We start from the raw sequence: 214457 nt of genomic DNA, 5'->3' as shown, positions 1-214457 counted from the left end.
ATGAAATACGTGGGTTTAATGTCAATTTATAAAAGTAAAAGCTGGATTACATAGATTCATGGAATAGTTTACATTACAAGTTGCCAGCTGTATAACATCAGGATTTAATGTCAACATTTCAGCACCACCTATAATGCTACTGCAGTACAGTTGGCAAACAGTAATGCTCAACAAGACAAAAAAAAAAAAAAAAAAAAAACACACACACAAACCACAAACCCTCTTCTCTTTCAGCACTGTCTTCCTCTCAGGAACACAACTAAAGGCTACGAACTGTTCTTTAGCAACAGAACCAAACAGGGAGCTCAACCTAACAAACAGCCCTCAAGGCTCAGGGGAACATTAATGAGAAGTAGAAAGAGCATAGAAGATATTTCTACATTGATCTTCCTATTCCTAAAAAGATTGTGCATCATTTAAAAACAAACAAAAACACCCAGGGTGATCAAACAAGGACTACTAAGGGAGAAATACCTAATTGGATTCAGTAGGTCATGGCTTATCCTTACTGCAGGACTACACAGAAATTAATATTGCCAAAAAAAAAGAAAGATATGGAACAGTCACTTCAGATTTACAGTATGATGAAAAATTATTTAGGTAAATGTGCAAGAAAATGAAAATTGTTCAGTTTCCTTGTTGAGTTACAAAGAGCAGCTTACAATGACTGAAGGAGCTGGCAGCAAGCCAAGCCTATCTCAAGGCAGAAGAACTTGTCTGCCTTATATTTGAAAATGTAATAATTAGTCTTCTGCTTGCCTAACCACGAGGCTACCTTCTGTTCATTCATCATGGTAATCTTTAAGTAAGGATGCGAGAATATCTTAAATGAATGGCAATCTTGCTTGTGGGCCCCAAGCTAACCTTAACAAATACCTAATGTGATACATCCAGGGGGAAATAAAAATACATGGCTTTGATTCCCTCTCAGACGGGAGTCAAATTTTAGGGTTTAATATAAAGCCCACCAATTTAGTGGATAAGTAACCAAAAATCAAGGGCCTGCCAAGTCAGCTACAGCATCAGAGAAGGGGAGACCATGAAAGACAAAAAGCTGCCTCAAGATCCACAGTTTAGGAAGCAGGATTTTCTGCAAGTCTTTTGGGGTTAGCACAGTTATAAGTCAATCCTCTCTGTGTCTAGCTCTCTGGCTATCCAAGAAGGAAAAATAAAACAGTAAAATATAGTTATTTTACTCCTTTTTCTCCACTTTTCAATATATCTTTTTTTCCCAAGCATGGGACATTAGCTATGTTGTCCGGTATGGCTCTGCATCTTAGGATGTCTGATTATAGAGTGGGATATACATCAGCTCTGTTTTATTAAAGAGGATCAAAGAAAATCAGTCTCCTCAGGAACTAGATGTGGATCCCCTATGGACAATAGACATTAGTTTAATTAAGCATACTGAAATACTTTTCAACACTAATCCATGCTCAAGTTGAAAGATTTTGAGACAGATCCAAACATCCAGAGTGTTATTTTGAAGGGTAATACATTATGTTAGTGAACCTATTGATTAACAGCAAAACCCTATTCTTAAGGTCAGATGTGCCTATTGATTTGGTTTTCTTTTTAAGGAAGACTTTGTATGAATATTAATGGCTAATGCCTAGAATCGAAGAATTGAAAGACAATTTAGCAAATTAAATTAAACCAGGTTCTCTCTGTTCCCAGCAGCCAACCTATATAAGCAAAATGCCACATCTGACCTAAGTTTATTTTTACTATTTTTAAAAAAGATTTTGAAAGAAAATCTTTGTCATAAACTCTTCTAGAAAGAAAAACACTAGGTGTGAAAGTATAAAAAAAAGAGAAAGGTTAAGCTGCACAAGTATCAGAACAGATACTACACAACAACAGTCTACAAAGGGGTGAAAAATTCAGCAGTGTATATAACCTAAGCCATAACTCATGTGTCTCTCTAATGCCCATATAAAGCTGAAAATTTGAATAGGTTTACTTTTCTAGAGCTTAAAAAAAACCCTACAGCATTATTGAAACACTGCACTCTTCTACTGCAAAATTTGTGTCATTTATTACCAGTGAAACTTATCACCCATCTAATGATCTAATTTTCTTATACTGACATCACTGAAAGTTTTACACTGTAACAGTAGGCTAGAGATATTCACATCATTCATGATCCTGATGGTGCATAAAATAGATTGAAGACCAAGTTCTTTTTGTCTAGTGCAAAAAACCTGTTAAGCACAGAAAAATGTGATTATTCAAGAATATTGTCCTCATTAGCCTAATACAATAACAAACATTTTTTTAAAATAGCTAAACCTATTTCCTTATCAAATGGGACCTGTGTCCGGTATTGTCTATACACAGCATGTCTAAACAAACATTACATCTTCATTAGTTTCATGTCAGTGTTAACTCAAACAACAGAACAAACCTCAGATTGAATATGCTGCCAAAGCCTGCCAGCTCTGCTTTTTCCTACAGTATTAACACCCAGTAAAGCTGTTGACTGTGAAACTTTCTATCCTTGTCCCTCACTCCATCTGACCAAAAGCTCAGACTACTGCTCCCTTCTATCTTCATGCAGATAACAATTCATTTTCAAACTCAAATAAACATCAGAAAGTACAATATTACATTCCCGTAGCAATTGTTTAAAATACGAAACCATTAACATCTATAGCAAATAGGGGAGACAATCTGCTAAACAGTTATCCAGAAACCCTGAAAGAACCTAAACATGCAATTTAAAAAAATTGATATTTTCATCTTGGACAACCTAAATTTTTAAAAGTATGCATACAGGAGAGAAAGAAGGATGTTGTGGAAAATCTAACAAAGGCGTTAAGTATTTTGTGTTTTATTAAAAGCTTACTATCAGCATTAAAGATTAATAACGTATGGATATCTATAAATTAAAGATGTTCAAACAATTGAAGAGAGAGGTCAGCTTGAATAACCCATCACGTCAAACTTTAGGGAAACAAATTAGGGAACGTTACTGTCACAGCTTTTGCTTAACACTGTGCAGAGTTTAATCCAGTTATGTGGAAAGACTTGGGAACACCAGAGACATAACTCCCCCCTCCCCTGAACACAAACAAGTGAAAAGGTTTCTTAACAAATTCTTTAAGCTAGATACACAGTTCATACAGAGGGAAAGAGAACTAATAAAAAAAAAAAAATCCTCTAAATTCTGACTTACTCTGGAAGAATGAATGATGCCTCAATTACACCCCAACCAAAAGAGAGGCTTTTATAAAATTCTTTCACCACACAGCAGTTTACTGAATTACTACATCAATGTACATTTCAGGCTTTTAAGTCAAGGGGCATGCAGTACCCCCTTTACTATAACATTAATGATTTTTTTTCCCCATCTCTGATCATGGAAGTGTTATTTGCTGTATCTAAATTCCTCGTTCTGCTAATAAGACTGAGTGGAGAGACAAGATAAATACTTCTTTCTTCATTTACAGAAGTTGTATAGCTCATTTATTTCATTAGACTGTCACAACTTATAGCAGTCAAAGTGAGAGCAGAACTCTACATCCTGATAAGCATACAAATGAAAGGCTTATGTTCCTCCATTAGCATCAGCTAAAGCACACAGAGGGCCAAATAAATAAGCAAAGAACAGACAGGAAAAACTGACTTGCAGTGATGTGGTGTTCTAGCAATAACTCGTACTAAGTCATAGCATTAACATAGAATAGTCTCATCAGGCAAGTACCTAATTCCTGTACCCATTACATTAGCGGACTCGGAAATTAATTAGTAAAGGTCATGAATAGAGGTGCATTTATGTATGTGCCTTTCTACATCAACTGTTACAACAATTTCAAGATTACAGTCCACAACTGCAGACAAATGTAATTTTAAGCACACAACTGTACTACAATCAAATCACAGAATAATACTGATTGGACAAGGATACTGATGTAGTCAAGATTCAGAAGATAGAGTATTAACTTTTCTGCCAGGATTCATGGATTTTCTTCCCAATTCTGCCACTGTTCGCTGCGTTTTCTTGGTTTAGTCATTTGAGATCAAGTGATCAAATTTGTCTATTAATTTCATGCATGCAGTAATAAAATGTTAACCATCTGCCCTGAACATTACCAATGGTGTGACAACACTGGTTTCCTATAAAATTTAGTTTTACTTCAAAACGTTACTGCAGACATGAAAGATTCTCCTTAGGTTTTTCAACTTTAGACTGTATTGTGCTCCTGAAACAAGACAGCATGCACATCACTGAAAAGAAACTGCATTTTTCCTCATTGTATTTTCCTCCAAAGCAAGATTGCAACAAGTTGCCAGAGCTACTTTTCCAGCACAAAAAAAACTTTCATGATGCGAGGCACGATGCTTTTAATAAGTATGGATCACAGGTAGGAAATTTACAATTTAAAGAAACAAGAGACAGGTCAGTGGGGAAAGTAATTAATACAAGATCTCTTTAAAATTAGATTTAAAATTGCCCAAAGTGAACAACCAAAACAGCAAGGAGGTAAATATAACTTTTTGTAAAAATGTTAGGGTATCTGAAGACATTAGCAGGATCCTGACTACATAGGTATCACATCTTTAAGTTTTTTCTACTTTGTCTTTTACCCATGTCCTGAATTATGAGAAATTGGGATGTATTTAGTAAGTAAATTACATTTAGATTTTAAAAAAAGAAAATAACTATCCAAACAAAATTGCAAATACACCTAGTGACAGATCTTTTCAAATTGTCTGTAACAACAATACTGGCATTGTTATTGCTGTAGGGATTATGGTGACAGTAACTTTTTTGACAGCATACAAACAGGTAACATTCATTATTCAGCTCATGTTCTTCTAGAGTAAACACTTGTAAACAAATTACCATTTAAACTGCCATTTCCTGGCCAAGAGTACACTCATGTAATCTGGTTTTGGGCACAGTTCCTCCCACTTCTAATGGGGAAGACACCAGAAGTACCAAAAGAAAAAAAAAAAAAGTGGTCACAAGATAGATTAAACTGTTTTGACAGAGAAAGGAGGATAACAGGAATGACAAAAATCTGTTCTGGAGCAGAGGCAGCTAATAAGGCTAAGTGAATTGTGTTTCCTTCGTCTTTCAGAAGCAAAACCAACCACAACCACCAAAAACCAGAGAAGGCTGGGAAAAAGAACTATCTCATTTTCTCTGCAGCATCATCAAAAATCCAGGCTTTGTAGTAACTTTGAATTTTGATTCAGTTTAAATCAATACAATTCCATAAAGGTTGGAACAGTCAGAGAATGGCAGCAAGGGTTAGCTACTATACTTGATATTAAATTGAAGTATCTCACTTTTCTAGCTTAGATATATTCAGCTTGATTTTTTTTTTTTTTTTTTTTTAAAACTTATGCTCAGATTCAGCTCCTTTCTGGTCAAAGTAACTAATGCATGGGAACAGTTGGCAAATTTGGGTGGTTACTACATATGAAACTTTAATTACTTTATTAAAAAATATTAATTTTAATTAAGATCTTTTGCATGCAAACCTTCTTGTTCCCTTCTCTCTTTCCATACCTAATACGGACTATAGATGAAGGTACTGTCTACAAAAATGTTTACTTTGGAGTGAAATATTTCATTATAACTACTTCATACAGACTATCCCAGGATAGCCATGTGCCAATGCTTCCACACAGGAGAGTCCCTCTAAGGCAGCACTCAGGACAGGGCTGTGCCTGTTGTTAGCAGCTGTGCACTATGATCAGGTGCATGGCAGGTGTATGGCAGGCTGCCTAGAAAAAGCCTGAAACACAAGGTCACTTTTGGGTACCTCTGGTTTGGAACTGTTACATTATGAGGCAGGAAACGATTGCCTGTATCTAGTGACTGGTCATCTTCTAGGTAGAAAGTAAAAGAAGCAGTTCCTGCAAGAAGGTAATTCATAGGTTACAATACTGAACAAAACATACAGTCCATTCCCTGATGAAACAAAGCCCATAATACTTCAAGAAAAAAGCATCACAGTAATGGATTATTTAAAGCCTCCAAGCAGAGCCTTCTTTGATGGAAACTAAGCAGAAAATTAGAGAAAATGGAAACAAAGATTTCATTTATACCTGTGGCTATGAAAGTAGATTAAAAAAAGAAGATGAAAGGCTGCAAGTTTCACTGTTGCTTATCCTGAGTCACGATAGGCTCAAAAGGCTACACACACATTTTAGCTCTCACAGGGAAAGAGAGGACTAAAACAGAAATTCTAAACTCCATAGATGATCTCTGTGCTTTCAAAACATGGCTTAGATTTTTTTTAAAGCAAATATCAAAATGACAGATGAACAAACTAAATATATAGCAGCTTTTAAAATGTTTTACTATTGGAAACATTTGGGGATTTTTTTTTTTTAAGAGCTAAGAAGCATATCAAATCTAGTATAAATAATCTTTTAATAATTCTCAAGCCCTTCTACATTTATGGCTAGTGACAGAATATTCAAATACAAGACAATGTAATAATTAATGTCTTAATTAGTTATGATAATTCAGTTTCTATAACAGTTTTTAATTGAAAATACCAACTGCTTGACAAGAGATAAGGGATATATTATGACTTACTCTGCTGAGCAGTTACTTGTGTAAGTAGTCCACAGTCTTTGATGAATCTAATCACATAAGTAACAACTGTGTAAAAACAAGTATAGTTTTTATGATAAATGACACTTATTTTCAGGTGCTCATAAAATAACTACATGTTCTAGAAACCAAAGAGCAGAGAAAGGTCTAAGAATGGGTGAAGCAGATGGCTGCCTAACACGGCATCTGTATACATCTGGTATGCCTATGAGAGGTAAACTCTGCACAGAGATCCTGATGGGTGAGTTTGTGGTTTTTTTATAGCTTAGAGGTTCTTCACTCTCCCTATGTCTCATCCTTAAGGGTGAGAGATTCTACATAGTAATTCTATAAAATGCCTCCATCTGCATATGGAAAATATGCTTCCTATAAGAACGTGCTTGCTTTCTTTCCACAGGATCATGGAATAGCGTGGCTTCTTTAGGCAAAAGCATATTATGAAAACAAAACCAAAAAAACCTTTTCACCCATATCTGTCAGCTTTTGGAAAACCTAGCAGGAGTGGTCTTCTACAGAGAATCTCAGGAGGAAGAATAGCATACAAGGCTTTCTTCTCTTGTCAGTAGGTATTTTGGCCCCATGTTACCCTATTCTACTCTTATCTGCACCTCCAAGCAAGCGGCCACATGCCTACTATCTTTTTGAGTAGTATCTGAGTGATGCTTTGCTCATATGACTGGTTTTGTAATAGGAGTTTGCTAGTTCCTCCTGGGGTTTATAATTCTGGTACAACATCCCATGCACGATCAACGTAACAAAACAATTACTTCTAATTGCACAAAAGGTAAAAATTCACTGGTAAATGTTGTGGGGTTTCCTGCTCTTTTCATTCAGTGCTACTCACCAAGATTATATAAATAGCTCAGTGAAATTAAAACCAGGCACCATCTGCTCCCCTTCACCTCCCTGAATTCTTTCTTCCCATAAAACTGAGTACTAGACTTGATTCTGCTTTTTCTCCTGTAAAAAGAATGGCTCTAAATTATACTGGAGTAATTGAAAACAAAATGTGAATGACTATGAGCCATTTCTAACAAGTTTTATCAACGCTGCTCTAATATAGTTAGAATGTAACAGTCACTATCCCTACTACTTTGAAAATTTTACTGCCAGACAACCCCAGCAAAACAAAACTGTCTCAGTGCTACTTTATCCAACCTTCAAACATAGCCTTAGAGATGATAGTTGGATACTACAGTCTGCTTTGGCAAAGTACCATATATCTCATCTGTCCAAGTTGAGTACTGTGAAACAATGTATCTTAAGCACTAGCAAGCCCAAAATATATACGATATTTTAAAGCAAGAGTGGATAAAACCAGTCCTACTGCTATTTGTCTCTGTTTTCTTTTTCTTGACTCAGCAGTATTTACAGATAAGCTACAAACAATACTGAGATGAGAAAAAGGAAGCTGAACTAACAAAGAATATGACAGTAAACAGTTTATCAGCAGTAGTTGTACCGCCTCCCTCCCCATCTCATTCAAGTTAAAGGAGATTTAGAATTTATAGCATGCTGGAAAAACACATTTTTAAAGATTTGAAGCACACTGGGGAAGAATACAACAGTTACCAAAGTCCACAGAGGGGCAGAACACTATGAACAGTCATTATCTGTGCAACTCAGCTGGAGGAAAAAGCTACTCAAAAGTACACAGTGAGAAGAGACAGAACTGTAAAGTAAGCTCACAACAGACCTTTCTGTCCCATCTTTCACAGATGGCCCAGCAGCCCAGTGCAGCTACTGAGAGTGCCACAGAAAATAACGCATCACAGTTTTTGGGGTCAAGCTGTTTTCCTCCTATAGGATACGTATTCAAACTTGGAACAGACAAAATAAATATACTAGAAGGTAATTGTGACATTTATCTATGGATATCTCAGACTTGGATGATGCAGTCCTATGATTAGTTTTCAGTACAGTATTTCATTTTAACCTCTGCTAAAATGAAAGACCTCTACTATATAATTGGATCTTGCTGTTCCCCCAAAACAGTCACTTCAAGAAGTTTGAATTCTAAACCACTAATATTTATATAAATAAAAATTGCCTTTTAGTGTATAAAGTTGTCAATACAATAGAGATTTATAAAGCATTAATCAATTTCTGAATACATTTAACTTATAGTCTGAAGCTATTCTTCTAATCACCAACATTGGTTTTCTTAGAAAAACAGCTCTTGTTCTTGTACAGTCTTAAAAGGACACAGATGCAAACCACTGATGCACTTTCTGTGTTAGTTTTTTTTTTTTTATAGAAAGTTAGAGAGGACAATTGTTCCTTTATCATAATCTTTACTTCAGTTATTCAACTATCAGACCAGCAGAATACTTTCAGCACTAGTGGATGTAGTGACAATTGCAAAGCATTGCTGATGGGTGCTACACAAGTTTTGTCTTCAAATTCTGTCCACACACTTCAGTTCTGATCTGCATTAACTACTTTATTCTTGACCTGGAACTCTAAGAGACCAAGGCTGCTGATTTCACAAACTGAGCCTAATAACTGAGCAATGCAAGTCGGGCAAATATTTTATCTCCACAGTAAATTGGCAGAAGTAAGAAGAATGTTTAGGACATTTTGGTACACAACTGAAATCGTGCTGTGTTACCATCCAGGTGCCACTGGGATAGCTCAGAGAAAAATCAAACAAACAAACAACAAAAAAGCCTGGAACTCCAAGGGAATCCTGTTAAATCAGGAAGATGTATTAGCCACTAAGCCTTCCAGGACATTATCTCAGAACCAAGCTATAGACAAAGGTCAGAAAAGTAGCAATGAGGTTGCCCTGAAACAATGTTGAGCAAGGAAGACTGCAAGATTGTTCGTAACTTAGACAATGTTAGATCAGATAGTAACAGCCTTACATAAGCTGTTTTAAGCATCGTCAGAACCAAAAATTCAGTTATTTTTTCAAATTATTGTTTTTTGCAAATACTCGTGCATTTGTCCAAATTTACCAAAGCAGTAATCATCACTGCAGTTTTAGCTTTTATGAAGTCTATTAAAGGTGATTTTGTTTATAATGACATGAGACATGTAAGTGTACCTATATACAGGCACAGGTCTAAACTTCTGAAACCCAGTCCTAATTAAATTTCCTTCCTGCAAAACTACTATGTGTACTCTACTTCTGTACTTTTCCCCAGTTCTCAGTGTTGTGCATTCCATTTTAGCTACCAGTTTGCTTTCTTTGGTGTTTCCTGGGGGTTACAAGGAAGATGAAACATGCTCCATTCTTCCAATGTTTATACTGGGTCATGATTGCAGAAGAAAAAAGTTGGTAAGAAGTTCTTGTGTGTTTTTGGAAAATCCAAGACAGACCATGCCAGCTACAATTCCTCCATTGTAATGATTTATTGTGCTAGCTTTTTAAAGGATAACACAAAATTAATTTCCTGCACTGAATAATGTCAGTACAATAAAACAATGGATATTATTGTGCAACTTGGAGTCTTTAAGTGAACTAAACCACAACTTTGTTCCAGACTGGTTTTGTCTGGAATACTAATACAGCTTTGGACTGAATTCTGGCCTTGGGTACAAGAAATAACACAAAAATGAAAGCAAAGACCCTCATTCCAGAAAAACGGCAGAAAAAATGTTCTGTTTCATCGCTGTAGAAGCACACATGAAAACTGAGAAGCTCCTTAAGCAATTTAAGAATTGAACAATATTCATATGAACAGTATTTTGGCTTTGGAACTTTCTTATTAATACCAACAGTTAAGCACATCAAGCATGACTGACTGACAGCACAGATAAGGGTCCAAGTTACAATACTCATCAACATAAGCGGATTGCAAAGTATATAAACCCTTCAATTTCAAATTTTAATTAAGTCCCCAAATTTTATATATTTGAACTCAGCCTTTAAGGATATACATTCTTCAGGAGTTTCTTCATCACATCAAACAGGACATAGGGACAGACAAAAAGGTAGTCTGATCTAGTATGTTAATAGACTTGGATGTAAAGATCATACCCCCTTTTTCCCTTTCAGTAGGTAGGTATGAGGTAATAGATATCGAGAACAAAGTCTTGCAACAATAAGAGAATGGGCATTACTGTTTACAACTGCTATTCAAAATGTCAAGAAATTCAGCATGAAAAAAATTGATGCTTGATTCAGCTCTTATTAAGCAGTGTCTCTCCTCACAAGTGACCTACTGATATCAAGTTAAGCATGCCTTAACCAGGTCTTAAAGGTGACGTTCAACACTTTGCAAAATATCAGTATAAATCCCATGCACCAGGTAGAGTTTACATAGAATTTAAGAGGCATGCAACTCTTGTGTCAACTTCCTGCTCAGGGATCAATTTTGCCTTAACATACAAAGCAAACTACAGTGAAAGAAAGGTTATCGCATAGTATTTAAAAGAAAATATGACATTCAGGAAAAAAGTAAATATCATCATAATCTCTACAGTCTCCACCTCACTAAACTAAAAATGAATAGGATGGCTATTAGTTCAGTCAAGAGGAGTTTGCATAATACACGCAAAACAGGTACACAATTTCACTTATTTTTATATTAAATCCAAATTTTCTACATAAATAAGTTCTAAATACCATCCCTGATTGTATGGTTCGTTCTTTGTTGTAAGCAGAAAAAAAAAGAAAATATATTCTAGAAAACTCTTCTTACTCCCAACTGCCCTTCCAAAGATGCCAAGCCACTAGCATCTTCGGAAGCCACAAACAACCATAAGACTTGATATTTTCCCATTGCTCAGACCAACAGTATGAAATGAAGGCAAGGAATCGTTTGTGCAATTTAAAGTAACTCATTAGTTAAAAGTCTTTATTGAGTTGACACTAGCTGGATTTTGTAACATAAAAATAATATTTTTGTTAAATTTTTTATATTTTAAAAATATTTTTAATATTTTAATATTTTTGTAATATAAAATTAAGGCTTGGATTTATGTGAAGAAGAAATTTATATTCTATTACATTTGTGCAGTTTTGCAATGTAGCTGTGATATTTACCAAGCAAGTTGCCTGTACCACAGTTGATGTTACACAGATCAGATACTACATCATCCCTTCTCATTAAACACATTAGTGTCTGAAACATCAAATTTTTAAAAACCTATCAAGATTTATTTATGTTTTAGCATTGAAATAAAAGTTTAAGGTTCTGCACAGAATTTAGAGTCTAAATCTAAATTTAGATTTAATTTTAAATTAATTCTAAATTTAAATTTAGAATTTACAGTCTACTAATTACCTGGACAAACAACAAATTCAAAAGTATTTTCAGGAAAAGGAGAGATGCTAGACCAATCCAGCACTACATTTAAATCTCTCAAAATATGCAGGTCCTTTTTGCTACAATGAACTTCTATAGATAATAACTTCATGTAATCTAATGCTAATTTCTGGGATGTGTGCATATCATAAATGGTTTGCTTACTGGTTTCAACACACAACACCAGTAGCTATACAGGTTCTGATTTTTTACCTAAAGTCTTCAGCATATTGGAATCCATGGGTGCTATTCCTCTTATTCCCTGCAGTTCAGAGGGTTGTTTTGTTTTTAAACTAATTTCAGTGCATTTTAAAGCAAATTTCATTATTTCTTTTTATTTTATTATTAATATTTCATTAAAGTAGTTTAGTTCCTTCTAAACTCATATGTCTCTTTTTCCCTCCTCTGCCTCTCTCTTTGAAGAGAGGTAGAGGGGAGCATCTGTCAGTCCCATCTGGGGTCCCTCAGGTCCCCAGTAGCTGATTTGGCCTAAACCACGACAGATTAATTGGTGCCAAATATGGGGCACAAGCAGTGCTCGACCAGAGCTGTGATAAATTGCCTAAACAGTTTGAATTCCAGCTTGCTCAGAGATTAGAACAGACATCTTACATCATGTGGTTCTTAGATGAAATATCGTATCATGCCTTTAAACAGCTTTGTTGGACCTTAATGCAGTCAACTTGGTTGAATGCAAAATGTAAAAGAGCTCAGTCCTCCCTTGCCCATTATTACCTCCAGCAAAATTTTAATCTGAACAGCATCAGCATAAAAATTATCAGCACTGTATAGGTTAGAAAACTCAAATTAGATTTATTTTTACTGGAAGGGAATTTGGAATATAGTAAGACAAAAAAATACGTATGACTTAAATCCTGCTATTATCATCCCAGATGATATTGGGCTGGAGTGGAGAATGAAGTGAAACTGGCTGCACAAGAGATCTTAAGCTACCTTAATAACTATTTTAAATCACTTCACTACTGTTACGAAAAATAAGTTGTCTACTACTTGGGTAGAAGTGATTGGAATCTGTACACTGTTCCGAGGAACTTACTGTAACTCTTCAGGATAGCAGCAGACACTAGGTTTAAAATCCTAATTTAGGAAAAAAAAAAAAAAAAAAAAAAGCAGTCTGCTCTGATTTCTCACCTCTTTAGGACACCACAACCCTATGACAAAGGTGCTTACTCAAAATTTAGAAATCCCTAAATCTTCTTTTGCGTGTAAAGTACTCCACAACCCACATTACCACCTTCTACTTTGAACAGTTGGCTAATACATCAGTTCCAGAGGCAGAGGTTCTTATACAGTTTACCTCATAAGTGAGATCCAGCCTAGTTTCTCAATATTCAGTTCAGCTGAGTCATTTCACCTCTAATGGTGAACAGATACAGAACTAAGGAAAAAGTGGCATTGCCGGCAACATAGCGGGGGCAAAGACATATACAGGCATGCTCTGAGCGTGTTCTAACTTTGCAATGCTTCATGCAAATACTTACAGAAAAGAAAAAAAGTGCACTTTTTCACATTTAAATAGTTATTTCTATGTTATACCTTACACCTCATTTCTCAGGACTAACACAGTACATTTCCTTTCTGAAGAATTAATAAATCCTTATGTAAGGGATGACTCCCTCTATTAATCTGCTCTAGTTGTATCACCCTTCTTTTGATACAGCTTTTGCCAGTAGTAGGAGGAAACTATTATTTGATTTAGCTTGTCTGATGCTGCACTGTAGCTAGGATCTTTGCCCTCTCTGTCAGCTCAGAACCGGCAATGAACCCTCCTTCTCCTATGTGTTATGGCAGTGCAAGCATATAGCCCTTTGTCATACATCATTAGCCGAGATGCTTCCTGTCAGGAGCATTGACCTGTTATTGCCCAGAGGTTCTTACACTTGACAGGACAAGGCAATGCTGAAGGTAGAATGTTTGTGAGCTGGAGCAATGCTGGAGGGCAACCGGGCTCATTACTCACTTCTCCATCTGGAAACAGCATATTTATTGTTATGAGGCCTTAACTCCACCAGGGCATCTTATTTCTGATATTATCAATATACTCAGTGTAAGCCAGCTGCTCACTTAATTGTCAGCATGCCAAATCCACATACTGTAATTTTATTGACTGAGCAAAATCAGCTTCTTTGATTAATTGTTATCGTTTCTGGTTTTAGCTAATAGAACTGAATGAATTAAGGGCCCCAAGCTTTCAGATTTTTTTTCTCCTGTATGAAATGCCAAACTGTTTTAATGCTTAGTAAGATAGCAAACACTTAGCAACACACATACTGTGTTCCCATATGCAGGTCAAAAAAAGCTCTTCTTCACCGTTCAGTGAATGTAGTTAGGAAGCCAGTCTGCAAACATTGCTACACAAATTCTATGCTTTTCCTGTACAGGATCTAAATCATCTGACACAGTCAAGTTGTCTGGAATATGAAATAAAAAACAGATCTGTCCACCAATCTTAGCTGCATTTTTATATAGGTTATGCAAGATGAAAGAGTAAAGCTGACTCTCTTAAAAGGATGTATTTTTAAAAGTCTGTCCACAATACCTGAACTCCCTTGAAATTATACCTACTGAGGTGATGCTAACCTACTCACCTACAAATAAAAATTTTCACAGCAAATCACATATCATAACACTAGAATCAAAAGGACGTGTTTCTTAGTGAACTATATTACCATAACTCACTCAGGATGCCACCTTAAGCATATGCTGCTATCAACAGCCAGAAATAAGCCATATCATTTCCAAAGAGTATTTTAAAATATTATTGAAATTTTTACTTTGTCTGGGTTTGTTCTCTCCCCCCCCCCCCCCCCCTCAAGTGCGCACACACACATAACAGGATTTAAAAATCTTCATCATCCTCTTTTGTCCTCAGGCTTTTTACTCTATAATTTCTAGTTTTCCCCATCCAGTGGTTTGGCAGCAGAGTGCTTTATCTCTGTTAAAAGACAGACTAAATTCCTGCAATTAACAATACTACAGAAAAAGTTTCTGTCTAATCTGTACCTTAAATAATTACATTTTTCCTTTCAGCTAGTAATCAGAAGCCCCAGGATTATTGTCAAGTGTGGGTTTCTTGGATACCAGCAAAAATCTTCCTCTGTCTTTCATTTAATTCCTTAGTTTCATTTTCCGAGTTAAATTCAAAGCTCCACAATATATTTATTCACAGTTTAGACTTGCAAAATGGAATAGGTTGTCTTCATCAACTCTTACCAATGACACCAATAGGAAAACAGAAAATTTTATTTTGGGTGTTCCAAGTTCAAAATGATTTTCTGATTAACTATTCCATATAAAAATTACCAAGTAACATGAAAGAGGGCTAGGAGATACAGGCCTCTTCATAAAGTTATTTCTTGCTCCCTAGAAGATAATCTCTACATTTCTTAAAGGAGTGAGTTTTTCCTCCTGTTTCCCCAGTGATGGATCAGGAAGTGAAGAAATCCCTTAACACACAAAGCTGTGTCCTCTACTAAAAGACAATATGGGGTGTTACAACTCCTAGCTATGTTCATCAGATACTCAGAAGATTGTTACACTTGGCATTAAATGAAACAGAGCAGTAGCTTTGAATGCTGCTCTCCATGACACAGCACTTGCATCTTGCAGTAAAAGAAAAGTTTAGGTATGGCAAATAGAAGTCAGCCTCCAATTTCAATTTGTCTGCCAAATACAAATCTTTTTTCCTTCTTTTCAGCTGCCACCTATAGGTTTCAAATTGTATTATTTTTCCTTTTTTTTTGAAAGCATGACCTTATTCTTCTCACTTATTTCTTTTAACAGCTCCAAAGTTGAAGCATTGGGTCATATTCAAACATGTTTCCTGCATAGTACAATATAACCAATTGCCAGAGCTGTCTGACCCAGCCATACAGAGCAGTTTTTTATCAAACTGATACTTTATTGAATCCACAGAAGTCCCACTAAACTCACTCTAATTACCAAAATTATTCGCAATTTAATTTACTGTCAGTTTAGTAGATTGTGTTCCTAAGAATTTATTTTCAAGCTGCTATGGAAACAATTCAACATCCTGATATTTGTCATAACTGACAGACCATTTCAGATGAGTAATTTTATGAAAACTGCTTAGTTTGACAAAGTGAGGTTTTTTGGGGGGTTGTGTTGTCTTTTTTTTGTTTGGGCTTTAGGTTTTTTTTGTTTTATTTTTAAAGAAAACTTTCAAGCAGGGGCACGTACCAGGGAGGGAGTGAAATGATTTCCCAAGCAAGAGCTCCCTCTCGCGGCAGGAGAGGCGGCCCAGAGACACCGGAACAGAGACCGGAACAGGGCCACCTCACCGCACACACCGGCTGATTCCGCCTCCTTTACCTACTGCCATTCTATCTCGGTCAGTTACAAGTACACAGACACAGAGGAAAAATAATTCCTTTAATGAAAGGAGATAATAATTAAGAAGGACAAAATAGTAACCAGAAGGAAGTTCAGTTGCCTTAAGGTTATGAATTAAACTCTGAGGTCAGCAGCATCCCAAACTATCACAACACATACAGTATTTAAAAAACAAACAAACACACACACCCACCCCCAAATCAACAACAACAAAAAGAAAGAAAACCAACTTGGACTTGGAAGAGTGCCACACTTCAAATACCAGGTTTTTCCCCCCTTTCTTTCAAGATTTGCTTATAAAAAAATGAGAAAAGAACATTCATGTTCTTTGAGCTTTGTTCAGTAATGAAGTATGCCTGTTTCATCTTGCTTTCTGGGAAAAGCTTTAGCCTTGAGAGCAGTCTACCTTTCTCAAGCCTCAGATCTCTAGCAGACAAGAGGTATTTTGTGAATGACCCCCATTTCCAGGGGCTCAAACAAAAAAAACTAGCTGCAGGTACTCACCTAGGTACAGCTATGCTAGAGGAAACTGAGCTAGGATGTTGATGGAAATGCAGGGGGTTGTGATGGGTATCTACTTGCGGAGATAAGCAAAGTGGCCTTAAGCATTTCTATACTTTCTCTTCCCATTTTCTTCACTAGGATCAGATGCAAGATTCCCTTATTCCTTACAGGCATGAAATAAGGAAGGAAAAAAAGAAAGAAGTCTCCAATACCTTGCTGATATGCTGAGTTGCATGTCCAACATAATACAGATTATTTAAGTGACATTTTAAAGCTAGGACAATTGCACAAACAAAAAAGCCAGACTCCCTAGGCACTCCCCTTTTGCTTGGACTCCTCCCCTTTTCCATTTCATTTGCAGTTCACATTTCAGCTGAAGACACTGCAGTTATCTCATGAAAGGGATCACTACTGTGCTCTATTAAAGAACTAACCAAAACACATAATTGGGGCAAGTTCTTTAGAGCAGCAGCTTAATACCGCAAATAGTCTTAGATGAGAATGAGGGAAGCTAGCCTTTACTTCAGGGAAAGTTTGATTAGATGATCTTAAATCTCTCAATCTTCTACATGAACCACGTGACCGAATCATCAGAGCCATCTTTGAGGACAGTTAAGTCTGAAAATCTAAAGTATTAACTGTTTGTCACAAACCATTTCATTTTTCAGTTGGGCCTTCCCCCCCCCCCCCCCATTTTGATTACAAAAAAGGTCATTATAAAACACAGGAACACAGGAAGAGACTTATTTCCTCACCTCTCCCCCTTCCCAAGAAGTCAGAAATGAGTTACTATTCAAGTGGAGTATGATGACAAGTTACAGTTATTTTTCACACTCTCCCAAAGTACAAAGGTAATAGATACATGAATAAACAACTTCTGCTTTTCACATTAGAGATGATGTGCAAGACAATTCTAATATTTCTCTCCACTAAGTCACATATTGTTCCTAAAGGCTAAAGAGTTTGTTGGTAACTGAAAGGCAGATCTCATACTTTCAGATACTCTGTCCACATTATTAATTCAGTGACAGATAAAAAACTATTCCCATTTTAACTTGTTATTCAAACATGTTTCAAATTGGCAAAGCTTAGACAGACATTTGGTAAAGCTCCAGACTTCCACTTCTGTTTAAATCAACAGTAAAATTGAGATCAACTGGAGCAAGAATGAAGCTAAAGTTATAAAGTAACCTTTAGAACTAAAACAAATAATGTCATAGATATTGGTAGATGGTTAAAAAAAAACAACTCAAAAATCTATATATGAGGATAGACTTACTCTTTTGTGCACAGCTTTGAAATAGCACTCTTAAATTCATCAAGAAGTACTGCCCTAGATTGTAAAATTGTTTTGGAAAGCTCCAAATGTGACAGTCCTCTGCATTTATCTAAACACAAAGATCTATGTTGCACACAAAAGTTTTATCAGATGATCTCTCTCCAAAAACAACAAATAATTCTAGATACCAAAATTTTGGCTATACAAATGAAGAAAGGAAATGCAGATACTTTATAACTTAAGGTGAAGCATTATTCCCTGCTATTTGTTTTGCAGTCATTGCGTTCTTGGAAATAACTGTAGTGAAATATTTCATGTAAACTATTTTATCTGAGAGAGAATATAACTGGACAAAGCATGTGCAATGGAAAATATTTATTAAAAGCTGATATCCGACAGTTTCTAATGAATTCCTTATGCATTTCCTGAACACCGACTATAAAAGTGTTGATCTAGCAATGACGTGACTTTTGGCTGTAAGAAGATTAATTACAAATATAAGGTCAAAGCATAGAGGAAATGGTCAATCACAAGCCATTGGCAAGATGGAATCAGTAACAGCTTTCAGGAACGTGTTCAAGGACAAGATTCTGTCAAAAGCCGGACTGGTTTGTTTTAAGAATGTCCTGGTTTGAGGTAAGACAAAACCTATTTTCTGTTCAGTAATTTTACTTTGCAGCTAAGCCTATCCTAACTAACTGAACTCTCTGAAATTAACAGCATATTGTCCAGGCACTGTTCACTCCCAGAGTGATAAGACTTAATTGTTTCTAAGTTGTGCCAAGGAATGTCATAACTTAGAGCAGAGAGGCTCTTGCTTATACTTATTGCTGTAACACCCAAGGGCAGCTAACTTTGTTATTTGCCCTGTTGGAGGGTTGGAAGCAGAAAAGCGTAGAGGGGTCACACCTGTGGGGAGAAGCAGACAGGACAGGTGACCCAAAACTGACCAACAGGGTATTGCATCCTATCTGCACCTTTTTCAGTATAAAAGCTGAGTGATCAAAGGGTCAGGTCTCTTTCTTCAATAGCTGGCATCTGAGGAGGACTCTGTCTGTTCATCTGCCTTTGATCCCAATCCCTGCATTCCTGAATCCAGATCTGGAATCCAGTTCCCATCTGTCACTGAGTCCAGTCTGGGACTTTTCCAGTGTCTGCCAGTGACATGATTGTCATCCTGGGAGCTTGATACAGTTTTGTATACGTTTTTGTGATTTTATTTTTATTATTTTAATAATATTTCCTTAAAGTAGTTTAGTTTCTTCTAAACTGATAAGTCTCTGTCTGTCTCTCTCTCTCTCTCCCTTCTCTCTCGGAAGGGAGATGCTCTCCCTTCTCTGATGGAAGAGAGGTCAGAGAGCATATGTCATTCATTTCAGTGGCCAGTCCGGCCCAAATCACAATGGATTTATCGGCTCCCAATATGGGGCATGAGCAGGGCTCAACCAGGGCTCTGATAGATTGCCTGAATAGTTAGAAATCCAGCTTGCTCAGAAAATTAAAACAGACAGCTCACATCACCACAAAGAAGCCACTGACTGATGGATTGTTGGTAGACTAATGAACAGTTGTGTTTTCTTATATAGAAAAATAAGCTATTGCGCAAGTAGCTGATTGCTTCTACAGAATACTTCTGTTGCATTTTACATATGTCTTAGCCTCAAAATATTGTAAAGAGCTAGTTATCTGCACCATTGTCACCTACTTTCTTCTAAAAGGGTGTACAGTCTTGTAGACAGACACATTCAGAGGCAGTTTATTACCTTAAGAAGCTTTTTTTCTCCTATCATTTTTTGGCTAAAGCTTTCTTAGAACTGTGTATCTTCATCCCCCAATTCCTATTCTCCCTTGCTTCCCCCACCCATGTAAGTACTTCCTTCTCCAGCATATCTACACACACTCACCCTCTTTCCTTCAAAACCCACGTAATAGCATAAGGTAGATCTGGCAATATAAAGAAGGCTTCTGCATACTATCCCAAGTTCTGTGACTCAGAAGCCAGCCATTATTTGTCTGTATTTTAATTGCATCTGGAAAGAATTAAATCCTATATGACCGTGTAGGGATTATCTAAGGATGATTCTCAGAAATAAGTCTTGTTTTCTAAGCAAACATGAAACAACTGCTGTTTGTCCCCAGTTACCTTCTGCAATGGTTTCTTTCATCCTTGCTTAAACCTTTGTACAGTCTGTTCAGCACTACCTAGCTACAACTCTTCACAGTTGTTACCCTCTCACCCTACATTTTGAGGGCTTAGTATATTTTGTAACAGTTGCATCATAGTTCAGGAAAAATGTAAATAGATACTGAGGTATAACAACAGCATCTTCACATTTATGTGACAAGAAAATGTCCTTGTTACTTTCCTTTGAAATGAAGCCGTTTGTTGAGAATAGGCCTTCAATTAAAGAATAGACACAAAGTAGTAAAAGAGTATTTTTCTTCACAGAGAATGTTTGCACATATTACAGAAAACAAGACCTAATATGACAGATTATTAAAAACATATAGTTAAAGAACATGTAAGATTTACTTGCTTCCACATTTTAAACATGAAGTTGTAACACCTGAGTAAATCTGTCTTTGTATAGAGAGACTGTGTTTTTGAGTGTGGTTTACAAAACATAGCCTTTATCTTAAGAATGACTTTGGTTCCCGCTCCATACAGTTAGGGGCAAAAGTCTGCACAACCAGCAGGACTTCTGAGTAATGCACATAAAGAGTTATCAGAGTACAAATGAAATTGAATTGTCAGTAAAATTAAAAGATCAGATACTTACAGCTCAGGCACTCATTTTGTATTGAATACTACTGGACTTGCTGCACACTGGAAAAAAGAAAATTCTTATATAAAACCAGTGAACATAAGCATAACACAGTTACATTAAAAAAAACATAGTAACTAAAAAGAACAACAGTTGGCAAGGCCACTTCACACAGTGTCAAGGGCATTACTCACATGTCAGCTGTTTTAGTGCATGAGGAACAGCAGACAAGAAAAGCCAAGCAAATACACAAGATAATGAAACTGTCAAATAGTAACAAAAATTATGTTTAGAATAATAAGCTGGAATCTTGGTATGTTAGATGCTTACCCAGTGTTAAGACACAAGCACAGATGCAAATACACAGTTTATTCTAAGACATTGCTTACTACAATGCTTACAAATTATATGGTTTCCAAGTAGCTGCAACTCAAATGGAGAAGAAAACTTCTTACAATGTCAATTTTTCAATACCTATATGCACACATGCTTTTTCTCTTTTTATATACAAATATGCTTTTTTCCTTTACTCATGCAGCTCTTCCTATAGGATAAAATAACAATCCTTTTGAGCTTTCTCCTGAGCTTTAAAAAGAAAAAAAAAAAAAACGTATTTCCATCTTGCTAAAGACCATTACAAATTCAGCCTGATAATCTTAGCTCTTCATCATAACTTTAGCTCAGAAACTGTATGCCAAACTAGTGTTTAAACTTTCGGTTTATCTTGGTCTAGCTCACAGAGGAAGGTACCTGACCAAGAGTTTATTGAGAAGAGGAAAAAAGTTGATGAGTCGTCTTAGTACATTTTTCTGATCCCCTTTCAATCTCCAAAAAAGTCTATACATAACACTAAACATCATTTGTTCTTCACACAGAAATAACTTTCAGTGAGGAGGAAATGAAAGAACCCACTTTCCCCTCACCCATGTTACAACTCTGGGAGCACTGTAATCTTTCACAACAGCCTGTACACAGGCAAAAAGTCAGATAATTTACGAGTAACAAAAAAAAAAAAAAAAAAAAAAAACAAACAACCAAAAACCAAACACAAAAAACCACACCCAAAACCTAAGTCCAAACTCAAAACACTCCATTTGTAAGAAAAAAAGATTTGTCACGCACCCTTCAGATGGAAAAAAAATCTAGTAGAGCCCAACTGCCTGGATAACTTGGCATTTAAAAGTGTGGAACTCCTAAGTTGTTCTTCCTGCTAACTCACAAGGAAAAATCAGGTAAGCTATCTCGTTCTCCCTTCCTCTCCCCCTTAACAGATTCCTCCAGTACAGTCTTTTGAACTTGTTATGACACTACCTGCCAATGTTCCTCTCTTTGCTGATGTCTACTTTCATTTTGTAATGAAAAAAATGCATTGCACTTAAATGTCTATATATAAAAAAGGAAAAAAATCCTCAGTTAAAAATAAGTATTTAATATTCTGATTTTCTATCAGTTATTCAGCCATGGTCAATTAGGGTTGCAGGCAAATGACAGACCACTGACTAGGTTTTGGCATGAGATTCAGTTAACCAAACAACTGGAAAACTACTGACACAACATAAGAAAAATATCTCTCTGAATTACAAATAACACTATGAGACATTGACAAAAGTTACAGAGAGTGCTGTGAGGGTGGCTGGATCCCACAGGTGCTTAAGGGTGAGTTATAGGAGAAATTGCCAGGCATCAGAGATAATTGGAAGGGACTACTAGGGGCCTTTTAGGGAGTAAAGTCATGCAAGGCTAACAGCACCTAGGTAACCATATCAGTAATACCATATAAGGCTGAGATTATCTAAGTAACAGGATCTAAGTAACCCAATCTGAGTACAGATGTAGTAAAACTGGGACCAATTGGGAATAAGTAATTAGGGGTGGGTTATTTATTTGGGAGGAGACTGGAATGGCAAAACAGACATGTAAGGACAGCAAAAACGAGGGCCAGGAAAGGGCAAAAGGAATGTGGTATGCAACTGTCATTACTGGTGCTGCACAGAGGTACCTGTCAGGCAGCCCTGTGTTTCATCACCGCAGCTGGGGCACGACAATACACCAAACCTATTGTTCTGACCATATCACAAAACTCAAGCCTGCTTCCCTGGTCAGGAGAATTGGGGTAGGAGCAGGCAGGGTGCTCCTCCTGACCAGCAAGGGAACAGCTAGCTGGCACAAAAGTCCTGGTTGTTGGGCCTTCTATACCTGTCAGCACAGGCAGCTGCCCACTCCCTAACAGGCTCTTCAGTTAGTGAGTCTTAAAATTCTCTACAAGTTTCAGGTTCTTTCTTTGTTCTTTACTGGCTTGCTTTCTTTCCTTAGTTGAAAAGCTCTAGAAATCAGACAGACAGCATGCACAATACATCAACTGCCTTATCTGATGAAAATTGATACCAAAAAGGTTCAAAACAATGGCCATATAGGCTTAGTAATTTTTTTTTTTTTTACAGTGTAACTTCAAGACTATTTAAACAAAACACTTTTTTAATATAAATTTGATTGTATAGTATTAGATTTAAGCAGAAGTCAGCGATGCCTGCTCATACTCTTGTGTTAAGACCATGTTAAACACCTAAAATAACTTGATAAATAAACTTGAAGGGGCCGTGTTTTACTTTTGCAGTAACGTGAAACTGATCTCTTTCCCATTCTCCAGCTATAAACATAACCAATGCCTATTTGATTTCTAAGGAACCATTGTAAAATGTATCATCTTAAAAAAGAAATTAAATTTCTTTTGTATAAAAAATGCAAAAAAAAGTCTGAAACAAGAACTGAATTTGAATGATCCTTTTCAGTGCCTGTGCAAGGCCAAGACAATACCTCAAAGAGCTGAGAACTGTGCAGTCTATTTAAAAACCAAACAAAACTTCATATAGCAACGGCTTTTCATCACATTGTGTGATAATAACATTAGAAACTAAATGATAAAGCTCTTATCTGGAGGAGGAAAAATAATTAAAAAATGGAAAAAGGAATAAAAAGTAAACACAGACAATGTACACATACTAACCAAAAAAGTGGGAGAGGACACAACATTTCAGTTGCATGCCTAACACATTCTGCCCATACAACTCACAAGTTGATGGTAAAAGCAGTATGCAGGAAGAGGAAACTCTACCTTGCTATTCACCTGCATTTTAATTTAATAAAAAGGTAATCATTCAAGCTTGTGATTCTTTATGGGTTGAGGTGCAAACAAGCTATTCAGCTCACAGGACAGGTAAGTCTGGGCTGAATCATACTTTTGGTAAACTTCATCCCTACAGGCATAGATACGAATGGCACCCCACTGGTTTGAGCTAGCTCATATTCTCAGGTCTTTAGATTTATTTTTTTTTTAAATGCAAAGACACATAAATGATATCCTATGGTACTTTAAATACTGCTTATATCAGTCTTGCTGACTTTGCTTAACTCCTAAAACTGTAAGTCTGACTTGTAGGTCAAAGAAGTGTTCCTCCACATAATCCTAACTTTTCTTCCTACCTGACTACCCACCCAAGAGAAAATCCTGTATGAAAAAAAAAAAAATCTTCCCCAGAAACATATCAATCTGTAAGCAAGCACAATCCAAAATAGTCAAGCCAGGTACACATGCCAAGCAGTTCTTAGAATAGCTGAATTCAGCCTTTGCAAAATAAAATGAAAGATGAAGCCAAGTAGTGCAAAACACAGATAAACTAAATTGTGAAGCCTCATTGGCTTTAGCCACATACATTAAACCATGCAATTACCAAAGGCTGTTCACAGAACCTTCAAGAATACCAAAGAAACATACCTCTCCTTATGAGTTGTTTTTTTTTCTTTCTGCACATCTCTGATCCAGACTAATAATTATAGTCTATGGGACTGCCTTTCCAATAGCTGTTCTCTGCCCCGACACTAGTTTTCTCCCTCCAAAACTAGTCTCCATTTTCCTTTGAAGCTCTTAACTGCTGCCACACCTGCAACACCGGAGGCAGATATTACCATCATCTACTGAATAAGATTATACCAGACTGAATAAACACAACAATGGAATTTAGGGCCAAATAAACACCAATCTAAGAAGGAGCAAAGAACCCACCAGCACAATGCATTTCCCAACACAACCATTGCAGCTACAAGCTGTATCAAGGAACTAAAGATAAAGAGTTCCCCTACAACAGTGAGGGAAGAAGCCTTAGAACACACAGATCTGCTCCCCTCAGGCAAAGGGCCTGTTCAAATTTCTGCCCCACAAATCTGTGATTCACTTCAAAGTGCCTTTTCTGCTCTCTCTCATATGCCAAGTAAATAATCTGTTGCCAGCAGACTCTCCTCAAGGCTCAGCCTTACTTACCTCTTCCTCAGGGAGCACTGTCTCTGAGGCATGCCCCAGGGTTACCCATGGAGAAGCCAGGAAGCTGGTTTTGGTTTTCTGCCCTTATAGACACCCAATCCCCTCTTCCTCAGTCAGGCACCTGCCACAGCTTTTAGAGCCTTCCAGCAGCCCCTGCCTAAGGAGGGGCTAACGACCAAGAGACCACACCTGAGGAAAGGCTCAGTAGCTGCTCTCCTGGCCAAGTTTTAAGAGACAAACCTCTAATTAAACACAACCGGGCTTTTTATTTGCCTGTCTGTCTAGTTAGGTCCTCGGGGCCCCTGTGTCACTCAAGTACACTTTGTTCTTGTGAGTCACTTTAAGCTTAGCATAGCAACTACGGCTTTTTTTAAGATCTCAAGAAGTGGAGCAAAACATAAAAACAGAGCAGATGGGTACCAATGCTATTTATAACTACTGAGGCCTTAGCAGTACATCCCTAAAGAAAAATACATTGGTGCTTGAGTTTAAGCAGCAAGTTGGTGCACGGCTGCCCCTTGCCCCATAAACTCCAGTCACGTACTTCAGGAGCCAGGAGAAATCGCGCCAGGTGGGAGCCTCCGCGGAAGCGCACACAGGCCTCGGCATTTCAAGCCCCGAAACGTCAGGGGGGCAACCTGACGATACTGTCGTCGTATGCAGCGCTCCTCCCTGCCAGCACCTGGTTAACACGTCCTCCCTGTCCGGGCAGACAGCGCCCGCCTCAGCAGCGCCCGCCTCCCTCAGCCTCTTCCCGCCTCGCGCGCGCGGCGATTGCAGCGCGAGGCCCTCTCATCCCGGCACGAGCGCCCCCTGCCGCGCCGCGCCGGAACTGGGTCAGGTGCCCGAAGTGGGCCGAGGGGGCGGGGCTGCGCCGCCGAAGGGCGCAGGGGGCGGGCGGGCTCCTCCCGCGTCGCGGCGTGGTGACGCGGGGGCGTCTGCGCGTGACGTCGCGGCGGCTTTCGTCCTGCTCCCGGTCTCGCCCTCGCCGCCCCTCGGCCCGTTCCGGCCTGCGCCCGCCGCCCGCTGCCGCCATGGCGAACGTGGCCGATACGAAGCTCTACGACATTCTGGGGGTGCCGCCTGGGGCCTCCGACAACGAGCTCAAGAAGGTGCGGGGGAGGGGCGGCGGCCGGCGCCCGGAGAGACCGGGCGGCAGCGCGGGGGGGGGGGTTGCGGGCTCGCCGCCGGGCAGGGCCTCGCGGGGCGGCTGAGGCGGGAGGCGGCTGGGGCCGGCGGGCGGTAGGGGCAGTTGGGCCGTGGGAAGGCCGCGGGGAGCGTGGCCTGAAGGCGGCGGCCTGCCCGACTGAGGCCTGCGGGGGGGGAGGGCGCGGCGCCGGGTGAAGGCGCCCCGGTGCCGCCTCAGCCCGCCGAGGTAGGCCGTGCCGCGGAGCCGCTGGGGCCTGGCTTGCGGGCGGGCGGCGAGGGAGCGGGGTAGGCCGCGGGCAGGGCTCGGAGGGGGGGAGGCGGCCCGGCCCTACTCCCCGTGTCCCGGGCCCGGCGCCGCCGGCTCCCGCCTGGGCCCCGGGCGGCGCCGGGGCTCCGCTCGTCTCGCCCCCGCTCGTCTCGCCCCCGCAGCGCTGCGTCCCTCCCGCGCGGCAGAGCGGTATTCGCAGCCGGTGAAAGGCTTCTTGGGGGTAAAAATCCTCGTGAAGGACCAGTAGATTCTAACTGGTGCCATTGTCCGCCCCACGTGTAGACCTTAGCGGGGGTTCGTTTCGCTCACATGTTTGACCCCTCCCAGGCCGAAAGCGACAAGGTAAGGTAAACAAAGAAGCGAGGTGAAAACTTGGAGCCAGGTCATCAGTGTAACAATTCACTACGTCCATTTCATTCTGTAGTGTATAAACCACTTTTTTCTAAGAGGTCTTAATGACCACTTACACGTGAGGGAGGATAATTAACTAGACAGTTTACTAGCAGTGACCTGCTTCCGCTGATGGGTGGTGCTGGTATTAACAACCATGCGTTACCCATCATGCATGTGGTAGCCTAATTTGTGCAGGGACAGGCAACTGCAGTGTTGAAATAGTGTTAGAGATGGAAGGCATGTGGTGAGGAGATGGTATACCAACCACAATCAAGTAGAATATTTTTTTTTTCTTACTGAATTCTCTTAAAGGTATCTGCGTCCTGTAAGAGTGAAAAACTGACAGCAGTTTCCCACTCAGATAACCCGTGCTGCTTAATATTATTTGCTATAGATCAGATTTATTGTGGAATATAAAGTTTCCAACTGCCTGCAACAGCAAGAAATTCATCTATATCGTATTGTCACTGAGAGGTCATGTGGATGCTTTATTAATCTGTTATTTTAACCTGTATAACAGTGTAGGAAAGTGAAAACAAGTAATAGCTTAGTCAAAAGTGGCTGAGAGAACAGGCTTTAACACTGATTAGTTAAATTAATTTTTATTTAAGTTATAATATGGTGCCAGTGTAGACTTTGATTCTGGATCTGTTTCTGATTAAATAAAAAATGGTAGCTTCCTTTTGGGTGATGGGGAGCCTTAAGAATTGCTCTAAACTGGAATGCTGTTATCAGCAAAGACATAAGTGCGCTCTCTTTTGAAAGATCACTATGCAAGCTCATTTTTTCCTGATTAGATGATGTTATGTAGGTTTTTGGTTTAGTGTTCCAAGTGTTGTTTTTTTTCTTGGTTAGACTTCTTAAAATATGTGGAGAAAATCCATTATTATTACAGAATATGTAGGTTTGTGGAAGATTATGCTTTTTTACTGATGGGTAATTTGTCCTATAAGACCTGTGATTTTTGTTCTTTACACTTGCTGTCATTTAGAATATTTGGCGTGTAGTATCAGTGTTCTATTTTTATTTCATCAGTTCCTTATCAAACTTTATTTCTTGACTGCATGCAGAAGTACAGAGTATTTCAAGATAATCAGTAAAGAGAAGTAACTGTGCAGATACAAAAAAGGAATCTTACTTGTTCCAGTACAAAATGGAAAATTGTGATCTTTGTAAAGCTTTGTGTATAAAGCTCTCCTAATGCTGTAGTTCTAAAGAGTTAGTTTAGATGCTCAGCTCTACAGAAATAGAGGTTTTTGAAAAATCTGCTCTAAGAACAAGTGTTTCAGTTGTTTGCAGTTGCATCACTGTAGCTTTTTTATATGTATAATTAAAAAAAAAGACTGTATACCATGTAGTTTATTAATATTTGTCCCCTGATTGTTACTGGGGGTGTTGAGGTGGAGTGGGGAAGAGTTAAGGTCTTTACTATTAAAAACTCAAATTGTAGAAAAAGTCTCTGCCTGTCCTGTTATTTGCTTTGATCTCTAAAGTATAAGCAAAACAGATGAAGTAGTGCTGTAGAAAAAAAGTGCTGATCCTGAGCATCAAAGTACTGGTCAAAAAAAGAAGGCATTCTGAAAAATCTCTTCTGGAGATTTGGCTGTACTTATTCCTCCTACGGGTTTGGAACACTGAAGTTAAATAAAACCAATGATCTGTACAGTTCTGCACATGTAACTCAATTCAAAGTGAGATAAAATCTTCCATTATTGATAGGTAAGGAAGTATAAAATGATTATTGTGAGGGTTGACTGATAAAGTGAATGAGAAGCTGAGGCAGCCATTTTGTTGTTAACCTATTGCTGTGATAGAGGCAAAAGACAAATGGGTTGAAACTTAAACTCTCTATTGTAGGTTTTGAGTGTGTTCTGTAGAGTAAGTAATTTTAATGAAAGTCCGATGTGATTCTTCCTGTAAGTTAATGAAGATAAGCAGGAAAACTAGTTCTATCTATTGTGTGCTATAGTTGTGTTTAAATCCAAGTGTAATTAATTTATGTATATAGCAATGTCAGAATTTTTTGTGTCCTTTCAATGTGTGACTAATTTCAAAACGCTCATTTTCTCAGTTTGCTTTATTAGGATTTCCTTTCTTCCTGAAGACACCACTTGAGTTTCTCAAAAAAGTAACTGATTAATAAAAACTTAAACTAATTTTGTACCTCTTTCAACTAGGCATACAGAAAGCTGGCCAAGGAATACCATCCCGATAAGAATCCAAATGCAGGGGACAAAGTAAGACTTTTTTTCTTTTTTAACTCTTGAAGTTTGATATTGCAGTAGCATCTAAGGGACCAAATACAGGTGGTGAGGCCTTGCTGTTACAAGTTGTTCAAAAATAATTGTGAGAGGGAACCCTGTCCTGTCTACTTCTTCCCAATCTCAAAATCTACCAGTGTACCTAGTGGGAAAAAATGTAGCATTTGGCTGAGTTAAATTGGTTGAGAAGATAATGCTGAGGGGAAAAACTGCCTTGCTTCATCTGCCAAGATGATGTCAGCTGGCATTGGCATCTACATAGGTACTTGAAAAAGAGAGAGAGTCAGTTTTCCAAGTTTTTCCAACGTGGAAAAATGTATGTAGGGAAGTTCTTGAAACTGCTGCAGCATAAACCAAACTGCATGTGTGGGAAGGCTGAATTAGATTTGTTAGGTTAATAGCAATTAAAAAAATGTCAATTAAGTTGACTCAGCTAATTCTCTTTAATAGAACTGAAGTTCTAATGGTTGTGTTGAGGTGAGCAGAAATGACTGTGAAAAGATATTCATTTGTTTTGAGGACAAACACATTAATATGCATTTTAGTAAGTTTCTCAATTGTTAGTGTATTTTAAGTGTCTAACATAGCTTGAAGTCTTTGCCATTAGTATGTAACTGGATTTTTTTTTTTGCCTGTTGGCTACTGCAGTATTACATGCATGGGGGTTTCCTTCTTTGGTTGCATTTTTTTTGTTTGTAAGAAAACTGTCTTATGCTAGGGACGGTAAAGAACAAAGCCAATGAAGTTTTGCAATAAGATGTCATATTTTATGATAAGAGGTAACACAACTAAGCCCAAGTCTGACTTTTAAGTCTTGCATATTAGAACAAGGGTGGAAAACTGTTCTGTTGTGTACCTTCTTTATTGGTTGTTCATGCTGGGCAAGAGACAGTAGGAAAATGTTCCCTTGAAGTTCTAAATTATCATGCACTGTTTTGACTCTGTTCCTCTTCTAGTTCAAAGAAATAAGCTTTGCCTATGAAGTATTGTCAAATCCAGAGAAACGTGAGTTATATGATAGATATGGAGAACAGGGTCTCCGAGAAGGTAGCGGTGGAAGCAGTGGAATGGACGATATTTTCTCCCATATCTTCGGTGGTGGATTGTTCAATTTCATGGGTGGTCAGAGTAGAAGTCGTAATGGTAGAAGAAGAGGAGAAGATATGATGCATCCGCTCAAGTGAGTATCTTGATACTGTAATTTGTACTTTTAAGCTTTCCTGATCAGTATTTTACTCTGCTAGTTTAAATTCTTGATATGCTTCTCAGCTGAGATATTCTGCAGTCTGCACATACTTTTCAGACCTGCATGGCGTGTGTAGCCCAGAAGGCAGTCATCATGAGTTACTCTTCATGTTTGGTTAATCTTATAGACTACCTAATATTTTGCTTTGCTTGGTTATTAGCCTGTATGTGCTTTGTTAGCATTATTTTCCTTGGGTTTGCTCCATAATTATGTTTGGAAGTTCTAATCTGAAAAAGCATTCAACAACCAAGAATTACTCATTAGCTGTGTTCTTAAGAAAGAAGAGGTACTAAGGCTTTGGAAAGACTTAAGTTGACTTGCATTCATAGTGTAGTACCAGCTGGAACTAAAGCTGAACTGCATAATTAATGGAAAAGCGTGTGGTGTGTTTTGTGGGTTTGTGTTCGTTGGTTTCTGTAGGCCATGCTTGAATATCACATCTAATTGTGTTTTGTAGATCTCTGTTTGCAATCATGACTGGCTTTTTGCTTCCTGAGCAGGTCCTTTCTAACTTAAGTTAAGCTGCATCTTTCCTGTGGTTGGCAAACCATGCTTATTAAAGTCTGTTTACTTCTACAAGCTTGCTTACTTTAGTAGCTAGTACTGCGTGCTATATTATTCATTAGCTTAGGTTTTATTGTTATTTGTAAACACTGATGCCAGGCAACCTTTTCTCAATACGTCGAGTTGAAATTTCTATCCACTTGCAAACCCCTTCAGGAGAAACAGTAAATGTCTTCAGCAACTTCTATCAATATATGAAAGTTACTGGAGTTTGATGGTGTATTCGAGAGCTTCTAAAAAAAATTGAAACATGAACAATCTACAACAAATCTAAAGAATGAAGTGGCCTTGGGCACATGCTAAGCCCTCCCCACTAAACTATCTAAACTATTATTGGGACTGGTCAACATGGCTTCACCAAGGGGAAATCAAGGATAGCCTTTTATGATGGCATGACTGGCTGGGTAGATGAGGGGAGAGTAGTGGACGTTGTCTATCTACCTCGACTTCAGCAAGGCTTTTGACACTGTCTCCCATAACATCCTCATAGACAAGCTTAGGAAGCGTGGGTTAGATGAGTGAACAGTGAGGTGGACTGAGAACTGGCTGAATGGCAGAGCTCAGAGGGTTGTGATCAGCGACGCAGAGACTAGTTGGAGGCCTATAACTAGTGGTGTTCCCCAGGGGTCAGTACTGGGGTCCAGTCTTGTTCAACATATTCATCAGCAACCTGGATGAGTGGACAGAGTGCAATCTCGGCAAGCTTACTAATGACACAAAACTGCGGGGAGTGGCTGACACACCAGAAGGCTGTGCCACCATTCAGCAAGACCTGGACAGGCTGGAGGGTTGGGCAGAGGGAACCTAATGAATATCAACAAGGGCAAGTGTAGGGTCCTGCACCTAGGGAGGAATGACCCCATGCACCAGTACAGGTTAGGGGTTGACCTCCTGAAGAGCAGCTCTGCAGAGAAGGACCTGGGAGTCCTGGTGGACAAGTTGACCATGAGTCAGCAATGTGCCCTTGTGGCAAAGAAGGCCAATAGTATCCTGGGATGTATTAAAAAAAGCGTGGCCAGCAGGTCGAGGGAGGTTATCCTTCCCCTCAACTCTGCCCTGGTGAGGCCACATCTGGAGTATTGTGTCCAGTTCTGGGCTCCCCAGTTCAAGGAGGACAGGGAACTACTGGAGAGAGTCCAACAGCAGGCTGTGAAGAAGATCAAGGAAATGGAGCATCTCTCTTGTGAGGAAAGGCTGAGGGATTTGGATCTGCTTAGCCTGGAGAAGAGAAGACTGAGAGAGTCTATATCACTGCTTATCAATATCTAAAGGGCAGGTGTCAAGAGCATGGGGCCAGACTCTTTGCCCGGCAACAGGACAAGGGGCAATGGGTACAAACTGGAACACAGGAAATTCCATCTAAACATGAGGAAAACCTTCTTGACTTTGAGGGTGGCGGAGCAGTGGAACAGGCTGCCCAGAGAGGTTGTGGAGTCTCCTTCTCTGGAGATATTCAAAACCTGCCTGGATGTGATCCTGTGCAAGCTGCTTCAGGTGACCCTGCTTTGGCAGGGGGATTGGACTAGGTGATCTCCAGAGGTCCCTTCCAATCCCTGCTGTTCTGTGATCTCTTGTGGGAAGCCCAATACAGTAATAAATATTCTGTATGTATTCTTGCAGATGCTTGCTATAAATATTGTCAGGACTGTCTAGAGAGGTTTGTTTCTCACCTGCCTGGTAGAACTTAAAAAAAAAAAAATAAAATCAGCTATGACTGTGTAATAAAATCTAAAACGCTAGATCAGCTTGTTTTCTATTAAGAAACACAAGCAAACCTATCTGGTTTCTTCTGATTAAATTACAGCTTTTCTGTGAAACCATGTTCAGGATTACATGCGTTTATTAATATGTGTGCAATAGTTTTCAATGACTCCTTGTGATAGATAAAATGGTGCTTTAAAATCTTATTTTCGTAGCAGGTTTAGTCTTTTTATGAAGATCTTTTTTCTTTAATTTGTCCTAGGTGAGTATTTTAATTACATGGGGAAAGTAAGTTGTTAAGTGATAACCCAGGAGAAATGCTTTATTTTGTAGAGTCTCTTTAGAAGATCTGTATAACGGAAAGACAACTAAACTACAACTTAGCAAGAATGTCCTTTGTAGTGCATGTAATGGGTAAGTTTGTTTATATTTTTGAGTTCTCTGGTTGCTTTGTTGGCATATAGTGTAATCTCCTGTGTCAGATCGTTATCTGTATATGACTTACTGGATCCTGCTTTCAGACTAGAAAATTGTTGAACTTGAATGATACCGTTGATGGAACTGGAACTATTCAAGGGCTTTGTTTGGGGGGAAGAGGGGGGAGAGAACCTAATTATAATTGGCAGTGCAATTAGGCATGTTAACCTACTGATGTAGGGATTTTTTTGTCTTGTGTTTCTGAAAAACTTGCTTTTCATGCAACTGGTGCTTTCTATTCTAGGCAGGGAGGGAAGGCTGGAGCCGTTCAGAAATGTAATGCTTGCCGGGGTAGAGGTGTACGTATCATGATCAGACAGCTGGCTCCTGGAATGGTTCAGCAGATGCAGTCTGTATGCTCTGACTGCAACGGAGAAGGTAGGCCAAACTATTCCATGTTACTAAATGCGTTTAGCTGGATTCAGCCTCCTGGTTAAATCTCAGGAGGAACTTATTCAGGACAGTTTCACTCCTGTCTAGTCAGTTCGGTCTCAATCTGATGTCAACACGGAGAAAGCACTTTACTCGGAACAACGGCAAGATTTACAGTGTTATAAGGTACTGAAATGTAGCCTGGAAGCTTGAACAGTAGGGATTGATTGTTTTTAAAAACACTTAGATGTGAATATTACTTACTCTTGTGTTAAAGTAAAAAACAAGATTTTGTTGTTTTAAGAGCTTTTTGTCTTTTGCAGTCTCCTAATGTCCAAGGACAGGTTTAAGTTAAAAATGGTAACCTAAAGTTGGATTTTATCTTCTTCAAATTAAGAAGATACCTTTTGCTGAATTGTCCGTGTTTGGGGGAACAAGTTCAGCACGTGATCTAAAAAGGAATCGCGTGAAGTGCAGATCTTCTGCAGTTTGCAGAGTAGTAACATCACCTTGTGGATGACTTTACTCTTCACAATACTTGGAAAGGGCAGAGAGTTGTGCTTTGTGACTAGTCAAAACACTTACTGAAACTGTACAGTGCATGTGGCCTAATATTTTGGTGACTTGTACAAAGACAATAGCTTACTTCAAAAATAAAGATGAAGTAGAACAGCGAATTTAAGCTGTTTTGGCTAGTCATCCTTCAGTTTGCTGGAAGAAGTAATTGCCTTCCTAGAGGTAACAGACAAAACTATTGAAAAAGTGAAAAACTATTCAGTTTGAGAGTATAAAAGTGAAATCACTTATGTGTCAGAACAGGTTAGATCCTTTCCATGGGGAAAACCCGTATATTGCTCTTGCATGAAACTGTGATTTGACTAGCTATCTTCCCCCCATTTTGTGTGCAAGACTCTCTAGTTCTACTGGCTGCGTTTACATAGTACTTGGTGGTGGTGGCGTACTGCAAAATGTGGCTGTCAATGAACAGAACCCAGTAATCCTTTTTTCACTGTTGTTAACATAAGTGGAACTAAGCTTCCCAAATTCACTGAAATAGTTTGAAATTTGTATTCTGACTTTTAAGGGAGGGGGGATGCTTCAGTTTGGTTTTAGCCTTGATCCTTTCTCTTGTAGCTGTCATTCTCCAGCATAACAAGGAATGGAAAAGTAGGCTGTGCTTTTTTTTTTTTTTTTTTAAGTAGCAAGTTGAATGGTAAAGATACTGGAGTCTAAGGCTTAAGAAACACTAAAAGCTATAGACAAAGTCTTGTTTTGCCTTCCTCTAAAGCACTGTCACCTTTCAAAATCCTTGATAAGACAGCTTTGAAGGTTATGTGTATCTTTGTATGCCCCCATTTATTTTTTTTTTTTCCCCTCTTCCAGATAGGGTAAATGGAGCCTGGCTTTCTTCTTATGAGAAATTCATAAAGCAACATCTAAATCACTAGTTGTGTTACATGTATTCTTCAGCCTACTTTAAAACAGTTTTTCTTCAGAATTGGATGGAGTTAGAGAAAATCTCTGAACTCAAAATTTGTCTTTCTTTAGGTGAAGTAATTAATGAAAAAGACCGCTGTAAAAAATGTGAAGGGAAGAAGGTGATCAAAGAGGTAAAAATACTTGAGGTCCATGTAGACAAAGGCATGAAACATGGGCAAAGAATCACATTCAGTGGAGAAGCAGATCAGGCTCCAGGTGTGGAACCAGGCGATATTGTCCTCTTACTCCAAGAAAAGGAGAATGAGGTAATGCTTTTGAGTTTATATTTTAAATGCCTTTTATCCTAGTCTTTTAATATTTAAGTGATGTAGATGGCTGTTGATTTTAAAGCAATTCATATGGTTGCAGCTCTGGGAGAGATAGTGAATAGCTTTCAATAGATTTATAGCAAGCAATGTGGCTTTCATGGTGAGCCAGAAAAATCTTTGCAAGTCTGTAGCCAGAGGACATGCAGATTCTGGTGCTCCCTAATACTAATAAAAGGTAGCTTTCTTGGGTAAGCTCAGGCTGAATTTGACGTGCAGTGAAGAGCCATTCAGGATGTTAACTTCAATCTGCTTTGCTTGTGACACTAACAACATGCTTGGTGTTGCTCTTTGTCAATGTCTTGTGATGTGGCAGAGAACTCCTATTAAAATCCCCAAATGGTGCCTTCTATCTCTGCTGCTGTGGTTGTGGAAATATAACACAGAATGCTGACGTTACCAATTGATTTAACAAAACAAAGAAACATGATTATTTTATACTAGTTTGCTAAGACTTATGCTTACTGTATGCTGGAGTATACACTGCACTTCTGAATTAAATATTGCAATTTATCTTTCTCTGTGTTAAAACTGCTTAAAGGCAGAGTTGAGATGACTGCTTTTTCTGAATGCTTTTGTTTAGAAAGGCCAGGTATTACTATGGTGAAATAAGAAATAGTTTGTGTCCTATACTCTGGGAAAAGTGTTGGATCGAATGGGGGGGGGTGGGGTGGTAAGATCTGTGACACAAAGAGGAGCACTGGGCACAAATTTAAATTCCAGTCACGTATTAAGGATATCATGTTGGTTATCTGAAAACTAGGTACATTAAGCTTTTCAAAGCTGTGTCAAGGACTGCTAATTTGTCAATCAATTTTGCATAACTCTTACACATTCTTCTCTTTTTTCATCTGTAATAGTGGTTGAAATGTGGCACTGCAGTTGATCTTGGCCATGGTAAGGGAGAAACAGTCAGTGAGCTTACAGAACAGTCATGTCATGATGGCATTGAATTCCAGATGGTGGATGCCACTTTTTAATCTTCTAATGAACTACATCTAGTTTTACAGTGTTGTTAATTCAGAAAAATACTGTACCTTGTGTCCTAGTGAGCAAAACTAGACTGACTTTTAGTGAAGCTTTTAGTGGTCTTAAAATTTCCCTTGAGGTGGGAGTCATGGTTTTGCTAGTGGATAAAGCTTATATTTACTGTGATTTAAGAATTCTGAGTGATATGGCTTCAAGATCAGTTATGACAGCTGTGGACTAAATGATGAGAGCCCTGCTGTAGATAAAGTTAGCTGAAGCAGGTATGCATGATGACTAGTTAAATGTTGAGAAACAAAGATGGGTTTTCTGTACTCTGGTGCAGGGGAAGTAGTGTCAAACTGTCAAAAGCTTTGTGTATAGGTTGCTTGTGTAGGATATCTTGGGGTAAGAGAGGACTGCTGCTACACAGGCCTTCATCATAGTATATAGTGTGGTTTGCCTTATTTTAGATGACGCTTTCATCAGGCACAAACTTTCTGAGCGTATTAAGGTATTTGAATCAACAGAATCATGTTAACTTTGTACAAAGGCTGTTGCTCTGACATGGAATTTTAAGAATAAATAATAATGAATTCTAAATAATGAGTCTTGTGGAGATATGATTATAGGATTAGAAAAGGTATCTCCCTCTTTTTTTTTTTTTCAGGTGTTCCAGCGGGATGGGAATGACTTGCATATGACGCACAAGATTGGACTGGTTGAAGCACTGTGTGGATTTCAGTTCACATTTAAGCACCTTGATGGACGTCAGATTGTGGTTAAATATCCTCCTGGAAAAGTAATTGAACCAGGTAAGCTTGACCTGATAAGGACTTCTTTGCCTATGCTTTTGTGATTCTTGAACACTTTAATCCCATTATTGTTCTCCTGTTACCTGAACCTAGGCTAGAGAAATGAAGAGAATTGTATAGAGAAAGATTTGTTCTGAAGTAGCACTCTCCAGCTTACTTCTCTTTGAATTACAGGTTGTGTTCGTGTGGTCAGAGGTGAAGGAATGCCACAGTATCGCAATCCTTTTGAGAAGGGGGATCTTTACATTAAATTTGATGTTCAGTTTCCTGAAAATAACTGGATTAGCCCAGAAAAGCTTTCAGTAAGTATAAATGTGGTGGTTTTATTGGACAGTATATGCAAAGTGTATGTGTTGTACCTCATGTGCTTGCTTTCAGTGCTTAAATTTAGATGTAAGTACAATTATTCTTTTAACGTTGTTTATGGGCAACATGTAGCTTGAAAATACCCGTTGAAATAGGAATTTATGGAACCTGTATTTAAGAGCTGTGCAGATGTTGGGCAGATAAAGGCAGGAGGAAGAAATCTTCCTGCTGCTGTGTGATAAGTTTCCAGAGTGCAACTGTATTTACTGATTGCACTTTTGGTTGATGATATGTGGAGCTGTTGGTTCTCTTTAAGTGGTGTTTTCCAGTTGATACAAATACTTCATATATTTTTTAATGAGTGTGCCTTTCAGGGTTTACATCAGCTTAGACTTGTAACCCAAACCTGCTCTGAGAGGGTGTCTTGAAGTTGTGGGAAACTGCTCGCTTTATTTAGCATTTGTAGATGCAGTACTGAATACACTTTTTTTCTGGGGCAGGAACTTGAAGATCTTCTGCCAGCTAGACCAGAATTTCCCAATGTAATTGGTGATGCAGAAGAGGTAGATCTTCAGGAATTTGATACCACTCGTGGTTCAGGTGGTGGCCAGAGACGTGAAGCTTATAACGATAGTTCTGATGAAGAAAGCAGCCATCATGGACCTGGGGTACAGTGTGCCCATCAGTAAACGTTTGTCTAAAAAGTTGCACAAGGATTTTCTTTCAAATTTTGCCTGACTTGTTTTCAACAATCCAGCTGGATTGTATAAGTAATCCAGATGAACCAATGGACATCTATTGCTGTATGTGTAACTTTTAAATTGGTCTATAGTATCTACAGAGTGTAATTTAAACTAACCACAAGCTTACATCTTCATTTTGACTGTGTAGCAGAATAAAGCACTTGAAAGGAAGACGAGACTCCTTTTCACATGGGTTTTAAGTTTGTCCTCGTATCTGTGCTTGATTTTTACCAGTTTTGTGTAGATTTTAAGTTTCATATTTTAAATTCAAATTCTACATTGTAAAGTTTGTGTACAATTTGTCCTGAGGCTTGATATTTGGCTGCACCTGCATAAGCTGCTACAAGTAGAATAAAGAATTTCATAGCCTGTATCTATCATCTAGATGCATGGTAAATGGGCTTTGCACATAATGGGTTTAGAGCTGACTGGGAACAATGGAAGACTAAATTAGAAGTGGTTGTAAGTTTTTTCTACCATCTTGTGAACGGTTTCTGAAATTAAATAAAAGCAGTTGGTGTATAATACATTTCTTTTGCCTTGTAACTCTTACTTTTCCAGTGACTTTACCTATTCTGTGTACAAAGAGACTGTGTAGATGGTAGACATTTCATAAACACAGGGAGGCTGAAGCTGCTTTAAGACGAGGTTGCAGTTGGATGACTTTTGTGTGCTACATATAGAAGTCTTTTCTTGAAATGAGATATGACTAAATGGGCAGGGGGAAGGCTGCAGCCATGTCCCCTTTGTATGAAGAAAACACAAGGCTATCTGAGTTCAGTCAGAAGGTAACAAAACCTTTTAAATGAAGATGATTAAATACCAAAATAATGGTGCCTTTCTCTTAGCCTTTGAATGCAATCCAAAGCCTGATTCAGCCTGACTGACTTCCCAGTGAAATGTTTCCAGTTTTTAAAAAAATTTTTGTAAAAATGAATATGATGCCTGGCAACTCGTAGTTGCTTAAACACAGTTTGTAAAGAAATTTAGTATTGTACTTGACAAAAACTTTTGACCTGGAAACATACTAAATGTAGATGGTTTTGTTGCTTTTGCAGTAGTTTGCACTTTGTTTTAACTATTAAGACCTTTAAGCTTTCCAGCTTCAGTTCTGTTCCCTTTTATATGCTTTTAATTAGTAAAAATACCACAACAAAGCAAAAATGTGACCTTAAATAATTATCAGGTGCAGTTAGTTATCTAAGCATTTTGTTACAATGTTAAGGAACTGTGCATGACCTTTGGCTGGTACACTGCTTCTTTATAGTAAGGTTCTCTCCCCGTTGAAGCAAAGAAGTTGAAAGATGCCTCTACTTTTCTTTATAAATCTGAAGTGTGACGTGTTTAATTATTGCTCAGATAGTTGTTGACACTTTACCACTGAGATTGGAGGGACAAAATCCAAGGGTTTCCATGTGCTTGGGCAGGCATTGGCATTTGAGTGTTGCTGAACAGCCTTGTTATAGACTCTAAAACTGAAGCAAGAATAAACACTGTTTGACCCGTATCTCAGTATTGACTTCTTATGCTGTGGCATTCTCATCTAGTGAACCTTTATTTTCATTTATTAAAACTTCAGGTTACTTTTCTTGAAGCTGTGGTTATATACTGATCCTTTCTCCTCATTAATTTCTTCAAGAAGTCAGTCATCTTAACCTGTAATGCTTAAACAACTACAACACCCATCTTCTGCTTTCAAGTAGTAGCTTTAGGATTTACCTCCTTGGAAAACAGAGTATGTGCTCTAAACTTATCTCCTTACTTTCAAATTGCTTTTTTGGTGGGATAGAGGGAAAGGATTCATGGTAACTTTTTGGATAGCATGCTGAAGTGGAAGGGAAGATGATCACTGTATGTAATGCAAGTTAGTCTAGTTCTGTTTCAGTCCTGAGATTGGATTAATTTAGGCTCCTGTTAGCGGCATCTTTCAATGAGCAGTGACTTCTTGACAGTTGCCCTTATTATATGTATCTCCTACTTTACAAAGTTGTAGTGTAGAAAAACTTCCCATAGATTCACTGTCTTGGTTTCAATATTTAAGTTGCAAGCAATACACTCCTACAGTTACTAATGCTTTAGTAGTTTACTGATGAAGTTTAACGCTTAACATAGCTATTAATGCTTTAAACAGGGCCAGTGTGACTGCCCTATGAATAATCAAACATTAGTTGAATGTTCTCAGTAATAAACAGCTGCAACTTAAGTACTTTTATAAGAGGTGGTACTACAAACAAATGAGTATTCTGTATGTTGAGAGAGGAAGAAAACATGACCACCAGAACTGTATTAGAACCATTTTCTTAGTTGACACTTTTTTTATATCTCTAGTATTGGCCTAAAGAAGCTGAAAGGGAAAAACCCTGGGAAATCTTGTCTAGCTTATTTTGTGACACATCTATTTCTGCATATATAGTGACTAAAATTAACCTAAAGTTGACTCTCAAGAAAAGTCTCACCTGTCCTCCTGAGCGTGTTTAACTTACCAAGGTGTTCACAGTGAATATTTACTCATAAGATACTGACAGCGGTGTGGTTCTTGTTCACATAAAAGATGAGGCTGTGTTCTTTTGAAAAACAGGTTTGCAAAGAAGTTAAGAATGATCAGTGAAGGAAAGATTACTGCTGTTTGAAAAAAAAAAAAAAAAAAACACCAAACAAAAACACCCACAAACAAAACCCATGTCAGACTTACCTGTTAATATGCTGCTATTTCTTAGCCCTCTAAATAGGACATAATAGGAAAATTGTATTTCAATTATTAACCTGTCACCTTCCACAGTAGCCTGACACTGATGCAACTATGAAGTTCAAACAACCACTGTAAAGGAGGTGTGGGGTACTTAATTGTGTTGAGAGGCATACAATTAAGAGGACCATTGTACATATAAATGGAGTTCCAGAGGCTTCCTAGCTTGGTGACAATTTGTAAGAATGACTTCAGGTGACTGAAGAGTCCTTGTGCTTCATTACAGTACACATCCTGTGAATTTGCACTTTGTGTCAGGGCCCAGAAACACTTTTCCAGCTCCTCATAGTAGCCTTTTAGTCACAAAAAAAAAAAGAGCCTAATCTCTAAATTGCAACTCAGAAAATACTTTAATAAGAGCAGTCTGGATTAAACACCAGCAGCTGGTTTTGTAATAGGACTCCCACCATACCCAAACCCCACCTGAGATCCACAACAGAGGTGTGTTGGCCTGTCTTGCCAAGCATGCCTAATACTATACCTTTTCCAAAAATTGAAGAAACTGCAGGTTTCAGTACTGCATTTCAATTTAGTGTAGCATGGGAAGACACACTTAAATAATTTATGTTGAAACGTCCATTTGCCTGCAACAATCAAAAGCTGATACCCCATTGATGTGATGCTTTTATCAATTTAAGGGAAAATGGATGTTAATTCAGGTTAAACTACTGAGTTACAGAACTAATTATTCGTGAGTGTTCTGTAAACTTCATGTATGATCTGAATGAGATGTTTATTCCTGTATTTTCTGGTTACCACGTGAGAGCATAGTCTTAATCCAGGTTTGATAGTGTTTCAACTTCCTGTTTTTTACCAGTTTTGTCTCCTGTGCCTTGGAAAGCTTTTTTTTTTTCCTTGACTGCTGGACTGGCAGATGTTAAGTGGACTGGAAAGATGTTAAAAGCCTTTCATACAAAAGTACCAAAGTACTAGAAAATTTGGGTTGATGCCACCAGTTACAGTAAGTCTGTAAGTAAGTACCTGTCACCTTGCACATTACTGTCATGTCACAGCACAAGACTGGAAATAAATTTTACTCCATATATGCCACCACAGAACTAAAGTTACACACCTTAAAATGCTATTCAGGAATTTAACTTGCACTTCAGCTTAATTCAAGGAGACTGACACTGGGAAGACTAAACATGAGTAGTAAACCAACCCTACCTTCTGCTTGTGGCACGCATGGAAGAGTGGCATTGAAAAGCTCTATACTTATGAATAGTTACATAAAAAAAAAAACAAAAACAAAGAGTCCTATTTAGAATATCAGTTAAAACTTATTTCCCCACATACAACCCATTACTGTTCATTTTACTGTAAACTGAGTTCAGATGTTAATTAAGCCTTTTATAAAGAGTTGGAAAAGTAGAATTATTTCCTTCTGCTTTTCTATCCTTCATAGAGATAACAGGAAACAGGAATTAATACACATCACATTGTAAGCTTTTATATAAAAACATTTACTGGGCAGTATACAGCTTTATTAAGACATTATAGACATTTCTCTAAACACTTCTGAGGCAGCAAGAGCTATCATGAATATTCTGTAGCCAGAAGACAGTTCCATTAACTCGGTTTAGCTGATGCCTTTCCACATAGTACAGTCAGCTCACTCTAAGGGGGGGAAACAAATTCATTTTAGTTCAGCTACCCAACAGAACTTGGAAGAAGAGAGAGAAAAGTCACTGTCGCTAAAGCAAGCGGAGAGCAAGCACTCCCCCATTCGCTACCTACAGAGGTACTTCCCTGTTATAAAATGCAAAACAGCTTCCAGACCTTTAGCTTAACTCCTATAGCTGCATTCAAGTCTAAATAACTGCAAGACTACACTCATTAGTGTTTCTTATATCTAGATAGATTCCTAGTGCTGCACATCACTTCATCCAAAAGCCAAGGTACTCGCATGTTCAGAAGTCAGGCACACTAACAAAGTCCTGTTCAACTTCATTCTGCTTCAAAACAATTTACCCCCCTGAACCCAAGGTAAGGCAGTTACTATTCAATTGTAGCAGAGAATTCATAGGAGCATAGTTCTTACTCAGCCAGGGACAAAGAATAATAGAGAGATTACAACAAGAATCGAACTTAGCTGTAGCTTTGTAAGCCTTTGTGAATGAGATAGAGAATGGCAGTTTGCTCACATGGTAGGAGAGACACTAGAGCAATCTAGAAGGAAGAATTTATGCTTCTGTTGTCCCCCAGGCAATCACCAAACTGCGCGTGCTTATTTAAGTGCATTTACTTTTACACATCTGCACGCAGCAGTTCTCCCTTGCACTATTCCTCCCTCCAATTTATGCCAACCAATTTAGGCTTAACCTAAGAAGAGTTAAGGCACTTAAAATTTGCGTTCATGACAGTATCTCACATGAAAACCTAAGACTAGGTGTCTGAATATTTGTATTTAAGCGTACTAGTTTAAGCTTACCACTAAGTTATGAATATGCTGTACTGTATCTTGATTTAGTAGTTGCACGTCAATGTTATGGAGGTCTCCACCAGCCGTACAGAGTGTCTAAACATGAAGAGAAACAGTTTTAAGTTAAAGACTATTCTGGAAGTTCTTCCTTGTATGGCCAGCTTTTCCAAAAATCACATGCTTCCCTGCTACATTGCAAGATTTTTAGTAGCCATTTTTCCTTTTAGTTTAGCAGCAACTCATTTAGGGATAGCAAGAGCTATCACTATCAGACTTTACCATTTATCAACTACTGTAAGATGAAAGTGTTATTTGTTTTTTTAAAAAAGTTTGATACCTGTCCATCAGCCAGGGGAATGTTTACGAACGGAACAGTTCTATCTTGGGGAACCGATTTACTTCTTAGTAACATGCCTTGAACTCTTCCACGGGTCGGTACAGTTCTTGAGACAGTCTGTTGTAGTCCAGCACTAGAATACCATGAAAATGTTACTCTGAGGTTAACATCCTATGCTCTGCAGGAAATTTTGAAGCATAAGGCAAATGCAAGCAGTAGCAAACATTCCTAATCGAAAGGCAGTCGTGTTTAAACTTTTCTAGTTCTGCCAGAAGACCACAGGAAACCCAAGCAGCAGCATTCACTAGCACCACTAGGTGACATTTTATGACCCTGAAACACTGCAGGAGCCTTCTAAGCCTGTGTTGCAGGCCAGTGAGCAAGCTGGCAGTTGGAGTACTCGGTAACGAGAATATCCACTCTCCAGTATCAACACTGAATGCGTATAGTTTTGGAAAGAGGAAGCTTCATGCCGCAGAGCTTAAGATAAGATGTGAGCTGTATCTGTCTGCTACAGAGGGAGATATCAAGAAACACTGAAGCTGGTGGCTCTCAGAGGTACAGGGCATCCTGTATGTCATACAAAATTCCTAAGCTTCTTTTATGATACAGTTGCTCTTAATCCACTTCAGAAATGTAAGATTCGGGTACCTTCTGCACAGAAACAAGCCTCTAAAATTTGTAGAAGGCCACGGTGAAACTAAGCCACTTGCTGGTTTCACCACCCATTTAAGTTACTAGGGTTTTTCACCCCCCTCACTTCACCTGACAACTTCTGCCAAAACCAAACTCTGTAGTGTATGCAATGATAATAACTGAAAACAAAACCTGTTCAATATGCAAAAAACTGATTGCCAGTTTATTTGGTTGGGGTTCTTTGGGGTGTTTGTTGAGGTTTTTTTGTGTTGTTTTTGTGGGGGTTTTTGTTTGTTTAAAAATACAGCAGTATTAGTGACATTTTAAATCAAGCTTGGGCTCTGAAAATTACTTTAACCTGTAAACTATACGTTTAAACAACAGTGGATAGGAGTAGAACTTATACTTTAAATAGGTTTGTTTGGTTTTGTTTTTTTTTTTTCTCCGCCCAAACTGGCTTAGTTATGACATCAAATCCAGTACCTCAATGAGAACATAACACACACAATCAAAGCAGGAGGTGCAACTGGTTCACATCCCCACTACCAGACTGAGTGACAGATCATGAAGATCTATTAAATCTAGATTGCTATTAATGTAGATATATAGTCTCTTGGTATTTAACAAAATTATTTATTAAGAACAAGCCAAAAACCCCTTACCCTTTAGACGGCTTTGGCACGGCCTTGAAATTTGTGCCACTGCAATCAGAAGCAAGAGACTTAGCAGCCTCAGTCACACTCGTAGAAGAGTGACCAGACCTAAAAAAAAAAAAAAAAAAAAAAAAAAGAAATCGTTGTTGGTCCTTGGGTTTTATTTTGTTTGGGTTTTTTTTATTTCCTCTTCATCTGCTGTACAGTTTTAGCTAGGATGAAGATAGACAGCTGGTGAATTAGGGAATGTTGGAGTGCTCCACAACAGAGATCTAGTGTATATACATGTGAAGAAGCCCTCCTGAGGTAGACATGATATAATGGGACCTAATACCATAGGGAAACAAAATGATAATTTATGTTAGTAGATAGAGAGCTGCAGTACCCGAGTTGGGTATAATTAAGGGAGCATCCATTTGAGTGGATGCTTTCCATTTGAGTACGCAAAAGTTTCTTAGGAAGTTTCTTTTTCAGCAGGAATTCATTTTTCTACATTACTTCTCAGGGTATTTGTCCTGTGTGGTTGACCTGAATCCAGTGAACAATTTTTTTTCCAGTTTTGGATTTTAACTCAGTTCACAGAAATCTTGATGACAGAAGTTTACCTCACTCTTTCCTCGTCTCCCTTTTCCCACACACGTTTTCGAGATACTGTAAGGGCATGTGTTCTTGGCCCAGCATTAGTGTATTTGACTAAAAGCAACCTTCAAAAACTGAGAAGTTAAACTTCCCCAGGCACAGCAGCCTTCTCTAGTTTGATTTTGTTGAGCCAGAAATTCTACAACCCAAATTCAAGAAGTAATTAAACCTGGCTAAGATTTTTTTAAATTTCTTTTAGACACATTAAACACCGATACATTATTTAAATTGCATTTCTCCAAAGACAATTTGAATGCACCAAAATAAGTGCCAGTGAGTACAAGTATGCACACTGGAGCTGTAGGTGTAGCAGGAGCTTCTCGGAAAAGTTTTCATGCAGATATCCACTAACTTTTTAATTCATTAGATCTTACAGTGAGACTTGAATTTGGTCCACCATGACTGTAAGTAGCTCTGAGGTGTTTTTAAAAGTGTGTATTTTCCTGCTAATGACACCTCCTTTTCAGCTACATATGAGGGCAAAATTATTACAAAACAATTAATTAGTCCCAACAGAGCAACAAAGATGTTTCCCTTACACACTCTTCCCTTAAGTATTGTTTGAAAACCTATACTGATTTCATACATTCACAACTCTGCACCATTCAGTGAGTGAGAGATACAGCTACATCCCTTCATCAGCTAGAAGTGCTTTTTTGTCCAGGTTCACATCACTACAGTGCATCTGACTCAGGTTATGGAAGACAGCTTTATCAGATGTATTCCTATTGGCCTTGAGTCTCAGCTGCTTTATCTGAAAAGAGTTTTATTCAGCATTCACAAGTTCAGGTGAGTTAAATAAGCTATCAAAGGTCAGTCTTACCTCGGAAGAGGCTTCAGTTTGCCATTTAAACCAGAGGCCAACGAAACCAAAGATTTTGTTCTGGAAACCTGGAAGTGCATATGTAGGACTGCAGTTAAAAGAAGTGGCATTTTAAGGCCAAATGACAGTATTGTTCCCTGGACAATACCTATAAGAATTCCCTGTTGAACAGTTAAGCCCCATACTGCTGCCTTTTATATAGTTCTACAAATAGATAAAATGGTAAATATGCCTTCCAAAACAAGAGTTTCATAATACCAAAACATGTTTGCTCATACTGAAGTTCTGTACAAACAACACCCTTCCAACTTGTAAGTCCTCTTATAATTAATGCCTGTAACTCTGCATACAGTCTTTTTGTCTTTGTTGTCATCTTGCTACATATTTCAGTGTCGGCTGAGGCACTGCATTACACAGACAGAATGAGTTGGTAAAATTAATATACCTGTGCTATTTGGTTTAGAGATCAAGGTGGATAAGAATGCACAAGTCATTCAGTTTACTATTATACAGTTTAGCCTTGCTTAACTTAAAATACATTGAATTTAAAACAACTGATTTCTCAAAAAAACCCCAGCAGGCCAGTGGCCTGCCCAGTCATGGATCTAGCAGGGTTCCCAGCAGGTCACGAACTGATTAAACCCTTATGTCGTTTGTTCAGAATTAACTTACTTTTTTAGATATTTTCGTTCCAGAAATATGCTTGGCATCTTCATATTCAACAATTGTAGTTACCTTAACTAGAAATATATTAGAAAGACAAAGACAATAAAGATCTCATGAAGAGCACAATACACCACTTCAAACTCATTTGAGGCCTATTTACTTGCCGACAGCTATGCGTCATTTCTGCTATTCGATGGTCATTCGCCTGGGATGAAGTTCAAAGCAAACTATGTGTGTTTGTCAGAGACACTGTGACACACAGGACAGTTAAAAAACACTAGATAACCCTTCAACCCCCTGGCAAAACAGAATTACATTTCAGTGGCAGTGTCCTTCTTATTGTATATTTTGGAGTATGAAGAGAAATGTTATTTTCCTTACAAACCTCGATGGGTAGGAGGTCAAAGGGGAACCAATGAGAAAATAGGGGTGACTTTCCTAGCACTTCTGCTATACTGTAAAGCACTGACAAGTCACTTAAATCTGTCTCTTCTCACCATTTTCAGTGATAAATCCGGAGGGCAGGAACTCTTATCTCATGTTTTAAAGTACCTGAACAGTAAGTAGCATAGTTCATGATCCTCCACACTGAATGCTGAGGGGACCTGTATGTTGTACTTTTAGTTGCACACTTTTCCCTCTTGTATCCTTCAGGCTTAACATTCACTTTACAAATGCTCAGTTCAACCAATAAATAATAATAGTAAAAAAAGAATTTAAGAAACGAGCTATATGTTAATGTATTGACTTGCCTTTTTTGCTGTTGGTCCTCACCAGTTTTGGATTTGGTACATCTTCTAGAGAGCAGTCAGTCTAAAAATATATTTACCCAACAAGGGGAAGTCAACAGATTTTGCCCAGTAAATGCGTATCATCCTACAGAAGGCAGTGAACTAAAAGGGCATAGAAAAGTGACAGAAGTGGGATTGGATAAACATCAGTTTATGTTTTCAGAAAGATCTGGATTTCTGCCTGTAGCTGACCCTACAGCTTTAAGTAATGTTCATAGCTGCCCCATGGCTGGCTGTCTAGCCTTTTCACATCATCTTCTATTCAAACAGCCAGCCAAACAAAATCATTTGTCTGAAGTGCTTACAGCAGGGAGAAAAGACTTCTATTCTGTAAGCTGTGATAAAATTTGGAAACACACACTTACCACTGCAGCAGCAAGAGCCACTTCCTCCCCTCCTTGCAAATCTGTAAGTCAAGAAAGTATAACTTGTTTACATACTATTACTTGCATAATTATTATCTGCAGGTTCTTATCTTATGGGCTATGAACCTGAACACGTAATTCAGGATTACAGGTGCTTAGATAGTTAAGCTTAGCTAGCATATATGTTGCATTTGAACAAGATTCAAGTATTGTAGGATACAAAACAGTGAAAATCTTAGGCCATTTCAGTATGTTTAATCTTTAAAAGGATACTAAGCGTAGTCACACAGTATATAACCTGAATTCAAAAAAGAAAAACTCCATGCATTGTGCTCCTGAAAGCTAATGCTTTTAGGCAGAACTTTTCAAGAAAGATCTTGAGTTTACTGTAAGCCTTTGCCGAGTATGTGTTTCAAGTTCTTCAAGAGTCTTCGGTTTGATCTTTGTGCAGCAGTTTCCAGCTGCAAGGTAGGTTCCAAAAACATCAGATCTCACCAGAATATATACCTGATACTAACTGTACACCACAACTTAAATTGCTGCATAAACGTGAGGTTAAAATTGAACTTGTTTGCTCATCATCACATGTAAATGACTAGATGAGAAAGGCTCAGTAGTGGAAGACTTCAAATTAACAGAAAGACAAAATAATCTCTGTGGCTAGGATAAACAGATTCCAACTGAAAGAAGTGCCGAAGTTTTTACACGCAGAAAATACTAGACTTATAGTTATTCCTTGTCTCTTCAGGCTTTAAATAAGATGACTTCAGAGCACACATAAAAGAAGGCTCCAGACTGCTACCTATTAACTCTATACCTTGTGTAACACAGGCCAGTCTACTTGAACAAGAGCACTTACTGAGTACCTGCAGTCTAATACCACCGCTGATTAGCTTCAAATATTCAGCAGAGTAAACTTTTTCATAAAAAGTCACCAGGTTTACAGGCTTTCTCTCAGTCAGGGGTGCATCATGCTGCAACGACGTCTGCATCCCTCACAGATGAGGCCACGCACACTTACTAAGCAAGTCTTTTCTTTTCATTTTCCTGATGGCAAGTGGCATCTTCAGCAGCTCCACCGTGAACGCCTTCTCAGCTGTTTGCAAAAGCGAATCGAGCTCTTTCTTCATCTCCTGGATATTTTCCTTGGCTTTAAAACAAAACAGTCTTTTGTCGCCATGTGTGTTACTTACTGGTTCCCAAGCCGCCATCAGACACCCACCCCTTTGCCCGAAGAGAAACCGGGCACAGGCACAGACCTATGCGGGCTGCGCCCCAGACCCGCCGCCGGCCGGCCGGAGGGAGGGGGTCAGGGGGCGGCAACCCACCCGCCATCGCGGGGTTCCCGCCGCCCTCCCCGCCCGGAGCGGCGGCGCCCCAGAGGCTCTCCTCGCCGGGAGCAGCTGTTTCCCCCACCCTTCCCCGGGGGAGCAGCCCGAGGCCCTGACCGCCGCCGCCCCAGCCGTACCCTGCTGGTCGAAGTCGCGGAGGAAGAGCGTGATACGCTGATCCTTCTTCTCCTGGGAGAGGGCCCCGCGGTCGGGCTCCACACCCGAGTCGGTGCTGCGCCGCTTGCCCGCCGGCTTCCTCAGGGGCATGGCTGCCACCCCGCGGGACACGGGCGCTGCTCCTCGCCCGGGAAGCTTTTGTAAGAGCGGGGGCTTCTCCCTCCTCCTCCTCCTCCCCCGGGACGGGCGGGCACACCCTCCGGGGCGGTGGGAGCGGGCGGGCGGCCCCGCGGCCACCTGTGAGGGGCTGCGCTGTGAGGGGACGCGGCTTCCCGGGAGGCTCCGCTCTGTGGGGCGGGAGCTGCCGGGCCGGGGCGGGGGGGGGTCGGGTCCCGCGGGGGTCCTCGGCCTCTCCTGCCAGGAGGGAGGGATGCCAGGAGGGAAGGGAGCGGTGCGGTGGGGTCCCCGTCTCGGTGGTGCCTCAGGGGTGGAGCGGGCTGGGGCAGGCCCGGAGAGGCGCACGGCCGGAGGGGCAGTCCCACCGCCGGGGCCCTGGCGTCCTGATAGGAGCGGGGCAGGATTACACGTACCCGCCGTGTCCTGGTGCCACAAAATTAATTGTGCTTTCATTTTGTTAATTGCTTTGAAGCGGGCGCCGGTGACCTGGGCAGAGGAGGAGCGGCGTTGGGGCACCCACCCCGGGGTGAGTGATGACCGGCGGCGGCGGAGGGTGCCCGGGGCAGGCCGGGGGCCTGGGGCCGGCAGCGCCCGGGCAGGGGCTGGGGAACCTTTTCGCAGTGTAGGAGGGACCCTGTTTCAGAGCCGGGGTTTGGGTTTAGCTGTTTCACTGCTGCTCAGTGCGCAGAATACGCAGCGCTTCAAAGCTAGCGAAGTGAATAACCCGTCTGCCTCACGCAGGTGGTTACGGGTTGTGTAAATTCCAATCAGGTGAGGAGAGTATTTAATAAACTTGTCATAATGTAGAATATTAGAAAGGCATGACTACACCTAGTATTGAATGTATGAAAACATTCAAAGCCATACCCTTAAAAGTAGAATTCCTAGCAGAAACTTATTACCTTGCATGCATCCAAATAAAAAAATCACACCAGAGGTATAAGTATCTCAGGTTTTGTGCAAAGGATCAAACCTGTATTCTTTATTGACCAAGGGCCTGCGTAAAAAGGAATTTAGATAATGTTTTAACATAGGAGTGGTTTTCACAGAGTGTATGTAGTTGATGTTGCAAGCTCTCTGAAGTTAGTAGCTTTTTCTGTATCACGTGCGTCTGGCACAGTATCCTTATCTACTGATCCAGATGGGACAGCCTACGTCACTCAAAAAAAGCTGTAAAAAAGCTGTAAAAAATCTGACTGACAATTCATAATACAACTATTTCATATCATGTTTGTGAAACAAACAACCTATTCCCCCCAAAAAACACATAAATGTTGCTGCTGCAGGAAACACTCAAATACCGGACAGAAAGAAGAGAATAGCCTTTTGGGTTTTTTTAGTGGTGCTGGGATATGCATATATGTTTAGGGAAACAGGACTGTCTTTCTTCTCCATAAACTTAATTTTCTTTTGAATTACCAAACAAACACCACTAGAGTCATTCTGAGGTGTCACTGCAAAAAGCCAAGAATGTGTTGCTCTGTGAGTTTAATCTCATACAAGCCACATAAGAAGTTTTTTAAAAAGGAAACAACTGACAATACCAAACCAACCCCTCACCAAAGCTTTCAGGCCACAGTTGATCAGCCTGAACTGACTGATTGATCCTCTCTATGAAGAAGTCTGGCTTGCATAACTTCTGGTTACAACTCCTTACATAAACAGATACGATTAATTATGAGCATAAAACATGCCTAAGACCATCTCTTTCTACAGTTCCGTGTTGGTAATAAACAGTTTTGTGGTAACAAGTTTGACAAATTTCAAGTCCCTAAATTGGAGTGATGCAGAAATTAATGATCTGGTACATGGATTAAAGTAAATACTACTTTGAACATGAAGTTAAATGCCTCATAGTGCAATCCAGCAAGTGTTGCTTCAGTGACACAGGAAATGGAGAACTATTACCTGTTTCTTTTAACATGTGCTTTATTATTTGGAAGTCTCATACATCTGAAGTACCATTATAAGGAGCACCTGTAGGAAAATCAAACCTAGAAGCATGCATTTGAAAGTAAGGATTGTCTGTTATTAATGAAATATTTCAAAGACATTGAAAATAAGCCTCTTTCCTTAGCTTTACAGGATTGTTCCACAAAAATGCACATTAACCGTATCACAGTACATACAAATATTGTGGATGGACAATAGAAATCACCACCCTTCCATATGAGATGCATCAAGAACAAGTTGTTATCCCTTATTATGTCAGAAACATAAAAGGCACCATAATAGAATGTTTAGAAAAAACTCAGTTTATGCCATTATATTTTGATTTAAAAGTGTAAGAATTGCTGTCCCGACTTAAAACAAAAAGCCTTTCACACCTGTAAATTATCATTAGAAACTTGTAAACCTTTACATTTTTTTTCCAGAAGTACCAGGTGCAAATGCAAGGCAAATATAAAATCTATTGACTTATTAGATTACAAATACTACCCCATGAAAAAGCTGTAGTTACAAAAATATAAAAAAATACTCTAACTCCCATTGTTAGATCTTAGCTTCAAGCTACACTGCATTACGAGTCCAAAGCCAGATCTGATTTGGACACATTCCTGGAATAGGAAAGTGCATTTGTCTTATTTTTACATCAACATTCTGACCTCTTACTACAGTTTTGCTTTCTGGATTTGTTTTATTAGTGCATATTAAGGATGCCTAGTGGAGAGTGCTAACAGATAAAAAAAGTATTTATCAATGGATAGTAGCAACGTAAGTGTTCTCAGTCTGCTGTCCTCCAGGAAGTATGTTTCTCCAAGGATAAAAGTATTACATTTTTTCCCCAAGCCTCCACAGTAATTTTGTGTAGCAGCGTGACATTTTCATTTATGAATCTGTGACCGCTGGCAGGTGATTGAGAAGTACTTAATTCTTCTCACAGACTTCAGTAAAGAATTGTGAGAAGTACACCAACTGCTAACGCTATGTCATACACTAGTAGCTGCTGTTGCAAGGACAATTATTGGCAACATGTCTTGTCTTCTGCATATAATAGATTGGCACATGCTTTGTCCATATGGTGATTCTGTAGCCCTTGGCTTTAGTAACCTGGGTCGGCATAGGATGTTGAACCAGCTATGAAGGCAGCCTAACAAAGTGCTAGTAGACACTAAAATGACTTTACTGCTAAATAATAACTTCAAATTAAGATTGAGATATTCTTATATGAATAAACTTTGTAAATGCTGAGCCTAAGCCTGACAAATGCTAATGCTTTCATGGCTGAATCAGTACTGGAAGCTATGTTCTTTCAGTCCTTTATCAGTGCTAGCAGAAGGTGTCCATCTTCCAACTCTAGGGAAACAGAAGCCTTCTTTCGTTTGAGGGGAAACTGGCATAGATTAGTAGAATAATGCAGCTGTACTCCTAGGGAGCAACCCAGCTTAGCTGGGTTTTAATAAGCGCTCAGGATCATTCAGCCAGCAGTATGACTGTGGAAGATTTAAGTTAGCTGTACTATTGTTATCTTTGTGCTTGGTGCAAGACATTTTCCTTTAAATACCTTCTCCTTCGTTAGAAACCACTCCCATCGTTTCTCCTGGTAACAACATTTGTTAGTCCTCGCCAGTTCAAGCTGGATTTTGGCCAGCTAACGGGTCTCTCAGTCATGTGGTTCCAAACAAATGTTCTCGGTAGATAAAGCAATTCTGAAATAGCGTTGTATTTCACCCTACTTGAAAGGATTGACAGCACTTACATCTGCTTTGAAACAGTAACTTAGTATGTTCCACCTATATAAAAGAGGTGAGTTAATGGGAGACTTACGGAGTTGTTATAAGAGGAAGTGTTCAGTGCTCTTATCTTAGGCTCTGGTAATGTGTTGAATAGCATATGAATAAGAAGCTAATATTCCTCATTATGTTTCAGTCTCATAAAAATAGGGTTCAAGCAGACACCATTTTGCTCCTCTGATCAAAACTGTGTTTTCCACTCAGATTATACTGTGATGGCAGGATTTCTTTCTAACAGAAATTCAAAAGTACCTGCGCACATCTGCCAAAGTTGTGTTTGTCTTTTTTTCCAATAAGCACACTGTACCTACATGCTTAATCAGATTTGTAGAACACTTCATACTTAAAACCAACAAAAATTAAACCAAACAATACCTACAATGTAAGCTTTTGAATTATTTTTTTTGAGAATTTTAAGATGGGAAACATGTTCCTAGCTAAACAATTGCTCTTGGCATTTCTGTTTTGTAAAAAAACCCACATAACAGTAGTAATTTTAATGAGCAACTCCCTTCCCCAACCTATTGAGTCAAAAGTTCACGAATGTAACTTCCAATCAAGGCACAAAATCATTTACTCTTTTTTCTCACTGCTTTCTTCACATTCTCCCCTTCCCCTTAAAAAAAAAGTTGGGTGTAACAATGTCTTCTATAACAGACATTAAATTTAATAGTCCGATAAGTTGTAACAGTATCTGAGATAGGTTCTATCTGTTTTGAATTTAGTTAGATTAGATGAACAGCACATTCTCAGCACATCTTTGTTCATTTTCTGCATTTGCCTTGAAGGGGAAGGGATGAGGGAGAGAAGCCACAGTAGTTTCATGCATATTTTTCAAGAAACTTTATGTGGAAGTCTTTCACTTTCTCCAGTAGGATCTTCAGCTTCTCTACTGGAGGAAGGATGGTCATTCTGAAAAATAACATTTAAAGAAAGAATAAAAAACAACCCATATTATCTTCAAAACAAACAAAGCTGTGATTTTTGCACAGGTCTGATCAACCTCATGGCACAGCAGTTATGTGTTTAGTATCTGTTTTGATGTGATTCTCTTATTTTCTGCATTTATGCTTTAATTGAACTATACTATTAAACTAGAGCAGTTTGTTTCAATTGGTTTCTATATATTGGAGAATCGTTGAGTGATAAAGAAGGTTATCAGTAAGAAAAAACTGCCCCCAAAATGGAAACAGAGATGCTGTTATGCCAAATTATACCCGTTTTTCTGAGCTGTAGGATCAGGCAGTTATGAGTAAATGTACGTGTCTTTTTGAATTGAAAACTTAACTCAGAAGCATTAAATCAATGCAGCACGCTACACTGCAGTTTTTAGTCCCTTTTTTCCTTCTGCATAATCTCAAAATCACGTTGAGTATGTACGCAAGACTGTATGCGAGACCTACAGAACGAAATGTTTTTCCCACACTGGTATGGGAATGGACTCACACTGGGTTTTTGCTGGAGCTGCATGCACACAGATATCTAGCCCAGCTATCTGTGTTGCAGAACTATCATGGCTAAAGGTACCCTCTGTTATGTTGCTTCAGACCAAACAAGACTAAATTCTGTGATAAATTCCAGCTATCGGTGGCTCAGCTGGAGTAAAGTGCTGTTCATTAGAAGCAAAAGCAATAGAGTTCATGTTCACAGTTTTGGTATTAGAAGATTTAGTCCAACATCTTGTTTTGGTAAAGTGAAGAGTTATTCACCGTGTTTAAGGAGCAGATTTATTTGGAAGATACTGTATCTTTCATGCAGTTTCTGCATATGGAAACACTTTTATCCCCCCTCCCCCCGGAAGAAAGCAGGAAGTTTTGTAATGCCTCAGCCAACTTTAAGGTTAGAGTATAAGCTATTATTATTGTTTGTATTTGTGGAAAAGGCATTTCATATGTCAGTGTATAAAAATAGAATAAAACTATGTCAGCAAGCTGTGAAAACACCGTGAAACCCTGAATAGCTCATCTAGCAGACCAGGTCTTCAACCTAGCTGTCAGTCCACAGAAAATGTCCAGTAGAAACTGAGACAACATAAACTGAAATAAAAAAACTTATATTTAATTAGAAGAGAAAGTACTGGGATGGTAGTTAGCTTATTACAGTTCATTTGATTTAAAAAAAAAAAAAACCAAAAAAAACCCCAGAAACTGTACCTGAAATGGTAGCTTCCTTCTCTTTGGCCAAATCCACTTCCAGGTACAACACAGATTCCAGTCTCTTCCAGAAGTTTCATGCAATAGAACATGTCAGGTGCCATTTTGTGAGCCTAAGGGAATGGATGCTTTGGAATTATTGAAGTAAAAATATTCCAAAAATATAGAATTTCATGATTGTTTTTCTTCCTGAAACCTTATCTTACAGTATTAGTTTCTTACCCCATTTACTAAAGAAGCTGAAAAACAATTGCTAGTGGGATAGTTCACACTGTGAACTAAATAACAGTGCTTCATGGAGGATCAAGGCTGAAGAATCTACACAAAACATTTGCTTCAAAAGAGAGGTTTTAGATATTTTTGTTTTTCTCCTTGACTTGCTTGTAACTTTTTGTCAAAAGTCTCAAAATTGTACTTAAAAAAATCTAAGCCACTGACATTTGACAAGATGAAATTAATTTGAGAGCTGTGTGTTCCAGTTCCGTTGGCAGTTACTATTTTTTTCCCCTGAATTATCTGCTGACTAGAAAGTCCCCTGATTAATAAGTATGGAAGTCCTTAAAAGCATGCGGGTTATATGCCTAATCAAATAATCAGCCGGAAAACAGCCCTATTTTTGTCCTCAGCTATGCTGATAAAATTCCCTTTAAAAAAAGCAAGCATTACACATTAGATAATACAGCTCTAGTTAGGAACAAAAAGACTTGTAATTTAGTAATACAGCTTACTGACCCAAATACAAAAAGGTATTGTACAGAAGTAAAATTGGTAAGGAAACCTCTCTCCCTCTTTCCCACATTTGCCGAATGGGGCTTCTTTTGCAGGGCCAGTAGCACGCAGCCATTCACAGTCCCCGTCACAGGTGCTGGCCTACCTAACCCACGCACGGGCAGCAATTTGGAATTTGCACAGGCCCAGCTACTTGCCCACCCTATGACTTAATCTATTTAACACTAACGTCCTTGGGTAACATTCTCAACCTGGAAGCCTTACTACTGTGATGAAATCCTCTGTTTGGTTTTCCTGTCTTAAAATAAAGGTCATGTTATATTTAAGATCATACGTACTCAACAAAGTACTGCTTTTGTAAGTACATGAGCTTACTCTATCTCTGGAATAGAAATTCATCATTAGAAGTTGCAGGCACAAGTGCGTGAAGGTTAAAATGGATTGGGGTAAAAATGACTGACCGACCTTTGCTTCCTCTATGGCTTTGGAAGGAATAAAGATGCGTGGGAAAGCATACATAGCTCCTTGAAGTGGATTGCAGTGAATTCCTGGTACCTTGTTAAACATGTCTTCTGTTAGTTTGGCTTTTTTGGCGAGATTGTTCAAAACAGATTCCTTCTCCTGTTTAAAAGGAAGGTGTTCAGTTTGACATATTTGAAGTGGCAATAAAAACGCCAGAGAAAACTGATGGATGCTTCAAGAAGCCTTCCCTGAATTATGCACTTTTAGGGCTTTGCTGAGCTATTAGAGCAAGTGATGTTCCTAATTCCAGTCATACTCCTAGAGACAGCAATCCAAAAAGGCATTAGCAGGATGCAGCTACAAAGTGTTGTAGATAGACAATAACCTGCAGAAGCCTCTATCTGCATGCCCTCTTCTTACATTCTTCCTTCTGAGCATCAACTCTTGGCTATTTTTAGAGACCATGTTAGCTAAACCTTTGATCTGACTCAATACTGTTACTTCTTAAGCCAGCTTTAGAAGTGACAAACTACATGTATACTTAAATACGGAATACCATGTTGTTCAGTATATAGAGGCACTGGATACCTAAGAATAAGGCTGATTTTATAACTGTATTTGAATTTGCATTCCTATTTAGATTTTCGTAAAGGCAAATCTTTCTTAGTAATTCTTCTGTCATGCTAAACACAGGAGAAAAGTTGAATTTATCAACAAGAAAGCTAATTTGATAATGCCACCTTAGCTGGTTTTGGCTCCTAAACAAAGGAACCGTAAAAGGAATTAAAAGTATTTTTAAAAGTAGTCATATTGAGTTAATTTAAAATACCCTTCATAGTTCTGTAAATTGGTGTTATTACAGGATTGTCTGAGAAGAAAGGAAAGAAGCCTGGCCTCAGCGCATGTTTTGAGTTCACAATACTTAGGATAGGTTTAGGAAACGTGCAAGAGAACAGGCATGTTATTGCTGACCTTTATGAACTGCGAATAAGATTCTTCTCCAGGAATTGGAGGATTCACTACAATATCCATTGCCGCTTGTCCTGAGACTGGAGGACAAAGGCGAACAGAAAGCAGCTTAACAAGCTGTCCTTTAATTTCTGGGTGCAAGTTAATGACCTCCATGTAACCTCCTCTGTAGCCACATCTGTGATTAAAGTGAACAAAAAAGATCAATTAACTTCAAGTGTATAAATACTGGAAAAGCAATGAAAATAACTGCAGAAGTGGAAAGACAATTAATAAGGATCTTACAATATGTAACATACAGGTTGTTGAAACAGCTGCTATGCTGATAATGTTTTAAGATGGAACTAAATGATTTGTCATTAAGCCCTAATATCCCATACAGAGAAAATCATGTACATGCAGCTTCCCTGTCAGGCAATTTAACGACTAACTTGGATTGTTTGCTTTTCAGAACGAGAGCATATGGCTGTAGCAGCATTCATTTAATCAGAAAGTTATTTTTCTTCCATCTCTTCATCCCCAAAACACGCAAACCCAAATATTTGTAATATCAAACATCCCAGTGATTCCTGAGCTGTTCCCTTGAATGTTGGAGACTGTATTTTCCTTTATCACAGGTCCGGTTTAGGACTGTAGAAATTCGCCTTTGTGGAACTGAGGCATTAGCTGTCTGAAATAAATACACTTCTTATTCAGTAGTTTGAAAACCACTGAGCTCATCCATTACTCTGTGCCTTAAATGCTGTTTTCCTTTTCTTGATGGTTTTTAGTTAAAATTAATAGAAGACAGAGGATTACCTTCAGGTCACTAACATGAAACGGCTGTCCAACCAGATTAGTGAGGAAGATGAAATAAAAAAAAAAACTAAAGCAGACTTACTCGCCCATGTATCCCTTAGAGGTGGAGTGAAAAGAGGCCAGCTCAACATTGTTATAGTACTCGGGTCCCATCTCATACAGAATCTTTTTGAAAGAATGAAACTGGCATCCTTCAGAGTACACATTGTCCTGGTAAACCTGAACAGTCAGAAGACATTAATGTGCTCTGTTCCCCCAACTAAGGATAAAAGGTGGCCTTTTAGAGAGCCAGTGGTAACACTAGAAACTTAAAGCCCTTAGAAGACACAAGGTTCTTTGTTAAGTAATAGTTACTGTAGTGATGCATTTTATCTCATGTGGCCATAGTTAATAGTTTAGCCTTTGGAAGAACAGAGAGCTTCTTTGTATAATTTAACATTTACTTGTATGTTTAAACTGATTTTCTTTCTGTTTCTTTCATTTGAAGCTGTCCGAGTATCACATAGGTTTTTAGGTGAGTTCCAGCAAAGTTCCTCCTTGTGTCTCCTTGCTTGAGTCCCCTACACTTTCTCACTAGTTAAAATCCAGATTAAGCCACCTCTCACATTAATCCTCTGATATTAATAATCTTACATGTTTGTTCAGGTCTTAATATGATAACAGACAATCTGTTCCCTGTACTTAAAAAATACCAATACCACTCATAAAACAAAATTACACCTCATATGCGTACTAAGAGCATATCACAGCTAAGAGCTGTGCTTTTGAGAGAACAGAATATTTCATTACCTCATCAGCCAGCAGAAAAAGTTTCTCTTCCCAAGCAAAGTGTATCACATCTTCAATGCACTTTCTGTTTTGCACCTGTCCTGTAGTTTGATTTTTAAAGTAAGAGAAAGTTAGTGGAGCATATATATACAAATCTTTTTGCCCAGACCTAGTAAAATACTAGTTTTTCAGTAAGATATCCCTCTTTCTCAGAAAAGTGCTATTGAATTTTAGAATTCAATTCACTAAGTGTGAAATCAAAAAACATTTTTGGAGGAATTACGGTTCAAGATAACTTAGTCCATCTTAAGCAAAGGACGTGTGACATACAGTAATCAATCAATAACTTATTATGAGTAATCTGTGTATAACTGATCATTTGAAATACATGTGTGATGGTTAAGTGGGAGCTAGTTTCTCACTAATCAACCTCAACTACTCAAAAAACTGAATTCTTCTGAGGGAGGCAGTGGTTGCCACTGAATTCAGAGTATATCTGTAGTCATTGCCTCGAAGAGGCAAGAGGCTACAGGCTGTGTCAGAGACAAGGCCTTTGATAAAGACCAAAAGTGACTGAAAGTCATTCCACAAATCTGCAAAAGTTCAGTGGAAGCAGTGGCTTCAAACAGGATCTGGTAAAGTAAACCTGCTCCCTCCTCTCTTCCCAAATCCCTGGAGTTCCATGATACTGAAGATAAGTTTCTAAAAGTGCGACATACTGTCCTACTTAGAGCACTGATCTCTAGAATTCATCTTTATGTATTTGATATGTTTTTAGGATTTGCCTGCAAAGACAAATGAATGAAAGAGGGAGAAAAAATTGGTCCTAAACCCCATCCATTAAATAAATTTGCTATAAACCTGTGGGATTTCCAGGGTTGATGATGCAGAGAACTTTTGGATTGCAATATGCCTTAGCTTCATTCAAGGAACGGCGAAGTTCATTCACATCTAGAGCCCAGCAATTTTCTTCATCCAAATAGTAGTTCACCTGGATAGCATCTAGTTCAGATATGGCTGCTGAATATAAGGGATATTGTGGTATGGGGATCATCACTCCTGTTCGGGATTTTCCACCTCCTGAGACCAGGATCTTTAAAATTGTCTGGGGGAAAAGTAGGATTAAAAAAAAAAAAAAAAGTCACACCCCAGAATTAATAGTATACTCTAGGATAATTTACTGATCGTCCTTCTTAAAAAAATCTAGAGTTAAGGTAGATTTCTATTCTAGAAGCATACAGTCTTTTTCTCACATCAAAGGGCATTTATTTCTTTCAAATTAAGTTACTGGCTGAGTGAGGATGGTCTAACTCAGCTTAATGGAATTCCTCTGCATGTCACAGCTTCTAAAGAGCACGTCTGATCAACTGCAAAATTTAGGAAAAACATTCTGAGCACAAGGCCAGAGGGAAAGTCGGAAACAGGAATATCAAGATCATGATTTTTCTACTGTGCCCAGTTGTAAGCAAAGAAGCATCAGCTAGTTGTTGCTTGTTGCCTTCCACACAGTTTGTCTCACTAAACACAAGAGGCCAATAAATAAACCCAGAAATTAGAACTGAGGCCTGAGGAGTTTCTCCTTTGGAACAGAGACCCTTTTTAAATTAGGAGGAATTGTGGACAGGTGGGAGCAAAGCTGGAGACTTGCATTACGGTTTCATTTTCAAGTAGTAGAAGAGACCAGAAGTCTACATGTGCTTGGGATGGAGATCTAATGTATCGCATGTAGTTTATGCCCAGAAGACGGAGACAGAAATGTAATGCTTGTGCTAAGATCAGTCCAGAGGATTTACCTGTGCCCAGCGGCTGTGCGTGTCTATGTGTAGGCTTTTTACATGTGCATTAAATAAAAGAGTGCATTTGGTACAGGAAGTGGAGAGTTTTCTTGCTTCTTTCAAGGGAGAACTCTGAAGTACAGGTGCACTCAAAGCAGGCATCCTTATGAGCATGTAATTGATAGTGTGAAAACAAAAATATCTTTTCAGCTATAACAGTGGTATTCTTTAAGTTTCTTGTTGGTTCTAGAACAAAATCTGCCTTTCTGTGCCTCTCATCACATACTAACTCAGCTGCTAAGCTCATGATTTATAATCAACATAATTTTGTACCCACCACTAGTTTAAAAATACCAAGCATCGAAAATGTATAATCAGGACCAAATGCAAATTTAAAACTTCTTTAACACCCTTTGTCCCCCAAGTTATTAAAAAGTTGTATTATGCTTGGAAGTGCCAAATAATGAGACTCATTGTATTGCTGACTTTTCATCACTGGTGAAATCAAATAAGCATGGTACAGATTTGATATGCTACACTGCCACTCCTGACAAGCTGCCAGTATAACGCTTGGCCCAACTTTGGAAAGCCAATTCACTAAAGACATCTGGAGAACTCTTGTGTCAGAACATTGTCATTCTGAACTCTGCCACTAGATGTCATTTAAAAAAAAACCCACACTTTTACAAACAAGCTATAAAAGTCTGCCTTAATAAAAGCAAAGAACTGCTGGTTGTTGTAGTATCAGTAAATGTCTCTGTGTAAAGGAAAAATCTAATAGACAGTTATTCCTGTCTTAACTGGGGACCATCTTTGAACCTTGGCTGAAGCCAAAACCTGAAGTTTTTCCCAAACAAGCTGGCTACTGAAATAGATCTTTGGGATTTTTACTGGTGTTAATCTGCACTAGGAGAGAGTTTACTACGAAGAAGAGATGCTGAGACTTCTCACCTCCAAGGTCATTTCCTCTTTGCCACTGATTCATGTCCCCTAATCTTCAGTGTTAATGTACTGAGGACACTATTATTTAGTGTGAATGGTCTGAAACTTTACATTTAGGCACCTATGTAGTTTATACTACCTTTACAAAAGCTACAGTTAACGTATATTAAGAGACTTTTTTTTCCACGCGCCTGTTGCTTAGCTGGCATCCTACATCCACATAATTGGGTGTATTGGATATTCACTTAGTGTGACTTCTTTATCAGATCAAACTCACAGGAGACTGTGAGACCAAATGTTCAACAGATATCTGTATTTACGAAGATAACTGATAAATTATTGTTTATACCAAGAAGAGACAGGTTTAATTTTAACACTTACAGCAATACCGTCACTTGCCCCAGTGGTAAGATATATGTTATCTGGATCTGCAGGAACCCCTCCATCTCTTCTTTCAATATATGAAGCAACATCTTCACGGATGCAATTTATACCTTGACTGGCACTGTAAGATCCTGTGAAAAATAGAGAATGAGATGAGAATTGAGTACAACGAACATCAGATTTCCTGTTTGTTAGCAGAACATCTGAGCTAGTATTGTATGATGTAGCTTGTCTATATGAGGGCTTTGGATCCCCAGGACTGGGGTTTTTATCAAGGAGTAGGAAAGGGAGTTGATTTGTTCATAGAGCAAAGAAATTCATTTGGAATTAGACAATTATATTAAGTATCACTAAAATACAAAAATAATATACTGGATTGGTAAAAAGTAGGATTTAAAGGCTATTTTGCAAACTGGGACAGAAATCCCATTTTGACTATCTCCCAGTTGCTTTCTTTATGTTGAAAACCACTTCAGAATGTCAACCAACAACTATTTAAGTAATGGGAACAAGGAACAGAGACAGCACGTGCAATAGAAAGGAAAATAATTTCTTCAAATCCATGACAAAAATAAGATTTCTATTTGCAATATGAAAATAATAAAATACCACTTTCTGCCATAGCCCGAAACCCAAAAAATCCTAAACTGCTTCTCTCCCCCCACAGCATCTCCCACAACCACTTTTCAGTTACTTGTAGCAGAAACACCTAGGATCCCCCCAGTCTATAAAACTCATGTGCAGTTTACAGAGCACAATTAACAATCTTAAATAAAGTGAGACATTAGATGCCTGTGTGCATCATTGCTGAGCACGTGCAACAAATAAAGAGTAAAAATAAGCCTAAGCCAAGGTGAGGAATGGATTCAAGCTATGAAGCCTAAGACTGATGGACAATGAAGTGACAAGTGTATATCTAATTTAGAACACTGTCATGAAGCTGTAGAATCTTCTTTGCTTGTTGGATGGAGTGGAATAATTGTGCCTGACTTAACTCTCCTCACTCAGTTATATGCTAGTAGTCTGCCTGATAATACTTCTGTGAAAGCATAATTTATAAAGACAAAGAACCTTTGCAAGTACTGCACGATCACATGGGACAAAATGGTAATTCAGGGCACAAAGTTCCATGATGTCCTAAACGTTTACTTTTACAGGACTAAAAGTTATATTGGGTCTGTACATGGGTCTTTGACCACAGCGAGGAAGCTGCTGTTAAAGTAGGGGAACAAATGTAAGCTGTCACTCTGTCATGTGCTCCATTGAGGGCTGAGTCCCCTGGCTAAGTGAGGATATACAGAAGACCTGAATTCAATTTTCAGGTCTTCTACACTTAATTGTATTCAATTAATAGCTTTGACTAGAACCCATCTGTTTGCACTGTGGGATGCAAATAAATAAACCCAACCCCAAAAGCTGCATGTGCATATATTAGATATTTTTATATATAGGAGAGGGGTAAATTTCTCAACTGCCTGGAAAGATATGACAGCTCTCCCACGTGCAAACTAAGTGATGTCAAAGGAATCCCAGAGTATTTGAACACAACAGAAGTCAAGGACACATCTGAGCCTTCATACATGGTCTGGGAGTAGCAAGAGTCAATACTGTGAGTAGGGTTTTGCCAAATGAACATTCATTGGAAGTGAGGTTATCCTAGTTCATATCCAGAGGTCAAGACATCCATATTAACTTTGCAATTAATACATTTAAATAGGCCAGTATAGATGTGGGTACAATGCTTCAAATAGCTTCACTATATGTAGTGAAGCCACTTCTGTGTTGGATTGACATATTTTTTGGAAAAAAGGTTTTATTAGAACACAACACAGCACTTAAAGCTACCTGGAGGGATCAGGTTTTGACCTTTGCTTTTCCCCAAGAAAGCCAATTTCTCCTTTTCAGCCACAAAGAGAACAGCAGTAAGTTGTCAGACTACCAACAAAGTGATAGGATTAACTTCCATTCAGCTGCACATCCGCTTGCCTCAGACTGCGTGTTTATGGAGTGCTGTAAAAAGGCAGATGAGCAACTGAGGCTAAGAGAAGGGGCTTATATATGATACTGGAGACGGGGAGGGTGGAGAGAAGGCATCAACCAGTACAGCAGATCAGTAAGGTCTACAGTGGTTTTAGTTTTCAGGAGTTTAGAGGGACAGTTGTTCTTGGTACATAACATATCAGGAAAAAAGTTATTTAGACTCCAGTTACTTACAGAACTTCGATTTATCCACTGAAATTAAAAGGGGGTTTTCAGAATGACCATCTTATTTGAATATTGCAACTGTTTCAGGCCTACTTCCTCAGTGTCTACTGAGCTAGCGCAAATTACTTGAAATATATGGTCTTCTGCTGAAAAGGGAATTTTGTACAGAGTCAACACATTTCTGAAATATCATGCAAGGCTGAACTCCTTTCACTTTACCCCAGCATGGGGCCAAGACCCAGCATTCTGACAACTCTTACCATGTCCCTAAATTGGAAAATCACTCCAAAGAAAGACTGGGGCAAAATTCAAATGTATCCCCAGTAACTCTTATATGACAACTAGTACTATGTGGATTAATTGTTCCAAAGTAAGCCAGGAAAGCAATTCATGGTGCTAGAGGAACTTACCAGTTTTGATAAATGTATTTTTAATGTTCTACTAGAAACAAAACCAATGTAAAAAAGGTGAAGATAAAACACATTCCGTATTAGATTGTGTTAATAGGAATAATCCAAGTCTGAAATACTGCTAACGTAACCACTATTTAGGTTTTGTTTATTTTATTAAGTTTCACAGTACCTAATCTCTAAATATGCCAGCGCAAATAGGCACTGCAACCACAATGTTAAGAAATACGCCAGTTACTCTGATACGTACTCTGCAATGTCAATGTTAGCCTACCTGAAAGAAGGTAATTAAGTGTGCCGGATTCTTTGCCATACCCAGCAGCTGTAACACTATCTGCAGAATAGAAATTCTAGTGGCATTTCCCAGGTACAAGGAGGCAGTACAGCTGCTAGATGATAAAGAATTTCTCTCTTCCATTTCCTCTCTACTGAACATGCAAAGTTTGTACTTATTTATGTGTATATTATATGTATACTCTTGCAGGAACAGTGGCTGAATAATAGAGTTCTTTAGTTCTTTCAAGTGTTATTTTACCTTGGAGAAATAGGGCTTTGGCATTTTCAGTTAAAACTATCTCGGCTAAGCAAAAAGCTACCACCTTTCAGCTGTGTAGCTTTCCCTTTGCCGAGCATTATTGCCTGAGCTTCTGATACCCCAGTTCACATCCTGACAAACATACTTGGACTGATGATTCAAGATTAAGGTACAGGACTGTGAGCTGGATCAGCTGAGATGGACATATATTGTTTGTTGATACCATCGTTTCAGGGACAGTAGGCTCCTTGGCAGAGAAACATCTAAAGATGAAAAAATTGTAAACAGCTCCAACTACGCTTAGCAGGAGACATAGCTGTCAGAGCTCAGGATTAACAGATGTCATAAGAACAGTAACAAAGCTTCACTAGTACTCACTGCCACTTACTTTTCTAATACAAAAAAGCTCAGCATTCTGTTTAGGGTTATGCCTAGATGTTATTGCCGTGAGGGCTCAATAACTGTATAATCCTCATCTCGTCCTCTTCTGTGACAACTCTCATCAAAAATTTGCACTATTAGTCACTGCTTATCAGTAGGCCACACCATGAACTCTCCCCCTACCGTTTTGCCCTAAGGCCATCTCCCATTTGACTTGTAATCATCTAAAATGTGATGAAGAAATTTCAGCACTGCAGATATTGAAACTACCTTTGTTGACTTTAGTACCAACAGGAGCAAATGAAGCAGACGCTTACCTAAACTGTTTCCTCCACAACCCTGCAAGATCCGTCTGGCTCGCTTTTTGGCATCTTCTGGAAAACTTGGGCTGTCCAGCAGGTTTGGGTATGTACACAGTGCCACTACCTGGAGTGCCAAGAAAATGTAAATTGGCCAGTAGTATTACCAACTTAAAGTAAGTTGGTAATATTACTGTTAACTTTCCTTGGAAATGAAGATCACAAATACTAGCTAATTTAAAACAAAGGTTATATATATATGAAGAGTTTGTAGTTGTTTTTCTAACAATAGTGCTTACAGAGGTGAAGAAACCTTATCAGGTTCCAGGTTCTGCTGATAAAAACAGTTATAGAATTATTAACTATTTGTGTTACAGACAGTGAAGATTGGAGTCCAAGTGAACTATGCATAGTGCAAACATAGTAAAACACAGTTAATTATTCATATGTTATCTCTAAACAGTTCTGTCTTCCACTCTTTGTGTATTACTAGCCCACTTTAATGACAAGAAGTCAAGAGTTTAAATATGGAGCAGAACTGAGAAATATGATCAAATTTTGAAGTTCCAGTTGCATGTTCTAATAATCCTTCCCAAAAATAACTTATAGTTATTACTAATTTGAATATGTAGGAAATATTTAATTAATAAAGAAGTGGTGATATAGAACACAGTGAAAGTAGAAACATGACCTAGCAGAATTAAGTTTATGAAGGAATGTAAGACACAAAGAATCTAGAGATCTTGCTTGAGATCGGCTTAATTTGTTCCACTCTCTCTCTCATTTTTATGCTTACATGGTGTAACATGGATAGGCTGTTGTCATTTTGTGGGACAGTGACTAAAGAATCCATGTGTGCACACAGTCATGGGGAGAATGGATTTCCCATTTACCCAGTATTTTCTTCAATAACATTGGATCTGAATAATTTGTAAGAAGCTCTGGTCTTCCTAGCTTGCTGACAGTTTGCTGTACAGCTCAATTTTATAATGTCATCACCTGGACCCCTAGTTTGATACGGTTTCAGTTTGTCCTGGAACTCTCTGAATTTACATTATCGTAGACTGAGGATTTTATGTGTGTGTGTAAGGAACGCTCAGTAAATAGGGTAATACTAGTTTTAAACCTTGCTTGTGCTTTAGGAATAATATACAAATGTGGATTCTGTTGTAGTCTTTCTTAAAAGTTAATCTACCAATTTGCTTGCCCAGAGGTAAAATGTGTAAAATCAGCAACAGTACAACTAGTTGCAACCAACTGTGTGCAAATCTTAAAATATACTGTCAGATGAAGAATGGCATTTGCTTTTTTCTTTGTGGACAACTACTTTATTTTTTGAAGTACATTATTGATAATGAATGTGCTGACTGAAAACATAGGAGAAGTGGCAGGCAAAAGTATGGATGAGGAATGATCTGAAAAGTAAGGAAAGCTACTGTGTTGAACGAGGGCACTCGGCAAGCAAGGTGTAGGACTTTGTCTCAAAAACCAAAATTTGTAATTCTGTACAAAAGAACTACTTTAAGTCTAAGTGCCTCTAGGGAATTATTTATACTAATACACACATCAGACAGTTTTTAAGGGATTCTTGGTAATCTAATGAAACATCAGTAATAATATTTTATAATATTCATACCTGACGGAGGAAGGTGATTGGCCTCTGTCCCATTGCATGTGCATCTCCAATGTTGGCTTTAATTACTTCAGTAAAAGGTTTTTTGATTCCCTAAGAAGAGATAATTCACAATGTATTGTTAGGGCTGAAGTCGATGATAATGAATTCCTCTTTTTTGGTATCTGTCATATGTCTCTAACTAAACAGTGCCTAATCTCAGAGCAGATACAGTGTTTAATGTAAAGTTTAATGCATTTCTTATACAATACTGCCAGTGAATCTAAAATGCTTTACAGAAATGATGCTCACTGTGACACATTTTTAAATTATAGGCTGGGTTTTTTTTTGTGCTAGCTACAAGCAACAGATTGACTTGCCTGGGAACTACACATTGAAGTAGAAAAGATGAAAAAGAGGCATTTTGAATTGTCAGTATTAGAGCAACTTGTTTGATGCCACTAAGGGAGGGATGGATCAGTCAAGAAGCTAAAAAGATTTGAGGACATTTGAGAAATCCACCAACAAAAGAACTCTCAAGACCTTTAGTACTTTTTAGAGTAAAAAGAGTAAAGATACTGCTTGCATATTTATTTTCTATTTAGATTAAATAGTCATTGTGTGATGACCCCACTTTTCCATATACAGATGTTTTACAAAGTGTATCATAGTGAGACTCTATATGATAAACAGCAGAAGTGCTAAATAATCACCATGAATATTTAAAAGCTTCCTAATCTCTGAAATCTGAAGAGACAGCCATTTTTCCTGTGAGGAACTGAATACATCATGAGAACAGAGGGAAAACAGTTGATGAATCTTGATTAGCAATCACAACTCTTTAAAAAGCAAAGTGAAATAAGGCCAAAAAGGCAAGGAACTGACTGGTAGAAAAAAAAAAGACCACTGATTTAAATAAAAAAGATTAACTGAAAGTAAAGGCCAACATTACAAGAAGAATAAATGAGGTAGGCAAGAACAAATGGATAGCTTTTCTGATGTATATTTAAGTTTGAGAGATAGTAGGGAGGCCTTCTAACAGTGACAGAATTTTCATGCAGACAAATGAACTACAGAATTAGACCGATTAGTTTTCTGTACAAAATTACATATAACAAGCTCCTCTGGCTGTGGACTGAACTCAACAAAGCCTCTTCCTGGCCCATGTATTTACAGCAAGTTATTGGCTTTGGATATAGAATATGTGGCTAGTTTTTGCTGTTCTACCATGGGTTATGTGTTGGACTTCAATGACAGACCGGAACCCAGATGTGCAAAGATAACAATGACCAAAATATTGGTAGCCACCAGGGATACAAATTCCCAGGTATGCCAAGACTTGGAGGTTTACAGCTGCATAATGCGGCTGAGAGGTTATGTGATAATGTGATTCAAATGCCCACTACAGATCCAGTCCACCATATAACTGATAGCATTTAGGTTTTCCTTCTGAAATTAAATAGGTAGTTAGAAATGGCATTAAAACAAGACAATTGAATTTATGTGATTCTGACTCGAACAGGTCAATTTTATATGGCCGTAGATTTAGCAGGAATTGAAAAAAAAATTCACTTAAAATAATTGAAAGTGACACAAAGTCATTTGCTTTTATGTTTCCTGATCTAACTGAGTGCCTAAATAAGAGCTGTATTTCAACCTTAAATAAAAAATTAGTAATAGTGATGCCAGATAAAGATTACAGGTATCTGAGGCTGAAGTTTAGCAATTTATGAGAAATGCAAACAGCTAGAAATAGGTTCTCTTCAAACTATCTGGGGTCCACTGATAACACAACATTGTTTCATTCTAATTTACAAATAAGCAGGAAAGGAAAGACGTGTAGAAGGAGAACAAATTCAGTTTGCATGAAATTAAGAAAAATTCCCACAGATTTTGATTGCATTTGGTCCTTCTTACAGCAAACTGAATTAGTCTCACTAGATTTGCACAGTAATACAAATTTGTTAAAGAATAAGGGATGCCTTAAGTTAGGCAGTCTAAAAAATCATAGCAGTTCTCAGCAGTAAAATGAAACAGAAATACCCCGTTTTACCAGATTAAAAACACAACAAACAAAACCACTAACAACATAAATATAGTTACGTTAGATAAATTAGATGGCTTTTGCACACAAATACTATTGTGATCTGCAATAAAAAATAGTTGCTTCTTTGGTTAGTGAAAAGCTGAAAAGTACCCTGCATTTCATAATGTACCTTTGGAGTTTCAGTAGTGGTACAGCCTTTACAGCAAAGGTAACAGACCTTTTTGGTGTCTGTGTCAGGTTTATTGTAAATAATGTCATAGCTTATTAGCATTGATACCATTCAGATCTCTGCTACTGCCAAACTCGGTGTTTATGCCATCACTGCTTTTGGGCATCAACTGCAAGTACATAATCATCACCTTTAACCCCACACTGCCTTTGCTACTAAAATGGTTGATCTGGAGAAAATAGCAAAACATACATAACAGTTATCTTACTGTAAAATCCTGGTAGAGAAAGAACAACTACGTTTTCTCTGTTGCACACACTGTTCCCACATAGCTGTTTAAAGGCCCGTGGTCCTCTTGACTAACTTGTGTTTCTTGGTCTCAGCTGCAACAGCTGTTGCCCTTTTTGTCTTTCAAGAGAGATGCTGGGGCCTTTGCCTTCCCTGACAGTGAGTTAATATCAGCAATTGTTTAGCGCTGTCTGCATGAGATTCACTATATCCCCTCCAAGTGAAATCTAGAAAAAAAATTGTTACGACTACTTAGTTTTTTTCTCATCTTTTTCTATTACTTGATTTCCAGCCTTTCTATGGAAAGAAGGAATATCAGAAGTTGTTCAGGTTTAGTTTTGATTCCTCCAGAACAAAAAGTCCCATCTTACCTGTTCAGGAAGAACAAACAGGAAACAGTAACAGGCAAGAACAAGCGTTGAATGCTAATGAGTTAAAGTTTCAAAGCAAAAATATCAGAAGCTGGCATCAAGGGAAGTCTAGACAGTGCCTATGACTCTGCAGATGAGTTCAAGGTGGAATTCTACTTAAATCCTTAAGACAGACTGGCATTAGCCACTGGTTACTTGTGTCAGGGTTTTTCCTATGGCGGTGGCACTGGTGTGCATGGGTATTCAAGGGAAGATTAATGTCAAATACTTCTTGGAAGGTCTATGAAAAGATCCGTGTGAAAGGAAGAAATGTGAATGTGATGTTGATAACCTCAACATCAGGTTGTAGAACAGCAGGAAAAGTGCTGCAACAGAACATAGTTTGTTAAGGTGAGATTTATTTCACTGCAGAAGGCTAAGCAGTCTTTGACCATGTCAGCAACATGCCTGTGCTGAGACAATTTAAGTCCCTGGTAAGCCAAGGAACATGCAGGAGGAGCGGAAACTAGGTCATTGGAATTGTTTTGCTTTCTTTTAGTGATAGAGAACTGCCCCTCCACCCCGCTTCTCTCTTTCTCATATTCTCTCTCTCTCATATTCTGTCTCTCTCTTTCTTTCCCTCAGTACCGGCAGGCTTTCAAGGTGTGTTCTAGAGGCAGTCTGACTGGATTGTAACTGGCCTCTGCCAGCAGGCAGAGATTTGGAAAAGTGAAGCTTGTAGAACAGGAGCTCTAATAACAAACTTGAGAGCAGTAAGTACCAGATTGATACTCATGTTTACTGAAGAGAGTATGAACCACATCAAGGAGGAAAAACAATCCCCAGCCCTACAAAAACAACCACTGCTACAGCCTTCTGTCTTTGGTGGCACCTCATGCTGTCCTAACAACATGATTCATCTTCATCTTGGGAACAAAGCCAATCTTCTGCCATTCTTTTGAAATTGTTAGCAAAGGGACCAATTGTAGTAGCCATTTTTAAAGCTGAAGAAGCCATCTTGCACTTTCAAATTCAGATGTAAAGCAGAAAATAAAAAAATGTATAAGGTTTGGGTTGTTTTTTTTTTCCGGTTGCTGTCTTCTTGGTAATGAAAGGATTTTCATTGAATAAAGGAATCTTCCCAGATTTGGAATAAGCTCTTTCGTTGGAAATTCCTTCAGTGGTTACTTCTGTCACTCTCCTCTCCTCAGAGGAAATGCAGTCTTTTAAGAGACCAGATGAAAAGCCTCTGAAACTTGAAGCAGGTCAGAGAGGATTATTCTAATAACTGTATCAGTGTTCTAAGTATCACACAAAGTTGAGAGAAAGGATTTTCACATGTGAACCAGAATTCGTTGGTGCAGAGTGAATACAAATCTTTATATAGTTAACCAGGTTTGGAGAAGCTTCCTCTTCCCCTAGATGTCCCCACAGCCTCCAGAAACCCAGCGGGTAAGGACTACAGGATGAAATGATGAGCTGTCTCTCAAGGAGATATTCACCATGCAAGAAGAATTGGGAGAATTATTTGATCAAAGAAACAATATGATGCCAGAACATACACTGTCCCAAAGAACTAACGTGAAGGCAATGCACTGCCAGGAGCTGGCTTGTCTCTTAGGAGTTTTCGTATGCCTTTTTACTATACCTTTACGCTGGTGCCATCTAAGAACGCTGGCAAATTGCAAAATAACACTGTGCCCAGAAAAAAGCAAAGAAGGGTGTCAACTGACCTAAACCTGTCTTTGAAAAGTCTTGAGCAAATTTCAGAGAAAACCCCTCAGTCCGTAGAGAGGCTTGTGTGATTTGGATTTGGTAATGGCAATAGGAATGAATTGAAAAGGGTTCCCTCGAGGAGGCCATGAAAATGTGTGGTGCTTTTAATCCCAGAAGAGCAATGTGGCATTTCAGCTATTTCTGAATTCCAGAATGTACCCATTCTCGACTGCTCCTCATTGTTTCATTTTCATTGCCACTGCTTCATGCCTCCTCTTGATGGTTATCAGGCAATAACATCACACTATGAAACATTGTGCTATTTCCTTCGCACAAGCCGAGTCTGGTTTTGCTGTGACTTGCACAAACAAGCTGTATAATAAGACAGCTGGCAAAACCAAACATTTCAGCATAGCTGAGTCTACCCTGTAGTAGCCAAGTTGCTTGCTGCCTTTTTTTTTCCCTCTCTCAAAGGGCCAAGAAAGCACTACCCAGAGGCCCTTAACTAATAGGGACTTGAAGGCCTGAATTAGCGTTCCAATCTTTTTATTAAAACAGCTCACAGCAGAAAAATAAACCTGACCTGCTTACCACAGAGTAAGGCTTTGAGTTTGTGTTATGCATGGGTAATTCAAGCTGACATGAACTGTTGTTGGAAGGAAGGAGAAGGCAAATTCTGGATTTTGACTTGAAATGGCAGTGATGACATGCATGCCCCTAATATCAGATGAGAAAATTGATGGGGCTGACCATTAATTGGCAGATCTGATTCAGGGATTACAGAACAGGAGTTGTCCTCAAGTTACTTTTTCCTTATACATTGTTCAAAGTATATTTGCATTCCGAAATTTTGCCTGTATGAATAAAGCCCTAGATTTTGACTGTAAATGCCAGAATTAAAATAATGTTCATTAGAAGGAGATTAGACATTAGGACCCTGTTGACTTGAAGACCTGTTGGAAAAGGGCTATTTTGGAATAGATTTTGCTACTGTATTGAACAAGAAAAGATCAAATAACTGAATCTTGTGGATTGTGTGCTTCTGAACATATGATTTTGGTAATTGTACTCTTAAAACTCATTTTCTTTCATCTTCATCTGCAGTAGTTTTTGCCCTGTTAAAAAAACATGGCTTTTACTACAGATTTGCTTCCGTATGCAACATGTACAGGCAACTGAGGAACAACAGTTCTGTCTTAATGAAGTCAAATGCTCTTGCCTGGAAGATAGTTTCTTAGTGTGCACGCAGTCACGTATTCAAAGCAGAAAATTATAGGATGGTAATATAAGCTTAACATCTTTCATTACTGGGTGTACCAGTCAATCTTCTGTCTTTTTCTTGGCATGTCAAAGTATATTTCTGCATGTCATTGTCTAAACTGTGTTTTATCTTCCCACAACTCCCAGGGACACAGTCAACTCACATTTACAATTAAGTCTGGATTCTAAGTCAGATTTTTTTTCTATTCAATTTAAATGCCTGAAGAATTAGTAAAACAAAAAGAAAAGCTCCACAGTCTTTTAACCAAAATACTTTAGCAGAAGCCGCCTGAGATCATAGCTACATAAGTAAAAAGGATTTTGGTAGTTTTACTATCTAAACAGAAATGTAGGGAGCGAACCAGTGACTTGAAGAGTAAGCATGCAACAAGAACCTATTTGCAATAGTTATGCAAATGAAAAACACAGGCACAAGAGAGGAGTATACAATTTGTTTACTATAAAAGCAAGTCAGACTACAGTGGCTGTTCAGAAAAAATGGGCTTCAGTGTGTAGAGACTGTGTATTGCCATTGAAGGCACATAGTTCCAGACCTAGTGGTGGAACACACTAACCACCTGAGCTGACCCGAAGCAACTCTCTACATGCTACCAATGTATCCCTGCAATACCGTCCCTCTACCCCTTTCTGCCCTACAATTCTCTTTCAGTAACTTAAAAGTTTTGACAAGGACCTAACGTTGTGTGATTTACACAGGCAGGCACAGTTTCCAGTGTTACGTGAGCTGACTTGTGGATCTTAAAACTCTGTTTAGTATGCACGTGCTTTCCAAGTACGTGTAAGCCAACTTAACCTGCCATAGGACTTGATGTTATGTAAAACCTAAGCAGGAAATGGGGGAAAAAAGGAGAATGTAAGTGGAGAGAGATGTCAGAGTTACAGATGTGAAGGGACTTTCCATAACATGGTCGGTTAAAATTAGCATGAATGCAAGTAATAACCCAGGTATGTGTGCTGCCTATGTAAAACACAGCTCGCTTGTTATTACTAAGTAAAGAGAAGGGCTTTGCCCAGAGACTACGTTATTCTTGCATTGAATTCATGTTCAGGCTAAAATTTCTAGTCTGAAATGTCATTAAAGTCAATACTTGACACGGTGGCCATCTGTTAGCAAGTCTAAAAAAAGGGGGATAGAAAAAAGATCTCATTTGTTTGAGTTCTGTTGAGAGTATAATCATTTATTAAAATATGCCTGTGCTCTAGCTTGCTGTAAAAAGTTTCCAGAAACACCAAGGAAAATGGCTGAAGGCAGTTCTTTCTCCCTGTAGCACCTTAGTAAGACAGAATCAGCTGATTATTACCATTAGCAAAGGGGAAAAGAAATCAGGTTTTCACTTTTGAAGCATGATGCAATTTCAAAATTACATAAAAAAATATTCAGAGAAGTGATTCAAGTAAGTGATTTTGCATAAAGATTTCCAGCTGGGAAGACTTAATGTAGATCAAAACCTTGATTTTCCACCTAGATGAATAAAGGTCACAGGCCAACAAAACTTACTGAAGTCCAAGTACAGCATGCCCCATCTGTAATCCTGAGCAATCAATCTTACTCTGCTTTAATAGAGTATTCTAACATGTCACCATACATTGGCTTAATCCCACTTTAGCTGAAATTAATGCCTCATTTTTATTTACTTTTTTAAAGAACTATCCCTTCAGTTGCCTAGTCGGAGACTTCTCAAGTAACATTTTAGTCCTTATTTCTATGCACACTGTGGAGTTACAGCTCCTGTTGTAATCATTTGCAGTTAATAAACAAAAGAAGCAAGTACCAGATAAACTGAGGAACTGCTATTCAGAGTCTGAGACAGCAGAACAAAAATCAAAGAAGATGAAAGCTTACACTGTGCAAACAGCTTCAAGCAGTTATTTTATAGTCTACATAACAAGCTGTGTAAGTTACACAAGTATGAAGTCACGGAATCACACAGAATGGTCAGGGTTGGAAGGCACCTCTGGAGCTCATCGATTCCAACCCCCCTGCCAGAGCAGGTTCACCTACAGCAGGTGGCACAGGACGGCGTCCAGGCGGGTTTTGAATGTCTCCAGTCGAGAAGACTCCACCACCTCTCTGGGCAGCCTGTGCCAGTGCTCTGCCACCCTCAAAGTAAAGAAGTTCCTCCTCATGTTAAGATGGAACTTCCTATGTTCAAGTTTGTAAGTCTAACTGAGTTGAACCAAGTTTCAACAGAGAGAGCCTCTATTGCATCTGATTAGACAATGTCTTCATTTAAGATGCTTTTAGTTTAGAAACAAATGACCCAAAGGCATCTCAGCAGAACAGGACAAATGCAGACTTACTAGTGGCTGTATCATTGCTTCACCTCTGCCTGCTCTTCCTGCCACCAGCAAGTGCACTGCTTCCATGTCGGACTATGGAGTCCGTGCTTTCATGCCTGTGCAAAAGCTCCTTCCCCATCACACGTAGCAGAGTTGCTACGGGGCAACCCTTTTGCTGTCAGTGAAGGGTAATCATGGATCTAGATATGCTGTGGGGCATCACCTTTCTGACAACCGCTTCAGCCTCTTTTCTTCAGGCAGTGTTAATTCTGCTGGCAGTGGTTGACCTAACTCTGTGAGAGGGATGAAAAAAGTAGTTGTCCAGTTTTAATTAGAAGTAAATAAAGAAGTGCCATGGACCTGTGATCACACGGAAGTCAATTTTAGACCAAAAAATAGACACTTAGAAAACCTGTAATATTTCAAGTATAAGGAACCTAGGTACTAATCAAGGCTGTATAATTTTCCAGACAATTTGATTAAATAATAGAAGGAATAACAGTATTTTTATCAGAAATGCAAAGAGGAATGAATATCTTGAGCAGCGTGGAAGAAAATAAGGTCTTTCAGCTGCTTCCTTAAGTTGATTAGTGTTCTCTGCAGACACATTTTCTCAACTTTTGCAGTAATACTGTCCTCCTTCCCTGCCAACAGGGAGGCTTTTTTTCGCTTTAGTCATCTTAAGAGCATAGTCACATGTCTATGAATGCTGGTAGCCTTTGATAATATTCCATGAGACTGGTTCAAGAAAGAAACTTGTAAATGGAAAATGTCACGCAAGCAGGCACGAAACCCCCATAACAATCTTTTAATAAAGCGATTGACAATGACTTGCTCTTGCATTTTTAAGAAGTAGATTATTCTGTCTGCCTGTGACTGAGCTGGTCATTGAAGTAAGCAGGGGAGCTGGGAGGAGTTAGTTAAGATCATATTATATTTGTTTTGTCAAGTAATATCTCCTGCCCTGTGACGCTAACTTGAAAACAAACATACTCAGTGAGAACACTGGAAGATCTTATACTCTGGAAAATGCACCCACTAGAGAACCTAGTTGCATAAAGTCAATGACATCTCTATAACCAAGTTGTACGGCAAAAATCAAAACAAATGTTTTGAAATGCAAACTCCATCACCACTCTGAAGTTTTTAAGTAGAATTCTAAAATAGAAGTTGTTTTTAATAATTATTGAGTTAGACATAAGTAACTGATGTATGTAATAAACAGTGAGCTGAAAACATGCTTCACCTTCTAGAACAAGGAAAAGCAAGTAACACAAAGACCAAAGAATTAAAATAATCTTTTCTCATTAGCATTCCTATGGCACTGTTTTTGTTCAAAGCACTTCACATATACTAATCAAATTGGCCTTGCTGTAACTATAATAACATATCAGCAAGACTTTCTAAAGCAGCAAAGGCAGGAAATAATATTTGAGATCACAGAAAAGTAACTACGCCAGATGCTTTATTCAAAACAAAAGTGAGTGAGTCCTCATGCTGACGGGGGGGCTGTGATGTGAACAGTACAAGCAAGAAGCCATGCCTGAATTGCTAAGGGTTTGTTTTTTTCAATGCTAAGTTTTAAGATAAGGAATAAGAGAAGAATACAAAGAACAAATTGTAAGCACTGACTAATTTGGATGTTTTATTTAGTACAGTTTGGCTCAGCCCCTCAGCAGTATCTTGTATCAGGCTTTATTGCCCTAAAAGCACTAACCACCTATAACTTTGGGCAGCGTTACGGAGCGTTTGTGCTCTGAGGGCTTGTTGTCCTTAAATACCTCAGCTTGTGCCATTAAGAAAAGAGAAGCAGAGCATCAGTGGTCCCCCCTGGAAGGCGTTAGCCTGCCCGGCCCTGGGACGGCCAGAGGCAGAGGAGCGTTGGCTGAGCCTGGGGAGAACCGGGTGCTGTTAGGAGACGGCCGGTTTCGGAGGTGCCTGCCCGCCCCGGCAAAGGCAGTATCTCCGACATCCTCGTGAACGCTTTAAACGCTCTATCAGTATGATGAAAGCTGGTCAGTCACCCTCTTGTATAACCGAAAGGACACGGGATTGCAGCAGAGGGGTCAAAGTGGCTGAAGAAATGTAAACACTGCTTTATGGGGGGATACTGTATTTGCCTTATGCAATCAGTGACACGAGATAAACAGTAGCCGGAGGGCCGGTTTCTTTGTTTTGTGCCTCTCCCGCCTCCCGTGGGAAGGGGCGCGAGTGGGGGGTGTCCCGCGGCGGAGCGGAGCGGGAGCGGGGGCGGCCCGGGGCGGGCGGGGCCGGGCCGGGAGGCGGCTCCGCTCCGCGGCCTGGCGCCGGCAGCTCCCGCAGCCCCCCGCGGGGAGAGCGCGTCCGGCCGCGGCTTCGGGCAGCAGCAAGGACGATGGGAAAAGCTGCTCCTGGTCTGCGCGTTTTTAACTCGGTGCGAGGCGCGGCGCCGGCACCGGCAGGGCCGCCGTCCCCCCGACCCCCTCGGCCGCCCGCGCTCCCGAGGCTTCCACAGGGTCGCGTCTCAGCCCCGCGGGGCGTCAGCGACCCCGCCGGCCCCACCGCCTGCCACGTCGGCCCCACCGCCGGCCGCGGCCCTGCCGAGCCCCCCGACGCCCCAATCAGGAGCGGCGGCGGCGGAGGAGTGCCCCGGGGGCAGGGCCAGTGCGGGCGGCGGCGGCGGGCACGCCGCGGGAGCGGAGCGGAGCGGAGCGGCGCGGCGGGGAGTCCGCCCTGCCTGCCCTGCCTGCCATGCCATGCCCTGCCCTGCCCTGCCCTGCCCTGCCCTGCCAGCCCTGCCCGCCCTACCCTGCCCGCCCTGCCGCGCACCCCCCGCCGCCCCTGCCTCACCTTCCGCAGCTCCTTCTCGATCTCGCCGGCTTTAAGGACGATGGGGCCCCGCACTGCATATTCCACCGCCTTCACCTGCGGGTTCATGGACTCCAGCGTCAGGATCTTCTCCCTGCTCGCCTTCTCGTTGATCTTCACCGCGGAGGCCTTGGCAGCGCTGCTCCAGCGCACCGTCCCCTCCCTCGCCGGCGGCGGGAGCCGGGGGCACGGCGGCCGCGGCCCCGCCGGCAGCGAAGCGGCGCAGCGCAAAGCCGTGTCTCTCCTTCCGCCCCGGCAGACCCCCGGCCCGCTGCAGCCCAGGCTTGCCGCAGTTTGCTTGGCAACCAAGGCAAATCGATGCATGGTCTCTCGGGTAGCTCCCAAAGCAAGATTAAGGGTATTAGCGCTGAGGATCGGTGTGTTTTGTTAGCAGAACCGGGAGCTAGTAAGATGCACGCGAGCAAGAGATGCAGTCAGAAGAGATGCCGAGGAGCTGGCACGGCTACACGTACGTGCTCGGTCCTCCCATGTCCCGACCCTGCAAACTTAATTGCAACGGATACAACTGATCTTGCAGGGTTGCGATGCCACCAGAGCAGCCATAGATCCCACCATTGCATCAGATTAGCGTCGCAGACCCCTCTCCCCGACAGAAGCGCTACTGCTCCCGAGGAGTCCCGGGTGAAACCATCCTCCCCACGCCGGCGCCGCCGCCGCCCCTGCCAGCGTTCCCCCGGCCGGAGGCGTGCGAAGGTGCGGATTGCACCAGCGAGGCTGCCGGGCGCGCTGCCTGGCGGGTTTTGTAGTTCCTGCAGCCCTCGGCTGCGCCTGCCCACAGCATCAGGTGATGGGCAGGGAACTACCGCGCCCACAGGCCCCCCCGGCCCGCCCGCTCCGGGGTCCCGCATTGTCTGCCGCCGCCCGCGGGCGGGGGCGCGCTCCCGGCGTTGGAGATGCCGGGGGAACCGGGGAGGGGGCGAACCCGGGGGGCTTTCCTAAGGGAACGGCAAAGCCAAGTCTTGTCGGCGCAAGCCCCGGAGCGGGGCCGGGGGCGGCGGGGGCCGCGGAGTGCCTCGCTGCCGCTGCTGGTGCCGCCGCCGCCCGCCCGGGGCAGAGCGAGCGCTCCCTTTGTTTGGATTTGTTTTTCTGCTCTGCGGTTTGAGAAACGCAGTATTGCCCCCGCTGATTCTCCTCTGGGCGTTGGGCAAAAAAGCCTCCCGCTCTCGTTTCCCGAATGCCGCGGGAGGTGCGGCGGGGGGGCGGTCGCGGGGTCACCTGTTGCTGCTGGGGGGGAGATGAGGCAGCGAGGCTGAACGGCGGCAGCCTCGTCCCTCACGCTGTCACTCTGCCAGGGGAGCATTTTCTCCTGATCCTTCCCTCCCGCAGGAACAAGTCGGTCGTCTTTCACAGTTTCCTCATTGTTTCCAGATGATGAAAATGTTTTTATCTCTCGGGTTCGGTTCAGCCTTCACGGCAAATGACTGGAGATCTGCCATGAAATACAACTGCGGCAGATATCAGGGGGGAGAGAGGTAAATGCTCTCTCCTTGCTGCCCCTGGGGAGGACAAGGCCCGTTGTATCCGTCCTGGGTGTCCAGAAGAGACTCCTTGTTTGTGCTCAGAGGGTGGAATAAGGGATCATTCACTCAGGAATATTCCTATGACCTAATGTTCCCTCCCCGAGTAGGAGCCTGGGCTGTAAATCAGGCTTATTTGTGAATTGTTTTTGTAGAACCTTCTTTTTACTTACTCTTTCTCCACTGACTTAGAGAGAATATAGAAAACCAACTTCCTATTTTAGGTGCCTAAATTAGACGGTTTGAGACTTGGGCTCTGTTCTGCGTGGTTTTGGTATCTTTCCTGAGTTGATGAAGAGAAAACAAGCTGCTTTTGTGGCGTTTGACTTTATTTTGTCCCATACAATTATATATTGAGTCTTTTTCCTGTGCTTACTATTTCATCTTTCTAACAAGCTTCTGCTTGCCGTAGTGTTTACTTCATAAGTAATTTGTTCCAGTCCTTACTCTATTTCAAGCGCAATATTTTAACTCTTGCTCTGTGCTAATTTAAAAATAATTGCTACTTGAGAATTTTAAATTTTTTTTTTGTGCTGAAGGGAGCATCTTGAGATGGTGCAGAACACTCATTTGTTTTACTCAGAAATTAAATTTTTTGGTTTTCCAGTCATTGTACTGATTGTACTGAGAGCTTTTCCTTGTTTAGTGTTCAGCTTGTGAAGCTGAGTGGAGTGTGTCTGGCCCTGCTTATCCTCCCTCCAAAATTCTGCTCACAAAGTGACCCAGTGAAGCACTATATGTTAGAAATTCAGTTCCCAGAAGGACTTTTTTTGTTTATTTGCAGCTTCAGCAACTCTTTCAGGACATTGCATTCTGCATCTCCTTCAAACTGACACCACCTCCCCACCCCCCACCCCCATTTTAAACCTTTTTAACTTTTGAAATGTCAAATTTTGGACCCTGTATATTTCAATGTTTTTCCTTTAAAGTTGTCATCAGTTGTATATCTGGAAAGCTGAGTGTTACCCGAATCCAGCTTTTTGACTGATAATTAACAAGCAGGGGTGCTTTTTTTCCAGGTTTGATAAAATATAGTTCAGAAGAAAAGATTTCAAGCTGTGGTAAGACTTGTCAAGGTTAAATTTACCACAAAAACGAAACCAGAACAGTTTTCGCACTAAGCTTTAATCAGATCACCTGAAACGTTCAACTTATTTTAAATTCCAGAATTTATATTCAGTGTACACAAGTAGACTTCCCAGACATCTTGATTTGAGCGTGTTTCAGGGTTCATTAGAAATCAATGTTGAAATGTTACCCAGCCTATTAAAAATTGAAGCCCAACGGATTTGAAACTACAAATTTTACTAGACTAAGAACACAAATTGACCTTTGCTCTTGGTCCACACACTGCTGTCCCACCCCCAACCCACCCCCCAGAAACAGCTGGCGTGGCAGAAAGTTTCCAGCCAGCACTGCCACAGTATCTCCGATTGATCCCGGGGCAGAACAGGCACAGACTGGTTGACTGCTCCCGTTCTGCCTCTGCCTCACCATTCAGCAGGACCTCACACCTTGTTTGCAAATTCTGTAATGCTGCTTGTTAGAACGTAACATAGCACAGCAGCATTGGAATAAGGCTAACAATCTTAAAATGCATGTTGCACAAGCCAAAGCAGATGTTTTTAGTACAAAACATTTGCAAACTTGAAATCCAATAGTCTGATTAATTTTCTAAGTTAAGAAATGGACACAGGAAATAAATAAGATTTAAAAAAACCTTTCCATGTTCAATGTAACACAAAGCCTTGTTTGTGTTATAGAAAAAGTATCTGTTGCTTTAATTATGATAAATGTGTCCCCAAATGTTATTTTAGTGGCGATACTATTAGGAAAGGAGATAGTGTGTGATGAACTTGCAATGTTGAGGAAAAGGTGTGCCTATCTTCTTGCCTTCTGAAGTTAGCAGCAAAGCTCCCGATGACTTCGGGAGAGTCAGCACCCCACTCCTCTGTCAGCCGGACTGTGTTTTTATGCATGGCACTTTAACTTATTGTGGCTTGGCATATCTACCTATAAAATGAGGAAAATAAAACGTACCTGATGAGCTGTGAAATCAGTTAATGCGTGTTTGTAAAAATCATGTGCAATGACCTATTAAGGATGAAGTATCTTTTTGTATTTACTTACGGAAATCTTCCTTTCTCTCTCCCCGCTGCCCCCTGAGTTGAACCGCAGATAGCACGCATAATTACAGGCTCCTGCTATACCCTTCAGAGAAGACTTTAGCTTGTGCAAGTTGGCCTGTGGTGATCAATTGACCTGGTCAACAGGCAGTTTATGTATCCTATACAAATGATATGAACACAGGTTTCAGACAAGCCAGACAAAGAAGGTGGCAAGTTCTGCTTACCGAGGGCAGTTCCTTATCCCCATGTTGCATTCCATCTTTAGTCATAAAGCCATAGGATAGTCTTCTTGCAGTCATAAGAAGCTAAAATAATGAATTTCATGTCGATGGTGAGGAGTTGGAGATACAGAACAACAGCAAATGCATAAATACATAGAAAGGTAGAGAGTTGGAGAAAGAACCTTGACAAACAGACTAACAGCTGCTGTCACAGGTTTCCATTTGGACAGACCTTAAACAAGCTTCTTTGTCATGAATAGTTGCATGGTTTAAACCCCATGATTACAATAATGGCACGTGGCAAATAAGCATTCATTTGTCTTCTGCTGTTTTATTTAAATAAAGGCACTGGATAGAAAACTACCCTTAATAGCTTAAAATGGCAAAGTGTTGTTAATGATATTTAGGATTCTTTGAGGTCACTAAGTAAAGGGAAACCACAGTACAAAAACGATGGGTTTTTAGGCAAGAAGAGCAAACCCATTCTGTTTTCTGTGTTGTACAAGTATGGAGGATGGCCATTTCCTGTGGAATACTGCAGATGGTAGCTGTTCAGAATATAACCAGCATCTTCAGAGAAATGACTGTTCCTACTGTTCTTCAAATTGAACATAAACCTTTAAGATCTGGTCCAAAGCTCAATTCAGTCAGTGGAAAAAGTGCCAGTTCAGTGACTTCGTATCTTAATGTTTACCAGCTCTCATTCTCTCATGATAAGCAAAAAAAAAAAAAAAAAAAAAAAGGCCCAATCCCCTAGCCTAAACCCAAACTCAAAATGTCAAAAAGAAATGTGTAAAATACTCTATTGAATTATCTTCTTAAGGATTAATTTAAGAGGTGGTCTATGAAAATAATGTAATCTTATTTTGCAAAGCATTTTTTATACGCACTACATTTAAAATAAGACTGCTCAGAAGGTTTTTGGTGAAAAATGATCATTTTGTTGAAACTGAACTGTTCTGAACAACATGGGAATTTTAATAAAGTTTCCCATGAAAAGGCCTGATATGTGAGAATAAAATGTTGGAAACTTTTTTTTTATGGAATGGTAGCTGCAACTGGCATTAAATAATTTAAATTATTAATATTTTAATAAAAGATTATTTTAAAAATTTCATCTGAAGCTGATTTGCTTCACAAAGAAAATAAATCTTGTTTAAAATCATTGTTGACCTGTGCCATAAGTCTCATTTTGTAGGTTATGCTTCAGCTTGATGAGAGGGATCTTCCCACCAGGTTTTTACCCCGAGAGGGTTTCAGCGACATGTAACTCATTGTTATAGATTATATGGTCAAGGTCGCTGTATTGGACACATTTGCTTTAAGAATCAAGTAAAATCAAGCAGTTGAGGATTTTTTTTTTTCCTGTTACTAATACAGCAACTTACTAAAATACAGGAGCTAGAAATTAAAATGTTTCTTTTTGATTACAAAAAAGCAGCACAGTAAAGGTATAGAAAAGATATGACTTCTTAAAAAAATGTAAAATGTTGTTTACTGAAGCGGGCTTCACTTTGATTAGACTGTCGCCACAGATTGTGGAGGACAAGCAATGCTGACTTCCAGCTGCAGAGGTGGGAAAGCGCTGCAGTGACTGTATACAAGAGCGGGCCTTAATTAACTGGGCAGCTTGGTGATGCAGTGATGCTTTGAGCTGGCTCATAACTATGTCACATTGTCTGAACTAGCTAGCAGTGCTGGTAGAAGCTGGCATACTTATGCTGGTGGCATGGTCTGGTTTTTGTGAGGCAAGCTCTAATGTGCAAAACCTAAACTTGAGACAAGAAGTCAGCCTGAATGTGGGCTTCCTGAAACCAAAAGACATCAATGCATAACAACATTTAGAATAATAAAATGCTTTGTAATTGGGAAACACTCAATATTTAGCGGTACTTGCAGAACAAAGCCAACGTTTGTACCACTTAAATGTTCTTGCCCAAGTTCAGAGTAATGGGATCTCAAAGGATTTCTTAGGCCCCACTTTGATTTCTTATGAGAGGACTCAGAGGGTACTCAGAGTACAGCTACCCTGAAATCTGCTGATGAGAAGTGTAGTAACAGTATTAAGTATTGCAAACTGTTGTGATTACCAAAATTGCCAAAACCAGAATCATATAAAATAGCATTAAAGCTTGTCTAATTAATGGATTTTTATATCGTACTTTCCTCTTATCAGTTATATACTGTAACATTACAACCTCAATTGATTCATGGTAACATTGCAAATATTATCATCTAGCTGTTCTTATTATTTGTAATTTTCCTCTGATACATTCTGTTCTTGATCTGAATAACCATGTGTTTTAGATGTAACTTAGTAATTCTCTAGATAGTACTTTATCTGTGGAAAGAATAAACCCCCCACTGAATATAGCTGACTAATTAGGAGGTCGTTACTTAATCAGGATGCATTTTATAACCTTTCTGGCACAAGGTTGCACAGCATTTTAGGATTTTTTCAATTTGCTGCATGTTGTCAGCTCTTAGGCAGGTCAGAAGCTGTCAGCCCTCACAGGAGAGCAGAATGCTTCCAAATTGTCTGTAGTGGTGAGCGGAAATGAAACTTATGAAGTGCTTCTCTCTCCAAATCTAATGTGGATTAGATATGTGAATTGTACCTACTTTGGGATGCTTTTCTTGTGATATTATAGTTGCGTGCCAAAACACCGTAGTAGTACTGTAGAAGTTGGTGTGGCAGGCGTATACACTGCGTTCCAGGGAAGGGGGGAAAGAACCCTAAGATCTCAGTCCATTCAGATCAGGTGGACTGTGTTGTGACAACAGCAAAGACAAGAAGTAATTAGGAATAGATAATTAAAAATGCATGTGTAGCTTTTCATAAAATAGAGAAATGGCATAACTTTCTTATGTTGTATTTTAAATTCGTGTAAAGCACATTTTAAATGAAGCTTGGTCTTGCAAAGTCCCCCTCATTATTGACTCTCTAAGAGAGGAGGTATCTGTACCCTTAAAAAGGTATTGTTGTTTTCTCAGTGCTGGATTAAACCCCGGAAATGATGTGAAAGACATAGTCTTGGACTTTCAGAATTTAAAAGTAATGTGTTAATAGATGAGAGTAACAAGAAAAATATGTGTCTGGTAAATCTTAACAATCAGTTGTTTAGGTATAAATACTATCTTGTTTGCATTCAATAAGGAAAAAAAATGTGTTTTTATTAGAATAGTTGAACGGCTGTCACTGACTAGTTTATTTGCTCTCTAAAGAAAGGCAGGGTATTGCAATAGAGCTGTTAGTTCTCTTGTATATTCATTAACTTCTTTACTAGATACTGTTACTGTACACAGCAGAGCCCCCTGCTGTTATAAATACCCTCTGAAATACCAAAAGAGTCTTTCTATGTTTTGCTATGTCTGAACCTTCACAATTAATACGAAAAAAAAGTCCAAAAGTAGTCTCAAGGTCCTGGTTGCATGACTTTGGTCTTGATTCAGGAATGAAATCTGGATGCCCTGCCTACATAGAATGCATTTGTGCTTTTGGCAACAGTCGCAGTTTATATAAAAAATAAACCTGTCTTGTCTTTGTGTATCTCTGGAGAAAGGCCTCTGCTGGTAATGGAGTGCTATAGGCTGAAAACAATATGCAGAGAGAGAAGGGAAACAAACCCCACCTGCTGAGACATAACTTAAAATACTAACATAAGGGCAAATCAGCCAATTCAGTAACTCTCTATTCACACAGAAACCACAACACACACTTAGGGGAGCCCAAGATGCTCACAAGTAGAGAAGAGTACGTTCCCACGCCTTGAGTGGGAACTGGGCGGAAGATAAAGGCTCACGGGAGGAAGGGTAGAAAAAAAAATCAATAAGTTGTACTGTCACAGGAAAGGATATTGCAAATGATAAGATGTTTGATTCTTTATTCATCATACAATATTGGTAGTAAGGATGGAGAGGGATGGCATGACAAACTGGGAATGTGAAGGATACTTTCTAAGCTATAAATGTAATTTACCTCTCAGAAATTCAGGCCCTGCTGAGATAGCAGAGGTCTAATGCTTTTGCTGTTGCTTTGGTCCTGGTAGTGGTACAGTAGTCGCACACCGCTGTCTGACAACACTGACTGTGGTCTTCAGGAAGAGAAATTTGCACACGAGATTGCAGTAAGGATGGTTTTATAGTTGAGGCATTGGGCATAGAATCAGGAAAACTAGATCAAACAAAACTGTATACCTTTATCTTAAATTTATCTATAAGAGACAAAGTTAATACTTAACATATGCTCATTGTAACTTACAGCTTCTAGATACCCACAGCATCTAGAACCCCCCCTCGAGTACGTTTGTGTGGAGAGATGATGACCAGAGTTCACTGATGTTCCCTCACTACCAATATTCAGGATTTAAAACACTTGTAATTATATTTTTACTATATGTACGTTATGAGTTTATTTTTGTTTGCTGACAATTCATATATCCATTCTAGCATTGCTTTCATTTCACGATAGTGTGTATGATGCAAGCAATAGCACTTAAATTCTAACTACTATGTGTTACAGTGGTGGAAAACTTAGTTGTAGAATACTTTAATGAGCGTCATTCCTCTTTTGCTTTATGCGAGTAATTTAGAATCAAAATGTTGAGGTTATTTTATTGTCTTTACTTTTTACCCCAGCAAAAATATAAAGGTATCTGGAGCAATCACCTCTATCAGCATTTGTTTTATCACCTGAAATCAAAATCCTTTGTGTTGCAATAATGCGAAAGCTTCCACTGCGGCCAGTTGTGACATGTAGGCCTTCCAGTGGAAAACAGGTAGAAAATCCATTTACCAAACAGATCCTTCTGGCCATTTAAATCTCACAACAGTTTTACATTAAATCAATTCATTTAAGAAGAGTGCAAAACAACAATAAAGAAACAGTACAGCTGGTCTATTACTGGAATAGATTTTTCAGTGTCTTTAATTAACTTGCGTATATTAGTGAATACACAAAGATATATTTACATGAAAGACTTGGGAAGTCAAGTACAGTGAGAAGTACAAGAAGTACAGTATTTCATACAAACATGGATCATAATATTCTTCATTAAGGATTTGTCTTCATGGAGTCTCTGTCCATTACAAGGTATGCCCCTCTCTGCTACCATGCTTTGAGATGGCTTCTCCCTCTTCAGGGTGACTGCTAAAGGAAGGGTGGGAAGATGTTTTCCTGGAGCAGGTGGAAAAGCAGAGCCTAAACAGATTAGAAGTGATTAAAACCCTTGCATTTTCTCATTTTGCATGTGAAAAATAGCATAGTCCAGAGTTCTGTTATTTTGTTTTATCCAGGAGCTCTCATTGGAGATCTGCCCCTGATAATCATAGAGAGAAGCTGTCAACAAGAGAAGATAATAAATGACTTGCAGTGATCGTACTTGGGAGGAAGAACTGCAGCCTCCCACTTCAAACGGTAAATGTGAGAAATCTACTCTGAGGTTAGTATGAAGTGAAAGAGATTTGGTTTTAAAATTTAGAAAAGGAAAATTTTGTCCTAAGAGTGTCACCTCTGAACTTTGTCATATGAGAAGATTAGCCATCAAGATTACTAAGAGGAACCACATTTCAAATGATTAAGGTGAGGATGTACCTCTTTACTGTTGTTTATTACAGCACATGACTTCCCTGTGGTATCTGCTAAATGTTCAGATTTTCTTCAGAATATATATATGTAATTCGTTATTCTATGTGGTCTTTCAGAAGATGTTTCCATTTTTACAGTCTACATTTAAGGTATGGGCAGCAATCTTGTCACTTTGAAATCTGTAATGAAAACATATTGCTTATCTAGAGCATGTGTGGTCTTCTATGAATCTGGAACTCCATTTTCAAGTTTCACAGAACCTGTAATAACAGCCTCAACAATTAAGCTGAATAAATCAAGCACTAGTGAGACTCTAAACCTTGGCAACTAGGAAACTGTGATCTGTAGGGAAGGTCAACAAGCCACAGGAAGATAAGACTACTGGGCTTTCAGCTGCAGGGAGAATTTTACTTTGTGAGAAAACAGGACAAGTGCTAGTCTTTTTCTGCCTGAAGGAAGAAGTGTCTTTTTAATTTGCCTGGCAGGGAAAAATTATTTGGGCTGTCCTGGCAGATGAATAAATATTCTCTCTAGATTCCTGTCCACCAAGACCTGACAAAATGCATCAAAGTAACTCAGTAATGAGCTAGTAGACGGTACTAACATTTAAATAGCTGCAAAAGTCACTTGAAAAAAGTTTCCTCCAAACTGCTTCTGGGTTAAGTTCCCTGAAAGAGAAGTATACACAAAAATCTTATTAAAACTGCCTCTCCTCCAGTGTTTTTTCTCATCACTTAGGTCCAGCAAACTGAGTTCAAGACTAAATTACAAACATAAAATAACAATTCTGTTATATTGGGCCCAGATGCACTCATTGTTACCCATGTGAAAGCATTACAATCCCTGTACAGTTCTTTAATGTTGGCAGCTGTACTTCAGGCTATTTTAAACACTAATCTTCAAAAAGAATTTTTCTGTTGAGGCTTTGCTGCACTTTTCTCCTGTAGACATTTTGTAGTACAAGAAAAAAAAACCATCTAAACTCCTGTTAATAGCAGTATTGTCAGTACCACTTTCCTTTTTTTTTTTTAAAGTGGTAAATGATTCAGATATAAACATTTTGTAGGTACACAGAGCTTTTACGTGCTCATGTGATTTTTCAGTCTACGAGCTGTAACTTGAAGGAATCTTGGAGTTGATATGAGCATTTCCAGCTACTATATTTCTTTAAAAATGTACTTTACGAGAAACATAAAAGTGCAGTTGGTTTACGTTATGCTATTCATATTTTTAGGTGGGAGTGACGGGAAAAATTAATGTAAAAACATCAACTTTGCAAGCACAGCAGCATTTAGAGGCATGACGGGAGTACCCTGTTGACCCACCAGGCTCCCAAAGCTAAGGGGAGAGCAGACGATAACCCCCCTCAGCTTTAGTCTGTTCTTTTTCTGAAAGAAAAAAAAAAAACAAACCAGCAGATAAGGAGGCGATAAAGGAGCTGCCCCATCACTTCTTACCTCGGGTTCAGCCTCCACTTAGCGCCGGGGCGGGGGGCGCCAGCAACCGTTAACGGGCGCCAGCAGCCGTTAACGGCGCGCGCAGCCAATCCGGCGGCAGCGCCGGCTCCACGCGCGCGTGCGTGCGTGCGCGCGCGCGCGCGTCCCGCCTCAGCTCTGCCGTCGCCGGTGTGGGCGGGCCTTCTCCGGCGGCGGGCGGGAGCGGCTCCTTTGTCGGAGGGCCGTGCCGGCGGCGGGCGGGGCCCGCGGAGGCCGTGCGGGTTCTCTTCTCATCCCCTCCCCTAACCCTCCCCTCCCCTCCCCTGCCTTCTCCTCCCGCCCTTCCCGGCCGCCGCGGGGCGGGACTGTCGGCGTTCCGGCGGCGGCGGCAGCAGCACCAGCAGCGAGCATGTCCTCAAGCAGGGCTAAGAAAGTGAAGATGGCCACCAAGTCCTGCCCGGAGTGCGACCAGCAGGTGAGGCGTCTGCCGGGCCCGCTCCCCTCCAGGGCCGGCCCCGCCGCGGGTTAGTGGCCGCGGGGCTAAAACGGCGCCCCCCGTGAGCCGGAGGAGCGCCGGCCCCGCTGTCTCCGCCCGTCTCAAGGCGGCCCGCCGGCGGGGCTGGTTGGGCGGCGTGGCGCCCTGGGGCGGTGCGGGGCCAGGTGCTGCTGCCGCTGGGGCTCCGCCTGAATGGAAGGGTGGGGAGGTGGGCTCCGGCCCCAGCTCTGGGCTGCCGAGGGGGTCCGAGCCCCGGGGCTGCGGCACCCGCTCCCTCAGCGCGGCTGCGGCGCTCACCGCCCTCAGCCCCCGTTGTCCCCGTCATCCCCCGGCAGCACTTCGGGGACCAGCGGCGCTGCCGGCTCCGCTCCGGCGTGCCCGGGTACGGTGTGCGCTGTCCCGCACCGACATTTTGCCGGGTCGGGCCGGGAGGCCTCTGGCAGCTATGTCCCGGCCGGCGAGCGGCTGGCGGCGACAGCCCTGCTTCCTGCTCGCTCTGCGCTGCCGCCCGTCCCTGCCTCAGCCGCCGCTGCGGACCGCGCGTTTGCCATAGCCGTGCGAGAGGCCGTCGGCTGAGCTGCTCGGTTCGGGGGGAGGAATTAAAGCTCTCTCCGTGCCGCTGTGGAGCGATGTTTGTGTGTGGTAAATAAGTTGCCTTTGCAGTCTCTGCTTGGAGTGTGGATTGAACATGGTGGTCATCTTGCAGCGTAGTGTAATGGTTATGTTACACTGAAGCGACGTGCAGAATTGTTTGTTTATACGCTGGTATTGTTTAGTAACTATGCAATTTATTGAAAATATAACGAACTTTGTCATCCAAACGACAAACTGCATTGTATAAATTACTAATGTGCCTAAGGCTAGCTGGGAGAGCGTTCAGTTGTGGTGTTTTCTCATGGAGTAGTTTAGACACAGCAAAATTGATATCTTTACTGCAATTTCTATCATGCAATTCAAATCTATAGGTGAACTGCTGTTTATGCCTCACTGCAGTTTTGTTATGAGCACAAAATGGAGTTAATTACACTTAAACATTAACAACGACGGATTTGAGCTGTTACTATATCACGAGCTTGTCTTCATTGCCACTTTTTACTGGTAATGATGTTGCTATTAAAAATAGGCCAGTTTGTTCCAGCAGCGCTCCTCTGCTGGAACAATAGCGCAGCACTGCAGAAGGCTGCTCTGGGGCTCAGGGCAGGGGCAGAGGCTTTTTCGTGTAATCATGAGAAACACATTTCTATTATTTGATACTGAAAGTTGGCTGGTATATGCTATTTTAGCTATGCTTAAAAAAAATAATCTCGTGCCGTTTTTCATTTTTCTTATAAAGATTAAAAAGTCATCTTATTTGTTCTGACTTGCATAGTTTTTATAGTGTTTCTACTCATCCTTGAACAGTTTGGAATGTTAAGCTGTGGGGGGGGCATCCTTTCATGTTTTAAGCAATAGATGAACAACTGCAAATGCTCACGTGTTAAGCACGTCACTGAAGTACTATTTCTGAGAAGAAATTGTGTACCAAGTTCTGGTTATTCATTTGGGGAAAGAAGAAATTCAAATAAGTGAGAAGTTGAATATGAGAGTGGTGGTGGGTTTGTTTGTTTAAATAAATGTAGTGAATGTCAAACCACCAGCAGTAGGAAGAACAAGTAAGCAAACATTATAGGCTTTTTAAGCTGATGCTGAAACTTTCATTTTGTTCTGTGCTTTAAAACTAAAACAGATATTATGCATATGTCAATGTAGATTTTCTGTTAGCAACTCTTCTGTGGCCAACATGTAATTAACGTGCATATGTGTCTGCTCCGGCACAAACATTGCTCATAGGACTTTGTTTTCCAGTGCCAAATGTTTTAGAGGACAAGAAACTAAAACCTACAGTACAAGTCAGCCCTTTTCAGAGTGTGGGGAAGCTCTTGTGTGACGCTTAAGTGGTTGTGTCCTGTACTAGCGTTTCTTAAATTCTTCCATAAACAAGGGCTTTGCATTTGTTTCTGATTTCTTCACTAGAAGTGGCATGCATGGAAATATTTAGACAGCCACAAATATTGGAGCACAATGTTGAGTAACACTTCTTAGGCTTTTAAACTTTTCCTGTTGTAGTTTAGATGTGTGTAATTTGCCATTTAGACTTTTTAAAAATAAAAAAAGAAGGGTTTTGGTGATATTTTCAAAATCAAAGCATGGCCCCATTAAACTAGGGAGCCTGAAGTACTTGTGGTCAATCAGAAGAAATAATTATAACTTCTTATTTTAGCTTCAGGTAAACTTTCTTGTATGATAAACTGTTTCTTTTTGGTTAGGAAAATGTTAACCAGAGTAAAATGGTGTTTGTAGGACTATGTTGCCGTAATAATTATGTTACAGGATATTATCACTGTAGGTCTTCAAAGGATAGTTGATATCTTTTAGTGAATAAGGCCCTTCCCATATAATCTCTCCCCCCTAGATGACACACACACCTACATGCCAAACCTGTAACACGAGAACAGTATTGTTCTGTTAAACACAGTTAAGTTCACTGAAAAATATTGGGTCTGCTCCAATCCCCTTGGATGGTTTTCCCCACTTTTTTTTTTTAGGCTGCGCCTGGAAACATAATTATTGGAGAGACCCAGGTGTTCAAAAATGGGCTTAAATGGAACTCCTGTATCATCTTAACAATACAGACAAACTATCTGATAGATAGTGTTTTTTAGTACTCTTATACTGGCTTATGGACAAGGAGAAGCACACAGAAGTCTGCTAAATTCTGAGCTTTAAGGTTCAATAAACCTTGATTAGAATTGGTTTTATGTCAGTGTATCCATAAAGGGAATTAAGTCTTTAGTTATATAAAACCTGTATCAAGAATCTATCTGTAAGCTGTTCATAGGGTGAAATACAAGAGTTAGGATGTGCTCCAGAAAGCAAAATAATTTGTTTATTCTGAGTATCAGTTAAGTTCCCCTTTACAAATTCGTATACTAATTTGGCAGGTTTTTTCCTAACTAGTAGAACATTGGAACTTGGTTCTTCCACATGTCCAATAAAATTAAGCAGGCAGTCATGGTTCTGTACTCCTGTTTGTTTCAGTGGGCATTGGCAAACTTGTAGAGACCTGTCTCAAAGAATTACGTTTGAGAAATTACCTCCTGCCTTTTTTTCCCCACTGTCGTGCTTCAACATGACTTGACTTTAATGTGTGTTAATCTCTTCCAGATCTCTGTTTAAACTTGCTTTGATTTGTGTTTTCAGTCTTGAACCTAATCAAAGCAATACGGTGTATTCCTTACTACTTTAAAAGATCACAAAAGATCTTAGCTTTAAGTGAAGGTAATGAGATTTGTAATTTACTAGCATCACTTTTTTTTAATTGTTCGGAGTAAGATTTTTGTCATTGTTCATGCAAGTGTGGCATTTCCAGATTTTCTCATTTTGTAACGTACTGCTCCTGACTGCTTAGCTGATCAGGAGAAGGACCATAGTCTCTCAAACTCTTCAACCTGCAGTCAGCTTTTGACTAACTGTGGTAGGTTATTTGCATTTTGAATTAACTAGATCCTTCTGTAACCACCCCGCCTTGTCTACAACCATGTTGTAGAGTGTGGTACAAATGCATCTGTTTTGCTTCGGGCTCTATTATGCCTTCTATTTAAAGCTGCTCCTGCTCTCTAAAGGAGTTGCTTTCAAATGCTTCTCAAAGTGAATGTATTCAGAATATACTGACAGTTTTAACTCATACTTTTTCTGTAATACTTTTTTTTTTTTTTTAAGTAAATGAAGGAAGCAAAACTGGGAATGTCTGACTGATTTGACTAGGGATATTTGAAAGCACTGAAGAGAAATTATATTTCTATTCTAATTCACCCGTGCTTTAGTCCTCTCCGTTTTCCCCCACTCCCTTTGACAGTTTGGGGAAAAGGGTTTGCAGTACAAAGTGGTCACAACAGCTTGATTTCGAACAACTGCATAAAGAAAAGGCTTGGTGGGTGATTCATAGCAGAAGCTGGTTTTACTGTGTTTAAATACAATTGTATAATAGTACAGGCCATAGTTTGCAGTACAGACTGAATTTGAAGAGGTATCTCTTAGGACAAAATGTGAGTTACTAGGGTTTTTTTCTTCTTGGGACAGGAATTTTGTCATAATTTGAGATGATCTGAAATATTTGTCTCTTCTCTTCCCAGGTTCCTGTTGCATGTAAATCATGTCCCTGTGGCTACATATTTATTAGTCGAAAACTCTTGCATGCTAAACGTGCTGAGAGATCACCACCCATCACAGGTAATACTTACAGAGATGGGAAGAAGGGGACACCAGTTCTTTTCCTTTATTTCTTGGAGGCAAAGGATAGAATATTTTACTTCTCTTTGTAAATTGACTGTTGTCAGTTCACTTTCCCTTGAATTTGTGCATGGTAGACTATTAATATGTTAATTTTGCTTGAATTTTGAGGGGGGGGAAGCTTGTGTGTTCAGTCTTACTTCCTTTGTTCTGGTGATGTTGGCATTTATTCTGTGTATATTCTAGCTGTGAATATTGGTTACTATGCAAACTAACTCCTTACAGAAAGCCTTCTGTTAATCCTATTTTGAAGCTAAATGTCTAGAGGTGCCAAAGGGATCAGATTTCAGAGTACATGCTGATTTAAGCTGGGTTTTCTGAAAGTAAAAATCCTCTTGTTTTGAAGAAGTTACGCTGAGTTGTGCTTATTCGTGAACACCTGAATAGCACTTTGTATAAAATTTGTCATATGTTTAATCTAAAACCAAGTGGGTCTTGCATCTCTCTGCATGGTTAAATTAAAAAATAGTGTATTTTTTGTGTCCAACTTGTGTATCTTTTTTTTTGATTGAGACAGTAAGAAGTTGGTTGAATATGCATTCTGGCATGATTAACATTTTCCTTGTGTTAATTTTTATCACTTCTTCCCGTCCTAGTAGGATTTAGTCAGAACAAGCACCTGTCAGGGAAGATGTTTAAAAAAAAAACAAAAACAAAACCAAACCCCAAACAACAAACCAAACCAACTATCTGATTTATAATGTCTACTTTTTAAAATTATCTACCAGGTCTACAAAATGGAAACTATTTTTTTTATATTTTGTATCACTGTTTTGAAGGATACTTATAGTTTACCAGCTTGTAGGAATTATATGACATTTTGCTAGATAACTGAACTTTCAAGGTGGAAGAGGTTAAGCAATGTCTGTGGTACTGTTTGACAGTATTGGCCAATTTGCTTTCCTCCTCCTTGATTGTTTTGTTTGAAAGTTGATAAAGTAGTTAGCAAATGAAGCTGAAAGCTATAACCTGGTAGAGCAAAGCTCTTGTATAATTCAGCTTTGTACATAGGAAATGCACTGGGGAGGAAGAACCCCATGCATGAATATATGCTGGAGGCCACCCTGCTGGAAAGCAGCTTTGCAGGAAAGGACCTGGGGTCCTGGTGAACAGCAGCTTGAACATGAGCCGGCAACATGCCCTTGCAGCAAAGGTGGCTAACAGTATTCTGGGCTGCATAAGGCAAAGTATTGTGAGCATGTTGAGGGGATCCTTGCCCTCTACTCAGTGCATGTGAGGCCACATCTTGAGTATTGTGTCCAGTTCTGGGCTCCCCGGTACGACAGGGACATGGACATACTGGAGAGAGTCCAGTGAAGGGTCACGAAGATGGTGAAGGGACTGGACCATCTCTCCTCTGAGGAAAGGCTGAGGGGACTGGGACTGTTCAGCCTGGAGAAGAGAAGGCTCAGGGGAATCTTACCAATCTACATAAATACCTGAAGGAAGGGTGTAAAGAAGATGGAGCCAGGCTCTTTTCAGGTGTGCCAGGACAAGAGGCAATGGGCACAAACTGAAACACAATTTTACTGTGAGGGTGACCAAGCACTGGCACAGGTTGCCCAGAGAGGTTGTGCAGTCTCCATCCTTGGAGATACTCAAAAGCCATCTGGACGTTGTGCTGGGAAAACGGCTGTCTTGGTGGCCCTGCTTGAGCAGGGGGGGTTGGACAAGTTGGTCTCCAGAGGTCCCTTGCTATCTCAACCTTTTTGTGACGCTGTGAAATACAGCTTTTGTATTAACATTAGTGACAAGTTACCCTGCTGTCCTGTTTGTACCCTGTGTCTGTACAAGATTAATGGGACAACTGCAGCAAAAGGAAGCCAGTTCCACAGGAAGATATAGGGGGAGACCGTGTATGTCTGTATTGTACTCATAAGATATTTGCAACTTCTTTTAGAAAACATTGTTCCAGTATTTTCAGTGATATAGCTACTGCAGAATGGTGCTGCAGCCTTGCAAATATGCAGCTAGTCTATGTTGAATGTTGTTCTGTGGTGACTGTACTATTTTTGGTACCCAAGCTTGTTAATCCATACTTAACTTACAGGTGAAACTCAGGTAAATACTCTTTTTTGACTCTAGTGTGTAGGAAAACAATGCACCTGTTGAGCATTAAGTATTATGAGGCCTTGTCATAGGCTACATTTGGTGGGACATGTATGCTATGTAATGTGGCATTTACTGACAGCATTATTGACTCAGCATCTTGATTTGTGTGAGCTTTGGGAATGATTTCATTGTTAGTGTCAAAAGAATCATAGAATCATATCATAGAATGGTTTGGGTTGGAAGGGACCTTAAAGATCATCTAGTTCCAACCCCCCTGCCATGGGCAGGGACACCTCCCACTAGACCAGGTTACTCAAAGCTCTGTCTAATCCCAGGGATGGGGCATCCACAGCTTCTCTGGGCAACCTGTCCAGTGTCTCACCACCCTCACAGTAAAGAATTTCCTCCTACTATCTAATCTAAATCTACCCTCTTTCAGTTTAAAGCCATTAACCCTTGTCCTATCACTACACTCCCTGATAAAGAGTCCCTCCCCGTCTTTCCTGCAGGCCCCCCTTAGGTCTGGGAGTCTGCTATAAAGTCTTCCTGGAGCCTTCTCTTCTCCAGGCTGAACAACCCCAATGTTCTCAGCCTGTCCTCAGAGGTGCTTCAGCCCTCTGATCATCTTTGTGGCCCTCCTCTGGACTTGTTCCAACAGGCCCATGTCCTTATGTTGGGGGCCCCAGAGCTGGATGCAGTACTCCAGGTGGGGTCTCATGAGAGCGGAGTAGATGGGCAGAATCACCTCCCTCAACCTGCTGTCCACACTTCTTTTGATGCAGCCCAGGATATGGTTGGCTTTCTGGGCTGCGAGTGCACATTGCTGGTTCATGTTGAGCTTCTCATCCATTAACACCCCCAGGTCCGTCTCCTCAGGGTTGCTCTCAACCCGTTCTCCACCCAGCCTGTATTTGTGCATGGGATTGCCTTGACCCACATGCAGGACCTTGCTCTTGGCCTTGTTGGACTTCATGAGGTTGGCATGGGCCCACCTCTCAAGCCTATCCAGGTCTCTCTGGATGACATCCCTCCCCTCCAGCATGTTGACCACTCCACACAGCTTGGTGTTGCCAGCAAAATTACTGAGGGTGCACTCGATCCCACTGTCCATGTCACTGACAAAGGTATTAAACAGCACCGGTCCCAGTACTGACCCCTGAGGAATGCCAATTTTCACTGGTTGCCACTTGGACGTTGAGCCGTTGACCACAACTCTGAGTGTGACCATCCAGCCAGTTCCTTATCCACTGAGTGGCTCACCAGTCAAATCCATGTCTCTCCAATTTAGAGACCAGGCTGTCCTGCAGGACAGTGTCAAATGCTTTGCGCAGGTCCACCTAGATGATGTTGGTTGCTCTCCCCTTATCCACCAATGCTGTAATGCCATCACAGAAGGCCACCAAATTTGTCAGGCACGAGTTGCCCTTGGTGAAGTCACGCTGGCTGTCACCAATCACCTCCTTATTTTCCAATTGTTAGCAGAGTTTCCAGGAGGATCTGCTCCATGATGTTGCTGGGCACAGAGGTGAGACTGGCTGGAAGATGAGTACTTTGCTGTTTGCCTATATTATAAACTTTTTTTTTTTTTGGCTAGTGGAAAAAACATGCAATGAGCTGTCTTGATGGCTGTGATCTGTGTATTGTTTTTTTCCATCTTATGGGAAACTGAACTTTTTGTATACTAGCAAACGTCTCGTGTTGCAAAATGCATTTGGAGTAGTTAAAGGCTTGATCCTTGTAATCAAGAAGTGAAGTGTCATTCTTGATCTGACACCTTAATTTCTGCATGGCTATCGTGCAGATGTAATTGTTCTGTAAAGGTATAGACATCTAACCACTTTTGCTAAGAGATTTAAAGAAAAAATGTTATTGGGTGGGGTAAGCACTAAGAGTAAATTAAGAACAAAGATGAAAACAACCCTAGATCATACCATCTCTATTCATTTGCACAGAAAACAAGAGTGAGGCCAAAAGGAGACGGACAGAGAGAGTTAAGCGAGAGAAGATAAATTCTGCAGTAAATAAAGACTTAGAAAACCGAAAAAGATCCAGGTCTAACAGCCATTCAGATCATAGCAGACGAGGAAGAGGAAGACCTAAGAGTGCCTCAGCCAAAAAGCACGAGGAAGAAAGAGGTATGAGAACTGGAGAAGTGTGTTCATTGGGTTTTCTTTAGGTGTGAAGATTGGGGTTTTTTTGTCAATAAACCTTTATACCATTCAAACCATTTAAGTAACTAGACTAGTTCAGCCAATATCCAATATCTTAATACGGGGAAGGGACTGTTCCACATCTGTAGAGACCTCTGATTTTATGTTCCAGTGTTTAATTGGAACTAACTATGAAGAACTAGGTCTGTATTTTTAGCCACCAGATCAAGCTTCAACATACAGGACTGTAGTGCTTAGTAGGTTTTTTTTGGTTTGTGTTTTTTTTTTTTTTTAGGTACTGCTGCTCTATATCACAAAGACAAACAATGTAATGATGTCTGTTATCAGAGTGTGATTATGGTGACTGGATCGCTTAAAAAGTTCCTTGAAACCTTTTGGAGGGCCGAAGTAAAAAAAGCATCTTGAGTCACTACTATGACCTGAATTTTTGTCCCATGTTTCTCCAGAGTTATTCTCTGGAGGAAAGAATGCCTCCTTGCTTGTTAAGGTTCCTTGGTGACCTGCTGTTCTCAGTCTTTATACAATAAAGTGTTACACACAATAGAGTAATTTTGGAGCCCTTCAAGTACGTGTCTGTCACTTAGGATTCCTGTTTTTTTAAGAGACTACTGACACTACATTTGCTGTCTATGGTTTTGGAGATATTAATTTTAGGCCTGAGTAATTAATCCAAAACTTAGCATAGACTTAAAAAGGCTGGAAGGCAGTTAGGAGGAGAAGAACAAGACTTTGTATAAATGCTCAGAAGATCTTGTTCTTAAAACTGCTGAAACCATCAAGCATGCCTTGTGGCATAACTCAGAAATGCAATTGTTTGGTTTTTTTCCCCTGCTACTTTATTTGTTGACAAAAATGGGCATTAATCCATGTTGCAAAGTGAGTTCCCTTAACTTCTAACTTTTCAAAATCGATTTTGTTGTCTGTGCTGTTTAATGTAAATCTCTTTGTTCTTAAAGTTTCTTTCTTATAAAAACAAAATATAAATTGGGATTTTGTTGGTTTAGTGCTTTGGCTGTGGAAAGAGGAGATAGAATTTGATTTCTGTATGTTTTCTGGATGGCAATTGCTTTACTGTAATAGGAATACACTTATCTAGTCTTTTCACTGTTGCATATGGCTTATTGATGTATGTGGCTTCACTGAATACAGAGCTTCCCTATTTGTTACTGATCCAAGCTGGACTTTGTCTAGCACCTATAGGATTGTTTCTAGGCATTTTACTGCCGGTCCAGTTCACACACAGCTTTGGCTTGAGCTTGTTTGGTTGCCCTAAAAAAGTAAATCTTTCCTGTCCCCTGGAAAAGAGGAAAGCAATCAAAAGAAAATATCCATTCTCTTAATGCATGTTTTATAGTCTCCAAAAAGCAAGAATTGAAAGCATGGGGAATATTTAGAGCACATGTTTTCCTATCCAAAACAAGTCTGAATGTTTTTAACCTCTTGTTGTATACTCCAAAGTGTGACAATATGCCAGTGCTCTGAGATAGAAAACTAGAAATACGGACGTAGTGAGATCTTTGTGTAAGAGTGCGTGTGGTGTGTTGTTTTCCTGGTGTTTGGTGTTGTGTGTGGTTTTTTTTTGTTTGTTTTAAAGTTGAATCTCACTTGAGAAGATTGCCTTCATCTTCTTGTCCTGCCATCCCCTTTACTTGGTACTGTGGCTGCTGCTACCATTTCTTCCTCGACCTCTTCTGCAGAGCTGGAACAGAGCTTGGATTCACACCCATTTGTGATTATCTTTGCTCCTCACCAGTGCAGCACACCTTACTGGTTAGGAATAAGTGGGCTTAGGATATTTTCTTACTTCTGACTTGTTTCCTATTATGTCAAACTGGAATCTGTGTAGACCACTGTGGTAATTATTGGGCAGATTTAAAAAAACAAGCAAAAAGTTGATATATATGGCTGTCATGGCTATAAAAATAAATTCAGCAGAGAACCCATAATTTTGTAAGTAATTACTATAAAAAAAGTTAACATTAACTTTAGAATTTTAGAAACATTCTTCCTTTACCAAACCTGCTGCTTGATAGTGTTGCTTGTGTAAAAGCTTATTAAGCAACTCTAATTTCTCTACTTCAATTAAGGTGATTTTTTTTGTGACTCATTGCTAGTCTTTCTATCACTCTACGTAGTGTCGAAAGTCAGCTTTGGAGTGCAAGACTTGAGCTTAGTGTTAGAGTATTTTATTTCCTTGCCTATTGTATATTTCTAGGATATTTTGGGTACACATTACTTGCCACTGGAGATTGTGTTATTCTTTCCTCCAAAGGACTCGGAGATAGGCCACTGTTTGCAGAGCTATTAAATATTTGGTGCGTCTTAGCCTTCTGCAATGCCTAATGAAATTGTAGACGAAAAACAGGAAAACAGAGAACTCCTGAATTATAATAGCATGCAAGAGCAGATAATCTGTCTGTTTGAAGATAACCCAGCTGTGAAATTTTTCTTCCTAAAGACACCCGTGACATCTGTAGCTTCGCTTCCTTGCTTATGTTGCGCTCTTTTCATGCATAGCATGCTTGTTCCCAGTTATGTCTGTGCCTTTGACTAGTTCTTTTGTATCCTTCCTGACTGGTTCACATTAGAGCAAAGAGCTGCAGGATTCAACAGCAATTAAGAACAGGAGAAGCAAAAGGGCTTTTAAAAATAAGTTATTTTTCCTGCGGATTTAGTAAGAAGGAATGGAGGGGGAGGAAGAAGGAAGCTGATGTAGATTGGGGGGAATATGGCAGAGTGCTGGGAACTAGAGAATATTCCTATCACGTGTTTCAGATCCATGTGATGACCCTGAAAAATAGGAACTTCTCACTGCAGACTTGGCTTGTCAAAATTGTCACTTAATTTCTTTGTCAGAAATGTGACAATATATTTTGAAAACAGAAACTTCATAATAATATGATTGTGATTTTTGTTGTGGTGTTTTTTTTATTTTATTTTACTGTGTGGGACTGTGATACACAGCTAGACAGGTTCCCAGGCTGCCTTGTTATCTAGGTTATATATAACTTGATTATATTAAAACAAACAAAACCCCTTGTGTGCTCGAGGAAGTGGTATTGGTTATTCTGCTCTTGAAAGAGGTTACCATCAAGTGAGACTGGGTGGCCTGGTGTCTATTACTAAAGCATTCTTGATACTTAAGGGGTGAATCTTTATAAAGATATATACATTTCAGTATCCTGATAAAACTTAAACTGAATTAATTTTCTTGACCCAAGTTTTCCTTTTCTAGTAGTTTCCAACTGTATTACTCATGCATTTGCTTGCCCAATGTGCACATTTGAAGTAGTTTACTATCTTGGATAGCAAATCTCTGAACATTGGATTTTGAATCCATACAAAATTTGGTGTGTGTGTGTGGCCATATTTGATTTATACATAGATCACAATTTTAAGGGCTGTGGAGCTAGTGGGTTGCAGGAGATCTGGGGATATGAGAGACATGCTACAGAAAGACTGAATATTTTCACCTAAAAGCCTCTTAGTTGTATATCAAAAGACTCAGTATTTTTAACATCTTACAAAAATGGTATTGTGATTCTGCAAGACAGTTTTTTTGCTAACAATAGAGAAGTGAGTCAAAACTACTTTCAGATAAGACTGCGAAGCGGAAAGTTTTAATAGAGTCTGTAGAAACCACAGTATCCTATGAGTAGCATATGGTAAAATGTCAGGCAGGTGCAAGCTATTCACTAGTTACTGATGAGAACTGGATTTGTCTTGAGAATGCATAAAGCTTGCAAGCCTGTGTTAATCCCTGATGCTGTTTGATCTCAAGATTTCAATTTTTAAAGCTGAAGTCTCAGAACAAGCCAGTACATTGGGAGGACAGCGGGAAGGGAAACTTAAAAAAAAAAAAAAAAAAAAAAAAAAAAAAAAAAGCTTTCTCAAGTCTACAATCTGTTAACAGTTACCAGGGAAAAAAAGTATTTTTAATTTTTGCTGGGTGCTAACTGGTGGCTGAATTTGCTTGGATCAGGAAGTATGAAAAAAGGGGAGGGATTTAGGTATCAAAACAGAAAAGGTTGATGTGGATTAGCCAGTGTGCATAATGTCTGTGTTCAGAACAACTCCCAGCATTGTTAATTTGTAAATGGTGGGAGGAAGGAAGTGGAGCAACCCAGACTGAGTGTACATATGGAAACTGATTTGTCTTAAATGACAGGGTAGGACTTGCAGTGACACTCAGTTTCTCAGCTGAGCAGAAACTCAGCTTTCATTTCAAATGCAATACACTAGAGAATATTGTCTTGTGTAGCCAGGGAACAAGCAGAAATCATTTACATTCCAAATATCAAACATGCTTTGATTTGTTTTACTTTGCTAAGGGAAGTTGCTTGCTTTCAGACTAAAAACTGTTGCGTCTTTGTGTGTCCAGGCTCCTCACTAAGCAATTTTACTTGCAGGGAAAGGTGAGCTTATGTGTGAGTTAAGTTGTTTAGAATCTTTAAGTAGAGGGTTTTGTTGCTGTGTGCCTCTATCAGTATTAAATGAGAACACAGTGGTAAAGGATTTTTCAGTTTCCCCCGCTTAGTTGTTTAACACAAGCACTTGACTTCACAGGGAAGGTAGTCTGTTGGAATGGTGTCCAGAGCTGTAACACAGACAATCAGATGTGAAGCCCAATCTAAAAATGTTATTATGAATATGGAGGCATTGAAGAAATAACCATGTGAGTAAATAGAGATAGGAGATGCTGGGATCTTTTTTCAACGTGGTTGTTCTGTTATTTTCCAATGCAGCTTTGTTTTTCACCTGCCTATTGCTGATTTAGGTGTCTTGGTGGAGCAGTCTGCCAGTGTGCTGTGGTCAAAAAGAGTGTGCACATGTGTGTCTGTGTGTTAATGAGACAGAGGGGTCTGTCAGCTGAGTGTTGTGTTGTGATTGTAAATTGGTCCAGGCTACCGTGGAACTTGGATTAGAGATGGAGTTCCGCAGCTAGAAACTAGCCTTAAAGCTCTATATGTATTCTGCTCCTCTCTGCCTGCAGGCTTGGTCTTCTGCCGACAAAGCTGTTTGTTGTTGGTTTGTTTTTGTTTTTGGTTTTTTTTTTTTTTTCCTTAATGAGTTGTGTCAGTTACCTATGGCTAGCTAAAGTGGGATATAAATAGTCAAGAGCTGGAGTAAGTGGTATTTATGAAAGTACTATTTATTAGTTTTGTCATATGCTATAGTGTAACTTAGTGTACTTGAGCACTGAGTATGGAAACTTCTTGATGGTTTGCTGTTGTGTATCTGTAGCCTTGAAAGAAGCCAACATCAGCAGAGGGATTTCAGAGGCTTTCCCTTGCTGACTGAGGTGCTAGCATTGTTCTATATCTGGGATAAGATTGAAAGTCTGTGGTATAGAAATTCCAGAAGTGATCATGGTGACAAATTGGGAACCTGACACCTGCCATGTATCTGCTCTTTGGTCTTGGACACTAATTAAACTTTTGTGTTTCTGTTACTTAGATGTGAAATACGGGGATAAATGTCATATTTAATGAGGATATGGTGAAATATCTTTGATTTCTAGGATGGGAGGTGTTCGTGTAAAAGCAAAAAAAAAAAAAAAAAAACCTCCCCAAAACTGGAGGAACACTCGAATACGCTTTTGTGCCAGGAATCAATATAATGTTAGTGACTCATTCTTTCTTTGTCATAAAAGAACAGAAATTCAGTCATGCTTTTGGATGACTAATTCTGTGACTCTTCTAGCACCTTTGTGTGCTTCCATTCCTTCCTCCTCTCTCTGTCCCTCCCTGCGTAGGAGTTGATTGTCTAACTTCTTTTCAATTCCAGTACTCCATTCCACATCATTTATTAACTACTATGTAACGTGAATTGACTGCGGATAATGGAAAAAGCTTCTAATAGTGACTTTTTTTTCTTCTACAGAGAAACAAGAAAAAGAAGTTGACATGTATGCTAACCTTTCAGATGAAAAGGCCTTCGTATTTTCAGTGGCCTTGGCGGAAATAAACAGAAAAATTATCAATCAAAGACTTATTCTGTAACTTGTAAGCACAATCTGAGGCATTTATATGCAGAATGGCTAGCATATTTCCAAGGTGTCATGGACTCTCGGAAAGTGTGTTGTCTGCACCATCAAGGACCATACTATTTCCTGTTAAAATTCTGCTGTTGTTCTTGGAAGTCGAATTCTGTCTCTACAAGTCAGAAAGAAAGTGTTCACAAGATTGTGCTATGAAAAATCAGAAAGCAGATATGTTTTACACCTTGAAGACAAATGCTAAACAAATGCACAGAGAGACTGCACTCATTCCAGAGCACTTCTTTTGAATTTGCTGCCAGAAATGCAATATTTTAAATATTTTCAGAAATAAATGATTTTCCTTTAAAATTATATATTTCAGATTTTTCAGCTATGTTGCAGTTTACGTATGTACAGTTCACATAACTTTTTAATAAATTGATATTCCATTATTTTATCGAACTGGGAATTAAGTACATTTGTGATACTTTAGGGTGTGTTGGTTTTAATCCTTTTAAATCTGGTATTCATCCTAGGGATGACTTTAGATTTGCATTTTTTAATAGGTGTGATATAATTCCGATAGGAAGAAAATTAAAGTGATTTCATTTGGGGGAGGATTATTCTGCTTGACAACTTCGTATTGTTTATGAATTCTCTCCAGAAAATTATTCCCTGTTACATAGAGTTGTTTTTTAAAAATCACATATTTTTTGTGGTCAGACTCCTGAAGTCTGAGAGCTAAGCGCTGGTTTTGTAACGACTGTTTGCTGGGTGTCTGCCTTGTCCAGATGGTAAGTACTTCTCCCGTACTCTTTCTTGGCCTATCACTCACTGGAGAGGGAGAGAAGCAGGCATCAGAGATGCAGACCTGCAGCTAGCATTTTCTTACTGGTATTTCCAAATGATGGAGGATATGCTAGTTCCTTTTATTCTCATCAGCTTTTTTTGTCCGTCTTTTTAAAAGCGTAATTCTTAGCAGTATTGTCTTTGGACCGTTGGCTGTAAATACCAAAGCAAAAGCCTACTTGAATCTGCAAAAATTAGCTCTTTTGGTAGAAGTAGGTTTGAGGAAAAGATTCAAGAAAGTTGTCTTTGTTAAAGTGGTATAGTGCAATTTGAGCCAAAGCTCTTTCATTAGTAAATATATGGGGTTTTTGTCTTAACCAGGGGGGAAAAAAATGCTCAAGCCCTGTAAAATCATGACAGAGGAGGTTTAGGAGGCAATTGCATTCATAAAATCTGACATACTAGCTTTTTGTTGCATTTCCTTCATTCTTTTCTAACACGGGGAATGCAATTAAATGTCTTAGTTTTTATTCAGTATTACTCATGCATTTCAGTGTCACGTTACTTTAATAGTGACAATTACCTAGTGAGGTGGAAGCAGAGATTTTTATTAATAAAGCTAGAATATCAAATACTGACTGTTTATTAGTTATTCGTTAAAGAAAGGAGCTATGATAGTTTTGAGTTAAGCCACGAGAGACTGATCAGATGCAAACTTTGTAAGCAGAAGCAGGAAACAGGGAAAGTGATTTTTAATTCTTAACTCCTAAGGAATAATTGGGGTCCTTTTTAACACTGGACGAGAGGGATGGGTGTGGAAATGCACTTAAACCGCTAATCTACATTTGTCTTTATTCCAGTAAATGAGGAATTGCAAACACAAGGCCTACTTCCCTACATCATGTAGACTTCTGCTTTCCAGAACTGTAGCCTGTCACAGATATCAGTAGTAAGGACAGATGAGTAACTCTTAAGGATAGAGTATATGTTTGCATTGTAAGTTATTACAGTCAGAAGGACAAAAGGGAAGTTCTAATTTTGAAAACTGAAGATATGATCAGGCTTGTCTTGCTTCTGTTGCTAGAATGAGATCTACTGTGTTAAGAAGGGACAAAGGGAACTACTAATGCAGTCTCTACGGTGCTGTAACCTTTGTTCCTGTAGGTATCTGTTCCTTTCTGCTCCTGTACGTGGAATTAAAGTTATCTTCAGGGAACTGAAGTTAATGTTGTTAGATGTGACAAAATTTAACTTACTATTTTTACATTTAGATTGGTGCCTTCTCTGATAAGTACTGCAAAACACGTTTGTACCTCTCAAAAGCGCAAGGCCATTTTTTCTCCTTCATTGGTGTAGGGTCTCTTGAAACAGTGGTTGAGTTCTATTTCTGTCTTCTTCCCTTTGTCTTCCCCAGGCCTCTGCTGCCGGCTCTTTCCCGCTTGTGGTCATGCTATTTTTCTTCCCCTGCTACCTTCCATTTTCTTTGAGAAAGCTGTGATGGGAGCAGGTGGCCATGAAAATATCCCAGGGAGAGAGTGCTGCTTTGCTAGCGGATCTTGCAAGGCAAGAGTCCTGACTTTCTCTCCCCACCAACCAGAAACAAACCATTCTTTCCTATATAGACAGGACGCTTCCACGTCTTCCAAAAGCCCTGGTAACTCTAGCGGTGTGCTAAGACATAGATTTTTTTTTTTTTTTTTTTTTAGAACATACTCAGTGACTGAACTGGAAAGCATCTGTATTGTATAAAATAGGCATCCACACAATGGCATCTCAAGAGCTCTCTCTTTGTGTGTTAGAGATAATCAATGGATGAAACACTGTGGCAAATCACTGTAGATTATAGTTGTAAAATGTATTGCATCATGGTCTACGAAACTAAAACAAAGCCAGTGACAGCTAAATTCTGAGAGATGATGTACTGCAGCTCCAACTTACTTGGGAACTGCAGAGTTTCCAAGAAGCAAGAATAAATATGTAACACTTCAGGAAGCTGCTTATGCATTATTTTTTTTTTTTGTGACTCTTTCCAGTATAAGATATTAGGCCCTGCCTTTGAATGTCTTCTTGTTTCAGTCTAACTTGATTTGTTTCACTGCATTTTGTAGCATGAGACCTCCCACAGAGAAATAATCTTTTTTTTAGAAAAAGAGAATTAGGCTGCAGGTTTTTTAATTAACTTGAAAGAAGACCAAGTATATTACTGCCACAAAAATACCGCTCCACCTCTGTACCACCTCTACATGTTGACTTATCTGACTAGATAAACTATTATGTTCACAAGATCAAGTTTAGGATTGTGCTGGAGAACTGCATGTTTATAAACCACAATCTAGCAAGCTCTGCTTTCTGCCATTTCTTTTGCTCTTTTTTTTCTGAAGAACTATGCTTCCAGGGTTTGTATCTCTGTCAGACCATCAAGTTCAAAATCTGGCTTGAGATTTCTCTGCATTTACTCTATTCTGCTACTAGATGGCAGCCTTATTCTAAAGACAGTTACTGTCTATGCAGGCATTCTTACTGTTGATACTAGGAAGAGCATAGTATTTTGTTTTCAGTGAAAGTATACTGAAAGATTATTTTTTCTTTAGGATGTCACTCACATCTAACTTGGGAGCTTAAAATCCTGCTAATGGGTGTAGGTGGCTTCATCAGTTGTGTGGGATGTTAGATCTTGAGCTGTGAAAATTGGTAGAGATGAATAATTTGTCAAGACCAAAGAACTCTGAACTTTCAATTGGCAATGTAATAAAAAATAAACCAGTTTAAGGATACTCTTCTTCACCTCCCCTGGAAGCCCTATGTAAGTCTATGTGTAAGTTTTCTTAGGGATTTTATAAAGACCCCTAATTTTCCTGTTATTTTCACTGTAATACTGTTATGATTGATTAAAACAAGTTGAAAATGGGGCAAGGTATTGGGCAATGCTTTGCAGATTATCATCACCCTATAGCTGGGCGGCAGGATTTACAGAGAGGGAGAGTAGAATGGAAATACTTGCTTCAAATATCACATCCTAAACAAGGCCTTTGGGTTGTTTTTACTTAGTGTTTTTAAAATTTTTTGAGGTTTTCCTAGGTTTGTTGGGGTTTTTTGTGTGTGTTTGTTTTTTTTTTTTTTGAGTGAAACAGTGATTCTTGTAGGCTGCTAGCGCGCTGTGTCTTCCTTGTATCTTGGACTGTACTATCATGAATGCTTAGTATCTTATTGCCTAACAGGACATGGTGCTTGACTTTTGTTCTTTAAGGTACTGATAACCTGTGATTACACAGTGTAACCAGAAAGCTGTCTTAAACTGCTGTTTAGTTTAAGCCTTTCTGAATTGCTGTTCTCCAGGATGATTCCTCTACATACGTGAACATGTGCAGGTATTGCTGGTGTCTTAGTTTGTATCTCTAGGTGCAACTATGCAGATGTGTGTGTTTGGATTAGGAGTGTGTGTTTGAAGCAAATCTCCTGATAGTCTCTACTTCCAGTGGTTATGTTTGCATCACGGAATGGTCTTGGGGAGCAGGAATTAATTTCTTTTACAAAAAATTGACCTTGAAGATGTCCTTCAACTATTAACGAGTGCTTAGTCTGCAGGACCAGGTCTGCTTGTAGCAGGTGGTGGGCTCTCAGTACTGACTGTTTCACTCTACAGATTTCCTGTTGTGCCTCACTTGTTTATTATGAAAATACAGCAGAGCAAATGTTAACAAGTTTAAACAACATTTTCAGGTGAGTTGTTGTCCTTCAAAGTATTAACAATGCCATCAGTGTTTTGTAATAGGCTTCCTACTTTTTTATTTCACTGTGGATTCTGATAAATATCCTCTAGCGAATTTAACTGTAGCATTTCAAGATGTTGCTTTCCCCAGTTGTTTGCCTACCATTTTTGGAGGTTGCCACTTAGGTAGCAATGACGGTAGGACAGCTCTAGTAAGTAGTAGAATTGTTTTGATTTTTTTTTTTTTTTATTCCTTTAAGCTGTCACTTTCAAAACTCCCTAGTAGTTACAGAAAGTCTGGCTGCCCCAAAGTTATATCTGATTAAGCAATTTTTCTGTTGAGATGAAGGCAATCAATTTTGCTGCCTTAATGGTTGATCAGACACTACAGAAATACAATGCATGATTTCAGTAGATATTGTGAGTTCATAATAAACTGAAAGTATCTGTAAATTAATGTACCAGAGTGCAGAAAAATCTGCACTCTGCACAGAGAGCAGATTTTTCTGCTCTTACTTTAAAAAGGGCCGCTCATAGCGGTTAGCTATTGAATAGGATGTGCAATTCAAGTAAAAAGCAAGAAATTGATTAGGCAGAAGACAGTGGAAGTGCATAAATCTGTGTATTTCTTTTTTTCTCCAGAAGAAAACCTAAACCTGCTTTCAGCGAAGTTGTTTAATTTCAAGCTCAAAACATGATTCTTGTGAATCATTTGATGTCATCATGCAGCACATTCCCCCTGGAAAAAGTCAGGTACCCCTGCCTCATCTTCCCCCTCCAAACTACTTTTCTTGGTGCTTCTTAGCTTTGTGCATAGAACCTGAACTCCGTATTATAAAAGTTAGTTTACTGCCTTTCATCTCCCACTATGCATTATTTCTCTCAGTCATAACTTAGTCTTTAATTTTGTCATAAGCGTTAAGAAATAAATGCTGCTTTGACTCCTGCATGGTGGTAAGATCTTAAAATGCTATTAAGAACAGTGAGTGTTCCAGATAACAGGAGTACAAACTTTAATGGTCTCAGTGGTTTTTGTTTTGTCTTGGAATAAACAATTTTTGAATATTTTATTGAAAATATGTTGCCAATAAAGAAAAATCTTCAGATTGGGATCCGAGTTGCTTTATTTGGAGAAGTTGTGGAGCAGAGTATGTGTGTCTGTGTGTTTGTACATGTAAATGCGAACACATGTAACAATGAGATGGGTGGTTGGAGCCTGCAATGAAGGTGGTCTGGGCCTCAGGTCCTGATCCTCAACAACAGCAAAGAACTGTTTCATCTAAGGTCACTGAACTAACTCAAGCAACAGGTGAACTGGGTGCTCAGTGAAATGAGTAAGTGATACTGAGTCCTAACACTGATTATTTTACTGGTGCTGCACAGTAGTCTGTAATGTATTTGAAAGTGATTTTTATTGATGGAGTTTACTTCTTTGGCAGATAAACTGTATTCCTTTACTTAAATAAGTGTCCTTTAATAAATCAGAATTATTTTATTAACAGCATAGTTAATGAATCTTTAGATCTAGTGTTGTCATAACATGCATAAGAGGTGCACTAGGTATTAAATCTGTCTTGTGAAACCACACAGTGTGTCCTGAAGGGGGTACAGGTTTTGTCTTGAACACGAGACAGAAATTGGAGAAAAGGCATGAGTGTAAGAAACTCCTGAAAATAGCTGTTACTTTGCATGAGACTGTCAGCTGGAGGGCTTTATTAAAACTATGAAATGTTGATGTGTAACTTCAAACGAATGAAGTTAGAAATGCAAGGCTCAATTTTTTTTTTTAATCCATTAAGGAAACTATGTTACTGTAGAATGAGAGTTAAGGCATAATTGCTTTTTACTTTAGCTTTCTGAAACAGTGAAGCATAGTGATTACTTCCTATCATCTTGAAAAAGTAATAAATCTCTCTGTTCTTTAAGACAGAGCAATTCCAAAGAATGAAAAACAATACAGTAAATTGAGATACTTAAGACATTGAGTTATATTGACTCTTGGCCAAGTAGTGATTCAGAGCCTGGTCCTCTAGTTTTAGCTCTTAATTCTGTTGAAAAAGAAGAAACTAAATAAAAAAATGTACAAAAAAAAAAAAAAGAAAAGAAAAATTGCACAAATAGAATTCCCTACCAAACTAAGCAGACAAATCCATCCTAAGATTTGCGGATGAGCATTAGAATTTACTCTTAGGATTTTTTTACAGTTACAGGTCTTGACATCCAATGAAAAGTTTTCAAGAAGGTACTTTTGAAACAAACTGTTTATTTAACTGAATGTTTAAAATGATGGAATGTCTTTCTAACACTTACATAGAACAGTGTTTTGAAAATAGTACCTCAAAGCAGTGAATAATGGGCTGAATGGAAACTGAGGAAGAAGCCTAATTTAGGTAAACACTAATAGCTGCATTCTGAAGAATAGTCTATCTGTCCTGATAGGGAAGTGTCCCACAGCATGCGGGATTACTCATGAGTCTAGTCACTCTCAATGTATTTTTCTTTCATTGTTGCTCATGCTCGTTTTAAAAAGATCCGAGAGCCTCATCCAAAATATTTAGCTTACATTTCTTGGCGCTGACCAAATTACAAACTTGGCAACTTGTATGATGTTGCTTACAACATTCACAGTGCTATCTACTGGCACACAGTTACTTAGCAACAGTGAAGCTCACGTTTATGTACAGCTCATGCGTATGCATCTAAATGTAGTTCTGGAAAAAAAAAAGGTTAAAGGAGTACAGAGTTTGGAAGAGGAAACAGATACTTTAACAATTTGTACTGTTCAGCAATTTTGATTTTTGAGACTGATGGCAACAGTTCATAAGAAAATGTAAAGTATTTTGTCTTTTAAAATCTTTATTAGATTGTTAATGTATTAAAAGAACATGAACAAAATGAACAGAACCCTACTCCTACCAACTATAGAAAGATGAAAAATAAAAATACAGCAAATGGGAAAGAGCAGGGAACACGTTCCATTTTGCATGCCTGTGTTACAAATGCATTCCTGGGAAACAGGAATATTAATTATTTGAACATGGGGAATCTGAGAAAGTCACCAAAATGAGATGTGTGTGTATATATATATTTTTGCAAGGCTGACAGATGGGTTGAAAACATAGTAGACTAATTATTTCTGAAATTGTTTGCTGCTTGTCAATTTAGTACTGCTTTGCTGATCAAGCAAAGGTGTTTTGACAGCTTGCAGTCTTTTTGACTGCAGTAATACTCAAAAGCACAATGACTTGAAAGGTCAGTGGCAGACTGCTACTCTATGATGATTACATTAATCTCAATTTCTGGGATTTTAGGCATGCAGTTCTCATTATTAGCAAGTGCTATTGTTGCAGTTGGAGTTTCCTTATATAGCAAAGGGAGGAAGGTAATTGTGGCTCACTCCAGACCTGAGAAGAGGCAGGGACCAGAATGACAAAGCTAGGAATGGTGAGGGTAGAAAAAAGAAAAGCTAGATTTAGCTAGAGAATGGAAAAGGGTGTGAGAAACGTGCTCACTGTATTGAATTTTAGTCCGGGGCAAATTCGGTGGAGCAAAGAATATTTATTACAGCGCTGGGAGTTACACAGGGGGTTTCTCCTCCTGTGCCTCATTTTTCCCTTTACAACCGCTTGTTTTTATTTTGTATTCTTTATAATTATTCATGTTTCTTCTTGGAACATAGTTTGCATAATCAATGAGTTTTTGGAACGCGACCCACCCCCAAATACATAAACAATGAGTTCTGGGAATGCAACATGCCCCCCTCCCAGGCGCTATGCTTCTTCAGGGGTCTTCCTGATAGTCCATGGAGGGAGGGCCAAAGTCTTTATCACCATGTCCTTCTTGTGGCTTCTTCATTCTTTACACTTCTGTGGTTATCTTAGCTAACTACACTACCCTTTGTTCTGCAAATTTTTGGTAGTTCTAACTGTTGCTTTCGTCTGATATCCTATTTAAAACTATCCCTTTTCCAAGGGATAGTTTAGCATAGCAAGCACACACCCATCTTAGCTGAAGCCATAGCGAGCACACATTCATTTTTAGCTGAAGCAAAATTTTTGCCAAATTACTTATTACAATGGTGTAATGATGCGAATTAAAAATGGGTGTGTTCAGGCTGTTGGGAGAGAAACATGGAGACCTTCTGTAGGATATTGTGCATGTGTTTCAGATTTCTGGAGATGCAAGGATGAGCTGGGCAATTTGGAGAACAAGAGAGAGGTGAATGGAGAGGTGCTGCATTTGTGGGAGGAGTAAGAATACTGCTGCTCAGGCTGTTCTCAGACTTGAGTGGTTCCTTTTTACTTAAAAATTATGTAGTTTGAGAAATTAATTCTCCAGAGGCTACATTCTTTTTATTTTTTATTTTTCTCTGTGTTGTTTGGGCTTCCCCATCTGTATTCTTAGTTGGTGAGTTTACTGGGCTTTTCTTGTGGGAAACTGATGTGATACGATGTGGAAGATGAGTAAGATCCCTTGCCACCACTGGGAGTGGGATTAAGAATGTCAATCCTTGTTTTTCAGAGCTGACTCAAAATGAGGAAGCATCTTGTAAAGAAGGCTTTTGAGGACTAGAATGAACCTAGTTAGTGGACACTGATTTGAAGAAAGGGAAGAAAAAAAAAAAAAAAAGTCAGCCATCCAGACTGCCAAAGTTAAAATACACCTAAAATACCTCTGAATTTCAAACTCATACGTAAAGGATTGTATAAATCTGATTTCCACACGTATGTTCATTGAACACACAATTTTGTTGCTGCATGTGTTCTTTGTGGGGCTTACTGACAGAAATTGTCTTCTCTAATTAATGGACTGTTGAAATAAGAGGTTGTAATTACCAACTATGCTTTGTGGCTGCCTCAGAGTGGGCAAGAGGGTAAGAGAGGGTTGTGTCAATTGAGTTAATTCTTTATCAAAAATACAGAATAGTGCTTGTGCAAAGTAGGAGCTTGATAAAAATCTGTTGTTCAATTCAAGTGACAGCCTACTCGTCCCATCTTCTAGGAAACATGCTTGATCTGCCCTTCTCACTGGTGTAGCATTTTTTGAAGAAAAGTGAAGGAATGATGTGAAATTCTTTTGGTTTCAGGTTTTTTACAAAAGGTTGCTTCTCCACATTAAAAAGTATTGGTCTGTAGAACAGTAAATCTATGTTACAAGAAATGTTTGGCAAAGGAGAATAAGGTAAAACTAGAACAATTCATCTTCTTTTTCCCTTTTGCTGTTCGTTCCTTCACTAGTGGAGACTAGAAGGGTGCAGGTGCTGTCTGCCTCAGCATCCCAAACATGTTTGCTGTGGGTAGGGCTGACCTGCGTAACGAGGCTCTGTGCTATACAGCAGTAGAAGACTACTACCCAAACACTGTCCCCCATCCTTACAGAGACGACTTGAATCTGTTCCCCTTTGGACCTTTTTTATGACCATCAAAGCCAGGTTTGCTGTGTAATGTGGTGTGCTTTGAATGCAAAATCATCCACCCATACTTGCCAGGAGACAAAGTAGATATCTGAGTCACTTTGTCTCTTTTAATTTGTTTTGACCACGATTGTAGCTATTTTCAAAGAGTTCACTAGGTAAGTTGCCTTTTGTGAGTTTATTCAGCTGCAGATGTTATACCCACCCACTTTGGCAGCTGGAACAAAAGCAGAATAACGAAAGAATGAAAATCTGCTGATGGTTGTACTTGTGTTTCTGCTTTGTAGGCAGGATTTGTTGTAGTGCAAATCTTTGTGGGCTAATGAAGTTAATGCGGGGCTTTAGATACTATTCTTTTAAACAAAAGCAGCCTGCCTAAAGGTGTCTCTGCTAGTGTTTTCCTTCTGAAACAATAAGAGTGAATAATGCAGGTTTAAAAATAGAATATATTTTATGAGGCTCCTAGCCTTAGGGGTGAGTCCTTGTGTAAATGGGTTTTAAAATATAAAATTAATATTAATGAGGTGGGGAGGCTTTCAGACCCGGTCTTTAATACTAATCCATTGTGAGTGGAGCAGCTCTAGAAATGTGCTGATACTGGCACAGAGACAACCAGGAATTGACTGCTCTTAGAAAATGCCTTCACAGAGTCCTGAATACTTGTCCTGATCAGGCGCAGAAGGGGACTTGAACATTTCTGGTATCAGTACTCTGCCTGCTGATTCTGCGTGTATTTCCCTGGGAGCGCTCCTGTATGCTGGCATTCAGTTCTAGCTTGTTGCATGGATGGAAGCGTAATGAAAGGGTAAGCTGTCGGTAAAGTTTGGAAATCCCTTTTGGAAGAGAACTGGGAACCTACAATTAGATGTTTGGGGAAAGTCACGAGTGAAACTGGGTGGCATTAGTGTTAGTAGCTTCTTGCCCCTGATTATTAATGACAAGGCTCTAAAATACTTAAGTAATTTAGTAACTCTTAAGCATATGTGAAAGAAATGTGCTAATGGACTAAAGCTTCTCCTTATTTATTTTCAGAGAGGAAGACACTCTGCATTAACTACCATGTTAACAGTTTTAACAGTTTCAGCTAAGGAATGTTGTTTAGCTTATAAATTCCCTGAAAATGAGATGTGTTTGTGGAGGAGTGCACCTCCTCCTAATTCATGGAGGCTGATGCTGGGATGGGAGATGGGAGAGGTCACCTCAAAAATGCTGAGCCCCTTCATTTAACTCTGTAGTTAGTGCAGGAATTGGCATATCTGTCAGTAGCTGACTGGGGAAGCTAGTAATAATTAATAGCCTCTTAACATTACCTTTCTCCTTTTCTTGGTCTTCACTCCAAATGCACTGATCTCGCTGTCAAACACTTCTCTCGGTTTGAAAGTGGAGTTTAGAGTCTAAGTATAGCAGACTCAAAGAGTTGCTCTAAAAGCTAAAGTACTAACCTTGATCTTGATTTCATTTGCTGGGTGATACTTGCATTGTTTGTGGAAAAGCTTTGCATTTGTTCTATAAGTAAATGATGTCTTGTGACATCTACAAAGCCTATACTGGCGTACCTATACTCAAAGCAAGTACTTTCCTTGTCTCTAGCTCTCAGTACTCTAGGGCAAGGCACCAAACTGTTGTTCCTTGTGTGTAAAATCCACTAGTCTTTTCCTTAGTACTAAAGGAAATATAGTCCTGTGTCCATTGCATGTTTTCTATCTATAGGATTACATTTAAATTTGTGAAAAGTGGACTACTTCCTTGTGGTGGATTGGATGTTATATAGTTGCTACTGATTTGTTGCTTTTAATACTCTTCTGAAAACAGTGTCCAGAATTGGCGTGGTAACATCTGAAATGAAAGCAGGGAAGAGAAAAGCTCCTTTTTTTTTTTTTTCTTTTCAGAAGCTAAAATGGAGAAAAAGCAAAGTCATTGAAGCTCATCATCATAATAATTATATTCTTAGTATTAATTATGAAAATACTGCAGGAAGGTGTTGTTTTACACTACAGTTCTGTATTTAGATCTGCTAATGGAAGGTCGCAGGCTGAGCATTGCTTGTTCTGGACTGCTCGCCAAATTTCCTAAAGGATTCTCTTTGTCATGCAAGCTTTCCCCCCATGGCATGGCACTTACATGCTGTACATGCCTCTGCTGCCACATTAAGTAATAGCATCTCTTTATTAAATCTGGAGTAACAACATGATTACTTGTGCTATTGGAATAAGTCACAAATGTATTAAACCCACTTTTTTTCCTCCTCTGGGTCTAGGGATCTCCTGACTCATCTATTAAGTACTACACCTTTTGGATAGCTGTAGTATTTGTTTTTTTCTTAGGATCTGGAATAAAGGTCTTTAATTCATATAGTCAGTTCCATGTTAATAAAAAACCGTGAAGCTGTGTTCAAGAGACTGTGGATAGCCTTCTCTCCCACTGAGAGTGGCTGGATAGTGTTCCTTCCACAAATGCCAGGAATACTGCTCGAGGTGCTGCCACAAAGCCTGCAGGAGTCTCGCCCTGTCCAGGCAGAAGCGCTCAGCAGCAGGCTCCCTGCTTACTGCGCAGGAGACACCGCTTCTCCTGTACCACCATATGGAGCTAGCTGATGCGTCTTAAAATTTTGGGGGCAGTTTTGACCTAGGATTTATGGGTTGGTTTTGCCTTTTAAAAGGGGTAATAGTAGTAATAGATTCTAAAGCTCTGAAAATATTCTGTGAGCTAGGAAGAGTTTAACAGGTGGAAAAGCCTAGGCACAGAGATGGAGTTAGAAATTATGCAGGAGTCTGACAGGTGAGACAGACCTCACATTTCTGGAGGACTAAGCCCAGTGTCTCAGGCAGCCTCAGGTCGCCTATGTCCCTTTACCGGGATGTTAGACAGACTACTAACGTCTTGGTAGAACTATCTCACCTCTGTGAGCCGCAGCCAAATCCTCCTGTACCCCAGGCAACCCCTGGCCTTTTCACTTGTTTGCTGAATGGCCTGAACATTCGCTGCCAGCCAGTAAAAAATACTTGCGGCACCGCAAGCATGACCATCTCCTCCCTGGCTTTCACCCTGTGAGAGTTCCTCATTCACATTAATTCACTGGTTTTGTCTGTACTCACATTGGTTTTGTTTTGTTTTGTAACAGCGTATCAGTTACCTTGCTGTACAAATCCAAGTGGAAACGAAGCAGTTGTGTTTGCTGTGAGAGGGGTAGCCAGATCTATACCCACACTTCTGGACCTGACATCTCTTAGACCGTAATGATAAAGGTAGGGTTATCTTCTCTCTGTTGCTTGCTTGATATTTTAGATGAGAGTGCATGTGCACTTATCTGGCGGTAAAACACACTTCTGTTCTAATGTAAGCAGTGAAGGCATGGCGCATGCAAAGCCCAGACACTGCTGAGATGCTTGTCCATCTGCTCAGAGGCTGCTGGTCCATAGTGAGTGGCTGTCATTTTGTGTACCCGTGCCTGAGGTGGTTCAGGTTAATACTAGATTACTTGTAGCTAGAAATCAAAACAGAGCTAATTCTACTGCAGCTTGTTGTGTTGCAGCACAAATGAAAATTGAAAGGAGATTTGCTTCTACTTCTCCCAAACTTACTTTCCTTCTTAGGTCATCCAGCATCTTGGTATCTGTTATCTTTGTATATTTGTACTCCAGTGACGCAATCTTAGAGGTAAGAACTCAATTAAAAAAAAAAAGTGTTTAACACAGGGCAAAATAAAAAGGAGTTCATTAGTTGAGGACCAAATGCATGAGGAGGAACATCATCTGGCTGCATTATGGCTGCTTATTAATCTAACTGGGTAGGTAGTAAAAAATATGTAGAAGATTCCAAATCTAGGGGTTCACAAATATGCCTACATGGACTTCATGGAAACATAGATTTTTGTGAGTACTTTTGTTTGACTGTAAGGTATTTTACAGACTGAAGTGAATGGCTTGGTGTTCATAGCATCGGACTGTAGAAACAGTGCTTGAAGAAATAATAGGTACGAAGGATGAATATTTGTCCTTTCTTGTCCATTCTTTTGTTTCCTCTGTTCCTATGTTACGGCTTAAGAAAATGGAAATAAAAGAATGGCCACATGTATAATTATCGTGTTATATTAAAGCAAATATCCTGCAGCAGTTATCAGGGTCAATGAAGAAAAGAACAGGAGTCAGATAAATGACAGTCTTGTCACTGCTTGGCTGAAGCAAACGTGCTGTCCTTAAGTTACAGCTCAAGCAAAGTTAAATTGGGAAAAAATAAGCTAAGGAACGGAGAAATGCGAAGAAGGGACTCTAGGGACTCAAGAGATTTGGCTGTCATCTTCTGTTGTTTCCGTGCCTTACAGTAGTGCCTTATCAGTGATTCAGGAAGTGAGCTGCTGGGATACGGATAGAACTTAGTACTGCTGATAAGGAAGTGAAATGATTGAAATGCCTGGTGTAGTGTTAGATAAGATGAAATGCCTAGTTTATCTCACAAGCAGAATTCGAGCAAGATCCAGGGAGGCTGTGCAGCTTTATTCAGTAAAAGGCTGCAGGCTACCTGGGTGACCAGCATACAAGCCAAACAGGATGGGAACTTTATATCAAGAATCTTCCCTGCACAGATCCCTTCGTTTGAGCATGGGAGGATTTTGTGTTTCTGATTACATAAAGAGATTTACGGTAAGGGACTCCTTAGTGTTTTATTGTGAGCCTAGTTTGAAAGTGAAGACTTTCTAGATGGCGCAGTATTGGTTGCTGTGCTTTTTGTAAATGGCTGTGTGTGTTTGACATTCTTGGCCAGGTTGGGCAGTCTGTTGGCTTGCAACACACCTGCCGACGTCAAGGAGGTGTTTCTGAAATAAGTGCAGGCTTTGCCTTTGTAAATAAATTTATTTTTCGTGAGAGCCTTGGCACATTAAAACTTTTATTCTAAGTGGTGTATTTGTAGTGTAGGATGCCAGACTGCCATGCAAATTATGTGGAAGTCAGTTGTTACAGCTTTTTGCTTTATTTGTCTTGTGTCTGAGAGTTTTAAGATAATGAATCTGTCAGCAGGCTCACACTGAGACAAGTTAATGAGGAGCCAAATTCTGCATGTACCTATGGTAAAAGCAGTGCAATGGACTTGAACGCCAGGAGCTCAATACCTCAAATGAGTGCTCTGTGGCAGGACTTAGGAGTTGTGAGATCAGAACCCCGTTGTGCCAGGGGCTGAGCAAACAAAGTGAGAGATTCTCACCATGAAAGTTTGACCACCGATCAACAGACCATGAACCCTGCAAGAGAAGAGAGATTTAGGGACATCACTGGTGGAAGAGAGAATAGGGATCTGCTTTTCTACCATTATTCATCAAACCACACTGTGTTTTAATGCTGTCTGTGGAGTTAAGGTTTGGTTGCTGCAGTGGCAGGAAGTCTAGGGAAACGCTGTTTCTGTTTTCTTCAGTTTGTTTGCATTTGCCTACTTTTTGAGTTGCTGCAAAGATCCTTACCGTCCACACAGAAGCAGAAAATGGATTTAAGCAACCTTAAAAAGAATGCCATGTACATATAATACAGTTCAAGTAATTTAAAAAAAAAAAAAGTTCTAGGACTTGCATTATAAATGAAAATGGATCAGATTCTTGTGGGTTTTTTTAGGGCTGTTTTCTTTCAAAATTTTGAAGAAAGGAATTCCTCATGCATTTTGCTCAATGCTAGCTCTAATGGGCTTGCTTAAAGAGTTTATATTTGTTATCGTTTAGGTCTTTAAAGAACCAATAAAGTAAATGAGCTAAATCAACAGCGATAAACCAAATTCTGGCCCAGTTGAAGAAAATAACAAAATTGCTGCTAATTGCAACAACTAGAATCTTGTTCTAAAGCCTCAAATTAATCTAATGTAATATTACCTGTAGTGGATTTTATATAGCCAAACAGTACAATATGATTTTCTGGATATCATTTATATGTTTATATGTTGTAAGAAACAGAATGGCTCGGAAGACTAGATAACGTCTCGTACACCTCTGGCCACGTGATTTATTGTCTATTTATGGCAACATAGCAGCAAAACCAAATTGGTCTATTAATTTAATTGAATATACTACTCAATCGTTCTTCGTGCTGAAAAGACAATGATGTGTTTAAATCGTTGATGTTCAACTTTTTGTTAAAGAAAGATATTGAACAGCCTGAAATACATGCAATTTTCTTTTGCTTGTTGCCAGAGGAATGCAAATGAAAAATACTTCAGGAAGGACCGCAGAAGGTGGCTTTACAACCATCAAAGCAAATGATCAAAGTTTTTTGGATTAGTCATGTCTTGGGGGGAAAAAAGTCAGTACTGCAGTTCTGTCTACATGGCATTCTGTGGCTTGGTTCTGTGCAGAGCAGACTTAGTATTTTGCAATAATATGATGGCTATAATGAGATTCAGAATATCTTGTTTCTCTGTAATTGATCTGTTGGGTGACTGAGTAATTCTTTCATTTTCATTGCTTCAATTTCCCTTCCTGTAAAACTAGTGATAATGATACTTCTCTTCTGAAAACACGTTAAGGTCCACAGGTAAAAGCTATCTTAGATTTAGTTTGATTTATTGGTTTCCCTAGTCCTCAGTGAGCTAAGAATAAAAAATATCTTTGTTTTGGATGTCTTGTATTGGATTACATCACTCTGGTGAGCTTACCAAACTCATTATGTTTATCACTTGGAAAATCATGCTCTGTTTTATTCACAAAGCTAGCACTCAAATTCATTTTTTGAGTATACAACCAGCAGAGAAGCATATAAGGATAATAGTGTCTTGGACCACACATACAGTTCTTATTAAAGTTGGTGAGAACTGGTCTAATCTGTAAGCTTAATATTAACCCTGGTGAGAGCTCTCTTCTCCCATGTAGAATGGCAGCCTGTAAGTTGGGTTTGAGCCTGTTCCAGCAGGAGCTGATGAGTGTACGTACGCTTCTGATTTCAGTGGTTGCAGTGTGGAACCTGTTTGTTTGCATGTTTGTTGACTGTAGTTTCTTTCTGGCATAGTACTTGGTGATCTGCCTGCTTGTACTCAAGTAAGTGGCTGGCTCAGCTGATCCGGTGTTGTGGAAGGACTCATAACACTAGGCAGCTCTGTAAACAGTGGCCGCAGCGTGTTTACAGATTACTTGGAAGTTTGTGTAGCTCAAATGCACAATGGAGGGTGTAGTTCATGCTCAACCAATAAGGTGAGGCCTTTTGTGTTTCTGAAATTAGTCAGACTCTTTGTTAGGAGAGGCAGTGATAGAAGCATCCTAACACATGCCTGAAGACCAAGTTGCCTATACTTCCTTCAAGCTTTTCTTTCCCATGAGCTGAGCAGCTTTGACGTTCAGCTGTATCAGTCCTTTTTGACCTTGGCAGTGCTGCTCTCTTTCTTCTGCTGACTTGCTGGAGCTGACACTTATTTTAGGACATGGCCACATAGTGAGATATCTGAAATCACCTAGTCCTTCGCATAAGCTAATGTTGATGCTCCTCTCCTAGTTCTTGTTTGTGGTAGGGGTGTGTGCATACCACTCGGTTTTTTGGGTAACGTCTTGCTGATTTTGCTACTCACTACTTCTGGGAGTCCTGTGTAGGGTTATTTGGAACTCCTCAGGTTCTCTTGCTTCACATCTTGACCTTTGTGTATTTGTTTTTTAATGTCTTGCACTGCACAACAATTACTTTTGTTTTAATCTCTCTTTGAACAGTTGTCTTGCATTTTCTGTGGTTATTTGATGCTTGGATTACAGAGCTTCTGGGATAGGCCTGATGGAGACCAGTCCTTGACACCTGCAGTCAGGCTTCCATTTACCCAGGGAGTCACTCCTTTACTCAGCAGACTAGATCTGGGATCCCAGGCTCTGGGGCCATCTGCGTACTGCAGAGGCCTAAGCTACCATCCTTGGGTCCAGCGTCTTGGCAGTCTATGTGCAGAAAGGCAGACAGACTGAAGAAAAAAAAAAATAATGGAAGTGGTAAGCCATTTTGAAGGATTGGAATTTTTAGAAAAATGGTTGGAAAATTCCTGAGCATCTCAGTTGTTAACACTGTCTTCCCAGGATTTGTGGGAACTCAAAAGATGTCATATGCTCCAATTTAAATTTTGCACCAGTGTATAGTGGTTTGCAGTCTAAATATATTCTATTGAGTATCCTTTCAGACAGTTCATATCCCAGAAACTAGAGTAGTAAACTATATATAGTCTCTGACATTACAAAACAGGTTTGTTTTCACCTTCTCCCATGGCTGAATTGATAGCAGAAGAGCTAGAAGGCCCTCCTGCTGTTGTCTTCTATTTTTGTGGCTCACCTTTCACTCTCTCATTTGTGTCCTCGTTTGGGTGTTCAGGCTTGAGCAGTACACGTGCTTTCTGGCTCATTCAACTTATTTACACATGCCTCTGACTTCAGGTATGTATTGTCCCGAATGCTTCTTTTCAGAGACCCGATTCCTTGCGGCACTGTCATTGCATGCTCACTGGTATTGTATGGGGCTGGGTAGAATTGAAAAGAAATGCCCTTTTTCTATAAATAGCTCTGTTCTGGGTATTTTCTTGATGGGTTCCTGTTCCTAGTTTCAGCTCAAGTCCCCCAGAAGCCCAGTGTGGGGAGCTTCAGCTTCAGGGTCCTGGTTAATTCTCAGCACCTCTTTAGGAATTGACACAGCTTGAGTTGCATCTTCCTTGACCTCTCTTGCTATAAAAAGAAAATAGTTTGCTACAAATTTGATGATTGACCTTCTTGTTTCTGGGTTTGCTTTATAGAGAATTATCAATCTTAGGGCTGGAAAACATTGGCACAAGTTATCAGACGGCTGACCGGGTCATCCTGCTCCAGGCAGCATTTCTGACCATGGCTGTCAGTGATGGTTTGTCTTGGTAAGCCAGGTAGAAGCTGCCAGTCATTGCTGTGGGGCATTGAGCTCGTTTTGCTGCACTTTCCACTGGGTTATGGTCAATGCAGAATTTCTTAAGATCCACTCGTCACTAAATTTAGTTTAGAGAAACTTTTGCAAAATTTTCCTGTCCCTCCTTTTATGGCTAAACAACAGCCAGGGAGCTCTGTATTCCACCATTTTCACGGACTACGTAGAGACTCTTGGCAGGTGTAACTTGCTCACCTCTCTGCAGAATATTACTGCAGTCTTTTCCAGCACCCAGCCCAGCATTTTAACTACTCTCCTAATTTCTCACACTAAGATCTTGATGTACTGTTACTAAATGTGTGGCTAGCACTGCTCTCCTACACTTTAGTGACAAATACTCCTGATATCAACTAATATGAAATCCAAACCGTTTATATCCTGGATCTTTTACCAACAGTGTTATTTGCTTGCTTTCCTCTGAGTGATTTTGCCTTATGGTGCCAGGACTTGGTGCTGGTTTTTTAGTCTAGCGCCGATAATCAGTGTATCTGGGTTACACTACAGCTGTCTCTGCAATGCATCTGGAGATTAATTTGTCACTGATCTAATATCAGAATTGCAAAATCGATGGTTCAGTAGTTTTAATTCAGGACAGTCTTATGAGTGCAGAGAGCCATCTATGTGGCTGCTTAAAATGAATACTCCGGAGTCTGTTGGCTGTTGATTTAAGGTAGCAAGGTCGTTCAGAAGCAAAACATCCTGAGTTCTGATGGAAGCCTTGAAGAGAAGCACTAGGGGGTACTTACTGTTCTGGGGGTGGAAGTGGCTGCACCAAATATGCTCTGGAGTTGTTTTTACCAGATATTTTGACTGTGATACAGATGGAGAAATGGATCACTGTGCTTAGTCATACCACTGGGGCCTTACCTCGAGGCTTCTAATTCACGCCCAACTGTTCTTAAACTATCTGCTTTAGAGAGATAAACTTAAATTGCTTTCTCATTTCTTGCTCTGGAAAGCTTGATGCCTGTTGTTAGCTGCTTTCTGCGATTCCACGGGCATGCAGTATAACTTTCTTTTAGACAAGCTTTTCTGTAGACGACATTCTTTTGTTTGTTTCCTGTATCTTTCTTCCAACTTGATGAAATCCGTTATATATTTAGCTGGAGATCTGTTGCACATCTGAAATGGATGCAGCATTTTTTTTGTTTTTTTTGCCAGACATTTAAACATTCACCTGAAGGAGTGCAAGCGGCTTCTCCGAGTGTTTGATTACTGAGAAGAGTTTGCAAAATCACCAGCTTTTGTGCCCAGACTTTCTTACTCTGAATCCTTTTCAAAGCAGAGTTTGTGTTGAGACTCAGCCTGAACTGATGAAGTTATTCCTGTGTTTGTGAATGACGTCGAAGCAAAATGTCAGAGATATCTAGATCAGCAGGTGAACATAGCACGTAACAGACCTCATTATAGGACAGATGACTACTTACGTGATTTAGAATTTCCTTAATATGGTGTTCTGGTTATTAGTGGGGAATAGCAATGTCAAGGAGTGTTCTTACTTAAAAATTTCCCCCACTGTTAGGTTCTTGTAAAGACCGTTATTAACAAGGAACACTGAGTACAGTACTTGGTGTTTGTTGTGCCACAATGGCAACTCTCTGATGGAAATGTGAGAGAAAAATAACAACAGGCTCCAGCTTGCACAGGGCCTGAAACGATGGCACTAACTGCTTTTGCAAGTGCTAGGGAAAAGTTTCCCAAAAGCATGTGTCAATGGCCAAGGCACTTTCAAGTCCAGCCAAATGGTTTGTGAGTGGCCGGAGGCTGCCCCTTGTGTGGCCGTCCCTGAACACTTCCTTCACTTAATTCCAGTGCAATCTGACATGATTTGAGGTGCTTGTGTGTTTTACCTTTCAAACGCTTAAACCAATCAGTGTAAAATTCTGCTGGAGGTGATCATGCTTCAGTTAGTAACAACGAAGGGCAGAAGGGTAGTTGGGGGAACACTATTACTGCCTTTTAACTTTGGAAATATGAGTGGAGGAGCCAAGGAAATAAATGGATGTATTCTTACAGCACTTGTCAGCTGTGGTGTTGAGAAAGGTGAATTTGGAAATTATGCTTACAAATTAGCAAGTTAGTACAGCTCTGTGTGTGCATTTTTGTGGTAATTTTTCAAACTTGAAGTTGAGAAGATCATCTGAAGTAGGAGGGGCACAGAAAACAAGACAAAGCGCAGCACAATTTGGCGATTTTCATCATCTCAAACAAAAGCAGTTGCTGGCAAAGCAGAGACTTTTCTCAGGGATTTGATTTGAAGCTAGGCAAATTTCAAGTCAGCAAGAATGTTTGTGCTGGTCTCTGTGTTTTGGAGCTAACTCTGGATTAGGTAAGGGTTTGTTTTGTTTTGGTTTTTTTTTTTCTGAAAAGGTGAGTGTCTAGAAATAACCCTTTCTTATGCAACAGATCTGTTCCATATATATATTTATACTGAGAGGTCTATTGCATCATTTCAGTGACAAGAATTTGCTTTTACTGGTTTTATTCCTATTGGCATTACTGCACAGCCACGGCTACTCTTCTCCATTATGGCGGATCCCCACTGACTTACAATTGCTTTTACCTGAGCAAGCTGCCGTAGACACAAGAGCTTTTGGGAGGTGTAAAAGCTGCCTTAGGGTTCTCTGCTGAGCTCCTAGTAGTGGTGAGAAAGCATCTTGCAAATGAGAGGCTTCTTGAATTCAAGGGTAACTTTTGTGGTTGACCTTTAAAATCTGCAGGCTTTACGAGGAACCGAATGAGTTAGATATAAAATCACAGAAATTCAGGGAAAGCAGAACGAGCAACTTGCCTTTTCTGTTCAGTTTCCAGAAGAGAGCGTTTTGTTGGAGGGCGTGGAGGAGTGGGAGGGTGAATCCTTACCACCACAGCAGAGAAACATTGCTGATTACCACTCTTCTGGTCCAAGTGGGTAAAATAGTTTAGTAGCTGCTTGGGTTTTTTTTAAAAAAAAAAGGGGGGGGGAGAAAAAAAAAAAGAAAGAATGAAAATTAAAAGTACTGAGACAGCTTCTTAAAGTAATTTCTGTGGATAACAGCCTTGGTGGTGAGAGTAAGCTCTGGGGTCAAGTGAGTGAATGTGGATGGGCAACAGGTGCTCTCTTGGTCTCCTGAGAGGCAAAGTAACCTGGAGGAAGGACTTAAAGGTTCTTGTTAAGCCATGTGGGCAAATGGTAAACAGTGTTATCTAGAAATCTCATCACTTTGATGTAAATGAAATGTCATAATTGATGTGTTCAGCTATCTGCTGTCAGCTGCTTGACAGAGATGCATTACAATACTACATGTGATCTCAGATCCCTTAACCTATCCTTAGCTGTGCCACTGCCTGGGAGCATTATACTTACACTCAGTTATTTGCCAAAGAATAAAGTAGGAGGGGAAGGAGTCAGGACTTGCAAGAGAGTGCTTCATAACCTACTGTGTTAAGAGTTTTCTGTCATTAAATATATAGTAAGGAGGGGGGGAAGAGTTTATATAGTGATTGTTAAGAATTAGTTGACCTAGTACTACAGTGACGCTGTACTCTTGTGAGCTAGGCAATACTGTGAGCTAGGCAATACTGAAATGTATCGTGCCAGTGTCACTTGGGCAGACTGATACTGCTTTATAGACGTACTGTGCAGGTGGATTTCAACCAACAGCCAAGATGAGTAATGTGTTAAATGCAGGTTCTTGGCCTTCTAAAGCAGGTGTGGGCCAGTTCCACCACCAAATACGGCAGATGGACATCTTTTGTCTGATCTCAGCAGGAAACCCAGCTGTGGGACTAGATAGACTTATCCAGACTGTATGGCACGTCTTGGCCTTGGAAGTTGCTCCTCTAAATTAGAGTGAATGCCCCTTTCAGCACGTGCCATTTGTCATGAGAATTGGTCTCTTGCTGCTCCATTACTCTGTGGACATGATGTATTACTTTCCATGTGTCTAGGAAACGTGAGTTCATGAGAAATTACTCACTGGTGTAGGGCTTAATTTTTTCAAAATTTTACATACCCTAAAAAAATCTAGTTACCCTTTCATTTGCTGGGGGGGAAACAAAGAAGTTAATGTTAATGAGCTGCAGCAACTAGGTTTAAAGTAGATTTTCATTGCAACTTGAAAAAGTTCACAACTGGTTTCTAAATATGTAAAGGATATTTATTAGTATTTTTCTACCTGGTTAGTGTTAGCAGATGTAGCCAGATTGTTTTGAGCTTATCTGCTGTTTGGTTGTTTTTTTTTTTTTTTTTTTTTTTTTGTAACCTCCTGATATTCTACCACATTGAGTTCTTCATCTCCTTAGAACTCTGTTGCATTGCAATCATTGCAAACTTCTCCCAAGGCCCCCAAGTTCTCTATAAAACTTTGACTTTGTTTTGGCCTTTTAAAAGGTTATTTTTTTTCATTTACCTACATATTTTCAGCCATCTCCAGTTTTACGATGTTGGAAGCAGTGCAATAATCTAATGAGATGATCTGTTTGAGCAGCTGGTTTTAACCTCTGTGACATTTCTCGTTTGGGATATAAGCCTCTGCTGTCACTTTATTACATGCTGTAGATTTTTCTTTTTACTTTTTTTTTTCTATTCCCCCGAATATTTGTGTTTTTTCCTTCCTTTGGGTCAGAGCTAGCAAGGGGGTATCATAACTGAACTGCCGTATCATACATTCTTGGTGCCGAATGTAAATTGTTGTCTTGTTTTCTGACATCTTTATTTCATAACTGGGAGAGTGCGTGGGGTTGAAGCCGAAGAGGAATAAACTCTCGTTTCCCCCTGAGAATAGAAGTGTCTTTGGCATCATCAGTTCAAGGTCACTTGCAGTTCTGGTTCTCCAGCATTGGTGTTCCTTTTCTTTGGCACTCCTGAGATACTTGATAGCTTGGAGATATTTTAAAGGTATCCTAGAAGTTCATTTCAATTTGTCTCTTAATGGAATGGAAGCACTTGCCTACACACTCCAGATCACAGTGCTTATTTTTTATTACCTGGAATAAACAAGCATAAATCCACAGAAGACCAATTATCATCAGAAACTTTACTCAAGTTACATCCAGACTATGGTGGAGTCTTGTGGCTCACCAGTTCATTTTGCCAATTACAACGTGGGGTGACTGAGCATAGCAATCTACAGAAATTCACTCATGTTTGTTGCTCATACAACACTTCCAAGATGATCAAGGGAATGGAGCATCTATCTTATGAGGAAAGGCTGAGGCACCTAGATCTGTTTGGCTCGGTGAAGAGAAGACTGAGAGGGGATCTCATCAGTGCTTATAAATATCTAAAGGGCGGGTGGCAAGAGGATGGGGCCAGACTCTTTTCAGTGGTGCCCAGCAACAGGACAAGGGGCAATGGGCACCAACTGGAAGACAGGAAATTCCATCTGAACATGAGGAAAGACTTCTTGACTTTGAGGGTGGTGGAGCAGTAGAACAGGCTGCCCAGAGAGGTTGTGGAGTCTCCTTCTCTGGAGATATTCAAAACCTGCCTGGACGTGATCCTGTGCAGCCTGCTGTAGGTGACCCTGCTTTGGCAGGGGGGTTGGACTAGGTGGTCTCCAGAGGTCCCTTCCAACCCCTACCGTTCTGTGAGTCTGTGTTGCAGTATGTAAGTGCAAAATGTCATTATAAGCAATAGTTCCTCACAAAGAAAAAGTGAGTTTAGTAGGCTATTGCATTTGTTACAATAACTGTACTTTTTTGTGACGTTTAAGGATGGGTACACTATGATCTGCAATAAGGAGTCAGGCAATTTAGGATTTTTCTCCTATTTTTTTGGTAAGTATTGGAAGACTTGAGACTGTCAATGGAGGTGAATGCTCTCTTCAGGCTGCTCAAGCAAGATGCAAACATTGGGCACTAAATCAATAGTCTAAACAAAAATTGCCTTCTATTGTAATTTAAAGCAAAAGGAATAAAAGATTTTTTTGCCAGAATTTGAGCATATTATCATCTTGAAGACAAAACAATCAGATCCATTAGAGCCATTTTTTCTTTGTGTGTGTTTCCCAGCAGTTTAAAAGGGGAGAGAGGGGAGAAGGAAATCAAGAGAAAAGCTGACTTTTAACTTTGTGACAGGTGTTTAAAACTTCTCACTATGGGCCAAATGATGTTTCCTTCTTTATCCTTCATTCCACCCGTAACTTTGCAGTTGCTTATGGATGCACGGTATGACGTAAGTAGTGTTATGAGTTGAGCAGCTGTACCTGAGCTGGAGGCAGCTTTGACTGTATCTTCCCTGTATGTACCTGAGACGACACTTGCAACGAATATTGGCTGCATGTAGGAAGAATTCTCCATAGTACATTATCTCGCACATCTTGCAGCGTGCTGTGTGAGTAGGTGCTAGGTGGTGAAATCTTTTCCGTATAGCTGGAATACACGGTGCATGTGGCTGAATCAGGAAGAGGAAGAGATGATTTGTGCCCCTTGAGCTGCAGTCAGGCATGTCTGCTTGTGTAAAGTAATATAGATTCAGAGATTTCCATTCTGTTTTTTCTGAAATCTCCTTTTCTGTTTTACACAGCATTTACCACCGGAGTACATTGTATGTGAAGAGGATTAAATATTAGACGTTATAGGAATAACACCACTAGTGAATAACAATGGGGCAGCATTAATGCTTTTGGCTCTTGATTGTTAAATAATTAAGAAGGTTCAAGATGTCAAAAGACTCACATTTGCCCACAAACAAACACAGAGGCCAGTTGTGCACTTTTATTGTCCTGGCATTGTTTCACAACCGAGCATGCTGCGCCTGTAATAGCACACTGCTGGTGGCAACTTAAGTTCTAAGTATGCAACTGGTGGCTGAGTTTGTGTGGCTACGTTTCCTTATTGAAATATTTGCTGCAAGTTGTGTGACATTAAATATAACAACCAAATGACTTTACATTTTTATTTTTGTCCCTGAGAGGGCACCATTTAGTTGGTACTCTTGATTTAGTAAAAATGTTGGCTGTTTTGATTATTTTTTTTTTTTATCAACCATGTTTGTAGGCTTGAAAGAATTACTTAGAGGCATTTGGTTGAAAACTCTGATTCTTTAAATGTAGTGATAGAGTTGTGAAGGTTTTGTTGCCAATGTCCTTTACTTTCAAGGTAGAGTTGTATATTTTACTGCATTGTATGCTTGATTACCAAAATAAGATTATATGGGATATCATAAAACTTATGCCATACTATTTCACACCACTGTGAAAATACTAGTGACTTTAAATTGTGTTGTTTGGGTTTTTTTTTGGATCAGGAGAAGTGACATTGCATGAAATGCCGACTCCCATCAGCTTTCCCAGGCCAGATTTTCTTCTAGAGTCATTGCTTGGTATTCAAACCCTCCCTTGAAGTTGATGAACGTTCCAAGTATTAAAGCTTTTGATATCTTTTGTAAAGCCAGTTATTGGCCTCTAAATGTCACAGAAGCACCAAGTTGGCTATAATTATTTGGTGGCCTTGGTGGACATAATTTTCTTTTTTAATTGTAAAGGTAAAAAACCCTTGTCTTACAAAAGTGGAAAGGGCTTAAGATCTTGTCAAGAGAGTAATTTTAATGCCACTACTACTCTGCAGTGTGTAGAGGAAGGATTTTAATTTCTAGAACGTCCTATCTCGTACTGCAAACTCGCTTTTAAGAATTCCACTTTCTTCCCATATGCCCCTTCCAAAAAATAAGGAAGGGACCGGAGGCAAAGGGATGCTCAGCATCCCAAAGCCCATGGCTTTGATGGGGTTCCATTGTTCTGTCACAGGAGGACTCCTGTGGCAGCAGGATTTCCCCACTGCTTTCTCTTCCTGCTCTACGTACGTACAGCAGTGAACAGGGACCTGGGAGAACTAGACACAGTTGTTTGATACGCTGTCATGTCTGGCACAGGACAAACTGCTTTATCTCTTGATGCTGCAGTTCATCCTCTGTGGGAGAGGACTGACTCTCGTTCTGTGTCGTATTGTAAGGACACATTAATGTTTCTAAAGCATTCGGAACTGTGGCAGTGAGGGCTGTGCAAGTATAAAGTGACTACTGTTCTGTTCTCTAGTGACTGACTGTAATTTTTGTAGTAGACAAGCTGTGATTCAGAAGTGAAAGCAAGTCAGCAACAAATCCTTTAAATAAGATTTACGATTTAATAATTTTGCTGCGAATAGTTGGACTGATTCTGCTGTGCCTTCATGAAGACTTTTTTTTTTTTTTTTTACTGGGTTCACTTTCATAGCCTGGGAGAAAGATTTAATTTTAGACGTTTCAGTTGACAAAGACATGCTGGTGCTAGATACGTATTTCAGATCCTTGTCATTGTGCTCTATTTTTAAATTCAAGTGCCAGCCAACCTAAAGAGTACACCCTGTGTCTATGCCGGGTGCTCCACATCCGTGCTACAAAGCTGAATTCTTCCGAGCCTTAGCATGAGGCCACCCAATCTACTTTTATATTTTTCCTATTTAATGCAGAGAAATGCTCTAGCAAGTTCTTTTCATTATCACAGAACTAAAACTGGTCATAACAACAAACCTCCCTCCAGAGGTCTGCTGAGGCATTGGCAATTGTTAAGATGCTTGCCTATCAACAGCCACTCGAGAAAGAATTTTAAATGGTTTTGTGACGTCAAGGAGGCCCAAGAAAATATAGTCTGGTGCCAAATTACCTCCATCATTGAAAGCACGCAATGAGAAATAGATAACACAGAAATAAATCTTTTGTGCAGTAGCTATCTCGTGCTATGCTCTAGCGACTCCAGTAAGTGAGGTTGTCTGGTATAGGAATAGCAAAAGAAGATGAACTTTCAGACCCTCATTTTCTAACTTATGATTAATGAAAAGCCAGCCTAATCTATCTGACATCCTGCTGTCTGGACAGAATGTCTGCGGGTAGCTTGGACCTTGCAGAGGGACATGCCCTGACCAAATTACAGCCTACAAAAGTGAACAATTTAAGTATGATGGACAAAAAACTGTATCTCTTGAATGAAAAGATGGACAAACTGCTGCATTTCCAAGAAGATCTGACAGGCAAACTGCAGCGAGTTAACAAAGGCATTGATGATGTAGAAAAAGGCATTAACAAGCTAACAGTATCCCGAGCAGCTCCCGAGGAGACAGATGCAATGAAAAAAGGCCTAAAGGTATCGGACGGTACTCACCAGACTGATATCCAGAGCATATGCTCAGAAGTGTTGAAATTGATGAAAGCCGCCCAGCTAGACGCCTCGAAGCATAAGGAGAGGCTGGCAAAGATAGAGAAAAGGGTTGATACACTGGATAAAGTTATTACATTTGTGGGAGAAGTATTAAAAAATTCTAAAGTAGTGGATTTCATCCTCAAAGGCATTGTGCCCTGGAAGAAGGGGAGTCTGCTGGAAATCCTTGTTGAGGTTGGTTTTGTTTTACCATTCTTCATGTTTTTCCTTATTATGTAGCAGGGCTTTAGGCTCTCCTGCCGATTTCTTGCATAAGGAGTAATTCAGGTTTTTCTTTCAGTATTGCTTTTAGAGGTTACTGCTGTGACCTTGAATTGCAAGCCTCTCAAGGCAGAAACCAAGGCTCAAAACCTGCCTTGCAGTCTTACATCCCAGGCTCCCAAAGTGTGCCAGGTAATCCTGTAACACGTATGAAGAGTAGGCTACTACTGTAAACGAAAATTCAACCTCTACCAGTGCTTGAAGATCAGCAATGTCATTCAAATTAGTCACTGAATTGAGGACCCAGTGAAAAGTATGAGTGACATACTGGAAGTATTTTTTTGTTGGAAGAAGCTTCTGTTTTCTTGATTGACCATCGATTCTGAACACAACGCCAGTTGCTAAAACCTGTGCTGACTTATGGTTGTATTACCGAGCAGATTGATAGTCCTTAGATATCCAAGTTGTCTTTAGCTACATTTTTGTGATGAACCTGTGACTTTATCAACTCCATCGACATTGTTCACTCCTCAAATCAAATAGTTCTTGCGTTTGCAAGTTCCTAGACATCAATTCCTATGCATTTCTTAATAATTAAGGACAGCGAGGAAGGAACAGGTGTTTTGGAATTGATTAACCTTGGTTTTAAAAGTTGTAGGCATCCGGAATTAGTTTTAGCTAATGGGATTTTTCAGTTTTCACTATGGCTTGTGTCCCGCAGTGGGGAAGAAGGTGGGAGGAAACTGCAAGAGTTGGAATAGGTCTGTTCATTCCAAGAATCTCCAGGTATGGGGAGGTGTGATTACAGGAAGGAGAACTTAGCTCAAATTCAAATGTCCACTTGTATCTTCATCCAAATATTTTTCACCAAAACTGTAAAATGTTTTGGTGGAAGGTACACCTAAACTTTTACAAGAACTGGGCAATGCTAGGTGCTAGCATACCTTTTCAGGCTTTCCGAATGCTCTCCTGGTCTCCCTTTTTAAGTGCTGGAGGCTGACAAGTGAGATAGACTGTTAGGAGGCAGAAGAACGTATAAACAGTTTCCATTAGTGTTGAGACCAATAAATCATACATTAGGTGTCGGTCTTAATTCTGGATAGAGGTGAAGCTTTTGCTTGCTTGCGCTTCCAATTTCGGTTCTACAGACTTTTGGAGAAATGGAAAAGTTTGATGTATTTTGGTGAAAGCTGCGTTGTTATTGCCTGCAGTCGCTGCAAAATGCCTGCGGGCAGATACAGTCCTTCGCAGGCTTTACATCTCAAACCGCACTGACAGTGCGCAGTCTATCAATGGCCAGGAGAAGATGAGTATAAAGGTGATAAGCTAATTTTGTTTCCAGCTTGTCGGTGTCTAAGGAAAAGAGCAGTAAGGAGGGATGTAAATAAAGGGAGGTGATGGGAGGGATACTGGAGGAATGTTTCACATGGACTTCTAGCATACTGTCGGGATTAGTTGTCAGCTAGCCACTATGCACTGCCTCCTCATTGCTCTTTGCAAAAGAGGAGATTGAAGGAGGTCAGAACTTCATCCAGATTTCATGGATAGGCAGACAGGGACTGAGAGGTGAGGTGACCTGCTGGCAGTGACCTAATGGACTAGGATGGGGCGGAGGTCCCTGCCCCAGGCTCTAACCGCTGCCTAGGTCGTAGAACAGGCAACGTGTATTGAGCAAGCAGAGAGTTTTATGGCTAACTCCAGTTTTGCAATATGACCATCATTGTTCTCCTTTTTTGTTTCTGGTCATGAACAGTTTTTGAAATCGGAGCATAAGATCAGTTATAAGACCTTAAGATATGTCTATACTTTGATCGCAGGCTGCTGAGTGATATTTGAACTAGGCTCGAATTAGTGAGGTAGTGCGTGTACGTGACCTAGCTGGGGTAACGTGGAGCAAAGCACGGGTGAATTTAAAAACAAATTACCTTGTGCTGAGCCATGTGCTAACTTTGGTCTAGTTTTTGCAGCCAGTTTTGTGGTAGCGGTATAGACGTGTCCGAAGAGCTCTACAGCTGCATGGGGGTTGCTCGCATCAAGAATTCTCTACCTGCTTGTTTCTGTTTTCCAACCTTTGCTGTTTTGTAACAGTGTGCTGCTTATCGCCCGAGCTGGCTTAGTGCAAGGTTACTCAGTATGGGGATGGGAGCGGGGAGGTCATGTTTTCATTTCTGGGGGAAGCTGTTTGATGGTACGGCAGCATTCCAGGGATGCCATCGGAATACTGAGGGAAGAAGTTTTGCAGGGTTGGAGTCAAATTAATAAAAGACTGTGAATTGAGCTTCAGAGGATCCAAACCTTTAACTTATTTAGAAAACGGACAGAAAAACCCACCAGCGTTAAGCTGTCACTTATCCAAGGCTTTCTTTGCATGTAGGATTTTGCAAGAATAATGTTCCCCCTGGTCATTGTTGCAGGTTTGCTTAGAGCTGTAATAAAAATGGTAATGATTTTTTACTACTTTTACTCTTTGGGTGTTTTGTTTTTTGGGTAGGGGACATGGGGAGGCTTTGTTATGGAATCTATATGGTTGGAGCATGAAATGCTTAACTGCTTTTACTAGCAAATGAAGCAGCTGATTTGCAGCAATCTTGTAACCAGCATTATCTGCAAAACTATTTAAAATGTTGCTTATTTGCTTGTACAAATAAGGATAGGAGGCTGCTCATCATTAGATTTTAACTATATGTCAACCAAGAAATACGTTACGCCTTTTCCTATTTTTCTGTACTGCTTTTTGCTAAATATTAGTTTTAATTTTATTTCAAATGTGTTGCTGTGTGAAGTGTTTAGCGGTGCTATTGCAAAATATCCCTCTGTCCTTTCTTAATTGGAGGAAGAAATTTGCTTAAAAAGAAAAATCTGCTTCTAAAAGACAGTAAATCTGTTTTTAACCATGCCACAGGTGACACATGTAATCTCAAGTACATACACAAGTGTTACTGTAAAGCTAAAGGCTTTTTTAATATCACTTCTATCATAGCTCAAATCATGAATCGTTAGATGCCTTGAGACAAATATATTTGCAGTATCTTCAGAGACATTGCTTATCTTTCCGGTCACCAGCCAAAAAGCACCAGAAATACAGCATCATTTCTTTTTCTAATCTCTCTTGCATTTCACATGTCATGGTTTTTAATCAATATGAGTAAAGATGACAGGAGGCAAAATCTCTGGCAGTCAAAATTTTGGAAAGTGGTGAGCTACTGTATTATTCTGTGCCATCTTCTTTTAGAAGTATGCCTGTTTGCAAAAGTGGGGAGAGATTGGAAGAACGGACTGAACGCAGCAGTAACTAAACATTCAGAAGATCAGAGGTGTTAGTGTCTGTTTACAGAATCTAAATACCTACATAGTTGGAGGAACCTAGTGGGAAATAAAAACTCTCGGCCGTAACTGTTATTTTTGTGTTCCTCTGTCCTTTTTAGGCCAAAGATAAGCCTGAGGAGAGTGGTGCAAAACCGAAGCATGTGCTTAGTAACAGAGGAACCCAAACTGAAAGCAAGAAGCCTCTGGAAGGTATGTATGGCCCCAGGCATGCTACAAGCTTTGACTTCAGAATGTGCAGCAGACAAACTGGAAATTAATAGCCTGCCATTTCCCACTACCCGAATTACTCAAATGTAACTGAGGGGCTTTGTCCACCAGTACCGGGGAAATAGAGTTGTTCTCCCCTCCTCCACAAGATGATCTGTCCCCCGGGTCAAACCTCACAAAACATTAGAAGAACAAGAAAGTGAAAGCAGCACCTTTGTTTGGCCGCACGGTTTTTTTTTGCTTTGGAATTACAGTGAGCTGAATTAAGAGAGCAGTACTTGTTTGGACATACCACGAAGGTGGAGGCAATATCACATAGCAAACCAAATACATTCTCTTCCCTTAATGTATCTGAACCAGCCCTCTCTCCTCCCCCTCTCTGAAAAAGGGACGTGTTGACATCGGGAGTATCTTTTTTTGATCAACAAGTTTCATTGCCATGTCAGGGGTAGATTCCTATTTAGGATGCATCTGTCAGGGCATTGCCCTGTTGCCTCCATTATTAATGCCTGCGGAGTTGCAACAGGGGTGAACGTGATGTTGAGCAGGCCCTGTCGTGCTGTTGTCTTCACAGATTGTCAGTGAATCGCCTATGGGAGATCCCTTTTTTAACTTCATTGTTTAGGAAGTGACAAAAATAAAGCAGATGGCTACAATTCTGACTCAAAAGCTACACAGGGTTGTGAACTAACCTTGATTGCCAGTTACCTGTGCATGCTGAATCCTGAAAGTCGTTACCCTAGAAATTTCCGCTGTTAGTATTCACAACCATTGGCATGAGAAGGTGCTGAAGAACCTTCTGGTCCTTTGGTGACAAATGCAAAAGGCGCTGTCTCAAGCCCCAGTGTCCCTTGGAGTCTTACTCGGTGCGTCTCTGCCCCTCTAATCGGGTAGAGGGTGTATCAGGCTCAGGATGGTCCTGGATGGGTCTGCAGTGCCTGAACTACCTGTTACGTTTGCCCACAGAGTGATTTCAGATTTTTGATGCGGTGAGCTTGCGCCTTGCAGTTTGTTTGCTTTGTAGAAATCCAAGTTCAATCTGTAGCGCTGCTGGAAAGCCAGCAGAGCAGTTAAACCTTTGATTAAGCCATGAGCATTAATAATGGCTGTCTCAAGGCTGCTGGTGTAGGGATGTTAAACGTTTTGCGGGGTTTCTTGCTACCTTTTCAGATGTGTGTAACCGTGTAGGTTATTTTGAATGGTGGGTTACTTTATTCTCTCTCTGTTTTGCTGTCACTTCTGTCAAAGAAAGTTTATTAATGGCTTATTTTATTCAGAGACAAAAAGTGGGAAAAAGCTGGATGAAAACAAGGGAGCATGTGAGAAGGCAAACGCTTCTAGTGCTGTAGCCCACAAAGCTGACTCCAAACCCCACGTTAAAGAGAGGACAGCGCAGCAGCAAGCAGCAGAAGGTGCTGGCAAAACACACAGCTCTAAGAGCTGTCAACAGCAAAAGGACGTTGGTGTCAAAGCTTTGAATCAACACAACGGTCTTCCCTCTGTAAATCAAGATCATGTAGGTAACCAAAATGTTCCTGCTAAAGCACACGATATGGGCAGAGCCCCGCGCCTGGATGAGTGCCACAGGCAGCTTGTTCATCAGAAACTCGGAGAGAATGAAAACAAACCTCCATCGTCGAGTGCGGCATCCCGGGAAGCTGTGCCCTCCACATCCCAGGCTATATCTGACACAGGGTGTGAAGTGACACGTACCAGGTAATGGCCTTGTTGGTAGCTTTCTGTGCGATCTGAAACCATTTCATGTGTTAGCAGGAAAAAAAGGAAAGCCAGGTCATTAAAGGAGGCAGCTGCTGCTGAGGCATGATCCAGGGCAAAACCAGCCATGCTAGGGCAGGAGCGGTGAGACCTTACAAATGGTTAAGGCAAAAATCTCAAAGCAGCAAGGGCTGCTTTGTGTAAAGCCCTGTGTAAATTTCTATGGAGCCAAGGAGGCAGAGGGCTAGATGTACAGGAGACTTTTTTTGTAGACTGGGGCCTCTGTGTAGTAGAGCTGGAAGGGTGACCGCCCTAGTATAGCTCAAGTGGTTGGACCTTTATAAACTACTTACTCATTTCCAACTCCTCTGTTTCGATAACTGTGGGGATGAAAGGAATTTGAGATATTCACTAGCATATGATGAACCCAAACAACTTGTTTTGTTTGATGTCTTTGTTTTTGTGGGGTTTTTTAATGCCTTGGTCACCTAAAGATATGACCAGATTGTTCATTTGTTAACCTCTGTTAGCCTAATCTTTTCCTCATATAAGTGTTTTGTAATATGTCTTTAATTTCCTTTTGAATTATTATGTAGGATTTTATTTAAATTCGATTTATTTAAATTAACCCCCACACAGACAACAAGCAACAAAAACCCACAACCAAAAAACCCCAATTAACCAAGCCCCAGCCGATGGAAATTCTGCGGCAAATTTTAACTGCCATGCCTCTCTGTCTGGGCTGGGGGAAATAAAGGACATATGTCTATGTGTGTATGTATGGCTGATAGACACACTCACACTCACACATACACATACACACACATATATATATATATGCGTGTTACTTTGTGTGTACAAACTAATGTCTGAAGCCCAGACAAGAACATGACACTATTTTTGTGTATGTGTACTTTCATTTGAAAAGTTTGAATTTGTAGCAGTACTTGTGAATATAGGGTGGACACTTAAATCTTCCTCTGCAATGGGTGTCTACTGGGATTCCAGAACTCTTAAAAAAAAAAAAAAAAAATAAATGTAGTGAATGAAGAATAAATTACCAAAACGAAAGAAAGTTGTCCTGATGTCAGCACATAGGCTTCACGAGGGAAAGGGCTCACTGTGAAGACTGGCACACGGGCATATTTTTCTTCTAAGAGGCTGAGTGTTAGGAAGTGGCAGGAGAAAGTAGAAGCTTTCACTACTGTGGCTTCTTTTCAAACATTCAGGAACAACTTTTTGTACAGCTTACAGACCTTATTACATCCAAACTGGTTGCTGTAGCAACACTAAAACTGGGGGGACCTCCCTGTATTTGCCCCGTGGGTTTTAGGCTCTGGTTGGTGAGCCGTAGGCGCTGTGCTTCAGCAGCCGGAGAGGGAGCGTCCCAGCTGCCTGCTGGAGCACTGCCTCTGCTCCTCCTGTGCTTTCCGTTGAGGATGGCTCAAGGTGTTTGTAAAGTGGTGGAGGAATGGTTGCCGTTACCCCTTGGAAGTCAATGCTGGTTGATCGTGATGTGCCAGGCCGTGAGCTTGGAGATAAGCAGCAGCTTCTGAAGCTGGTTGGTTTGGACAGGAGTTGTCTGAGCCCCAAAGGCTTTGGTTTGGGTAGGAGGGAGGCCGATGGATAACTGGAAGGCAGAACCTAGAGTAAACCCTGGGGGAAGCTGCAGCCTTCCTGCACAGAGTACCTATTATGCTTTTGTGTGTGAAGTCACATGAGGGTGGTAAATGCTTCTCTAAAATGAATGCAACTTTTAATGAAGTCTGTAAGCCCACGCAGAAGTGTCAAAAGAACATTGTGTTCCTCTGCTTGGAGGAATGCCCAAGAGTCCTGCTGAGTTCAGGCTTGTCTAGATAGCAGTGGAAGTGTTTGCTCAGAGCTGTGTTCAGCTGCTCTGATATCTCGCTCTGGTGCAGCTTAGTTTCAGAGCACAACACAAGGGTGTTAAAGGTGCTGAAAATGAGAAACTTCAGACTCTTGTTATGCAAAAGCAGAAACATTTTATTTTGTAATAAAGTCGCTCCACTGAAAGAGGCAATAACTTTTGTGAAAATGATGTACCTTCTCTCCTAGACATGAGAAATTTTCTTTACTTGCTGTTGTGTAAAATCTACTTTACAACTTCACAAGTTTCAATTCAGCCTCACTGAAACCAGACTGTGTGCTCATGACTGTTGGAGCAGTAACAGTTGACTCAAAAATTACCACAGGAATGTCTTTAAGGGATTTTAGGAACATAGAGAATTGGTTTTAACCCGTATTCTTTTTAGGCAATGCAAGAGGGGGAAAAAAAAAATTAAACTTTTCCAGTAGCTAGAATGCCAAGGAAAATAGTGTTGGAGTGAGAGAGTTTATGAAAGTTACATTTTTAACAGAAAGCTGTGGAAAGAATGCTGTCCCATCAGAAGACGCAAACACAGATGTTTGAGGGTGCAAGTCAGCCAGCTGGAAGAGGACCAGGATGGATGCAAACCTTTGGATTTGTAGAGTCTTAAGAGCAGTCAGCCATTTAGATAATCAGCCGGTAATTTGTGAAGGCAAGCACTACCCCCTCTCTGCCCAGATGATGGTATTTTATTAGACCAACTTGTAATATTTGCAAAAAGTTAAGTAAGCTTTCAGATGTGGAATTAACGCTTTGCAGTGCGAGACATTTTGTGTTCAGCAGAAAGCAGGTGTATACACAAATGAGGATGCAGAAAAAGCACCAGCACGCTTTTTGGTGCTCTTCCCTTGGTGTTGTGAGTATTTCCCAAGAGGATCGATACGGTTAAATTTCTTTAGTACTGTAGAAATCTGTGATTTCAGAAGCCTATAGAATTTTCTTCCCCTGCAATGTTACAAAAACAGGGCTGGTAATCTGCATAAAATGTGAACTGTTTGCTTTGCAGGATATCCATCAATGTACATATGACTGAAATGAAAGAAAAGATTGAGATGACCAAGGAAGGAAGCTTAAATGATCACAGAGGTAAAAGCTCCAAAGTAAAATCCCCACCATCCTCTACCCCAGCAGAAGTGGAAGGAGTCCAACAGCCGCCTGACAGTTTAAAACTTCAACAGGGTCCTAAAAACATCATCACTGAGCCAAAACAAGAAGTGAAAGGGGACAATAAGCAAAATGAAGTTGCACCTCAAACAGGAAAGCAACAGCCATTACTGAGCAAGCCCAAACCAGGTAAAAAGGCTGAAGAGAAATCAGAATTAAAATGCAAGCCCGTAACCTCACGGAATACCTCTGCAAAGGAGCCTATGAAAGATCTGGGAGCAGAACCAAAAATCCATCAAGAAACAGCAAAAGCAGAAGAACCCCTGACAGATACCAATTCTGAGAGGAGAGAATCTGAGTCGGCATCTTTAGGGGGAAGTGAAAACGATGCCCATCAGTGTACGGGAATGGCACCAGAGAAGGCAAAGTCACTGGAAGCTAGCAACGAGCTTCCCACACAGGAGGAAATGATTATCGGTAAGTTGCTCACAGTTACTCTTGGAAGCTTTTACATTGAGACTTTTGTGCTACCTGTGTGTGCTATATACAATATACACAATATATATGTAAAACATATACAGTATATGCAATAGTAGTTGGAGCAGTGCTCAGTAGACCACCGGTGTCTTACAGTTCAAGACTATTTACCTAAATGCCCCGGGTAGCTTTGACTATGTAAATAACAAGCGAATTAACATTCGTACAAATTCTTTTAATAGTAATTTTCTTTTTAAAGTGTGTTTTGGGAAAAAAAGTTCCTTGAAAATAAAATTAGGTGAAGTATATGTGTGATCAGATGTATGAGTAATTTTGAAAAAATCCTTTTTCTTTAGATTAAGCATTTATTCCCTAAGACAGAGTATGCAAACTAGGTATGCTTTAACAGCTGTGGACTGGAGGTCCGGAGAGCAGCAAAAAATTGCAGGAAGAGTGTCTCGCTGTGGTCTTTGTTGTGTTATTTGCCATAGATCTCTTCTTGGTTACTGTGTGAACAGTTGATTGCGTTGTTTCAGGGAGTAATCTCTCCTGGCAGCATAGCCGCATGTATGTCCATGTACACACGTGGGAAGATGTCCTGACCTGGATCTGGCTTTCTCAGCAGTGGCTGGAGATGGGTTGAATACATGTTAATTTGCAGCTTAAGATATCTGGAGATGAATTGTAAAATTGCTTTGAATGAGGGACACCAAAAGCGGGTTTATGGAAGCTTTAGCCCAGAAAAACTTGGATGTGAAGTGTGTCATGGTTAACTGATTTAGCTTCCCAGGAGCTGATTCAACTTGATAGTTGTAATGTTAATGTTTGCAGCCTTAACTTGGACACTGTCTGCAAAAGTCTTGCTGCTCGGAGAAACTTCCTGATCTTACCAATAACTGGCACTGTTTATCACTGAGTATTTGTGCTGGTCTTCCCAGCTGCCATTAAAGAGGCCTAAAAGAGGATCAAGTGTAATTTTTTTTAAACTTCCAGATATTTTTTTCAAGTGACCTCTTCTGTTTTAATGCATAAACTAAGGTGTTGATCTTCTAAAAGTGTCCAATGGGTTTACTGTGTTAAAAAAAACAGGGTTGAGATTCAGGAGGTGGGATATTATTCTCTGTTCTGGGCCTTTATTCGTCATCTGTAAGGTGGTGTTAGCAGCAAAAGCCCCTCACTTGAAGTAACAGAGAGATTTGGATATTTTCAGCACCTCCCTTCTTACGGCTGGCCGAAATGCAATGGTTATTTTACTTGCGTGCCACCCTAAAAATAGTGAAGGAATCGCATGCTTAATGTTATCCAGATACTTCAGTGCTTGTCTGAATTCCAGTAGAAATAAAAATGATGGCGTGGTAGAGGAACACGGAGCAAAGAGAAAAGATGGCAGAGAGGGCAGTGCACTCCATACTCAAGTTGTGGTTTGAGTGTTTGCGTGAGCAGGTTACCGGCGGCAGTCAGAGGCTGGCTTGGGCCGGTGTTTGTGTTGGCCCCCAGTGTTTCTGCCGTGGAGCCCCACGGCCAGAGGAGCGCTGAGGGCTGCAGTAAGGGAGGAGCTCTGTGTGTGTGTGTTTGTGGTCCCAGCTCAGCCTCAGCAGTGCCTGGCTGAGAAACTAGGTTCATCCCTTGAGGAACAGCGATGCTGAAGGTGGGGGGAGCGCAAGAGTATGGTTTTGTGGACCTGTGGATACTGGGAGCACAGAAGGTGGCTGAGACTTCTCATTACACTTAGCAAACACAACAAGGTGATGCGCGTATCCTGTGGACTGAAATCGTTGGTGTGAGGGAGGTGAAACTGAGTGCAGTGATGTGTGCAGAAGCATCTCAATGACCAGCTTGTCTCCTGTTTAGATGACAGCCCTTCTCCTCCAGCTCCTTTCGAACATCGCATAGTGAGTGTCAAGCAAACAGAGGTGACAACGTGCTACTCAGTGTGTCGTCACGAAGTTCTGGGAGGGTAAGTATCCCTGTCCCTAATGATGTACTGCTGATGGTGGCGAAAGCACGGGGAAATACAGTTAGCTGGAGAGCTACAGCCATCTTCAGATGTCCCCAGGGTGTGTGTGGGTGAGGGACGTACAAGCCTGCTGCAGCCGGAGTGAGCAGGTTCATCCTTGAGACCTTTCGGGCTATCATAGTTGCTGGGCTCTTTTTATCAGCCTCCTCTTGATTTTGGGGTGTGTGGTGGGGACGTCCCCTGGATGACTGGTTTCTGCCCCAGTTCCATTTTCAGATGCTGGACCGTGATCTTGAATGATTGGGTTTTGCATTTGTTATAATAATCCTGGCCACAGCTGGTGTCATGAGAAAAACCTGTAACCTTCAGGCAGACAGATCCAGAGCATTTGAAGTCAGCAAAGCCTGTTAGGTCAGGCAGCTTCCAAAATCTTTTTTCCATGCTGAACTGCACGTTAAAGAAAATGAAGGGAGAAGTTATAATTATTTTGACCTTACATTTAGTTTTCACCGATAGGAAGTCTGCAGCTGCTTCACCCTTTGTATTCTTGTATCCGTACTTAACTGACAAGAAGGTTTGATTTACAGGTTGATCCAAGTACAAATATGGCTTAATAAGTATAAGCCCTATGATGCAATAGCAGAGAAGATGGTGTTTAGAAATCATCCCGAGGGGCATTAATGTATCTGGGTGACACGGGGGAGAATTTACAACACGCAAGAAATGCATTCTGTGGAGTGGCTACAGTTACTGGTCTTATAGTCATTTAAAAAGTTATGAGATCAGGACAGAAATATCCTTGTTAATATACCCACTACCGCATCACTGAAGGACAGCAAGTGGGTACAGTTACAGAACCGAAAAAGAATATCATCAGGTCATCATACCGCAGTGAAATGTAGTAATACGACGGGGGCATAATATTTTAATGTAAGCATTGAACAACTGGCTGGAAAGATAAAACTAATCCTTCGTAAGCTGAGAGAAAGAAGAGATTCACACTGCTGGGCACCTGATTCTGTTCACTTTGTACTGTGCTATTTTTAATCGACGATAAGAATAGTTGTATGAAAAGTTTCTGCGGTGAGCTGTGTTAAGCCGGTTTCCCATCTTTTGTTTGGTATCAACAGGGGGCGTTTTGGGCAAGTTCACAAGTGCACGGAAATATCGACTGGTCTCAACCTGGCAGCCAAAATCATAAAAGTGAAAGGAGCGAAAGAGAGGGTAACTATGTTGCTGCTCTAAATCTGGCCTCATTGCAAGCACCTTAACACCACTGCCCTGAATCAGCCTGTCAAATACTGTAAAATCTGTTGCAGGTAGCAGCTTGGACTTCATATGGCTGTTTGTCATCTCCTGTCTTTGTGATTAAACCTTCTGTCCACACGAGACCTGTGGCATAGCTGTTACTGGGTTTTACAAATAATTGTATTTGAATATATTGGAATTTTAGGAGCATATTTTGCTCATGTTTTGTTAATTTTGGTTTTTTTTTTTTTTAGGAGGAAGTAAAAAATGAAATCAACATCATGAACCAGTTAAATCACGTGAATCTGATCCAGCTTTATGATGCTTTTGAAGCAAAAAATAATATCACTTTGATCATGGAATAGTAAGTTTAAATGATCTCAGAAATTGTCAGATGTTTGGGTTTTCTCAGGTCACTAAATGAAATGGGGAATAATTCTAAGGTGTGAAGACGACTCAAGTGGTTTCCCAGCCTGAGAGAGAGTTGATTAATACATACTTTGGTACTCCCTGTGGGTTCTCCAGGTCCCTGTTGGATTGCCCGTTTGTGGGGCTTTGGGTTTGGCATATATCCCCCCCAAATGTTAGCGACAACTTTTCCAGTTTTGAATTTAGATTGATACTTAATTTCACACTCAGAAATAACTCTCTTGAAGCCATTGAGACTACTGATACGATACGCTTTATATTGGATGTGTTGTTAGGATCCTTGCTAAATTAGAGAGCCTAAGTTCCCAACTTGGAAATAAAATGAATTAATGAGGAATTTTAGGGTTTTTAACACTTTTCTGTGTCAAAATTTTAGTCTTGATGGTGGTGAATTATTTGACCGGATCACAGATGAAAGCTACAATCTAACTGAGTTGGACGCGATCCTATTTACCAAACAGATTTGTGAAGGAGTCCACTACTTGCACCAGCATTATATTCTCCATTTAGATCTGAAGGTCAGTAGTTCACGCTCTCCGCTTCTTAGAGATGTTATGCTTTGGACCACCACAGAGTCTCTAATTACAAGAGTCATTTGTCATTTTGTGGATTTATCTCATAAAGGAATAGACTGACTTAATTCAGTAGCCACAGTGAATGGAGCTCTAGAGATTCATTACTTTTCTTCCATGTCTCTTCGGTAGCTTGCTTAGAAAAGCGAAAAGAACTGTGCTTTTGCCTCTCTTAAATCAGAAGCTTTTCATTCTGTGTGAAATTAAACAATGCCCTTTGTCATTAAGAAAAAAAACCACACACAGACCCCTCTTTGGCTAGAAATGCCTGCAGTCTTCCCTCCACACTCCCTACCTCCCTTGCAACTGTGTTCAAATACCTATACAATCTTCTCCCTATTGTTTGTACTTTTTTTTCCTGCCTGGAACTGAACTGCAGTAAAATGACAATGTTTTCCTAATGGCCCCTTAATAACTGATCTTTTTCAACAGAAAAACCAACTGATTTTTTTGTTGTTGTTGTTCTGCTTGTGTATACAGCACCTTACACAAATGATATTAGACCTGGCTGGCCTGTTCACAGTTCTGCAGTTATAATAAATTTGGACACCATCATCCCCCCCTGTCCCCACCTTGAAAAATGTTCTCATTGAAAAAAAAAAAAAAAAAAAAAAAAAAAAACAACAAACAAAAAACCCCCACATTTTTGCCTTCGTGGACAAACCAAAGGATGCATTTGACGTGTTTCTTGTGACTATTATAACTTTTGTGGAGTTACTTTTATACTTAAGGAGTAAATCCAGTGGGTAAGCCATGAGACTGACTGTACCATTTTACACAGGGGACCTTTCCGTTTCAAAATCTGTCATCTATGGTGAAATATAGGAATAGAAGTTACTTTTTTATACTGTTTTGCTAGATCTCTCTCTCAAACAGTCATACATTTAACTCAAAATACCCTCTTCTCTTTTTGTAGCCTGAAAACATACTATGTGTAAATCACACAGGAAACCAGATTAAAATTATTGATTTTGGATTAGCAAGGAGGTAAGAGTTCAGTTATGAATTTATTTTAAAAAGCAAAACCAAAACACCCCCAAAACCCACTGAGATATTTTTGGTAGGTCTCGGGGTTGTTTTTTTTAATGTATTTTGATGGCTCTAAAGTAATTCTGCTATGTGAATGAGCGAAGCAGTATGCTGCTGCAAGCATGCATTTTCTGCTGTATGCGTTAATTATCTAATTACATTTTGCAAATAACATTTCTGTTGGATAAAGCTATGCTGCTGTTCTAATTATCTCAAAATTATCCCCCAGGTAGAGCTTTTACTCTAGGGATTCTATGAAGGCTCTCGGAGACTTCTTGACTGCTGGGTTTTATTGTGCAGGTTCAAGTTGTGGAAATTGTCTGCTAAATTCTTTACGTAGGTAGATAAGTTGATTGAAGCTGGGGGGAGTGGGGGAGCAAAACATGCTTGAGCAATCCCATGCTCACCAGGAAACCCTCAGAGAAATACGGACTTTCCTCCGTTCTTTTACTTTGCTCGCATGAATTTGTTAAAGGGAAGCTGTGGGAGCATGAGTCAATTCCCCTAGAATCAAAAGGAGCGACTCCTGTTAGTGTAACAGTAAAACACCAACATTTCTCTATTTTTCTAAACCCTTTGAGGCTTTGTTAAGTCAAAATCTAGTACATTGTTGCATACGTATACCTGCGTGTGTGTATGTAAGTATCTGTCCAAGGACTTTTTACTTTTAGAAGTATTTTATGAAAACAGAAATGGATACATTGAGGTTTGTTGTTTTTTTGGTGTGTGGGGTTTTTTTGTTTCCTTTTTTTAAATTGGGAAGGCAAAGATGCATTCTTCTACTAAAGCACTTTGGAAAACAAGATATTCCAGGAAACAGAGACGAAGCAATGCTCTAGTGGCTTGTTCTCTCTGTACGCAGATGTAACTCCAGCTGCCATCGGTGACAATTATTACTGGTTCAGTTTCATAACCTTTTCCTTTTAAGCAATAAAACAGAATCATTTTCTCCCTATGTGGATCACTGTTTAACTTGTTACCAAGCCCAAATAATGCTTTTGAGAGTCCCGTCTTAGCAATTATATTGTGCTCGTACCTGTTATACAGACCTTTGCCCTGAGCTGTAGCTGGGTACGTCCCACTAAGCAAATGCTCTCCAAACCTGTTTTAATGGAGGCTGCTTTATTTGTTTGGTGTTGGACAACACCTGCTGGAAAGCATCCCGTGGAGCCTGGCAGAGAGTAAAGCTGCTATTGCTCTGTGGGGGAGGCCTTTGCAGGTTTTACTGCCTTTGGTCTTCCTTCTGGTTTTGCTCTCCAAAGGGGTAGCTGATAGTGTATTCACCTGAAGTCCCAGCAAAATTCGCCATTTTATTTTATTTTTTTTCCTAAAGACCTTAGTGCTGTCCTGATTGCCTGGGTGAGTCTGCTGTGCTCACTCTGCCATGCTCGCGTGGCAAAAAGCCGTGTCTTGATTTTCACAAATGTGAGATGTGTGCCCCAGCCTGCTCTCAGCAGTGGTGTCTCTCTCTTTCCGGTAAAGGTACAAACCTCGTGAGAAACTGAAAGTTAATTTTGGAACTCCAGAGTTCTTGGCTCCTGAAGTGGTGAACTACGACTTTGTTTCCTTCCCAACAGACATGTGGAGTGTAGGCGTCATCACGTATATGTTGTGAGTAACCCTGTGAGGGGTGGTGGCGGTGGCCCCAAAGGCCCTGCAGGGGCACGCCAAGGGAGGGTATCTGCAGAGCGGGAGTGCAGCAACCACGGAGCCCATCCGGCTGTGACTCCTCCTAATTCATTCTGTTAAAAAAAACCAGCCTTTAATGCAAAGGCACCTTGCTGTGTGTACAAAGTCTCTAAAAAAACAAACCCACAAATAATCCTTTTGATAAATAGGTAAATGTTCTTCTCCCTTACCACCTTATTTCACAAGGTAAAGTGGGTCAGGTCTTTTTTTTTTTTTACTCATAAAAGTTGCCCCAAGCATGTCAGGAGTTTCATTTAGATTGCGTTTTTGAGGACTTGAATTAATTTTCAAATTTGCAATCTGATCATTTTAGTAACTTGGACTTGGTGTGCATCTGCACAAAGGAATTAATGTTGGGTGTTAGGCCATGGGTCTAAAAAACATTATGTCACAAATGGGGCTAAAACTTTTCTCTGGTATCTGGATGGCGGCCGTGGACAGCTTGTCTGTCCAAAGTCTCTGCCTTCGCGTGAGCTGACTCTGCATCCCAGAATCTTTCACAGATGCTTTCTGTGAACTGGATACATTTCTGGTTTAAATTTGTATGTTAGCCAAAAGCCAAATGAATGAAGTAATAATCGACTGAAGCCATAAATCTGGACTTAGAGACTAATTGTAAAAAGTATGCCATTGTTCAGAATTCAGTTTAATTCAAGCCAAATATGGGTATGGGCCTTGATTTAGGAAAGCTCTTGAGTCCCCCTAGCTTTCCTAGCTGGGAAAGCAATGAAGTGTGTACCTAGATCCCTACAGAGCTGATTTCCCTGGGGATCTGTTAACAGCGCTCCCTGCCGTAGCTGAGTGAACTGCTGGAGAGTAACACGAACATTACAACGCTTTATTGCTCCGAACTGTTGGCGTGGTTTGGCACAGGGACTGAGAAGTGGAACCCCCGTAGCTGAGAGTCTTTCCTCTCCATAAGCTGACAACGACTATAAAGCAGAGGAGTCATAGAAGGAAAAACACATCTTGCATATAATAACTACTCGTCTCCCTCCCATTCTTTCTTTTTTTTTTAAGGCTTAGCGGCCTGTCCCCGTTCCTGGGAGAAACGGATGCAGAGACAATGAATTATGTAGTCAACTGCAGCTGGGATTTTGACGCAGAAGCCTTTGAACAGCTATCAGAGGAAGCAAAAGACTTCATTTCCAGATTACTCGTGAAGGAGAAAAGGTACCTCTTTGGCTGATCGTGAGGACAGTAGCACCTAATAACACTAAGTTCCTCCTAGCCAACCGTTTGCATTGCAGCCAACAATGAGAACTTACTACGTGACGTTTTTGTATGCTGTATGTGTGGTTGCTGGGCAGCTCCTCACTGATTCAAACGCCCCTATTTAAAAGGAAAATGTCTGTGTACCTTGACTGAAGAAAGTTGCTTTTCACAGTAGCATCAATACAGGCAGGACAGAGGAAATCTGTGAGGATTTGCTGTGTCGGAATCTGTCTTTAATATTCCTTGTCTGAGCAAAAGTAATTTCTATTGTTCCTCTGGATTTTCACAAGCCCTGACACAAATTGCAAAAATGTCTCTTGAATGCTGTGGAGGATAAATGGAAACTGCAGCTGTGAAAATGTGCATTGTTCTCTTCTAAAGTGGTCTATACGCATTTAGTAGCTATTAAGGAGCATTTGGGACTTAACTCTGCATGTGGCTTCTCAGTCTTGGCTCCGCTGAAATAAAAAGTGATTGCACATAGGAAACAAGAGGAGAGAAAGAGGATGATACTGATGTCAGACCATGGCTATGGGGTTGGGTAAGGGAGCAGAGAAATTTTTGTCATGCTGAGCAGTGATACAAAGCTAATCAAAACAGGAAACAATGGATACAGTAAAACAGATTGTGTGTTCGAGGGGGATTCGAAGGAGTGCTTAGAATATTAACAACTTCCAGATCATTACCTAAATCGGACAAATCAGTTCTAGTACTAATTACATTTTGAACAATAAGTCATATGGAAAACTAAGAATAAACTGAGCTTTAGCATATTGCCAGCAGGAGACAACAAAGGGGCTTTTTCGCAGACTGTGATGCTGATTTGCTGTGAGACTGTGGACTTTGCTTTGGAGTCTTCCGTTCTTCTGTGCAATGCGAATAGGTACTCCAGAGGGACACTATGCAAAGTCTGGTTAGAAGGTGTGAGTGAAAAGACTGTGCAAGACAAGAGTATTGTCAGTGAGATGCAAAGCACAAGGATTAATTGGCCCGGCTGTTCACAAGGTATATGGATGGCCTCCGCTCTCTGACCGACCAGGCACCTTTGCCATGCTGGGACGGCAGGTCTGGCCTTGTGCAAGACCTGTGCCTGCCTCCCCTGACTACTGAAATTAGGAAGCATCTCCACTCACTTGTGTTTGTTCATTTAAAGCAGTTTCTCGCTCAATAAGATTGAGGAGCACAGGGCATTGAGAAAAAATGGCAATGGGGGTAGCTGGATTTACATTAAAGATTTCCTTTCCCACAGCTGTCGGATGAGTGCAACGCAGTGTCTGAAGCACGAGTGGTTAAACGATCTGCCTGCCAAAGCCAAGAAGTCCAAGCTTCGTCTGAAGTCCCAGTTGTTGCTGCAGAGTTACCTGGCTCACAGAAAATGGAAGGTAAATAGATAAAGCCTGGCAAATTTACTTCCACGGGGAAAACCAGCTCAACGCAGGTGGAGCCATTCCCTCCTTTTTTGTATGATGGCTCGCTTTTGCCCACAGGTTTCTTTCTTGTAAATGTGAGTCTGGGAGGTCTATTTTCAGTTGTAAATTATTTTTTTTTTCTCCTGCAGAATGATATTGCTTCTATTTTTAGCGAGTTTGGATTCAATTTTTACTCCTCCTGATTGGTGTTTAGAAGCTTTACAATTTTTTGTTCTTTATGAGCATGGAGACTTCAGATGCTACTCAGCTGATATTAAATATTCTATTCATATTGGACAGATTTTTTTTCCATTGACGGCAGTTGCATTGTTCTGTGGTTGCTATGGAGTAGGGTTACAACATAAGGCAGTTTTGTGCCACCTGTTGCAGAATAGAAGTGTGGGAGAGAGAAAAAATTAGGCTCAAACCCATCCAGGGAGCCCTTCAGGACCTTTCTGATAACCACATGCTCCTTCAGAACTAAATTTTGGATGAAAAAGTGACACATAAGACTTTCAACTGAAGCCTGTAGTGGATTGTGGATAATTGATCCTGGAAGGTGAACACAGTGATCTTGTTACAAATAAGCCTGTGGAAATGTGAGGAAGACTCAATGAGGACCATTGCCTTTTCTTTTGCCACTGGAGAGTTGTAATTCCTTGCCAAGAAGTTAAACCAGAGGCTTAGCTTTTTCCACTCCTGCACTCCAGCTGTTTGGTCACAGACTTCTGCACTTGCATGTTAAAAAAATGCCTAATCTAAAGTTGTGTCACTATACAATTGGTAACAAAGCTGCAGAGGTTCACAGCAGCAGCCGCCTGTTCTGCAGTAATCACTGGTTCCCCAATACAAAGCTGTTCTGCACTGCAGTCCGCACAAGGTGTGGGTCACTAGAGGTAAATGGAAGAAAAACCCATGTCAGCCACAGAAAAGGTCCTTTACCTCAACTGCGCTCACACCTGGACTCTTCTGTTTTGTTCACAGAAACACTTTTATGTGGTGGCTGCTGCTAACAGGCTGAAGAGATTTCAGAGTATGTCTGTCAAGCTTGCATAAACTCCTATGAAGCATCTACCGCTCCTGGAGGTGGACGTGAAGCTGTGGAAGGAGGACTCAGTTATCTTCAACAATTTCTAGCCCTTTGTTTTATAACGTAAGGTTTTGGGTCTGTCCTCCTCAAATATTATGTGTATTAGTGCTAAGGTTCCAGAAGTGCCTCAAGGCAGAGGCGCTGAAATAATTTCTAAAAGCAGAAGCTATCTTGTTTGTTTTTACAAGTTTTCAGTTGTACATAGTGATGCAAAAACAGGGCTGTTATCGGGGCTGACTTCTCACTGAAGGCTTTGATTCTGCAGAGTATTGTTGGTGTGTTTACACCAGAAAACATCTTGTCAGCTTTCTGGTTTCACACACCAAGCGTGGCATCTCTGAAGACCTTCTGTGTGACTGATGTATGTCATCAGTTTTAGAGCACTGTCACAGCAGTGGCACAATTTTTCCCTCGGGTGTTTGTTACTTAGAACGAAAGATTGTGGATATCCTTTTCTTCTATAATTGTTCCAAGACGACTAATTTTTTTCCCCCAAACATGATAATGATTCAGTGCAACTACTCCGAGTTGAACAGTTTTAGTTTGGGTTTTTTTATTCTACTCTCTCCTTTAAAAAAAAAATTCCCTGCATAGTTAGGAAATATGAGGAATCCTGATTTAAAGCAACTTAAGTCAGTCGGTCCGTTGCTTTTTCCTTAAGGTAAATTGAATTGAGCTGAGTTGATTGAACTTTTGGAAGGAGCCGGGTGAAAGTTCCACAAACAAAAATCGCCTGACAACCATTGGGTCCATGCACAAAGATCTCGTGTTGTCCAGAAAACAGATTTCTGGACTTTTGATATGTATTTAAAATTTGTAAATGCTTCTCATAGGCTGTGACTGCAGCCCTTAATTTTCTAAGTTTTAGTTTGAGGAATTTTTATTCTGACAATTTTAATGAAGTCTGAGAAGCTGATATGGTGTGATATGCAAAATAGGTTTTATTGCTGTTCAGTGGCAAGGGAGTGGTGTATTGCCAGACACTCCCTATAGCCCAGCTAGGATGTCGAAGCCCTTTTTTCCTCCACTTTGCTCTTGAACATTAAATGTTTTCTTCACAATACTAACTTATTTTGGATTTTAAACTTTTTCTTGATGTATAAAGAGTTGGAGCCACTTACATTCTCTCAGCTAAAAGTATAACATTATTTATCAATCCTGTGGTTCCCATCATTCTCGTTCTAGATTCTGCAAAACTCTGTGTGAGTTGGATGGGCTCTTAGGAAAAACAGGAACTAATACTACTAAAACTTTCTTCCCAGCAAAGGCATCAAACCACTGTAAAGCTCCCTTTACCTTTATGGACTTTCATGTCCCTTGAATTAGCAAAAGTGTTGGTTGCTAATAAAGAGGTTTGTCAGACTGGCTTACCCTAGTCATCTTTTCCACTCCAGTGCTTCTCACTTTGCGTAGTCCTGAATTCTGGACTTCTATGGCATTTCCAGAATTGAGACAGAATTATTAAAATCAAGTGAAATAATCTTGACAATGTATCACCTTCTGTGAAGGCCCACTTTTGTTCATGTTTTCCTTCCACAGTGGTTCTGCATGCTAAATGTGATTTGTATTAATTGGTCTGTATATTTCTGAATCAATACTAATAAATTCCATTGAAGTGGAACAAGCCTATTCCTCAGTTTTGGTTGCCCCCCCTTCACCCTATCCCCCCCACCCCCCCAACAAACCTGAAAGCATCTCTGAGTAGGTATTAACAACAGAATGCTCGTGTACCAGGTTGGAGTCTCTCCCATCCTGAGGACCCTCTACTAAGTATCAGATCAGGCTTTAAATGGCAGACATTTTGTTACAGCTCTTATTCAATGTGGGTTAATTATCCAATATTTTCTCTGCACCAGGCATTTGTTTGGAGTCCATTCCCGGATGGTTACTGTTACATTTCAGAACTTGCAGCTGGAATGAAATTAGCTCTTGCTAATTAAAGTTGGCTTCAAGTGATTTCCTTTTTTATGCATTGGGAGGAGAAGTGAAAGGAAAACGGCCAGTAAGTTTTAATTTTCCAGTTACTGTGTGCTGCTTCCTCTGTTTTTCTAAAAGGGTAACCACGCAGCCGCTTGCTCACTCCCCGCAGTTGCGATGGGGAGAGTAAAAGTGAGGAAGAACTTGTGGGTTGAGATAACAACAGTTTTATAGGTAGAGCAAAGCCACACAAGCAAAGCAAAAGAAGGAATTCATTCACTGCTTCCCATGGGAAGGCAGGTGTTCAGCCACCCTCAGGAAAGCCGGGCTCCATCGCGTGTAGCTGTTACTTGGGAAGATAAACGCCATCACTCCAAACGTCCCCCGCTTTGTTCTTCTCCCCCCAGCTTTATATACTGCGCATGATGTCACACGGTGTGTGACATCCCTTTGGTCAGGTGGGGTCCGCTGTCCTGGCTGTGTCCCCTCCCAGCTCCTTGTGCCCTCCCAGCCCGCTCGCTGGTGCGGTGGTATGAGAAGCAGAAAAGGCCCTGAGAGCTTAGCGACAACTAAAAACACCACTGCGCTATCATCACTGTTTCTCATCCCAAATCCAAAACACAGCACTACACCAGCTGCTAGCAAGAAATTTAACTCCATCCCAGATGAAACCATGGCACTTGTACACATTTTCTTCTCCGTTTTCTACAAAGAGAAGGTGCACCTGGCCAGCAGGATGACTATTGTGTTCCTAATAGAAAGAAATCCCTTTAGATTTGGCGGCCGTCGCGCGGTTCTGCAGTACAGTGAAACCCCCTCTGCAGCCTTATGGGAAGTTTCACCATGTCCTGTGCGTTTTGCTTTGAGGATGTACAAAAAAGCTAAAAGGACAAACCACGGGTGACCTGTGAGTCAGTGGAACAGTAAGTATGACAAAAATTAACTGCTTTAGGTACCAGTGTTATCAACTGTTGTAATCCTGGTGTGGTCAGTGTCACTTGGGCGAGCAGGGAGCACGCGCAGCAGTTAGGCATGTGGCGAGCTATTAAAATACTGTTGAGGAGAAGCTTCGACGGGGGCAGCGTTTTAAATGTAAATGCTCAGAGATGAGATAACTTATCTTGCTTCATATGGACACTTGGGGTTTTCTGGGCTGTTTTGAAACGAGGGTTTATGAAAGTTAACTCCTCTTCGCGCACCCCAGGCAGAAAACAGGCAAGAGAAATGGGCAGAAGACTGGGATTGGTTTTATTATAGTTACACCAGCCCTTACTGCTAAAAGTTGTGATTTTCCTTCCAAAAAAATAGTTAATGCAAATTGTAGTTTGAGTAGCTGGGATGGAAGTGTAGGACCGCAGAAGCTGCCTCTAAGAAGGGAGTGCTCTAAGGGCAGAGCACTCTCTCTTCTTTACTAAGTTTATGACTACGAGATGCAAAAAACCTGGACTACCCAGACAAGATCCTCATCCCCCAGATATCTTCCTTCTTAAAGCACAGATATCTCCTGTAGGTCTTTTATTTTGCACTGTAAGGGTTTTATATATGACAAGTGCCAAGAACCCAGTGTCATAATACAAAGCTTTTTCTTCCAGCATCTTTATTGTTTCTTGGAGTATTTGGGAAGCCCGACAAACGAAAGAGACTTCAGTCACATACAGGTCATAAAAATAAGTCAAATTCAGAGACTAAACAATATTTCCTCAACAGTAAAAAAGAAAAAAAAAATTAAAATATCAGTTTTGATTCCTCTGCTGGTTTTGCTGTTTAACAAGGCACCGTTAGTCCCCTCCCTCTTTTTTCACTGACTACTTCCACCCAGGGGCCCAAGGGCATAGAACTTACAACTTATTTACACTTAGCACAGCATTAGAATGTCACCTGCTTCTCACAGCAAGAGAATGAAGCTATTCTACCACCTAATGCTGTAGCTGCTCAGGTACCAGCCTGGCAAGTAGTCAGACAGGCTTCTTGTAAAATCACCTTAATTCTGGTGTTATTTACTAAAAATAACATTCTTAAATACTTAAAACTAGCTAATAAAATCCGCTGGCTACCAGGCAGCCATCACTCATGTGCTACTGGAACGCTTGTTAGAACAGAGGGAGTTACAATCATGAGCAAGCAGCAGTGGTATTATCAGGTGGCACTACAGAAACAGGACCTCTACTTGTCTCTTGTGCCTTAGCAGCATTTTCCAGGATTTTCTTTTTCCATTCTTCATAGTCTTGCTTTGTTTCAGTCTTTGGCCGTTTACGTGGCATCTCCTCATCATCTTCGGATCCTGTGAGAGAAGGAGAAAGTCCATGACAGGCAATCATGGGCACTATGTTGCTGGGGATAACCAAGGCAGTGAGCAAATACACAGACACAAGCACAGCGTTTGTCACTGTGTTACCTAATCCTGCGGTTTGCTGCTCCCCTCACCTGCCAGAACCTTTTCACCTTTGCGTCTGAATGCAAGAGTTGTCCTTAATTCTATTAGGACTATTCAGTATAAACACCATTGTCCTGCTAGGTCCTCTTTGTCCTTTCATTAGCCAGTGGCTTGCAGAATGGAGCAGGCTGCTGTGAACTGGGTATTATGGCCTATTACACAGCTAAAATATTAAGCAGCACTGAAGCTCAGAACTGCCCTGGTGAGGTGATTTTAGTTCATAGCTGAACACGACTTACCATCTTCTTTCTCACAGTGCTCCAGGTTGGTCTGCAAACTTTCAGGTGTCTCTGCAGCCAGTGGAACATCTTCTAAAAAAAATAAGTAAGTTGCTTTACTCCTGAGTGGTAGTTGGGGCTCTAAGGGTGGTGGTCTACGTGCAATTCTTTGACAGCAGTGCCACTTTCCAAAATTATTGTCTCCCAGTCAGAGCAGTTCTCTGGTCCAGAGTGATGCCCAAGCCACAGACACAGAGGTGCCAGCACTCTTCAAGGGTTGCATGGACTGGTGGGCTGCTTTAACTAGTGCTGCTGCTGCATTTGTAACCACAATGATCCACCATGTTCATACCCTAAAACCACACTGCTGCCCTTCTTGATTACTCGGGCGGGATTCTCAGTTATTTCTTCCCCTTCTATCTCACTCCCACACTTTGTATTACAGATGCCCACAACACGTATAACATATACAGATGCACACTTTTCCCTGAACTGATACAGAAGCTCCCAGCTGCCTTTAGCTGCTTTAGTGGTGGGGTAAGGTTTTTTGGTGTGGTTTTTTTTTGTTTTGTTTTTTTTTTTTTTATAGGGCAGTGCACTACAGGAAGGTCCATGCCTAGGGAGAGAGCAGCCGCTTTTGGCTTGGATTCGGGCAGCACCTTCCAGAAACCTTCATGATATGAAGCGTGGAGTGCTGTCAGTGGGAGAGTAGGAATGAAAGTCTGGGAAAGCAAAAAAGAGATAAGTAGGAAGGAGCAGTGATATAAGGACAGGAAGATATGTGTTGTATTTCAGTATTCCTCCTCCACAAAAAGGAGTGGAGAGAGCTGCAGGTTCGAGATCGGGTGAGAGAGATTCCTCATGTCTGCCCACCGTATGTGGAGGGATGGTGTCAGGTAATGGCTGAATTACTACCAGAAGAGCAAGGCTTAGGCTTGTTAATCCTGCAGTGGGGGAAAGGAAAACAGAAGTGAGTCAGTCAGATCAACGGAGGTAGCAAGATGTTTATTTTAATTTGTGTGTCGTGTTGCCATGCTAACGAGATGCAGAAAGCAAGCAAGCAGGAGGAATCCAAGATAGGTCAGGTAGTATGGGAGAAGCAGGAAATAAATTGGAGAAGCAAAGAATGTAAGAAACAGTAAGCATTTGAGAAGAGAGGGAAATACTTATTTTTGGCCTTGCCACATGCTAAGCTGTTTTGACTTCCCCAGAAGCAATTACTGTGACTGGAAACTGGGCTGCAGGAAACATGTTGGAATGGGTGGGCAGGTTTGGCTGAAAGGGAATGTCTGAAAGCGATCAGAATGAAATCACCACTGGAAAAGAATGGGGCACTGTCAGGCCAGGTGATGGGCATGCTGTTGTACAGGGATAAAGCCAAAAAACTTACTGCTGAGTTGCTCGCTTATCTTCTCCAGCTGATTGCACAGCCGGTCAAATATTGCTTTTTTCACCCCAGATGTAGCCAACATTTTAGTTTTGTCCACTTTTAGCTTCAAACACCTGCAAGAGAAAGTTAGGTTATCTCGGTCCGAAGCAATGCTCCAGCAACTATCACTCAGGTGAGGTGACATTTACTATACCAACTGCCTATGAGAATGAAGAAGGTAGGCCTGAGTTTTTATCCTATTTAATCCTTGCCTCACTCAGAAACAAACTTGTTTAAAAAACAGACCTCTACACTACTTAGTCAATACAGCTCAGAAATTGAGACCTAGGGTTAGTTCAAGTTACGTGAGGAAATTCTATTAGGAAAAGGTGCTTTTCAGATTTTGAGGGAACCAGGACAAAATCCCACTACTGCAAAGAGGTGAATGGGACCCCTGTGCCAAGAGAATGCTTGTCAGGAGCTGTGCAACCTACACAGCACCTGAATCGCTTCCTAAGACTGTTACAAGACATAATACTGAGAGGGAAGATGTTTCCATGCAAGCAAATTCTTACAAAGGGTTGGCTGAGTCAGGTGCTCCTGACACCCATCGTCCAAGCTGATGCAGGCCTACAGCTATTGGATCCACCTCCCAAAGGTTTTTCCTTCTTCAGGATGGTGGCTTCTTGGTGCTCAGAAGTAAGCTAGCAGCCATTCTTCCACCTTGAGCAGCATCTCACTATCAGCCACTTTTTGCTTTGTGCCCAGCTTAAACCTATCCCGACAAGGAAAAAATATTCCCCCTAAACCTGAAAATATTACTAAGGAATTACGTTACGCTGGTTAGGCTGAGAGGAAGGAGAGCGAAGTGCAAAACACTAACAGAAGTTCTTCAGCCACTGCCATAGGTATGTCCTAATGGAATTACCCACATCCACCTACACACCAGGGAAGACAAATTTCATTTATTTTAGGATAAGTAACTCAAGCTCCTTTTCTGTATAGTTGATATAATACTGCTGCTTTCTCCTGAAGGCAAATGCAGCATAGGTCGGAGACTTCACTGTAGGAAAGGTCTGGTTTGCTACAACTGTCTCCGTTTCCAGCAGGATGCACTAAGCAAGGCCCTTCTGACTATTCAGACATGCTGAATGAATCAGCTGCTTACATGGTAAGCACTGCTTCTGTTCGGTGTCTCACTAGGCGTTTAAGGCCACAGAAGATCCCTCAAGCTATACTCACCTGCACGCGGTGAATAGTGCAGCTGTTACAAAAAGCGGTTTTGAGAAATCAAGGTCCATTTGCTGTGCTTCAGAGAGGCTGGATTCATACCTAAAGAACAAGAGAGAGAATTGTACAGTGCATTTGCCTCAAATGAAGCTGTTGAAATGAATTTGTCATATGGTACTCAGCAGTTGGAACAGATCTCCTGTTGGATCACTTGGTCCTTTGCAACCCAGTCAAGCAGAAACAGCTGCTACTGGCTGAGAAGAGCAAGAGAGACTAGGGAAAAGAAAGGAATTAGGATCACCTCCTCTCTTTGAATTAAAGATATTTTAAATTAGAGATCTGGATCTAGGCATGTCATTAAAATCTATTTTTTGTGCTGCCCATCCACACAACACTTTTATCTCTACATTACATCTAAAAGTTACAATGAGATGCTTTGCATAAGTCCATTTTATAACAGGGGGTGGAATTATAGTTTCTTTGATTCTTCTAATATATATATATCACACAGATGAAGGCTTAAATATAGAAAGTGACATGATGGATGTGCAGCACTAAAGAATTTTAATTTTTTCTTGTTCACCTGTCCCCAAGCTGTTTTTTTCAGTTTGTACCACTGGCGAGCATACACAGCCTTTGTTCACTGACCTGCCACTCAGAATATTCTAAATCCCTAACAGCATTTAAACATACATTATCAGGGTGACAGCACTCCAGAAGAGAACTCTTCAGTGATTGTAACATGTACTTTAAGAAGAGCAGAGTGCAAAATTTTAGTTAAATCTGTTGATTCTCCCTTGAAGTGTTCTACCTATTGTTTTTACAGAGTACTGTGTCTTATAAGAGATCTGCTTCTCCAGAAGGGAGGATTTGTTTCTGCTGAGTGTTACTTCTGAACTGTGACATGATCAGCAGTGAAATGGAACACAATGTGATGCTATGGACAAATACAGGGACTAAAAGCCCTATACTTTTTGTACTACTCCCAACTGAAGAACTGGGACTCAATGACCTACTGAGATGCACAGACTAAGTCTGACACGTATTCTAAAAAGCAGCCTGGATAAATCGCTGGAGTGTCAGTGCTAAGAACTCACCTCACCACTCCAGTCAGTGGGAGATACCTGGCCCTTCAAACCATCAAGCTCTTTACACATCTGACAAACAAAGAATCTTACTAGTGGTTACCACTGTCATCTCAAGAGCTTCCTCACCTCTGTAATATTTTTGAAGCGGTGCTCACTGCCTCTGTGCAGCAGAATTGCACAGCCAAGTCTCGCATTCCCAGTCTGGGGTTCACCTCTAGCAAACACTCCAAAGACTTCATGGAGCTCTGGTAGGTCGTCTTGTTCAAACCAGAGAGTTTAACAAAATAGTTCTTCCAAGAAGACAAACACAAACCCCAAGAATTAGCAAGATTCCTTCCCAACATCTTATTCAGGCAACCAAAATAGACTAGGGAGAAACTACACAACATCATAAAATAAAGTTCAATTGCTATATTAAACAAATTTCTGCCATGAATGATGTAAGTTTTGACTACACACAGAAAGATTAACCACCTAGAAATGCCACAACTTTTAATGCAGTGTTATTTTTAGCCCATTGAACTGGAAATGAAGATTGTCTTTTCCATATAATCCCTTTTATCACAAGGTGGTTAAAAACCAACGTAACTAAGACCTGGACAATACTAAGAGCTGAGCAATACTTTCATGCTACTCCTCACGGGGTCAGGTCCAATTAAATTCTTCTCTGTCTGTGAATCGACAATTGAGAACATCTCGTACCAGACGTTACTTTGGCAGCTCAGTGCCATTCACCCGGCAGGTCTGCAGATGGAGGTTTACAGGTACCACTCCAGAGAGGGACTCCTTGGAGCCACTGCTTCTCTTCTGCGGTAAAAGGGACGGATCTTAAAATTTAACATCCTTACTGGCAGTTTGTTACTAAAAGAGCTGAAATTATAACAAAGCAGGCTCAGCTTGTAAAGTGACTACGACACTGATCTCAATTTGCCGTCTCAAAGTCTGAGTAGCCAAAGCTCTGTTTAGCAGCACACTGGGTCCGGGGTGACGGCCCTTACTACTAACTACCCTTTTCCTGCTCCCAACGGGCGCTACACAGAACACTGACTTTAGTGGACTTACGGAGAGTGCACCCGCCAGCCAAGTCATATACTGTCTCTTACTTTGTCAACGGGTTGTTTCATGAAACTGGCCGCGAGGTCCAGGCACATCACAGCACTGCTCGTCGCTGTCACCTGCGCCATGAATCCCGTGCATTTCACCTGGCACAGCCGCAGGTACTCTTCAGCTTTTCTGCGAAACACCCAGCGCGCACAGCCCTCGTTAACAAAACCACAGTTACCAGACGGTAAGGACGGCAGGGCAAGAGCCGACCCGAGCCGCGGCCGCAGCACCGGCTCAGGGAATGGGGAGCGCCGCCAGGGCCCGTCCGTGCCCCGGGGAGGAGCCTTGGCGGGGCCGGCGGCAGAGCGCGGGCCGGGCCGGCGCCGCGGGGATGGACCCGCGTACCTGGACGGGCACAGGGCTGCCGAGAGCGGGGGCCGCCGCCCGCAGCTGCGGCGCGGTAACCGGGAGCTCCGCACACCCCGCGGCCTCCTCCGCACCGCGCGGGGACGGCGCCTGCGCCCTCCCCTCCCCCCCACCCACCCGACCCGCGATAACAGCCGCTGCCGGAGGAAAACGCCGCTCTCGGGGGTCTACCGGAGCCGGGCCGCCTGAGGGGGAGCTGCCCCGCGGTACCTGACGACGCCGGGCTCGGTGAGGCCCAGCCGCGCGGCCAAGCGCCGCACCGTATCGCGCTCCATGCGGCCTACCCGCCCGCGCTCCCGGCCAGCTCCGGCAGCGGACTGGCCGGCTCCGCCGCCAATCATCGTCCTCTACACCAATCGGCCTGGAGCGCACCACTTCCTCGGAACGGGCCAATAGAAAGGCCGCAGCGCGGCGGCGGGGTGGGGCGGCGCGGGCGGCGCAGTCACATGACGGTGCGCGGTGCTGTGGGGCGTTGCTCGTGGGGGCGGCCTGTGGCGGCGGCGGCGCGACCATGGTGAGGGGCTGCGGGCGGCGAGGGGTGGGCGGCTGGGCCGGGGCGAGTGGGGCTGGTGGGCACTGCGGGGCGCGGCCCGGCCTGGCGGAGCCGACACCGCTCTGGCTGCTGCCCTGCGTGCGGGTGGGAGGGCTCCGGCCCGCGCCCGCCGGTGGCCGAGGGGCAGGCCCGGCCGGGCGGGGGGCTCCTGCTCGCTGCTGCTCGGGAGCGTCGTCAGCGGCCGCGCTTGGCCGACGGTGGGTGCGGGCCTGGCGGGGCGGGGGGCGCCGCAGCCGCGCCCGGAGGCCGCCGCTCGGCCCGGCTCGGCCCGGGCGGGGCTGAGTTGAGGTGAGGGCTGGGCCCGCTGTGCCCGCGGTAACGGTTCGCGCTGCGGTGCAGGCTGCCCGCCGCTGCCCCCCGCTGCCCCCGGTCCGCGCGAGTCGCTGCGTTACTGCGTCCAACCGAGTTTGGTTGTAGGGGTGCGGGGGAGGCGGGTGGTTTTGCTGGGGAACCGCTGCTGCACTTGTGCTCAGAATTGGATGTGTTTTCGCGTGCTGCTCCGGTCACAAACCCGAGGTTATGTCACTTCTAGTTCTGTGCGGGTGTGCTCCTGGTGTCCACACCGCAGTCTGCTGCGTGGTGGTTCCCGACCTTCCAGGACCGCTGTTGCAGACTTTCCCAGTGCGCCTCCTTTCTCTTCCTGTAGAAGAGGTGGTTGTGCGTTGGTGGGCCTGTCTTGATAGAGCTGTTTGGAGCAAACGTTGGTGTTTATTAGAGAAGCAAGCCTGAAATTTCAGTATGGAAATAGCTCTTACTGAGAAATACTCTTCAATGTTCAATAAAAAGAAGGAAATAATCAACTTTCCTAGTAAAACTGAAAAGTCTGTTTAGGGTGTCTTTTGTGGTATTTAATGTTCAATAAAGTTTTGAGCAGCACTTTCTATAATCATCGTGGCGTGTTGAATAGACTAAGTGTGGAGTATAAACAGTACTAACAGTATTTAGACAGGCAAAAACTAACTGAATGCTTTATAAAGCAGGGATTGCCCAGTTCCTAGGCTTTTGGGCCAGACTTTCCTTTAAAAGTTAAGTGTATGTTGATATAAGTTTAATATTATATCCTGTAGAGGTGTGTGTAGGAGAGAAACCTGTAATGTTACTTGAAAGATGAATGGAAAATACTGAATTGGGTGGTGAGAAATGCTAAGTCTATATAGATAGCAGTCTCTGTCCCCCACATAAATACTTTGTGGTAGTCATTAACTCAAGAATGACACATTCCCCTGCCTGTCACTTCCATGAGAGCTGGCCTGAGACTTCTCTGTCTCATGTTCTCTTTCTAAGAATAGCTGATATCAGGTGATTCAGGAAAAAATAAGCTTATAGGTGTTTGTAGGTCTTAAACATATAAACATCCTCTCTACCAAATCAGGCTCCACCACCCTTTCCTATGGCCAAGCTTGGCTTAAACCTTGAAGCTGGGTGTTTAAGTACCTTTAACAAGACTGACTTTAAGAGGACTCTGGCTGTTCTTGATCACCCCCTGAATAAGAAGTCCATCCCCTTGATTCTTGTTAATGTCTTGTGGCTTCCTGTGGCAGTAAGTACCAGTGTAAGCATGTGAAAAATGCTTTCTTCTCTCTGGTTCGTTTTTGAGCTCCTATACTGTGAGATATAACAGAAGTTCTGGAGTTTCCTTCAGGATTCCTGCAGAATAATACTTCCTATATGGTATAAAATGTTTATGCATTTTTTGTTAATTTCAGGCAGCTCAGTGACTTTTACAGCAACATGTTGTGTGCACTCAGGCTTCATCTGTAGGCTGGCAGCTGTCCTGATCAGCTTCTCTAGCTAACCCGTCTTCTATCTTGGGTAGTACTCATTTTAAATGTCTCGATGGTGACTGGTTAATAGGTAGTCTAATAAAATCCAACTAGGAGGAGGCAGAAGAACCTCCTTGGGTAAATCTCACTCATAGTGGTACTAAACACAAGCATTTGAACAAACAGAAGGAAAAGTTGTGTGGAATAACTGATGTGCTTACGGCCTATCTAAAGAAAAGTACTTAATCATTTGGAGATTAGATGAAAATGCACTTTAGAATGGAACAGAAGTAAAACCTTCTACTTTGTATTATTTGTACTCTGCATCCAGCTTAAGATACATGAGCTTGCCTTGAATTCTGCTGTATTCCAATGCTGTTTAATTCTTTCTCTTGAGTACTGCAATTTAGCAGATTTTTAAGTGGAATGAGCGTCTTAACTAGTCAACACGTTTATGCAAAATAATAAGCATCTCCAGAGTGCAGCTAAGTCTCAAATATAAAACTAAATATGAATCTTATGAAGTCTTCTCCTGGAGATGAATGTTGGAAAATAAGTAAATTGTTACACAATAGGTGTAATGTTCAGTTTATATGTTCAAGAGTAGTTGCTATTATGAGGATCGGCATGGTCCAGAATAATGTTTGCTGCTGCAATAATACACTTTTCTAATTGTTATCTGCAGGTAACTTGTATTACCAACTCAAATCAACCAGGCAGTTGACTTCTTCCAAGCTAGTTTGGGGTTTAAAAAAAATTCTTATTTTCCAAGGCAACTTACAGTTCACTAACCTTATTTTAAAAAAAAGAAATAAAAAAAAATCAAAGCCTGAAAAACAAAGAAAAAAACACACACCAAAAAACCCACACCAAAAGCCAGTTGTCCTCACCCCCTTGCCAAATTCAGCTGCTGCGTGTTGGGACTTCTATGACTTGCACGTGGTAACTTATGGTAGTCCTTTCTTCAAAAGTAGGAAAAGGCTATGGTCTATTGTACAGAAACTGATCGTGCAGCTGAAAGAGGCAGTACTCTGTCCCTTCCCCACTGCTTACTCGCTTCCTTGCAGCTTCAGAGGAAAAAAGGTTAGGGAACAAGTAAAGCAGAAAACTGTTCAGATCAGCTCTCCTTTTTTCTTCAACATTTGCAGTGTATCTGACGGGGGTAGGGTTCAGGCATTTCTAAAGTCTAAATGGCTGCATAATTGCTATAAATTGCTTACCTTGTGTTCATGCAGGAGTTTATGCCTTACTGTACGTGCTGTTGACAAGGTGGGACATTCTGTGCCTTGGTTACAGAGTGTTGCTCCTTTTCTCCAGTGTCAAAGTATCTTCCACTTAAAAAGCTTATGTTCAAGATTCTTGTTTGTAGGTTGGCATAGGACTCCATCGTATGGTTGCATATTTGATAAAATAACACTTGAAAGTACCATTCCATTATTAGGTACCTAATTTGAAGTGGAAAATACGGAACATATACACGTCTTTATTCCCCATTGTATCTGACAGGAGAACTGGTTTGGTGTGTGCGCCCTGTTACTGGTCACTGGTAGGCTTTTGCTGTATGCTCTGTTTACTAAGGTTGCTTTTTGCTACAACTTCCTCAAACTTCAGGCAGATCCTGTCAGTATCTTCTGTTGATGCAGACAGAATTTAATGTAAAGCAGCGGTTCATTATAAATGGGAGAGCTAGGTCTGCCAGAGCAAGGCTCTGAAATTCTATTATTTCCCCCAGCTGTTGCTAGAAGACAGTGGTTAAAGTTGCATAACAAAGTGTATACCTTCAATTAGATATTTCTGATGACATCATTATTGGTATGATCTAAAGTGTAGTCTCAAACTAGTAGTAGGCATCGTGCTCTAACCAGTGGTTTTCACACCAGAAGTAAGGAAACATGCACGTGCGTCCTGCCAACCACGTCTTAGGGCTGTAGCAAATACTACATTTCAACAAATGCTTTAGCTTGATGTTGCTGTCGAAAAGCATTCTTTTCACAACCCTACCTGCAAGGCTTTATGTGGTTGTAGGGTGAACTAGGTGAATTGTAAACTATTAATGAGCTGGGCTAGTCTTCCAGCTTATTTAATGCTTTATAGCCTAAACAGCTCTCCCAGCGCAACATGGGCCCGTGAACAACTGGGGGTGGAAGAGCAGGACTGGTGGCTGTGTAAGCTTAATGCCCATTAGGAGAAGGGGGCTTAGGAAGTTGTGGTTAGTGTTAACATTACTCCGCTGTTTCTAGCTGTGCTTTAATAAAGAGATCTGATGTGGTTAGAGCATATGGCATTGAGCACAGTAGCGATGTGTCTTTTCTAAAGCACTAGTATAGGTTCGGGGGACTGTAGGGTGTGACAAATGTGCTCGTATAGACATAATTCAGCAAGGCTGTTAAATGATGTTTTTGATATTGATCGTTGCACACTAGTCCCAGCACTGTCACTTGCTGTTCCTTGAAAGTCTGATCTGTCATGGAATAAATAAAACTTAGCAATTACAGCAAAGTTCTGTTGGCAGAACATACTTGTTTCACAGTTGGAGGTTTCCTAGAGTTCGTAGCTATTGAATTGCCTGGGAAATAGGGTCATCTAGCCGTGGATACCACTTTCACCTTATCGTTTTTTTGGAAGACCTGCACTTGATGTAATTAATTATAGAGTGCGCTTTGTTAGAGGTGCAGTTACTCTAATTAAAAGATGTAGGGTTTTTTCTGTTGACAAAATAGACTTGTTAATTATTGTGAATGGCTTGAATATTACTGAGGCACATTGAGTTATAGAAGTGCTGGTTGGAAGGAATCTTTATTTCGTATAACCTCCTGCTTGAAGCAGGATTGTCACCAATGTTAGATCCGATCACCCTTGGTTTTGTCTAGCTGGGTGATTGAAAACCTTCAAGGGTAGAGATTCAGTGCCTGTTTGGGCATGATGAAGGCAAGAGCAGTATTGTATGGCACTGTCTGTTTTCTGTATGTGGAAAAGGATCGTGGGGAGATACTGTCTGCGACTTATTATGGAGATTCCAGTTGCAGAACAAGAACCCAAGTAAATGTGGGAGAAAACAGTAGTTAAAAAGAGACCAGGAACCTTCTGAACGCAGTGGATGAGGTGAACAAGTATAAATATTGAGAAATTACTGCAACTGCAGACTTGGAGAACCTGCTGTGTGAATCACTGCGTACATGGTATTTGTCAAGACTAGAGAAGATGTGACTGGGACACAACATCAGTGCTTTTATCTCTGTCAATGTTTCAGAGAGGCCATCTGAAAACAAACTGCAAGATTAGGAGAGGCTGGAAGGCTTTAATGAAATGTTGAAGAATGGGCTTAAACAATAGGTGGATGGTGGTGTTTCCTTGTAAGGTATTAGGAGGAAGGCTGGTTGCAGGTGCAGAGAGCATTAGGGACCTAAGTAGATGTGGACATCTTTAGGGGATAATTTAAAGATGCTCATAGAAACTAATCTCGTCAGTCTGGTGAGGGCAGGGAGCAGCTGCAGTAGGAGAAGGTCCTTTATAGCTGCATTCGGGGGAAATCTAAGGCTGTAAGCAATGGATTTAATTAGTATTGTAAGAAAATGCAGTGTGATCCTTGGAAAAGCAAAAGATGTTGAAGGTCTGCAGTGTGCCTCTTTGAGGAAGAGGGTGACTAGGACAGGTGGGGGACATAAAGAGTTGTTGCTTCTCTTCAGTTTTCTGTTGCCTTCTACAAGTCACTTTTACCTTCCGGAAAGCACTAACTGTACTTTATCCTTTGCTTATCTGAAACTTGTCCTTAACAGAGTTGTGTGGCTCAGATAGCAGTTAACTGAGAACTTGCGACAGTCGCAGAGTGTGCGCTCTGGGCATTGCTTTGAAGCTCTGTGGAAGGAAGTAACAATGCTTCCTCTCGGCATAGTGATGTCTTTGCATTCTCTTGAAGCTTTTTCTTGCCAGGTACTTGCACTGGATTCTTGACCTCTAAATGTTAGAAGGGAAAAATTGCCCCTGTTCTGTCCCTATGGCTCTGTGCTCCAAGAAGCAATGGTACTCGCTGGCTACCCACAACCCATCTCCTCCCTGCCCTGAGGTTTTTGCAGAGTACTGGAAGCTTTTTCCCTTAACTATCACACAGCTAGTTCTGACAACTCTGGAGTGGTCGCACTGCAGTATCACTTGCACTGTGTTCTAAGCTATGGGAACCCATTTTGAATCAAGTCATAAACAGCTTCATAAAAATAGTTGTGTTCTATTTTTTTTTTTTTTTTTTTCTTCCAGCCAACAACACAGCAATCTCCTCAGGATGAACAAGAAAAACTCCTGGATGAAGCCATTCAGGCTGTGAAGGTTCAGTCTTTCCAGATGAAGAGATGCTTGGTAAGAATGTGATTTTTAAAATGCAACGAAGCTGCTTGTCTGCTAGGACTAAAACAGTAAATCAATACTCATTTCTTGTGATGTGAGGAAAGTTAACCCTTTATGCATCTTTCTGGCAGAGGCTTTGCAAGTAAATGAGGTGGCTACTCAATGAGAGTGAGCCTTGAGTATTCTTTGAATGTGTCTTCCTGATTTTGCTCCAGTATTTGACAAGATAAATTATAAAGGTACATCTTTATAATTTATGTGTTTGCATTTAAGTAAACTTAAAGTGAGAATAAGCCTGTCATTTGACATGAGAAGGTTATTGCTTAAGTTCACTTTATATGGAACTGTATGATGAGAAGCTATTCTTTATGTTCAACATACTGTTGGTTTTTTACATGTAGTCTTTTCTTGGCGTGAACCACAGACTGTAAGGCCAGTAATGAATCACCTGCTGCATAGGATAAATTTTGTAGTGACTAATTGTGGACTAATGCATGAATTTTTCTGTGACTAGAAAACACCATTGGCTAGGGTTGTGTGGAGATCTTTATCTTGAAATTAGGATGAGCAGCGTAGTACAAGCTAGGTACTAAATCACTTGATTTAATTAGAACTGTTGCTTTCGTCATGTTTGCTTAATCTTCGTATGCTTTTTTTAAAAAGCTAGAAGTGTGGCTTTCTAAAATAGTGCAGTTGCCTAGTATTACTTCTTACAGATTGTTCTCTTTCTTCCTCTAAAGGACAAAAACAAGCTCATGGATGCTCTGAAACATGCTTCCAACATGCTTGGTGAGCTGCGGACTTCTATGTTATCTCCAAAGAGCTATTATGAGCTCTGTATCCTTTGAAAGGGAAACAAATGGTTGAAATGCTGAATTCGGAGTGAAATGTTCATCTGCTTTTTTGGTACAATGGCATCTTTTTGGTCTCAGATATTTACTAGCACTTTTCTTCTCAGCATTTACTTATCTGGATCTATTGTAGGAGAACATTGCCTTATTTGCTCACTCTGTTTTTCCCATAGTGTTTTAGAAGTACTACCTACTTAGGCATGATTGTATTTGGTACAGCACCTTTCCTTCATGGTGTGAATGAGCAAATTACTATGTAAATCTGTTGTAGACATTCTGGCTTAAAATCCTTAACCAAGAGAAAAAGATATGGCAATTTCTGATGAGCTACACTACTTGGAAGTCTACCTGACAGATGAATTTGCCAAGGGAAGGAAAGTGGCGGACCTTTATGAGCTAGTACAGTATGCTGGAAATATTATTCCAAGACTGTAAGTATGTATATGTTAGTGTGTGTTGTTTTGGTGTTTTTGTTTGGTGTGTTTTTTTTTTTTTTTTTAATTGGTGAATAGTGGTCAGACTCTGGGTTCAGGTGATGATTGACTCTGCATTCTTGCGTGATAGCAAGAATTCAGTTTGCAATGGTGAATAGTATTTCTGGATATCTTGAGTGAATTGCTATGAGACTTCTGAGACGTAGGCCAAGAGTGCAGCTGCAGAAGGTCATTTCCTCCTGCCACTGTGTTGCTTATTATGACCAAGATGGAACCACTTTGATCTTGGAATAAAGTTGGCTTTTGGGTGAAGAGCTGGTCAGTGGAAGATGAAGCTAGTGCCACATGCTGATCACTGAGATTGACTTACGCAGTCGCTAATTTTTTCTGTTGTCTGTTAATGAACTTGTACCTGAGGATCTAGGTCTTAGATCCTCACACGTAGTAGATGCTTCATAAGCATCTGGCTCTTTGGAGAGTAAAAAGTGCTAGAGGGAAGCTGGAAATTTCTGTATCTTAGTTCTTAAAAGCTTTGTGTTTCTGAATATGTTTGGTTTTTTTTCCCTGTGTTAGCATGCTAGAGATGATACTGGAAGGCTTATCTTTAAATATCTGGCCATTGAGCTGGAGTAGGTCTAGATATTCAGGCTTAGGACTCGGATTTTGCTTGGTATTGCAGTTTTTAATTCCTGATCTTACTTTCATGCCAGGAAGAGGCTTTGGAAACACCAGGCTGCGTCCTCGTGCAGTTTCTGGGGTTTGGCTAATAACTTCCACAATGTCTTTACCCCTCTGCATTGAGTTGTCTTCCTGCCTGCTTGATGTAGACTCCAGTTCTCCCTGGTGAATGCTTCTGATGCTTTCTGTGCACATCCATGCGTGAGGCAGAGAAGCATGCAGAGAGGGTTGAGGCCTCTAAGGTGAAGGTTTTGAGCATTATCTGTTTGTTCTTTTAAGCTGAAGGGGAGTCCAAGTATACTGGAGCACCAGTCCCATGCATCTCGCATGTTTCTTCTACCTGTTGCTTAATGTAGAGATGCTGAAGGAATGGGTGCAGGCCTGGGGATTTCCAAAGAGCATAACACCTGTCCTGCTAAACTATGGTGTGAAAGAGGCTTAGCTGCTTTACCATAATAGATTACTTATCTATATGTGTCAGAGCTGTTTTCCAGCTTAGTGGAGTGCTGGAAGTATAGACAAGCTTGTCTGAGAGCATTCAGAAACTTACGCATGCTAAGCTCTTACACGTTCAATGCATGAAGCATTGTAACGAGGTCAAATGGCTGTTCAGATGTGCTGTGCTCTGTAGCAGAGGAGAGTAGGAATTGAAAGCTGACTAAATATCCAAAATTATGGGATCTAGATGGTATTTTATTGCTTTCTGTGCTCTGTTAATACTGCTAGGATGGAAGAAAGGAACTGTTGCCTTTAAGTGCGATATTGTTACTTTACAATTTATTGTTTGATTCTGTGCCTTTTGCAGGTATCTCCTGATAACAGTAGGTGTTGTCTATGTCAAGTCGTTTCCACAGTCCAGGAAAGATATTTTGAAAGACCTGGTGGAGATGTGCCGTGGAGTACAGCATCCTCTTAGAGGCCTCTTTCTTAGAAACTATCTCCTGCAGTGTACCAGGAATATCTTACCAGATGAAGGCGAGCAAGCAGAGTAAGAAAGATGGGCTATAACTTTAAAAAATGTTTTTTAACAGAACATACTGGAATTTTCTGTATGACTTTCTTCAGGTTTAAGAGAAGTAGATACGGTAGAACTCCCATAGACTTGACAGGTGTTTTGTCCATTAAGAATTCCCTTTCAGAACTAAGGTTTCTCACAAGTGAGGAAGCGAACCTTTCTTATGAACCCAGATATCCCACCGCATGCTTCCCCGCCCTCCTGCCTTCCTAAAAATTGGATGTTCACCAGTGCATGAAAGGATGAATACCTCTGACGAGCTTTTCCTGTTCCTAACCTCTTCTCAATTGCAGTGAAGAAACCACTGGAGACATCAGTGATTCGATGGATTTTGTGCTGCTGAACTTTGCTGAGATGAACAAACTTTGGGTGCGAATGCAACACCAGGGCCATAGTCGGGACAGAGAGAAAAGGGAGCGAGAAAGGCAGGAACTGAGAATCCTAGTAGGAACAAACCTGGTGCGCCTCAGTCAGTTGGAAGGTGTTAATGTGGAGCGATACAAGCAGGTGGGATGTCTGTCCATCCTTTCTGACTTCCGTTACTTTTTTCAAATGAAACCAGTTTGGACTTTCAGATGAGCAGGTTGAAGTGTTACAGCTATTCTAAAAGTTCAGTAATCCTGGTGGTTCTAGAACTCTTCACCTGAGAAGTTCTGAATGCTAATGAAGCTGTATAATGTGTTGTGGGACTCAGGACATGACTCGTGTGTTTTTCCTATAAGCTTGTCTAATGTCGATAAGAAATTTTGAAACTTTCCTTCCTGATTGCCATTTTACGTATAGAATAATGAGTTGATTTAAGGGATGTGTACACATTCAGCATTCTGTAATAGACTCTACAAGTTAAATGAAGCTGTGCTTCCCAAAACGTTCAAGAGAATTGCTACTGCATGAAATGATGGTCAAGCAATTATATTATTTAGAAGTCTGTCTATTGTAAGTTCTACCATATAGCAGCTGAACATGATTGAGTGGTACTGCTGAAACCCTGAGTAGTGGTATGTGCCAGTAAAGCTGTTAGCACTGACTTAATAAATCAAAGATTACCGGTTGTATAATGTACGAAAGGGACAGATGTCTGAGAACCGTAGATTGTTTTCTCTGAAGAATGGAACTGCTGAAAACTGGGCCTTTTTATCAGAAAGTCTTTATGTAAAGAATGAGCTGAGAAATATTAGCAATACTGCTCTGCCTGGATTAAATGCATATGTGTGAATATAAACTTAAAGTAATTGTAAAATCATTGCGAGACTCTTTTTCCTCGTCCAGATTGTCCTGCCTGGAATACTGGAGCAAGTTGTAAACTGTAGAGATGCTTTAGCTCAGGAGTACCTCATGGAGTGCATCATACAGGTGAGCTTGCTTAAATTCAGTTACAGCGATGGAACACAGGGACACTTACTCCTATACTTCTAGTCAGATTCAGGCTACTTTAACCTCTTTCTCATGAACTGGAAAACTTCATCACTGGGACTCTTGCATAGTGGCTTCTCCCATGTTATTTTTGACTGGATGGGCAAGAGTGGAGATGAATCCATTTTGTGCTCCTGTTGCAGAAGCTTGTAAGCATCTGAGCAGCATTGCCTGCAGTATGAATGTAATAGGTAGCTGGGCCCTCAAGTTACCCATTTGTCTTGTATTTCTTGCTTCGTGCACTTACGCAGTCAAGGTCAGCTTGGGGAACCCTAAAGCATTCATAGACTGGACTGTATTTACTATGTGGCTGTCTGCTTTAGAATGACTCTGTTGCATTTTACTGCTGTGTAACAATGGGCTAATTCCGTTTATAATGTGATTATTGATCTAAACCTTCAGGTTTTCCCAGATGAGTTTCACCTCCAAACCCTGAACCCATTTCTCAGAGCCTGTGCTGAGCTGCACCAAAATGTGAATGTGAAAAATATAATTATTGCTTTAATTGACAGGTGAGTGACCAAGGGGGTGGAAATCGGCTCAAAATTAAGTTTGTGTTGTGCACAAGCAGGTGATAATTATTCTAGCATTTGAAAGCTTTCAATTTTTTATATCAATTAACTTCACTATTTCTGTGTCTTTCTGTCAGCTGTAATTAAGGCTGTGAAGAATATTATTTGTTTAGCTTCTGCTCTGTGGACTCTGCTTTTACAGCTTTCAATGAAACCTGCTTTAAGGACTGATTAAAATGTGTAAACAGATAAGCCAGGGAAAACCCATTTGGTATTGACCAATTTAATGTTTTTGAACTGTGGCAGCAGTTCAGACAACCATGTGCTTTGACGACCTTATTGGTTATAGACAACTCTTGAAAACTCAAAGATCCTAGTGGCTAATCATGTATCAAGGATACTTTACCTTGCAATTTTCATCAGAGAACGTAACATATGCCTCTTCAGAAAAGAGCTAGTAGGAAAGGGATCTACCACCTTAATTCTTAGTTTACCACTAACTTCCTGTCTGTTCTCCCAAAAGTGTGTTTTTCCTTGGGAGGTACTGCTTAAAGCTGCTTGCGCTGAATTCAAATACAGGGGGGAAATTGGAACTGTAGTTTTGATTTGTATCCTGAAAGGAAACAACACGGATTATCAGCGAGTACCTGTACTGCAAAGCAGAAGCGCACTTACATGGCTCTTGAAGCCTCAGAAAAGCCTTGTCCTTGCATTTGCACACAAACATTTGTATATCTGGTCTATGTACCGATATATGGACTTCAGTTACCATAGAGATCTTCAGTCCCACTGGCATTCAGCAATGAGTAAGGTTGTTTGGCTCCGTTTCTTTATCTTGTCTAATGCCTGGAGATGGAGTATGTGTATTACATGACTGGTATAGCTTAGGATCTTGAATTTTTTTACTTAACAGATCTGCAGTTTGTTTTCTCCAGGTTACATTAGATCTTTTTGTTCAAGCCTTAGGTCTTAGTGGAGTATCTCTGTGTTGTATATTTGTCAGAGAAGCAGCTCTACCTTCATCCAGAGATGTTCACAGGAATTCATTGATTTCCTATAACTTCCTGCCTTGGCTGAGATTTCTCATAATTTTGTTAGCTTTAAAAAACCAACAAATGCCAAGCAAAACAAACCCACATAAAAAAAAAACCCCAAACCCCAAGAAGCATTGCCTATAGCAATCTAGTTTCTGAGACTGTCTTGAGACTGTTTCAACAGAGGCCACAGGATCTTTTGCTAGGTTTTTACAATAGTGTGTAGCAATGTAGTTCTTGCCAGAATGCTTTCTTTCATGTAGCTTTTGCTGTTATGTCTACTAAGAGGACTTAAACAGCTTTGGTGTTACCTCCACAGTAAGTTTTCTATTCTTACTGTTACAAACAACAATAAGCAACTGACTAGCAGGGATCTTGCTGTCCTCCTAGACTTACTGCTACTGTGGTTTGTTGGGCCGCTAATAGTGTCTTCCAGAGCCTTCTCATTTGGCCATAGGGCAAGTGTAGAAAGGTGGCAGTGTGATGGTTATCTTTGTAGTATGGCAACTTGTGCTTTTGATTGTAATGTTATCGCAAGTGTTGGAGAATGAGTAGAGTGGTTCTTGGGATCCGTGCATGTAAGGAAGATGTTGCTTTTGTGTTTGGATTGGAGTTGTTAAAAGCAATTGCTATGCATTTCCGTCTTGTGTAGTTAAGACATGAATCTGCCCCATGCAGGTAGTGCCTGTTGCATTTTTCATCTTGATTTCAGCTGGCACGGGATAATTGAAACTGAACACCAGCAACTGCTGGGGAAGGTTGTGAAGCTTTAGTCCCTGTTCCCATGGGGCTTTCCTGTTAAAGGAATCTTTCTGCAAATAGTCTTGCTGCTTTGGGATCTTTCTTGACTTACTAAATCATTCATACTCTTAATTATGCTGCCATCTGTCTGCAACTTGATCATACTTTGTAGCGTGCTGGCCTTACCCTCTGAGCTGGTGCCAAGAAAAGCTGCCTTGTCCCTTTGAGAAAAGGCAGAGATTGTCCCTGGTGTTAGGAAGTCTGCTTGTTACCACCCTAATGAAATATGAGTAGTTCAGTGTCTATTTTTCCTGGCAGTGAAGTATTTTGCCACCTCAACCTTTTCTTACCTGCCACTCTTTCAGACCTAAAGTTCCTTCAGAATCAACGTTTAGAAACCCTGTAAGAAACTTCAAAAAAGAAAAAAGTCAGGTTCCTTTGCCCAAATATTCTCATAGGTCTTTCTCTAATTAACAATAGAATAATCCTTTAATGATTAGAAAGCAAAGATAGCAATGCTGAGCTCTTTTAAGCTGCAGCTTTGTTAAGGTGCTAGCCTTCCTATAGTGATTATTCTTATCTTGTATCTGATTTCTGCAGAAATGATGATTGGCATGACTTTTCCTGTTACAGACAGATATAGCTGTACAACATGTTTTGGATGTTTGCTGGATAGCAATATCGTGCTTTGTTTTTCTTGTTGTGTTTTTTTTTTTTTTTTTTTTCACTGATAGTATTTTTTTCCACTTCAGATCTGCTTTGTATTTTGCTCTTTGCGAACAGCTCAAGTCCCAAACATGTTGGTCGTAGTTTGGAGACAAAGCATAGTTAAGTCAGCATACTTCTGTGTTTTTGTCTGGAGACTTTTGCAGTCACGCTACTGAATGTCTAACTTCAATGATATCGCTGATAGATGCAGGATATTTGCTTTTGCATCAGCCCACTGTATACCTCTTTCTCTGCTGGAAAGAATGGAACACGTGCTGCTAGGTGAAGAACATAGATTATGAAATGCCCTTCTTTCTTCATCTTGCCATCTCTGTCAGCACTCTCTTGCAGGACTGTTATTTGCCAGGCTCAGTTGCTCTTAAGGCTTCTGTTTTCCATTAATTTCCTTTTTGCTTGTAATAGAGCTTGCAAATACACTTAAAGGACTTGCTTTTTCTGCCAGTATCTCTTTCTGACCTGTGTCTGAGGAGTGGAAAAACTGTGCTGACCAAGCTGCTTTCCTTTATCTGTTACCAGGTTAGCTTTATTTGCACATCGTGAAGATGGACCTGGTATCCCAGCAGATATCAAGCTGTTTGACATCTTTTCACAGCAGGTTGCTACTGTTATACAGGTATGCTGGGTATTCCTGCATGCAGTTTTTGGGTTGGTCTTTTTTTTTTGCAGTTATGTGTGTGTTTATCAACTCAGTGCTGTCTTAAATTTCAGTCTCGCCAGGACATGCCCTCAGAGGATGTGGTATCTTTGCAAGTTTCTCTGATTAACTTGGCTATGAAGTGCTACCCGGATCGTGTTGACTATGTTGATAAGGTGTTGGAGACAACTGTGGAAATATTCAATAAACTTAATCTGGAACAGTAAGTATATGTCTCTTGCATTTTCTCTGGAGTGGCAATTAATACTCTAAAATCTTGATTTCTGCATTTCACCATGTTTGGCAAGATAGCAGAGACATGCTTTGGATACACAAGATTACTGCTTTTGGGCCAAGCTATAGAGAGTCATGATAAACTACTGACTAACCAGGACTTGCTCAGCTGTGCATAAATCTTACTACATGGCTGTACAGCTACACAATGTGTATGCCAAGCTGTGTGTAGTCATTATGTTTGTTCCTTACAGCACTCTAGAGTTCTTCTCTTGCTGAATCTGCAGCCACAGTATCTGCTTCTGCTATCAGCAACTTAAAATGTGCTGTTTCCATTGTACATCCTAAAGAGCAAGATGTGACTTGTTTTGATGCTTTATTTCCTATCTCCCTAGCAGCAAGTTGCTTAGATGTTGTGATTACATCAGGATTGGTATTGAGGCAGACTTTAAATCTATCTACATGTGTGAACTATTGATTAATTGTGTTTTTGCATATATTTTCTTTTAGTATTGCAACAAGCAGTGCTGTTTCAAAGGAACTGACTAGACTGTTGAAAATCCCTGTTGATACTTACAACAATATCCTGACAGTTCTGAAACTAAAACATTTCCACCCACTCTTTGAATACTTTGATTACGAGTCCAGGAAGAGCATGAGTTGTTACGTGCTTAGCAATGTATTGGACTATAACACAGAAATTGTGTCCCAAGAACAGGTATGATTTAAGTTAACTTAAGTGGAGATTCTAGGTATCTAAACTACTGTTTAGACTTGGAAACACATACTAAGTGACTTCATGCATGGCATGCTTTTTTTCCCCACCTGCATGCCCCCACTTCCCCATCTTATTAGCACGGGCTTTATCCTGCTTAATAATTCTTCCACCTGTGTTCTTAAGTACCTTGTCTTTGCACATTTTACCTAACCTTATCTTAAAGACTACTTCTGTTAGGTTTGAACAAAGACCCTGAATCCCCTTAAAACTAGGCCTACTACCTAAAGAAGGCTGGATAGTATGCTTGGAATCTGAATTTCCCCTGTGTTGCTATGCTGTCCCACTTTTTGCTAAGAGGGACCCTTCTTCAGGGGGTAAGGGAAATATGTCCTAAAGCATCACCAACTAGTAGACTTTGCTGATACTTTGTCAGCATTATGAATGGCTGTAAAGGTGTTTCCAGTTGCTGTCAACTTATGCTTATAGACTATTTTGGTTTAAGCAGAGCTTATATTATCTTTAACAGGTTGATGCTATCATGAACTTGGTGTCCACACTGATCCAGGATCAGCCAGATCAGCCTGCTGAAGATCCTGACCCTGAGGACTTTGCTGATGAGCAAAGCCTTGTGGGAAGATTTATTCATCTTTTGCGTTCAGATGACCCTGACCAACAGTATCTGGTATGGCAATTGGTGCTTCTGAATGTTTGTGCTCTCTGAACTATCAGTTCTGGCATTATTTACTATACGAGGATTTAGTGTAGCTGGGGCATCGCTGCTCTGGCACTACAAACTCAGTACAAAACGTTATGTATGACACCTTTAAAGGCAGTGTATCGTTTGGAAAAAAGCAGACGAGGACTTAAAAGCATTTGTGGATTTAAACTTTTTTGTCCCATGAGGTGCCAGTTTGGATGTAATTATATTAGTTGGTTGTAACTCATCGTTAACATTCTGTGACAACTTCATGTAATGATCTATGTAAAAAGAGGCAAACGAAATTTGGAGCACTGTGCCATTTGCATTCTCTTGGTATCAAAATATACAACAAAGCTCAGAAAATTCAGCTGATAGGTTTGGACTCGGGGATTTTAATTAGTCAAAGTATATGGTCTTCATATGGCATGTAGTATACTGCTGGTTAGTGGTTACAAATGTTCTTCCTCTCTGCCTGGTCCATTCTTAACAGCAGATTAGATATGGCCTTGAAACTTACACATTATGGTACTTGTAACGGTTTGAGTTCATCCATCAAAGTTTTATGTCTGATCTTAATCTATTCTTTCTGGCTTTGGTTTATTTCAAGCTTAAATGATCTCCCTGTATTGAGAAGTGTGTGGTGGGGCAGAGGGACAGGGATATTTCTGTCTATGGAAAATTCATTGGAGAAGCTGGTAGAAGATGTGCTGAAGTTGGGTGCTGTTGCAGATTGCAGCAGCTGTAGTCGGAGCTCAGGCCTGAGTACAGACTACTGTGGAGATACAGTTAGTGAGTGTGAAATGTAATTGGCTGACTCGGATTAAACTCTTGAGTTGCAGCAGTATCATACCATATAAACAGAATAGACCAACATAACTCAGTAGAAGCTGTGCATGACATTACTGACATTCATTTATCTTGCATTTAAAATATGGTATAAAAACTGCTTGCTTGAAATGTAGAGCTTTGCTGTAACTTTTGTAATGGGGAGAAGCATAGCTTAAGGCTTGTACAAAGATTGGAGGCAGTTGTGTTTCAGGACCTGCTCTTCATTGACTGCATTATTTCTGAATATTGCTGGAGGAAGGCAAGAAGGTCAGCCAGGTCCTCCTTGATTTCAGGAACTGTATGGGTTAATCACAGCTAGCAAGTACCATATTCATATAGGAAAAGCCTGTCAATAGAGAGCAAAGCTTCCCTCAAAGGCATGCTGGCCCTAACGGAGCTGATGTATTCTTACCCCAAAAGACTTTGCATAGCTAGAGATCTTGAAGCTGTTTTTGCAAAGCTTCTGAGTATCAAGCTGTTCTCATCTAGCAATGCTTAGCTTTAATCAGAGTGGCCACCTTTAAATGCTATTATAGGACTTGTCAAATTACCTTTTGGATAGAATTCTGTAAGCTACTTAACAACTTTTGGCAAAAATGCTTAATAGCTTCTTGATGAACGTCAAGAATGTTTGTATCATTTTTTTCTAGACTACAGGAACAGTAGGAAAAAAATCTGACACTGAGACTTTGACAGCTCTCTGACAGTATCTCACTTACAACTATGCGTTCTGTATGGAAGAGATCTGAAATGCAAATTCAAACACCTTAGTGCGTTACAAACCAAAGTGGCTGATACAGGTTATAATGGGTGATGACAGACTTCTATTTATTCAATATGTTATTTACATGAATTCTAGATGTGATCTAAAAGTGTATGTAGGGTTGGATACAGTGAGCTTCACTTCTAGCACTTGTTTCAAAGTGGTAATGGGACGTTAAAAAAAACCACTCTAATCTCTAGTAGTAATTTTCTGAAACTTGTTTTCAGAAGCTTTAGTGTAAAATATGGCATATCTGAGTTTATCCCCTTTGAAAGGGAGTCAGGTTATTACAAACAACAAATACAATGTTTAGCTTGCTTGGAACAGATCAATTTATTTTCTGGTACCTGGAGTTCTTGTTGTTCCTGAGAATTCTGGTTATGAGAATACATGACTAACTATATCAATAGAGAGCAATAATCCCACAATAAGGGGAAGGGGAGAAGCTAACAGTACAAGCAGGTAGAGCTACTTAGTCCCTTTCCACAGATATAGAACAAGGGTGACAGGCAGAAAATTATCACATTCGTGTTGTGTGTGCAGCTTATGCTCAAAACTGAGAAAGATGATAAAAAAAATGAAGCTGTCATTAATGAGCATAATGAAAAATCTAAAAATGGGGGGAAAAAATGGCAAAAGCTGCAGGTGTGGCTGCCAGAATGTGGCACTGTAATCTTTCTTTTGGAGTATGAGAAGCCTTATTGACTTAATGGGTTTAGTTTCACGAAACTTGGTTTCTTTCTTTTACCTTACTGTAAGAAAGAAGTAATTTTTGTAGCTTTCATTGAGTCGAGAACAGAATGTATCCGATATCATTATTAAACGCAAGCTCAGGCAACTTCCATCTTGCTGCATGATCCAAAATGTATCTCCAGTTAATATAGTATGACTGTTGCCTAACACTTATTAAGGAGCTGTAGGAAAAGCTTGGGCAGGTACCACGTGAAAAGCTACAAATACTGAACAAGTGTAATTCAAGTAAAGCAACTCGTATGTAGTCCCCGCAAAGCCTGGTAATTTATCTGATGCTAACACCATGTCTTTCTGATGCTCTTGTTCTGTAGAGTGCAAATGAAGTTATCAATGCAAATAACATACCTCTTTCAAGAATTCTCTAAGCTTACAGTGCTTCTGTTTTAGATCCTAAACACTGCCCGGAAACATTTTGGTGCAGGTGGGAACCAACGTATTCGTTTTACACTGCCACCGTTGGTTTTTGCTGCATATCAGCTTGCTTTTCGCTACAAAGAGAACTCCAAAGTGGTAAGTTGATCTCTAAGTAACTCTTGTATGCCTACAGTATGTTAAGATTGATACAGAATGCAGAGGTGGGAATGCTTTCTAATTTAAGGAGGATTTTTATCCATTCATAATAAATTACCTCAGCACTTAAGGAATGGTGAAGAAGAAATTAGCTAGTTGTGTTTATTCATGAAGGTGACTTTACATGGAGACCAGAGAACGACGACACTGCAAATGATGGCATGAAACTGGCTTAAATCTGGATACTGAAATTCATCAACTTCTAAATCTGTACCTATGCTATTTTAATGTTTTTAAAAGCAAGTGCTTCTTTGCAGGTTAACTTACACATAACTGCAAAAGTGCACACTAAAACAATCACTGATCCATTTTGGCCCTTTAATGCTTTCTGGTTGTGAGATTTAGCTTAAATATGTATTTTCCCTTACTGTGGGGGATCTATCGTAGGGAAATGAATTAAAATGCTTTTTGTTGAAACACTCTTCAAAATGAACACTTTAAAGTTCTCTTCTGCTTCTCATTGATGCTCCAGTGAGTGACTGAATAGAATTTTTCTCCACTTAACTGAGCAAAAGCCTAACTAGTTATCTTCTAAGCATAGCTGTGGTAACTGTAACTCAGTGTAAACTTCTGAGCAGGTTTCTACAAACTGGTAGGAAAAATGGGTGTGGCATTTCTGTAAATGGAATACTTTAATACTTTAATGGAATACTTTTTAATACTTTAACTGAGGTTAAGACAGCGTACTGCTGGAGCGTGCGCTCACTCACTACTACTCAGTAAGCGGCTGGAGTGGCATGCAGAAGAAGACAGACTGGAGCATTTAACAGATCATACTACAATTTAGATTCTCTTTTCCTTACAGCAGTGATCTTGTTCAAGCTTTCACTTGTTTCACTTCTCTAGGATGACAAATGGGAAAAGAAGTGCCAGAAGATCTTCTCGTTTGCTCATCAGACCATCAGCGCTCTGATCAAAGCAGAACTGGCAGAGCTGCCTCTCCGGCTCTTCCTACAGGGAGCACTGGCTGCAGGAGAGATTGGCTTTGAGAATCATGAAACCGTGGCCTACGAATTCATGTCCCAGGTGGGTGTCCAACTGTTACAGTCGCTGTCCTCTGCTACCTTAAATTTGGCTTGGGTAGTCTTCTTGAACATTGAACCATCCAGTGTGATTAAAATATCTAAACCAATTGACAGCTAATGCTAGTAGGTCGAAACTCCTTATCTTCATTCTTGCTTCCCAGGCTGCTATGGAATTAAGCTCCATTGCTACTGATTTGAATACTCAATCTGACAGCATGTGGTATGTTGCGATGCTGCCTCCTAGGTGTATAGTTGGTTCACTGGAGGAGTGTAGCTTTTTCAACAAGAAATGCTCTTTCACTGCTTCTAAGACTGTCTCCCAGTTCCTGTTATCTAGCCAGTATTGCCCTGACCGCAAGCACTCTTTAGAAGCTCTTTAAAATTTGCAGTGTTCGCAACTGCCATGCTGGGCTTTGCTAATTAAAATCCTTGTATTGAAACCTATTATAAACCACTCTGAAAATCCACTTAAACTTGTAACTTTGTCTTAAGCCTTACTTGTTGCAAAAACCTTCCCATCCTCCCCATCAGATAAAGAACCAATGTATTTGTTATCCACATCACAAGCTTTGTCCTAATCTTTCCTTTAATAATGCTAGTAATGCATGTTCCTAAACTGAGTTGCTGATAACCTTGGCCTTTCCTCACTGTATCAGTTGTCATTGTAGCACAATTCTGAAGATGAGAGCAGCATGACAATTACATACTTTCAATTAGAGATACGATTCAAGATTTTGTCTTGTGTGTTCTCTCAAACTGCTTCACCCATCTAGCAGCAGTGCAAATGCTCTTCTTACCTGCTCTGTGGCCCACTGACCTACACTCAACTTCTGTTCTGCTATTTTTGTATGTTTCAAAGAACCAAATCCTCTTCAGGGACTATTTCTGCTACTGAAGTTCCTTATTTGAACAGATGCTTGAAAGGAGAAAAACTCAATCTTCAGATTATATGTAGGATCACATTTGTGTACTATGACCACTTAAGGAAGAAGCATTTCTTTCAAGACTTACTTCCAATCTGTGGATTTAACTTGACTTTGACACTCTCAACAAATGATCTCTTTTCCTGCCTGAATTTTTTAACAATTGTGAAACTGGACACTTTCCTGCCATGTCACTAGCAGGTGTGATTTGTTTTTTTTTCTTTTCTGATGTGTTCTAAAGCAGTGATTAAGAGTCTTGCCTTCTCCCTTGACTAGGCCTTCTCTCTATATGAAGATGAAATCAGTGATTCAAAAGCACAGCTGGCTGCGATCACCTTGATAATTGGGACATTTGAGAGGATGAAGTGCTTCAGTGAGGAGAACCATGAGCCTTTGAGGACTCAGTGTGCGCTGGCAGCCTCTAAGCTCCTTAAGAAGCCAGACCAATGCCGGGCTGTGAGCACTTGTGCCCATCTGTTTTGGTCTGGCCGAAATACTGACAAGAATGGAGAGGAGGTAAGAATAAAGCAGCAGCGGTGTAGCATATCCTACTTCAGTAACATAGTTCTGCCTTTCTTCTGAAGACAATTACTTCTAAAGTGAACATATCACTTAGTGATGTAGATTTGGTTGGAATGTGTTCTAATATATGAAGCTTCTAAATCTCACTGCAGTGTAAGCTGCATAAATACAAAAGTTGAGAAAACTCAAATTTAAGGTGGTAGTACCATGCAAGCTTTTGACTGTCATGTAGTTTAAGACTGGCTCTCAGAGTAAACATGGCATTTTGCATGTGTTTATTGTAGTAGCTGTTTGCACATGAACTACTAAACTTCAAATGAAAGATACAGGTTGTTCAAGTTAAAGGTGGAAAAAATTTGTGTGTTCTTTAGGGCTTCTCACATAAGCTGTTGTAATTATAAAGAACAATGTTTGAAATCTGTTTCTCAAAGTATGCATTAGTGTACATACTACAAAACTGAGCTCATCGATCTCATAATTGAAGGCTTTCAACAACTCTTCATGTTATTGCCTCATTTAACAGAAAACTTAATAAAACTGGTAGCAGTCAAGAAAGGTAAGCTTTCAGTGACAGCTTATTCTGCACAGTTTGTGTAGCTTTGTGTTTCTGTGGTAGACCACCAGGTAATGCCATATATATGCCAAGGGAAGACGTGGTGGAACTCCGTAAGGTTTTTATTTCTTAAAACTTTTTTTTCATTCTAGCTTCATGGAGGAAAGAGAGTGATGGAATGCCTAAAGAAGGCTCTGAAAATAGCAAATCAGTGCATGGACCCTTCTCTGCAAGTCCAACTTTTCATAGAAATTCTGAATAGATATATCTATTTTTACGAAAAGGAAAATGAGGCGGTGAGTGTTGCATCTTTTTAAAGAGTATTTCTTTAAGCTCTTCACTCACACTTATACCCCAAATCACGTCTCTTCAACTTGCTCTGTAGACTCTCACGAGAGGCACAAATTCTGGTAATAACAACAGAGTAGGCAATTCTTGATATGTAAAAATTGATAGTAAAATTGTAGATAAAACTTCATTCTTCTTACATGGGGAAAACATCAAATGTTTGCAGTTTAATTATGAACTTAAATATTCTGTGATTCTGTGATTGTGAAAGTTGGATACCTGAAATATTTGTTAGATCAAAACTTACTAGGACTTAGATGAGAAAGTAGTAAGATTCTAACTTTAGAGGTACCTAACTTAATACGTACACAAGGGAAAGAAAATTCTTACAGCTGTTCAAGGTCACTGCTGAGTGTGCCACAAATGGTTGGTGTAAGCTTAAATTTCAAGTAGACATGACATGTACCAGTGTAAATTCTGCATCTGAAATCTGACATAGCAGTTACCTCATCCATTTTCTGTTAGTAGATAACTAGTAAAACTTATCCAGTTTGAAAAAGCTGCTTAGTCAAGTAGATATACACATCCCATCTGATGTTATCATTTGATCAAGAGCAGATCTTAATGAATACCCTGTGGTTCTGAGAGGATGTCTAAAGAGATTTTAGGGATGTGCTGACTTTCCAGCAACTGAACTGGCTTCCCACTAACAGTAGTGCTCTAGTGTAGCAGATGCTGTATCTAATGGAATAACAATAAAACTTTGAATTTCGAGCACTTGGCAGATCTAAGAATAGTCTCGATACAGTGGTGGTCTGCAGTGCATTTTGTGCTGTGGTGTTCTGTGTAGTGCTGGACTCTGCAGTGTAGGCAGCTGTACTTTCCTAGGTAACAACTTGATTTCCAAGAATAATTTCAAATCTGATATTGCCATCCTGACTCATTGCTACAAGAAACAGATTATGTTAGAGTGCATAGACAATCCGATTATGTGCTTTATTTGTTTAAAGCTTTTAAAATTTGTATTGAATAAACTGGAGAGAAATGCTGTGGTAAGTTACAAAGCTATCAGGTTAATGACTTAAGAAGTTCTTCACATTGTTGGGATGGGGGGAAATTTCCACAAAACTCTGAAATCAGAATAGTCCTACAAGAAGCAAGGGAAGGCAGTCTCCAACAGTTCGTCTGCGTACAGTCTTACCAATATTTAAGAGCTGTCCAAATACCAATCATTTAGAGACAAGTCTGTTAAAACTAATGTCTGTGCATTTATACAGAGCTCTTGTTGATGACTTTTATTCTGTTTATGTTCTGTAGGTGACAATTCAGGTTTTGAATCAGCTCATACAGAAGATAAGAGAAGATCTCCCAAACCTTGAGTCTACTGAAGAAACAGAACAAATTAACAAACACTTTCACAACACACTGGAACACTTGCGTCTGAGGAGGGAATCACCAGAATCTGAGGGCCCAATTTATGAAGGTCTTGTTCTTTAGGAAGATACACACCGTACTTCTTTTCATTTACATACCGTATGTTTTTTCTAAGATAGATTCATAGGTTGTGCCTTTCAGAAACGTCAAGTTAACATTCATGTGTTCAGTCTGGCACTTCAAACACTTGTGTTGAATACTCTAACAAATTTGAAAGGTTGGACCAGCAACTACAGGTTTCATCAGTTAGCATGGCTGAAAAATTCCTTTGAAATCCATGTGACATGGCAGGGCTCCTCTGGTTCTGATTTCTCTTCTGTCTGTTCACTGTTGCTTCTGTAGCACTAGAGTTCTAAACTGGCATTGAGTGTCATCTCAAACTGTGTTTGATCAGTACAGAGCATCAGATTTTTGGGATTATTGTAAGTCAGACTCTGCTTGTGCTTTTAATGCCAGTTAAAACTAAGCGTAATATTTTTCCCTAAGAACTAGAATATATTAATGCATGTTTGGAGAGTTTTAAAGTACCATGTTCAAACCCAGAAATTATATTTTGCATATTAAGGCTCTGTGACATTCAGTGAGGGCCAGTACTGTGCACAGGGCATATTTATCAAGATAATTTTGTTCCAAATAGTATAAAAATAGAGAAATTGCAATCTATATAGATATGTATAACCTTCATTACTGTAAATTTAGGGGAAAATGCATTACACGAGTTTATTCAGTATCATGATTTTGCACCAGTGAAACAATAAAGTTGCTATTAACACCTGTTTCATGTCTCTTCAGAGCCCATGTTGAACCCAATGTTGAACCTTCTGATAAAACCAAAAGAAACTTCTGTTTTGTAGAGACAGAAAAATCAAGGTATAGTTAACCTGGACAAGCTGGGAGGGTGCTAGCATTTTTAATGTAGAAGTTTATAGTTCGAAACCAGTATTTTTACAAATGTTCTGAGACAATGTGTGTTCACATTTTGGAATGCTTTTATGATGTATCTTGAGAGAGCAGTGGAGAATCCTATTGGATTCTAGGTCTGTGCTAGAGTGACAAGTGGCAATTAAATGACAAAGCTGTAGGAAACTGAGCAGTGAAGCAATTGTCAATGGCAACTCCTGTTAAGTCTGGTCTGTAGGTTAATGCCAGCTGCTGAAAGCTTTGAAATGTCTGTTTTGCCTTAACTGAGTGTAACATTCTAAAGCTAACTGACTGAACTTCTTACTCCTCGAGTTGACCGCTGTTGTGAAAATCGTCCTGGCTTGACTGGATAGTGAATGAGACCTTGGTGGGAAAGTCTAATAACTTAGTGCTACCTGTTTTCTGAAAAAGGCAAATATGATCTTAGGAAACATAATTATGGAGTAGACAACAATTAAATCATTGATCTATTGATTTAGAAGCCTGGCTTGGAGGGGAGGAATGGGGGGAGAATCTAATGGCTCTACTTGCCTAGTGGTATAGTTAATGCTATTAAAAAATCATAATGTTGCTCTGTATCTGATGCTCTTCCTCTTAAGAGAACTGTTAAGCTGATTGTTTTGTTGTAAAACATCCATAGCAGAACGTGATGATCATGTTCATGTAGATACATTCATACAGTAGAGATACGCACTCCTAGTTTATAATATTTGCTGACCATGTTTGTTTAATGCTCAAGGTCAGTCCTTGTAACTTAGGAATTGTCTTTGAATAATGGTTTTGCGGTCTCAACTGCAGGTACCTAAATGTTGTAGGCTAGTGCTTTTTTCCATGTACCACTTCTAAGGCTACAAAGTTATGACTCTTCCACAGTTCTTAATTACTTTTATTCAAATTTTACAAAGTAAATTATTTCAAAATACTGTCTGTAAACTTTAAGATCAACTGTACTAACATGCATTTTGGCTGTGGTAATGTACAATTACAGCTGTTCAATAGCTATCACTTGTCAGCAAAGGAAAATGTTAAGCTACATAGAAAATGCTTATGACAGTGGAAACAACTTTTATCACTAGTGATGTTCAAATTGATACCTCTTGTGGGACAAATCTAGTCTAAACTCAGGATCTAGCTGTGTGAGCTTCTCTTGTGGCAGAGGCAGAATGGTAGAAACAGTATGTTGGTGTTTTCATTCTTGTTTTTCACATCCATAATCAATAGCAAGGTTGTAAATTTTAACATACTTTTGAGTCATGCTATTCATGATGTGTGACTTGAAGCGTTGAAGCGTTTAGAGATTTACGTAATACTTTTTTTACCATTGATGACTTGATGGATGGATAGATCCAGTAGGGTAGGGGAAAACAACTATTTTTTTTTTTTCCCCTTTGAGAACTAGCCAGAACTAGTAAAAATCTAACTGGAAATCTTTTAAACAAACAAGGGAAGTTTACCTAAAGCAGTGTCTATAGCAAGATCTGTCTGTCATAGATCTCATAGACTAATTATCCTTACTTTCTTGTACTTTCACCAAAATATAGAAGAGTAATACCTGTTAGTCCTGTAAGGCGTAGAAGTTTGACTTGAGTGGATTCCTGCCCATGCAGGATCCTGGCAGGGGGCAGGAAGTCAGAGCTGGGGGAAGAACCTTGTAGTGAAACTCTTCTAGTGCTTAAACTCCCAATTCTCATATCTCCCATTACAAAGCTCAAAACCTATTTATGTTCCTGTCCCTAAACCTTAGTTCTACTAAAAATTCTACTCTCGCGTTTCTCAATCACCTTTTCCACTTAAATCAGTGCTCCCTTGCCTACTACTGTTGATTAGATTTTCTGGTAACCTGACTGTTCTGGTGCCTCTTGTCCTATGCTTTTCCTGCATGCCAGTATTTAGGTTGTTTTTGTGTTGGTCATGATCTTGTCTGGCTTGCCACTAAAGGAGGAAAAAAGCATACTACACTTAACAGTGTAACAATATTTACATACTACACTTAACAGTGTAACAATATTTACAGTTATTAAACGTGAGAGAGCCTAAACTTTAATTATTGGCCATGAATGTTGTATTCCCTTTTCAGTATTTTATTGTTAGTACACCATTACCAGAAAATATACTGCTGGCATCATTTCTCAGAGAGCTTTGAGAAATTACCTTTCTTTTCATTGCTGTGATTATTCCAGCTACATGGATGACTTTCTTCTATACATTAATATCTACACTTGTACCTCCTTATCAGTATTCCATAAACTACCCAGTACACACTGCATTTAATACTTGCATGTGAATATTAGCCAGTTTATGCTCCCATTGAAAGCAAGGTGTACTAATTGTCAGCCTTCACACTCTTGGTTGGTTGGTTTTTTTTTTTTTCACATAAAGATATGAGGATGAATTTTGGCTTTTCCTGGACACAGGAGTTTTATAAATGCTTTCCTAAAGCTCATGTGACACAGTGGATATAGAACAGGGTTAATGGCTGAATTCACCCACAGAAGCCAAAATGAAGTCTCATAGAGTGCATACTGCACACAGCGCCCATGGCAAGCTGCTCTGATGATCATCAGAAGTGTATATGGAGCCCAGCACAAGCCAAACACACAGACAATAATTGCTAAAGACTTTGCTACTCTTTTATCCCGGGAAAGTCTAAATCTATTTGCCATAGTGTTAGCAATGTCCACTCTGCTGGTGGTGTTGCATACACTTTCTGTAGTTTTGTGGAAACAATTCCTATGAGGCTTGGTCCCGACTTCTACCTGAAGTGGTGGAAGGTCTTGATTGACATTCAAATTTAATGACTGATTGTCAAGCTTATGTAGGCTGAGCCTTGAGGCCTTTTTTGGGGGCGAAAGGCTGCATGCTCGCTTCTTCTCATGTTTGTGTCTGTTAGCAGGTTTTACAAAAAATATAGTGTGTTCCCTTTTTTTCCCCTGGAAACTCATTTCACAGTCCTCTTGACCAGGTAATAGGTTTTCATTTCTGAGGGATGTGCGTTTCCTGATGTTGAGGTAAATGCTTAAGTTAAAGTATGTAACAGTGATGAAAGGTGTAAAGAATTCAATAGTAGAGGCAATCATTAGGAAATACCAGTTGTAGAAAAATTCTGCATGACATTCTCCTTCAGGGAGGATGCTCTTCTGGGCAATGTACTCCCAACTGAGAATGGCTGGACCATAGAGAAGAAAAGCAGCAATCCATACAGTGATCATTTTCAATATTGCATTTCTGGTCATCCCTTTCTGAGCCCTGTAACTGACCTGAGAGAAAGAAAAGTTAAGTCATATACATTACTAGTATCACAAACAGTTACATGGCTACCTTGGAATATGGCCCTTATCAACATCACACTTGTGAGTGTTGATAATATATTGGTTTAGGGAAGAGGGTTATACCAAGCTTACCGGTACCAGAGAAAAGCTATTTCTGAAATATCCATTCCAATGAACATTATTAAGGTGACTGGATATTTTCTGAGAATGCGCATCGGATCTTAAAAGCTAGAAAACCAAGGCTTTTCCAAAGCAATTAACCACTGCTATTCCTAGAATTGGTTGTCACCAGTTGCTTACATACTCAATTGCCTTAGTGTCACACCACTTTACAGAATGTCTAAAAACATGGCCCTTCAAAACTCACTTATTTAGAATTTTTAAATCATTTAATTTAAAATACATAAAAGGATCTGAATTCATAGAACACCCATGCAAGCTCTTTTCTTTCTGCTTTGTAGAGAGCACCTTTTTTTCTTAATGTGAAAGTCCATACCAAAAAAAAAAAAAATCAATGGATAGCAGCTTTTACTTCTGTTTGATACCCTTAATGTCATTCTTTTATGAAGTACTTGCAGAACTCTTATCTGCAATTAAGATGTATAGATTGAGTGTTGTGGTCTGCAGTCCTTTACAGGAAGAGGAACTAATTTCCCTTATTTAGAAAATAGAGAATCTAAGGTGCAAAAAAATAGTATGTATGTCAGTAATACTGAGTCAGTAAACCACATCAACAGTAGAATCTTAAAATCAAGATCTTCTGCTTCTCAATATTCTAATTCCCTGGTGTACTGGATAATGTTCATATAGTGAATTGGAATTCAATCTTAACATCTCTACAGTGGCCACACAGTGTTTTCAAATATGAAGTCCTCAAGCTTGAATTCTGTAGAGGATTCACATTTACTGCCCATCTGTGGACCTGGATCTCCAGAGCCAGTGCTGTTCTGGCAGAATACCAAACACAGCTGAGGAGTCATGAGTTTGTATGAATCTGGTCTGATTTTTGCAATCCTTGATAAAGCTACTAATGATTTCAGGAGCAGTTTTGTTGGAAGACTACCATTTTCATTGAGGTAGAGAATAATTTAGAGCTTCATCTATTCCTGTTCATATGTTCTTATACTACCCTAACCCAACAGGCAGCTTCTGTACTTTTGCCTGGGGAGGGATTTTTATAAGGAGGATTAATGTGAAGTATCTTGAGGTGACTGATCTTTTTTTTCCATTTATTATGACTGGTTTCCCTTTCTGTTTCTGAAACGATTCAGTCTATATATTTATACTACGTGTATAGTCATGAGCATTTGGTTTATGAAAGCAAAATTCATGGCTAATTCAGAACCTAGAAAATAAAGGAATTGTAAGTGTTGACTGTTTAAGAATTAATCTGTTCATTTCTCCCTCTTGAAAAAGAAGGTGGTAAAACACTAAGTTGCATATAAACTGTTCAAATGATCTTGCAGCCTCTCTTTATTCTGTTTGCTTAAAAAATATCATTGTCTCTTAGTGTGATTTAGAATAAGCAATGAAGCTAAATTAACGTTTTAAGGAAATGTGGGTGGAACAGGGGCCTGAAGAATAACCAAGAAGTGTGTGTAGAAGAGTAAAACCTATTCACAGGTCAAACGTATTATTTTGGCACCATCCAAAATACTTCAAGGCTGTACGATGTAGGTGAAAATGAAGTTAGCTTTTGAATTTTGGAAAGTCTAGTCTACTCTTCTGATAGCCAAGGTGCTGCATGACTGAGGGAACGGTCTAGCTATTTCTGTGGCTGTTACATGGAAACAGCATTTGCATCCTCTGAAAGATGTTAATTTATATTCTGCCACTTTTGAACCATGCACAGATGTATACATCCGATTCTCCCTGAAAGCTTGGTGCTGATTGCAAGAGGCTCTGTCTCTGCCTTGTGCTGCAGCTGGGATGCAGCTAGGCTGGCTTGAGCTATCCTTTGTCAACAGGTGCACTGCCGTGTTCTGAGGGAGATGGTCTGCTTCAGCTGGGTAATACTTTTTAAGTATTACCCAAGGTGTGGCAGGGGAGGAAATAAGTACACCTTGTTCTCTCTGCCCTTCTAGCTGGAACAGCAGCATATACAAAGTGTGCCTGTTTCTAAGAGTACCTCTTCCAGTGCAATAGTGACAAGCAAATGCTATTTCTGCCAAAGCTGATTGCTGCCAGAAATATTTCCAGGACTGAGGGGAACTGCCTCCATCCACCCTGTCCGGTGGTGGTTGAGTGAGATGGAGTGACCAGGTGACCTAAGCAAACCACCCTGCTAGAAAGGGCAGCCTTGGAACCCCTGCAGCCCCCTCTCGGGACCACTTGCCCAGCCCTTACCGCTTTGGTGACAGAGATGAACCTGTCGAAGCTGATAAGGACGATGTTGAAGACGGAGGCGGTGCACACCAGGTAGTCCACCACCAGCCACAGCTTACACAAGCCCCTGCCGAGTCTCCACTCGCCCGTCAGCACGTAGGGGATGTAGAGGGGGATGCAGAAGCCGCCTGCGGACAGAGCTCGGCGGTGACACCTGCAGCGCTGCGCACCGCACCCCTCCGCCCCTCCCGCCGCCCTGCAACTCACCCACCAGCAGGTCGGCGATGGCCAGGTTGAGGAAGAAGAAGTTGCCCTGCGTGCGGAGGCTCCGGTCCACCACGAACGCCAGAATGACCAGGGCATTGCCCAACACCGTGGCCAGCACCAGCAGCCCCATGAGCGCCGCCAGCAGCGCGGCGGTGGCGGCGGCAAAGGGCCCGCCGCGCTGCCCGTCCGCCGCACAGCCGTTGCCCGCCGCCCGCGGGCTGCCGGAGTGGTTGAGCCACGGCAAGTCCTGGCCCATGGCTGCCGGCGGAGAGCCCGCGCCGCCCCCCGCGCTCCGCCGCTCGCCAGTCCGCCTCTGGCGCTCGCCCCGCGCTCCTGTTGGCACCGCCCCTGCCCCGCCACAGCCCCCGCCGGGCGGAGGGAGGGGCCGGGCGCGGCGGAGGGGCGGCTCGGCGGTCCACGCAGCCCGCCCGGCTCCGAGGCGGTGCTGGGACGGTGCTGCGGCGGCACAACTTTCCGGAGTAGCGCTGCGGGCGGGAGAGCCCCGTTCCCGCTGCCCGCGGGCTGTCTCCCTCAGGAGCCCGTTCTGTGAAGCGCCGTGAAGTAACGCTTCCAACGGCCGCCCGCCCGCCCTCCTAACGGCTCTCCCAGTTTCCTCCTCATACGCTGTCGCTGGCGGGGTAGTCGCAGTTGCCTGCCTTGTTCCTGTGCCTCATGCCCTACACCATGTCTGCAGCTCTCTCCTATGGCCCGTAGGGTCCTCAAATGATCTCTGTGTTCTGCCACGTCTCAGATTTTCTGCCTGTCATCTGCGCCTTTGGCTGGCCCAGGGAGCCAGCGGTGTAGGGATGTGCTGGTCGTCCATCTTGTGCCTTGGGGTGAGCACAGTGTCTGCAGCCTTGCGGGGCGGACAATTTCTGAGACCTCTCTTTCCAAAACTGGCAGTGGATTTAGTATCTTAAAGCCTGTTGTGACAATGATGTTGGAGAGCCAGTTTTAACCACAGAATGTGGGTCCGTTCCAGAAACCAAACGCGTCAGCAACCAGGAAAGGGCTAAAACTTCTTTCAGCTTCTGACAAGATGGCTGACCCAGCGCAGGGGAGGAGGTGTGGGACACAGTGATGGCTGAATGGCAGAGGCTGCTGAAGCCAGCCAAAACCAAAGGGTAACGTAAGAAAGAAAGTGTGGCCTACCTCTACTCCCATGATTTGGCCAACTGGATCATCATCTGCCTTAAAATACATGGCCATTGATGGGCTTTGCCTTCCTTTCTGTGAGAGTTTCCTGTAAGCAGTTTGGGACTTGCTGCCTTCGGTATTGCCCCTTTGTCGTTAAAGGAAAACAGAACTTACTCAAAACCAATCACTGGATGCGCATAATTTTCACCTGATTCAGCCAATGTTTCACAGGTGGTAAACTCCTCTTTTATAAAAGAAGATTGGCCTAAATCTGTGGTTTGAAATAACAAATTTAGAAGCAGTTACAGCAGCTTTCTAAAGAGAGCGCTATTCAAATGGACATCAGGTAAGACAAGTAAGAACAGCTTAATAATTTTTCTATTATTTGTCTGAGGTTGAGTGTGTATTCACAGGGTAACTGGCTGGTAGCTCAGGTGGACTGGCCTTTTCCCCAGAGCGAAGCATCAAGCCTTTGTCAATGTTGGAAGTACAAATTCCAGGCCAGGTAATCCCTATAAATCAGTAGCTCCACAGACGAGATTTTGCAATTTACACTGCTTATGATACAATCTCTCTATTTATGTCAGTCCAGAGACCAAACTGGCAGCTCTGTGTCTAATGTGTATGAGGAAAATACTCTTTTTACATGCCCCCATATGATTATCTCCCTAAAGCAAATAAGTAAAGCCACAGAAAGCAAAAGTGACAGGAACACTGAAGCCTTAGCTTATTACCACAGTGATTATTATTATTCCTTAATATGGGGGCTCATTTTCACCTCCCTTTGAGCCCAATTGTCAGTTTTCCATTCACTTCAGTTTGGGCAGGATCAAGCTTGTTGATAATTACTGCTATCTGATTGCGCTGTGGAATATAAAAGAGGCAGCCAAAAGACACAAAAGATAAAAAAAAAAAAGTCTCAATCACCAGGAAAACATTCTAGAATTCAGTTATTCTTTCATGAATAATTACTGTATTCTTTAACTCCTCTAATGTAAGGTAATTTTACATCAGCTCAGTGAGTTTGCAGCATGTGGGCTGTGTATTGTATTGGAAGTAGCTTTTGTAGTGGATTACCTCCTGGCAGATTTTGAGATTCTCAGTAAGTCCTAACCACCTTTACGGTCTTCTGATGGTCCTTTATCACTGCTGCTTTGGCAAGGAATGATGACTTCAACTCTTAACAAAATTATGTTCTTAAAAGCATGAACTATCAGTCCATAACTGCACTTTGGGGACTTATTGTTGAAGGCTGTACTAGTGCTGTCCAGAGGCTGTTGCAGACAGCAAATCCAAGTGTGCACTACATGATCAGCACTCTCAGAACAGCAGGTTTTATAAATCCACGCTTCAAGCATTTTTCTTGTCCCTGAAAAAGGATTTTTTCATGTCCTGTGAGTTACTGTCTTTTTTACTGAGCTAGGTTGATTTTATTTCAAGAACATTAATTCTCGGGAGAAGAGCTTCACATATATGTTGTGGTGATGAAGATATATGCACACATTGGGGAAAAAAAAATCTTAAGCACAGGAAAGAGAAGAGAGCTATACCTCATTGGCTCTGTTGTCCAAGCAGTCTGTCCTGGAGGGAGAACACTCTAACGGATCCTGGCAGGGTGAAGTAAAAGTAGATGAAGAGCTCATTTTATAAAATGTCTTTGTGTAAGGCTGAATTGTAGACTTCTGAAAACATATTTTGTTCCCTGATCTTTTTCTAATCCTTGGAGCAAGAGACATAATTGATTAGAATTAGTGAAGAGGAATGACATAGCCCAATAAAATAATGAAAAATGCAGTGTTTTCAAAGGCATATCAATACTGATGTGTTCTGAAATTTCAATTTTTTTCCTGTGATTTCTTTAGTGATAATTGTTTTCATTTCCATAAGACTTCCTTCAGTGATTTTTGAAATAGAGAGCTGTCTGAATCATGCAGTTTCCCATGACTGTAGCATATGTGGGTGAGTATATCTACAGAAATGATAGAAAAACAGAATGTTTTTCCCATGCCACAGACAGATGAGACTTTTTCCAGAACAGGCCAGATTCAGCTTCCAAAGAGACTTGGGCAACCACACTGAGAGGGGGTAGACTCCAGCTGGCTGTATAGCCTGTTGGTTCAGAAGATGCAGAAGACCTTCTCAGCTAGAAGCCTCTTCTTTGAATTACAATTAAGATAGTCAGCACACTTACATTGGCTCTTTGGCTGAATCTGAACTCAAAGCTCAATTGTTGTGTCTTTTACCAAATGACATACTGTACATAATGTTTCTTCCTCTGCTTGTTCCTTTTAAAGATACTTAGGTTTAGCGGTAGGATTTCACATACAGGATAACTCTCTCTTGGTATGCCACAAGCTGTCTGGTACCAAAGCTTTACTTAAGTTTTGCTCCCTAGTGAACTGAAGGGCCATTGTTGCCCGTTTCAGTGAAGTGTATGAAAGCATACCATTGCTGGAACCTTCACTTACATAACGGAAACTATTCACTAGTAGTCTTGCAAATTTCTGACAAAAAATTTACTTGCTAATAGCCCCATTTAATATTTATAGGTTGTTGTCAGCTGTTCTCTTGCTATGAGTGATTGGTATTTGACAGAGAAAAAGCTTCCTTGGCCAGGAAAAGAGAAATTATTTTTAGACTGTCTGACAGAATGTATACGCGGCTTTATCAACCGGTAAATCAAATTTTGCTGTCAGGCAGAGCTGATCTTAGTTAAATGAATGGGGGAAACTAAATTCTGCTATGATCATTTCCTATTAACCTTATACCCTTTGCTAGTGAGGGTTTTGCTTGCATACTGGTTCCCTTCGTTTTGTTCAATGTTCTGTAGATGTCTCCATGCATACCATGCAATTAATATTTTAAAGTTTTTGTTCCCGCACATGTAGAGAAAAAAACACCTATTTGATCTATGCCGTTGGAAAGGCATCTGCTTCAGAGTACACAAGGTTACCTACCATTTACTGATTATGCATTTCCTTTTCTCACTAAAGAAACATTCAGTAGAATTCAGTCCTGTGCATAATAAGGCTTGTGGGATAGCAAAGTTTGGTATAGGTATCTGTACCAACAGCTGGCTGTAGTTATCCCAGCCCGGTTTTAAGGCACTTGTAAAGGCATGGCTAGAGCTTAAAGGTGATGTACTACTTCCTTAATAGCACAAAGAAACCAGACTGCTATCCCCTCAGTTCTTGATGAGCCGCATTGTCACCTGTTCAGGTATCAATAAACTGGTTTCCGTCCACTTCAAGTGTGATTTGCTGCTTAATGACGTCTTCTTGTTGTGCTTACATGTAAACAAGAATGCAGTATCAGGGAGGTAATAGGGGCTAGGGCAGGATGATTCCGTTCTGTACTGAGTTCTGCAGTTCAGGTGATGTCATGATTGCCATGTCACACTCTACATGAATTCATCCAAATATCATGAGCCTGAGATCCCCTCTATATCTAGTTTTATTCTAATAACATCTGACAAAAAGTAAGACTCATGATTTTGATGGATATAGATGAGGGATTTGAAATATGATTTTAACTAATGGAATTGGATAATTGGAGTGCAATAAGGTACCAGAAATAGTTATCCCATAGACAATTGCTTTAAAGTTGCACCAAAATTATATTAGCATTGTGAAGCATCATAACGAAATGCATTGTAGCCTGTCTTATGAGGAAAGGCTGAGAGACCCTGGGTCTGTCTAGCCTGGAGAAGACTGAGAGGGGATCTCATCAGTGCTTATAAATATCTAAAGGGCAGGTGGCAAGAGGATGGGGCCAGAATCTTTTCACTGGTGCCCAGTGGCAGGACAAGGGGCAACAGGCACAAACAGGAAATTCCATCTGAAGGCAAGGAAAAACTTTACTTTGAGGGTGACAGAGCACTGGAACAGGCTGCCCAGAGGGGTTGTGGAGTCTCCTTCTCTGGAGATATTCAAAACCCACCTGGATGTGTTCCTGTGCAACCTGCTGTAGGTGACCCTGCTTTGGCAGGGGGTTGGACTAGATCATCTCCAAAGGTCCCTTCCAACCCCTGCCATTCTGTGAGTCTGTGATAGACAACAAATGGTTTTATTTCCTTTTGCTCCTTCTGGGTACATTCAGCAGTTTCACCTATGATTACTAGTACCCTGTATTATCAGGTCAGCAATGCAACATATTTGGCATTTGTATCCTTCCCATCCTGGCTATTTGACGCATCAGTATCTCACTTAGGCAGTTTCATGTATGTTGCCAGCATCAAAGGATGTCATCACAATTTTGTCTCTTGGCCGCAAGTACATTACAGAGGGCTGAATGTTTTTTGGTTGCACTCAGTGAGTGCTGGACCGGCCAAAAAAAAAAATATCTCTTAGCAACATATTTGTGACAAGGACATTGCAAAAATCAGAGGTAGCTGGACTGTGGCTTATTTCTCATTCTTAGTTCCATCTTCCTTAATCCTTGGGAAAATTACTTTTCCTCCTGGCCTGTTACCTCTTTCATTTGCACTGATAATGTCCATATATATAATCTTGCCAATCTGCAACGATATTTCTAGCCAGAGTGATACTGAAGTCCTAGGAAAATAGTGGCTTTGGCATTTGAATGCGTTTGCTCAGTGCCTTCTTTTCCACCAGTAGGTGGCACTCCCCAGGAATAAGTTGGAAACACCTGCTTTCTGCATCTCCCTCTGACCCAAGCCGGGAGGGTATTTCCGTGGCAAGCTGATAATAGTTAGACCCAGTTATTGTCACACAGGCTTTGTAATAAGCCAGATTCAGATCATTCTGCTACTAACATACCTTTTGTTTCCTCATGTTATTGGTGGGGTATAAATTCTTACAGAGGAAAAAGGGAGTAACTCAAATTTCCTTTATTTTAAGCTTCACTATTATGCATTCTCTAATATCTATTTCCTCACTTTATGCAGAAACGCAACAAATGTCTACTATACTATATTTAGGCTTATTTGTCTTGTTCCTATCTTTGAATGTTATGGAGTTTCTGTATTAGGATATGTCTGTTAAGCTCTTACTGCAGTTGTGTCATGGTCAGTGTTATATTGGAAAGTTACAGCAGAGTTGACATGCATGAAAAGTGTAGCTCATCGTTCTGTTATGCATTTAGATGGTCAAGGGAATAGTTATGCACCATCTTTGGACTTGCATGGGGATTTTATTATTTAGGATTGTGTCTTTGTTACACTATGCTTAATAGGGGTAGATAAGAACTTGAATGACTGTTTGAAATGAAATATTTGTTTTCAGGATTTATTTTCATTTTGGGCTGGAGAAGAGTTGGAAAACAGCAGAATTTTGTTCAAGCCTTTCTCAGTTTACTAAAGTATATAAGTCTATATGACTCATTTTGTATTTTCACATCTCCAACTTTATTGGTCAAAGACACGCTTAGTCTTTAAATAAAGAGTGATTTCTGGGAAGAAGAAGAGATGACTGTTCTTCATGTCCATAGTTTACAGGGCAGAAATAGTGGTCTTAAATATCAGCAGAGGAAATTAAGAAAACAATAGTCTAATTGTAGTGAAACATTGAAATACGTTGCCTGATGCTACTGTGGAATCTCCATCATTAGAGATCCAAAAGAATAGTTTCAGCAGAAATCTGTTAAGAATTATGTAGAAATGACTGAACATGCCTCGGAGAGGGAAGTGGGTTAAATAGTCTCCCAGACTCCCTTCCAGCCTTATTTTCTATAATTTTACAGCTCTGCAGTGGTCCTGCCTCTTGTCTGTTAGAGGAACATAGAGGTGTTTAGAGGCTGAATGAAAAAACCTAAGAGCAAATTCTCCTACTGATATATCAATGTCAGTTAGACTGTTGGTAGAGAATTTGGTTTGTGATACAGTTTTGCTCTTGCTCATTTTCTCAGTGTCACCTGTGATGCTGTAACATTTATGTATCCATATACAAAAGTAGTTGGTCACTAGATTTGTAAATGCAATTTGACTTAAAGTGATATAGCAGCATGACAATTCTAGTTTGTTTGTTTTTTTTTTTTTTAAATTTTAGCTTGCAGACAGGAGGCAATCAGTTGGTTATTTGAGCTTTAGTTTTCTCAAGTTTTGAAAGAGGGTAGTGAAGGGATCCAGAACTTTTCCTGGATTGGTAAAGTTTGTGTGCTTCTTTACAGATCTGTCAGTGATGTGTTTAGCCCATTCCTGAGGGAACCAAATGTTAAAGCACATTGAAAAATTCAGAAAATTGAAGACAAACAGTATTGTAGAATGATTTAGGTTGGAAGAGACCCCTGGAGGTCATCTGGTCTATGGCCCACAAAACAGGGTCAATTTTGGAGTTATGTCAAGTTGCTATGGGTCCAGTCCAGCTGAGTTTTGAATGGCTCCAAGGATGTAGATTCTGCAGTCTGTCTGGTCAAGCACTCCAGTGCTTGACCACCTCTGCAGTAAAAAAATGTTCCTTATATCTAATGCAAATTTCCCTTGCTGCAGCTAGTGTGCATAAGTGGATTATAAAAGACACTTGCCTCTTGTCCTTTTGTGGTGCAACCCTGAGAACAGTGTGACTCTGTCTCTGTAATTAGTCCGTAGGTAGCAGAAGAGTGTAATTAGATACCCCTTGGCCTCTTCCTCTTCATGTTGCTGTGCTTTGGTGAACCCTCACCAGGATTAGCTTGTTTGCATTTTGTCTTTGAAACAATGAGTTGGAATTTCAGAGGACCACAAAAGATAGATTTGGATTATAAAAAGAAAGATGCTGCCTGCTATTGACTTCATGAGCTATTAAGAGCAGGAAGCACAGATTATAACAGACTACTGAGAAGAAGATATCCAACAGCAGAAACAAGGTAACACAAATGAAAACAGCCTTCGGATGCCCGCTCTGACAGCAGACCATCCCACACTGATTCCCAAGGGTGTTTCATGATGGCAAGGTAGATGTATTTCTGACAAAATGAAGAAACTCTGTTTCTGTCTGCAAGGGTATGAATTCATGAGACCAACTCACTTTCAACAGCATGGGGCTGAGGACTGTACAGACCTAATCCTGTCAGAATCAACTTACGACTAGGGCGTGCTATTTAATTTAGTCCTCAGGCTTCTCCTCAATAAGTAGAAAAGGTGAAATGAAGTGTATTCATGTAAGAAAACCCAACACATTTAATGAAACTGAATAATTGCCATGAGTTATTACTTGAGAATTGACAAATTAACTTGGAAAAAAGAGAAACACTCCACAACTGGACAGGACACTTTAAAGATGCTTTCTTACTAGTTTAGACATATCTCAAATAAAACAGATCAAGCCCAAGAAAAAGCTAATTGGGACAAAGGTAAAATAATTAAATAAAATAAACCTAAATTAGAAAAAAGGAACTGAGATCTTTAAAGAGACAGAAGTAGATGAGCATATGGAAAATGGGTCATTGTGAAAATGCTTGTGTTAGCGGTGTGAATTGTGAATATTTTATCTGAGATACAGCATCTTTGTGATACTACCACTTTATACACCGATTCTACTGTGAATTGAGTTGGGACAGTGATTTATCCTCAATATTATGTTTGGCAGGAGATTACTGGTAGTCTGCATAACTTCAGTTAAGGATTTAACCTTTTGTATCATTAGTTTAAGACATGGTCCATATGGTATACTTATTTTTCAGTGAGAAAAATCATTTATGTATTTAAGGCAGAAATAAGTTAAAGCATATATAACAATTTGGCAACACAGCAAGAAATAGAAACCTGTGGCAGAGATTTCTAGGACTGCACAAGCAATTTGAGCAGATCATATTATGTCTACAATCAGCGGAAAAACCTTAAGCAGCAGTCCTTGATGCAAAATGGTGGTCAAAGTCTTTACAAGAAATGACGCTGTAAATCAGGTTATGAGTTGTAGAACTTGTACAACATCTGCAGGCAAATGAAGTAGGTTACTGGTCCAAATTATTGATACCATACCCCAAAATTTCCTATTGCTAACTTCTGTGAGGTAAGAGAGAGAGAGAGCGCAACAGTCAGAAGGGTTCTTTCTGGATCTCAATATGAAAGACCCAATAACAATTGTATTAATGAAACAGATGTTTTAATATGATAGAATAAAAAGAGGAATAAAAATAGTAACTCTTAAGATGCTGGGAACCCCATGTTTGTACAGTGTCAGGCAGACCCTGGATGGATTTTCCTGTGGCAGGTTGCACAGAACCCCTCTATGAAGAGAAGCTCCTCCCTTTGGGTTATCTGAGCTATTGTATGAATTTCTTACAAGAAAAAAATTCTACTCATCCTTTCTACTCTCAAACAAAAGAGAAGTTCACCTAAGAACTTCTTGCTGCACTTTTAGATAAAGATGAGGCACACAGGCAGTGTAATTGCCAAGACCAAGTGGAGGTGCCTGCAGGCTTCTCTGTTAGAATGAGCCGGCTGGGATGATCCTGGGACCAAGGACGTTGTGCAGCCCAACGCAGGCCTGAAGGCTAAGCTGTTTCCACAGCACAGCGCAGCTTGGGTTGGGTCTGCTCAGGTTCCCTCTTTTATGGATCACGAACTCCATATACAATGGCTCCCAGTCAGGATCACTACAAAGAGAAAAAAACTCAGCGGTATGCACCCAGTTATATTCCCCCCTCCCAGCTATACCCTGCAATGGCATGTACGTAGGCAGTCTTTGTAGCTATAAATCAACAATTTATGAAAGAGATGTAGCTACATGAAATATATATGAAGTGGTCCAAAGCCCACTGAGCTAAATAGAATTCCATTGTCTTCAGTGTACTTGAGTCAGCCCCTAATTGTGAATTTTGCTGGAAAGCACTGAAGGATCAGTTTTAACTAATTGCAGAGGGAACATTGCAGCGCAGAAGTAGGAGGCAGAAACCTGTGTTCTGTTCTTGGTTCTGCCATAAACCTGTCAACTTGGGGTCATAGAAAATCACCCAGATTTTCTGTGTTTCAATATTCTTGCATGGGACAGGGTACTTAAAAGTCTTCTTTTGAAAATATATTCTGGAAGCAAAAGCTTTAAAGATGCACATTGTTAGAGAGATTCATAAAACAATATCAGCAGAACAATAGCTTGCATATCCTTTTTCTGTTTATAGTTAAACTCAATAGGCAAGCCAGCTTCCACTCACCACATGTTCAAATATATTCATCTTTGCATGCAGTGATTCAGCAGGCTGTTCCCATTAGTGTCAGTGGGAGTTAAATAACCAATTACAGAACATTAAGAGGAAATGATAGCCTTTAACAATTTTTAAAAAAAGCAGCCAAAAAACCAACAAACATTTATTTCTTTTTAAATAAGTCATTCAGAGTCTTCATATGCTTGAAGTTTTGTGCTCAATTATGTGGTAGTGAAATATCACATTCCTCTCTAAAGCTCAACATAGCAGACATTAAAACCGTTGGTTCTGTGTGTTAATAGTTAAAACGATGAGCAAATCTGAATGTTTTTTTTCAATGGTTCCCCATGCCAGGAAGTCTGTGTGTTGGGCACAATTGTCTAAACTTATTTTGGTAAATGTGAATTTCATTAAAAAATCAGTTGGATAAGGGTAGAATTTATTTGTTCAGGACAGAGTCTATGAATATTTGACATACGCTTTCGACCAAAAAAAGTAGGAAATTGTTTTCTATGTTGGAATGTTATGTTTAGAGAGCATTATTTTTTAATGAAAAGTTTAAGCTTTCCAATTTGAAAGGGAGTTTTCATTTCAAAATTGTTATAAGTACTTCAAAGATAAGAAAAATGGGATAAAATTGTTAATTAAGTCTCAAGCATGGGACTAAGAAAGGAAAGAAAGAAGAGTTTTCAGCAGAACAACTCTTGCATCTGAATGCCATCAGTGATCTGAATGCCATCCTTGGAAATTCTCTTCAGACAGGGGAGAGAGTGGAAGGAGGTGTTAATTTTTAAAAGCTACTGTCTGGTGAATGTTGCTCCTACGGTCTCCAAAATTCCAATTTGCTTTCCTCAGCCTGAAGGACCATTCAAATCTGAACTCTCCAATTAGACTCCTCCTGTCTTGTATAGACACAGGATTGTCACCTGTGCATCTCATATGCTGACAAGCAACACACAGAGAGCCAGAGAAACACAGTTAAGTGCGGTGAAAGTACGCATACTCTCACAGTTCCCACGCTTAAATGGGGAACTAGTTCTTACATTTGAGTGTGACTGTGTTTTAATCAGAACAGAGGGGAAGCTACAAGCAAGGCTTCAGATGCTTGGTCTGGTGCTTACAAAACAGTGCATTGATTGCTGTGAATATCTAAGGAGCTGTTTGTTCAGGGCCTGCATCTTGCAAGGAATTGATTTGTACTAATGCACTTCCTTTCATTAAAAGAAATGTCATCTTGCCAGTGTGAACTCATTTAATTTTATGCTTATTAGAGAAGATAATCTAGTATTGCTTTGAAATGAAATACCTAGAGAATTCATCTGTCTGTTAAAGCATACAGCACAGATTCAGACTGTTTTTCTGCTTTTGTTATAGGGGCTATTTGTATTCTTCCCATTATCAAATCCAATAAAAGTGGTTTGCTGCAAAAGACCAACAGTTACCTGAGACTGTGTAGCACCCTGTTTCTTGCACCCTGTTGCTTCCTGTGCACATTCAAAGGGGTGAATCAGTATGGTGCATTGAGCTGTCAAAGTCCACCAACCTAGCTGTATGGAAATATTGGTGGAATCAGGGATTCGGTTCATACTTTCAGCTTTGGAAAACAATCTCATTCTTTGCCACTGAAAAGAGAACCAGCTTTGCTTATCAGAGTGGCTAATAACTCTGTAGAAGAGAGCACAGGGAAGAGAGCAGTGAGCAGGTATTCTGCGACTGCCCAAGGCTCACTGTCAGCAGCACACTGTGCAGAACATGCCATGTTACCCCTGTAAATGGTAGCGTAGGCATATAGAGATTCAGCCTTTAGGTATTATCTGCTAACATGCAGCACAGCCAGGTGACTGAAACAAACCTGTCACCAGACTCGGAGAGATACTAGCTTTTCCTTGGTAGAAGCTTTAACCTCTCCTGAGTCAGCAGCAGGGTGAAGAGGCTGTTGCTAACACAGCTGATTTGTTTTGCCACCCAAGGAATATGCTTGAGTAGGATCTCTCGCAGATGCTTTCAACTCTGTGAAACAGCTGACCCTAGCAGGCCAACACCTCTGCAGCACAAGCCCATTTTGAAAGGCGTGGTGTGTGCTGAGGTGAGCTTTTTGGTAGCATAAGCCCTGGGCAAAAGCAGTTTTGTATAACTGGTTCTACATAAATGGCTAAAGCCTTTACTTACTCAGGCTTGCGTCAAAGTCTATTGTGAATTCTTGTCTTCTGTTTTGACTTTGGTTTTCTCCTAAATTTGACTCCTGCTGTAGCAGATGAATCTTGATCCCTGTCTCTTGATATTTCTTCCCTGCCTTCCTCTAACTGTATGACTTTAAATTTTAGTGGGTAAAAGGCAAAGAATAAAACCAAATAGTAAGTGGCCTTTCTATTCCAGTAAACGTAGGTTTTAAAAATGCCTGCTATTATTGTTTAGAATTGGAAACAGACTTTTTTGAACTCTTTTTCTTCAGAGTGTGACTGTGTTTTGTTCCACCTGCAGGGCAAGGAAGAATGAGAGAGACTACCCTGGGGCAAACCACTAATCCACTTGATGCTCTTACTTGAGGTGAGGAAGCCTCTGATGTAAGCATTTGTGCAAGTCTTATGGGCCATGTACACCAGTCCATCTTGTTTCCTCTGTCTGTAAGTCCTAATCCTCGCCAAATATTGTAGGAGACCAAATCCTGCGCTGATGCCAAAGGTAAACTGATTTTTGTGATTATGTTAGACTTCATCTCTGCCCTGAGAGGAGTTTTTCGAGTGTCAGCAATAACCTGCAGTCCTTGACCTTCCCCCACTCCCCAAATTTTTGCTATAGTATAAAGCCTACTCCAAAAGAATGAGACCCAGTGTCCATATGCAGACTTTGTCCTGTCCTGAATTTATTTTATCTTGATAAGCAATTTATGTGTTAGAACTAAATGTCAGCAGAAAATAGCGGCGTACGCCAGCTCTTATTCTCTCATTTATTGACAGGAAAATTCTAGCAATAAACTATGCCTTGATCTTGCAAGACCATCAAGCTAGGAAAAAAAAAATCTCTTCCTAAAACTTGCTCCTAACTTCAGTCTCTTCAGTAGCCTAATCCATAGTGAGATGACTTATCCTATTGGGCCCATCCAGTTTTTGACCTTCATCTAGCTAGGAGGGCCATGCAAGATCCATGAATAAACCACATTTTTCAACCTTGTATTCACCAAAACATAGAGCTACTCTTATTAATTTAAAAAACACAGTAAAAATCCCCCACCAAACCCAAACATAAGCCCTGGACACCTGCTTGCTGATACCTGCGCACCTTTGAATCATACAATGGTTAGGGTTGGAAGGATCCTTAAAGATCATCTAGTTCCAACCCCCCTGCCACGGGCAGGGAAATCTTCCACTAGACCAGGTTGCTCAAAGCCCCATCCAACCTGGCTTTGAACGCCTCTAGGGATGGGGCATCCACAACTTCCCAGGGCAACCTGTTCCAGTGTCTCACCACCCTCACAGTAAAGAATTTCTTCCTAATATCTAATCTAAATCTCCCCTCTTTCAGTTTAAAAACACTATGCCTCATCCTATCACTACGGTCCCTGATAAAGAGTCCCTCCCCATCTTTCCTGTAGGCCCCCTTTAAGTACTAGAAGGCTGCTATGAGGTCTCCCCAGAGCCTTCTCTTATCCAGACTGAACAACCCCAACTCTCTCAGCCTGTCTTCATAGGAGAGGTGCACCGGCCCTCTGATCATCTTTGTGGCCCTCCTCTGGACTCACTTCAACAGGTCCATGTCCTTCTTATGTTGGGGGCCCCAGAGCTGGACGCAGGACTCCGGGTGGGGTCTAGGCTTGTGAAACATGCAGAATGTAGACCTGCACAGAGTGTCTTAGGCCTCCTTCTTCCTAACCTTAGATGCAGGCGAGATGGCTAATACATTTTTACAGATCCGTCCAAAGAGGAGCAGTGAAGCTGGTGAGGGGTCGCTCTAGCGAACAAGTCTTGTGAGGAGCAGCTGAGGGAACTGGAGTTGTTTAGGCTGGAGAAAAGGAGTCTCAGGGGAGACCTTATAGCTCTCTACAACTACCTGAAAGGAGGTTGTAGTGAGGTGGGAGTCGGTCTCTTCTCCCAAGTAACAAGTGATAGGGCAAGAGAAAATGTCCTCAAGTTGCAATTTCTTCACTGAAGGGGTTGTCAAGCACTAGAACAGGCTTCCCAGGGAAGTGGTTGAGTCACCATTCCTGCAGGTATTTAAAAGATGTGTAGATGTGGTACTTAGGGACATGGTTTAGTGGTGGACTTGGCAGTGTTAGGTTTACAGTTGGACTCAATGATCTTAAGGGTCTTTCCAACTTAAATGATTCTATGATTCTACAAAGGCTAAGCCTTTGCTCCTTACCAAGCATCTGTCTCAACCTTGTACTGGAATCCTAGAAGATTCTGCAGTTAGAGCTCTTATTTTCCTGAACTTTTAGCTTTTACCTTTGCTATAATCATAGAAAGTGGGCCAATGATTTTATCAAAGCCAAACATAAACCACTGGTTCGTATTGACACAAGCACACAGCGTAGTCCTTTGCACCATATGTAGTGCAGAAGTTAATGAATTCTTCAGTTTGTGGTAAGTCCTGTGATGTTCAGGTTGTTCATCAGCAGCATGAAGTAAAAGGGTGAAAAGTATGATGAAGTTTACCAATGTATTAAGGATATACCAATATATTGGTATATCCTCACGAACAAGTTGGCATTTCCTCACAGAACATACAGGTTATGGCTCTTCTTGTCACTGGGCATAGCGGACACTGAAAGTTTACATAAATTCAAAAAGCAATTGGGTTTTCCATCCATTAATTTATCCATTGAGGGTAACTAAACACAAAGATGCAATTTCATTCTCAAGAATTCCCTGTGCTCTAAATCCTTGGAGACTGGGAGAATGCTCTGGGGAAGTGTCATTATACGATTTTGCTTTGTTTTTGCGCTCTTTTCTTTGCAAAGCTTTCTGTGGGAGACAGTATACAAGTCCTTGGGCCTGATCTGGTGCACCATTTGATGTTCTTATGTTAGCCCTTGGTTTTCAAAATCTCAGCCTTAATCATCACCAGAGCCAGATGATGAATACTTGCATCGAAGGGAAACGTAATTAGGGGCTCACTGTCTACAGCAGCCTGCATCTAGCAGGATGATGTAAGATTAAATAATAAATAAATTTCTTCAATTCTGAAAACACATGTTCATAAGGTAGTAAAGTGAGATACCTGGGATGTTGGAGGAAGGGATATTAGAAGCATTTTGTAAGAGTCAAAAGAGAATATCAGAATTAGCCATTTGTTTTGAAGGGCTGTGCGCAGATCTGGACTGGTGTCAGAACTTGGCTATAATGACCGTTCAGAGTTGAAAAGGCCAAATGTTTGAGGAAGATGTTTTAAAGCATGCTAGTCCTGTGAGACTTTGACCTCAGACAAGTCATGCGTATTCAGCAGCTCTCCTTTACTCTTTTGTCCCTCTGAACTGTACTATATCTTAACTTCTGGGAGATCTTTATTTATGTTGCTGTCCTAAGATCTTTACATAGGTGGAACTTGATTATATCACAACGGGTTTTAGGCTGGTGTTTCTTACATTTTACTGGTCTGTGATGTGACAAAGATAGATAGAAACATTTAGCCATGTCATCATGCATAAGTGTTTGAGGGTAGAAGCTAAAAGACTGAGGAGAAAACTGAACTTGGGTTCCCCACATCACTAGAGAAGTGCTCTAATGACATCTATTGCAGGAAGAGTGGGGGAAGAGGAGAACTTAAATTGCAACCTGCTTATTTGGACATGTGCTTTGTTTTTTGAAGTATAACCCCTGCCCGTTTTTTTCCCCAAGAAAATGCTATAGTTGTAGAATTCAAGCATATATGTGACTCCTTGAAAACTAAGAAGTTGCCATCTAAAATTGAGAAAAGTAGTAATTAAAATATGTTTCTTTCAGTGTCTCCTTTTGGCTAGCTTTTGTGGCTTCCCTCTTAGTGTCCTGAATGTTTGTGAATCTTTTCCTAAAATCCCCTAGAATATAAAAAACAAAGCACCTAACTTAAGTGGTGTGACTATCGCACAGGGAGCGACTATCACGCAGGGAGCCTACCATCTAAGAGGCATTACAATGCAGAAGAGACATTACAACACATAAAAGTAGTTGCATGGGTTTCTAAGTATAAGCAAACTCTTCTTGAGGGAATAAATATTGTATAATTTTCTGTAGATGAAAAAATAAACAGAACTTCAGAGCTGGTATCTATGAAATCTTAAAAACTACTCTTGAGAGGGAGTTGAGGAATGTCAGGATAATTAGCATTAAAGACCTCTTTATGCCAAATATGAGAGTTGACATGCCACTCACAGGATTATATACCAAAGAAATGCTTGATCGTGAGGATACTCTTCCATTGTCAAAAGAACATGGAGTGTAATTTACCACTCCACAAAGCATTCTCTGAAGCCATGCTCTGGCTGTGTAGGAGAATGTCATTTAGAGAGATAAAGATCACATCAAAGGTTAAAGCTCAGAAAACTCAGTACCTAATGTGTATAATATGAAAATTCAGCTCACAACTAGAGGCTAGCACGGGGGGACAATTAAAGAACAAGTTGTCAAATCATGAAGACTTTGTTAACAAAGGGTGATTGACAGCAGAATAATAGGGGACTTTAATGGGTAATAACACTTCTGCTACACACATCTGTAATAATAAAAATGCCCTTTTCTTGCTAATACCAGGACCTGGTAATTATTGTCGGGGGGATTATCTTGTTCTTAGATTTGCACTGAATTTTATAATCGTTGAACCACTCTTCAGTGCCAATGCAAAAATGGGAATTCCATCCCCTTTTATCTTCCTTCAGCTGTTAATATTAACATTTTGTTTTAACTACTGATTTGATTTATACTTCCTTCCATGTGCCAAGTGACCTCACCCCGTTTATAAAAAAAAAAGCTTTTTTTTAAAAGCCTTTCGCAGGCTTTAAAAGCTTTTTTGACCTTCCAACCAAGAAATTAAAGGATTCAATGTGCATGGATTTATTATGTCTGACTCATAAAAAAATAGCTTGTGACATTGCTCTGCATATTCATAGCCTTCAAATCATAACCACAACAACCTGTGTATGCAGCCTGTGAGAGTCAAAATCCAGATTTAAGTGGAATATTTGTCTGGTGCTGATTGTTAAATATTTAAGAGATGGTCAGAAGAAGAAGGTGATCTAGCATTTATAAAAATCAATGAGAATTTTCTGTTTTCTTCACATGGCTTCACATTCCAGTCTAAATTGTAATTGAATTACACATGTCTTTTCATTTGTCCCTCTGCAGGGTCATTGCTGTAAATTACCAAATTTTGCTGATTGAGATTACAAATTAGGTGCCTCCCGAGGTTAATCAAGACACTAAAGTTTGGGATCTATGCTTCCCAAAGGCCTATACAGTAACCTAGGATTTGAATGTGAGAACTTCAGTTAGATGCCTCAAGTTGCTGCTTATACTCACTTACTCATCCATGTATATCTGATGGGACTATTGAAATGGTGTAGATTCATCAAATTTAATTTTTAATTCTTGCTTGTAAGAAGGATGATGAGAAATCTACTGTACTAAAGTTTTGAGCTCAACTCCCCCAGAACAGGATACAAATAATCCTTAATAACTCTTAGTGTAAGAAGCAGCTCTCTGACAATGCAGTAAAATCTTTACGTACCTACCTTTTGATGATGTTAAAGGTCTTTTCCAGTCATAACGATTCTATGATTCTATATCTACAGGCTTGGGGAGGAGTGGCTGAAAAGCTGCCTGGCAGAAAAGGACTTGGGAGTGTTGATTGACAGCTGGCTGAACATGAGCCAGCAGTGTGCCCAGGTGGCCAAGAAGGCTAACGGCATCCTGGCCTGCATCAGGAATAGCGTAGCCAACAGGGCTAGAGAAGTGATTGTCCCACTGTACTTGGGACTGGTGAGGCCACACCTTGAGTACTGTGTTCAATTTTGGGCACCACAGTATAAGAACAACATTGAGGTGCTGGAGCGTGTCCGGAAAAGGGCAGTGAAGCTGGTGGGGGGTCTTGAGGATAAGTCTTATGAGGAGCAGCTGAGGGAACTGGGGTTGTTTAGCCTAGAGAAAAGGAGGCTATGGGGAGACCTTACTGCTCTCTACAACTACCTGAAAGGAGGTTGTAGAGAGGTGGGGGTTGGTCTCTTCTCATAAGTTCCAACTGATAGGACAAGAGGAAATGGCGTCAAATTGCACTGGGGGAGGTTTAGGTTAGATAACAGGAAAAACTTCTGCACTGAAAGGGTTATCAAAGACTGGAACAGGCTGCCCAGGGAAGTGGTTGAATTGCCATCCTTGGATGTATTTAAAAGCCATCTGGACATGGTGCTCAGGGACGTGGTTTAGAAGTGGGCCTGGTAGAGTTAGACAACGGTTGGACTTGATGATCTTAAAAGTCTTTTCCAGCCATAATGATTCTATGATTGCAATAGGTTATTAACATAATCCCAGTGTGATAAAATGAAACAGAATGCTCATGGGAAACATAGTAAATTCTTTGGAGTGAACACATGTATAATTTACCTGTTCATATGTTTATTAAGTTTTTATCTTTTAAAAATAAGATTTTTTCATTTACGTACTCTGTGGACTTAAACAACTTGAGCAGAATGAGGTCTTGAGTATTAATAGCATGAATGGAAATTTAATGTATATCTGGCTTCTTGGAAACGTAATCCTATATTTCCTGTTTCCTGGACAATTTACATAATTATGCCAATTTAGTGGACATCTGTTTTAATATCCTTAGACAAAATTATGTGGTTGAAATAGCACTGCTTCCATTTTGCCTGTTGAGATAAGCTTTTGAAGTTGAAAGGATAACTAAAAGTTGAGCACATGTTCTTGGGAAACTAAAAACCGTAAAACTAAGATGCGACCATATGCTTTGGGTTCTTATCTCCTTAAACTTCATCCTGTTCAGTCACATCTGAGCCAAAGTTCAAGTGCTGACTCGCTAATTAGGCACAGTGGGGATGCAACATTTCTTCAGGCTGCGCTTCAGCGATGTACAATCCAGGCAACACAAATTACTTGGCAATGAAAATTCAAAACTGGGAATTTAGCAACTAGACTTTGACAGTGTTGCTTCCTCTCCTGCCAGCTTGTGTGTAGCTAAAAGAGCCGATTCCATACAGTACTATGCATAGTCATGGTTGGGGTATATACATTATGGTGACCTATGAAATCCAGAGGGACTATTCCATGACTTGAACGCTTTGCAGGACTGTGTTCCTAGGCTACTCCCTGGGGCATTGATGGTTCTTCCTAGATATGGGGGAGTGCAGTTAGCAACGGCACTTAGAGTGTTCAGGTGATATCCTAGATGGGTCAGGATATGGTATACCAGAGTGGAGAAGAGAAGGAATATAATTTAGAAGTGGATACATCTAGCTGGAGGAGAAAAGTGGTTGGATTTTAAGTCTTTTCTCTAGTCTATGCTCAAGTCTTTAGAAAACCTCAGTCTGACATTCAGATGGACCGAGATGCCCAATGATCGGAGATTTACACTGTGTTTTTTGTTGCCTGTATTGTGTTGTCATCTGCTGTAATTTTTTAAGAACTTGAATTGACTGGTGCGTGGCTGTGGTGGTAATGAGAAGCTTAATGATCTCCTGTTTTAACAGGGGACAACAAATTAATCTGTGGTTTGCAGCAGTCATCTCTGAGTTTCATATCTCAGTGCAGTGCCGATTTGTGGTCTTTAAACTTGTGGTCTTTAAACTGGATAGGCATCTTCTCAGCTATTTGTAGCGTGAGGTATATATTCCTGGGAGATTATATGGCCTTCAGTCAAAGCAGGGTAGACCCTAACTCTTGCCATCACTGGTGCTCTTTACCAGGAAGAGGGGCGCTGCCAGACTCTCTGGTAGCTGGAAGGAATCTGAAGAGCAGAAGAGAAGGTGAAAACACACTAGGCCTAAGTATAACTCGGGGAACAAGGAAATGTGTTTCAGGAGACTGAGGGATAATGTTCCGTGGATTTCGTGCTATTATGTTGGGCGGACACACCCACTGATGTATCAGGCTCTAAGTAGGAATGGGAACGTGTCTGTGCATATCCAAATGCAGGCCTGAAGTCCTGGTCTGCAAATGTGGACCAGGGATTTTGATTTGCTCAGGTATATAATCTCAGGGTCCTGGTTGTTGTGAGGCTGATTTTCTTTTGGCTGTTTTTGTATCCAGAGCCACATAAAAGCCAAATCTATATTGATTTTTCTTTTCAAAGTGTGACCCGTCTTGATAAGGTTCATGATGACTAGGAGCAAGAAGTGTGATAACCCACTGTCATTACTAGGTGTATTAAATAATGGGAAACTCATTTGCATCCAGTTTAGTCATAAATCAAATTCCTGCACTTTGCTTCCTCTGCTGCATGTTATAGGGTCTCTTAAGATAACATTCACACTTATTCCAGTAATCAACCTCATTTTAAGTTAAGGGCAAAATAAATAGAAATCAAGGAGGTAAGGTGTTTTATTGTTCTGTTTACATTTCTGTAGCTATATAAATATTTTCTAAACAAAATAAACCACCAGAAAAATGATGGGAGATTTGAAATGTCCAATTTATAGTAGCAGAGAAATGGAGACATATCTGCCTCACAGTTTTTCCAAATTACCTTACCACAGTTAAACCATTGTTTAAAATTACATAGAAAAAGCTTACCAAAATTCTGAACAAAGCTTACCAGTTTGGTATGATTAGAAACTGCTGAATTCTTCATTATGAAGAAGGTTAAAATCCGCAAGTGTTCACATTAGATGATGTGACAAATTCTGGAGCTTACTGTGACATATCAGATAATGGGCACATCCACTTAAATGCAGCGTCTGGTACACAAGCATGAAAGCTGAAGCGTCAGCCACATACAGGGATAGCAAAATTGAACGCTCTGCAGAAAAGTGCATTTTGCTCATAAAGATGTGAATGTTGCTCACAAAACTAATAAAATCTCAGCAAGCCCCTTTTTCCTCTTGCTTGACATTCTTTTCCCAGTTTCTTATTTTTTCCCCATATTCAGGATGACCTCTCCTGCACTTCTGTTAAAAAAACAACCCTGAATTAAATCCTGACATCATACACTTTTTTTATTTGCAAAGACATCCCTTCAGTAATAGGATAGCTTTTTCTATACCTTGTTTTTCCGCAAAAACTAGATGATCTCATATTGACATATTTAGGGTGGAAGCCTATTGACTTCCTGTAGTCATCCCCAGGTCCCTGTTCAATAAATTGTT

General features: G+C 40.5%; 8 protein-coding genes and 1 long non-coding RNA gene across 14 annotated transcripts; 5 read left to right on the top strand and 4 right to left on the bottom strand.

Moving 5' to 3' along the window:
• The first annotated feature begins 26002 nt into the window (after window positions 1-26002).
• Window positions 26003-38664, top strand: DNAJA2 (DnaJ heat shock protein family (Hsp40) member A2). Its single transcript, XM_082489490.1, has 9 exons — window positions 26003-26181; window positions 29057-29116; window positions 30097-30320; window positions 32985-33065; window positions 33373-33506; window positions 35049-35245; window positions 36942-37086; window positions 37261-37388; window positions 37893-38664. The coding sequence occupies exons 1-9, from the start codon at window positions 26104-26106 to the stop codon at window positions 38079-38081; spliced, it is 1236 nt and encodes a 411-aa protein (XP_082345616.1). The 5' UTR covers window positions 26003-26103; the 3' UTR covers window positions 38082-38664.
• Window positions 38665-41763: 3099 nt separating this feature from the next.
• LOC309676755 (borealin-2-like) lies at window positions 41764-49894 on the bottom strand. The gene is made up of 10 exons (XM_082489384.1): window positions 49682-49894; window positions 49235-49363; window positions 48214-48254; window positions 47810-47870; window positions 47064-47131; window positions 46392-46459; window positions 44939-45037; window positions 43641-43773; window positions 43313-43399; window positions 41764-42498 (listed from the first exon to the last, which is right to left on the bottom strand). Exons 1-10 carry the CDS (start codon window positions 49809-49811, stop codon window positions 42451-42453), a joined length of 864 nt encoding a protein of 287 aa, XP_082345510.1. The 5' UTR covers window positions 49812-49894; the 3' UTR covers window positions 41764-42450.
• A 4172-nt stretch (window positions 49895-54066) lies between these two features.
• GPT2 (glutamic--pyruvic transaminase 2) lies at window positions 54067-79301 on the bottom strand. Its single transcript, XM_082489387.1, has 11 exons — window positions 78955-79301; window positions 68019-68108; window positions 66401-66509; window positions 62550-62683; window positions 60313-60556; window positions 59473-59552; window positions 58766-58902; window positions 57889-58063; window positions 56920-57075; window positions 55726-55838; window positions 54067-54484 (listed from the first exon to the last, which is right to left on the bottom strand). The coding sequence occupies exons 1-11, from the start codon at window positions 79294-79296 to the stop codon at window positions 54394-54396; spliced, it is 1671 nt and encodes a 556-aa protein (XP_082345513.1). The 5' UTR covers window positions 79297-79301; the 3' UTR covers window positions 54067-54393.
• LOC309676758 lies at window positions 66423-89858 on the top strand. The gene is made up of 2 exons (XR_014269624.1): window positions 66423-66488; window positions 88156-89858. It is a non-coding gene; the product is annotated as an uncharacterized lncRNA (long non-coding RNA).
• A 380-nt stretch (window positions 89859-90238) lies between these two features.
• Window positions 90239-105368, top strand: LOC309676756 (UPF0547 protein C16orf87). 2 transcript variants are annotated; one of them, XM_082489386.1, is made up of 5 exons: window positions 90239-90358; window positions 94552-94648; window positions 98240-98285; window positions 98713-98895; window positions 104815-105368. In XM_082489386.1, the coding sequence occupies exons 2-5, from the start codon at window positions 94613-94615 to the stop codon at window positions 104931-104933; spliced, it is 384 nt and encodes a 127-aa protein (XP_082345512.1). In that variant the 5' UTR covers window positions 90239-90358; window positions 94552-94612; the 3' UTR covers window positions 104934-105368. The 2 variants fall into 2 exon arrangements, with proteins under 2 accessions (XP_082345512.1, XP_082345511.1); XM_082489385.1 differs by lacking the exon at window positions 98240-98285 and having other exon boundaries at window positions 90245-90358.
• A 27176-nt stretch (window positions 105369-132544) lies between these two features.
• Window positions 132545-152666, top strand: MYLK3 (myosin light chain kinase 3; the record flags this gene model as incomplete). The annotated part of the gene is made up of 14 exons (XM_082489156.1): window positions 132545-133057; window positions 135459-135524; window positions 136510-136600; window positions 137896-138334; window positions 141229-141803; window positions 143655-143760; window positions 144891-144984; window positions 145263-145372; window positions 145814-145955; window positions 146926-146996; window positions 148521-148649; window positions 149748-149900; window positions 151192-151324; window positions 152336-152666. 14 exons carry the CDS (start codon window positions 132545-132547, stop codon window positions 152405-152407), a joined length of 2694 nt encoding a protein of 897 aa, XP_082345282.1. The 3' UTR covers window positions 152408-152666.
• Window positions 152667-155869: 3203 nt separating this feature from the next.
• ORC6 (origin recognition complex subunit 6) lies at window positions 155870-162465 on the bottom strand. Of its 5 annotated transcripts, none has more exons than XM_082489485.1 (9): window positions 162378-162465; window positions 161801-161930; window positions 160824-160987; window positions 159622-159711; window positions 158401-158513; window positions 158193-158285; window positions 157884-157954; window positions 157032-157103; window positions 155870-156639 (listed from the first exon to the last, which is right to left on the bottom strand). In XM_082489485.1, the coding sequence occupies exons 1-9, from the start codon at window positions 162440-162442 to the stop codon at window positions 156505-156507; spliced, it is 933 nt and encodes a 310-aa protein (XP_082345611.1). In that variant the 5' UTR covers window positions 162443-162465; the 3' UTR covers window positions 155870-156504. The 5 variants fall into 5 exon arrangements, with proteins under 5 accessions (XP_082345611.1, XP_082345614.1, XP_082345612.1 ...); XM_082489488.1 differs by having other exon boundaries at window positions 161801-161925; window positions 162378-162438; XM_082489486.1 differs by lacking the exon at window positions 158193-158285.
• A 165-nt stretch (window positions 162466-162630) lies between these two features.
• On the top strand, window positions 162631-186947 carry VPS35 (VPS35 retromer complex component). Its single transcript, XM_082489399.1, has 17 exons — window positions 162631-162681; window positions 168735-168833; window positions 169562-169658; window positions 169980-170103; window positions 171590-171772; window positions 172093-172306; window positions 173069-173152; window positions 173615-173724; window positions 176745-176841; window positions 176937-177085; window positions 177607-177814; window positions 178341-178496; window positions 181246-181368; window positions 182275-182454; window positions 183653-183892; window positions 184604-184747; window positions 186057-186947. The coding sequence occupies exons 1-17, from the start codon at window positions 162679-162681 to the stop codon at window positions 186234-186236; spliced, it is 2391 nt and encodes a 796-aa protein (XP_082345525.1). The 5' UTR covers window positions 162631-162678; the 3' UTR covers window positions 186237-186947.
• A 2516-nt stretch (window positions 186948-189463) lies between these two features.
• LOC309676918 (histamine H3 receptor-like) lies at window positions 189464-193211 on the bottom strand (the record flags this gene model as incomplete). The annotated part of the gene is made up of 3 exons (XM_082489577.1): window positions 189464-190351; window positions 192710-192876; window positions 192956-193211. The coding sequence occupies 3 exons, from the start codon at window positions 193209-193211 to the stop codon at window positions 189464-189466; spliced, it is 1311 nt and encodes a 436-aa protein (XP_082345703.1).
• Between the last annotated feature and the right edge of the window lie 21246 nt (window positions 193212-214457).

This window comes from Vanellus vanellus (assembly GCF_965231255.1).
Source record: "Vanellus vanellus genome assembly, chromosome: 12".
Classification (NCBI taxonomy): domain Eukaryota; kingdom Metazoa; phylum Chordata; class Aves; order Charadriiformes; family Charadriidae; genus Vanellus; species Vanellus vanellus.
Note: the sequence above shows the minus strand (reverse complement) of the source record. Positions and strands in the feature narration are given on the sequence as shown.

Coding starts and splice junctions, on each gene's coding strand:
- DNAJA2 (XM_082489490.1), top strand. CDS start 26,104: ATGGCGAACGTGGCCGATACGAAGCTCTACGACATTCTGGGGGTGCCG. Junction 26,182..29,056: donor CCGACAACGAGCTCAAGAAG/GTGCGGGGGAGG, acceptor TCTTTCAACTAG/GCATACAGAAAGCTGGCCAA. Junction 30,321..32,984: donor GATATGATGCATCCGCTCAA/GTGAGTATCTTG, acceptor TTTATTTTGTAG/AGTCTCTTTAGAAGATCTGT.
- LOC309676755 (XM_082489384.1), bottom strand. CDS start 49,811: ATGCCCCTGAGGAAGCCGGCGGGCAAGCGGCGCAGCACCGACTCGGGT. Junction 49,364..49,681: donor CCGCGACTTCGACCAGCAGG/GTACGGCTGGGG, acceptor TTTGTTTTAAAG/CCAAGGAAAATATCCAGGAG. Junction 48,255..49,234: donor GAAAAGAAAAGACTTGCTTA/GTAAGTGTGCGT, acceptor CTTGACTTACAG/ATTTGCAAGGAGGGGAGGAA.
- GPT2 (XM_082489387.1), bottom strand. CDS start 79,296: ATGCATCGATTTGCCTTGGTTGCCAAGCAAACTGCGGCAAGCCTGGGC. Junction 68,109..78,954: donor TCGAGAAGGAGCTGCGGAAG/GTGAGGCAGGGG, acceptor ATCTCTTCTTAG/GGAATCAAAAAACCTTTTAC. Junction 59,553..60,312: donor CAACCCTGGAAATCCCACAG/GTTTATAGCAAA, acceptor ATCAAACTACAG/GACAGGTGCAAAACAGAAAG.
- LOC309676756 (XM_082489385.1), top strand. CDS start 90,293: ATGTCCTCAAGCAGGGCTAAGAAAGTGAAGATGGCCACCAAGTCCTGC. Junction 94,649..98,712: donor GAGATCACCACCCATCACAG/GTAATACTTACA, acceptor TCATTTGCACAG/AAAACAAGAGTGAGGCCAAA. Junction 98,896..104,814: donor AAAGCACGAGGAAGAAAGAG/GTATGAGAACTG, acceptor TTTCTTCTACAG/AGAAACAAGAAAAAGAAGTT.
- ORC6 (XM_082489485.1), bottom strand. CDS start 162,442: ATGGAGCGCGATACGGTGCGGCGCTTGGCCGCGCGGCTGGGCCTCACC. Junction 160,988..161,800: donor TGAAACAACCCGTTGACAAA/GTAAGAGACAGT, acceptor TCTTCTTGGAAG/AACTATTTTGTTAAACTCTC. Junction 156,640..157,031: donor GCACTGTGAGAAAGAAGATG/GTAAGTCGTGTT, acceptor CTTCTCTCACAG/GATCCGAAGATGATGAGGAG.
- VPS35 (XM_082489399.1), top strand. Junction 169,659..169,979: donor AAAGAGCTATTATGAGCTCT/GTATCCTTTGAA, acceptor CAAGAGAAAAAG/ATATGGCAATTTCTGATGAG. Junction 173,725..176,744: donor ATTATTGCTTTAATTGACAG/GTGAGTGACCAA, acceptor ATCTGTTACCAG/GTTAGCTTTATTTGCACATC.